This window comes from Lithobates pipiens, unplaced genomic scaffold, assembly GCF_037356315.1.
Source record: "Lithobates pipiens isolate NorthernLeopardFrog02 unplaced genomic scaffold, aLitPip1_a1.2 Scaffold_23, whole genome shotgun sequence".
NCBI classification, from domain to species: domain Eukaryota; kingdom Metazoa; phylum Chordata; class Amphibia; order Anura; family Ranidae; genus Lithobates; species Lithobates pipiens.
Genome location: NW_027507785.1, coordinates 132671170 through 132959527, shown reverse-complemented (window position 1 = coordinate 132959527; position 288358 = coordinate 132671170). Strand labels below are relative to the sequence as shown.

Below are 288358 nucleotides of genomic sequence, written 5' to 3'. Positions count from 1 at the left end.
ATCTAGCTATCAATTTTGTGGCTGATATCAATTTAAAGGAGCCATTTTCTGTTTGTCTAGGAAATGTAATTATTCCCTGCTGTTTGATGGTACTGTCTTGATTTACATTTTAAATCTAGCAGCCAACTGATTAAGCTTATCCTGAATGGAAGCCTTATGGGCAGCTCAATTCATGGCTGGAGATGTAGCCGGTGATAAATTGTCCAGAAAGAATGCACGTAATTCGGTTTCTATATCCGAGTGCAAGATGGGGGTCATTTAGCATTGACGTGTTGAGGCGCCACGTAGGACAGGGCTTCATCCATAGATTAGAGAGCGATATTTTAACAGGGGAATGATCCAACCATGGAACAGTCAGGATCTTTGTTGATGTCATATATGGTGATAGCGCTGTGTGAGCGAATGTGACCTATGCATGAATACGTTTTATGCAAATGGGAGAAATGAGTATAGTCTTCCCGCCAAGCTTCAAAGCTTCAAGATGTAACAATCGAGCTAACTTGTTGCTATTTTTGGGTAATACTTTGAGGACTGCCCTAACAGGATCAGATCTGTCTGTCTAAAGTACAGTTAAGTGGGATATTACGAACTCCCCCCAAAATCACCTCTCCTTGGACCTTAGGCATTAAGACCTTGAGCATGGTGGTAAAGAATTCTACCTTTCCCAATTAGGGGCATAGTAGGAATTCAGGGATACTAGCTGATTGTGGATATGGCCCACCACTATGATATATCTACCAATTTTATCCCTTACTACGGTGATGGGGGGGTAAAGGGAATCCTTTTTCTTTTCGTTGCCCGATGAAAGGTAGTATTGTGGGTAACGTTTTTGAGAAATGTCTCCTGTAATAACAGGAAGTAAGATTTCGGTTTATGATAATATTGGAAGGCCATAGTCCTCTTGGTTGGGGCGTTAAATCCATGTGTCTTATAGGGGAAAATGGAATATGTGGAGTCCTGTAACTTGGCCATCGTGGTGTGGCAGAGTACTCTCACCTGTATATTTGTAGTATGTGGTCAGAAGCCAAACGTCGGCTATTGCAGCAATCTTCTCTTGTTAGGGTGGGCCGTCAGAACCAGAGCCTGGGCTTGGAGTCCACTGTGAGAGTAGGAAGGGAAACACAGAAAAAGGGTAAAAAGGTGAAAGCGAAAGAACATGTTATATGACCATTTGACAGTTATGCTAAGTATTATAGGCATCAAATCATACAAGTAGCAATGGGCTGGAGCCCTCCCTGGGGTCAAAGCCCAGGGCTCAAAACATGTTGCCTCCATCTGGTGAAGGTAAAATCACAAGATGGGCATACGTATTCACCCGGCTCAATATCAAAAACTCAAGAATAAAAATCAGAAGTAAGGTAGGTATAGGTGAGAGAATAAAGTGCAAAGAAGTGCAGCGCTAATAGTGAAAAATCTCAAACAAAATTCATTTAACTTATATAAAGTATCCCACCAAAGTGACGTGAAATGGATAACGATGTCAAATTAAATAACGAATTGAACAAAAATGAACTTATTAGAATAATTATCCCACCAAATTGATGTGAAATCAATAACAAATATTTAAAAATAAATAACTGAAATCAATTCTAAAGTAATAGTGACAAAATCACTTATAAAAGTAAAACTAAAGCAGACACCATCCAAAATTCATAACCCTCCTAGCAAGTGTTTAAAAAATTCTTTAGTGGCAAACACTACATAACCCATACAATTGATATATGCAAATAAATGGTGATAAAGAGAAAATGGGTAAAAAAAAAAAGTCCAATAAGGCGTGAATTAATGTATAAAGTGCACAAAGAAGTCCACATAAAGTGCTTAAAAACACAATCTGCGTGAGGTAATAATCCTCACAGAAGCTAAGGAGTCCAGTGGCTGGGGTATTGGCCACCTGCGCTCTGTGGTTCAGTGCTAGCTGCTTTTTATCATATATCCACTTAAGCCCCGGACCAATTTGCAGCCAAAGGACCAAGCCCCTTTTTGCAATTCGGCACTGCGTCGCTTTAAATTGCGCGGTCGTGCGATGTGGCTCCCAAGCAAAATTTTTCCCACAAATGGTGCTTTCTTTTTTCACCTCTACGGTTATTTTTTGCGCTATAAACAAAAATAAAGCGACAATTTTGAAAAAAAACTATTTTTTACTTTTTGCTAAAATATCCCCAAAAAATATATAAACATTTTTTTTCTGCAGTTTAGGCCGATACGTATTCTACATATTTTTGGTAAAAAAATCGCGATTGGTTTGCACAAAAGTTATAGCTTTTACAAAATAGGGGATCGTTTTTTATAGCTTATTTATTTTTACTAGTAATGGCGGCGATCAGTGTTTTTTATTTTTATTTTTTTTGTGACTGCAACATTATGACGGATACATCAGACATTTTTGACACGTTTTTGGGACAATTGTCATTTATACAGCAATGAGTGCTATTTAAATGCACTGATTCCTGTGTAAATGGCAGTGAAGGAGCTAACCACTAGGGGGCAGTGTAGGTGTTATGTATGACGTTATGTGTGTGTTTTTTTTTTTTTTTTTCTTTTATGTAGGGGCGTGGCCTGGCATATGACGTCATCGATAGTCTCTTCCCTTTCATAGGGAAAGATGATCAGTGACAGGCTCAGTAGGAAGCACGGGGAGAGGTTTGTTTACACAGACCTCTCCTCGTTCTTCAGCTCTGTGACCCGATCGCTGGACACCAGCGGTGATCGGGTCCGCTGGTCCCGCGGCCACGGTCACGGAGTTCAGGACCAGGTCGGAAGCGCACAGCTGGCAGCGCGCTCCCGACCTACGGCTAGGAATTAAAAAAGCAACGTACAGGTACGTGCTTGTGCCCAGCCGTACCATTCTGCCGACTTATATGTGCAGGAGGCGGTCCTTAACCAGATATAATCTATTAACATCATTCTTAGCGCAGCGTTAATTCTTTTTTATTTTTTAGTTTTTTTACCATTTCATAGGTGAGAGAATAGGCTAAAAAACAGACTCTGAATTGCTGAATGCGGCAAAAGCCTGTATCCCTTTGTGCTGGAGATCGGAGAACCCATCGGCTTTGGCTCTATGGTTCTCTAAAGTGAACGAATTAAGAGATATGGCAGACCTCACAGCGACGCTTCACAATAAGGAGGAGGAGGCCTTTCGTGAGACTTGGAGACCTTGGCAACATTTCACCTACACTGAGGCCAACCTCCGGGTGGTAGCTTTAGCTGCCCGTTGAGAGAGGGTCGCTGTTCGCTGGCTTCTGGACACCCCCCCCCCCCCCCCACGCGCGTCTTGGTGGCGCCCACGGTCACTATTCTGCTCTTCTGTGTTAGGCTCTTGTGCTTCATCCTGCCTGGAGTCTCTTCTTTGCCTCTTCCATTTGGTCTGTCTCTCTGTCCTGATCTCGTTTCCTTTCTCTCTGGCCCCCCTCTCCCCCTGTAGTCCCTTTCTTCCGTAACCCCTTCCCCTTCATCGTTTCACCTCCTCAGTCCCTTTTTTTTCTTTCACGGTTAGATTTTGTCAGCTAGTCCATGTAGGCTGTGGTGGGTTGTGGGCTCCCCCGGAAATGACCAGTTTTCAACAATGTATGCTCTGCCCGCTTGGGGCCCGACCCATCGCCCATCTCCCTCCTCTTCCCTTTCTTTATAAAATAACAAAATTTGTGCATCTCACTGTAATGCATGCCCATGTGATGATTACCGCTCACCTGGGTGGGGTCAGATTGCCTAATTGGTCTCGGAGGTCTTAGAGGGGAATTTAGCCCTGTTCGGGAATGCTTCCATGTTTAGTTTAAACCTAAGTTGGGGGTTGTCTCTATATCTCCCACCCGGGTGCTACCGAAAGGTTTATGTTTTGAAATTCTGTATGTTTTATTAATGTTGTCCATGTGCCTGTTATTTCTTCTGGCATTCAATAAAGGAATTACAAAAAAAACACTCTAAACAGGGTCATCTCCAAAGGTAATATCTGGGTCCAAATCCAATAAAGTGCAACCTGTGGACCTTGGATCAACCAATAAATCCATAGAGAAGTGACCAAGGTTAAGCTATAGTTATATAGTCCGTTATCAGAACAGTAAAATCGTCAACAATTAACTGATGGACGTGGCGAAATCCAGAGTGGTAGCGGTCATACCACTACGATCAACAAGAGGGATCAATCCCCTGCACAGTGTAGATTTGAGTAATCCCCCAGGAAGGTGATGGGTGAAGGAGTTACTTCAGATGTTGGGTGGGGACTTTCTGACTGGTTGCGACCTCTGTGCCGACCACAATAGGGACAGGGGGTGGGTCATCTGACGCTGAGGGGAAGATGTTTGCGGTTCCCTGGAAATGCCCAACTCCAGCAGCAGATCTTCTCTATCTTGGAAAGTGGTAAAGGAGTAGGGTTTTGCCTTTTTATAAGTGAAAGATGGTTTAAAGCCTGTGACTTTACCAGCAGTGTTTTGTGTGCACTGTCAGTGTATGAGATTCCAGTTATTCAGAGGAGATCCCGTTATGCTCTATGCAACTGATCATTTTATATGCAATCTATTCTGCGGGGAAGCGTGAGTGAGGTTCACCCTAACTAAATGGGGATCACTTTGTTATCCTATCTGTGCAATGGTCTTGTTTGTTCCTTGTGGTTCATCCATGAGAATCAGCAGTGCAATCTCTGAATGAACCATCTGTTACTCGGACTTATTAAAGCGGAGCTCCACCCGAATTTAAACCGCTATGCCCCTAAGATTGTGATGGGGTGTAATTTAATTATATCCCCATTACCTTGCTGCTATTGTCTTCTCTTTTTTTTTTTTTTTTTTTTCAATTTCCTGGTCTCCTGTAGTCTCAGGATATGGGTGGTGCGGCTGTGGATAGGGGCGGGGTTTCAGCGGCAGGTCTGCATTTGCTTTTGGCCGCACTGTCTCCTGGGATCCTTTTTTAAAGTTCCCAGTAGTCTGTGCGGCGCCCAGTTATTGTCAGCGCTCGGATTTGTGTGATCTGCGTGAGATCGGCGCATGCTGGGATATCAGCAGCACAGTGTCCCGAAAGAGAATGCCTATGGGCTTCACATGCCCACAGGCAAAATGGAAACCGTCAGACGATTTTATAAACTTGGAAAAAGTCGGAAAAACGGCACCATGGGAGTTTTAGCATGGCACAAGTAAGTGGAACTATTCAAAATCGTACTCCTTGTCATTTCCCCCCAGAAAAAAAAAAAACGGCGGTGGAACCCCGCTTTAAGGCTTGATTATCTAGTCCCACTTATGTGAATTTATTGGCAGAGACTTTGGTTTGTACACAGTGGAATGTGATATTCTTTTACTTGTGGCAAATGCTTGCTCTATTGTTACCAGTACACAGAAGGAATTTCATATATATTTCTTATATTTTGTATGGTTCACTATATGTTCATAATTCACTTAATTTGGTGGTAAAATATTAGTAGGTTAATATTAGCGCAATTATTAATTTAAAACTGTGTAAACGGGAACAACCATCTATATTTGATTTGGCAATTGAGTAGTTGCTGCAGTAGTGGTTTCAGGTTTCTCGGTCTCTGGTCGATGGAGCAATATCATTGAATAATTGTATGGGAGGGTCAGAGGAGCAAATCCTGCTTATTTCTGGCTGCCAGCATAATTTTTATTTTTTATTTTGTAGTAGTGTGGTTTGGTGATCAAATCTCACGGCAGGCTATATGCCCTAGGGGCCGTCCGAGCACAATCAATGGATACTATCAATTTCCATCTGATGGGGGCAAATGTCTGTAATCCAGGTTTTTCATGAGCACATGTATGGCTAAGTTTGTCCTGTTTATATTGCAGTTTTTTCGTCTGCAGATTCCCAGGATGGTGAACGTTTGAGGAAGAGCACTCTCTAGCTCTTCTGCCCGCTGTTATCACTGTGTTAAACCAGTGGTGCGCGGAGCTCGCTCACTGCATGTCCAATCCCGAGCATGCACACACTATCCTGCCCTTTTTATTACATCTTGCTTTCTCTCTCATGTTTGCCATCCTGAGGGAAGACTTGGAAAAATGACTGTTCATCACCTGGTTACTCCAAATTGGCATATTTTGTTAGCTGGAATTATTTGTTTTGCCTGTGTCTGGTTTATTCCACAGATTGAATCAATAGTGATGTCTTTGTGCTCTTTAAGACGGGCAGCTCAGCTGGTGGGGCACGTAAAAAAACAAGATGGCTTCACGGCTGTGGCAATTTTAACGTTGGGTGCAGAATTTGACAGATGGTACCATCTGTCAGACTTGCCCATTGAGTTAATGGGGCCACACTGCAACCATGTGCAATGCATTATAAGGTGGTGAGGGGGTGTTATAACTTCTGTCACATACCCTCATATTGGGACACAGCGGCAGTGTCTGTGCAGCCACTGTGTCCCAGTAGACATCAATGAGACTGCCTACACAAGCATGCATGGAATCTCCCGATGTGGTGCACCGCAGCAAAAATGGTGCAGGTCTAGTTTTTCATGTATTAAGGTGTACTACCAGCCTGTTCAAAATGAATAGGCTGCTTTTAGTGCATTATTTCATGAAACCATGTGTTTTACAAAATACGCTTGCAAAGTGTCTGTTGGGCTCGGGTCACTGGAGCTTATTCCTATGCAGATTACACACTTGTTGCTGCTCTCTGTAGGGCGGAAGTACTGTCATCTGGTTTGTGGTTATTCACCTAGCAGCTCTGAACATTTTCACTTCTCTCTGACTTTTTTTTTTTTTTTTTTTTGTGTGCAAACCTTTAGCCTAGGGGAGGTATACTTTCACTTGCAACCTTGTAGTAAGTACAAGACCATATTAGTTGGCAGTGCATTTTCAGTTTTACAGAAACGCGCGCGCACACACACTACGGTTCGTTTAACGTGATTTCTTATGGGTCATGTTCACATCAGATGTGCGTATTTAAACCTGTGCATTTTTTGAAAAGTGTCAAACTTTTTTTTTTTTTTTTTCTTCCCAGCAGCTTGCATTTTTGATTCCATAGACTTCAATGGGATCACAGTAGAAACACTTGAAAAATGCAGTGCTTGTGTTTTTTTGATCTGCTTCCACTGTTAAAAAAAAAAAAAAAAATGCAAAACATATCAAAAGTGCACTGGGAAAACACAACAAGCACAACCTGCATAGGTGTGACCCTAGCCTCAGAAATTCTAGGACTAGAGATAAGGAAATATAGAAATCTGGAAAATGTATTCTTATTTTGGGGAAACCTATTTCTTTACTTTCTCTTATTTAAATTTGTCATTGTGGGATGGTAAAAACTCATAGCCCCAACTACTCCACCTTAACCACTTCACTTCAATACCTTAGGGCAGGGATATGCAATTAGCGGACCTCCAGCTGTTGCAGAACTACAATTCCCATGTGGCATAGCAAGACTGTGACACGCAGAGGCATGATGGGACTTGTAGTTTTGCAACAGCTGGAGGTCCACTAATTGCATTTCCCTGCCTTAGGGCGTCATATGACGTCCTTGAATTTGTGAGGGGATATCTGAATGCTGACCTCAGGCATCATTCGGATATTATTCTTTCCAGCTGGCGATTCTGTGCACGATAAGAACGATCATAGCGGTTCCTCCGCTTGATCGTTAGAGGCGACGGGAGGGGACATCTTGGGGGGGCGCCCCCCCATCCAGTGCTTCTCTGGGCTCTCTCGTGCCATCGGGGGCCCAGAGAAAGAATCGTCCGACACCAGATGATAGAGATTTCCGGTGACCAGATGGTCACTAGTCATCTCTGACCATCGGAGGCATAACGTCACGCCTGAGGTTCCCAGTGCTTCCCAGCCTGGAGGAGAGATGTGGTGTCTTATTGACCCCACATTAAGTGCCCCTGTCCCCGGTAGCTCGCATTCGGAAGCGAACGCACATGTAAATCCTGCCCACATATGTAAACGCCATTCAAACCACACATGTGAGGTAACACTGTGTGCGTTAGAGCGTGTGCACCAATTCTAAACGCTTGTTGGAGCGCTTATCATGGCTGTGCGTGATAGCCGGAAAATTCATGAGCCATCAGATCCCTCTGCTGATGTACTGGCCCCTTTTGGGTCCTGCAAGCCAGCAAGTTCACCTAAGGTGTTCCCGTATCTGACTTATTTTGACAAGTTCATTTACAAGGAATGGGTTCGCCTGCAACTGACCTTTTCGGTAGTCAAATACATGGCGGTTCGTTACCCTTTTGAGGAGAGCCTTCTCAAAAAATGGTCGGCTCCTCTGGTCTTGGACCTCCTGGTATCCAGGTTAAATAAGGTAACCACGATCCTGGCTGAGGGGACGCCTGCATTCCCGGATCCCATGGACAGGAAGGCCAAGGCAGTGGCTTGTTCCTTGTTTACGTTTGTGGGGTCAGCCGTGCGACCAATACTGGCATCCGCACTTGTGTCGCAGACACTGACTGAGTGGGCAAAACTTTTGCACTGTGACTTGGGAGAGCAACAGGCTTCTCCTGTCTGTGTGGAACTAGCAGACCAACTAGTGGTCTGTGACGTGACCCTGGACACTCTCCCTCTGTTATCCAGGGCTTCAGTGTCAGCTGTGGTGCTGAGGCGCCTGATCTGGAATCCAAAAAAGCCCTGACGGATCTTCCCTTCCTTGGCGACCGGCTCTTTGGAGCCTCCTTGGCTGACATAAAAAAATGCCACCGGTGGTAAGAGTACCCTACTCCCACAGGCCAGTAAGGCTAAGGAGCCACGCCGTAGACAAGGGCCCTCTTTTTCCACTCGCAAACGGCTTTTCCGTCCGCCCGGAGCTTCGACAACACGTCCCCAGCCCGACAGGATGACCACGGACAGACAAAAATGTCCCTGGAACCGCAAGCCTGCGAATAAAAGTGCTACCACATGAAGGTTTTCCCCCACGCCTTTGGGAGTTTGCAGCCTGGTGGTCCTCTGTTTTCCGAACAATGGGTCTGCGATCTGATTTCCACAGGCTACAAGATTGTTTGGCGGCCAAGAGAGAAACTGATTCTTCCCCTCCAGCATACCCGTATCCCTGGCTTGCCGGGTGGCCCTCTTGGGGGCAGTAAGGGACCTGCTGAATCGCGGGGTGATTGTACTGGTTCCGGAAGCGGAACGCTTCCAGGTATTCTACTCAAATCTGTTTGTAGTTCCCAAGAAGGAAGGGGTACGTCTAATCTTGGACCTAAAAGCCCTCAATCACTTTGTAAAAGTGCAGAGGTTCAGAATGGAATCAGTTCGCTCAGTAGTTGCCACGCTCCAGCAAGGGGACTCCCTAGCATCCTTAGACATCCAGGATGCGTACCTGCACATACCCTTATGCCTTTGGCATCAAAATTTCTGCCGTTTGCAGTCGGGGAAGCCCACTACCAGTTTGTGGCTCTCCCTTTTGGTCTGGTATCAACCCCCCGAGTCTTTACCAAAGTATTGGCTCCAGTTTTGGCGTTGCTGTGGCAACGTGGGATCGCGATCATGGGATACCTAGACAATCTCCTCCTGAAGGCATCTTCCGCCTCAGTTAGAGGAGGATGTGGCGATCACCATGCAGACCCTGCAAGAATTTAGGTGGCTGTTGAACCTAAAGAAGTTGGTTATTGCACCGACCCAGCATCTGGAGTACCTAGGCTTGCTGCTGGAATCCATGGAAGCGAGAGTGTTTCTCCCTTCAGACAAACTGCAGACTCTCAGATCTACGGTAAAAATGCTTATGAACCGCAAGTGGTCGTCGCTCCTCTTTTGCATGCGAGTCCTGGGTCTCATGGTAGCCTCTTTCGAGGTAATACCTTATGCCCAGTTCCACCCCAGAGTCCTGCAGAAGGAGATTTTGACAACATGGGACACATCTCAGTTGTCCCTGGATCGTCAGATCCAGGTGAGCCAGTCAGTCAGAGACTCACTGATCTGGTGGCTGAGGTCCCCAGTGATTCAGTCCGGGAAAATCATTCCTACCTCTGAGGTGGACAGTGATCACAACGGACGCCAGCCTATCTGGCTGGGGTGGAGTGATGGGGGTTCAGTTGGCTCAGGGCCTCTGGTCGACGGAAGATTCAAAATTGGCGATCAATCTGCTCGAGTTGAGAGCGATCAGGCTAGGTCTCTCCACATGGTTGATGAGAATTCAGGGGCGTCTGATCAGGTTGAAGTCAGACAATGCCACGGCTGTGGCATACGTCAATCGCCAAGGGGGAACAAGAAGCTCAGCCGCTGCACATACTTCGGTAGGCAGAGCGGCCCATTTACATCCCGGGAGTGGAGAACTGGCAGGCGGACTATCTGTCGCCAGATGTTGGACCCAGGAAAATGGGCGTTGCATCCGGAGATATTCAGGGTACTGTGCCTGAAGTGGGGCACACCAGACATGGATCTTCTGGCCTCCCGTCTCATTCGGAAGGTGCCAAGATTCGTGTCCAGGACAAGAGATCTGTGGGCAGACGCGCCAGACATGCTGGTGGCTCCGTGGGATCAGTACCAGCTGATCTATGCCTTTCCTCCACTGAAACTGTTACCACGCCTGCTTTGCAGAGTGTAAGCTGAGGGGATCCCAGTAATACTGGTTGCTCCAGATTGGCCTTGGTGTCCTTGGTACACAGACCTGGTGCGTCTGGTGGCAGATATTCCCTGGCAACTGCCGTTGCGCCAGAACCTTCTTTCTCAAGGTCCGATTCTCCATCCTGCTTTACCATGGCTGGCTTTAACGGCATGGCTATTGAGAGCCAGGTGTTGAGGATCCGGGGTCTGTCGGACTCAGTAATCCCAACTATGTTAAGGGCACGAAAATATTCCTGGAAGATATACCATCGTACTTGGAAGGCCTACATCTCCATGTGTGAGGAGAAGGGATGGCATCCGCGCTCCTTTTCTATATCCAGGATCCTGCTGTTTCCTCAGCAAGCAGTAGACCAGAAGTTGGTGCACTATTAAGGGGTAAATTTCATCCTTGGCAGTCTCTCTTTCTTTCTTTCTTTCTTTCTTTCTTTCTTTCTTTCTTTCTTTCTTTTTCCAGCGACCCCTGGTGTCTCACTCATTAGTGAGTACCTTCGTTCAGGGGGTACGACATGTTGTCCCTCCGGTGCTCCCTTTCGGAAGTCATACTCGCTGTTTGTTTTTAGTGGCTGTTCCCAAGAAAGGCATGGCGGTCTCGTCGGCCACCATTTCCAGGTGGATCAGACAGATTGTAGTACAAGCCTATGCCTTGAAGGGGAAGGTGCCCCCCTTTCCGGTCACGGCCCACTCCACAAGGGCAATCGGAAGGTCTTGGGCCTTCCGACATCAAGAGTCTGTCGCTCAGGTGTGTAAAGATGCAACCTGGTCATCTGTCCACACATTTACCAAGTTCTATAAGGTAGACGTCAGTGCATCGGCTGATGCCTGTTTTGGCCGCAAAGTTTTGCAGGCGGCCGTATAGTTGCAATTGAATATGCAATATATTTTCTTTTTTCCTGGTTTTTCGATAAAAATGCAGTACTGTTAATGTGTTGTTGCATTATATTCCGCAGTTTTTAGTGCGGTTGTAGGTAGTCACTCCTGTTGAGGGTACCCTGTGGTGAATTTCTCCATGTACTGTTTTTTTTTTTGTGGGTAAAGTTTCACTAGTTCCTTGTTTGGCACTGCTTGGGGACGTCACAATTGCTAAGAGAGGAGCTGTGTCAGTCCCTGAATATAAGAGAAAAGAGGATTTTTTTGTACTTGCCGTAAAATCCTTTTCTCTGTAATTCACTGACCAACACAGCACCCACCCCTCCTTTTTATCTTTTTATGTTATACTGCTTGTTGACATACTGATGGCTGCATGGCAGGCTGGAGGTTTGTTGTCCAAGGGACCGCCCCCTGGGCGTAACTAAGAGTTCTGGTTGTTGGTTTACAACTAATGCCTAGTATCTCCTAGTAATAGGGCAAAGAACCCAATGGCTAAGAGAGGAGCTGTGTCGGTCGTTGAATTACAGAGAAAAGGATTTTACGGTGAGTACAAAAAAATCCTATTTTTCCCACTCAGCCAATCACAGTAAGCAAGCAATGTAGACTAGTCTGTGTTTCTGGAAGTCTCCATCCATATCTGGAACACAGTGTGGTATAGTACTGGAGTATGTAGACAGCCACAGATACAGAAGATTAGGAAGAGACAATCAATGACGGACATAGTTTGTCCCAACAACAAACTATGTCTAAAGAATAACAACATAATATGGCAGAAGGCTGTTATTCTGTTTCACAGTATCTGTAAAATATCTAAGTATGCTAAATGCAATAAATATTTTTTAATTATTTTATTTTCAACTTGAGAGAACTGTAGTAATTTTATTTTTTCCCGCCCAAGTTCTCTCCCTAAGGTGTCAGCGGCTGCATGTGCGATAAGTGTATGAGCGGAGAGTACATCTCAGAACACAGTCTGGTCTACAGCAGCGGTGCTCAGGCAATCACAGCAAGCAATGTAGACTAGTCTGTTTCTGGAAGTCTCCCCCCATATCTGGAACACAGTGTGGTATAGTGTATAAAACTGGAATATGTAGACAGCCACAGATACAGAACATAGTTTTTCACATGCAGCAGGCTGAAAGCTTAGGGAGAGACAGTTTGGCCCAACAGCAACAAACTATGTATGTGTGTACAGTACTAAAACTAGCGTTCTCTTAAATTTAAGAAGTGCAAAAAACTGTAGAAGAACTACAATGAACAACCAACTAATGGCAGTATGACACAACTAGACAATTGGAAGATACTGGTAGTCAGTCATACTATGTTGTATGTTCCAATTGTCCAATAGCACAGTCCAATGCCAATTCATTTACTATGTTCAACAACATGGTAAATTAATTGGTCTATGCTACGGATTTATAAATCTATTTAAGTAAAAGTGGCAGATTTTGCTTTAAGAACAAAAGTTGCTCAGCTTTCTCACAAGAGACGGTTTCTCTTCTCGTCAAGAATATGAGATGCTAGACTGAATAGTCTCTCACTCTCTACTGGTGCTTGGGGCGGATAAATATCTGCGTGCAATCTGTGCAAGCAAAGGAAAACGTTGATGCGCCAGTACACAAGGGGATTGTCACTTCTAGTGATAGGCTGTTCAGCTAAATAGATGTCCAGCTGTTTGGTAGCTGCACTTGTTGTGGCACTGCTATGGACCGGAGTGCATTCATTTAAAATTTCTTCAAACATATCAGATATGGAGGGAGCGTGTTCCTTTTGACTTGTATGCAACCGTTTCTTCTCACTTTCCTCTGTACTACACCTCAAAACTCCTTCCCCAGATGCTTCCACCACCTCCATTTGTGCATGTATCATTTCCCGTGCATGCTGCTTTTTCTCAACATTAAAATAATGCTCTTTAAATCGAGGATCTAGAACTGTTGCAATGCAGTACAGAGGGTTGGACTCTGTGTCTTGAAATCGGTTGGTAACGGCCTCCAGTAGAGTGGTTTTAGCCGTTTTTACGCCATGGTCTGTTTCTATTTCTTTTCCTAGCAGACCTTTTAGTGCGGCAATCAAGGGAATAACTTCAGAAATGGAAGCATTAGTTGAGCTTATTTTTTTTTTTTTGTTCAAATGGAGATAGAAGAGACAAACTATTTTCAACTAACATCCACTGATGTGCGCTCAGTGTTGCCGGCAGCTCGTAATCTGCAATATATGCAGCTAAAACACGCTTTTGTTTAAAAAGACTTTGCAGCATATAGTAGGTGTTGTTCCAACTAGTGGCTACATCTTGCTGCAGTCGTTTCGGGTGGCATTCCAAACTATATCTGCAAAGCTTGTAATCTGGAATAAGCAAGCGGAGAATGCTTAAAGTGACCGACAATTTTTCTTCCTTTTGATACAATATCAGATATGGTGCGCTGACTCAGCTATCCTTCATTCACAGCCAATTGCAGCGTGTGTGCCATACACGGTATGCTTTTAAGTTCACTGTCCTCCATTGCCTTTGCCATGTTCCGCGCATTATCTCGGACAATCAGATGCACTTTAGACTTCTCAATGTGCCAAGTGTCAGCTATTTCTGCTGCAGTATGTGATCCAAAAAACTCACATGCGTTTAAGTAGGATGTTTTGCAATTGAAATTTGTCATCTATCCACTGTGCTGTCAGGTTAAGCATGCTCATTGGACTGACGTCTGAACTCCAAATGTCGGTAGTAAAACTGATTGCTATGATGTCGGTAGTCATGAGCTCTTGAACGTGTTTTCTAACACTGCAAAACAATTCAGGTAGATGGGTATCTGCAAAGTAGCATCTGCTTGGTAGTGAGAAACGGGGCTCAATATGTTGCATGAGCCTATGGAATCCAATGTCCTCCACAACAGAGAATGGCTGGTCGTCTAATGCAATAAATTCCATAATTTTATCTGTTATGGCACGAGCTTTGGGACTGTCACTTGCAAATTTTTTTACCTTTTCAGACCACAGATGGTGTTGAGCCTGAGTCACTTTTTGGAAGTGGCACTGTTTTCTTGTAATCTGAATACTGAACTGGATGATGTGTTTTCAGGTGGTGTTTCAAATCTGTTGTTGAAAAATGCCTTGGCACTGTACCCCCTCTTGAAATTTCTGCTGAGCAAAGACTACAGATTGCAAATTTGGGGTGTTTATCAGAAACTTTAAAATATTTCCACACTGCAGACACGGTCCACCTTTGCTGGTAGTGCAGAATAATGGCATAGAATGATCTATAGTGGGAGTGAAATCTGAGGGGGGGGGGGGGGGGGAGGCGGGGAAATGGACGAAATCAATTTAAAAGCTAAACCTCAGGAGGCAGCTTTAAAAAAAAAATAAACTATCGCTTTTTTTTTTTTTTAAACAGTGCAGCTCTTGCCATGCAAGGTAGTTATGTCTACACTGCAGTACATCTGACTTGTACCAAAAAGATAATATAATTGCACTGATTACATTTCATTTGAAATGGAATGGATTGCTTGCATGCAAATTGCAATTGCATGCTATATTTTATTTTTTTTATTTTTTTTAGCTATTCTGTAGTATAGTATACTATAACTTCATGAGCTTGTTGTCATTGAATTTGTCAGCGTAGTATTAGAACTAAGTTATACATGACAGTATGCAATAAAATATATAATATATATTAAATATATAGCGTACTGTCATGTTTTAAAAAATTATGTGCTTGCTGTCATGTCAGTGTGTACTGTATGACTAATAACTAACTACACTATACTGTGACAAAATGACAAATTCAATGACAACAAGGGCATACTTTTAATTTTATTGTATACTAGTACTACAGAATAAATAGCATGCCATTCCATTTCAAATCAGTGTTGTATATAATCTTACTTTTGCTACAAGTCAGATGTACTGCAGTACAGACAGACAGACATATTTAATACCATACTGCATGGCATAAAGGCCAAGTAGTAAGTAATACATGTTTGCCTGCTATGACCGTTTCAGTAGTATAGTAAAATAAAATTAGTTGGATTGTTTGTCAGTTTTAAGGCAAAAAGGCAATGCATTGCTCACCTGGCGAATAGTAGTAATGGTAGCAATCCAGGAGGGACAGTGCCCACTCTTGTACTTGAGTATGCTATGTGCAGCCCTCTATGAAGCCCTCTCGGGTCTCAGCAGCGCCTCTCGGGTCTCAGCAGCGCCTCTCGGGTCCCAGCAGCGTTTCACAAGCACAAGGAGCATCCGCGGGGAAGGTGCCAGCGTCTCAGCAGGGAATGTGCTTACGAGTGCGGCGTCTTATTCACGAGGAACGTGCAAGCTGCCCACAGAACGAGTGACGTCATCCGAAGTTTCTCCCACCGCTACTACGCATCCGCGATTTTCGGCACCATTATCTGCAAGAATTCTCTTTCTGCAAAATGCCGAAAAGGCAATTTTCGGCCGATATGTTTCAGCGGCCAAAATTTCGGTGCATCCCTACTTTTGGGTCCCACAAGCCAGCACGTTCACCTAAGGTATTCCTGTATCTGACTTATTTTGACAAGTTAATTTACAAGGAATGGGGTCGCCCGCAAAGGACCTTTGCGGTCCCCAAATACATTACCCCTTTGAGGAAAGCCTTCTCAAGAAATGGTCGGCTCCTCCGGTCGTGGACCCCCCAGTATCCAGGTTAAATAAAGTAACCACGATCCTGGTTGAGGGGACTTCTGCATTCAAGGATCCCACAGACAGGAAAGCCGAGGCGGTGGCTCGTTCCTTATTTACAGTTGTGGGGTCAGCCGTGCGACCTGTACTGGCATCCGCACTGGTGTCTCAGTCACTGACTGAGTGGGCAAAACTTTTGCACCGTGAATTGGGAGAGCAACAGGCCTCCCCTGTCTGCGTGGAACTAGCAGACCAACTAGTGCAAGGCCTTAAGTACATCTGTGACGCAGCCCTGGATACTCTCCCTCTGTTATCCAGGACTTCAGTGTCAGCTGTGGTGCTGAGGCATCTGATTTGGCTAAAATGCTGGTCTGCTGACCAGGCATCCAAAAGCCCTGACGGATCTTCCTTTGCTTGGCGACCGGCTCTTTGGAGCCTTGTTGGATGACATTATTAAAAATGCCACTGGTGGTAAGAGTACACTGCTCCCACAGGCCAGGAAAGCTAAGGAGTCACGCCGCAGGCAAGGGCCCTCTTTTTCTGCTCACAAACGGCTTTTTCGTCCGACCGGTGCTTCGACAAAACGTCCCCAGCCTGACAGGACACTCACAGACGGTCAAAAACGTCCCTGGAACCGCAAGCCTGCGAATAAAAGTGCTACCGCATGAAGGTTTGCCCCACTCATGTCTCGGGTGGGGAGTCGACTTCGGGAGTTTGCAGCCCGGAAGTCCTCCCGGTTTTCCGACCAATGGGTCTGCGATCTGATTTCCACAAGCTACAAGATGGTTTCTCTCTTGGTCGCCAAACAGATTCTTCCCCCCTCCAGCATACCCGTATCCCCGGTTCGCCAGGAGGCCCTGTTGGGGGGGTAAGAGACTTGCTGAATCGTGGGGTGATTGTACCAGTTCCGGAATCGGAACGCTTCCAGGGATTCTACTTAAATCTGCTTGTGGTTCCCAAGAAGGAAGGGGTACGTCCGATCTTGGACTTGAAAGCCCTCAATCACTTTGTAAAAGTGCAGAGGTTTAGAATGGAATCAGTTCGCTCAGTAGTTGCTGCACTCCATCAAGGGGACTCCCTGGCATCCTTAGACATCCAGGATGCGTACCTGCACATACCCATATGCCTTCGGGATCAAAAGTTTCTGCGTTTTGCAGTCGGGGAAGCTCATTACCAATTTGTGGCTCTTCCTTTTGGTCTGGCATCAGCCCCCCGAGTCTTTACCAAGGTACTGGCTCCAGTATTGGCGTTGCTGAGACAATGTGGGATCACGATCGTGGGCTACCTAGACGATCTCCTGAGAGCATCTTCTGCCTCAGAATTAGAGGAGGCTATGGCGATCACCATGCAAACCCTGCAAGAATTTAGGTGGCTGTTGAACCTAAAGAAGTCGGTGATTGTGCTGACCCAGCGTCTGGAGTACCTAGGTTTACTGTTGGACTCCAAGGAAGCAAGAGTTTTTCTCCCTTCAGACAAATTGCAGACTCTCAGGTCCCCGGTGAAACTGCTGATAAACCGCAAGTGGTCGTCGTTCTGGTTTTGCATGCGAGTACTGGGACTCATGGTAGCCTCCTTCGAAGCAGTACCCTACGCCCAGTTCCACACCAGAGTACTGCAGAAGGAGATCTTGTTAAAATGGGACAAGTCTCAGTTGTCCCTAGATCGACAGATCCAGGTGAGCCAACCAGTCAGGGACTCTCTGATCTGGTGGTTGAGGTCCCCAGTGATTCAGTCCGGAAAATCGTTCCTTCGTCTGAAATGGACGGTGATCACTACGGATGCCAGTCTATCCGGCTGGGGTGGAGTGATGGGGGTTCAGTCGACTCAGGGCCTCTGGTCGACTAAAGAATCCAGGTTGCCGATCATCTGCTCGAATTCAGAGCGATCAGGCTGTGTCTCCACACGTGGTCGGTGAGTCTTCAAGGGCGACTGATCAGGATTCAGTCAGACAACGCCACGGTGGTGGCATACATAAATAACCAAGGGGGAACAAGAAGCTCAGCCACTGCTCGGGAGGTCGCTCATATACTTCGGTGGGCAGAGCGACACGTACCCGCCCTGTCGGCCATTTACATCCCGGGACTGAAGAACTGGCAGGCGGACTATGAGTCAACAGATGCTGGACCCAGGAGAATGGGCATTGCATCCAGAGACATTCAGGCTGCTGTGCCTGAAGAGGGGCACACCAGATGTGGATCTACTGGCCTCCTGTCACAATCGGAAGGTGACAAGATTCGTGTTCAGGACAAGAGATCCGTGGGCAGACGCGTCAGGCGTGCTGGTGGCTCCGTGGGATCAGTACCAGCTGATCTACGCCTTTCCTCCACTGAAATTGGTGCCACGTCTGCTTCGCAGAGTGGAAGCCGAGGGGATCCCAGTAATACTGGTTGCCCCAGATTGGCCTCAGCGTCCCTGGTACGCACATCTGGTGCGTCTAGTGGCTGATGCTCCCTGGTGAGAGGACATCCTATCTCAAGGTCCAATTTTTCACCCTGCTTTACCATCGCTGGCTTTAATGGCATGGCTATTGAGAGCCAGGTGTTAAGGAACCGGGATCTGTCGGACTCGGTGATTCCAACTATGTTGAGGGCACGGAAATCTTCTTCTCTGAAGATATACCATCGTACCTGGAAGGCCTACATCTCCATGTGTGAGGAGAAAGGATGGCATCCACGTTCCTTTTCCATAGCAAGAATCCTGCTGTTTCTCCAGCAAGGAGTAGACCAGAAATTGGCATTGAGCACCATCAAGGGACAAATCTCAGCCTTGGCTGTCTTTTTTTTTTTTTAACGACCCCTGGCATCTCACTCGTTAGTGGGTACCTTTGTTCAGGGGGTACGACATGTAGTCCCTCCGATGCGTCCACCGTTGCCCCCATGGGATTTGAACCTGGTGTTGTCGGGGTTGCAAAAAACGCAGTTTGAAAATATCAGGGAGATTCCCCTGTTGACTCTTTCCCAGAAAGTGGTCTTTCTAGTTGCCATCACATCGGCCAGGAGGGTTTCGGAATTGGTGGCCTTGTCTTGCAAGTCGCCCTATCTGATCATCCTCAGGGATAAGGTGGTGTTGTGTCCGCAACCATCTTTTCTGCCAAAGGTGGTCTTGGTTTTTCATATCAATGAGGACATTGTATTACCATCGCTGTGTCCTAAGCCGAAGCACCCCAAGGAGGTGGCCCTTCACGCTCTGGACGTGGTTAGGGCCCTGAAGGTGTATTTGGCTGCCTCGGCTCCCTTTCGGAAGTCAGACTCACTGTTTCAGTGGCTGGTCCAAAGAAGGGCATGGCGGTCTAGTCGGCCAACATTTCCAGGTGGATCAGACCGATTGTAGTACAAGCCTATGCCTTGAAGGGGCAGGTGCCCCCCTTTCTGGTCACGACCCACTCAGAGGGCAATCGGAAAGTCTTGGGCCTTTCGACACCAAGCGTCGGTCGCTCAGGTGTGTAAGGCGGCAACCTGGTCGTCTGTCCATACGTGTACCAAGTTCTACAAGGTAGACGTCAGTGCATCGCCAGATGCATATTTTGGCTGCAAAGTTTTGCAGGCGGCCGTGTAGCTGCAATTAAATATGCAATGTTTATTTTTTCTGGTTTTTAGATAACGCAGTACTGTTATGTTAATGCACTGTTGCATTACTTCCGCAATTGGTTGCGGTCTTGGGGATCACTCCTGTTGAGGATACCTTGTTATATGGTGTTTTTCTACACGCTGCTGTGTTTTTTTTTTTTTATTTTTTATTTTTTTTGTGGGTTTAGTTTCACTAGTTCCCACTTGCCATGGTGGATGAAGTTTTATGCTGTTTTCCCACCCCTCGTTTGGCACTGCTTGGGGACATCCCATTTTGTTAGAGAGGAGCTGTGTCGGTCGGTGAATATAAGAAAAAATAGGATTTTCTCTAGTCGTCTGTCCAGGACAGCACTAGAGAGATAGGCTCCACCTCCAGAGGCAGGAAACACAATCCAGATCTTTAAAAGGGTGGTCTCCGTCCCTTCCCCTTCAGTCTTTGTGTTTCCTCCACCGGAGGAGACTGGATCAGGAGCGCTCCTTCCCCTGACGGTGGGATTGCCCATAAGAGATGGGGAAGGAGTTCTGTGTACCTGTTTTTGGTAGTAGACATCTGAGGTCCTCCGGTCGGGTTGACAGCAGCTACGAACCGGCGTTCTCCTTCTAAAGCCCGGGGAGGGCTGGCGTTCCCTCACCTGACGATGGGTTCGGATTTGGGCGCGAAGTCAGGCGGGGGGCGGGCACAGGCATCGAGTTCCGGCCTGTGGAACGCAGGAGGAGGATAGAGGACTTCCGGCAATCCACTTCGGTTCCGGGTCGCGCGGCGAGCGTGGACGATCGGAACCTTGGCGGCTATTTAAAAAAAGCCCCGACCACATAACGTTCGTGCTGCATCACAAACGAAGGGAAAAGCCTCCAGGCGGTTAGGCAAGATTCCGATCGGATATGGATGCAGTAGAGTGGCAGTGGAGCCGAACCAGCTCAGGTAGGCAAACACAGAGGTGTCTTGTACCTACAGGGTTGGGAGTGAGGGGGGGAGTGATGGACTAATCAATGCAAAGGCATTCTGAAATGGTCCAGGTGTGTTTTTCCTCCCTCCCTCTCTCAAACAGGATCCGGACTAAAGAGTCTTGCGAATCCTGTTAGCGGTTGGTGGGGTGCACATAGGTGTTTGGTGAAGGCATCCTATTTTTTGCTAAGGTTTCGCTGACGTTAGCTTGTCTGTTTTTTCCCTTCCTTCTTCTTTCCTTCTCTTGTCTTGGGCTCTGCCCAAAGAACCAGAGAGGTCAAGGGGGAAGAAGAGATGTCCTTCATGTATGAATAAATTGGTCTATAAGGAAGCTACGGGAGCCTGTAAGGATTTGATTTCTGGAGTACAGAAAGAATATATGCGCAAATGGGGTCTTCCGGAGGTGGACTTGTTCGCCAAGAAAGCGAACACCCAGGTCCCAGTATACGACTCCCTAGAGACGGATGCAGGGGCAAAAGGGATAGACGCTTTGGCACAAAACTGGGCGTTTCGCACTTGCTACGCCTCCCCCCCCCCCCCCCCCCATTCAAGCTAATTCCTCTAGTCCTGAGGAAATTTTTGCAGGAACGGACCACATTAATACTGGTGGTTCCGTATTGGCCGAAGAGACCGTGGTTCTCAATGCTGCTGGGTCTGACAGACGAGTCTCCCCTCATACTGCCCGAGAGAGAGGATCTGCTGTCCCAGGGTCCAGCTCTGTTGCCAGAAATACAGACCCTAAAGTTATCGGCCTGGCGTCTGAAGAGAGCCTCCTGAAGTCTAAGGGGCTCTCGGATAGGGTGATTAGAACACTCCTTTCTAGTAGAAAGAGGGTATCCCAAGCAATTTATGTTAAGTATTGGGAGGTTTTTTGTTCATGGTTGGACACTAAAAAGGTGTCTAAGTATCCCAACAGTCTTGGCGTTTTTACAAGACGGTGCGGATAAGGGACTGGCCATTAGTACCTTAAAGGTACAAATTGCGGCCCTATCTGTTTTTTTTGGATCAACCTCTGGTGGCAGACCCGCTGGTCAGCAGGTTCTTTAAGGGATTGACCAGGATTAAACCTGTTCCTTTCAAAAATTTTACCCAAATGGGACCTGTCAATTGTGTTACAGGGATGGGTAATAAAGTCTCGGGAAGAAGAACTTTCCTTGAAATGGATCACGCTCAAAACAGTGTTCCTAGTGGCTATTTCCACAGCCAGACGCATTAACGAGCTTCAGGCACTTTCGGTGAAAGAGCCGTTTTTACAAATTTTTGAAGATAGGCTGGTGTTGCGCACGGACCCTGGGTTTTTACCCAAAGTAGTGACAAATTTCCATAGAACACAGGAAATTGTTTTACCTTCGTTCTGTGGGTCCCCCACTAATCTTAAGGAGGTAGAGTTTAACCAACTGGATGTGAGAGCCTGTGTCTTACAGTATCTGGAGATGTCGAAAAGCATTAGAAAATCAACTGCATTATTTGTTTTACATGCGGGTAAAAAATTGGGGTCACAAGCTTCAAAGAATACAATTGCAAGGTGGATCAAACAAGCTATTGTAGAAGCCTACAAAGGGATGAAAATGGAATGTCCTTTGTCCTTTTTTTTCCCCCCCATGGCTCACTCTACACGGACACTATCGACCTCTTGGGCAGAGCGAGCTGGAGCGACACCAGAACAAATTTGTCGAGCAGCAACTTGGTCAAGCTACTCGACGTTTATGAAGCATTACAGATTGGACCTTATCTCAGCGCAAGATCAGGCGTTTTGGGAGAAAGGTCCTTCAAGCGGTAGTCCCCCCCCTAATCTGGTAAGTTCTCGTTGATCCTCTCTAGTGCTGTCCTGGACAGACGACTAGAGAAAACGAGAGTTAGACTTACCGGTAACTCTGTTTCTAGGAGTCGTCCAGGACAGCATGGATTCCCTCCCTATATGCTGTTATAATGCTGGACAAGTGTTTTTGTCATTACAGAAGCCGTTTCCGGGGAAGTTCTCGGTTACAAGACTGAAGGGGAAGGGACGGAGACCGCCCTTTTAAAGATCTGGATTGTGTTTCCTGCCTCTGGAGGTGGAGCCTATCTCTCTAGTGCTGTCCTGGACGACTCCTAGAAACAGAGTTACCGGTAAGTCTAACTCTCGTTTTTTTTGTACTCACCGTAAAATCCTTTTCTCTGTAATTCACTGACCGACACAGCACCCGCCCCTCCTTTTTCTCTGTTATACTGCTTGTTGACGTACTGAGTGCTAGGGCAGGCTGTGGGGGTTGTAGCCTGGGGACCGCCCCCTGCGCGGAACTAAAAGTTCTGAAGTGTTGTATTACAACTTGCCTAGTAAGCTCCAGTGATAGGGCTGACATCCCATTTTGTTAGAGGAGCTGTCGGTCGGTGAATTACAGAGAAAGGGATTTTACGGTGAGTACCAAAAATCCTATTTTCATTTTCTTTCCACATTTTCCAAAAACTTGTCGAAAAAAATGACATGTTCAACCGACACATTATGCCTCACAGATCATGCATTGGGGTGTTTTCTTTCCAAAGTGGGGTAATTTTTGGGGCATTTCCATTGTCCTGGTGCTCCAGGGCCTTCAAAAGTGTAAGAGGTAACTATGTGCAATTTATGTTCCTAGAACGCAAGGTGCTCCCTCAATGTTGGACCTCTGTATGTGGCCATGCAGTGTAAAAGTCTCACATATGTGGTATTGCCGTACTCAGAAGAATGTGTTTTGCAGTGTAATTTGTGGTATGCATTTGCTGTGTGTGAGAAATAAGCTGCCACATGACAACTTTGTGGGGGGGGGGGAGAGAATCTTGATTTTTTTTTTTTTTTTTTTTTTGCAGAGAATTGTGGGAAAAAATTACAAATTCAAAAAACTCACCATGCCTCTTACTAAATACATTGGAATGTCTACTTTCCAAAAAGGGGTCATTTGGGGCTTATTTGTACTTTCCTGACTTGTTCGGATCTCAAGAAATAGGCTGTCAGTACTTCAGGTGTGATCAATTTTCAGAGATTGGCACCATAGCTTGTGGACTCTAACTTTCACAAAGACAAAATAATATACACCAATTTGGGTTATTTTTACCAAAGATATGTAGCAGTATAAATTTTGGCCAAAATGTATGAAGAAAAAATACTAATTTGCAAAATTTTATAACAGTAACTAAGAAAAATTTATTTTTTTAAAGAATTAAGTCCTTTTTTTTTTTTTTTTTTTTTTATAACACAAAAAAAAAAAACCCCTGCGGTGATTAACTAGATGCTGACCGGCGGCTGTCAAATGACGGCCAGGCGGCGCACCTATTGTGGCGGGAGGCCGATCGCGCGCGCGCATCCCTGTTTCCTCGGTGGCGGCGTGTCACGGAGACACCGCTCACCACTGAAGGGGGTGAACAGCCATTGGTTATGGCTGTTTACCACGTGATCGGCCGTGATGAAGTCACAGCCGATCACAGATGTTCACACCCCGACTGTGCATGCGCGCGATCGTGAGCGCGCTGCGCGTGCACGTCGGTGGCGGCGTGTTCCTGGGAACACTGCTCGTCACCGACGCTGGTGAACAGCCATTGGCCGGCTGTTTACCCACGTGATCGGCTGTGATCCTTTCACAGCCGATCACTAAAATGTAAACAAACCGATCGTGTGTGAGGAGGAGATTGCGGTAACATCTCGTTATCGCCTACAGTGTACACCAATCATACTGATTGCCCCCCCCCAATAAAGAGGACCTGTCACCACCCCTCATAGTACCTGTCAACCACAGCCCATCAGAGTGCCTGTCACAGTCCATCAGGGTACCTGTCACGGTCCATCAGGGTACCTGTCACGGTCCATCAGGGTACCTGTCACGGTCCATCAGGGTACCTGTCACGGTCCATCAGGGTACCTGTCACGGTCCATCAGGGTACCTGTCACGGTCCATCAGGGTACCTGTCACGGTCCATCAGGGTACCCGAGTACCTGTCACGGTCCATCAGGGTACCCGAGTACCTGTCACGGTCCATCAGGGTACCCGAGTACCTGTCACGGCCCATCAGGGTACCCGAGTACCTGTCACGGCCCATCAGGGTACCCGAGTACCTGTCCCGGCCCATCAGGGTACCCGAGTACCTGTCCCGGCCCATCAGGGTACCCGAGTACCTGTCCCGGCCCATCAGGGTACCCGAGTACCTGTCCCGGCCCATCAGGGTACCCGAGTACCTGTCCCGGCCCATCAGGGTACCCGAGTACCTGTCCCGGCCCATCAGGGTACCCGAGTACCTGTCCCGGCCCATCAGGGTACCCGAGTACCTGTCCCGGCCCATCAGGGTACCCGAGTACCTGTCCCGGCCCATCAGGGTACCCGAGTACCTGTCCCGGCCCATCAGGGTACCCGAGTACCTGTCCCGGCCCATCAGGGTACCCGAGTACCTGTCCCGGCCCATCAGGGTACCCGAGTACCTGTCCCGGCCCATCAGGGTACCCGAGTACCTGTCCCGGCCCATCAGGGTACCCGAGTACCTGTCACAGTCCATATGAGTACCTGTCACCGCCCTTCAGAGTACCCAAATACCAGTCACCAAGCCATCAGAGTACCTGTCACCAGGCCATCAGAGTACCCGAGTACCTATTTGCAGTCCATGTCTCATAGAATATACGTTGGGGTGTTTACCCACAAAATGACCCCATTTTGGAAAGCAATTTCACTGTCCTGGTGGTCCAGGACCTTCAAAAGTGTGATAGGTAGGAATGAAATGAGATGTGTCATTTATGCTCCTAGAACGCCTGAACATACTACTTCAATGTTCGGCCTCTCTATGTGGCCAGGCTGTGTAAAAGTCCTACACATGTGGTATCGCCATACTCGGGAGGAGTAGCAGAATGTATTTTGGGGTGTCATTTTTGCTATATACATGCTATGTGTTAGAAATATCTTATAAATTGACAATTTTGTGTAAAAAAAAAAAATGCGTTTTAATTTTTTTCCACATATTCCAAAAACTTCTGGAAAAATTAACCATTCAAAAGACTCATTATGCCTCACAAATTATACGTTGGGGTGTTTGCTTTGCAAAATGGGGTCATTTTATGGGAAATTCCATTGTCCTGGTACTCCAGGGCCTTCAAAAGTGTAATAGGTGGATGAGAAATGAGATGCGTCATTTTTGCTCGTAGAACGTCTGAAGGTACTACATCAATGTTGGTGCTCTGTATGTGGCCAGGCTATGTAAAAGTCTCACACATGTGGTATCGCCGTACTCGGGAAGAGTAGCAGAATGTATTTTGGGGTGTAATTTGTTGTATGCATATGCTGTGTGTGAGAAATAATCTGATAATATGACAATTTTGTAAAAAATAATTTAAAAAAAAATCTTAATTTTGCAAAGAATTGTGGGAAAAAATGACAACTTAAAAAAACTCACCATGCTACTTAATACCTTGGAATGTGTACTTTTGTAAAAAGGGGTCATTTGGGGGGTATTTGTACTTTCCTGACTTGTTAGTGTCTCAAATGAGGTACACCTGATGTACTGAAGGCCTGATCAGAAGTGATCAATTTTCAGTGATTGGCACCATAGTTTGTAGACTCTAACTTTCACAAAGACCAAATAATATATACTAATGTGGGTTATTTTTACCAAAAATATGTAGCAGTATACATTTTGGCCAAAATTTATGAAGAAAAATTACTAATTAGCAAAAATTTATGACAGAAACGGAGAAAAAGGCATTTTTTTTTCCACAAAATTTACGTTTTATTTATAGCACAAAAAATAAAAAACCCACTAGTGATTAAATACCACTAAAAGAAAGCTCTATTTGTATCCATATGAAACTTGCGTCCTTTTTTCCACACATGTAGAGCTTTCTTTTGATGGTATTTAACCACCTCAATACAGTGCACTTACACCCCCTTCCTGACCAGACCAATTTTCAGCTTTCAGCGCTCTGTTTGAATGACAATTACTCAGTCATCCAACACTGTATCCATATGAAACTTGCGTCCTTTTTTCCACACAGTGTTGGATGACTGAGTAATTGTCATTCAAACTGTGAGAGTGTTGAAAGCTGAAAATTGGTCTGGTCAGGAAGGGGGTGTAAGTGCACTGTATTGAGGTGGTTATATACCATCAAAAGAAAGCTCTATATGTGTGGGGAAAAAAAGGACAAGAATTTCATATGGGTACAATGTTGCATGATTAATTTGTCATTCAGATTGTGAGAGCACTGAAAGCTGAAAATTGGTCTGGTTAGGAAGGGGGTTTAAGTGCCCAGTGGGTAAGTGGTTAAAGTTAACCAGTGGTTTAAAAAAAAATATTAACCTCCTTATTTTTTTATTTTTAAATATGTCGCTTGCCTGTCTGTCTGCTAATGTAATGGCTTTATTACATCTTGAGCTACTGACCCAGAAAAGGCATTAAAACTTTGCACTGGCTTCACCCGCTTTATACTTGTTCTGGGTCTATGATGTAGAAATCACCAAAGCCATTAGAGAAGTGTGAAAGACTAGCATTTCCAAGAGCTCATTAATGGCAGTCTCCTTCTTTTTTATATTTTTTATTTTCCTCAGAACACGTTTACATTAAAAAACAAATTTTATTAATTTCCAATTGGGCTTCATATTATATATTTTAAAGGTGATAAAGAGATTGCACAATCAACTTTGTGATGTGCACGGTCAGCTTTACAAGTAAGCGGAGTTCCGACTAAAAAATAAAATAAGAAATTAAGTCAGCAGCTACAAAAGCTGCAGCTGCTGACTTTTAATAATCAGACACTTAACCTGTCCGAGGTCCAGCGATGTAGGGGAACAAAGCTCCTCTTGTCTCTCCCCTCTGCAGTGCTGACATTGTCACTGTGGGTGCCCGGCTATGGCTTCACAGCAGGACACGAGCCGCGATGTGACTGGCCGGGCAATCCTCTGGGACCTGTGACATGTCCCAGATGATTGCCGAGAGGGAATGGGGAGATGTGAACTTACTGCGGTGCCCCGGGAGGAAGTGGAAGCTGGAAGAGGGTTTCCGCGCCCCCCCCCCCCCCCAATAAAAAAAATAAATAAGTCCGGGGTAACCTTCCTTTAAAGCGGAAGTTCCGTTTTTGGGTAGAACTCCGCTTTAACACACATTTCATATATATAAGGAAATTACATTACTGTTCACTTTGTATATATTGCAAGATGTAAAGTATCAGGAGTATAAGTAGATATATATTGACATTTATTGCAGATGGGCATTATAGAATTTTAATGCATCGTTTTTTGCTGCATACCAAGCACAAATGGCTCTCTGTTTGCAGAATTAGGTAGGCGTTTGGAATCCTAGAAATGCCAAAAACGCCCCACTCTGCTTATCTGTGACTTTGATCAATCCACATGTTAGTGCAGTTTATATCTGTGGCCAGCAGATAATGACTCATTATAAAACGATTGCATACTCATAATTCTATATGGTTTGTGATTTAAGCATATTTATATTCTGTTACTTTACATTGGAAGGATTTTTGGCGTACAACAAAAAAAATAAAAATATTTTTCGTGAAAAACAGATCTTGAAGCCCACAAGCAGTTATTCCCAATTACATCAGCTTGCTCAAAATGTGCTGCAGTTATTTTTCTTAAGGCAGTTGTTAAATCAGACATTCTTCCCTCCATCTAGGGCAGGGGTGTCAAACTCAATTTTATTGTGGCCCGCATAAGCATTATGTTTTCCCTCAAAGAGCTGGTTGTATCTGTAAGACTATATAAATGTATCTACTCTTTATTATATTAAATAATTGCCTCTGCATTCAATTACTGGTTTTAGTAATAAATTAACCACTTTCAGACTGGACCATTTTGCTGGCTTAAGACCAGACCACTTTTTGCGATTCGGCACTGCTTCGCTTTAACTGACAATTGCGCAGTCGTGCGACGTGGCTCCCAAACAAAATTTACGTCCTTTTTTTCCCCCCCACAAATGGAGCTTTCTTTTGGTGGTATTTGATCACCCCTCGGTTTTTATTTTTTGCACTATAAATAAAAAATAGCGACAATTTTGAAGAAAACGCATTATTTTTTACTGTTTGCTATAATATCCCCCAAAAATATAAAAAAAAAAACATTTTTTTCCCCTCAGTTTAGGCCGATACATATTCTTCTACATATTTTTGGTTAAATCGCAATAAGCGATTATTGATTGGTTTGCACAAAATTTATAGTGTTTACAAAATAGGGGATAGTTTTATGGCATTTTTATTAATTTTTTTTTTTTACTAGTAATGGCGGCGATCAGCGATTTTTATTGTGATTGCGACATTATGGTGGACACATCGAACATTTTTGAAATTTTTTTGGAACCATTGTTATTTATACAGCAATCGGTGTTATACAAATGCACTGATTCCTGTGTAAATGACACTGGCAGTGTAGGAGTTAAGACTGTCATAGGGGCATGTTACTAACTGTGGGGGGTGTGGCTGTGTTAGTGAACACTGATTTCTTCTCCAATCACAGGGAGCAGAGATCAGTGTCACTTGTTGGTAGGCAGAACGGGGAGATTCTGTTTACTAACGCATCTCCCCGTGAGAAGATCGCAGGTATCCCTGCAGCGATCGAGTCTGCGGGACCTGCGACCGGAGTCACGGGGGTCCCGACCGGCATGCGCGCTGGCACGGCAGCAATTTTAAATGGACGTACCTGTACGCAAATTTGCCTGCCCGTGCCATTCTGCCGGCGTACATCGTTGCGTGGTCAGGAGGTGGTTAATATAAGAAGTATTGTTTTTTTTTTTTAGATTCATACTTAGGTGGATGCAGCATCAGCACGATGCTGCATCTGACCCCGCCAGCTCTAACACTGGGAACCGAGCGATCAAACACTGCCGATCGCTCAGATCTCAAAGCTTCGTGAGCAGAGAGCTGATGACTGCCAATCCACCACTCTCTGCTCCAGGGCAGCCATCAAATTTTGGGGCCCCTTACACAGCTTTGGGCCTGACCACCAACCTTCCTCAGGGCGCACCCACTGGCCATCCCCTGAGTCCTTTGGTGCACCCACTTTTATTTTAACACTATTTTAATGCTGGATGGAGATGCATCGTGGATGGGGATGGATGATGCTGCACATGGATGGTGATGCATTGTGGAGAGGGATGGATGGATGGTACTGGGTGGGGATGAGGATGCATGGTGGAGATGGATGGATGGTGATGCATGGTGGAGAGGGATGGATGGTGCTGGATGAGGATGCATGGTGGAGAGGGATGGATGGTGTTGGATGGGGATACATGGTGGAGAGGGATGGATGGTTCTGGGTGGGGGTGGGGATGCTTGGTGGAGAGGGATGGATGATGGATTGTGCTAGACGTGGATGAGCATGCATAGTGGCGAGGGATGGATGGTGCTGGATGGGGATACATGATGGAGATGGATGAATGGTGCTAGACGTGGATGAGGATGCATGGTGGAGAGGGTTGGTGCTGGATGGGGATGCTTGGTGGGGAGGGATGGATGGATTGTGCTAGATGTGGATGAGGATGCATGGTTAAGGATGGATGGGGATGCATAGTGGAGAGGGATGGATGGTGCTGGGGATGCATGGTGGGGAGGGATGGATGGTGATGGGTGGGGATGCATGGTGGAGAGGGATGGATGGTGATGGGTGGGGATGCATGGTGGAGAGGGATGGATGGATGGTGCTAGACATGGATGAGGATGCATAGTGGAGAAGGAAGGAAGGATGGATGGTGAGGGATGGATGGTGCTGGAAGTGCATGGGGGTGCATGGTGGAGAGGGATGGATGGATGGATGGTGCTGGGTGGACATGAAGATGATTGCGTTTGAATTGTGGAAAATGGATGAGGATGACTCTGGGTGGGGATGAGTTGCATAATGAAGAGGCTCTAAACAATGTAACTCATTTCCACCCAGAGTCCTCCTTATCCATTTTCCACAATTCAACTCAATCATGCCAGCTTGTTAGCACATGAGGCACAGCAGCACACACACGACTTTTGTAACTTGCTCTAAATGCATGCACCAGATAGGGCTAGAGCCACTGAGCAGATGAGCTGACCACACCCCCTGACCTTCTCCCAGCCAATCACTGTGTAAACTAGCCCAGCAGCAGCCAGTCAGCTCTGTCTCAGCAGGGAAGAAAGGGGAACCGAGCTAGTGCCTGGCCGTGATCGCCTGCCGTGGTGCTATTTAGAAAGGCGGCGACGGGGGGGGGGGGGGAGGGAGGGGTGTTGTATGCGAGTAGTGAAAGGAGGCTTCTTTCTCTTTATAGCGGCTGGGTGCCACAGTTAATTGTAGGTAGAGCAGGCCCTGGCCAGCCGGCCCCTTACTGCAGTACTGCCCGTACCCACCTGATAGTGGCCCTGCAGTGTTATATGTAAGGAATAGCACTCAGTTTACATATATCAGTGTAACATATAGGGAATATCACTCACTAAGTGCTATTCCCTATGTAAGACACTGATCTCTGTAAACTGAGTGCTATTTTATATATATATATATATATATATATATATATATATATATATATATATATATATATATATATATATAGAACACTAATATCTGTACACTGAGTGCCACTTTGTGTACTAGGGAACAGCACCTGGTAGATAGGCACTGGGCAGGAAAGAACACTTAACACTTGGATGGCAACTGCAGACACACTAAACTGCTGGGCTGTGGATTACACAGTGACCTGCTGCACAGTGCACACAAGCCAGGTGGCTAGCTCCGAGATAACGCTCTGCGGTGGACTCCAGCTCTCCAAACTCCGCACCGGCTGTCCCCCGCAGCATAGATGTATACTGTGGCCCCGCTCCTCTGCTGAATTCCCCATGGGGAGAGGTGGCTGGAGCGCCTGCCGCTGCCATCATCCCCATGGTTCCATGATTACTCTGATCCCGGCCAGCACTTGAGTCCTCTTCTATAGCTGCAACGACCATCGGCAGGGACGCCTCAGTTCACTGTCTCCTCTGGGCATAAAATTCATTTTTTCTGCATGATAAGCTGTGGGCACCTCCTAGGGGTGGACTGAGCCTTTCATGGGGCCTCTCATGGCCTTGACCCTTTTTGGAAAGTTTCTCTAAATTTCACAATATCTTACCTCCAGCACAGGTAATGGGGGCCTTTCACCTGACCTTTTGGATTCTATTTTAAAGGCTCAGTCTTGTGTTCTGCCCAATCTACCCCGTTTGTTCCCCTCCACCTGAGGTATAAAGTACTTTCAGCGGTGGCCCGTCCATAAGGGCGCAGGGGCGCTGCCCCCAAAGTTCATATTCATAGAACATTTTATTTTTAAATAAATGATATGACTAACATTTTTAAACATCTTAAACTTAAAATGTTAGTCATATTATAATTTATTAAAAACTAAATTGTCCCGCTTTGTGGGATGCCGGACTAATAGCTGTCTGTAAGCTCTGTCATTTGTAAACCAGCACATGATTGGAGCCTGAGGCTCTAATTGGCTTGTTTAATGCTGTTCTCGCATATAACCCTCCCTAAAAGATTCTACCAGCCACCACTGTTCAGAAGCACATGACACTATCACAGCCTGACACCCAGGAATTAGTAAAACTATGTAAAAGCTTGCAAAACCTGTGCTCGCTCTAAATTTTCAAAAGTCAAGCCCTCTGGATTACCCCTACCTTTGTCTCTAAACGCCCTTGGACACGTATCCAGGCTAACTTGTCCTCAAGTTCTGCTGCCTTTACACTTGATGATGCTGTCCAGTCTGTCTGCACCAGTTATTCCAGTTCATCCCATGCCAATTAAGCCTCCTGCTTTTTCATATTTGGGACTTTTTTTTTTAATCTTTAATCTTTTTTATTTTTTTCCTTCAAAGTACAAAAAGAGAGAAAAAATAAGACACATTATTCACGTTTACAAACATTTCTTAACCACTTCAGCCCCGGACCAATAAACACCTTAAGGACCAGAGGTCTTTTTCCAATTTCGCACTGCGCTGCTTTAACTGGTAATTGCGCGGTCATGCAATATTGCACCCAAACGAAATTTGCGTCCGTTTCTTCCCACAAATAGAGCTTTCTTTTGATGGTATTTGATTGCCTCTGAGATTTTTATTTTTTTTCGATATAAATGGAAAAAGAGCGAAAATTTTTAAAAAAATATATATTTTCGAAAAATCGAATAAACTAAATTTTAGTCATACATTGAGGGCAAAATGTATTCAGCCACATGTTTTTAGTAAAAAAAATGTCAATAAGCGTATATTTTTTGGTTTGCGCAAAAGTTATAGCGTCTACAAACTAGAGTACATTTTCTGGAATTTACACAGCTTTTAATTTATGATTCTTGAGGTGCTAAAATGGCAGGGCAGTACAAACCCCCCCCCCCCCAAATGACCCCATTTTGGAAAGTAGACACCCCAAAGAAATTGCTGATGGGTATGTTGAGCCCATTGAATATTTATTTTTTTTGTCCTAAGGGATTGAATAATGACAAAAAATAAATAAAAATGTTACAAAAAGTTGTCACTAAATGATATATTGCTCACACATGCCATGGTTATATGTGGAATTGCACCCCAAAATATATTCCGCTACTTCTCCTGAGTATGGAGATACCACATGTGTGGGACTTTTTGGGAGTCTAGTCGTGCACGGCACCCCGAAAACCAATCACCACCTTCAGGATTTCTAAGGGTGCAAATTTTTGATTTCACTCCTCGCTACCTATCACAGTTTCGAAGGCCATAAAATGCAAAATAGCACAAAATCCCCCAAAATGACCCCATTTTGGAAAGTAGACACCCCAAGCTATTTACTGAGAGGCATGTTGAGTCCATGGAATATTTTATATTTTGCCACAAGTTGCGGGAATATTACAAACTTTTTTTTTTTTTTGCACAAAGTTGTCACTAAATGATATATTGCTCACACATGCTATGGGCATAAGTCAAATTGCACCCCAAAATAAATTCTGCTGCTTCTCCCGAGTACGGGGATACCACATGTGGGGGACTTTTTGGGAGCCTAGCCACGTACGGGACCCCGAAAACCCAAGCACTGCCTTCCAGGTTTAAATATAAAATGCTACCAAAAAAAACTTAGCGATCGCAGGGATCAGGCCTGACTCTGCGATCGCTGCAGTTATGTGTTTAGTGTTTTGTAAGTGACAGTGATCGATCGATACTGCACTTGGGTGGGCTGGGCAGAGGGGCAAAACGCAGGTGCTAGCAGGTATCTGGGCTGATCCCGCTCAATGCGTTCTTTTGGAACCCTAAACTGCTGGGGACGCTAGTATAGATCTGATCAGATATTGATCTGTTCAGATTCTATACCACTACGGGAGGTTTATGCTTTGCGTGTGGGTGTTAGCGGTACTGGCACTAACCTAGCACTGCCTGGGGCGACGCAGACCCTGACCCTAAAACCTAATTGATATCACCCGCCGGGTGATCAGGGGGTTAAACCTTTATTGGGTAATAAATGGTGGGTGCCCTGATGCTATAAAAAGCAAACTAACCAGAGTCACCCGTAACACTTATACGGTGGTCACTGGTGAAAGGGTTAACTAGGGGCAATCAGGGGGTTCAAATTTTTATTAGGTAGTATATGCGGGTCCCTGGCGCTATATAAAAAACCTGACGGGGAACCTAAATAACTAACTGGCTACACTAGCGACACTAATGCAGCGATCAGAAAAATGATCGCTTAGTGACACTGGCAAAAGGGGGTGAAAGGGTTAACTAGGGGCAATCGGGGGGTTAAACCTTTATTGGGGGGTGATAGGGGGCTACCCTGGACCTAACACTAACTGCCCTGACAGTTTTTACTTTTACAACTGACACTGAATGCAGTGATCAGTAAATAAATGATCAATGCAATCAGGAACCGCCATGCATCAATCCTCATAAATTCAGTATCCGCCCTCAGTGCTTGAAAAGTGACTAATTTACCCTTCACTAATATATCTTTTAGTTGTGCATTATTTTTTCTTATCCAGTTACCCCCCACTTCCTGTTTTCCAGGTAAAAAATAATCATTTTCTTTCAAAAAAATCAAAGGTGAGTTATAACCCCATTTATTTTGTGTATGGATTTGATCCCAAATTTTGAGTGCATATCGTGTTATTATTCTCCCTAAATGTGCTTGGCATATTGCATTCTCTAAACTAACCCATCTCTTATCATTTGCTTCTTTCGCCCACTCCACCACCCGTGAAAGTACCACTGCAGTGTGATATTTTTTTAAATCCGGGACTGCTAACCCCCCTTGTTTTTTTTCCCCCTCCTTAGCACCGCAAAAGCGATTCTCGGCTTTTTATATTGCCATATGTACTTGGAGATTAAATTTCTTAATATTTTAAAAAAGGCCGAGGGGAGTGTTGCCCACATTTGGAACTTATATATGATCTTCGGGACCAGAATCATTTTAACCACATTTATCCGACCTAGCCACGAGAGAGGGCTTGTTGAAATTTTTTTTATTTCTCTTTTAATTTCATCTAGTAATGGAATATAGTTATTCATATATATTTTCCTGATAGTATCTGAGAGAATAACTCCTAGGTATTTGATCTCCTTACGCCAGGGAAAGTGAAATTCTGCGCGGAGTTTCACCTCTTCCAGATTACTAATATTAATGTTTAGGACTTCGGACTTGCCCAGCTTTATCTTCAAATTTGATATTTTACCAAATTTTTCCAACGTCCTCAGCAGGTTCGGAATCGTTATCCTAGGGTTGGTGATGAAAAAAAGCACATCATCCGCATATGCTGCGAGTTTGTGCTCATCCTCTCCCACCCTAATCCCCTTTATATCTGGGTTGTTCCGAATAGAGGCCAATAAGGGTTCGAGAGACAGTGCAAACAGAAGGGGTGATAATGGACACCCCTGTCTGGTGCCATTTCCCATTTGAAACTGTGCGGATAATTCTCCATTAACCTTTACCGCAGCTTGCGGGTGGTTATAAAGTACTTTGATCCACTGGATGATCCTCGGGCCTATACCCATAACTTCTAGAGTTTCTATCATGAGTCCCCAGTCTACCCTGTCGAATGCTTTCTCGGCATCCATTGACAGGAATAGACCTGGGGACCCATTGTTTTTTAGGGCCTGGAGGAGGAGCAATGCCCTCACCCCATTATCCCTACCTTCTCTCTCGGGTATGAATCCTACCTGATCCGGATGTACCAATTCTATCATTTTTTCCTTTAGTCTAGACGCCAGAACTTTAGCATATAGCTTTGTATCTGCGTTTAATAGGGCTATCGGCCTATAGTTGGAGCAGAGCAAGTGATCCTTGCCCTCCTTCGGGATCAGCGTGATTGAAGCTCGCAGGGCCTCTCCCCCCAATTTAATATTTTGTCCCTAATCCATTCAAATATTTACAAAGTTTAGGGACTAAGATCTCCTTATCTTTTAAAGTAGGTGATCGTAAACCCGTCTGGACCAGGGCTTTTACCCGATGCCGTGTCTTTTAGTGCATTATGGATTTCCTCTTCTGTAATGGGTCTGTCCATATTATGTCTATCACTGCCTGGTAGACGTGGTAATTTTGCTTTATACAGACGTTATACAGAGTTTCATAATATTGCTTGAATACATCCGCGATTTCCCTAGTTGTATGAACCATCTTCCCATTCTTATCCTGTATTTTTTCAATAAAATTAATCTCTCTCTTCCTTTTCACCTGTCGCGCCAAATATTTGCCTGTTTTGTTTTCCCCATAGTATCTCTCTCTGGCTCTCCCCTCTAATACCCTCCTTGCTTCCTGGTCATACATATCTTTTAGTTCCTCTCGCTTGTTGATCAATAAATGAAAACGTTCCTGTTGTTGATCATTTTGTTTTTTATGTTCCTGCTCCAATCTATGGACCTCCTTTATTAATTTCTCCCTTTTCTCTAATCTTTCCTTTTTTTTTCTTGCCCCTATGGAGATGAGGATACCCCTAACATATGCTTTATGTCCCTCCCAAAGGGAGGCATCTGTTGTCTCACCAGTGTCATTCATTGAGAAATAGAATTCTTTTTCTTTCCATATTGTTTCTGCCATTTTCTTATCCTGTATAAGGTTCTCATTTAATCGCAAAGTAAATGGATGTCTATGTATTCCAGGTATCCTCATCTTCATTATCACCGGGGAATCATCTGACAGGGATATTATTCCTATCTTTGTTTCCAGCACGGTCTCAAGCAGTCTGTGGTCAACCATTATATAGTCCAGCCTGGAGTGCGTCCCGTGCACCGGGGAGAAAAAAAGTGTAGTCTTTTTTGTTTTTTTCATGTTGTATCCTCCAGACATCCATCAATTGATTTTGTCTCAATCGGAGTTTAATTGTTTTCATGTTTTTCCCACTTATCCCCTTTGCACGAGACGTACTATCCAGAGATGGGTCCATACCAAAGTTGAGATCACCCGCCAATATTACATCTCCTGTTTTAAATTCTGCAAGTCTCCTCAAGATTTTTTTCAGATATCTGACAGGGTTTTCATTTGGACTGTATACATTAGCCAGAGTAAAAATCCTATCCCCGAGTTTTCCTTTCAGGAACAAATATCGTCCCTCCGGATCGGTCAGCCTATCGATCACAGTGAACTTTGTATTGTATTGAATTCGGGAAATTATCAGAGTACAGCTTAACATTTGTGTCTTGAGTTAGATGGGTCTCTTGCAGAAAGACCACTTCTGCTTTATATTGCTGTAATTCCTTTAAAAGTTTATATCTCTTATCGGGAGAGTTTAGGCCCTTTACGTTATATGACACAAACTTTACCTCTGTCATCTGGATCTCCCCGAAGAGGTGCTTAGTCTACCCCTTTTAATCCTGTAAGTCATTAGAACCCCCTTTTTCTTTTTTTCCCCTTCTCCTCCTCTGCAAGGAATATCTTTTTCCCCCCCTTCCCTCCTGCCTTCCCCTTCCCCTCCCCCCATCCCTCCCCACTCCTCCGGCCCATTCCCGGCCTTTGCTTTGCATTGTGGACTCGACTCCCTTATGCAAGCAATATCTACCAGGTTATGGCTCAGACTGTGGCACCCCCTCTCTGTAATCCCAATCCCCTTCACCCTTTGGGAGAAGGGGTCACCCTCTACAGACTAAGAGTGGTGGAGCCAGAGCCCCGCCTAGTCCCTCCATCAATCTATCCCCCCTCCACCTCCCTCCACGTAACACCCCCCCCCCCCCCGCCAGCAGACAAAAAGTCTCAATTAGTCCAGAGCAAAAGAAAAAAAAAAAAAAAAGAAAGAGGGCCGAAAAAGAGAAAAAAAGACAAAAACGCAGAGGCTATCATCATACTCCCCCCACCCCAATCACCCATCGTTCCTTATTGCTACATTTCACTTGGGTCTAGAGGTATTTTGGGGGTTGGTATTCCCACTTTATTACAGAAGTCCTCCAATTCATCTAAGAACTTTAGCCTAATAGTTCTTCCCTCTTTCTGCACCAAGAGGGCTGCCGGGAACCCCCAGCTATATCTTATATTTGCTTGTCTCATTTGTTCCAATAAAGGTTTTAATCGTCTTCTCAGTGCCAAAGTTCCCGAAGACAGATTTGTAAAAACCTGTAACATTATCCCTTCATATTGAACTGGTGACAACCCTCTGAGTTTACTCCAAATCTTAGCTTTATCTTCATAGAGATGGAATTTTATGATCACATCTCTCGGTACCTCATCCTTTAATCCTGGGGGTTTCCTCACTCTGTGCACCCGATCTACCTTTAACTCTGCACCTTCCTCTCTTCCTAGTATAGGATTAAATATCTTTCCCATTTTTGCTCTTAAATCTTCCCCCTGTTGTTCTGGTAGGGCTCCGATCCTCAGGTTTTGGCGTCGATTTTGATTCTCTTGTTCCTCCATCTTATAAAGGATGTCCCTATGTGCTTCTTGCATTTTTTTTGCCTGCATTTTTAGGTCTAGTATTTCCTGGGCTTGTCTACCTGTTTGTTCTTCAACTTCTTCTATTCTTAACAAATGTCCCATGTTCGTCCTCACTGTTAAAATTTCAGCTTTAATTGTATTTTCTAATTTCATAAACATTTCCAGCATTTCGCCTTTTGTTGGTATTTGAGATGTATCACTCAGCTCCCTTCTTCTGCCCTCCAGGTCTGAGTCCCTCTCCTCCCCGGAGGTGTCTCCCCGTGTCTCTTCTGGTTTTCCAGTGTCTCTCTTCCTCTCTCTTACCCCCTGTTGTTTTCTTTCTAAGCCGGGACTTTTGTGGCTTGTTTCCTTCAGGTATTTCTGGATCGTGCTTGTATTTAAGCTCTCTCTCGGGGCTTTAGGGTCATTCGTTTTTTGATTTCTTCCCCTCATGCTGTCACTCTTTATTTTTCTCTTCCCCAGGGTTCCCCTTTATTTAATTACTTCCAAGAAGTAGGAGAGGGAAGCAAGACGGAAGAAAGCACTCCTTTCTTGGTATCTTACCAGGAACATATGTAAATATCTAAGAGTCAGAATTTGAAATCCTTTTCTCCGGGATGTATTCGTTAATATTCGACTGGTAGCTCTAGCCTCAGCACACCAAACCACCTACTCTTCTCTGCCACCCCATGCTCATCCCTTTATGTTCAGTCCTTTGCACTATAAATCAAAATCTGTAGCGCGTTGATGTGTCCTACTGCTGATATACAGTTTAAAGAGAAACTCGCTCGGTACTATGTATTGTACAGTCAGTCGTAGTTTCTACGAATAAATGCCAGCCAGGTATTCAACGATTTATTTTCAGCATTAACATCTCATCTTATAATGAGTGTTTAATCTGGGGTACAGGCACCTTTAAGTGCAGCAAGGACACTTTTAACTAGGCTTGATTTATTTCAAGGCAATGCAAGAGGAACAGCAGGGGAAAAAAAAAAAAACAGTTCATGATATAGTATAGTTCATTTCAGGGCTTCTCAACATATGAGCTTATTAAGAGCTCTAATTTAGTCCTTCCATCCAGCAACTGCCTTTAAAACACAGACTGACTTCTCATACATTTCAGAAACGCTCTTTCCAGATTCCCGAGTCCAGAGCTCCAATGATATATTTATTACAGTTATTACACTTTTGAGCCACTTCTGTTATATTAATTTGTGTCTCTCCAATCTTTACAGCCCATAATATACAGATCAAGATCAAGAGGAAAGGGATACTTTTAATCTGACCTGTCCATGGCTCTTTCTTTCCTTTCTTCCTTTTGGGTTCCACAGTTCATTGGAAGATCACAGAGGCAGGGGGCAGCATGGGGGGAGATCCGGGGGGGCTCCGCACGCTCCAGCAGGATCCTCTGCGCCGTCCAGCGGCGGTGCACGCTTCCGGGTCTCGCTGGCAATATTTCTCCGTCTTTCCCGAGCTTGTATGGTTCGTGCGGGCGGGCAGCGAATCGCGGTCAGCGGGGTTGGAATAATGTCATTATGGAGCGTTGCGCTATCTCACTGCGCTCGGCTCCAGCTGGTTCGGCGGGACCTCCTCCATCCACTCGTACGAGTGCCGCCGACAAGCCCTTCCCCTCTCACGTACGCTCCATTCCCCTCCATATTTGGGACTTTTAATAACCTGGTCTCATGCTTCTGCAACTACATCTGCTCAAACCTATCTAAGTTGCATAGACTGCCTCATAAGGCCAGGTGGGGCCTTCAACCTTTTCTTCAAGCCACTCTGCATCCAGCTTGTGTTCCAGCTATCCAGCTTGACTCCAGTGACATGTCTGCTAGCCAACTTGACTTCACTGATTCCCTGACCTTTGCCAAACCTGATGGTCTTGTTCCTGATGTCCAGCTTGTCGGTTAGGCCCCTCCTCGGGGGGAGGGGGGTAGGTAGGTAATGTCAGGAGCATCTAGCGCCCCGCCTTCTCATTCTAGCATCCTGGGTTTGGCTGTGGCATTCTCCTTGTATATCTGTTCACCTGCAAGGCGAATAATGTGTGAAGACCAAACCTGATTTAAGCAAGCTAAGCCTGCAGTATCATGCTTGGGATATTGCATACATTACATGTGTTCAATCTGCCTGTTTGTCCGGCTCTGTTGTTTGTATTTCCTTGCTGATGACCTTGGATCGAATATCGACTATTCCCTGAACTCTGCCTGCCTTGTACCCAGACTGTCATTGAACCAATCTGTCCTTCTGCCAGGTACTAGAGCATTGTGAGTAAGTCCCGGGTGCAACCGAGGAGCGGTAGACTTGCTTGCCTTATGGGAAAGGGGGATACTATGGGTTAAAACACAGAAGCCAGCTATAGTATCTGACCACCCACTTAGGGGACATCATGACACTGTGTTTAGTGTTTCTAAAAAAAAAAATTCAATAAAAAAAAAGAATATTGCATGTAACTTTTCATGGGATTTACATATATGGACACAGTGTTTTTTAATAGCACAAATTTGTTTTATTTGATGTTAGAATATTGCAACATTGTTTTCTGAAAGCTGTGTAGAACTATTTTTTTGTATGAGAGTCTGTGGTTACTCACTGTTCTCATATAATTATATATGCTTTGTGAGATATTGTACAGCTGCTAGGGGGGATCTAGCACTTCTTGGTTTACATTGGGTTTATATATATATATATATATATATATATATATATATAAATTTTTCCATAGCGTAGTAGGGGATAGCTTTGATATTCGTGACCTTCGTGATTGACGAGCTGAATTGGATTGGATTTTGATTTTGTGTGCAGTGATCCTTGCCTGTTTTCTGACCACGTCTCTGCCTGCATCTGAACTGACCCACTGCATCTGTATCAATCACTTTTCTCTTGCGTTCACCGACTGACACAGCTCCTTTCTTAGACCATCGGGTTGTTACGCCACCTTCAGGAGAGGACTAGGCAGAACGTGTACAACAAAACCAGAACGTTCTAGTTCCGCCCTAGGGGCGGCCCCTTGGGTAACAACCCCCCAGCCTGCCTCCTGCAGCCTCAGTTTTTTTTCTGCCTAGTGAAGAAGGACCTAGGAACCCTGCGAGCCCATCGATCAGTGGATTTTTTCTGCAGAAGTTTGCCTTTTGCACAAGATTAAGATCCTGTGATCTGCTATCAACAGCTGGCTGGGTGACAGCCTGGATACCCTTATCCTTGTAGTCTCCCCAGCCTGGCCAGTGAGCGTGTGCAGACCAGAGCTCCACACTGGGTCAGCCACAACATGCCCCCCAGCTCCAGGGGCGGCTGGTGGGCATAATGCTCCGGGGCACACATATGACCAGGCTACTGATGTCTGTGTCAGTGTGCCGGGCCAGCAGCCACCTCATACTGATCGGAGAGTGGGTTTGTGTTGGAATGTTCCCCAGCTCGTCAGGACTGGTAAGTACAGCTCTCCCTGCCTCGTGGGGCTGAGCAGCTGGGCATTCCCTGGGTGGTCGATTCGGGGGTCCCTCACCTCCCTCCCTTCTCTCCCTGTCCTCATCTTCCCTCCCCCCTCCCTGTGGAGGATGCTGCATGGTCTGCTGAGCTGTATGTGTGCGTGCCATAGGCAGGTGCACCCTGGGGGGGCTCTCACCTGGGGTGGGGGGCTGCACTGGGTAGCTGTGCCCTGGATGTCTGTAGGTCTCTCTCCTGGGTGTCTGGAGGCTGTGTCTGCTGATTGCTGTAGCACTGTTTCCCGACATTTCTCTGCCTGTTTTCACTGTCTCTCATTGCATACAGTGCTCGGCGGCCATTTTTGGTGTGACCAGGGAGTAGCATGGTCAGACTCCATTTTACTGTAGTCCGGCGGCCATTTTCCCTGTGATTATGTCCTTTATACTGGACGCTCAGCAGCCATTTTGTTAAAGCCTGATTGATGAACAAAACACCAGTCATGTTTCTGTTAATTTGGATCCAAAATTTGTTAATTAAATTTTGTATGAAATCTGTAAGCATAGAAATGCTCATGGGATTCCCACCATCCCTGTGCTGACTTCCTGGGGTTTTAACTTTTAGGTTCTTTAAAGAGGTGTTCCCTTTTAATTTTTTTTTTTTTTTAAGTCAGCAGCTACAAATAGTGCAGCTGCTGACTTTTAATAATCGGACACTTACTTGTCCCAGGGTCCAGCAATGCTCAGCGGCGCCGACATTCTAACTGTGGGCACCCAGCTGTGGCTTCACAGCCGGGGACACACAGCATGCGCAGTCATCTGGGACATGTCACGTGTCCCAGATGACTGACAAGAGGGAGGGGGCAGAGCTGAGCCCTTCCTGCGTCGAGGGGAAGTGATTTCACCAGTCCAGGCCCTGAAGGAGGCAGACTACAAGGGACCCCCTAGTAACAGGCATTGAGAGGTGAGTTAAAAAAAATCCAAATTTTTTTTAATTTATTTTTTTAGGAATTTGAATGAAATATTTGTTTTTTATGTGGATCGCCACTTTAACTTTTTGTAACAATTATGAATTTTCGTTATGATGAATTTATCATTGAGGGGTTCCCACCATCCCTGTGCTGTGCTGACTTCCTGGGTTTTTAACTTTTAGGTTCGTAAAATTTTCGTTAAGAATTTGGATCCGAAATTCATAAACTAAATTTTGTAATTCGTTCAGAATTCGTATGCATAAAAATTCTTATTTCAGATTCATACAAATGTAGGAATTTTCGTATGAAACAAATCGCACATGTCTACTCTGCCTGCGATGGGGCACTCCAGACGTGGATCTTCTGGCCTCCCGTCTCAATCCGAAGGTGCCGAAATTCGTGTCCAGGACAAGAGATCCTTGGGCAGACACGCTGGTGGCTCCATGGGGTCAGTACCAGCTGATCTATGCCTTTCCTCCGCTAAAACTGTTACTATGTCTGCTCCGCAGAGTGGAGGCCGAGGGGATTCTAGTAATACTGATTGTCCCCAGCGTCCCTGGTACGCAGACTTAGTGTGCCTGGTGGCAGACGCCCCCTGGCGACTGCCGTTACGAGAGGACCTGCTGTCTCGGTCTGATTCTCCATCCTGCTTTACCATCGCTGGTTTTAACAGCATGGCTATTGAGAGCCAGGTGTTGAGGAACCGGGGGCCTTTCGGACTCTGTGATTCCAACTATGTTGAGAGCACGAAATCGTCTTCTCGGAAGATATATTATCGTACCTGGAAGGCCTACATCTCCATGTGTGAGGAGAAAGGATGGCGTCCGCGCTCCTATTCTATATCCAGGATCCTGCTGTTTTTACAGCAAGGAGTAGACCAGAAATTAGCTTTAAGCACCATTAAAGGACAAATATCAGCCTTGGCTGTCTTTTTTTTTTTTTCAACGACCCCTGGCATCTCATTCTCTAGTGAGCACTTTTTTTTAAGGGGTCCGACATGTAGTTCCTCCAGTGTGTCCACTGTTACCTCCGTGGGATCTGAACCTGGTGTTATAGTCGCTTTGCTTGCAAGTCGCTCCTATCTGGTTGTCCACAAGGATAAGGTGGTGTTGCGTCTGCAACCTTCTTTTCTACAGAAGGTGGTTTTGGCGTTCCACATCGATGAAGTCATTGTGTTACCATCTCTGTGTCCTAAACCGACACATCCTAAAGAGGTGGTTTGGTCTCTGAGGGTGTATTTGTCTACTATGGCTCCCTTTCGGAAGTCAGACTCCTTGTTTGTTTCGGTGGCTGGTCTGAAAAAAGGCATGGCGGTCTCATCGGCCACCATTTTCAGGTGGATCAGACAGATTGTAGTACAGGCCTACGCCTTGAAGGGGCAGGTTCCCCCCTTTGCACTCATGGCCCACTTCACCAGGGCAATTGGAACGTCTTGGGCCTTCCGACATCAAGCGTCTGTCGCTCAAGTGTAAAGCGGCGACCTGGTCGTCTGTTGACACCTTTACAAAATTCTACAAGGTAGATGTCAGTGCATCGGCTGATGCCTGTTTTGGCTGTAAAGTTTTGCAGGCGGCCGTGTAATTGGCAATTGCACTAAAAAAAAAATAGTTTTTTTGACAAACGTTTACTTTTAAGTAAATATACTGTTGCATTTTGTTACCGCAAGTTTTTGAGGCGGTTTGTAGGTAGTGACTCCCAGATTGAGGAGCACTTTGTTTTTTTTGTGGGTAAAAGTTCTATGCTGTTCCCACGCTTCCTTCTTCTTTTTATTTTTTTTTGTGGGTGAAGTTTTATACGGTTTCCCACATGCCATTGTGGGTTAAGATTTTATGCTGTTTCCCACCCCTCATTTTGGCACTACTTGGGGACGTCTCGATTGTCTGTCTAAGAAAGGAGCTGTGTCAGTCGGTGAAAATAGGATTTTTTGTACTCACCGTAAAGTCCTTTTCTCTGTAGTTCCCCCGACTGATACAGCACCCTCCCCTCCTATTTTTTATGTTCTACTGCTTGTTGATGTACTGAGGCTGCAGGAGGCAGGCTGGGGGGTTGTTACCTAAGGGACCTGCCCCTTTAGTGTAAATAGAAAGTTCTGTTTTTGTTGTACATGTTAACATGTTTGGCCTAGTCCTCTCCTGAAGGTGGCGTAACAACCCGATGGTCTAAGAAAGGAGCTTTGTCAGTCGGTGAACTACAGAGAAAAGGATTTTAGGGTGAGTGCAAAAACTCCTATTTTTTGATTTGCTTTCTGATCGCGTCTCTGCCTGCTGTCTGTACTTCATTTGCACATCAGTACCATGTTCCTGCCTAAGCACCTGAACCAGCCATGCTGTGCAGACATCTGTACTCTTGGAATGGCAGGTACTCTTCATTCAGAAGCTCCCCATGTGATAGCATGGCAGATGACAAGGTCCTCTTGGAGGCATTGGGGTCGATTAGATTGGAAAAAAGAAGGAAAAGTGGGACTTTAGATGAGATAGATGACTTTGTGGAGGCAGATTGAAAAAATAAATTTTTTATTAATAAAGAACATTAAGAAATATAGCAATAAAAACCATATATATATATATATATATATATATATATATTGATTCGTATTCGCTCCACCCACACATAACATACAAGTGTGGCATGGGTAAGAAATTACATAGATATAGTAATTCTAAACAATGATTATTATATTACATTGGGTAAATTTATATGATACACACACATATATATATATATATATATATATATATATATATATATATATATATATATATATATACTCTTGCTGCTAGTGCTGTTTATATATATATATATATATATATATATATATATATATATATATATATATACACACCGTAATTAGTGAGTCCCTAAATGTCAAAATTGGTAATCTGCTGCAGACAAGGATCTATATGTCCATTAAGACACAGGTCAGCATCGTGTGTTTCGTGTAGGCACACTCTTCAGGGGCGGATGCTCAAATATGTCTATAGAGTGTAAAAAGATCATAACATTAGTCTAGTTATATTTGGTAATGAGCAGGAGGGGCGAATTAGCCTCTCCTTAATACTCTCAAAGGGTCCAGTGCGGTAAAATGCTGCAACCATGGAATCAAGATCCCAAAGTAGACCACACCCTCCCGTCTAATTACAGACCGATAGCACTCCTCAATACTGATCTAAAGATATTTACGAAAACGCTAGCGGGCAGATTAAATACTCTTCTGCCGTTCCTCATACACAGGGATCAAGTGGGCTTTGTTCCCCTTCGCCAAGCTGGGGATAACACAAGGAGGGTCATCGATCTAGTGGATGTTGCGAACAAGGCCAAGATGCAGGCTTTACTGCTCAGTTTAGATGTGGAAAAGGCCTTCGATAGGCTGAGCTGGCCTTTCTTGTTCGCAACACTCCGACGGGTGGGCATAGAGGGCCCCTTCCTCAGAGCCATTATGCACCTGTACTCATCCCCCTCGGCCAGTGTGCGCACCCAATTTGCCACATCATCGGCCTTCCGGATCTCTAACGGGACCCGGCAGGGCTCCTCTATGCTCTGTGTATTGAACCCCTAGCGGCCCACATCAGACAAAACCCGAACATCCATGGGATTCCGGTACGTATTCACGATTTCAAGATCTCTCTATTCGCTGATGACGTTCTCCTGACTCTTACGCAGCCCCATATCCCTCTCCCGAACATACATCTCGAACTGGATAGATATAGTGCTCTTTCGGGGTACAAAATCAATAGCTCTAAAACGTAAGCCCTCCCCCTTAATATCCCCCCCCATACTATATCGGTATTATCACAATCATTTAATTATACGTGGAGGACGTCCTCTCTAAAATACCTGGGGGTCCACCCAACGCCTTCCTACGACTCTCTCTATGCAGCCAACTTTCCCCAACTGCTTGTATCTATCAAAACATCCTTAGCCAAGTGGAGATCTCTGAGGCTGTCGCTGCTTGGTCGTCTCGCAACACTAAAAATGACCATTTTACCCAAACTTTTGTACCTTTTTGAGACTTTGCCCATCCCTGTCCCTGCCTCACTTTTTAAAAAACTCCAGGGTGACCTTCTAAATTTTTTCTGGAACTATAAGAGACACCTGATCAGCAAATCGGTTCTGTACGCCCCCCGTACCCAGGGCGGCCTAGCATTTCCCAATATAGCCAAATATTACTTGGCTGCCCAGTTGCGTCCTGTGGCCTCCTGGTGTACTCTCCACGCTTTTAATCGCTGGACGCAGATTGAGAAACTGTGGTTAGCCCCCATTCACCCGAACTCCATGCTTTGGAGTTCGGATATAACACATGGGGGGCACACCTCCTGGGCCCCATGGCGCTGCTGCGCACGCTTTGGCGGCGTGCGAAACTGTCGTATCCGCTTACTACTGCCTCCTCGCCGGTGACCTCATTCCTGTTCACGCCAAATATCCTGGACAGCCTGACCTCGCAGATGTCCCACTTTTGGATGGACAGAGACCTATTCCACTATGGCCACCTGATAGACCCCAGAACTAGATTTTTGAAATCCTTCCAGGACTTACAGAACACCTTTAATCTACCCAAACAGGCCTTCTTCAGTTATCTGCAACTACGGCACTATGCCCAATCGTTTGTGGCCAACCTTTGTTTTTCCCCTTTTTTTTCAAATATAATCTTTATTTATTTAACTCCAGAAGGGGCGGTGCCCCATGATACATACAGGAAAACATACAGAGCTATGACTACAAATATCAGTATGACCTCAAATATAACAGAGCAGTGTACAAGTCATAAGAGAACAATCAAATAAACGATCGGCCACTGCTCAGATCAAAAGCAACAGCAACCTACGTCATAGCTCAGGTAGACTATTTTGAAATGGGGGGTCGACCCCTGTGCCCCCCACGCACAGTGTGAGGGGGGGCATCCAGGGCTGTCAAAAAGGAGTGAAGGGAAGAGGGATGACAAGAGGAAAGAGGGAGGGGGAGAAGGAGAATCAAGAAAGAAAGAGAAGAAAAAAAAAAAAAAAAGAGGAAAAAGGGGGGGGGGTGAGAAAGTAGAGAAGGCGGGGTAGGGAGAGTCAAGCGGATGTGCGTGGACATGGCGGTGGCCTGAGATACCAACCCTGCAGGGATGATGTGGTAGGGTCAGGTCGTCAACAGACGTTGACCTTCGTCCGAAAATATAAACATACACCATATATCCCAGGTCTTCTTAAAGACCTCCTGTTTATGTTGGGCCGTGAGGATTAAATCTTCTAGTTTGCGTACTTCTTCCACTTTCCGCAGCCAATGTGCCACAGTCGGGGGAGAACGCTGTTTCCAGTGAAGAGGAATACATGCTTTAGCTGCATTGAGGAGGTGGCAGATCAGTGATCTCCTGTATCTTTTAACGGGGGTTGTAGAATGATGAAGCAGAAAAAAGGCCGCCTCTTCCGGGACAGCATGCTCCGTAAATTTCTGGGTGATGCGGCGAACCTCGCCCCAGAACCCACGCAGCTGCGGGCAGGACCAGAAAACATGGAGCAGGGTACCTCTTTCCTCCTCACACCGCCAACACTGGTCCCACGAGGAAGGGAAGCACCTGTTCAATCGTGAGGGGGTCAGATACCAGCGGTTAAGTACCTTAAAGTTTGTTTCCTGAATCTTAGTACAGGGAGAGGACCTAAGGGCTAGAGTAATAATGCGTTGAGATTGCGTTTCCGAGAACGTACAGTTAAGGTCACCCTCCCATTTAGACAGACAGGGTAAGCGCGGGGGATTCCGCGGTGTGGATAACAACGCGTACGTCTGTGAGAGGACGTGTATCAACGGGTCTGTGCCTGAGCATAAAGCCTCAAATGGGGTTAAAGTTTGCGTGAAGTCCCGGGGACGCGACAGAGAGTGAAGGAAATGATGCAGTGGTAAGGCCTTCCAGAAGGGGAGTCGATACATACCTGACGGTTCAGAGAGTTTGGAAATCGAAGGCCAGCGTCCCTCAGTCATAAATTTAGCCGCATAATCGTGGCCAGCTTCTCTAAGGGGTGCGTACTCAACGCAGCGTAGACCCGGTTCGAACTTTGGGTGACCCAGGATTGGAAGTAAGAGGGACATATTTGACCGAAGGAACTTTTGAGCAGTGGCGTGGTGGCTATGTTTCAATGTCGTCCCTATCAGTGGGTGTGTCTTCATATCTGTCGGGAGGTCTTTGTAGCACCACAGTGCTCCGCGTAAGGGTATGCGGACCTGGGACTGTTCTATATGGATCCAGAGTTTAGAGGCACTATTTCGCCTCCAGTCAAGTATCCGCCCAAGATGAGAAGCCAGGTAGTAGGAGCGTATGTCAGGAAGTGCGAGACCACCCCACTGTTTGGGAAGTATCAGTTGTGAGTGGTGCAGCCTAGGTTTTTTATGCGCATAGACAAATCTGGTGAAAAGAGATTGTACTTGCTTAAAAAAAAATGGGGGTATATGTATGGGTAATGCTTGGATGAGGTAAATAAATTTGGGCAGGATGCTCATTTTAAGGAGGTTACACCTTCCGAACCAGGAATGGAGACCTCCATGCCATTTCTCTAGGAGCAGTCGGGTTTTGGTCAGTAGTGGCGGGAAGTTAAGTTCAAACGTCCGGGAAATGTCAGCTGGGATTTTTGTGCCTAGATATGTTAGGGCGGTGCCGGTCCATCTGAAGCTAAACCCGGCCTGCAAGTCGGACAAGGTTCGGGAAGGGATCGCTATTCCCATAGCTTCCGATTTAGTGAAATTGATTTTCAGGTGAGAGAGAGCCCCATAATGCTTAAACTCGTCAAGAAGATTCGGCAAGGAGATTGTGGGATTCGTCAGGGAGAACATGAGGTCGTCTGCGTATGCAGAGATTTTACAGTGCGAGTTGCCAAACTGGAGCCCTGAGATATCTGGGTTAAGTCTAACGGTGCAAAGGAACGGTTCAAGGGACAGGGCGAAGAGTAAATTCCCAATAGGGAAAGGACTCGAGAGGACTCCATTTGCCTTGACTTGAGCCGAGGGGGACGAATAGATGCTGGTGATCCCATCTCATCATCTTTTCGCCCAGGCCAATGTGGCGGAGAAGAGAAAACATATAATTCCAATTGACCCTGTCAAATGCCTTTTCGGCATCAGTGTTAACTAGAAGACATGGGATTTTGCGGGAATGCGCGACATGGAGTAGATTCAAGACCTTTATAGTATTATCTCTTGCTTCTCTATGGGGTATGAACCCCACCTGATTCAAATGTACAAGGGTCTGGAGATGGTGTGCTAGTCTGGAGGCAAGTATTTTGGAAAACAGTTTTAAATCTAAATTCAACAGGGAGATCGGTCTATAGCTGCCACACTGGTTTGGGTCCTTCCCTTCCTTAGGGATCAGAGAAATATGGGCTCTCAAAGTGTCCCGCGTAAAGTCGGCTCCAGCTCCTAGTGCATTAAAGAAAGACACCAGACGTGGACCCAGTATCGGGAATAGAGCCTTATAGTATTGGGCGGTGAAGCCGTCTGGGCCCGGGGCCTTATCTGCCTTCATAGCAGTCACTGCCATTTGTAGCTCTTCTAAAGTTATCGGTTTTTCCAATAGAACCCATGATTCTGATGGGAGCGAGGGGAGCTGGGAGTCGGCAATATACTGGTCTATCTGCGATTGATTGTGGGAGGGGCTCGGCAGGTTATATAGGCCGGAGTAGAAATCGCCAAAAGTCGCGCGATTTGTTGCGGGGTGGAGATCCGCTGACCCTGCGTGTTGATCACGTGGGGGATAAAGGACGCTGATTTGATAGCTTTGACCGATTTGGCCAGCGTCTTCCCGCATTTATCTCCCGTTTCGTATGATAATCGACGGGAAAACTGTATCGCCGCTTTGGCCTTGTATTGAAGCGCTTCGGTTATTTGCGTGCGAAGAGTGAGAAGTTCCGCTTCCAAGGGCTGTGTAGGGGCATGTTTATGTTTGGATTCTACAGAGGCTAGCTTGGTAAGTAAGAGGGCAATGTGTGCACTTCTTTTCTTTTTAATGGCGGCTCCGTGTTTAATAAGAGTCCCTCGGATCACCGTCTTGTGGGCTTCCCAGAGTATCCCGGGGTCACAGCCCTGCGTATCATTGTCCCGAAAGTACAGGTTAAGTTCCCTAGTCACATCCGCGAGAACTTCAGGAGTTTGCAAGAGGCTTTCATTTAACCGCCAAAAGAGGGATCGGGGCGAGGGGTGGTCGCTAAGGGTATAGGTTAAATAGATGGGGGCATGATCTGACCAAGTAATCCGACCCAAGGAGGTAGAGGAGACCAAGTGGAGTTGGTCGTGCGGGATTAGGAAGAGGTCAATCCTGGAATAAACCTTATGGGGGGCGGAATAGAAGGTGTAATCCCTCTCACCAGGGTGTTGAAGCCGCCATATGTCCATCAATTGGGTGTCATGTAAAATTTGTGTTATGCGCTTCCTGCAGGTAGATGAGATAGAGGAGTGACTGGAAGAGGTGTCTGATGTGGGGGACAATGGGACATTAAGGTCGCCACCTAGGATTAATTGGCCCATCTTAACATCCATCAATTTGTCTAAGGTGCGGCTGATGAAACTATCTTGGTGGTCGTTGGGGGAATAAAGTGAGGCTAAGGTAAATTGCACGTCCCCAATCAGTCCCACTAAAAATAGAAACCGCCCGGCAGGGTCAGCCGTAACCACCTGACACTGCCAAGGTAATCTGCTGGAGATCAGAATTGACACACCTTTGGATTTAGAGAGAGGGTTAGTGGAATGATAGACCTTGGAGTAATGCCTATTCTGGAGCAGTGGGAGCTTGTCATTCCTAAAATGTGTCTCTTGGATGAAGGCTATGTCCGCACGGGAGTTCTCAAGGTCGTGGAGAAGCATGCGTCTCTTCTCGGGGGTGTTCAATCCCTTAGCATTCAGAGAAGCTACCGTGATAGAGGCCACCGCCATGTCTCAGAAGGGGGGGTGTGTAAAAGCAGTATAGGCGCCCAAAGGGGGCAGGCAAGAAGAGAGCTGTAGAGGAGAAAAAAGAGGAGAAGAGAGGGAGGAGGGGGAAAGGGGACGGTGACAGGGGAGCGGAAGCTTCCTACTCCCCAGACACCACGGGGAAAAGGTAGGGGTCAGCTAAGGGGAAGACTTAGTCTTCGGAGTGCACGAACCCGGAGCACCGGGGGTACACAATGGCCTATGTGGGGCGTGGGTAGGCAGGGGACCAGCGACGAGGTCCCGGGCCCATCGCCCACCTCGGCAAATGTAAAAGAAAAACAGACATAACAAATAATAAACAGTAACAGAAAATATAACCGTAAAGAAGCAGGCATATCAACCTATATAACAGGAGGTATGGTTAATACCACTACTAGGAAACCTGGGCCTAGACATATGTACAGAAACCCAGCCGTAGCACCGCTACAGCACATCGAACAGAAACCTGGCAGACATCACATTAAGCACATCATATAAACCCCCCCCCCCCCCAAAAAAAATAAAAAATGAGCCATGGGGTCCCTCTGCCGCGTTTAAAGAACAGCTCTATCATCATCCAGGAACAACCCCTGAGGGGGGGTGCACAGCATAATGAAGTGGTAAAATAGCCTAAGCGGGCGAGAGGGGATCCCACCCGACAGTCTCCTGCTGCGTCGAACGTGGAGGCCACAGAGTACAAATACATCAGCCAGGAGCTGGTCTCTCATCCCTGGTAACACAGAGCGGTTCGCCCAAAAGTAGAGAAGGGAATTAACAACCGAATCCTTACAGACCATGCCTCTCATGGGGACACCCCGCTAGGCAACAGTGCACCGCTGGGGAACTGAGGGCAACCCCCCACAGGCAAGGAGGAAGAAAAAAAAGATTAAATAAAGGGAATAAATAAAGTACCTGTCCGTGCAGAAAGGCAGCAGCATCGGCGGGAGGATGGGTAGTCATGCCAGCGGGCAAGCCCGTAGGCTACCCAGACAACACTGTTGGTATCCAGCTGGCGGGGGGCTCCGAATAGAAGCAGGGGGCTTCCGGTGTGACCCCGTACTAGGGTTGAAGCTGGGGGGCCGAGAAGGAGGGGACCTGGCAAGTAGCGAGCACCGCTGGCTGCAGTGTAGAAAATGTCTAGATCGCTCAAGCGCCACAGTAAAGGGGGGGGGGTGTTCTTCCATTATGTCAGAAAGTCTCCTTTGCAGAGAGCAGCAGGCGATGATCTCGGGGCCTGGGCGCCACGGGGTGGAGGAAAAGACCAGAACAGCAGCAGTTAAAAAACAAAAAATAAAAAATAAAAAATAAAAAGGGGGGGGAGGGGGGGGGACGTGCAAGGCGATGCCAAAGGGATGTCAGGCAAATCAGTTACTATCACCTATCCTTCCCGATCGTTTTCGCGGGAGAGGGTTCGCGGACGACGGCCCTCTCTCTGCCGTCTCTGCGGCCGCGGCATGGGCATTCCCGAGGTAGTTGGGCGGCCCTGCGACCGCGGTAGGTAGGCCAGCCAATTGGGCACAGCAATCGGATCCGTATCCAGGAAGGTGAACAACTCTGGAAGAGCCTCCGGCGATTTCAGCAGAAAAGATCTCTGATTTCTAGTGAAGGTGGCAGAGAGAGGATAGCCCCAGCGATAGGTAGCATTACAGCGCCTGGCCAGATCCAGGAGGGGCTTGAGAAGGGCTCGGCGGTGTAGAGTCGGTCTGGAAACATCAGGGAGGATCTTCACACTGGCCCCGTCGAAGTCCACTTCACCCGTTTCCCACGACCTTCGGGCAACAATCTCCTTGTGGGTGTAGTGGTGCAGGCGACAGAGGACATCTCTTGGCCGAGCTGGATCAGACGGTCTTGGGCCCAGGGTTCTGTGCACTCTGTCGATCTCGAACCGTTCCGGTAGCTGCTCACCCGCCACTTGCCGAAAAATTGCGGTGACCGTGGCTAGGAGATCCGCGGGGCCGGTAGCCTCCGGGAGGCCGCGGAGCCGCAAATTATTCCGGCGGCTCCGGTCCTCGATCTCTTCCATACGGAGCTGCAGTTCCACCGCTGCTAGGGAGTGAGCTCCATGTTGGGACTCAAGCGCGGAGACTCTCCGCTCTAAGGAAGTCACCGACAGTTCCTCCGTTGTGAGGCGTGTGCCTAGGGAATGAACCTCCTGGCGAATCGCGGCGATCTCCTTTCTATGGGCGGCCTCCACTCTCCCAACAATGGTCTCAATGTCCGTTTTCGTCGGAAGGGCTTGCAGGATGGCCTTTAACTCCGGGTCCGTGCGGTAAAGCAGCGGCAGGTGAGGAGATCCACCCGGGTCCGTCGATGGGGCCGCCGGGGAGCTCGGATATAAAGTCGGGCTTTGTGAACCCTCAGAGGCTGCCCGAACGTCCGCCTGTGTCGGGACTGGGGAGCTCGTGCCACGAGGCTCCGCCATCTTGGATCCCGAGGCGCTCTGGCCCGAGCGGCTAAAAAGTATCTGTAGGTCTCCGATAGCCTGGTTGTCGGTGGCCAGGGTAGTCCCGTGTCTCGTCCGCTGGCTTGCCCGCTTCTTAGAAGATGGCATGTCCGGTGAATTAGTGTGGTATTGCCAAGGTGGGTGCAGGGTGGCCAGGAGCTCAGGTAAAACACCTCCTCACTCGGCCATGTCCAGGCCACGCCCCCTTGTTTTTCCCCTTTAACTGAATTTGAAAAAATATGTTTGGAGGGCTCTTCCCCACAGGGTATGATATCCTGCACCTACCAGCTTCTGATCGCATCCCCCTCACTGGACGGGCCAAGACATGCCTATATGGGCAAGTGGGAGCAGGCCCTGGGTGAAACTATACCCCTAAACACGTGGCAGCGTATCTGGTCGCAGGCTTCCAGAAGCTCCATTTGCACGCTCTACAAGGAGAACCAATACAAGATCTTATTCCATTGGTATCAGACCCCGGACCTGCTCCACTCCATATACCCACTGACTGACTCCCGTTGCTGGCGCTGCCATAAAGATAGGGGAACTTTATTCCATATCTACTGGACGTGCCCCCTACTTCACCCATACTGGCTGATGGTGCAGTCCTTGCTCCGATCTATCTTCGGCGCTGAGGTGCCCTTAGATCCCAAAATGTATCTGTTGGGTCTGCCACCCGTCTCCTTTACTAAAATGTCACAGAAACTATTGTCGCATGTATTAACCGCAGCCCGCTGCCTGGTGGCCCTAAAATGGAAACAGACGGACCCCCCCTCCTTATCTGAACTGCACACCAGGATCAGAGATGTTAAGAGAATGGAATACCTGATGGCCTCCCTGAATGACACCCTCGATAAGCATGACGGAATCTGGGGGCCTTGGGTCCTATTCGAGACTCCCCCAGCCTACTGATGCATGGTTCTCTTCTCATGGGGCTAATGCTGCCTGAGGTGGCTGTTTTTTGGGACAGCCCTGGGCTCTGGGGGCGGGAGGCTCCCTTAACCTTCTTACACCCTATTTCTATTCTTTCTCTCCTCTTCCTGACTTAGCTTTTCCCTTCTCTAATGCTCCTATTGCTATATGTTGAAGTGACCTGTCACAGGAGATCCGCTATTGCGGCCCTTTTCTTCTATAGTAGCTCATTAGGATCTCAGGGGTCATAAACTTCACGAGCCGCCACCTACTCTTACCCCTTACCCGGGATGCTAGTTTAACTGACAATCTGATGTTGTGATTATTACTGTACTATGCATCATCCTGTGCTCTTTATTGGAAATGCTTTGTTCTCCTTTTTATTCTTTTTTCCCCTTTTTTTTTGTTGATCCCCCTCCTGTTTCTGTTCCCCTCTTGTTTTTCTTTTTGCAATTAATAAAACTGTCAGTTTTCAAAACAAAAAAAAGATCCCAGAGTAGCCTTCCCCAGGAGCTGAGGTAATTACAGCCGTGTGCAGCAGGGCGCATACCACAAGACCTCCCGATGACCCAGGGCACAAAGTGCTGGAGCGTGAGCGCAAAAATAATGGTGACCCATAGGGATCTAAAAAAAAAAAGTGTACATGAGACTATGTGTGAATGGATGGGTGTGATCGTGACTAGAGTGACGTGGGAAAGGTACAAGGATAATAAATAGTGAGGCAAAAAATTAAATTAATTATAACCACGAGTGAAAAAAAGCAATACTGAACAGGAAAAAAACAGGGATGACATAAATACATGTGTGTGGACTTGAGAGTGAGGTAGCATGCTGAACTGCAAAGTGGTATCTGAAGTGTGTAAAAGCAAAATTGGGGAGGCTGTTTATAAGTGCCCCGCGCACGTGCATGCCGGCTTATACCAGCGTCACGCTAGCATGACATGGGCTGGGGAGGAGCTCCGGCGGAGGCGGCAAGCAGCCTGTATTCCCCGCCAAAGCAGCCAAGATGGAGATCACGTGCGCTGCGTGTTGGCGACAATCGTGACATCACACGCACGGCAGGATGCGTGGCGCCGATGCTCTGTAGGCATCTACCCACTCCCCCATACAGCTCCCCACCTCTAATGGGCGGGGAGGAGGGGATACATAGCTTCACAGCTCGCAGGTACGGACCAGAGAAGGAACCCCAAATCGATGTGGCCACAGAGTACCCCCTATAAAATTGGCGCAATGGTGCTGTAAAATTACAAGGGTACAATGTTAGTATACCCTGAGTATGCAGAAACCCGGGTATGGTGACATTGCCACCCAGGATCTGCGCGCCTATTGGATTAGATTAGCCTTTAGCGCTGCTTCATCACTTTTGTCGGAAAGCTCTTCACCGGTTTGTAAATCAGGTATCAAGCTCACAGCTGCAGCAGGAGTTGTGAGCTTGATTTAACCATTTGTCCACCATGACATTTACAAAGGTGTGGGGAAGGATGAACCACCACTCCAAGGTAATCCTCGAGGACTAATATATATGGGAAAAAACTAGTGCGCTCCACCTAAAATATCATACAGGAAAGAAATAATGTATCTAGGAAGCAGCCAGCATAAAAAAGTGATCTCTACACCAAAAGTAAATATAAATTAATAAAAATGCGGCGCTACCAAAAAAGTGCTATAACCGATCAGTGAATAGTAATCTCCAAAAAATTAAATCAAATAATTTCCACTGAGTGTAACATAAATACAATAAAAAAATAAATCAATATCGATAATTCAAAAAATTCTCGTGTATACAATACATGTGCAACAATTAATGAACAAAAGTCCGTGAAGAAATAATCAAACACCTAAAATGATCCGCATAAATCATCCAAATGCAAACATGTAAAATTACATATATGAAATTATGTGTAAAAATAGTAAAGTGAAAATACGTGAAAAATAAACAAAAATAATTAATCAAACAACCAATATAAACACGTGATAGTCCATAATTATCGTGCACTGATAACTGATGCCATTGCAAAATATATAAATAAAGTTCATGCAAAAAGATGTGCAAAGATGATTCCCACGAGTGACAAATCACTGCAAACTTCAGTGCATTTAATGGGTGCACCACCTATTTCCCCCAGCCTCTCACCTCCAATAACTGGAAAACAGGCACTGTGTATAGGGATAACTGCTGGCTTCTATTTCGTTCACACTGCTCCACCGCTGATTGTTTTTCACTGTGATATTGAATATTAAATGCCCTCCCAATAGCTCCAGGATATCCAGATCATACAGGGTGGAAAAACACAGAGGGCTCTCATGTGTAGTAACTTCAATATTTATTGTAATCAACAGTAACAATTCACTTACATTTAAAACTACAGTAGAGTGTGCAGCAGACGCGGACTTCCGGTTTCGGCCGAAAACCGGAAGTAATGGGTCCGACACCGAATTCCTTCGGTGTCGGACCCATTACTTCCGGTTTTCGGCCGAAACCGGAAGTCCGCGTCTGCTGCACACTCTGCTGTAGTTTTAAATGTAAGTGAATTGTTACTGTTGATTACAATAAATATTGAAGTTACTACACATGAGAGCCCTCTGTGTTTTTCCACCCTGTATGATCTGGATATCCTGGAGCTATTGGGAGGGCATTTAATATTCAATATCACAGTGAAAAACAATCAGCGGTGGAGCAGTGTGAATGAAATAGAAGCCAGCAGTTATCCCTATACACAGTGCCTGTTTTCCAGTTATTGGAGGTGAGAGGCTGGGGGAAATAGGTGGTGCACCCATTAAATGCACTGAAGTTTGCAGTGATTTGTCACTCGTGGGAATCATCTTTGCACATCTTTTTGCATGAACTTTATTTATATATTTTGCAATGGCATCAGTTATCAGTGCACGATAATTATGGACTATCACGTGTTTATATTGGTTGTTTGATTAATTATTTTTGTTTATTTTTCACGTATTTTCACTTTACTATTTTTACACATAATTTCATATATGTAATTTTACATGTTTGCATTTGGATGATTTATGCGGATCATTTTAGGTGTTTGATTATTTCTTCACGGACTTTTGTTCATTAATTGTTGCACATGTATTGTATACACGAGAATTTTTTGAATTATCGATATTGATTTATTTTTTTATTGTATTTATGTTACACTCAGTGGAAATTATTTGATTTAATTTTTTGGAGATTACTATTCACTGATCGGTTATAGCACTTTTTTGGTAGCGCCGCATTTTTATTAATTTATAATCCTCGAGGACTGAAGCTCGCTCTCCTATTGATGAGCCCCAGGTGCAGACCATTACACACACACTTTGAGCAAACAAGCAGGACAAAACTCTGGATAGCCGCACACTGGAAAGACTTGAAATCCCATCTTTAATTGAAACAACGTGGGTCACAGCAAAAGGAATAACAGGGTACAGGAAAATTCTGATGCGTTTTGCACCGCAATCAGTGCTTACTCATAGCTATAGGCTATGAGTAAGCACTGATTGCGGTGCAAAATGCATCAGGATTTCCTGTACCCTGTTATTCCTTTTGCTGTGGATTTTTTAGAATTTGGTTTTGATGTTACCCACGTTGTTTCAATTAAAGATGGGATTTCAAGTCTTTTCCCAGTGTCCGGCTATCCAGCGTTTTGTCCTGCTTTCTTGCTCAATTTACAAATGTGTGTCAGAAACTATGAATCAGACTGAGACAGAAGTACAGTTAAATCACACCTGTTTAATAATGAAAGTAAATAGAATAACCGTAGTCAAAACAAGCCAAACTTTAGTAACCAGAACGGATAGTCAAACAAGCCAGAAAGTCCGGAAGCCACAGATCAGCGTAGTGGAACAGCAAGCAGAATCTGGATCCAGAAGGAATATCAGCCAAGCAAGTCTTTAACAGGGAGCAGGAGTCTCTGATGTTGACCAAAGCGAAGGCTGAGATAATCTGGGCTGGACGGCTTAAGTAGGCAGGACTGACGAGCAGGATATCAACAGGTGAGTCACTGTGGAGAGATGGGAGCTGGCAATTAGTCGACAGCTGAGTGACCAGCTCAGAGGAAGGAAGGGCTGAGCCCAGCCCTGACAGTACCCCCTCCTCATTGACCCCTCCCCCTCGGAGGACCACCAGGCTTGAGGGGAAAACGTCTATGCAAATCACGGAGGAGGACAGGGGCATGAACGTCCGAGGATTAGACCCAAGAGCGTCCCTTCAGACTAACCTGTACAGGGTGGGAATGTGGCACCAAGGTGGTAAAGCATTTGCAGACCAAAGGTTTTAATAAGGAGTCATGAAATACATTAGGGTTACGCATATTAGAAGGAAGGTCTAAAGCGTAAGTCACTGTGTTAATCCTGCAAAAAATATGTAAAGGCCCAATAAACTGAGGTGTGAACTTCAGAGGGGGAACACAAAGTCGGAGGTTGCGCAATAACAGCCAGACCCTGTCCACAACCTGGTAGGAAGGCACAGGCAGACGTCTGAGGTCAGTATGGAGTCTGTACCTCTCATTAGCATGTCGCAAAGCCTCCTAGACTTGTGCCCAAGTGGAACGAAAACCATGGAGATGCTCCTCCAATGCAGGAATACTCTGATGAACAAGTAGGAATTGCTCCAAGGACTGATTGGCTCATTCTGCGGTTTCATTAGACTGCGGGTGATCTGCAGAGGAGAAAGCAAACTGAATTCACAACTAGAGGTCGACCGATATGGGTTTTTCTCTGGCCGCTGCCGATATTTAGAAATCATGGCGGCCGATAGCCGATATATGATGCCGATTTTTTTGGGCCGATATGTTAGGCCGATTTTATTTTATTTATTTATTTATTTTTAATCCCCCTTGATCTAACACACCTTTCCCACTGTGGCGTTTTAAGGCGCTTTTGGGCTAAAAATAGCGCCTGTAAAGTGCCCGTAAAATGGCTCCCCTGCAGTCTGTGTGAAAGACAGTGCTTTCACACTGAGGCGATGCGCTGGCAGGATCTTAAAAAAAAGTCCTGCAAGCAGCACGTTTGGAGTGGTGTATACCGCTCCTCCACCACTCCTGCCCATTGATATGAATGGGCACCACTGTCGAAGCGCATGCAATGCGATTTGGCAGCAGTGCTTCATGGGCGCATTTAACCTCTTCCTTGGCCGCTAGCTGGGTTATATGTGCCCCACTAGCAGACAAATAGCACCGCTAAAATGATGGTAAAGAGCCGCTAAAACTTGCGTTTTACCATCAACGCCTGCCCGCTCCAGTGTGAAAGCAGCCTTCATACGTGATACAGAAAATTTCTTACTTAAACATTTATTAAACAAAACAAACCTCCAATCAGTTTACTTGTATGTATGATTTAGATTAAAAAAAAATATATATATATATATATATATATATATATATATATATATATATATATATTAAATAAAAACAGGTAGTCAAAACTTTTGGACAAAAAAAAAAAAAATGGGCTAACTTTACTGTTTTTATTTTATTTTTATTTTTTAAATGCTGTATTTTTTTCCCAAAAAAATGCATTTGAAAGACCTCTGTGCAAATGCCGTGTGACATAAAATATTGCAACAACCGCTATTTTATTCCCTAGGATCTCTGCTAAAAAAATATATATCATTTTTGGGGGGGTCTAAGTGATTTTCTGGCAGAAAATACAGGATTTTTACTTGTAAGCAACAAGTGTCAGAAAAGATTTAGTCTTTAAATGGTTAAACTGAGAACTTCTACACACTGAGATGACTTCATTCATTCAAGTGTAAACATTGTATCTTTCTGTTCTTTTCTTGGCAGTCTGCCCAGAGAGGAGGAAAGGGTTGCTATGACGACTCAGTCAACTTAGACTGACTTCTATACAGAAGTCATTTCAAAGTCCCGCTGTAGTTCTAAATCGGCTTTTTATCAGCACAAATCGGCCGATGCCGATTATTTAAAAAAGGGCAAATATCGGCCGATATATCGGTCGACCTCTATTCACAACTGTGCACAAAAGGCTCGCTAGAACCGGGACACTAAACACCCCTGTCCAAGACGATCACCTTGGGTAGCCCATGTAAACAAAAGATCTCCTGAGTAAAAATGGAAGCCAGTTCCTTAGAAGTGGACATACATAAGGATAACTGTGTTGCCCTGGGAGTTGGGTAACTCCACAATGAAATCCTTAGACCGGTGTACCCAGGGCCTCTCTCCATTGGGTATGGCTTGTAGGAGGCCCACTGGAAGGTGTTAAGTCTTACTGTGCACACACGGAACAGGCATCTACCAAGGCGGTTACATCAGCACATAGGCTAGGCCACCAGAACTGTTGATTCTTCCCAGGGTGGCCAGCAGCCTTGGGAGAATGATAAGTCTGGAACGTGGCAGTACGGAGAATCTGGTACAAAGCAGCGGTCATAAGGTTTTTCAGGAGGGGCATGAACCTGAACAGCAAGAATTTTGTCACCCAAAAGAGAAGTGAGACTGGGGCGAACCGTAGCCAGAATCGGGAGGAATGACAGGAACCGGAACTGACTCCATCTTGGAAGTGGAGAAAAATTGTCGTGACAAAGCGTCAGCCCTTACATTCTTAGTAGTGGGTAAGAATGAGCCAACGTAATTGAAACTTGACAAGAAAAGAGCCCATCGTGCCCTTCTGGAAGAGAGGCCTTTAGTCTCAGACAAGAATGTGAGATTCTTATGATCAGTAAAAATGAGAACCGGCACAGTGGTACCTTTGAGGAGATGTCTCTATTCTTTCGGGGCTAAAATGATCACTAACAGTGCTCTGTCACCAATCTCGTAATTGCACTCTGCAGGTGACAATTTCTTGGAAAAGTAGCCACAAGGATGCATAGCCCTCTCAGAAGTAGGATGCTGAGACAGAAGGGCATTAACTCCAGTCTCAAACATCAACCTCAAGGATAAAAGGTAACGTAGGATCAGGATGTGCCAACACAGGAGCAGAAACAAAGGCAGCCTTGAGACTCTCAAAGGCCTTAATGGACTCTGGAGACCGACTCTGTGGGTTATTGTCCTTTCTGGTCATATCAGTCAGGGGCTTGACCAGAGACGAGAAGTTACAAATAAACTCCCGATAATAATTGGCAAAGCCAAGAAAACTGCTGAAAGTTTCTCTGAGTCCATCGAAAAGCTGGAAGTGGAAATGCATAACCCAGGAATTTAACCTGTTCATGATGAAACTCGCACGTCTCCAATTTACAATAGAGATTGCTCTCTTTGTTTCTGAAGCACACAACAGACATCTGTGTGGTGGCACTCCAGGGACTAGGAAAATGAGGATATCGTCAGGATAAACCACCACACATAACCGCAACAAATCTCGGAGGACAGCATTAATAAATTTCTAAAAAACTGCCAGGGCGTTACAAAGGCCAAATGGTATTACGACGTACTCATAATGGCCTGTTCTGGTATTATACCCAGTTTTCCACTCGTCGCCCTCCTTAATCCTCACGAGATTGTAGGCCTCTCTAAAATCAAGGTATGTGAAAACCGTTGCTCCCTTGAGGCGGTCAAATAACTCTGTCATCAATGGAATCTGGCATTCTTAACCGTGAAACGATTGAGACCCCTATAATCAATACAAAGTCTCAGTTCACCAGTCTTCTTCACAAAGAAGAAACCAGCAGGAGACGACAATTTGTGAATGAAACCTCAATGAAGTTTGTCTGCAACATACTCCTCCATGGCCTTATCCTCCAAGACCAACAAAGGGTAAACCTGGCCACGAGGGGGTATGGAACCAGGTTGAAGTCTATTGTGCAATCATACGACCAATGTGGAGGCAAACTACCAGCTTGAACTTTGTCAAAGACATCGCTAAAATCACGGTACTCCTCTGGCCGGGAGGAGAGTGAAGAGCTGCACAGGACCTAGGCTACCTTCTGAAAGCATGTCTCGTTGCATTGTGGCGACCAGGAGAGAACCTCAGTACGGAGCCAATCAAAAGAGAGGTTGTGCCTCTGTAACCAAGGATAACCAGTGGAAACTTGGGTAAGGAAATAACTTTGGATTGGATTATCTCATGGTTAAGAGCCCCTACGGCCATGGACAACGGAACAGTCTCATGAGTCACATGGGCAGGCTGTAGAGGTCTCCCATTAAGAGCCTCAATGGCAAATGGAGTGTCCCGCAGCAGAATTGAGTGCTTCGATACAAAGGCAGCATCAATGAACAGGCCTGCAGCCCCAGAATCTATTAGAGCCTGTATCTCAACAGACGACTCAAGAAAGGGTAACCAAAACCAGGGGCTTATCCTTCTGGATAACTGGCGACGAAATGCCACCTAAGATCTGTCCATGACAGGACCTCAAGGTTCAGTCGTTTCCAGGACGGGTAGGACAAGACTTCAAAAAGTGACCTGTCTGGCCACAATAAAGGAACACTCTCTCCCTCCTCCTAAAGGCTCTCTCATCCGCAGAGAGACGCGTGAAACCCAGGTGCATGGGTTCATCTTCACTGACTGACTCGGTACCGGGAGGCAAGGGTGGGACTGCAAAGCATGGAGAAAAATGTACAGGAGGCTATCTTGGGCTGCTATCTCATCTTTGATGGTGTCCGCGAGACCATGAGAAAAAGCAACCAGGAGGGCCTCATTATTCCAAGCAAACTCTGCTGCCAGAGTACAGGATTCAATGGCGTAATTGGCAACATTTCCCATACTCTGATGGCCATGAGGCATTTGGCAGCAGAAGTGGAGCGTGCTGTAACGTCAAATACCCTTTTAAAAGAAGCCACAAACTCAGGCTAACTCAAGACAACAGGTTTTTGCTTCTCCCATATAGGGTTTGCCTAGGCCAAGGCTCTCTCAGAAAACGGATATCACGAAACCTACTTTTCTTCTGTCCGTGGGAAACACCTGGGGCAGCATCTCAAAGTATATCTCAGCCTGGTTGAGAAACCCTCTACATTGGACTGAATCACCCACAAATTGCTGGGGAAGCAGAGCAGAACCAGACTTGCCTCTTATAGAGGTAATACTCGAGGCGGGTGCCTACACAGAGACTGGAGCAGCAGCAGGGACGGCCTGCAACACAGGTTGTACTGGAGCAGCCACAGTGGGAGATTCCAGGTGAGCTGTGCGACTCGGGATCTTTTGTAATGCCATGGCAAACTGATCCATGTGGTGATCCTGCTCATCCAAACTGGAAAAAATATTACCAACAAGTGGATGACTGCATCTTCTGAGTTCATGGCCTTCGCTTACTGTCAGAAACCATGATCAGACAGAGACAGAAGAACAGTTAAATCACACTTGTTTAATAATAAAAGTAAATGGAACAAACTTAGTCAAAACATAGACAAAATTCGGTAACCGGAACGGATAGTCAGACAAATCAGAAAAGTCAGGAAGCCAGAGATCAGCGTAGTGGAACAGCAAGCAGGATCTGGATCCAGAAGGAATGTCAGCCAAGCAAGTCTTTAACAGGAACGCAGGAGATAGTCTCTGTGATGTAGACCAAGATGAAGGCAGAGATCATCTGGACCGGGCGGCTTGAGTAGGCAGGACTAACGAGCAGGATATCACCAACAGGTGAGTCACCGACAATGTGCCTTGGTAAACAAGTGGTTAAAGTGGAAATAATCCCTTCTGTCCTTTACAGCCAAGGAAGCTGTCATTTTAGCCTCTGTTTGATCTTCAGTTGCCACGGTGCTGCACCTGTGATCAACTATGACATCGGCCATTTGATGGCTTGACAGTTCAGTTGAGAAATTAAATATCAACCTGTTTGGACAGTGGCGGCCCGTCCATACGGGGCACAGGGGCGCTGCCCCCCTAATTCATGGGTCTGACCCCTAATCTACATGCAGGGTTTTTTTTTAACCGCTTCAGCCCTGGAAGATTTTACCCCCTTCTTGACCAGCGCAATTTTTGCAATTTGGCACTGCGTCGCTTTAAAGTGGTTGTAAACCCTTTCAAACCAATTTGACCGACAGGTAAGGCTTACCTATAGGTCCAAGAAATATCTCCTAAACCTATACGGTTTAGGAGATATTTACAAAAAGACTGGCTGTCTATGGCGCAGGTGCATTAAGCAAGCCACAGATCACGGTGATATGCCGCTCGTGTCGGCTCCCGCGTCACAGCGCCGGAGCAGCGAGACCCGGAAGTCACTCCGGGATACATGGCAGCGGCGAAGATGGAGGACCACTTCGGGGGCTTTGTTCTCAGGTAAGTGATTCATAATGAGCTAGTATGCATAGTATAATATAGTATGCATAGTATAAGATAGTATGCCTTGCAGGTTGCATTTTTTTTTTTAAATAGCCTTTACTTCTTCTTTAACTGCGCATTGTGCGACGTTGCACCCAAACAAAATTGAAGTTTTTTTTTTTTTTATTCCCCACAAATAGAGCTTTCTTTTGGTGGTATTTGATCACCTCTGTGGTTTTTATTTTTTGCGCTATAAACAAAAAACTATTTTGAAAAAAAAAACACATTTTTTACTTTTTGCTATAATAAATATCCCCAGTTTTTTCCTCAGTTTAGGCTGATATGTATTCTTATACATATTTTTGGTAAACAAAATTGCGATCATCACGTATTAATTGGTTTGCACAAAAGTTATAGCGTCTACAAAATAGGTTAGTTTTATGCCTTTTTTTTTTTTTTTTTTTTTTTTTTTACTAGTCATGGCAGTGATCTGCGATTTTTTTTTTTTTTTTTTTTTTTTCCCTTATTTTTTTTTTATGTGTTCCCTAGTGTGTGTCCTAACTGAAGGGGGGAGTGGACTGTGTAGGGGAAGAGAGATCGCTGTTCATACTCTGTATGAACAGACGATCTGTCACTTTTCCCTTAAGAGAACCGGAAACTGTGTGTTTACACACACAGATCCCGGTTCTCCGTGTGCCCATCAATGCAGCCTTATCAGTGTCCATCTGCAGCCTTGTCCATCCTTGCAGCATTGCCAGTCTCTTTGCAGGATTCCTCTGATTTAAATTTAGCGACGATCTCCGCTGACTGTGAGAGAACCCGAGATACACAAAGCCGAGTTTACTTCGGTTAGACTCTGCTCTGCTCACAGTCCCGCCCATCTCCACTGATTGCGAGAGGAGCGAGCGCCGCTCACATACAGAAAGCCGAGTGTACTTGGGCTAGACTTCGCTCTGCTCACAGTCAGGGGCGGGACTGCGAGAGGAGACGAGTCTAGTCGAAGTACACTCTGCTTTCTGTATGTCGCAATCATTGGAGGTGGGCGTGACTGAGAGAGGAGCCGAAATTCCAGGCACTGATCATCCTAAAGATGTTTCTACAACTTGATTGGAGTCCACCTGTGGTAAATTCAGTTGATTGGACATGATTTGGAAAGGCACACACCTGTCTATGTAATATCCCACAGTTAACAGTGCATATCAGAGCACAAACCAAGCCATGAAGTCCAAGGAATTGTCTGTAGACCTCCGAGACAAATGTCTGCAACATTGAAGATGAGCACAAAGCACAGTGACCTCCATCTTCTGTAAATGGAAGAAGTTTTGAACCACCAGAACTCTTCCTAGAGCGGGCCACCCGGCCAAATTGAGTGTTCAGGGGAGAAGGACCTTAGTCAGGGAGGTGACCAAGAACCCAATGGTTCCTCTGACTGAGCCCCAGCGTTTCTCTGTGGAGAGAGGAGAACTTTCCAGAAGAACAACCTCCTCTGCAGCTGTATGTTAGAGTCGCCGGATGGAAGCCACTCCTCAGTAAAAGGCACATAACAGCCCGCCTGGAGTTTGCCAAAAGGCACTGGAGGAACTCTGACCATGAGAAACAAAATTCTCTGATCTGAAGAAACAGACTGAACTCTTTGGTCTAAATAGCAAGTGTCATGTCTGGAGGAAACAAGGCACCGCACATCCCCTGGCCAATACCATCCCTACAGTGAAGCATGCCTCATGCTGTGGGGATGTTTTTCAACAAGAACTGGGAGACTAGTCCAGATTGAGGGAAAGATTAATGCAGCAATGTTCAGAGACATCTTTAATGAAAATCTGCTCCAGAGCGTTCACATTTGGTGTAAGGTCACCTGAGGCCAGGTGAGAGATGCACACCATTGGGGTCAGGAGTGCACCGCTAAGGTAGTGGACCCTACGCCTGACTTCTGCAGATGGGGCTCTGGGTGGTTCAGGAAAGCAGGTCCTCTGGAGCACCGACACAGTTCACACTGGGAGCAAGAGCATGTGATTCCCCAGGGCGTGGAGTTTAAGAGCCTGCGGGTGTTCACCAGAGCCCCTAGTGGTGGGGATGGACTTTGCTGCAACTGGCTCCAGGTCACGGCCCCCAGGGTCTTCCAGCTTACACTCACGGCAGGCTACTGAAGGATAGAAAGAAAGCAGCTGACCGGGACAACAAGGGATAGTCGTAAGATAAGCCTAAAGGTCAGGGCAACAAGCATACAGGGGTAGTCAAAGAACACCCCAAAGGTCAGGGTATGAAGCAGACAAGGTTAGTCAAGAACAAGCCAAGGACGGTAAACAGAATCGGACATAGAGCACATGACAAGACACACACAGCAAGCCAAACGCACAATATTGATCGCCGAGCCTGGCTTGCAGTGCACAGGTTAATATAGTGTTAGAGGCTGGGGTGGAGCCATGCTTGAGGGAAGATTAGGGCAGATAGGTGTGAGTGCAGGCCCTAAGGCTGATACACAACCAGAGAAAAGCAGACAGGGCATGAAAGTATTGCTACAGATTCATGACACTGGGGCGAAGGTTAATCTTGCAACAGGACAATGACTCTATGCACACAGCCAAGATAAAAAAGGAGTGGCTACGGGACAACTCTGTGAATGTCCTTGAGTGGCCCAGTCAGAGCCCAAACTTAAACCTGACTGAACATCCTTGAGATCTGAAAATGGCTGTGCACCGATGCTCCCCATCCAACCTGATGGAGCTTGAGAGGTCCTGCACAGAAGAATGGGAGAAACTGTCCAAAAATAGGTGTGCCAAGCTTGTAGCACCATACTGAAAAAGACTTGATGCTTTAATAAAAGCTTTGTTGAAGCGCCAAAGGTGCTTCAACAAAGTATTGAGCAAAGGCTGTGAATACTTATGTGCATGTGATTTTTTTTTAAAATAAATTTGCAAAGATTTCAAACAAACTTCTTTCACATCATTGTGGGGTATTGTTTGTACAATTTTGAGTAAAATAATTAATTTAATCCATTTTGGAATAAGGCTGTAACAAAAAAATGTGGAAAAATGCTCAGTATTTAACATCCACAGTATTTTCAGTCTCTTACCAACCAGGTTGTTGGCAGGTGTAGGGTGTAGTGCCTGTTTTCCAGCTTGAAAAACCTTAGTACAGCTTTTTTTTTTTTACTGAGCTAAAATATATCTTATTAATCGTAATGTGCCTATGCACACAGGAGTGTAAACAAGCAATGCGCATGCTTCAGTGAAAAAAAAAAAAAAAAAAGAAAAATCTGCTTTTTGCTCCATAATTTACGCCTCTTGCGCGCAAATGCGCACAAATGCATGCAATTGCTCATTTGCATATTGTGCAGAAAGAGAATGCGAGAATACATTTTCACGTGTAGTAAGGTCTCCGGGATCCTTCAGTCTAATGAGAACCTCCAGGGCCAGAGATAGCTGACATCCTCCTGTATGTGGTGGGTTGTGAGGCATAGTGTGTGCAAGGTGGAAGTTATTGGGTACCAGACACTTCTTGAATGCAAAAGAGATGTTTATTTCTCTTACAAACTTTTATGGGGGGAAAGAGGGTTAGGGCCAGGACACCCTTGAATAGTTGTAAGTTCAATTAGCAGACTCTAGGACTTCAATAGAACAGCCGTGCAGGGAAAGGCTTCCAGCAAGAAGCCACATCTGCATGTACATGAATGCTGTCTCCTATGGCAACAATCTTTAACCACTAGCTTACTGGGCACTTAAACACCCTTCCTGCCCAGACCAATTTTCAGCTTTCGGTGCTCTCACACTTTGAATGACAATTACTCAGTCATGCAACACTGTACCCAAATGAATTTTTTGTCCTTTTTTTTTTTTTTCCACAAATAGAGCTTTCTTTTGGTGGTATTTGATCACCTCTGGGGTTTTTATTTTTTGCGCTATAAATGAAAAAAGACAGAGAATTTAAAAAAAAAAAACCTGCACATTTCTTTGTTTCTGTGACAGAATTATGCAAATTATAAATTTTTCTTCATAAATTTTGGCCACAATTTATACTGCTACATATTTTTGGTAAAAATAACCCAAATTAGTGGATATTATTTGGTCTTTGTGAAAGTTAGAGAGTCTACAAGCTGTGGTGCGAATCGCACAAAATTGATCACATCTGATGTACTGGTGGACTATCTCGCTTCTTGTGACCCGAACAAGTCAGGAAAGTACAAATACCCTCCAAATGACCCCTTTTTGGAAAGTAGACATTCCAAGGTATTTAGTAAGAGGCATGGTGAGCTTTTTGATGTTGTCATTTTTTTCCCCACAATTCTTTGCAAAGTTAAGATTTTTCATTTTTTTTATTTTTTTCCACAAAATTGACATTGTAATAGGTTATTTCTCTCACATGGCATGTGTATACCACAAATGACACCCCCCTCAAAAAAATTCTGCTACTCCTCCTGAGTATTACAATACCACATGTGTGGGACTTTTTCACAGCCTGGCCACATAGAGAGGCCCAACATGCAGGGAGCTCCATCACATGTTCTAGGAGCATAAATTACACATCTAACTTGTTGACTACCTATTACACTTTTGAAGGCCCTGGAGCACCAGGACAATGACACGTGACACTGATGACAGATGGCACTGATACGTGGCACCGATGACACGTGGCACTAATACGTGGCACTGATGACAGATGGCACTAATACGTGGCACCGATGACGCGTGACACTGATGACAGATGGCATTGATGACACGTGACACTGACAACAGATGGCACGTGACACTGATGACAAATGGCACTGATACGTGGCACTGATGACAGATGGCACTAATATGTGGCACTGATGACAGATGGCACTAATATGTGTCACTGATGACAGATGGCACTTATACGTGGCACTGATGACAGGTGGCACTGGGGACAAATGGCACTGACAACAGGTGGTACTGGGGACAAATGGCACTGGGGCAGGATGGCACTGGGGGAGGATGGCACTGGGGCGGATGGCACTTTTTTTTTTTTTTTTTTAAACTACGGCCGCTGCAGCCGTTCATCTCTCCCCTCTCCTACGCTGTTTGTGTGAGGAGGGAGAGCAGCGCTGAGAGATGATCTCATATGTTTACATATGAGATCATCTCACATTGGACGCGCCGATCGCGCTGTAAACGGCCGCTGTGATTGGCCGTTTACAGCGATCTGTGTTTGCCTGTCTCGGGGGGACACGGCAAACACAGAACTTCCCCGATGCGCGCCCGTGGCGGCGCGCATTGCAGAAGTAAACAGGACATCCAGGGACGGCCTCCCGGACGAAAGCGCCTGATCTATAGCCATCATTCGGCTATAGGGCGGACGGGAAGAGGTTAACAGATCCTAACACCAAACGTAACGGTTATTCACTTATTGTAGTTCTTCAGTCCACTGAGCTCCCGATCTCTCAGTAGACCCTTGGATTCACTGTTACTGAATCCATCGAGCTCCTCCAATCTCCACAGTGGTATTTTCCTCAAGCCTCACCCTGTCTCTCTGCTGGGACCCTAGCTTGGCACTCCCGATACTTCTCAAGCTTCACCCCTGCTGGCCTGCTCTGTCCCTGCCTTGACACACAAGGCTGCTCTGTAAGCGTTACCTCTGCTGTCTGGGTCCCTGACTTGATCACCGTCTGAAGTTTCCCAATACTCCACCGTGCCGTTTGGTGAGAATGTGACTCCGGTACTTGCTTCAGTTACTCACTGTGGTTCCTGGTAATAAGGCAGAATGGTCCCTTTGTGTCGAAAGCTTCCCCTCTACCTCCGACCACTGGCAGGTTCTCCGGCCGGCAGAATGTAATTTCTGTTTGGACTGCAAGCTGCAATCCCAACCCTGCACTCCTCTCTTGCTTCTGGATAGGCCCTCAGACAGCCTAGCAGTCAGATGCCCCTGGGATAGGCCCAATCTCCAGCCTAGCATCCCAGGGCACACGACACACATCCACCCAAACAGCCATCCAAGTGGCACAGAACATAATCACCCGACTCCACCCAAATATATTTCTCCCAGCAGGCCAAGGAATCCAAGTAAACCCCTGCCCATTGGCTGAGATACTCCATATACCCATAACCTGACCTTGAGTTGCCCTTCTCATATCTAGTACCACCAAGTACCTTTTACCATTATTATTATTAATAATAAACAAGTGTGATTTAACTACACTTCTGTCTAGGTCTGATTCATGGTTTCTGACAGGCGAGGGCCATGAATTGAGAAGATAGTCAATCCACTTGTTGGTAATGTTTTTTCCAGTTTGGATGAGCAGGATCACTGTATGGATCAGTTTGCCTTAGTGTTACAGATGCTTCTGAATCGCACGGCTCACCTGGAATCTCCCACTGTGGCTGCTCCAGTACAACCTGTGTTGCAGGCCATCCCTGCTGCTGCTTCAGTCTCTTTGCAGGATTCTGCCTCGAGTATTACCTCTATAAGAGGTATGTCTGGTTCCACTCTGCTTCCCCAGCGATTTGGGGCAATCCAGTTAATTGCAGAGGGTTTATCAATCAGGTTGAATGCACTTCGAGATGCTGCCCCAGGTGTTTCCCACAGACAGAAGCAAAGTAGGTTTCGTGATATCTTTGCTTTCTTATAGAGCCTTGGCCTGAGCAAACCCTCTATGGGAGATACAAAAACCTGTTGTCCTGAGTTACCCAGAGTTTGTGGCTTCCTTTAAATGGGTATTTGATGTTCCTGTACGCTCCACTTCTGTTGCCAAGTGCCTCATGTCCATCAGAGTATGAGAACTGTTGCCTACTACGCCACTGAATTACGTCCTGTGGCAGCAGAGCTTGCTTGGAACAATAAGGCCCTCGTGGCTGCTTTTTCTCATGGTCTCTTGGATGCTATCAAAGATGAGATAGCAACCCGAGATATACCCACTGAGCTGGAGAAGTTGATAACGTTTGCCATCCTAATGGACTCCAGACTCAGAGAAAGAGACTTTTTTAAGGAGCGCTTGCGGAAGCCTCCTGTACGTTTGTCTCAGAACCTTGCAGTCCCACCCTGGCCTCCCTCAACTCCCATTTCTCATGGTACCGAGTCGGTCTGTGAAAATTAACCCCTGCACTTGGGCTTCACACGTCTCTCTGCGGATGAGAGAAACTTTAGGGGGTGGGAGAGATTATGCCTTTATTGTAGCCAGGCAGGTGACTTTTTGAAGTCTTGTCCTGCCCGTCCAGGGAACGCCCGAACCTTGAGGTCCTGTAGCAGATAGAGCTTAGGTGGCGTTGTTTTGCCGTTATCTATGAATGTAGGGGCTCTTTACCATGAGTTAATCCTTAGTTATTTCCGCGTCTAAGTTTCCACTGGTTATTGGTTATCCTTGGTTACAGAGGCACAGCCCCTCTTTTGATTGGCTTCGTGCTGAGGCTCTCTCCTGGTCACCACAATGCAGCAAGACATGTTTTCAGAATGTGGCTAAGGTCCTATGCACCTCTTCACTCTCCTCATTACTGGAGGAGTACTGCGATTTTAGTGATGTTTTTGACAAAGGTCAAGCCAGTAGTTTGCCTCCACACCAGTCATATGATTGCACAATTGACCTTCAACCTGGTGTCATACCCCCCTTGTGGCCAGGAACATACAATCTTGTGAGGATCAAGGAGGGCAACAAATGGAAAACTGCATTTAATACCAGAACAGAACATTAGGAGTACCTTGTAATGCCATTTGGCCTTTGCAATGCTCTGGCAGTTTGCCAGGAATTTATCAACGATGCCCTCCGAGATTTGTTGCAGCTATGTGTGATGGTTTATCTCAATGGTATCCTCCATTTTTTTTTCCAAGTCCCTTGAGAGTCACCACACAGATGTCTGTCATGCACTTCAGAAGCTGAGAGAGAACAATCTCTAGTGTAAATTGGAGAAGTGCGAGTTCCATCGTGAACAGTTTACATTACTGGGTTATGTAATTTTCACTGCCAGTTTTTCGATTGACTAATAGAACCTTTCAGCAGTCTCTGGTCAAGCCCCTGACTGATATGACCAGAAAGGACAGTGACCCACAGAGTCGGTCTCCGGAGTCCATTAAGGCCTTTGAGAGTCTCAAGGCTGCCTTTGTTCTGCTCCTGTGTTGGCAAGTCCTGATCCTATGTTACTCTTTATCCTTGAGGTTGATGCTTCTGAAACTGGAGTTGGCGCCCTTCTGTCTCAACGTCCTACCTCTGAGAGCACTATGCATCCTTGTGGCTACTTTTCCAAGAAATTGTCACCTGCTGAATGCAATTACGAGATTGGGGATAGAGAGTTGTTAGCGATCATTTTAGCCCTTAACCACTTGCTTACTGGGCACTTAAACCCCCCTCCTAGCCAGACCAATTTTTCAGCTTTCAGCGCTGATGCATTTTGAATGACAATTGCGCGGTCATACAACAGTGTACCCAAATGAAATTTTTATCATTTTTTTTCTCCACAAATAGAGATTTCTTTTGGTGGTATTTGATCATCTCTGCGGTTCTTATTTTTTGTTAAAATAAAAATGTAAAAAGACCGAATTTTTAAAACTTTTTTTGTTTATAAATTTTTTAAAACAGGCAATTTTTCTCCTTCATTGATGTATGCTGATGAGGCGGCACTGATGGGTGGCAGTGATGGGCACTGATGGGCAGCACTGCTGGGTGGCACTGATTGGCACCACTGGTGGGCATTGATAGGTGGCACTGATGAGCACTGTCAGGTGGCAATGGCAGATAGTACAGATAAGGCATAATTACCTCTTCCTCTTCGGGACCGATGTCCCTTGCAGATGAGCCGGTGAGCGGCTTTTGTTTCTCCTCACGCTGTCAGCGTGAGGAGAAAAAAAAAAGATTTCTGAGCTTTTGTTTACATCATGTGAACAGCGGTCATTGGCTGACAGCTGATCACGTGGTAAAGAACCGGGACCGGCCTCTCACTCGGATCGGCAATCACCTGTGTCTCAGTGACGCGTGATCACAGCTTGCTCCGCGCGCGCGCACAGGGATGACCGTGATGGCCTCCCGGGAATTCGGGTCCGCGCTGTGGCCGTCATTCGGCTATAGCGCAGATGCCAAGAGGTTAAAGAGGCATCTCCTCAAAGGTACCACTGTGCTGGTTCTCTTACTGACCATAAAAATCTCACATTCTTGTCTGAGACTAAACGCCTCTCTCCCAGAAGGGAGCAATGGGCTCTTTTCTTGTCAAGTTTCAATTACATTTGTCTCATGCTTTATCGAGACAATTTTCCTCCACTTCCAAAATGGAATTGGTTCCTGTGATTCCTCCTGATCGGATTCTGGCTACGGTGTGCACCAGTCTCATTTCTCCTTTGGGTGACAAAATTCTTGCCGCTCAGGTCCATGCTCCTCCTGAGAAACCTTGTGACCGCTGCTTTGTCCCTGAGAGTCTCTGTGCTGCTGTGCTCCAGACTTACAATTCTCCAAAGGCTGCTGGTCACCCTGAGCAGAATCAATTCTTTTGGCCCATTTCCCAACAATCCTGGTGGCCTAGTCTACGTGCTAATGTAGCTGCCTTCATAGCTGCTTGTTCCATGTGTGCTCAGAGTAAGACACCACGATACCTTCCAGTGGGCCTCCTACAACCCATACCCAATGGAGAGAGGCCTTGGACCCACCTGTCCAAGGAGATCATTGTGGAGTTACCCAACTCTCAGGGCAATATAGTTATCCTTATGTTGGTTGATCGGTTCTCGAAGACGTCTTATTGTATTCTACTTAAGAAGTTGCTCACATCTAAGTAACTGACTTACATTTTTGCTCGGGAGAGTTTTCGCTTACGTGGGCTACCCAAGGTGCTCGTCTTGGACAGAGGTAATCAGTTTGTGTCCTGGTTCTGGCGAGCCTTTTGTGTTCAGTTGGCAGTTCAGCTTTCTTTCTCTCCTGCAAATCACCTGCAGTCTAATAGTGCTGCAGAATTAGCTAACCAGTTCTTGGAGCAGTTTCTACGTTGCTATATTTGTGACCATCATAACAACTGGTCAGATCTTTTACCTTGGGCAGAGTTTGCTCACAATAGTGCCCTATTTGTGGCAAACTATGGTTTCCAACCTCCCATGTTGTCTGACTCATTTGTTCTGCAGAGCATCCCTGCATTAGAGGAGCATCTCTGTGGTCTTCGTTCCAATTGGGCACAAGTCCAGGAGGATTTGAAACATACCAATGATAATTACAGACTCCATGCTGACCGCAGATATCTGCCTGCACCTTCCTACCAGGTTGGGGACAGGGTCTGGCTGTCATCTCGCTACCTCTGACTCAGTGTTACCTCAATGAAGTTGGCACCTCGGTTTATTGGGCCTTTCCGTATTTTCCGCAGGATTAATACACTGGCTTACGCTTTAGACCTTCATTCTAATAGGCTTATCTCAAATATATTCCATGTCTCCTTATTAAAACCTCACCCAGTACAGGTTCGGAACCATGAGGAGTATGAAGTACAGTCCATTGTTGACTCCCGTAGGTTCTGTGGGTGCATACAGTACCTGGTGCATTGGAAAGGGTGCGGTCCGGAGGAACGCTCTTGGGTCGTGTACTCAAACGTACATGCCCCTGTCCTCCTCCATGCTTTCCAAAGATGTTTTCCCCTCAAACCGGGTGGTCCTCTAAGGAAGAGGGGTCATTGAGGAGGGGGTACTATCAGGGCTGGGCTCAGCCCTTCCTTCTTAGAGCAGGCTGCTCAGCTGTCGGTTAATTTGCAGCTCCACAGTGAGTCACCTGATAAAGATACCCTGTTCGTCAGTCCTTCTGGTTACTTAAGCTGTTCAGTTCAGTTCCTCTCTGCTTTTCGCCTTGGTCAACATATCCAGAGACTCTCTCCTGTGTCTACGTTGAAGACTTGCTTGTCTGACATCCCTTCTGGTTTCTGATCCTGCTTGCTGTCCCACTATGCTGATTCTCCGGTTTACGGATTTCCTGGTTTGCCCTAAAGTAGGATGATCACTGGCTTCCTTATGTCCTGGCTTGTCTGACTATCCGTTCCGGTTACCGAACTCTGGATATGATTTGACCACGTTAATCTGTTTACCTTTTACTATTATTATTATTTTTAAACGAGTGTGATTTAACTGCCCCTCTGTCTTGTTCTGATTCATGGTTTCTGACAGTCAGAGAGAGGGAAGGGGGCCTTGGGGCTAACCTGGCAAGATACTTTATTAATAGGGTACTACACAGGGTGGCCTGATCTTTGTTTAGCAGGCCTGTAGCTGGGAGTGGGGCAGCCCTTCAGGGCTTGGGTTTAACCACTTGAGCCCCCAGAAAATTTGGATGCTGAATGACTGGGCCATATTTTGCAAAACGGCACTGCAAATCGCTTTAACTGACAATTGTGCGGTCGTGCAATGTTGTACCTAAACAAAATTGAAGTTCTTTTTTTCCCACAAATAGAGCTTTCTTTTGGAGGTATTTGATCACTCCTGCCTTTATTTTTTGCGCTATAAACAAAAAAAAAATCAACAATTTAGAAAAAAAAAAGCAATATTTTTTACTTTTTGCTGTAATAAATACCCCCAAATTTTTATTTATTTTTTTATCATTACTGCGACATTATGGCAGACACATCAGACACTTTTGACACTATTTTGGGACCATTACCATTTATACAGTGATCAGTGCTATAGAAATGCACTGATTATTGTGTAAATGACACTGGCAGGGAAGGGGTTAACCACTAGGGGGCGAAGAGGGGTTAAGTGTCTCCTAGGGAGTCATTCTAACTGTGGGGGGAGGGGTTAACTAGGATATGACAGTGATCAGGAGCAGTGGATCTCTGTCATTACGCAAGGCAGAAAGGGGAAAGGCCTTGTTTATTCAGGCATCTCCTCCCCGTTAGTCCTCTCCACACCACAATCACGGGCCGCGGGAGAACATTGAATTCCCGGGACCCGTGGGCACACTCCCACGGTGGGTGCATGTGCCCGAGAGGCAGCAAATTAAGGCTGGGTTCACATTGCAGCGATGCGGGAATGCCGCAAATCCGCGGCGGGTTCCCGCGTCGCATACCTCCCGGCGGCAGTTCACACTGCCCTATGCGGGAGTGTCAGTGAAACATTAATGACACCCCCAGATCAGTTCGCATATCGCAGTGCGATCTGCAAACTCAGACAGGAATCGGATCGCATGGTGTGAACACCCATGGGATCCGATTCTGCTGCGGACCAAAAAAAGGATCCTGTGCGAGTTTGGGCCGTGTGCGATGCGAATTCAGCCATACTATCTGTTTAGCTGAACTCGCATCGCACAGAGATCGGATGTGATTTGCACTGCAGTGCGGTGCGAATCACATCCGTTCTCATAAACTGCTGCAGTGTGAACCCAGCCTTAAAGGGATGTACCTGTATGCCCATTTGCTTGCCTTGCCATCCTGCTGACGTACATCTGTGTGTGGCAGTTTGCAAGCGGTTAAACAGACTCCATGTGTGAGAACCCACTGCTCGGGGATTCCTGGAAGAGTAAGGGAAGCAATGGCTGCTCTCCATAGGCGGGTGAGAGCTGTGGTATAGTGCATCATACTATAGAGACTAACGTTCAGGAGTCGTGTAATGGAGAAATTGTATTCTACACTGTAATGACAATATTCAGGAAGTCAGAATATGGACTAAACCAGAGATCTCTCTTTCAGTTTTCCCCTCTATTAAGTCTTCTGCCCTTGTTGTTTTAACGTTAGATAATAAAACATTTTATTTCTGCTTATAAATACCTTATACAGCCCACTTCCTGTTTCTTGTCTGGTCAGTAGCTTAGGCTTATGACATCATACAAATCTTGCTCACTCTCCTGGGAGTTTGCCAGGAAGGTAGAGGGGATAAGTCATAAGAGGGCCAGTAAGAGCTGCAGGGCTGGAGGTGTGTCCAGGAAGTGAACAGACAGCAGCTTCAGCTGCCCACAGTTAAAATGGCTGCAGCCAGACTTAGTGGTGGGAGATTTCTGCAGCATATTCTGCAAGTACAGAGTCACTGTATATATAAAATAATAAGCAAAGTGGTTGGAGGGAAACTTCAGAATGGCAAAGATGTCTTTCTTACAAATGATGTGAGCAGACTGCAGTTCCTCCTGAAGTCAGAAGGAAGGAAGGGATGGATGTGAGGTGAAGCCCGCACTGAACTATCTCCGCAACTCTCGGCGCGCCCTCTAGCGCCCTCTACACAAGAGGAGCTGTGACGGGGGGCGGGGCCAACAGAGGACAGACACCGCCCGGGAACGACGTTGAAAGACCCGGAGAGAAATCTAAAGATTGCCGGGACGGGGACACAGAGGACTGAGCGAGCCTCTGCCGCCGGTAGAGGACGAGTGGTCGCCGCCAGGCCCTCCGACCATGATGTCCGCCTCCAGGGCTCTGCAGCAGTGGTGTGCTCAGCAGTGTGAGGGCTACCCGGGAGTCCGAATCAGCGACCTCAGTTCCTCCTTCCGGGATGGTCTAGCGTTCTGCGCCCTCATACATCGCCAGAGACCCGACCTCATGTAAGTACCGCCCCTTCCTTGGCCCAGGAGCTGACCCTCTAAGGTCAGGCTGTGTGGGAGCTCAGCCCCAATCTGATCACTGCACTGGGTGAGGGGGATCTACTCCTACAATGGCAGACAATCCTCCTGTGATGAATGAAGGAAATATAACACCCCAGTGTTTACATCACCAATCACCATAACATTGCTGACCATCCATGTGCTATGGGAGGAATACTAAGACTGGTGTGGGAAGTTCTGTTCCATATGTTCATGAGATCTGTGGCCATGTTCTCTGATCAGATGATGATATGTACATACACACGGGATGTGTACATACACATGTTATTTGTACATACACATGGGATGTCACAGTCCAGGTCTGACTGATTCCCTCAGATCATGCGGAGATCCAGTGTCTGTGGGCCATCTGTTTCTTACAGCCCTCATACACAGGCAGGATAAGAACAATGTGTCCAATCACCTATAATGTCCTCAACGCCAGGATGGGCTGTGTACCCTGCACCCTCCACTGACCTGTACAGGAGAGTCGTGGTCTGAGGAGGAGACGTGTCCTGGTATCTACTCCCCATGTGTGCCTGTCCAAGCCCTATAAAATCTGGGTGTGCAATTTCCCTAAAATGGGATTCAGGCCTTAAAGCGGATCTTCTTCACCCTCAGAGCAATCACCCCTCCTTTACACAAACAGCGTTGTCTTTTATTTTTTTTAAATATCGTTTATCCAACCTATGTATTTCTCACCTATGCAAATTACATGTACTATGCTTTGTTTTGCCCCCTGGGATGTGCATGTCACATATCCCAGGATAAATAGCCTTTCATTCAGTAAAGGAGGAGGGGTTGAATTAGCAGCATGTCATCAGTAGGCGCACCAACTGCACCTGGAAGAGTTGGCAGCCTCCTGATGACATCACACGAAAAACAGGGTGGTACGGGAGAGAAGAGGATCTCAGCAGGACAATGCTGGATCCACTGGGTGGGCAAGTATCTGAAATGTGCAGAAAGCACCTGTTGTTAAGCAAGGTTTTCTGGACACATCTTGATTAAGGATGAGCTCAGGCGTGTTTGCATACTCCACAAGCAGAGCCCACCAGGAAGTTGGCGTAATGCTGCGCTAATCACAGGCAGTGAGACATTGCCCCGATGCACGGCTGCAGAGATCGGCAATGTCTTGCTGCCTGTGATTAGTGCAGCACTGTGCCTACTTCCTGACGGGCTCTGCACGTGGCATATGTGAACACGCCGGAGCTCATCCCAAATCTTGATCCATCCATGGTCATTCCTGCTAGAGAGAAGTTGATCTAATTAGCTTCTCTCGAATGAGAATTTAGAAAATTGTACATGAAGCCAATCATTGTATTCCGAAGTTCCTGCTGTCAGACAACAATAGCACAACAGGGAGGATTCCACCATCCACATAAAATGTGTGGATGGGGGAATCTGTTGTGTTTTTTTTTATTTTTTTTATTATTGAAATATCTATCCATCTCTGGTCAACCTAACAAGTGATATTAAGACTGACCATAGACTGTTCAAATCTCGGAAGGTTCAGCAGGAACCAGCTGAGATTTGAACCATGTGTGGGCAGGCTGAATGTACCAAGTTGATCGATTTCAGCATGGGGGGCAACCAATGGGATGGCTTCCCCCGCCAGGAGCAGACAATTGCTCAGCAGGAGGGATTCCCCTGTCGCCACTGTCTGTGTTGATGGGGAAATTGTGGTTGCAGGAAAGAAATTCGCACCGTTTATGGCCTGCCTAAGGTTTACATTTTTTTTATTTTTTAAATAAACATTTATATAGATATATCTATATCTGCTCTGTACACTGGTTTTGCACAGAGCAGCCCTGATCCTTCTCTTAACGGGACCCTGCGGCACTTGTGTGTGCTTACTCTTGATCCACCTCTGTGTCCATAAGACACACAGGGCATGGCTTGGCCCTGCTCACTCACTGGCTGTGATTGACAACAGCGGGAGTCAATGAGGATGGTGAGACCGGGGAGAGCCAAGCCACTATTGTGCACATCGCTGGATTAAGATGGGACATAGGTAAGGAAGAGTATGGAGCTGTAAACAGGTTTTTTTTTTCCCTTCATGTATAAAATGCATGAAGGTAATAAACCTTCAGCTATAACAACCACTGTAAGCTAGACAAAGATGGATTGAAATTTGGACTGGCTGCATTCTGATCCATCTATGGCCATACCCGTTCCAAAATAGTTGATCTAAAGACCTACTGCTCTTACATGGGCTTGTTGACATTTTTTTTGTATTTTGACGGTAGAGGAGTCCCGCTGTCAGAATACAATAGTGCAGCGGGGATGATGGGGAAAAAACTTGACATTCAGTAAGCTCTTCCAGAATGTTTGCACGGGCGGCACAGTGGTGTAGTGGTTAGAACTCTCGCCTTGCAGTAAAAAGGGTCTCTGGTTCAAATCCCAACCAATCCTATCAAATACCTGGAGTTTGCATGTTCTCCCTGTGCCTGCGTGGGTTTCCTCCGGGTACTCCGGTTTTCTTCCACACTCCAAAGACATGCTGGTAGGTCAATTGGCTTCTCTCCAAAATTGGCCCTATTATATGAATGGGGACGTTGGATTGTGGGCTTCTTGAGGTTAGGGACCAATATGAGTGTGTAATGTACAGGGATAGGGACAATTGTAGACACTCAGGTTGAACTGGATGGAATCGTGTCTTTATTCAACCTTACTAACTATGTACTATGTAATGACAACGTTTTTTTTTAGTTCTACTTTGAGTTAGTTGACTAAGAAAAATAATGTATTTCCCCAATATTTTGTGCCATCACCAAATGTGTATATGACAAGTGTGTGATGTTCTCTGCAGAGTTGGCTGTCAGTATTTTTGGAGGGACTGTACTAAATTGTATGATACCATTGGTCACTGACTCAGCAATCATTGCCTTTGGGTGATCTTATTGTTTAGTTTTTGTCTCTTCAGTAAATGTGCTATTTGGCCCATTCATCTGGATTTCAACACTTGTCAAATCTTTGAGTCCATGTATAAGAAATAATCAAAGGAGCAGCCAATCCATGTTACTGATCAGCTTGTGTGAGCTCTACTGATGAATGACTATGCCTTTATGGATTATATACATTATTTATTTTCTATGAATCATGATATTAAATGCTGTTCTGTCTTGTGTTTATGTGACTCATACTGATACTGTATGGTGTCATATCCACGTGTTTCTTCTCTGTGACCTTTTTGTTACAATATGTAATGCTTGGGCTTCATTCCCACGGGTATATGTGTATATTTTGCATGAAATACAGATTCTTGCTAGCAGATCCTGCATAAAATACACACCTAAAAAAATACTCATATTTAGATGTTTACAATTTTTCCTACTGACTTTGTGTGTGCATACGCAGTTACACAGGTTTATACAAACACGTGTAAAATCTGATGGTCTGTGTGTCCGGAAACGCATTTGTGTCCTAATTTTTTTTAGAATACCACTAAATACAGTACACATTTTTGTATATTGACATAGCTGTGTGTATGGCTTCATTGATTATTATAGTGCTGTGTTTAGATGCATGCAAAACTATACGCTTTATGCATCTTAGATGCAGTGGTAATGAATCCTTAAAGCCTAACTCCCAATCAGCTATCATTTAAATAGCTTTTTTTGGGGGGGACAGCTGGCCCAAACTAACCATTTTCTTAACCAATACATGTACCTTCTCTCAGTGCTGAATAAACTGTATGTAACATCATCTACATGCAGTACACAGTACTGTGTTCTGGTGGGGACTTCCTGCCTTCATGCCAGAACATGATGGGGACAGGTGAGTGTCGGAAGCAATTGTTGACTACACACTTATCTAGGGGAGAGCAGTATTAATCTCGACAGGTTGACTTTCTTGTGAATTAGAAATTCCCCAAGAATTGCTGACTTTGGTGTCTGCCTGCTACCACAGATTTGGAATATTTTCCTGATCTGGCCAATGTTGGCTCATGCCAGAGGGGTGCTTTAAATTGGACCTTGCATCAAAATACAATGTGTTCTTTACTAATAGCCCCCTTCCTGTGTGTAAGAAACACATAGGAGTATATCTATGCAGGAGTAAATCTGACATACTCCAAACATTTTACGTCAGATAGATCTTCCTAATGCATGTGTTTTAAATGACAGTGATTGATTCACCATCAGTGAATGTTTGGTTAAAATTTCATTCACTTTTTTATGAACAGACCCCTAGTATATTCTGGGAAGAAAAAAAAAACGTCCCTAAGGCCCAGTTTGCGCCCCCTTCTTGAAGGTGCTTTGAGGTCATAGCGCCTCACCGCTGTCAACCAGGAAATCTGGTTATGTAAAATGTCAGAAACCATGAAACAGACTGAGACAGAAGTACAGTTAAATCACACTTGTTTGTTTAATAATAATTAAAAAAAAAGTAGGGCTGCAACTAACGATTATTTTCATAATCGATTAGTTGGCCAATTATTGTTTTGATTAATCGGTTAATAGCCTTAAAAAAAATTGTGGTGTATAATTTAGTTAATATGTAAAGTTTAAAAAAAAGCTATTTAATCTGAAATCTCTCTATGCAGTGGTAATTATAAATAACCAACTTTATGGTTAGGGAGCAACATATCTAATCCACTCTGAGAATAACAGACAGAAGAGATATATGGTATATACTATTAGACGAGATATACTGTATATAATATTAAAGGGTGAATCTGGTAAATATCAGACTCGGAGATCACTTTTTTTTTATCTAAAAAAACAATGTCTTCCTTCAAAAAAAAATTTAAGAACGTTTGTTTGATAATTCTAATCATGAATGGGGTCAAATTGACGTTCATTTTCAACCACAGTGACAGGAAAATTTGGAAAGAATAGAAAACTTCTTGGTGAAAGGAATTTTCAGACCGTGTATGTGGTTTTCATTCAGAAATGACATTCATTTTAAAAACGGAATGTTAAAAACAAAAACAAGTGAAAATTTCACACAGTCGGAATATTCTCACCTGAAAATCAATCCGTGCAGCCAGCATAAGGCTCAGTACACACCTATGCAGTTTGCTTTTGATCTGTTTCTGCAGTGCTTTTTGCTGTGCATTTTGATTTTTGCGCACGTGGTTTTGCTGCGATTTGCATTTCTTTGGGCCAATTTTTGTTGGACAGATTAAAAAAACACAAATTGCTGCAAAAACGCATTATATGCATTTCTGCAGCTTCTCTATTGAAGTATATTGAACCAAAAAGCACAGTACTGTATGGTGTTAAAAAAAAGTCCCTGACCCTTTCCAAATACGCAGCGGCTGAAAAAAGCACAGATATGAACGAGTCCCATAGGAAACCATGTAAATGAACTGTAGTGGGTTTCGACAAAAAGCACCAAAAAACACATAGATGTGACCCAGGCCTAACAAAATTAGTAACATAATGGAGTTTAAAAAATAAATAAAATTAGCCCTTTATAGTACAAAAAAAGCAAATCACTACTGTAAGGGGTTCATTTTTTTTTATTTAATTTTTTTATTTTTATTTTTTATTTTTTTAAATGTAGAACTATAAAAGTAATAGTTACAGTAGTGATTATTTGCTCTTTTTGTACTATAAAGGGCTCATTTTAGTTTTTTTTTTAACCCCATTATGTTACTGGGCAATTAATCGATTATGAAAATAGTAATCGATTAATTTCATAATCGATTAGTTGCCGATTAATTGATTAGTTTCAGCCCTAAAAAAAAAAAGTAAACGTAGTGAAAACATAGCCATAGTTCAGGAACCGGAATGGATAGCCAGACAAGCCAAAACGTAAGGGAGCCAGAGATGAGCGTAGTAGAACAGCATGCAGCATCTGGAGCCGGAAGGAATGTCAACCAAGCAAGTCTTTAACAGGAACAGGAGATCATCTGGACTGGACGGCTTAAGTAGGCAGGACTGACGAGCAGGATATCGTCAACAGGGGAGTCACTGTGGAGTGTTAGGAGCTGGCAATTAGCTGACAGCTGAGCGGCCAGCTTTGAGAAGGAAGGGCTGAGCTCAGCCCTGACAGTAAAAGCTCTTGAGAATGTGCTCCTGCAGCTTGTCCAAGAGGTAGTGGCAGGTTACAGTGACATCACCAGCACCTCCAGGAAGTGGCCTTTATTTTCTCTAGCATTCATAAGGTGTCTTTTTATTTTTGCAAATATGTTTATTAACGCCTGACATGGGCCAAGGCAGTGCAATACAGGCATAAAATGCAGACATAAGTAACGGTATCATAGAAAGAAGAAGAGGACTTGTGCATACATTTGGCATTAAAGCTGTATTAAAAATAGGAAACGTTCTCTGAGTTAGTACCTAGTAACAAAAGCCATATCTATACACAATTGTCAGCCTGAAAGATTAGGTAGAGAAAAAAAGCCTGGAACGCCTTGTACCTTTTTCCGTTTTCCATAAAACCTTAACAATGCCGTACGTTGAATGCCGCAAATTCATGTATCCCACTTCACTGGAAGAAGCAATCCCCACCGACTTTAGCAAGTTGGCTCCGGAACAGTAGAAAAAAAAGGAGAGGAAAAGGGTGAGACGAGAAGGGTACAAGAACAAAATGGCCAGGGTATGAACCTGGTTGATTCAGGGTAGCCTTAGAGTGTAAACTTGCAAATGCATCAGCCTTATAAAGTGGCCAGAAAGGCAGCTCCCTCTGGGGAGAGAATGAACTGATTCCATAGTGCCCATGTCTTGGAATATTTTTCCTGTTGGTGTCGCGCAGTAAGAACTAGGTCTTCCATTTTATTAATATCCTCTACCTTCCGGAGCCAACTTGCTAAAGTCGGTGGGGATTGCTTCTTCCAGTGAAGTGGGATACATGAATTTGCGGCATTCAATAGGTGACGCACGACAGATTTTTTTCGTATAGTTTAGCCGAGATGGTGGAGACATGTAATAAGAATAAAGCCAGATCATTCAGAACAATGTATTCCGTAAACTTCTGAATGGTTGTTCTGACTGTGGACCAAAAGTAAGATTGCTTTGGACAGCACCAAAATACATGCAGTAGCGTGCCCCTGTTCTGGCATCTCAACCGAAGTGCGGACGTGTCTGGGTTACAGTTATGTAAAACGTGGGGGATAAGGTACCATTTCGTTAAGAGCTTATAGTTGGTCTCCTATACTTTTGTACAAATGGAAGATTTGAAGGCAAACGTGATGATATGCTGAATTTGGGCAGAGGTGTAAGTACAGTTCAGGTCTCTTTCCCATTTGCTTATGAAAGGTAGGGTCACTTGTTCCTCCGGGGAGGTCAGGAGGTTATACGTTTGTAGATAAAACCTGTGGAAGAGTACCGTCTGTCGAGCAGTGTTCCTCGAATGTCGTTAAGGGTTTGCTAAAATGTTGTGGGTTTGGTATGTATGTGAGGTAGCGTCTTAATTGGAGGGTGGTCCAGAAGGGCAGCTCTAATGGACACTTCTTAGTATCTCCAGAGTGGACGACAAACCGTTTTATCAGGAAGTGTTGTGCTCGGGTGCGGTTTGCTGTGTTTAGAGTTTTGCAAACTTGGGGGTCTAGCCCAGGAGGAAACTGCGGATTTCCTTAAATGGTAAGCAATGGTGAATCATGCGTGGATAGATTGTTTAAATCAAGTTTGTGAGCCTATGCGTAGCGTCGTACCTAGTAAGGGGTGTTTTTTTAAGAAATGCTGGTAAGTGGTCATAGCACCAGATAGCTCCTTTTTAATGGCACGTATGTTTGGGCCTGTTCTAACCGCGTCCAGAGCTTAGAATCATGACGACGGCACCTGTCGAAGCTACCTAGATAGATTGTTTGGTTGTCTTTCTGCACATCAGGAATCGCCAAGCCACCGCTGAGCTTGGGAAGGTACAGAAGGGGGCGGAGTAAGCAAGGTTTCTTATTTGCCCAGGTAAATCCATTGAACAGAGTGTGCACCTGTCTAAAAACTGAAGTGGGATTCGAATTGGAAGTGCCTGGACTAGGTAGAGGAACTTGGGCAGAATACACATCTTAATAAGGTTACACCTACCGAACCAGGAGTGAAGGCCCTTGTGCCAGGATTCCAACAGGGTCCGGGTTTTAGTCAGCAGGGGTGGAAAGTTTAGTACAAAGGTACAGGACAGGTTGGTTGGGACAAAAGTGCCCAGATATTTCAGGGACGGTAGATGTCCATATGAAATTGAAATTAGAGCGAAGCGTGGACATAAGGGCAGCCGACATTCCAACACCCATAGCCTCTGATTTGTCATAGGATTCCCAGAGGAGGTTCGGGAGTGAGATGGAGGGATTCGTTAGGGAGAAAAGTAAGTTGTCTGCATATGCAGGGACTTTATTTTGGGTGTCTCCAACTGTGAGCCCTTGGATGCCTGGGTTCATTCTAACTTTGCAAAGGAACGGCTTCAGGGATAGGGCAAATTCAGTAAAAGAGGTGACAATGGGCAACCCTGTCTAGTCCCGCTCGTGATCGGGAAAGGGTCTGAAAGGACTCCGTTGGGTTTGACCTGCGCTGCAGGGGTTGAATACATTTGGCTAATCCACTTATTTATAGTTTCCCCCAGGCCGATGTGTCAAAGGACCACAAACATACATTTCCAGTTAACGCGATTGAACGTCTTTTCCACGTCGGAGTTAAACACAGAGGACATGTGAGTCTGGCAACATGTAGCAGATTCAAGACTTTAGTTGTACTGTCCCTAGATTCCCTAGTGGGGATAAATGCCACTTGATCTAGGTGAGTCAGATTCTGCAAATGTCGGGCTAGGTGGGTCGCTAAGATTTTGGTGAACAGCTTAAGGTCAGTGTTCAGGAGGGAGATGGGTCTATAACTGCTACTTAACCACTTCCCGTCTAAGGTACGTTCAGCGATGTCCTTGACTTTGCGGGGGTATATCTGAATAATGCCTGCAGCTGCAGACATCATTCAGATATCTTCTTTTAGTGCCGGCGATTCCCTACACCATAAGATAGTTCCGCCATTTGATCGTTCTTATGGGTGGCGGGAGGGTATGCCCCCCCTCCCGCTGCCCTCGGGTGCTTCTACTGACTCACCACTTCCATCGGTGAGTCAGAGACAGGATCCGCAGGCCCCGGATGGGGATCATAGAGATTTCCGGCAGACCAGATGGTCCCCGGATTCTCTATGATCGATCAGAGGCAGGGAGCGATGTTAAGACTACATGCCCGGCCTCTGCATTCAAACGAATGGTGGCGCCTCGGCTGAGAAGCTGAGATAGTTAGACAGGGGTACATGGCTTGCCAGGACAGTGCCAAGTTCCAGCAGTGCCGGTGGATAAGTGGGTCTGGGATCAACAGAATAGCATAACAAGCTCTCTTCCCCCTCGGGGGAAGTGGGGGGGGCAAACCAGGTATCAAAACGGTAGTCACCCAGTGGAGGGGGTTAAACAACACAGAGCCGGGCCTTTTAATTCCAGGTGGTATAGTACAATGGACCACTGAAAAATCCCCAAGGGGTTTGAAGAAATAGGAACAGTCGGTGCCCTGTTGCGGAAGAACCTCAGTCGGGGTTAGTCAATAGCTAGTACAGTCCCGAGTGGACGGGGAGTCAAATTAGCAGCCGGTTCTGTACCTGGATGGAAGCTATTTCCAGGAATGTAAAAAGGGCCAGCAGATCCCCTGGAGAGCAGAGGGTTAATTCCCCCCTTTTTTCTTTTTTTTCTTTTTTGTTAAGAAGTAGACTGAGAGCGATATCCCCAACGATAGGTGTCTGCATGTTGACAAACGAATTCCAGGACTAGGCGAAGCATGGCACGTCTTTGTAAGGTGGCCCTGGAGACATCCGGCAGAATTTTAACATGCGCCCCATCAAATTCCACCTCACCGGCCTCCCATGCTCTGCAGAGTTTTCCTTATGGGAGTAGTGGTGGAGTCGGTAAATAATGTGGAATAGAAGTCAGACTCCACAGATGCAGCAGGGGATCCAGGCCTGTTATCAGGGCCCTGGGCCTCGTGTGTCTCACCACGCGGTTCGGCCATCTTGGAAGCAGGGCAGGCTAGCTGGGAGTAAGTGAGGTATTGTTCTAGATCTCGCCTGGCCTTACCGGGTCTTGCAGCTTTTGATTTTCCCTTTGTCTTCCATTTCTTTGTGGAGTACATGCCGTGTACAATGGGGCAAGATAGAGCAAAATAGGCTTAGCCAGCCGGGAGAAGATCGGGAGTTCAGGAGAAGTGTGTCCTTACTCAGCCATGTCCAGGCCAAGCCCCGTGTTTTTTAATTTTATTTTTTTTAATAGAGGGAGGAAACTGTCAATAAAATGGACCTTGTTTTTTCACACAAAATCCACTTTTAAGTGCATCTCTAGGTAAAACGTTTTGTTTTGTGGGAAGGGATCAATGCCTGTCATCTGTAAACGTAGACACCTGTTATATGTCCACTATCATCATGGTAGTCTTCCTCAGCTCTGTTGGGTCCCAGGTCCACAGAGTCCAATATGTTTACTCAGGATTTTTGGTCATATGTGCTAATTTATTGCACCACAGTGCCCATAGTACCACTTAGTGCATGCTGGTGCCTTCCCCTGCAGAGTCTGTTTCTGACACTCCAGGGACCTTAGAGAAGGCTGAGCATGTGGCCCCTGTTACAAACTCTAATTTCATTTTTGAGGTATTGCAATCTCTTGTCTCTTGCCATCACTTCAGGTTTACAAGGGGTTGTGTCAGATCTTATAATTCAGTGCATTCTATCTGAATCTGAAGGTTTAGGCCTCATGCACACAAGACGCAGTTAAACGCGCGTTCAGATGCAGTTGGACAGTTTTTTCAACTGCCCCTGAACTCATTCAATGTTATCCTATGTGTCCATGCACACAGTCTCGTTTTTTTCAGTTTTTATGCAGTTGCATTTAATCTCGTTTTTCCAGAAGCAAAAAAATGCGTTCAGAAGCAAAAATTTCCACGTTTCAGACGCTAAACGCGGCACCCGCGTTTAGCCGCGTTTGCGTTTATATGCGGTTTTAAAGGTGACCTTTTCTTTTACATTAAAAATCTCAAAAATGATTGCAAATGATGAAAAACCATTAGAAAAATATTTTAAACAATTGCAATTGCAAGTGGACAATCCACAACTTGTGGCAAGTGACATGGCAGGTGGCAAGTGACGTGGCAAGTGGACAATCCACAACTTGTGGCAAGTGACATGGCAGGTGGCAAGTGATGTGGCAAGTGGACAATCCACAACTTGTGACAGGTGACGTGGCAAGTGATGTGGCAAGTCACGTGGCAAGTGGAAATCCACAACTTGTGGCAGGTGATGTGGCTGGTGACGTGGCAAGTGGACAATCCACAACTTGTGGCAGGTGGCAGGTGGCATGGCAAGTGATGTGGCAGGTGATGTGACAAGTGGACAATCCACATCTTGTGGCAGCTGACGTGGCAAGTGACGTGGCAAGTGGACAATCCAAAACTTGTGGCAGGTGACGTGGCAAGTGACGTGGCAAGTGACGTGGCAAGTGGACAATCCACAGCTTGTGGCAAGTGACATGGCAGGTGGCAATTGATGTGGCAAGTGGACAATCCACAACTTGTGACAGGTGACGTGGCAAGTGATGTGGCAGGTGATGTGGCAAGTCACGTGGCAAGTGGAAATCCACAACTTGTGGCAGGTGATGTGGCTGGTGACGTGGCAAGTGGACAATCCACAACTTGTGGCAGGTGACATGGAAAGTGGACAATCCACATCTTGTGGCAGGTGATGTGGCAAGTGACGTGGCAAGTGGACAATCCACAACTTGTGGCAGGTGATGTGGACAATCCCCAACTTGGGGCAGGTGATGTGGCAAGTGACATGGCAGGTGGACAATCCCCAACTTGTGGCAGGTGACGTGGCAAGTGGACAATCCACAACTTGTGGCAGGTGACGTGGCAGGTGATGTGGCAAGTGACGTGGCAAGTGGACAATCCACAACTTGTGGCAGGTGACGTGGCAAGTGGACAATCCACAACTTGTGGCAGGTGACGTGACAAGTGATGTGGCAAGTAGACAATCCACAACTTGTGGCAGGTGATGTGGCAAGTGACGTGGCAGGTGATGTGGCAAGTCACGTGGCAAGTGGACAATCCACAACTTGTGGCAGGTGATGTGGCTGGTGACGTGGCAAGTGGACAATCCACAGCTTGTGGCAGGTGGCATGGCAGATGACGTGGAAAGTGGACAATCCACATCTCGTGGCAAGTGACGTGACAGGTGATGTGGCAAGTGACGTGGCAAGTGGACAATCCACAACTTGTGGCAGGTGATGTGGCAAGTGGACAATCCCCAACTTGTGGCAAGTGGACAATCCAAAACTTGTGGCAGGTGACGTGGCAGGTGACGTGGCAGGTGATGTGGCAGGTGATGTGGCAAGTGACGTGGCAAGTGGACAATCCACAGCTTGTGGCAAGTGACATGGCAGGTGGCAAGTGATGTGGCAAGTGGACAATCCACAACTTGTGACAGGTGACGTGGCAAGTGATGTGGCAGGTGATGTGGCAAGTCACGTGGCAAGTGGAAATCCACAACTTGTGGCAGGTGATGTGGCTGGTGACGTGGCAAGTGGACAATCCACAACTTGTGGCAGGTGGCATGGCAAGTGATGTGGCAGGTGATGTGACAAGTGGACAATCCACATCTTGTGGCAGCTGACGTGGCAAGTGACGTGGCAAGTGGACAATCCAAAACTTGTGGCAAGTGACGTGGCAAGTGACGTGGCAAGTGGACAATCCACAGCTTGTGGCAGGTGACATGGCAGGTGGCAAGTGATGTGGCAAGTGGACAATCCACAACTTGTGACAGGTGACGTGGCAAGTGATGTGGCAGGTGATGTGGCAAGTCACGTGGCAAGTGGAAATCCACAACTTGTGGCAGGTGATGTGGCTGGTGACGTGGCAAGTGTACAATCCACAACTTGTGGCAGGTGGCATGGCAGGTGACATGGAAAGTGGACAATCCACATCTTGTGGCAGGTGATGTGGCAAGTGACGTGGCAAGTGGACAATCCACAACTTGTGGCAGGTGATGTGGACAATCCACAACTTGTGGCAGGTGATGTGGCAAGTGACATGGCAGGTGGACAATCCCCAACTTGTGGCAGGTGACGTGGCAAGTGGACAATCCACAACTTGTGGCAGGTGACGTGGCAAGTGACGTGGCAGGTGATGTGGCAAGTGACGTGGCAAGTGGACAATCCACAACTTGTGGCAGGTGACGTGGCAAGTGGACAATCCACAACTTGTGGCAGGTGACGTGGCAAGTGACGTGGCAAGTAGACAATCCACAACTTGTGGCAGGTGATGTGGCAAGTCACGTGGCAAGTGGACAATCCACAACTTGTGGCAGGTGATGTGGCTGGTGACGTGGCAAGTGGACAATCCACAGCTTGTGGCAGGTGGCATGGCAGATGACGTGGAAAGTGGACAATCCACATCTCGTGGCAGGTGACGTGGCAAGTGACGTGGCAGGTGACGTGGCAGGTGATGTGGCAAGTGACGTGGCAAGTGGACAATCCAAAACTTGTGGCAGGTGACATGGCAGGTGACGTGGCAGGTGATGTGGCAGGTGATGTGGCAAGTGACGTGGCAAGTGGACAATCCACAGCTTGTGGCAAGTGACATGGCAGGTGGCAAGTGATGTGGCAAGTGGACAATCCACAACTTGTGACAGGTGACGTGGCAAGTGATGTGGCAGGTGATGTGGCAAGTCACGTGGCAAGTGGAAATCCACAACTTGTGGCAGGTGATGTGGCTGGTGACGTGGCAAGTGGACAATCCACAACTTGTGGCAGGTGGCATGGCAAGTAATGTGGCAGGTGATGTGACAAGTGGACAATCCACATCTTGTGGCAGCTGACGTGGCAAGTGACGTGGCAAGTGGACAATCCAAAACTTGTGGCAGGTGACGTGGCAAGTGACGTGGCAAGTGACGTGGCAAGTGGACAATCCACAGCTTGTGGCAAGTGACATGGCAGGTGGCAAGTGATGTGGCAAGTGGACAATCCACAACTTGTGACAGGTGACGTGGCAAGTGATGTGGCAGGTGATGTGGCAAGTCACGTGGCAAGTGGAAATCCACAACTTGTGGCAGGTGATGTGGCAAGTCACGTGGCAAGTGGAAATCCACAACTTGTGGCAGGTGATGTGGCTGGTGACGTGGCAAGTGGACAATCCACAACTTGTGGCAGGTGGCATGGCAGGTGACATGGAAAGTGGACAATCCACATCTTGTGGCAGGTGATGTGGCAAGTGACGTGGCAAGTGGACAATCCACAACTTGTGGCAGGTGATGTGGACAATCCCCAACTTGTGGCAGGTGATGTGGCAAGTGACATGGCAGGTGGACAATCCCCAACTTGTGGCAGGTGACGTGGCAAGTGGACAATCCACAACTTGTGGCAGGTGACGTGGCAAGTGACGTGGCAGGTGATGTGGCAAGTGACGTGGCAAGTGGACAATCCACAACTTGTGGCAGGTGACGTGGCAAGTAGACAATCCACAACTTGTGGCAGGTGATGTGGCAAGTGACGTGGCAGGTGATGTGGCAAGTCACGTGGCAAGTGGACAATCCACAACTTGTGGCAGGTGATGTGGCTGGTGACGTGGCAAGTGGACAATCCACAGCTTGTGGCAGGTGGCATGGCAGATGACGTGGAAAGTGGACAATCCACATCTCGTGGCAGGTGATGTGGCAAGTGACGTGGCAGGTGACGTGGCAAGTGGACAATCCCCAACTTGTGGCAAGTGACGTGGCAAGTGGACAATCCAAAACTTGTGGCAGGTGATGTGGCAGGTGACGTGGCAAGTGGACAATCCACAGCTTGTGGCAAGTGACATGGCAGGTGGCAAGTGATTTGGCAAGTGGACAATCCACAACTTGTGACAGGTGACGTGGCAAGTGATGTGGCAGGTGATGTGGCAAGTGGAAATCCACAACTTGTGGCAGGTGATGTGGCTGGTGACGTGGCAAGTGGACAATCCACAACTTGTGGCAGGTGGCATGGCAGGTGACATGGAAAGTGGACAATCCTCATCTTGTGGCAAGTGACGTGGCAGGTGATGTGGCAAGTGACGTGGCAAGTGGACAATCCACAACTTGTGGCAGGTGATGTGTCAAGTGATGTGGCAGGTGATGTGGACAATCCCCAACTTGTGGCAGGTGACGTGGCAGGTGACGTGGCAAGTGGACAATCCACAACTTGTGGCAAGTGGACAATCCACAACTTGTGGCAGGTGACGTGGCAAGTGGACAATCCACAACTTGTGGCAGGTGACGTGGCAGGTGATGTGGCAAGTAGACAATCCACAACTTGTGGCAGGTGATGTGGCAAGTGACGTGGCAGGTGATGTGGCAAGTCACGTGGCAAGTGGACAATCCACAACTTGTGGCAGGTGATGTGGCTGGTGACGTGGCAAGTGGACAATCCACAGCTTGTGGCAGGTGGCATGGCAGATGACGTGGAAAGTGGACAATCCACATCTCGTGGCAAGTGACGTGGCAGGTGATGTGGCAAGTGACGTGGCAAGTGGACAATCCCCAACTTGTGGCAAGTGGACAATCCAAAACTTGTGGCAGGTGACGTGGCAAGTGACGTGGCAGGTGATGTGGCAAGTCACGTGGCAAGTGGACAATCCACAACTTGTGGCAAGTGACGTGGCAAGTGGACAATACAAAACTTGTGGCAAGTGACGTGGCAGGTGATGTGGCAAGTGGACAATCCACAACTTGTGGCAGGTGCCGTGGCAAGTGACATGCTAAATACAAGTACACTGCAGCTCTCACAGCTGCTGCTACTCACTCTGGTCTCACAAAATTGCTGAAATAGTTAATAATACAGTTTTTTTGAGCTGGGGAGGGTCTATGATGTTAGCTTAACTAAACGCTTCTAGACGCAAACGCGGTAAATCGCTGTAAAAATCGCGGCAAAACACGCGTTTCTAAACGCCGGTTTCAACATGTGTCCAGCAGCGTTTGCATCTGCGTCTCCTGTGCATGAAGCCTTAGCCTGCCGTGCCTTTTTTTTTATTTTTTTAGAGCGCCTATGCCTGCAAACCTTTCTGCTACACCCTCTGTTTTTTCCTTCTTTTATACAGAAAGTAAGTACCCTAAAGAGTCCTGAGTGCTACTTTTTTTTTTTTTTTCTTCCCTTTGGGAATTTGTAAAACGGTTGTCTGCTCCCACTGTTGACATACGAGCGATCCACCTTAACGTAAAGACTACCAAGCTATTTCAGGAACTGTTCACATTTAAAAATTCCACAAACAGGCATCTGGCATCCCTCCTTAAATCCGTGCTTAAAAGGATGGTTTTACCCTCTGCTTTGGCAGTGGATTTAATATATCATATAGTGTCTGAATTGGTAGGTTTCTAAAAGATTTCTGCACTGCTAGGACCCCACCCACATCTGTTTTGCTGTAGGTACTTGCATGCCCTCAGTCTCCATCTGCCCATAGAATTCAAAGCCACAGGTTTGTTAAGCCCTCTGAAATGCATTCCTCATGAAGGTACACCCCCACTTCTACAAATGGAGAAACTACTATGCATCAGGTCAGGTCCTTTTGGTAATTTCCCTCTCAGGCCCTTGAGCACAAAGGATATCTTCTTTAGCCCATAGGCCAATCCTTTGCTTTTGGCACTTTATTCAGTTGTCCCCTCACCAGCCCTCTGTTTGCTATTGCACGAAACAATGCATCTCTGCCTATTTCCCTGGATTTCCCATATTCTGGGCCCCCTTTCTGTTCTCCAAATGCGGACACAGGTGTAGGAGTTGTTCCCTATCCAGACACTCACCTGAAAAAATCCCCTGCACTTGGGTTCTCTACAAACCCTTGTGGTACATGTTACCTCTCAGCATCACTTTTCCCTGGCATACAAGATCGACTAGGTCCAGGTTTGCTTGCCAATTGCCAAAACTATGACCCAGCCTCTTAACATCTTTTGAAAATCCCCACTACCGCCAATAGATTTGGGTCTTCTACTCACATGTGGTTACCTTTTCTGGTACCCCCTTTGTGGGATGATTAGATAACCTCCTCTGAAGAGATTCATGGACATTTGTGCTGTGCATGCTTCTGAAGCACCTAACGCATGCAAGATTTAGCCGGGTGAGACCTCACAGGTGTCTGGTATTAGTGGCTACTTCTCACCTGCAAGACTAGTCATATTAAACCCTTGCTAAAAAGGTCTATTTGCTGGGTGCCTTTGGATCCTGTGGGTGTGTTGGGGGAACTTTTGTCTCTCAGTCCCCCCCCCCCCCCCGCCCCTTTTTTCTGTGCCTTGGAGTCTGGGCTCTACACAAGGCATACATATTGTCTCTCTGGACTGGGTAGTGCCTGGCAGACCTATCAGTCTTTTCAGGTAGGTGGAGTGAATTTGTTCCCCCACCTCAAGTGCACCCCACTTTCTGGGGGAGCATCATACCCAGGGCTCCAGCCTGGCTTCCTAGAGCATTATTATTAATAATAATAATAATAATAATATAATAGTATTATTCAGGATTTATATAGCACCAACAGTTTGCGCAGCACTTTACAATTTAGGGAGATACTACACCAACAGTACGATTTAAAATAAAGGTTAGAGAAGCCCTGCTCCTGCAAGTTTACAATCTAAGAGGGAGGGGCTAGTGAAAAAAAAGGTGTAGGGACTGTGAGGAATGAATTGATGAGTGGAAAAGAAGATTCGGTTGTTGGAGGCAGGATAAGCCTCCCTGAAGAGATGAGTTTTCAGGGATTGCCTAAAAGTGGACAGAGTAGCAGATAACCAGACAGATTGGGGTAGTGAGTTCCAGACGATGGGAGAGGCTCTGGAGAAGTCCTGCAGATGAGCATGGGAGGAGGAGACAAGGTAGCTAGAGAGCAGAAGGTCTTAGGAGCGGAGAGGACGGTTTGGGTGATATTTGGAGTTAAGATTGGTGATGTAGCTCGGGGCAGAATTGTGAATGGCTTTCTTCTATGTTATTGTTAGTGTTTTTTTATTTTATTTGTCGGGCAAAGGGAAGCCAGTGGAGGGATTGGCATAGAGAAGTGGCAGACACTTAACGGTTGGTAAGGTGGCTGAGTCTGGCAGCGACATTCATGATAGACTGAAGAGGGGATAGCTTGCGGAGAGGTAGGCCAATGAGGAGGGAGTTATAATAGTCAAAGGACTATTGGAGTGAATAAGTAGCTTAGTGCTGTCAACAGTTAGAAAGGGGTGTATTTTGGAGATGTTTCGGAGGTGAAGTCTGGATGATTTTGATAGTGATTCGGATTTGGGGCTGAAAGGATAGGTCAGAGTCTAGGATTGCACCTAGTACCTTGTCATGAGGGGAGGGACTGATGGTTTTATTATTGATCTTGATAGAAAAGTCAGGGGGAGGGGCAGGGGCTGGAGGAAAAATGAGCTTGGTTTTAGAAAGATTGAGTTTGAGGAAGTAGTGTTACATCCATGATGATATGTCAGTTAGTAAGTCAATAATACGAGAGGAGACTGAAGGAGTGAGGTGAAGAGTAGAGATGTGTGTCGTCCGCATAGAGGTGGTACTGGAAGCCATGGGAGTTTATTAAAAGACCAAGGGAGGAGGTATACATGGAGAAGAGAAGGGGTCAGAGGACAGAAATTTGAGGTACCCCTACAGAAAGAGGAAGTGGAGAGGAGGAGATGACAGAGTTGTAGGTAACAGTGAACAAGCGCTGTGATAGGTAGGAGGAGAGCCTTGAAGGCCAAGAGTGGAGTTTTTTTGGAGGAGGAGGGAATGATCAACAGTATCAAAGGCTGCAGAAAGGTTGAGTAGTATGAGTATGGAGTAGTGCCCATTGGTTTTAGCAGCTAGTAGGTCATTAGTGAGTCTTAGTAGGGCAGTTCCATTGGAGTCTATCAAGCCAAAGTCAGACTGTAGGGGGTCAAGAAGATTGTTGTCAGTGAGGTAGGAGCCAACACGGTTGTAAACTAAGCATTCTTAAAGTTTTGATGCAAACAGGAGAAAGGAGATCGGTCTTGGATTGCTCAGGCTGGTGGGATCCAGTGAGGGCTTTTTAAGTATGGGGGTGATCAGGGCATGTTTTAGAGAGGAGGGGAAGGTGCCAGTAGAGAGGGAGAGATTGAAGATGTGAGTGAGGGAGCATAAGATAGAGGAAGAGGGTGACCATAGTAAATGTAAGGAAACAGGATCCAGGGGACAGGTGGTAAGGTTGGCTTCTGAGAAAATTTTAGAGACCTCTTCGGTAATAGCAAAGTCAAGAGGAGAGTTTTGAGAGTGGATTTGTACAGGGTATGTTAAGTGGGTTAGATATCTGTGCAGTGGAGATGTTTCCATGAATTGCATCAATCTTGTTTTTGAATTGATTGGCAATCTTGTGAGCAGTGAGTGAGTTACTGGGTGGAGGTGGTGGGGAAGAAAATAGAGAGTTAATGTAGGGAAGAGACGACAAGGACTGGAGGACAGAGTATTAATGAGGGTGACAAAGTAGGTTTGTTTGGCAGCATGCAGAGAGGAATTGTATTTTAAGATTTATATTGAGTGCATGCTGGGAGTTGTTTTTTTTTCGCCACACTTGCTCCAGTGCTCGGTTATGTCTCTTAAGGTTTCTGGTGTTGTTGGTCTGCCAAGGTTGTAATAGTCAGGGCCTGACATTTTGTGTAGTGAGAGGAGCAAGAGAGTCCAGTAAGGATGAACGTTAACTGTTGTAGATAGAGGTGGCCAGGTCGGGGCAAGACAGGGGTGAGATTATGTCATGGAGGTGGTCAGTTGCAGAGTAGAAAAGAGAAGTAATAAAGTGGCGAGGGTTACTGCGGTAATTGTTTTCTGCTTGGAGGGACAGGTGGTTGGAGATGAGCACATTGTGAAAGTCATGAGGTTGTGGTCAGAGAGAGGAAAGGGGGTGTTAGTGAGGTTGCATGGGTGCAAAGATGGGAGTAAAGAAGATTGAGGGTATTGCCATCAAAAAGAGTGCTGTGGGGCTGTGTCCATTGTGTAAGGTTAAAGGATGAGGTTAAATTGAAAAGTTGGGATGCTTTTGGAAGTAGGGTAGTCAGCAGAGAAGTCAGGGAAGCGTGACACTGGTCCAGGAAGCCAATAGATCACTGCAATCCTTGGAGAAATGGGAGAAAACAAACGAATACAGTGTGTCTCAAAAGAAGAGAAGGAGGGGTAGACTGGACTTGAAAGGTGCTCAGTCGGGATAGAAGCAAACTAACGCCACCTCCTTTCTGTCCACTGGGTCTGGGTGAGTGAGTCCAGTGGAGTTCTCCATGGGAGAGGGCTGTGTGCGAGACAGAATCTGACTCTTGAAGCCTTGTTTCCGTGATTGCAAGAAATTTAAGGAAGTGGGAGACAAAAAGGTCATAGACAGGAGTGAGTTTATTGCAGACGGAGCGGGCATTTCAGAGGGCACATGAGAAAGGGAGGGTGGTTTTTGGGAGCAGGGGGATCAAGATAAGGTTGAGTAGGTTGTGGCTGATGCTGGAGGAGGGAGGGTGCCGGGTGTGGGGGTGAGATACTGGAGGACCGGGATTAGGGGATATATCCCCAGAGGTTAGCAGAAGGAGTGTGAGGAAAGTAAGATGGGAGTGGGATGTGTATGTGTTCCCTGTCCTTGTGTGTATGTGAGTAGGTAGGTTAAGTAAGAGAGAGTGGTAGAGGCTCACAGCAAAAGGCTAGCCCTGGGTTTGAGCACCCTAACAGATTTGCCAAGTTGAATGAACATGTGGCGGTATCAATCTCAGAGGTGGCAGCCCTAGAGGTCACTGCTTCCCCTAACAGCCAGGAGAGCAGCCCATTAAATAGGGGTGGTGAGGGGAGTGCAGGTAGGCCTAGACAGTTGGTTGTAATATGGGATTCTATAATCGGAAGGACTGATAGAATAATTTGTTGCCAGGATTGCCTCAACCGAATGGTTTGCTGTCTTCCTGGTGCCAGTTTGGCATGTGGTGGATCGTGTTGATATATTTCTGGGAGGGGCTAGGCATGAACCAGGTGTTATTTTGGAAGAAGCTAGCTGCCATAACCTCAGTGTCCTCTTTTTCAGCCTGGTCTGGTTTCCGATAATAGTGGTCTGCGGTTGATTGGCCATGAGATCACTTTTATCGATGGTGGGAGAGGGGTGCCCCCCCCCCCCCCACCGTGCTCTGGTGATCTCTACCGCTTACCGGAGCTGTCAGCGGAGGCAATTGGATGTTCATCCATGCTGGGTATGGAGGTGAGTGAGGGGAAGATGGCCCCACCCGTCTCCATACCATTGCTGGGCGGAAGCGATGTCAAAATGTGCAGTCAGCGGCGCATTGCAAGGGGAATATCTCCTAAACAGTATAGGTTTAGGAGATTATTTATTTATTTTTTATACCTACAGGTAAGCCTTATTATAGGCTTTCCTGTAGGTAAAAGTTGTAAAAAGGATTATACAACCGCTTTATTTTTTTTTATTTTTTTATTCATTAAAGTACTTTTTTCCCCAAAAACTTTTTTTTTTTTTTTTAACCTGAAACCAGCACATGTCAGAAAAAGGTTTAGTGTTTGTGGTTAAATTTATTTCACTTACATACAAAGTCTATTCCATTGACAAATTGTTACAATGTTTATACTTCTGTTCAACTGATAAAGAATGTTTTGATTCTTGCTCCGTTTTTTCCTTCCTTTCTTTTGACTGCTGTGGCTTCAGAAGAGTAGAGAATTTTTTCAATAGAAAGAATTGTTGAACACTTTAGTCAAGATTGCAATAACGATTCTTGACGATTAATTGTGCAGCTCTAGTGAGAAGTGATCTCAAAGCGATTGTGAAAGAGGACCTAGTTGATGGAGAGTATGCCGAGTCTGAAGCATTAAGGGTGGAACTGTACATGGGTGTGTGTACTACAAAGGTTGTCATAGGAGTTTGTTATAAGCCACTCAGTGTTAGTGAAGAGGTGGAGACTCCGCTTCTTGCACTGATGGAAAGGGCTGTGACAGTGATAATAATGGGGGATTTTACCTACCTGGAAATTGACTGGAGTAATGTCACTGCTGGGACTGTAATTTATAGACCTATTACAAGACAATTTTATGTCCCATTTTATAGAAGCCCTGACTATGAATGACGCACTGCTGGACCTGGTAATCTCAAACCATGCAGAGTGTATTGCCAATATTCTTCTAAGAGAACATCTGGGTAGCAGTGACCATAAAATGATTTCATTTCATGTTAGCTGTAAGCAACAAACACACGCGGGTAAGATAAAAACACTCAACTTTAAGGCTGGGTTCACACCTATGCAAATTGCATGCGGGTTTCTCCAGGACTTAGACTGGGAGGGAATATTGACATCAATAGACACAGAACAGAACTGGGAATTCTTCAGAGTGACTGTATGTAAACTCACTGCAAAGTATATTCATATGGGCAATACGTTTAAAAGGCTAAAAATAAATGTGGCTCACGGCCAAAGTTAAAATGGCTATAAATAATAAATTAAGGTTTTAAAAAATATAAAAATGAAGGAATGCTATCATTTAAATGTTACAAAGAATATAACAGAATAAGTAAAAAGGAAACCAAGGACGCAAAAATTTAAAATGAACCAATGATTGCAAAAGATAGTAGGACAAACCCCCAACAATTCTTCTAATATATTAATAGTAAAAAGGTCAGGTCTGAGCATGTAGGACCTTTACAAAATAATCTGTAGTGGGTGACTGGGGACAAAGAGAAGACAAATTTATTAAATCTTTCTTTAGCTCTGTTTATACAAAGGAGCGTGGGAGAGCTCATGTCCATAATGGGGGTGGTAGTGACATAGCCCCAAATGATCCACAATGGTTCAAAAGTGATATGGTCCAGAAATATTTAGACAGAATAAAGGTGGATAAAGCACCTGGACTCTATGGCATCCACCCACAGATCCTAAAAGAATTGAGCTCTGTCATTTTAAGGCCATTGTTTCTAATATTTAGGGACTCGTTAATGACTGGAATGGTACCACTGGATTGGCGTAAGGCCAATGTGGTGCCCATATTTAAACAAGGATCAAAGTCTTTACCAAGTAACTACAGACCTGTTAGTTGAATTTCTATGGTCAAGAAGATACTAGAGAGTTTAAAAGACCACATAGATGAGTTCTTGCTGGGGAAAAAATATTTTAAGCAACAGACAACATGGAATCATGAAAGACAGAAGTTGTCAAACCTAATTTCTTTTTATGAGGAGGTAAGTAAAACCTTGGACAGAGGGATGACTTTTTTGACCCGAAAGTATGGCGGACTTAGAATGCCGTGTTGCACTCCAATCTTCCAGCCGGACTCACATTTCGGCGGACAATCCGGCCGTGTGTATGCCAGTCCGCCGTACTTTTGAAATGAGTGGACTTTTCACGCCCTGAGAAAAGTCCGCTCATTTTGAGCTGGTCTCCAGGTAGGTGGGGCCCGCGAAGGAGACGTCGCTGGCCCCGCCGCCTGGTATGGACTTAAAGGGGAACCCCAACGCCGAAAAAAATCGGCGTGGGGGTCCCCCCCAAATCCACAACAGACCCTTGTCCGAGCACGCTACCCGGCCGGCCAGGAAAGGGGGGGCGAGCGAGCGCCTCCCCCTCCTGAGCCGTACCAGGCCGCGTGCCCTCAACATGGGGGTGCCTTGGGGAAGGGGGGGCCGCGCGGCCCCCCCACCCCAAAGCACCTTGTCCCCATGTTGATGAGGACAAGGGCCTCTTCCCGACAACCCTGGCCGTTGGTTGTCGGGGTCTGCGGGCGGGGGGCTTATCGGAATCCGGGAGCCCCCTTTAATAAGGGGGCCCCCGGATACCGGCCCCCCCACCCTATGTGAATGAGTATGGGGTACAATGTACCCCTACCCATTCACCTGTAAAATAAAAGTACAAAAAAAACACAACACACGAGATAAAATACTATTGCACAGCTCCGGGGGTCTTCTCGCCGGACTCCTCCGCTATCTTCTTGTAGCTCTTTTGCTAGTGGAGGAGTCCGGCTATCTTCCTCGCCGCCGGCCTCTTCTTCCGCCTTCGGGGGGTCTTGTCCCCCTCTTCGGTTCTTCTGCCGGGCCACCGCGCCTTTTTATAGCTGTTTTACAGGCGGTGGCCTGGTCTTCTATCGCCGCCGCCGCCTTCCGTTCTTCTCCTTCTCCTTCTCCTTCTCCTTCTCCTTCTCCTTCTCCTTCTCCTCCAGGAGATGTTGACTCGACGATATCTCCGGCCGCAATGCCAGGGACGCGCTGCGCTGCCACTTATATAGGGACAAGGGGCGGTGTCACATGGGTTTATGTCACATGGGTTGATGTCACATGGCGACAGTCCCAGCATCCTCCGGGACTAACCCATGTGACATAAACCCATGTGACACCGCCCCTTGTCCCTATATAAGTAGCAGCGCAGCGCGTCTCTGGCATTGCGGCCGGAGAGATCGTCGAGTCAACATCTCCTGGAGAAGAAGAAGAAGAAGAAGAAGAAGAAGAACGGAAGGCGGCGGCGGCGGCAACAGAAGACCGGGCCACCGCCTGTAAAAGAGCTATAAGAAGGCGCGGTGGCCCGGCAGAAGAACCGAAGAGGGGGACAAGACCCCCGAAGTCCGAAGAAGAGGCCGGCGGCGAGGAAGAAAGCCGGACTCCTCCGCTAGCAAAAGAGCTACAAGAAGATAGCGAAGGAGTCCGGCGAGAAGACCCCCGAAGACGGAAGACCCCCGGAGCTGTGCAATAAAGTATTTTATCTCGTGTGTTGTGTTTTTTTGTACTTTTTTTTTTTTTTTTACAGGTGAATGGGTAGGGGTACATTGTACCCCATACTCATTCACATAGGGTGGGGGGCCGGTATCCGGGTGCCCCCTTATTAAAGGGGGCTCCCGGATTCCGATAAGCCCCCTGCCCGCAGACCCCGACAACCAACGGCCAGGGTTGTCGGGAAGAGGCTTTTGTCCTCAACAACATAGGGACAAGGTGCTTTGGGGTGGGGGGGGGCATGTTTGTCACACTTAAGTGTTTCGGATCATCAAACCAATTTAAACAATAGTCAAGGACAACACAAGTAAACACCAAAATGCAATTTGTAAATGAAGGTGTTTATTAAAGGTGAAAAAAAATCCAAACCATCATGGCCCTGTGTGAAAAAGTGATTGCCCCCCTTGTTAAAACATACTACAACTGTGGTTCTCCACACCCGAGTTCAATTTCTCTAGCCACACCCAGGCCTGATTATTGCCACACCTGTTCACAATCAAGGCATCACTTAAATAGGAGCTGCTTGACACAGTAAGGTCCACCAGAAGATCCTTAAAAGCTACACATCATGCCGAGACCCAAAGAAATTCAGGAACAATTGAGAAAGAAAGTAATTGAGATCTATCAGTCTGGAAAGGGTTATAAAGCCATTTCCAAAGCTTTGGGAATCCAGCGAACCACAGTGAGAGCCATTATCCACAAATGGCGAAGACATGGAACAGTGGTGAACCTTCCCAGGAGTGGCCGGCCGCCCAAAATTACCCCAAGAGCGCAGCGACGACTCATCCAAGAGGTCACAAAAGACCCCACAACAACGTCCAAGGAACTGCAGGCCTCACTTGCCTCAGTTAAGGTCAGCGTTCATGCCTCCACCATCAGGAAAAGACTGGGCAAAAATGGCCTGCATGGCAGAGTTCCAAGGAGAAAACCACTGCTGAGCAAAAAGAACATCAAAGCTCGTCTCAATTTCTCCACAACACATCTTGATGATCCCCAAGACTTTTGGGATAACATTCTGTGGACCGATGAGACAAAAGTGGAACTCTTTGGAAGGTGTGTGTCCAAGTATATCTGGCGTAGAAGGAACACTGCATTTCATAAAAAGAACATTATACCAACAGTAAAATATGGTGGTGGTAGTGTGATGGTCTGGGGCTGTTTTGCTGCTTCAGGACCTGGAAGACTTGCCGTGATAAAAGGAACTATGAATTCTGCGGTCTACCAAGAGATCCTGAAGGAGAATGTCCGACCATCTGTTCGTGCACTCAAGCTGAAACGAACTTGGGTTCTGCAGCAGGACAATGATCCTAAACACACCAGCAAGTCCACCACCGAATGGCTGAAGAAAAACAAAATGAAGACTTTGGAGTGGCCTAGCCAAAGTCCTGACCTGAATCCTATTGAGATGTTGTGGTATGACCTTAAAAAGGCAGTTCATGCTCGAAAACCCTCTAATGTAACTGAATTAGGACAATTCTGCAAAGATGAGTGGGCCAAAATTCCTCCAGGACGCTGTAAAAGCCTCATTGCACGTTATCGCAAACGCTTGGTTGCAGTTGTTGCTGCTAAGGGTGGCCCAACCAGTTATTAGGTTTAGGGGGCAATCACTTTTTCACACAGGGCCATGATGGTTTGGATTTTTTTTCACCTTTAATAATAAACACCTTCATTTACAAATTGCATTTTGTGTTTACTTGTGTTGTCCTTGACTATTGTTTAAATTGGTTTGATGTTCCGAAACACTTAAGTGTGACAAACGTGCAAAGGAACAGGAAATGAGGAAGGGGGCAAACACTTTTTCACACCACTGTAGCATGTCTCCTAACCAGCTCCCGGAAAGGGACCAGATTCCCATTAGAAATGACATCCCCCAGGGTCCTAATGCCATACCTGATCCACAGCTGCGGGTCCGGGATGGTTTTGAAGTGGGGAAGTAGTGGGTTACCCCACAAGGGACAGCGGGGGGACCACCTATTAGCACTAGTGAAACGCTTCACCGCGGCCCTCCAGATCCGTACCACGGACCTGGTGGGACCCGCAAGCGCAGGGCGATGTGCGGCACCCGAGTTTATCACCCCACTCAGCTCCAGTATGGGTCCTACCATAGCTGCCTCCAGGCGAACTGCAGCATTCCCCCTGTTCCCATCAAGCCACCATCGCACCGTGACTAGCACGGCCGCCCAGTAATACAGCAACAGGTTAGGCATTGCCAGCCCCCCTCCGCTGACCGGCAGCTGTAACGTAGCCTTGGCCAATCTAGGGGGGGAGCCCTGCCATAGAAAACCTCCCAAGTATCCCTCAAGTTCTCTAAAAAGAGATCGGGGCAACCCCACTGGGCAATTACGAAAGAAATAAAGAATTTTAGGCAGATAAATCATTTTAATAATGCTAATACGTCCCAATAAATTCAAGGGGAGAGAGGTCCATTTGACACAATGATCCCTCAGTTGCTGCATCAGGGGCGGACATTCAGATGGTGGTACGACCGGAGGTCCCTCGTCACTTTAATGCCCAGGTAAGTAAACTCCTCAACCCACCGTAGCGACAGCCGAGGCTCCAGACCCGTCGCCTGTGCGTCTAGTGGGAATAACACCGACTTCGACCAATTAATTCGTATTCCCGAAAACCTCCCAAACTCGTCAAATGGCTCAAGGGCAGCCTGTAAAGATGCTTCAGCATCCTGCAAATACAATAGGGCATCATCTGCGTATAGGGAAATGTTATCCTCCAGAGGGCCCACCTTAAATCCGACTATCCGGTCGGACTGCCTGACCAGAGCCGCCAGCGGCTCCAGAGCCAAGGCAAAGAGACTAGGAGACAGCGGGCATCCCTGCCGAGTGCCCCTCTGGAGGAGAAAAGAACCTGTGAGACCGTCATTCACCCTAATTCTCGCCCTTAGGGCTCTGTACAGCAGCTGTAGCCACTGAAGGAACTTAGGACCCAGCCCAAACTTGCGCAATACCTGCCAGAGGAACCTCCACTCTACTGAGTCAAAAGCCTTCTCGGCATCCAGAGAGGCTATGACTCTTTTACCCCGGTTCGTGTGCCGGGCAGACAGATTCAAAAAAAGCCGGCGGATGTTAACATCGGTGCCCTTACCCGGCATAAACCCGGTTTGGTCGGTATGTATCAGATCTTCAATGACCCCTCTCAAGCGAAGGGCCAGTACTTTGGCCAGCAGCTTAGCGTCTGCGTTTATCAAGGAGATAGGCCGATACGACGCACACTCCTCCGGGTCCTTACCAGGTTTAGGCACCAACACCACCACCGCTTCAGCTAATGAATCTGGGAGCGCATCTGCCTCTAAGCTCTTGTGAACTAGAGATGTAAATCTAGGGGCTAGGAATTCCTGATACACAGAATACAGTTCAACGGGTATGCCATCGGGCCCGGGGGCCTTCCCTGAATGCATAGTACCCAAAGCTGCCTGTACCTCTTCCAGGGTGATATCCCTGTCGCGATTAGCACGCTGGTCCGGATCCAAAACAGGGAGTTGAATCTGCTCCAAATATTGAGCGAGTTGCGAGTCATCGTAGGACACCCTAGAGGAGTACAGTGTCTGGTAGAACTCAAGAAATCTCTCCGCAATTTCAGGAGTCAGGAGTCCACCCGACCGATCCTTTACCCGGGCAGTATGGGTGACACCGCGCTGGCCCTTGGCCAACCACGCAAGCAGTCGCCCATTTTTGTCCCCGAACTCAAACGCCCTCTGAGCACTCTCAACCATAGATTTATGGGTGAGATCAACTCTAAGCAATGAGAGGTGTCGTAAGGCGTCCTGCCAGGCCACATATTGAGCCTCGTCAGGGCGGCGCACAAATTCCGCCTCCTTTAGTCTGACCCGCTCCTCTAGCGCTTCCAGAGACCTCCCAGCCAGCCTCCTCCTTGCAGATATGGGGGACATATATTCCCCTCGCAGCCAAGCTTTAAAAGCGTCCCAGACCACCAAATGATTACCTGATTCGCCATTAGCCAGCCAAAAAGGACACAGCCTCAGGAATGGCCATGTGGATCTCCGAGTCCATGACCCAGAACCTGGATAAACGCCAAGTCCGCTCACCCCCACCCCCAGAGAGCCGTATCACCACCGACACCGGAGCATGGTCCGAAATGCCCCGCGAGAGGACCTCAGCCGAGGTCACCCTGCGGAGCAAGCTAGGAGAGGCAAAGGCCAGATCTATTCGGGACATAGTCCGGTGCGTGGCAGACAGGCACGTAAATTCTCTATCAGGGGGATGAAAATGTCTCCAAATGTCCGAGAGGCCAAAGACCGCAGCCCAGCGGGCGAGGTCATCCCGCCGTGAGGCCGAGGCCTGCAGCCTGTCCATATCCTCATTCATCACCATATTAAAATCCCCAGCAATTAGCACATTGTCAACATTATACAAAATGATTGTCTGCATTAGGTTATGTAACAACTGCACATCAGCCGGAGGAGGCAAATGGATACCCACCATCACCACGGGAATCTCCGAGAGGAGGACGTGGAGAAGAACATATCTGCCACCCGGGTCAGTTTTAACATCTAACAATTGAAACGGTAATGACCGATGAATTAGTACACTGACCCCTCTTGCATAATTGTTATATGTGGCATGATAGTGCTTCCCAATCCACGCCCTCCTAACCCCCAACACCCGAGAGCCCACCAAGTGGGTCTCCTGCAGAAGGCATACCTGCGGGCGCAACCTACGGAGGTAGTTAAGTACCAGCGATCTTTTAATCGCCGAGTTGAGCCCCCGCACATTCCACGACACCACTACACACTGTGCCATATTACCAGTTTCATAACAATGTGTGAGGGGTCTCCCCGGCTACCGTCCCGCGGGTGTCGGCCCACTGCGCCGCCACCCGTGGGAACCGCCGGATGGTCCTCCCTGTCCACCCTCCCAGGACCTAATACCCAATAGTACCATATACCATCTGTCCATATAGACCAACCCTTGTAAAACCAAAAACAAACAAACCCCCCTAAAGAATTCCCACAACCAACCACATATAGCCGCAACGGGCCCCCCCACCCCCCTCCCCGTGCACCCTCCAATAAACCAAGGAGCACATAATTCCCAAAAAACCCCAACATTAACAAGTAGTAACCTAGGTTAGGGGTGCGGACCATGGACGAGTCAACATGACCTAGTAGCTCGCCCACCGTAGTTAGGCAAGTCAAGGATCAATAGAAAAATAACAAAAAAGGAAAAAGCAAAACAGAGCAAAGAAAAAAATAGAACACCAATTCAGTCCGGAGTCCATGGAGTATATTAACCGCCATGCGGCGAAAACAACGTCTGACACAAGGATATTTATCGCATAGGGCATATTACAAAGGCCCCGGTCCCAGTCTCAGCAACCCATCTAAGTGTACATCGTCCCGGCGATCAGCTACAGTTACAGGGGGCGGATGTCCCCTTCTCAGGCAGTCCCGACAGTGCCCGGGAGGACGATCAGACAAAGCCACCAGGACCATAGCTCAAACAGGGTCATCGAGGCGGGTACAGTTAGAAAAGGCACAGGGGTCCAGAAGCACTGCGGTCACAACATCCCAAAAGGGTACACAGCATCATACCTAGCACGATCTATATAGGGCTGCCTGTCCGGTACATCACCGTGGGTCAATGACCGACCGTTATGGAAAGGTCTCCAGCCATGTTGAGGCATCCCTGGGGTTGGCGGACCGTCTCCCCATCCACCACGCAAAGCTTAGCCGGGAACAGGACGCTGTACTTAAGACACTTCCTACGCAAGGCCGCCTTGACACCATCGAATGAGCGGCGCTGCCGTTGCGTCTCCACCGTATAATCCGGGAACATCATAAGGCGACTATTTTCATAGGGAAGGTCTTTCGCCGCCCGAGCAGCCCTAAGCAGTTCATCCCTGTCCCGAAAGTTGAGTAAACGGAGTATGAAGGTTCTGGGGGGGGGCCCCCTCCGGTCCAGGTCTGAGCGGCACACGGTGGGTCCTCTCCACTGCAAAGTACGGGGAGAGGGAGGCCTACGGTAGCAGGGATCGCAGCATATCCTCAGCGAAACGGGCCGGAGAGCGGCCCTCAACCCCCTCGGGCAGACCCACGATGCGGAGGTTGTTTCTCCTACTGCGGTTCTCAGCATCTTCGGCCCTGTACTCTAGGGCTTTCACCTTCAATTGCAGTGTGTGGATGGAGGCCGAATGTTCAGCAACTACGTCCTCTGTTTCGCCAACCCGCCTCTCAGCCGCAGACACCCGCAAACGAATCTTATCCAGATCTTGCTGGATCAGGCCAATGTCCAGTTGCACCCCCTCAATTTTCGAGGCCAGGGTGGATTGGCAGTCCGAGACCGCTGTTCGGCAGGAGGTAATCGCCGACAGTATCTCCGACCGTCCTGGGGGGTCCGACGGCTGTTCTTCCTCGTGATCCGTCTGCGACGCCATGTTACAGAAGAGTGGTGACAGGCCCTGAGCAGAGGAGGCCGCGCTAGCCACAGGCCAGACGGACGGGGAGAATTTGTTCTTCTTACCCCGCTTCTGGGGTCCTGGAAGGCATCCAGAGACCTCCGAGCCTGCCAACGGGATGTAAGTGTCAGATACGGGTTAAATAGCGGATCTTACTCCAGGAGAGCTCCGATAGCACGTCCGTTCACTCCGCCATCTTGGCCACGCCCCCGCCCTTAAATCTTTATTTAGGGCAGATGAAGTATAAGTACCTGAAGTTAGTTGTCTCAGACCACTAGCAGGTCCTGCCCTGTTTGTGTACCATTCAGAAATAAGTTGGGTATGTATGATTTGAATAGACATTTATATAGTCGTCTTAGTGTAAATTTTCCTTTCTCTGGCTTTAATACTAGATTAATTTTCTCTTTTGTCCCCAGCAATATTTGTCACTCCGGGTCATATGTGGGATCCCATTGGGGCCGATTAGGAATGCCCTTTATGAGTGACTATTTTGGGCCTTGGGTTTGCTCTTCTGTGTGCATCTATTTCTCTCTGGACCCAAACTGGTTGGCTTAAGGCTGCAGCATTTCCCAATATTTTAATCTGGATGCACAATCTTTGATTTTCTATGCAAGTTGTATGGCCAGTTGTTCTACATAAACTGTTTAATTCAATTTCTTGATGTTATGCTTGTTCAACAATGCATATATTCTCATACTTGGCCTTTATCAATTGTAGACATATTCATGTCCTGTGTTTAACCACCTACCCCTTAAAAAGAGAACCAATATCGCTGACTCGAAATTTGTTGTGTTATCTCTGTTGCCCTATCTTTCCCAACAGAGTAGTGGTTGTTTTCAATTGTACTGTTATCATTGCATAGCTCTGTATCTGCATCTTGCATATCCTGTGTATTGTATATCCTTTTTTTTACTTTTTTCTAATAAAATAGTTAGAGAAAGTAACATTTCTGTCTTTGCTGATGACACGAAGCTATGCAGAGGAATAACGTCCTTTCAGGATGTCTCCAACTTACAAGCCAACCTCAATGCACTGTCTAATTGGGCAACTAAGTGGCAGATGTTTAATGTTGATAAATGTAAAGTTATGCACTTGGGGGCTAAGAATATGCATGCATTATACATACTAGGGGAATTACAAATGGGGGGGAATCCATAATGGAGAAGGATCTGGGGGTTTTGGTAGATCACAAACTCAATAATGGCATGCAATCCCAAACTGCAGTTTCCAAAGCGAGTAAAGTCCTTTCTTGTATTAGGAGAGTTATGGACACGAGAGAGAGATTGAGAGAGATCATCATTTTGTCCCTGTGCAAATCTTTAGTAAGACCTTATCTGGAATATGCAGTTCAGTTTTGGGCACCAGTTCTCAAAAAGGATATCAGGGAACTGGAGAATGTGCAGAGAAGGGCAACCAAACTAAGAGGCATGGAAGAGCTCGGTTATTAGGAAAGATTAGAGGAACTGAATCTATTCCCACTTGAGAAGAGGAGATTAACGGGGATATGATCATGTACAAATACATAAGGGATCCATATAGGGAACTTGGGGTTGAGTTATTCACTTTAAGGTCATCACGGAGGGCTACAAGGCACTCTTTACGTCTAGAAGAAAAAAGATTTATTCTAATACGGGAAGGTTTCTTCACATTAATAGCTGTGAAAATGTGGGATAGACTCCTCGAGAGGTGGTTCTGGCCAGCTCAGTAGATTGCTTTAACCACTTTCAGACCGGACCATTCTGCTGGTAAATGACCAGAGGTCTTTTTACAATTTGGCACTGCGCTGCTTTAACTGGTAATTGCGCGGTCATGCAATGTTGTACCCAAACAAAATTTGCGTCCTTTTCTTCCCACAAATAGAGCTTTCTTTTGATGGTATTTGATTGCCTCTGCGATTTTTATTTTTTGCGATATGAATGTAAAAAGACCACAAATTTTGAAAAAAAATGATATTTTCTACTTTTTGTTATTAGAAAAATCCAATAAACTCAATTTTAGTCATACATTTAGGCCAAAATGTATTCAGCCACATGTCTTTGGTAAAAAAAAAGTCAATAATTGTATATTTATTGGTTTGCGCAAAAGTTGTCACATCTACAAACTAAGGTACGTTTTCTGGAATTTACGCAGCTTTTAGTTTACGACTGCCTATCTCATTTCTTGAGGTGCTAAAATGGCAGGGCAGTACAAAACCCCCCCAAATGACCCCATTTTGGAAAGTAGACCCCCTAAGGAAATTGATAAGAGGCATGTTGAGCCCATTGAATATTTTATTTTTTTGCCTCAAGAGATTGAATAATGACAAAAAAATTGTTTTTTTTTTTTTTTACACAAAGTTGTCACTAAATGATATATTGCTCACACATGCTATGGGCATATGTGAAATGACACCCCAAAATAAATTCTGCTGCTTCTCCTGAGTTCGGGGATACCACATACCCAAGCACCGCCTTCAGGCTTTCTAAGGGCGTAAATTTTTGATTTCACTTCTCACTACCTATTACAGTTTTGAAGGCCATAAAATGCCAAGATGGCACAAAACCCCCACAAATGACCCCATTTTAGAAAGTAGACACCCCAAGCTATTTGCTGAGAGGCATTTTGAGTCCATGGAATATTTTATATTTTGCCACAAGTTGCGGGAAAATTACAAACTTTAATTTTTTTTTATTTTTTTTTCACAAAGTTGTCACTAAATGATATATTGCTCACACATGCTATGAGCATATGTGAAATGACACCCCAAAATAAATTCTGCTGCTTCTCCTGAGTACGGGGATACCACATATGTGGGACTTTTTGGGAGCCTAGCCACGTAGGGGGCCCCGAAAACCAAGAACCGCCTTCAGGTTTTCTAAGGGCGTAAATATTTGACTTCACTCCTCACTACCTATTACAGTTTTGAAGGCCATAAAATGCCAAGATGGCACAAAACCCCCACAAATGACCCCATTTTAGAAAGTAGACACCCCAAGCTATTTGCTGAGAGGCATTTTGAGTCCATGGAATATTTTATATTTTGCCACAAGTTGCGGGAAAATTACAAACTTTAATTTTTTTTTTTTTTTTTTCACAAAGTTGTCACTAAATGATATATTGCTCACGCATGCCATGGGCATATGTGAAATGACACCCCAAAATAAATCCTGCTGCTTCTCCTGAGTACGGGGATACCACACATGTGGGACTTTTTGGGAGCCTAGCCGCGTACGGGGCCCTGAAAACCAAGCACCGTCTTCAGGCTTTCTAAGGGTGTTACAGTTTTGAAGGCCATAAAATGCCAAGATGGCACAAACCCCCCCCAAATGACCCCATTTTGGAAAGTAGACACCCCTAAATTTAGGGGTACACTAGTGAGACTAGGTAATAAATGGCGGGGGCCCTGAAACTATAAAAAAATAACTAACCAACCAGCGTCACCTGTAACAGTTATATGGTGATCACTGGTGAAAGGGTTAACTAGGGGGCAATCAGGGGGCTTTATGCGGTAGTATATGGGGGTCCCTGGCGCTATAAAAAGCTGCGGCGAACCTAAATACCTACCTGCCTAACTAGCGTCACCTGTGACACTAATACAGCGATCAGAAAAACGATCGCTTATTAGGCTGGGTTCACACTGGAGCGGTGCGGGAACGCCACAAATCCGTGGCAGGTTCCCGCATCACATGCCTCCCGGCGGCAGTTCACACTGCCCTATGCGAACTGCTGGGAGTGTCAGTGAAATGTTAATGACACCCCCAGATCAGTTCGCATATCGCAGTGCGATCTGCAAACTCGGATCGCATGGTGTGAACACCCATGCGATCCGATTCTGCTGCGGACCAAAAAAAGGGTCCCGTGCGAGTTTGCGGCGGGTGCGACACGAATTCAGCCATACTATCTGTATGGCTGAACTCGAATCGCACAGAGATCGGATGTGATTTGCACTGCAGTGCGGTGCGAATCACATCCGTTCTCATAAACCGCTGCAATGTGAACCCAGCCTTAGTGACACTGGCGACGGGGGGTGATCACGGGGTTAAATCTTTATTGGGGGGTTAGGGGGGTACCTTAGAACTAAAGGGGGCTAACCCTAACTGCCCTAACAGTTATTACAGTCACAAATTGTTTTTTTGTGCGTTGCGCTGCTGGATTATATATGTCCTGGATGGGGGGAGTGAGGAAGGAAAAAAGAGGGGGTTTTTTATGGGGGAGGGGAAAAAGGTTTGGGGGAAAAAAACCGCTGAAGTTGATAAATTGGTGTGGCGGATTTAGGGATGTCAAGTCTGCTTATCACAGAGTTTTGCAATCCTTGCTGTGTATGTCAGTAAATGCAGCAGAAGTAATGGATAGCTGGCAGGATCACAAATTATAGTCCACAGTTACTGGTTGTGGAAAATAGTCATAGAAAGGGGATGATTTCTTTAGCACAGGCAGGTAGGCAGCATGTTCAAGGATAGAAGGTACCTTGTAAAAGACATATAAACAGAAGAAAAAACAGCGCCAATCTAAGTGCAGTATTGTTGAATCAAAGACATTTAATTTGTGAAGTTATGCACTCACACTCTACCAGAAGGTTTCAGGCACATCATGTATCTAGAGGGCATCGCAGGGCTCTCGAGGAGAAGCGGTAACTCGTTCGGCTGTATCTCTCGTCCGGTGGCGCCGGTGGTTCCCAGCGTCGCACGGCTTGGTGTAACAGCGTCAGGGAGGTCCGTTCGTCCGTTCGTTGTTATGTTGAGGGGCGCACTGCGATGACGTTTCGTTGTGGTTTACGTTGCACGCGTTCGGAGCATGCGTGCTCCTTCATCAGGCATCTGGGTACTATGTTTGGAGTGGTTTAAATAGGGAAAGGGGGCAGTTCTAATTAGTCGTTTAGGTTCCACCTTATGGGGCGGAGCTGTTCCGACCAAAGCATGGTGTTGATTGCTCATGTGTTGCAGGCTGGTTGTATGTGATTATTGTGTGTGTGTCCATCAATGTATGTGGATACAAGTTGGATAGTGTGGACAAGATGTGGGAAAAAGTGATAAGAGTTGGAACTTTTTTATTTATTTAATTGTTTTAAAAATTGTTTTAAAAAATTATGAAAATACTTGTTAAAGGTAAAAAATAGAAGTGGATTTTGCAAGAATTAAAAGAAGGTTGTTAAAAATTGAAAAAATACATAGAAAATACATATAAAGAATATATATATATATATAAAAAAGAAAGGTTTTATATATAAAAAATATATATAAAAAATATATAAAGAATCAATAAAAATAGAGGTAAAAATAAGGATAAAATTACAATAGGAATAAAAATAACAATAAAAAAACAATAAAAATAAAAATAAAAATAAAAATAAAAATAAAAATAAAAATAGAACTAGGAATAAAAATAAAACTAAAATGAAAAAGGGGCAAAAAATTGTTAATTAAATTGCTGAAGGTATATTTCTATGGTGGGTATTATGACATAACATGGTGAGAGACATGTATATTGATAGGATTTGATATTGTGAGAATTTGGTACTGTAAAATACAATAAAATGGTGTTAAAATGAGACGTGGATGTTAGAGCAGAACATACACATACATATATATATATATATATATATACACATACACACACACACACACACACATATATATATATATATATATATATACACATATACATATACACATACATACACATACACATACACACATACATACACATACATACACATACATACACATACATACATACATACATACGCATGCACACGCACTCGTACGTGTGTGAACCCACTTATAGTGGGATCAGAAAAAGGCGCGTGGATACTGATTTGTGGAGGTGAGGGCGGGGGGGGGGGGGGGAAGGGGAGGGGGGAGAAGGGGGGCGGGGGCGGCTAAGCAATTTTAAGTCTCATTAAAAAAATCTCATGGAAAAAGTGTGATGGGTAAAAATTAGACAACTGAGTTGATTTCTATGTCCTCGTTGAGGCCTCCAGGCGTGAGGGTGTCTAACGTATATATCCAAAAAGTTTCCCTCTCGCAGAGACGTTTGAAACGTTCTGCGAGGGGGAAGGATCCAGGTATCTGTTCAAGGGCCCATACTTGCATGCCCTCTGTGGACCCTTGATGGTGTTCTTTAAAGTGTCGTGGGATAGTGAGATTGGAGTCCCCTTCTACTGATCGGCGATGTTCGCCAAACCTTTTTCTTAGGGTACGAATGGTACGCCCTATATAAAGTAGATTGCAAGGGCAGCGGATTGCATATATTACAAACTCAGAGGAGCAGTTGTAGAACTCTTTTAGTTGGTATGTGTTGCCCTTTGTCGTAAAAGATTTTTGGCGGTGTTGGACAAATTTACAGGTGAGACATTTTTGTTTCTTGCATTGGTACATGCCCTTCAGGGTGAGGAATGTCCTGAGTGGCTTTGGTTTGTTATCGGTTTTTAATTTGCTCGGGGCGATAAAACTTTTTATGTTGCGTGCTCTACGATATGTTATCTTGGGGGTATCTGTTATGGAGGTTTTTAACAGAGGGTCTTCTAGAAGGATACTCCAATGGTTTTTGAAGATTTTTTCCATTTTTTTGTGTTGGGAGTGATATTGAGTAATGAATCTGGTGCTGTGAGTTTGGGAATGGACAGTCGGTTTGTTCGGTGTGGTTTCATGTGGTTGGGGTGTGACCGGGTGTGTTACTGGCTGGGTGTCCAGGAATTTGGTGAAGGCTTCATCTACTAGGGTGGGGGGATAGCCTTTGTCTTCAAATTTTCTTTTAAACAGAGTGCCCTGCTCGATATAATCTGAGTTGTGAGTACAATTTCGTTTTAAACGATTAAATTGACTCTTTGGGATATTGGTGATCCACCTTGGGTGGTGGCAACTTTGGAAGTGTAAATATGAATTTCCTGCAGTGGGTTTTATGTGGTTTCTTGCGAAGATGGTTTTATTGATATGACAGAGTTCAAGATCTAAAAAGGGTAAGGTATCTGGACTGGATTCAAAAGTGAAAGATAGGCCTAGATCATTAGCGTTACAGTGTGAGACGAAGTGGTCTATGGGTGGTCCGGTGTTGTCCCATATGATGATAATATCATCTATATAGCGACCTATGTATATAATATGCTCTGTATATGGATTGTTGTTCCAAATGTAAAGAGTTTCCCAGAAGCCCATTGTCAGGTTTGCATAGCTAGGTGCAAAATTGGCACCCATAGCTGTCCCTTGGGTTTGTAAGTAGAATTTTTTATTGAAGGAGAAGTAGTTGTGGGTGAGGCAGAACTTTGTGGAATCTAAGATAAACTCTGCTTGTGCAGTTTTTAGGGATGGGTCTAGGGCTAAGAAGTGTTTTACTGCCTGAAGGCCAACAGCATGGGGAATTGAAGTATAGAGGGAATTGACATCTAAGGACACCCATTGGTAGGTGGGCTCCCAGGAGTAGGTTTTTAGGATCTCTAGTAGGTGTGTACCATCTCGTATGTAAGTTTGGAGATTCTGTGCCAGTGGTTGCAGGAAATGGTCAATGTAGATAGAAAAGGGGCTGGTTATACTTTCCATTGCGGCAACAATTGGTCTCCCCGGGGGATTCTCTGAATTTTTATGTATTTTGGGAAGGTGATAGAAATAGGGAGTGTTATAATATGTTTTGGATAGAAAGGAAGCTTCTGCTTTTGTAATAATATTATCTCCAAGGGCTCGTTTTATGAGTGCTTCAGCTTCTATAGAGAAGAGGGGGAGCGGGTCACTTTTTAAGGGCTTGTATGTGTTGTTATCGGAGAGTAGTCTGTTGGCCTCATTTAGATAGTCTTCCGAATTCTGGATTACTATGCCACCTCCTTTGTCTGCTGTTTTGATGACAATAGAGTTATTTTTTGCTAGACTTTGGAGAGCCCGGGCTTCTTGTGGGGTGAGGTTGTTCCTGTGGTGATGCAGGGGGGAGGGGGGTGGCCTTAATTTACAAAGTCGTTTGATATCTGCATACACAACCTGGTAGAAACTTTGTATGTAAGGGCCTTTTGCCTGGCTGGGGTTGAAGATGGATTTTGGCCTAAGAGAAGTGTGTTTTATTGGGGGGGAATCTGGTTGATAATAAATGCAAGAAGTGTCTGAGAGACTAATGGTGGTGACGGCGGGGTCTTCATTCTTTATATATTTTTTATATATATTTTTTATATATAAAACCTTTCTTTTTTATATATATATATATATTCTTTATATGTATTTTCTATGTATTTTTTCAATTTTTAACAACCTTCTTTTAATTCTTGCAAAATCCACTTCTATTTTTTACCTTTAACAAGTATTTTCATAATTTTTTAAAACAATTTTTAAAACAATTAAATAAATAAAAAAGTTCCAACTCTTATCACTTTTTCCCACATCTTGTCCACACTATCCAACTTGTATCCACATACATTGATGGACACACACACAATAATCACATACAACCAGCCTGCAACACATGAGCAATCAACACCATGCTTTGGTCGGAACAGCTCCGCCCCATAAGGTGGAACCTAAACGACTAATTAGAACTGCCCCCTTTCCCTATTTAAACCACTCCAAACATAGTACCCAGATGCCTGATGAAGGAGCACGCATGCTCCGAACGCGTGCAACGTAAACCACAACGAAACGTCATCGCAGTGCGCCCCTCAACATAACAACGAACGGACGAACGGACCTCCCTGACGCTGTTACACCAAGCCGTGCGACGCTGGGAACCACCGGCGCCACCGGACGAGAGATACAGCCGAACGAGTTACCGCTTCTCCTCGAGAGCCCTGCGATGCCCTCTAGATACATGATGTGCCTGAAACCTTCTGGTAGAGTGTGAGTGCATAACTTCACAAATTAAATGTCTTTGATTCAACAATACTGCACTTAGATTGGCGCTGTTTTTTCTTCTGTTTATATTACAGTCACAAATGACACCCGCCGGGTGATCAGGGGGTTAAACCTTTATTAGGTAATAAATGGCGGGTGCCCTGAAACTATAAAAAAATAACTAACCAACCAGCGTCACCTGTAACAGTTATATGGTGATCACTGGTGAAAGGGTTAACTAGGGGGCAATCAGGGGGCTTTATGCGGTAGTATATGGGGGTCCCTGGCGCTATAAAAAGCTGCGGCGAACCTAAATACCTACCTGCCTAACTAGCGTCACCTGTGACACTAATACAGCGATCAGAAAAACGATCGCTTATTAGGCTGGGTTCACACTGGAGCGATGCGGGAACGCCACAAATGCGCGGCGGGTTCCCGCATCGCATGCCTCCCGGCGGCAGTTCACACTGCCCTATGCGAACTGCTGGGAGTGTCAGTGAAATGTTAATGACACCCCCAGATCAGTTCGCATATCGCAGTGCGATCTGCAAACTCGGATCGCATGGTGTGAACACCCATGCGATCCGATTCTGCTGCGGGCCAAAAAAAGGGTCCCGTGCGAATTTGCGGCGGGTGCGATGCGAATTCAGCCATAGTATCTGTATGGCTGAACTCGAATCGCACAGAGATCGGATGTGATTTGCACTGCAGTGCGGTGCGAATCACATTCGTTCTCATAAACCGCTGCAATGTGAACCCAGCCTTAGTGACACTGGCGACGGGGGGTGATCACGGGGTTAAACCTTTATTGGGGGGGTTAGGGGGGTACATTAGAACTAAAGGGGGCTAACCCTAACTGCCCTAACAGTTATTACATTCACAAATGACACCAATGCAAAAAAAAAAAAAAAAAATGACATTGGTGTCACTGTGACTGGGGGGCAGGGGTAATTGGGGGGGTGATCGGGGGGTGTGAGTGTGCCTGGCATGTTCTACTGTGTAGTGTCGTGTTGGTGCAACTCACCGATCCTCTCTCCTCGGTGTCGGAACGAAAAATACCGACACGGAGGAGAGAATACATCACTTCCTCTCCTGTGTTTACATTACAGGAGAGGAAGTGATGTCACGGAGCATTTTCATTCGTCGGGAGCGATCGCGAGGGGGTGGCCATGAATGAATGGCCGTCCCCTCGTCCGGGATCGCTCCCGAACGAATACCGACCGCCGCAGGCACCGGGCGGGGGCCCGATCGGGCCCCCGACCCGCGGGCAGGCAAGGACGTACATGTAAGCCCTTATGTCTGCCCGTGACATTCTGTCGACGTACATCGTCGTGCGGCGGTCGGGAAGTGGTTAAAAAAGGCCTGAATTTTTTCCTAAATGTACATAATATGATGAATACAAAATCTGACTGCCTCTCAGAGGGGATCAGGGAGGATTTCTTTTCCCCCTGCTGTGAGAAAATTGGATCATACTTTTCTGTTTTTTTTTTTTTTGCCTTCCTCTGAATCAACTGTGGGTGAAGGATTGTGTATAGGAATTTTTTTTTATTTTGTGGTTGAACTTGATGGAGTTGTCTTTTTTCAGGCCGACTAACTATGTAAGTATTAGGAGGTGATGAGAGCAGTAGCAGGGAGAGGGTAGAAGTGATGGTTCCCTTCTCTTCAGGAGACTCTGTCTTAATCGGTCTCCCGAATCATTAGACATTACCTAGTTGTTGCTTCTCTTCGAGAAGGAGTGGAAACAGGACAAGTGACCTGATCTCTACACTGGACATTGCTAAGAGTACTACTCTCAGCAGCACCGTCTCTCCTAAAGATGATGCTGTGCAGTCTAGGTCTCCTTCACCAGTAGTCTCCATACCGAAGGAAGAGGTTTTCATACCTGGGTGCTCTTCCTTATCTGCATGGCAGGCAGAAACCATCTTCAGAGGGCTCTATATGCATCTGTACAGTCAGCAGGCAACACAAGCAGGGTCCATCCCACAGTCAACTCTTATTCAGCATAGGGTACTTCTGGAAGTCTTCATGGCACTGATTGTCTGGGTATAGATTCTTCTTTTGGGATTGTTAGACTCCTGAAGAAGGTTCCTGAGTCCATCCTCTGTGCCCAAGGTTAGGCAGACCACAGATATACGTCCGGGAGCTACAGTATGTGGAGGTTTTTGTTTTTTTGTTCACCCCCCCCTTTTTTTTCTTCTTCTGGCGTCCTTGTCACCAATCTAGGGTGGTGGTATACTTCCTCCCTGCCTGCTTTTGGAGGGATGTATTTTTCAGTCTGCTGACTTTTTTTGGATTATGCCCTTGAGCTCTCTGTCGGTCTCAGGGGTCACTAGCAACCCTCTAACACCTTTTGAGTTGTTCCGCCATGATAATCTTGCTTATGCTTGAATTTCTCATTTAGAGTTTCTTCTGTAGAGCTGTTCTCCTAGCTGCTTGCCACAGTGCTTTTTTTTTTTTTTTATGTTGAGCTCTGTTGCCTTTTCTCCCTTGATCAATTGTTCTGTTGTTTCTCAGTCTCTTGCTGGTTCAGGCTCAGTCTTCCTGCATGCATTTTCCTTTGGCGGTAATCCTGCTTTTGAGCATCAAATTGACCCTCTGTGACCTCCCTATAGTTATTGGAAGTTCCCCCGTCTTGCAGGGGACTTCACCACATCTGGTTTGGATTCTGCTGTTGGCTCTTCAGGTAGCCCTGGCTTGCAGGCAGTTTCTACCCCCCTTGCTTGATTGCCTGCCAGTGACTATTGCCCACCCCTCAGCTGGACTGCTTCTGGATGTCCCAACTCCCAATCTGTATTCAGGTGTCCCTCAATGGGCAATAAAGAGCAGAAGACTTTTGTACTTACCTTAAAATCTTTTTCTTGGGGTTCATTGAGGGCCTCATGTAGGGCTGCAACTAATAATTATTTTCATGATCAATTAGTTGGCCGATTATTGTTTCGATTAATAGATTAATCCAGGGGTTGACAAATTTGCTTAGAATCTAGGAGCCAGCTGAAAAAGTTAGGAGCCAGTTATTTAAATCATCTGCCCATCGCCCAGAACTGCATGTCTGGTTCATCGGACAATAAGAATTGCTCATGCCTGATGCCAAGAGAGAGACAATATTTAAAAAAAAAAAAAAAAAAAAACTTTAGTTTTTGTTATAAGATTTTGCAAAAAAGTTTTTTTTTCTCCTTCACTGATGTGCTTTGATAGGCTGCAATAATGGACACTGATGTGGTATTGAGGTTGGAACTGATGGGCACTGACAGGTAGCACTGATGGACACCAATAGGCAGCACTGAGGTGGCACTAATGGGAACTGGCAGGTGGCACTGATGGGCAGCATTGGCAGGTGGCACTGACTGGTATTGGCACTGGACTGCACTAACTGGCAGGTGGCACTGGATTGCACTGGCAGGTGGCACTGGACTGCACTGGCAGGTGGCACTGGACTGCACTGGCAGGTGGCACTAGACAGCGCTGGCAGGTGGCACTAACTGGCACTGGCAGGTGGAAATGGGTGGCACAGATTGGCAAGTGGCACTGGATTGGCATTGGTAGATGGCACTAACTGGCACTGGCAGGTGGCACTGGATGGCACTAACTGGCAAGTTGCATTAACTGCCATTGGCTGGTGGCACTGGATTTGCACTGCTTGGCACTGGCAGGTGGCACTAACTGGTAGGTGGCAATAACTGGCATTGGCAGGTTGCAATAACTGGCATTGGCAGGTGGCACTGGAAGGTGGCACTGGATGGCACATGGCACTGACAGATGGCATTGGCAGGTGGCTCTGACTGGCATTGGCAGGTGGCACTGGTTTGCACTGGCAGGTAGCACTGCTTGGCACTGGCAGGTAGCACTAACTGGCAGGTGGCACTAACTGGCATTGGCAGATGCCACTGGATTGCACTGGCAGGTGGCAATGGGTGGCACAGATTGGCAAGTGGCACTAACTGGCACTGGTAAGTGGCACTAACTGGCACTGGCAGATGGCACTAACTGGCACTGGCAGGTGGCACTGATTGGCAAGTGGCACTGGATTGCACAGGTTGGCACTGGCAGATGGCATTGGCAGGTGGCACTAACTGGCATTGGCAGGTGGCACTGGATTGCACTGGCAGGTGGCACTGGATGGCAGGGGGCACTGACATGGCATTGGCAGGTGGCACTGGATTGCACTGGCAGGTGGCACTGGCAGGTAGCACTAACTAGCAGGGGGCACTGGCAGGTGGCATTGGCAGGTGGCACTAACTGGCATTGGCAGGTGACAATGGGTGGCACTGGCACAGGTTGGCACTGATTGGCAAGTGGCACTGGATTGCACTGGTTGGCACTGGCAGGTGGCACTGGTTGGCAATGGCAGGCGGCACTAACTGGCACTGGCAAGTGACACTGGATTGCACTGGTTGGCACTGGCAGGTGGCACTAACTGGCATTGGCAGGTGGCACTGGATGGCACTGGCAGGTTTCACAGCCGATAGTGTAACTGTGAAACTGAATGCTCCCTGCAGTGCTGCACTGTGTGAAACTGTATGGAGAGAGATGAGCTGACACATTCAGCGTGATGTCAGAGGTGGGTGGGACCCGGGGTGGGCGGGACCGGCAGCTATCCAGCCAATGATTGGGCTGCTTAAGAAAGGGGAGGGCCACATACACGTATCGGCCTGCCCAGATCTCATCCCATTGGCTGATGTTGAAAAGCCCACCCCGACATTCAGCCTCAATTTTGACAGCTCCTCTCTACATACAGTTTCACACACTGCGGCGCTGCTCTGCCAACAGTGTGTGGAGAAGGGAGGAGGATGTCAACGACTGCTGAGCCGTTCTCTTCCTGCTCCATCCCAACTACCAGACAGTGCTCTGTGTCTGGAGGCACCAGACACAGAGCAACAGAGGCACCTGTCAGTGACAAAAACCCAGGCGCCAGGGCACAATTTCTAGTCTCAACGGCGACCTGGCGCCTGGGATTTGTCGAGCCCTGGATTAATCGGTTAATAACCTTAAAAAAAAAGTATGGTGTATAATTTAGTTACTATGTCAAGTTAAAAAAAAAGGCAATTTATCCTTAAATATCTCTATGCAGTGGTAAATATAAATAACCAACTATATGGTTAGGGAGCAAAATATCTAATCCTCTCTGAGAATAACAGAAGAGATATACTGCATATACTATTAGAGGCTGAATCTGGTAAATATCAGACTCAGAGATCATTTTCTTTTAAAATTAAAAACAAAGTCTTCCTTCAAAAAACATGTCATTTTAAGAACGTTCCTTCTATTTTCTAATCGTTAGTGGGGTCAAATCGACGTTCATTTTCAACCACAGTGATGGGAAAATTTGGAAATGGAAAACTTCTTGGTCAGGATTTTTCAGACAGTGTATGTGGTTTTCATTCAGAAATTACATTCATTTTAAAAACAGAATGTTAAAAACAAGTGAAAATGTCAAACATTCTTTCATTCAGCGACTGTACAAAGATTTTTCGTCTGAATATTCTCATCTGAAAATTGATCCGTGTGGCCAGCATAAGGCTCGGTACGCATCTATGCAGTTTGCTTTTGATCTGTTTCTGTTGTGATTTTTGCTGTACGTTTTAGATTTTTGCATGCGTGATTTTGCTGCGATTTGCGTTTTTGCATTTTTTTGGCCAACTTGTTAGGCAGAATAAAAAACACAAATTGCTGCAAAAACGCCTTACATGCTTCTCTGCAGCTTCTCTATTGAAGTATATTGAACCACAAAAGCACCGTTTTGCGTGAACGTGTCCCATAGGAAATCATGAAAATGAATTGTAGTGCGTTTCTGCAAAACACATATAGATGTGAACCAGGTCTAAGACGTTTAGTAACATAATGGGGTTAAAAAATTGAAAATTAGCCCTTTATTGTACAAAAAAAGCAGATCATCACTACTGTAAGGGGTTCATTTTTTGTACTTTTTTTTTTTTTTTTTTTGTGCTATAAAGGGCTCATTTTAGTTTTTATTTTAACACCATTATGTTACTGCCTGATTAATCGATTATGAAAATAGTAATCGATTTAATTTCATAATCGATTCGTTTCAGCCGTAGCATCATGTGTTTTTTGCTCTGCCCTTGGTACTGCCTGTTTGCCAGTGTCCAAAACTTTTGTAAGAGTCAGTATAGCCAAACTGTATCTGAATTCCTGTGTCGGTCAATGGACTCCCAAGAAAAAAGCTTTTATATGCACAGTATTTGTCATCTGATTTCCAGTTATAGAAAATATAGAGCCTGTTTACACATTGTGTGCATTTGGTATAGTGCATTCTTTTGTTTTTAAATAGTGAGAAAGGGTTAAAACTAGTGATGCACCAAAATTTCGGCCGCCGAAACATATCGGCCGAAAATGCCCTTTTCGGCAATTTGCCGAAAGAGAAAAACGGCCGAAAATGGGGCGTGGCTCCGCCCCCCGCCCCTGGTGCCTGTTTGATCACAGCGCCGGGAACATCACAGCTTTCATTTCAATAGCTGTGTGTTCCCGGCCGCGCGCCGTCACACACAGCCCCTCCCCCTTGTCCGGGCACTTAGATAGACAGATCATCCGCAGGATTGGACGGATGATCTGTCTATCAAAGTGCCCGGACAAGGGGGAGGGGCTGCGTGTGACGGCGCGTGGCCGGAAACACACAGCTATTGAAATGAAAGCTGTGATGTTCCCTGCGCTGTGATCAAACAGGCGGCGGAGGCGGCTCTCTTCCCTGCACACAGTGCACAGGCTGGCTGCAAAATGGCACACAGGCTGCAATGGGACACACTGGCTGCAATTGGCTGCAATGGGGCACACTGGCTGCAATGGGGCACACTGGCTGCAATTGGCTGCAATGGGGCACACTGGCTGCAATGGGGCACACTGGCTGCAATGGGGCACACTGGCTGCAATGGGGGATGCCTCCTGTACCGTGTCCCCAGTCTCTGACCACCTCCTGTACCGTGTCCCCAGTCTCTGACCACCTCCTGTACCGTGTCCCCAGTCTCTGACCACCTCCTGTACCGTGTCCCCAGTCTCTGACCACCTCCTGTACCGTGTCCCCAGTCTCTGACCACCTCCTGTATAAAAATATTTTTTAAAAACAGTCATTTTCGGTATCGGTGCTGTTTCGGTATCGGTTTCGGTTTTCGGCCTAGTGTATTTGTCATTTTCGGTATCGGTTTCGGCACCAAAAAACCCATTCGGTGCATCCCTAGTTAAAACCTCTGCTTTTGTTTTGTTTTTTGGTTTCTACCAGTGTTTTTCGTAGATGAAACAATTTTCCTCATCGTTTTTGGCAGCTGCATTTTTTCATCAATGAACAAAAATGGAACAATAATGTGAGGGGGGTGGGGCGTTTACCAACCTGAACTTCCGCTTTCCTCTGAGTTCCACCTGTCTGTTAAAGCCCCAGCCCGCTAACCCTATTGACTGATGGACACAGGCATCAATTTTTTCCCTTTCCTGTATAGTTTCACACATTACACTCATTAACAGTATCTGTTTGGTGCCCTTTACGGTAACGGTACATACATAAAAATAAGTAGGGGGCATCTACTAAGCTGCTGAAAGGAAAAAAAAAATACGAAGAAAAAGGCTTTTCTTATTAATTTTAACGTTTGTAATAAATATGAGTAATATGTGCAATGGCATTACAGCCAATAGAGTTTACAGGTTTTTTTTTTTATTTTTTATTTTTTAATACTGAGTATGAGTACCAATACTATTTTTTTTTTTAAAAAGTGCTTTTCGATACTAATTAACAATACCTATTGCCCTAGGAAGAGTAGGTTGGGGGGAGTTGGATGAGGCTGTGGTGATGGCAGGGTGGTGGGAGGGAGATGAGTAAGGGGGTAAGTGAGGGCAGGGTAGTTGAAAGTGGGTGGAATAGGGGTTGTGGGGTGGGAGGGCTGAGATGGTTGGGACGTAAAAGGCTGCGATTTGCTAGGAAGGAGAGGGGGGCGGGATGGGAGGGTCATTGGGAGATTGCTGGATGGCCACAAGGGACCTCTGGAGTGTTACATTTGGGTAGTAGAAGATAGGGCATGGTGGCTGGGCTATATATTGGTGGCTGTGGACATATTAAAGGTATGTAATTGGGGGTGTGTGATATGGGGCAGTGGTGACAGCTGGCAGAGGGAAGGAGGAGACAACAAGCAGGAGTGACAGCTGGCGGGAAGGGGCAGAAGGAGACTGGGAAGGCACCCAGCAAAAGTGACAACCTTAACTGGCTACCTGACCAAGTCAGTGCAGGAGTATACATTTCAGCTATCGGCAGGGAATCCCGCTGACAGCACCGAGCCTGAAGGTATCGGTTACTAGTATTGGAGCATTTCCACAAATACTGATACTCATGCAAATGCTTAGTATCGGTAACGATCCCACTATCAGTGGAACCCTCTGCAGGAGTATATACGTTTTAAAAATCCTGGAGAAATGCTTAAATAATTCATTACAATTTAAATCAATCTATCAGATTTTAGTCAACTAAAATGTACGGCAGATTTTAGTCTACTAAAATACGACTAAAACTAAAACAATTTTAGATGACTAAAATACGACTAAAACCAAAATGCAATTTTAGTTAGAAGTCTTTGACTAAAACTATATTTGAATTTAAAGAGAAATAGAACCGTTTTTTTACCGCAATTCAAGAAATGCAGTAAGGTAAAATAAAATGCCTTTAGCTTTATTATAAAAAAAATTAAATTAGGAGAACCATGCTATATTATGCTATTTGTAATATGGTATATAATTTGTTCTTTAAAATCCAGTATTCTAGGCAGCACATAGTTGCTGTCATTTCCACCTGTCTGTTTCTTCATGTATGTTTGAAAGAAAACTGAAATTGTTCATTGTAATGGATCCGTGTTCTGCTTCAGCTGATGGGGAAACAATCCTCGCTTTCACCCTCCTCCTTCTGACACTCACATACCTCTTCCTATTTCTCTCTAGAGACTTTGGTGCCCTCTCAAAAGAAAATGTGTTCGAGAACAACCGGCTGGTAAGTTATAAGCTCAATGTGGAATGTTTTTTCGAATGAACGGACATAGTTGCTGTTTTCTGCCAGATCATTTATGAACTGTATATTTGTGAAGGTTTTTCTATCCACTTGCAGCGTCATATTTTTGTGTATTTTATTTCAAAGTTAAAATTCTGGTCTTTTTTAAATGTAGTTTTATTGTGCATGATTTGTGAAACTGCTGTCTTGTGCTACATAGAAACCATAGTTATTAACGTTATTTCCTTTTGATTGTTAAAGACTTTGGAACTTTTACCTTTTTTCAGATGATTTTCAGATCCACTGTTTAGGTCAATTTATCAGCTTTTTTGAGATTTATATTTTCATTTTTTGCAAGCATTTTAAAAGATATTTTATTTTTTTATTACCTGGAATTTGTTGTTTGATAGCTGTTCATTTTTATGTATAGTGTACAGGACGTCAAGGTTAGGTCCTGGACGGGTGCTGTGTAGCACCTATATTCGGGTTATGGTCCCTTTAAGGGAATCCTGGTAGGCCCCAGGGGGTCACCCAAAAATGGGTGACAAATTCCAGGGATAGTTTTTAGGAGAGGACTGACTCGCGGTCCTCTCTATATTAAGAGAGATAGTTGGGACCCGGAATTTGGGGGGCTCTGAAGTGACATTTGGGTGGGAAAGAGACTCCCTCCCTGACTACAGGGATTCGGCACACGGGGTTAAAGGCCTCCAAGAAGACGGCCCATAAGACAGTAAGTAGTAGAGAGATGGTGGTGAGGAGGAGAAGGAGATTAACACCTGTCTGAGGAGCTGTCTGGCTGTGTCGCTGTCTTGCGGTTTTGCTGTTTTTGGAGGCTGCAAAAGATCTTTGTAAGGACTCTGAAAACTTTGGGGTGAAGACCCGACTACAGAACTGTGGGTGCTTTCTTTTCTTATTATTTGTCCTGAAGATAAGCGGACTTTAATTTACGTTTTGTATGCTGAAGAAAAGCCTTATTTTTGATCTAATTGTAAATAAAAGTATTTTTGGTTTCACCGTTTACCGGTTTATGCACTTGGTCCCGCAGAGCCAGTATCCCCAAACTTTATAATAGGTACAGTATTACTGTACCTATTATACCACTGGTATACCACCTGTCGGTTATACCACTGGTTTTAAAGCAGAACTCAAGGATCTTCCCAATATGTAATATTCATATCAGATCCTCCGGCTGACCCGTATTGTTACTTGACAGCTTGGGAGCCGCTGTCACCTCTTGCACTGCCTGTGTGAGAGGTTCTCTGAATTCCTGCATGTACAGTTGGGCACCTTTTGTGCAGCCATTCCGTGTATCTGTTTTTCATCCATTGATGGAAGAAAAATGGACATAGATGTATCTCTATGGGATAGCGGACGTTAGCGGATGATCATCATCTCCGCTAGAAACCCTGTTTTTACATCTGTAAAAAACAAACAAACAAACAAAAAAAAACGGATGGTCCACTTACATCTTATCCGCTGACATCCGTTTTTAAACCCCTTTTTTCCCCTCACTAAACACACTGTATGTAGCTGGTAGCGAAGGAGGGGGCCGGGAAACTGGCCGACGCATCCTTAACAACCGATGAGAGCCCCCCGCTGACAGCTGAATGTAAAAAAAATTGCCGGCAAAAACCCCCCAGAAAAAAATGGAGTGCCCCCCCAGGTCCACACCAAGCGCTTTGGGTCTAGTATGAATTCGGAGAGTACCCATCCCCCCCCCCCCCCCACACTAACTTTTTTTTTAAAATGGCGTTGGGTCCCCCCAAAATCCATCTGAGCATGCAGCCCGTCAGGTCAGGAAAGGGAGGGGATGAGCGAGCGCCCCCCTCCTGAACTATATCAGGCCACTTTCCCTCAACATGGGGGGGGGGGCACACTGGCTGCAATTGGCTGCAATGGGGCACACTGGCTGCAATGGGGCACACTGGCTGCAATGGGGGATGCCTCCTGTACCGTGTCCCCAGTCTCTGACCACCTCCTGTACCGTGTCCCCAGTCTCTGACCACCTCCTGTACCGTGTCCCCAGTCTCTGACCACCTCCTGTACCGTGTCCCCAGTCTCTGACCACCTCCTGTACCGTGTCCCCAGTCTCTGACCACCTCCTGTACCGTGTCCCCAGTCTCTGACCACCTCCTGTATAAAAATATTTTTTAAAAACAGTCATTTTCGGTATCGGTGCTGTTTCGGTATCGGTTTCGGTTTTCGGCCTAGTGTATTTGTCATTTTCGGTATCGGTTTCGGCACCAAAAAACCCATTCGGTGCATCCCTAGTTAAAACCTCTGCTTTTGTTTTGTTTTTTGGTTTCTACCAGTGTTTTTCGTAGATGAAACAATTTTCCTCATCGTTTTTGGCAGCTGCATTTTTTCATCAATGAACAAAAATGGAACAATAATGTGAGGGGGGTGGGGTGTTTACCAACCTGAACTTCCGCTTTCCTCTGAGTTCCACCTGTCTGTTAAAGCCCCAGCCCGCTAACCCTATTGACTGATGGACACAGGCATCAATTTTTTGAGCGAGCGCCCCCCTCCTGAACTATATCAGGCCACTTTCCCTCAACATGGGGGGGGGTGGGTGCTTTAAGCCCCCCACTCCAAAGCACCTTGCCCCATATTGTTGGGGACAAGGGCCTCTTCCCGACAACCCTGGCCGGGGGTCTGTGGGCAGGGGGCTTATCGGAATCTGGGTGCACCACTGTCTGTCAGAGCTGGTGACTGATAGTCACCAACTCACTGCTCAGGGAGCTCTGAGAACTGAACAATCGGTGGTGTTTAATCGTTCGGTTCTCAGGCTTAGAGCTGGCGGGAGACAGATGTAGCATCTAGGTAAATATGATTCTAAAATAAAAAATAAAAATCCCATACTTCTCTTTTAAGTGCACTTTACAAAGAACTTTGGTCATACTTCTCCTTATTTTCAATTTAAACTGATACCATATCCTTCACTCTGTGTATAGTTAGAACAATATAAAGCTGGTTAAACTGGGAACTTCTGGCAAGTTAACCAGGCCGAATAATCGGGTCACAAGATAGCTTATTAGATACGTCGGGCAAAGATTTCTGACACAGGCAGATTGTGGTTATTTGCTAGATTTTGAAAGACAGACTTGTGTGAAAGCAAAACAATTCTGCTTAATGACAGCTCTAATTCTGTTGGAAACTTCCAATATAATTATTGTTTTTAAAGCTCCATTTACAGCAAAGGTAGTCTTTATGGCCATACAGAGTTGTCTAGCCCTTGCATTATGTTTGTCATAATATTATATTAGGGCATGAGTTCAAGCTTTCAGACAGTTACACAGGATATGAATGGTAATATTAGTGCACAAAACCGGTATGTTTTCATATGGGTTTTTAATCCCACTAGTGATGAATAGTATTTAGAAAGAAAATGTCTTGCTAAATGTATGAAGATTCGTGATTGTAGTACCTCCTCTTAGTATTCTGCAACTGTTGGAGAGGACAGTTCTTTGGCTGAACTGGCATTGGATTCGCAGAAAAAAGGCGCATGGTATTTTGTTTTTTCCCACACTGGAATCGTATCACATGGGTGTTCTCATCCATGTGTTCTGATTCCTGTGTGAATCCACAGTTCGCACTGCAATCGGGGGTGTCCTTAACATTTTATTGATACCCGCAGCGGTTTGCAGAATGCAGTGTGAGCTGCCTGCGGAACAGATGCATTGCGGGAACCAGCGCTGGAATCGTGCTGGTTCCCGCATTGCTACAGTGTGAACGAAGGCTTAATGTGACCTATAAACTATACAACTCAGTTGAACAAGCTGAAATCTTTTAGGTGGAGGGAAGTAAAAATAAATAAATAAATAATATGGTTGCAGAAGTGTGCACACCCTTAAACTAATACTTTTGTTGAAACTCCTTTTTGATTTTATTACAGCATTCAGTCTTTTTGGGTATGTGTCTTATCAGCATGGCTCATTTTGACTTGCAATATTTGCCAACACTTCTTTGCAAAAAACACTCCAAATCTATCAGATTGTGAGGGCATCTCCTGTGCACAGCCATTTTCAGATCACCCCACAATCTGATTCAGGTCTGGGCTCTGGCTCGGCCATTCCAAAACTTTAATCTTCTGGTGAAGCCTTTCCTTTTTTGATTTGGATGTGTACTTTGGATCGTGTCATACTAAAAAGATGAAGTTCCTCTTCATGTTCAGCTTTCTAGCAGAAGCCTGAAGATTTTGTGCCAATATTGACTGGTATTTAGACCTGTATTCATAATTCTTGGTATTCATAATTCCCTCTATCTTGACTAAGGCCACTGTTCCAGCTGAAAAAAAAAAAACAGCCCCAAAGCATGATGTGGCCCCCACCATGTTTCCCTGTGTGTATGGTGTTCTTTTGGTGATGTATTGTTTTTGAGCCAAACATATCTTTTTGGAATTATGGCCAAAAAGTTCAACCTTAGTTTCATTAGACCATAACATGTTTTCCCACATGCTTTTGGGAGACTTCAGATGTGTTTTTGCAAAATTTAGCCAGGCTTGGACGTTATTCTTCATAAGAAGACAAACTTCTTTCCACTGTACCCCATAGCCCAGACATATGAAGAATATGGGAGATTTTTGTCACATGTACCACACAGCCAGTACTTGCCAGATATTCATGCAGCTCCTTTAATGTTGCTGTAGGCCTCTTGGCAGCCTCCCTGACCAGTTTTCTTCTCATCTTTTCATCAATTTTGGAGGAACATCCAGTTCTTGGTAATGTCACTGTTGTGCCATATTTTCTCCACTTGATTACTGTCTTCATTGTGTTCCATTGTATATCTAATGCCTTGGAAATTCTTTTGTACCCTTCTGGCTGATACCTTTTAACAATGAGATCCCTCTGATGCTTTGGAAGCTCTCTGTGGATCATGGCTTTTGCTGTAGCATGCGACTAAGAAAATGTCAGGAAAGACCTACTAGAACAACTGAACTTTATTTGGGGTTAATCAGAGGCACTTTAAGTAATAGCCGGTGTGTACGGACTCCTATTTAACATGAGTCTGAATGTGATTGCTTAATTCTGAACACCACTACATGCCCAGTTATAAGAGGGTGTGCACACTTGTGCAACCACATTTATTTAATTTTTTTATTTTAAGTGGAAAAAGTTCTGAAATGATTTATCTTTGTGGTTTCCGGACTCCTGACAGGCATGGGTAAAGCAAAAGAATTGTCAAAGGATCTGTGGGAAAAGGTAGTTGAACTGTATAAAACAAGAAAGGGACATAAAAAGATATCCAAGAAATTTAGAATGCCAATTGGCAGTGTTCAAACGCAAATTAAGAAGTGGAAAATGAGGGGTTCTGTTGAAACCAAACCATGGTCAAGTAGACCAACAAAAATTTCAGCCACAACTGCCAGGAAAATTTGTTCGGGATGCAAAGAAAAACACCCAAATAACTTCAGGTAAAATACAGGACTCTCTGAAAATGTGGTGTGGCTGTTTCAAGATGCACAATAAAGAGGCACTTGAAGAAACATGGGCCGCATGGTCGAGTCGCCAGAAGAAAGCCATTACTACGCAATTACCACAAAGTATCCCGCTTATAATACGCCAAACAGCACAAAGACAAGCCTCAGACCTTCTGGCACAAAGTAATTTGGAGTGATAAGATCAAAATTTAGCTTTTTGTCCACAACCATAAGCATTACAATTGGAGAGGAGTCAGCAAGGCCTGTGATGAAAGGTACACCATTCCTATTGGGAAACATGGAGGTGGATCGCTGATGTTTTGGGGATTTGTGAGCTACAAAGTAGAGCTGCACAATTAATCGTTAAAAAAAAATAAAAAAAACATGATCTCGATTCAACTCTTCTGACGATCTATATTGCAGAGTTTGCTTATTCTTTCATATAACAAATGGAGAGATTTCTCTGCTCACTCAGCTGTCAAAAGAAAACATCCAGGCAGTCTGCCAAGTTGAAACATTGTAACTAAGTCTTCCTTCTTAGATCAAAGGGATAAACTTCTGTGTAAAAAAAAAAAAAAATATCTGGGCAGTCTGCCAAGTTTTTAAACGAGGTGTAAATACAGGAAGTTTAATCACTTAAAGAGGAGCTGCACAAAAAAAAAAAATATTAAAAGCCAGCAGCTACTAATATTGCAGCTGCTGACTTTTAATAATATCACACTTACCTGTCCCAGGTTCCAGCGATGTCGGCGGCAGATGACGAGCGATCGCTCGTCTCGCTGCAGCCACCGCCGCCATCCTCTGTCAGGGAATCGGGAAGTGAAGCAAGAGGGCTTCACTGCCCGGTTCCCTACTGCGCATGCGCGAGTCGCGCTGCGCTGGTTCCCCGCTGTGTCTCTGGGAACTGTGTGTTTCCCAGAACACAACGGGGGGGGGGGGGGGCGGAGCCATGCGGCGGTCTGGCCGGAAGTGGGTGCAGTTACCTGTATTATCCAGGTAACTGCACCCCCCTCCCCCCCGAAAGGTGCCGATTGTGGCACCGGAGGGGGGGAGGGATAATACTAGCGGAACTTCCCCTTTAGGGTGAAGAACCGCTTTAAAGTCTAAATCTTTTTCCTGACACTTGTTTAAGTTAAAAAATCAATATTTTTTTGCTAGAAAATTACTTGGAACCCCCATACATTATATCAATTTTAACAGAGACCCTAGGGAATAAAATGCCAATTGCTGCAATATTTTATGTCATACTGTATTTGCCCAGCGGTCTTTCAAACACAAATTTTTGGGGCAAAATACACTTCAATAAATAAAAATAAAAACAAAACAGTAACGTTAGCCCAATTTTTTTTTGTTTTCATGTGAAAGATGATGTTACGCCACGAGGATCGTGAGAGAATCTTGATCAATCTTCTAAGCAAAAAGATTGTGATTCTCATTTTAGCCAGAATCGTGCAGCTCTACTACAAAGGCACAGGAAATTTGGTAAAAATAATGGCAAGATGAATGCAGTATGTTATCAAAAAATACTGGAGGAACATTTTGCTTTCATCAGCCAGGAAGCTGCGCATGGGATGTACTTAGACATTTGACCATGATAATGATCTAGAACACAAGGCCAAATTGACCTGTCATTGGCTACAGCAGAATAAAGTGAAGGTTCTGGAGTGGCCATCTCAGTCTCCTGACCTCAATTTCATTGAGCCACTCTGGGGAGAGCTCAAATGTGCAGTTCATGCAAGACAACCCAAGAATTTACAGGAACTGGAGGCTTTTTGCCAGGAGGAATGGGCATCTTTACCATCTGAGAAGATAAAAATCCTCATACACAAATACCACAAAAGACTTCAAGCTGTCATTGATGTTAAAGGGGGCAGTACTCAGTATTAAGAACTGGGGTATGTAAACTTTTGATCAGTGTAATTTGGGTCATTTCTGTTGTGATTAAAAAAAGTAAACCCAGTTGATTTAGGCATCATGCACACAAGACGCTGTTAAACGCGTGTTCAGATGCAGTTGGACACTTTTTTCAACTGCCCCTGAACTCATTCAATGTTATCCTATGTGTCCATGCACAAAGTCTTGTTTTTTGCCGCTCTTATGCAGTTGCGTTTAACCTTGTTTTTCCAAAAGCAAAAAAATGGGCTCAGACGCAAAAAATTTCCATGTTTCAGATGCAAAACGCGGCACCCGCGTTTAGCCACGTTTCGCCACATTTACGTTTATAAGCGTTTTTAAAGGAACCCAATTTTTTGGACCTGAAAACTCAGAAATATGATCTGAGAATGACATTTTGCGACCCGACTTTGGGGGCCCATATCTTATTGCCAGGAACCCCAAATTCGGTATGCAGACACTGTGGAACTAGCACTACAACATATCCAAATTTGAGGTTCCTATCACCAAATGACCCCGAGATAGGGGGCCCCGAAGTTGGGTCGCAAAATGTCATGCACTTTTCTGCATCAGAGATACATGGCCTCAAAGTCGACTGTGACCATCTGCGGCAATGTAATTTGGTCATTAGGGTTGGGCGTTATGGTAAGTGGTTATCCGTTAGGGTTATTGTTTAGGATTAAGGGTTGGATTGGGGTTAGGGTTAGGGTTGTTTAGGGTTAGTGTAAGGGATAGGGTTAGCTGTTAAGGTTAGGGTTAGTGGTTAGGGTTATTGTTTAGGGTTAGGGGTAGGGTTAGTGGTTAGGGTTAGGATTCTGGATATTTTAATAAGGCATTAAAAAATATTATACTACCATATACAGCAGCAAAGAATTAAAATATATTAATCAATACATATTTCACGATAAAAATATATTAAAAAATTGGCCAAATAAATTTAAAACAATTATAAAAAATCGAATTAACATATATTTGCTTTTAAATAAAACAATTTGAAACTAGAAAAAATTAATTAAAAAAAATTAAGATTAAAAAATAAATAACTATTTTAATATTGTTTTATATTAGAAATAATGAAAACATTTGAAAAATTGCCACAAGAAAATTTTAGATATTTTAAAAAATTGGATAATTTGCTATAAATAGACATTATTTTTTTTTTTAAATATAGGACAGAGAAAAAAATTCATCTGTACATCTATAGATAAATATATTTTATAAATATATACACATACCTGATCGTTACCAACAGACGTTCCTCTGGTGACACACTGTTTCTCATATTGGTGTCCACGAATGTCAGACCAGGTCGTACTTTTTCTAAGAGCAGATCAAATGTGACAATGGACATCCGGCTAAAATTAAAAAACTTGTCGGGGTAGGTACGCAGCTGCACATACATGTCTGTGAAATATCCAACGGACATTCGCTGTCCCATCAATGGATGGGTCCAATATCAACGAGCTCTGACTCTGGACCTCTCACAAAATTTGCGAAGACGTTGCTGTCTCATCAAGAGCAAAATCAGGAGCATTTCCTGACATATATTCAATATGGGATCCATTTCAAAATATATACCACAGAACGAGAGGCAAATGCAAGTGTACAACTGCTCTTTATGCTGCTGCTGCTGCTCACTCTGATCAAAATAGCAGAAATAGTTAAAAAAAACATGCTTTGAGAGCTTGGGGAGGGTCTACATGATGTTATCTTTATAAACGCTTATAAACGCAAACGCGGCATGCAAACGTGGCAAAACGCGAGTTTCAGCTTTTTTTGAGCAGAGTTTTCACCTGCGTCTCATGTGCCTTATAATAAATGGCTTCAGCCAAACTCTAACCATGAGTAAAAGAAAAGTTTTTGTGTTTATCATTCATAGTCTCAGAAAAATGGGCAAAAAATCATATATTCTGCAGGGTATGTAATCTTCTGAGCACAACTGTAATCTTTGTGGCTCAGATGCTGTTTATAACCATGTGCACAACCTGGGATTCATGTGCACTTGCAGGTGTGTGCAGGGCAATGTAGTTTCTTTTATTTATGTATTACATTTTATGTATTTTTTTTTTTAAACCTTTTTTAAATGTATTTTTTTTTCATTCAACTTAATTGGTATTATAAGAGGGCTAACAAGCCTATATGTGACGGCATCAGAGCATGTTACTAGTCTTTTTTTTTTTTTTTTAGCCTGGGTTCACATTGTTGCCAGTTAGAAATCGTGCAAATTCAGCTGAACTCGCACAATTTCAACCCGGGAATGCAGTCTGAATTTAGGGGCGATTTGACAGACACCTGAGCAGGTTCCTGCACAGATGTCTATACAAATCGCCTACCAAAGTCGCCAAAAGTAGAACAGGAACTACTTTTGGGAATCGGTGCGGAAGGTGCCATTGCCGGCAATAGCCTCCCATTTGGCACACGATTTGACATGTCAAATCATACCAATGTGAGCCTAGGCTTCTGGATACATTGGATCCCTAATGCCTCCCCTGCTCTATGCTCCAGCTGACTGATCACACATGAGTGTGCTCAATCGGCTGTACACCCGGTTTTCTAGATGGAATTTTTGACACCTCTGAACTGGAGGTGCTTAAAGCTGTGCAGTTCCAGTTCACATAGATCTGTGAATGGATGATCCATAATCTCCTACTTTCCATCCTTATGGTAGCTGTTGTGATCTCAGGTTCATGGGAGAGCCCAAGAAACACTGGGGGACATCCTCCTAGATGACTTTTACATTAAAGCCAGGAGCCCGCAGATAATGATTAAAACAAGCGTAGAGCTCCTTCTGCAGCTGTGAGTTTTGCTTTAACTTGTTCACTGTTGGACCCACCAGTGGTTGTAAAATCTTAAAAAAAAAAAAAAGAAAAAAGACAAGACAAAGGCATAATGAACTAGCATGCATTGCATACTCGCTCATTATGAAATACTTACCTTGGATCAAAGCTGTTGCAGCGGTCCCTGTACACTGCTGTGACTGGCAATATGTCTCCTGGAGTCATTTCTGGTTTCCCGGGCTACAATTGGCCAGAGCTGCAATCATGTCACTCCCGTGTGTGCGAGCCACCGGTCACGGCACAGCTCCTGCAGAAACGGCACAAGCGAGCCGTTTCTTCAGTGCGCATGTGCCAATTACGTTGGCACATGTGGATACAGAGAATATCTCCTAAACGGTCCAAGTTTTTGAGATATTCAGGGTACCTACAGGTAAGACTTATTATAGGCTTACCTGTAGGTAAAAGTGGTGTAACAGGGTTTACAACCACTTAAAAATGCACTTTTTTAGAAAAAAATAATAAATGCACATTTATTTTATTATTATTTTTTGAAGCATGAAAAGTGTTGCACCAGTGATCAACAGATCTGTCAGTGCATCTGTGTGCTTGTACATCCCATAGGAAGAATTGGTGAACTACCACGGCGCCCCACAGCGCCCTGGTAGTTCATTGAGAACTACAAGTCGACAGCCGCAAAGGATGTCGGGACTTGTAGTTTTGTTTATTTTTTTTTGCCCTTAACGGACTTTCATATACTAGAGTTTAAGGATCCATACCTCCATGTCTGTTCTATTGGCGATCTGTTGACCTTGTCAAGTAATAGGGTGTTGTCTGTTTATATGTTATTTTAACTATTTTTGTAATATAGACAATATTTATTTTTTATTTTTTTTTTAACCTTTTTTTGATATTAGCCACTGGTGGGTTGAATCACCTGCTGTTAAAAACTACACTTGTAGTCTCCATTGAAAGCTCATGTGACAAGGTGACAAACCCCCCCCCCCAAAAAAAAATAAAGGCCGCAGAGATGTTCAAATACCACCAAAAGAAAGCTCTATTTGTGGGGAAAAAAAAGGACATCAATTTTATTTGGGTACAACGTTGCACGACCTCGCAATTGTCAGTTAAATCGAAGCAGTGGCGTATAGCAAAAAAATGGCCTGGTTAAACAAGCCCTCCTTTTTATGTGCAAATGTGCAGGGCAACCACTGGCAGCTACACTATTGCACCCAAGACCGGTGCATCTTTGTGGTGCTAAAACCTGGCTCTGCACGGGGCACTGATGTCTCATGTGAAAGAGGCCTTACTGTGCTTGTGCTGTTATGCGGCTTTATCTACAATGCTTATAGGGGCAGAGATGTATAAGGAATGTTTTTAAGTGATTTTACTGTTCAGAATATATAAATATTTTAGAGTGCATGATCTGGGCACAGATTCACTTTTCATTTTTCATTATTCTGGGTACGATGTTTCTTCCAGTACTGCTGAATTTTAATCTTCATTGTCTTATTTTGTTTTCTATCAAGAAACTGATGGTAGTTTAATGGTGAATTATCTGGTCCGAAAGTGTCTAGCAGTGAAAAAGGGGTCCTTTAGATCAGCTGAAAAATGGTACTTCACTGTGAAAGCCCTTCGACCTGACTTATCATTGAATTATCCCATCTACACTGGTGAACTGTCTGCCTGTATAGCGTCATGCCCAAACTCCAGATCTGGGGATTTACCGCAGCAGTTCTTTAAAATAGTCAGACAGATAAGAAACCACAGGCTGGCTCTAACAATATCACCCTTGTCAAGTTAAGCTGACCATACATGGAGTGATATTCATCAGATTCAAACTGGCTGAAAGTCATGGTTGGCCCTGTGGGCATCCCCCTAACCAACATCGCACTGAAAATCGAAGGAGCAGGCCAGAAAATTTTGCCCAAACAGCAGCTGCATGCAAACCAATTTGGACAGCTGCAGTTGCTTGCTGTCAAAATACAATATCCAGTAGGAATTTTGTTCATGCATATTGTTTTAGCGTGGATAGACAAGTGTTTTCCTTTGTTTAGCTTATAGAGCTGAATGAGAGAAATTTGATAGCGTATTGCTAGCTTAAGAGCCGGTTCACACAGGAGCGACATGACTTCCAGGATGACTTTGTGAGGCAACTTGGAGACGACTTGAACACGACTTAGACACGACCTGGGGCGACTTACAACACGACTTTAAGTTGCCCCAGGCCAGGCGACTTTTGCCGTGGCCAATCGGAGAATGAGCTCTGAAGGGGGAACTCTACGCCAAATTTATGAAAAAAATTTGGCGTGGATTCCCCCTCCGAGAGCATACCAGGCCCTTAGGTCTGGTATGGATTCTAAGGGGAACCCCCTACGCCAAAAAAACGGCGTGGGGCCCCCCCCCCAGATCCATACCAGACCCTTATCCGAGCACGCTACCCGGCCGGCCAGGAAAGGGGGTGGGGATGAGCGAGCGCCCCACCCCCTCCTGAGCCGTGCCGTGTGCCCTCAACATGGGGGGGTGCCTTGGGAAAGGGGGGGCATGCGGCCCCCACCCCAAAGCACCTTGTCCCCATGTTGATGAGGACAAGGGCCTCTTCCCGACAACCCTGGCCGTTGATTGTCGGGGTCTGCGGGCGGGGGGGTTATCGGAATCCGGGAGCCCCCTTTAATAAGGGGGCCCCCGGATACCGGCCCCCCACCCTATGTGAATGAGTATGAGGTACAATGTACCCCTACCCATTCACCTGTGAAAAAAGTAAAAAAAAACACAACACAGGGTTAAAATAGTTTATTGCACAGCTCCGGGGGTCTTCCGTCTTCGGGGGTCTTCTCGCCGGACTCCGGCTAATTACTGATTCCATCTCATCCCTAAGAAGTCATTTCTATGAAAATGTCTCACTGCTAAGACCTTTTACTTCCTCCACTGTTTTCAGAGCCTTTGGGCTGCTCTGTATTGTTTTCTGATTGTTACCATGCAGTCTTTGATGTTTTTTCTCTCAGCAAAAAATGTCCTCTTTGCACACACAGTGCAGGGCTGATTCATTTTTTGACCTTTTACTGCTCCTTTTTTCAAGCTGCAAGCTTATGCATTCACGCCTCTAGACGTGCCTGTGGCTGGCCTTGGAGCCTTATTGTCGCTGCCACAGATCACAAAGAAGTTTTTGTCTCAGACATTTTAAGGTCTTCAACCGTTTAGGTTTTAGGGCCACAGAGTGCACCCTCCTGCTTCTTCTGTGTACTTATTTGTATATCAACTCCAAACAGGCAAATTCACCCTGCCATCTGAGTCCTCTCACTCACATTTGATGACAACTCCTCTTATACTAGGCAGAAGGCGTCAATGGTGAGCCACGTCTAAGCTATCTTTGAGACACATAAGCCAAATGATCCTTTTGCTCCTTATGTGATCAAGTCTGTTCCACTGGAATCCAGCAAACCTAAATGCCAGTCTTATGCATGAACAAAGTGTGTGTCCTAGTATATGTGGTTAGGTAGGTGCCATGGTACCCTGTTAATACAGGGTAACTGGTGGGGACAAGACTACCAATAAATCTGTTGCAGTTGAGTGTCACAGTTCATTCTACCATAGCCACAGTGATGATTTAAATAAATCCTCAGGGGGGCACAAGAAGGGACAAAATGATGTGCAAAGTAGTTCAAATTCTTCGCCAAACACTGGATTTCCACTCTGTTGGTGGTACCGGTATGGAGAATTGTCTGGTGGGCTACTAAGGTTGTCAACATCTAGATCCTGGAGAATAGTCTGTTAACCACTTGCCGCCCGCCCTATTACAAATAGACGGCGGCAAAGTGGTTTCATAATCCTAACTGGACGTCATATGACGTGATCAGGATTATGAGCCGCTGCGCGCCCCCGGGGGCGCGCATCGCGGCGATCGTTGTTGCGGGGTGTCAGTCTGACACCCGGCAACTACGATCTCGGTAAAGAGTCTCCGACGGATCAGCCATGTCCAATCACGGCTGATCACAGTGTAAATGGGAAGAGCCGGTGATCGGCTTTTCCTCACTCGCGTCTGTCAGACGCGAGTAGAGGAGAGCCGATCGGCTGCTCCTCTGACAGGGGGGGTCTGTGCTGATCGATTATCAGCACAGCCCCCCCCAGGATGCCCACACTGGACCACCAGGGACGCCACCAGACCACCAGGGATGCCAAGCAGAGGTAATCCTCCCTAGACCACCAGGGATGCCAGTCAGGCACAATGGATGCCAATCAGTGCCCATAATGGATGGCAATCAGTGCCCACAATGGGCATCACTGATTGGCATGCATTATTGTTTGGCACTGATTGGCATCCATTAGTACAGTATAACACCTGTGCCGCTAATGAGTGCCCACCTGTGCCGCTAATGATTGCCCACCTGTGCCGCTAATGAGTGCCCACCTGTGCCGCCTATCAGTGCCCACCTGTGCCGCCTATCAGTGCCCACCCATGCCCATCTGTGCCGCCTACCAATGCTCATCTGTGCCGCCTACTCATGCCCATCTGTGCCGCCTACTCATGCCCATCTGTGCCGCCCATCCATGCCAATACGTGCCAGCTATCAGTGCCAATTTGTGCCACCTATCAGTGTCCATCCGTGTCGCCCATCCGTGTCGCCCATCCGTGTCGCCCATCCGTGTCGCCTATCAGTGTCGCCTATCAGTGCCGCCTATCAGTGCCCATCAATGCCACCTCATCAGTGCCACTTCATTGGTGCCCATCAGTGCCGCCTTATCAGTGCCCATCAGTGTAGCCCCATCAGTGCCCATCCGTGAAGGAGAAAACGTACTTATTTACAAAGTTTTGAAACTGAAACAAAAAAAAAAACATTTTTTTTTCACAATTTTCGGTATTTTTTTATTTGTAGCACAAAAAATAAAAACCGCAGAGGTGATCAAATACCACCAAAAGAAAGCTCTATTTGTGGGAAAAAAATGATAAAAATTTAATTTGGGTACAGTGTAGCATGACCGCGCAATTGTCATTCAAAGTGCGACAGCGCTGAAAGCTCAAAATTGGTCTGGGCAGGAAGGTGTTTAAGTGCCCTGTATTGAAGTGGTTAATCTAAATCTGCCCCCTACAGATTTGTATTTGGGGAATGTTGGATGCTTTTAGATGTGTGTTTTGTGTTCATTAAAAAAAAAAAAAAAATTATATATGTGTGTGTGTGTGTGTGTGTGTATATATATGTGTGTACAGGGATATCGACAATGATAGTGGCACACACGTTGAACTAGATGGATCATTGTTTCAGTCACAAGGTATATACCGTATTTATCGTCTTATAACACGCACAGGCGTATAACGCGCACATTCATTTTAAAAGGGAAGTTTCAGGAAAAAAAATGTATATTTTAAATAACTTTGAAGCAAAATAAGGGTCAGTGCCCATCTGCAGCCTCACCATTGCCACCAATGCAGCCTGATCAATGCCCCTTCTGCAGCCTCACAAGTGCCATCAATGCAGCCTCACCATTGCCATCAATGCAGCAGCCTCACCATTGCCTCAGCGCAGCCTGATCTACAGCCTAGAGGGGACAGAAAGGGGGTGGAACAAGCGCTGACAGATTACATTCAGTGAGAATCTTCTATGATGGACAGAACAGTGGTCCAATGGTGGCCCAGGCGACTGGACTTCCTATTACAGAGGCTGCCAAGTAAACAGGAGATTCTCATTGTATGTAATCTAACGGTGCTCGTCCCTTCCCATGCCCTGACCCCTCCGAGGCAGCAAAAATTTAAGTATTGGTGTATAACACGCACACGCTATTTGCACCCAATTTTCATAGTGAAAAGTGAGTGTTATACGCCAATAAATACAGTAAATTCATCACAAGTTCCAGAGATCTGATGGAGGCAATGAACGATCTTATTGCTTTTTTTGATTGCAGTGCTCTAGAAGACCCCCTTTGAGCCTCTTTGGGAGTTTTTTCTGTAGACTTTGTTGCAGAAGGTAGCTTTTCTCCTAGCCATCCCTTTGCAGGCACAAGGTAGTACTCCAGTCTGGGCCCTCTTTGTTATCCAAGGTCATGGTACACATTTAATTTTAAATGATTCTATATTCTATCCTTTTTCACAGCTCATGTTTTTTGTTTCATTCTCTAAATGGTATGTGGGCTCTCAGGGTCTTAAGTCTACAGCTTCCATCAGAAGAATGGATTCCTACTTTTTTTTTTGGGGCACCTCGGGGGCCTTTAGACTTAAGCCCCATACACACTAGCAGATTTTCTGCTGATTGTTGTCTTCAGATTTACTGAAACCATGTAGTAGAAGGGCCTGCCTGATTGCATACACATTGAAACTCCTAAGGTTTCACCTCATATTATATGGTTTTGGTAAATCTGATGGAAAAACTCAGCAGAAAATCTGATAGTGTGTATGGGACTTTAGTGTTATTAAAGTCTATTATTAGATCGGTCTGTATATGCAGTAAAGCATGTTTGTTATACTCACTGTGGAAGCTAAAGGGTTAATCATGCTCATTGTGTAAAAAATGCTGTTTGATCCTGTCTTCTCTGATCCTCCCCTTTTTCCACTGTCACCAAACCATTTCCTGATAGGGGCATACTCTGCACATGATCAGTTTGGTGTGTATTGCTAGAGTTTATTTTTTTTTTTTTTTTTTTTTCTTGGGAGGCTGCATGTGATCAGAACAGAGCCAATCAGCACTGTCCAAACAGAGGGTCAGGGGTCCTGCAGCCTCACAGGACAGTCAGAGGAGAATAAAAACTCCTCCTACATGCTTTAACCAGGACTTGGCCGGGCACTGATAGAAGTCACAAGATTGCTACAGTATCTCATAAAAGTGAGTACATACCTCACATTTTTGTAAACATTTTATTTTATCTTTTCATTATAGCCTAGGCCATCTTCATGTGGAGCAAAAATTCTTTTTTTTTTTTTTTCACATCTTCAGAGTTCTTTGCCATGAGGTGCCATGTTGAACTTCCAGTGACCAGTATGAGAGAGTGAGAGCGATAACACCAAAGTTAATACACCTCCTCCCCATTCACACCTGGGACCTTGTAACACTAATGACTCACATGACACAGAGAGGCTAATTGGGCCCAATTTGGACATTTTCACTTAGGGGTGTACTCATTCTTGTTGCCAGTGGTTTAGACATTAATGGCTGTGTGTTGTGTTATTTTGAGGGGACAGCAAATTTACACTGTTATACAAGCTTTACACTCACTACTTTACATTGTAGCAAAGTGTCATTTATTCAGTGTTGTCACATGAAAATATATTATAGAATATAAAAAAGAAAGTGAGGGATGTACTCACTTTTGTGAGATACTGTATATACTGCTGATGAGAAAAGGCATTTAGCAGTTTATATTTACTAAAATAATTGCATTTGCATGTAATGTTGGAGGCCAGATATAGTGAATGCAGGGTCCTGGTTTTAGTAACACTTTAAGTCCTTGGTTTCGCAAGTTTGCAAAACTTCTACTGTATCTTTTTGATCCAACCTTTCTCTAAATTTTATAAGGTGGATATAGCAGTTTCAGTGAAAGATACTTTTTAGATGGCAGTCCTGCAGGTGGCTGTGTGATTATCCGCTTATAATTCTTGGATTATAAGGGTTTGCCCCAATAAATGTATTATCCTTCTTGTGGTGTTCTCGCACGCCCCTTATTTGGTACTGCTTTTGGGCATCTGACAGGTAGGATATTCAGCACTGTGACCTTCAATGAACACTGGAGTAAACAGGATTTGTTTACTCTCCATAAAACCTGGTGTCAAACATTGAGCTTGTTTGCTTGTTATGACAAAGCTTCACTTCTTTTGTTCACTGTTTGTTTGCTACTTGTCTATTTAAAGGCAAAACTGTTTTCCCCATCTTTTGAAAAGTGTAGGGAGGGATTAAAACTGCTGTACATTTTTTATTGAAGTCTGTTTCCACTGTGATAATTTAACCCTCTTTTTGTCCTGGTACCCATTGTCGCAAAGACAGAAAGTTTTGGGAAATCCCAAATTTTAGCACTGTCACCAGAGAAAAAGGTAAGAGTAACGTGGGCCATACGCTGTTCATTTTATTTTTTAATTCAGCCATCATTCCTTGTGGCTTCACAGCCGGTTCACTACTACACATGCGCGAAGTACGCTGCACTTTGTGAATGGCCTGGCGGCAGGGACAGTTTCCTGCTCCCCCTTGAAAGGTGGCAAGTGTGGCACCGGGGGGGGGGGGGGGGGGGTTTGGGTTTCCAGATGAGCAGAGCTTCCACTACTATTGGGTTGGAATTAAGGGCATGTTTTGAGGGGCTTTTGTTCACTTTAGACAGGTTTTGTGATCCCACACAATCCTTTGTAAATGCACAATACACTTGCAGCAGGTCTACTGGGCAAATGCACGGACTGAGGAATTCCAAATGATCTCTGTTTAATTTACATTATCCCTTCTATTTCTGTATATGGCTGATGGCACTGTAATTGTTTAATAATAAAAAATAAAAAAACTACGTACTAAGTACCTAAACTAAGTACCCTTTTCCTAATCGATATACAGCTGTCACATGACCCAGATCCCAGCCTATCTGCAGAGAAACATAAGCAGGGGGAGCTTCTAGTCCTCTGATGCTGGTCACATGTTTAAAACAGTATTTGGGATGCAGAGTAAAAATAAATGATTTAACCACTTGCCGCCCGCCCTATAGGCAATTGACGGTGGCAAAGTGGTTGCCTAATCCTGATCGGACGTCATATGACGTGATCAGGATTATGAGCCGCTGTGCGCCCCCGGGGGCGCGCATCGCGGCGATTGTTGTTGCGGGGTGTCAGTCTGACACCTGGCAACTACGATCTCTGTAAAGAGTCTCCATCGGATGTGTCCAATCACGGCTGATCACAGTGTAAATAGTAAGAGCCGGTGATCGGCTTTTTCTCACTCGCGTCTGTCAGACGCGAGTAGAGGAGAGCCGATCGGCTGCTCCTCTGACAGGGGGGGTCTTTGCTGATCATCAGCACAGCCCCCCCCCCCCCCCCGAGGATGCCCACACTGGACCACCAGGGACACCACCAGACCACCAGGGATGCCCAGCAAAAGGTAATCCTCCCTAGACCACCAGGAATGCCAGTCAGTGCCACAATGGATGCCAATCAGTGCCCATAATGGATGTCAATCAGTGCCCACAATGGGCATCACTGATTGGCATGCATTATTGTTTGGCACTGATTGGCATCCATTAGTACAGTATAACATAATACAATGCCGCCTATCAGTGCCCACCTGTGCCGCCTATCAGTGCCCACCTGTGCCGCCCATCCATGCCAATCCGTGCCAGCTATCAGTGCCAATTTGTGCCACCTATCAGTGCCCATCCGTGTCGCCCATCAGTGCCACCTATCAGTGCCACCTATCAGTGCCACCTATCAGTGCCCATCAATGCCACCTCATCAGTGCCACTTCATCGGTGCCACATCATTGGTGCCCATCAGTGCCGCCTCATCAGTGCCCATCAGTTTAGCCCCATCAGTGCCCACCAGTGAAGGAGAAAACTTACTTATTTACAAAGTTTTGAAACTGAAACAAAAAACATATTTTTTTTTCGAAATTTTCGGTATTTTTTTATTTGTAGTGCAAAAAATAAAAACCGTAGAGGTGATCAAATACCACCAAAAGAAAGCTCTATTTGTGGGAAAAAATGCAAAAAATGTCATTTGGGTACAGTGTAGCATGACCGCGCAATTGTCATTCAAAGTGCGACAGCGCTGAAAGCTCAAAATTGGTCTGGACAGGAAGGTGTTTAAGTGCCCGGTATTGAAGTGGTTAAAATCAATAAACTGTTTTAAATTTTCATTTAAATCAAATCCTTATAATTTTTTGACAATAACATGGTGTGGGTGGATCCCTGCCAGTCACAGGCTGTGTCACGCCCCTCAGCCTGTGTCTTAGTATAAGAGGGAGATGAAGCCACTGTTAATCTACATGTAATATTCCACCTCCATTGTGATTAGCTGGTTGGTGGCCATGGAGAAGAAGGGACGGAGTGGGCTGTCATTTACCACTGCGTATATGCTCACATGTGTGACTTTTATAGCCACGTGGGCTGCTCAGATGTGATGGGGAGGAAATGCTCAGCATAGAAACTCATTGAAAACTAAGCATGTGCAGAGTTGCCACCACAGCTCTGCAAAATCCCTAGCTGAATTGGGGACTTGGACAGAAGGTGGAGATGGAGAACGGCATGATCAAACCGTTTTTTTTGCAGAACAACATGCAATACAGCATTTATGATAGTTTTTTATGATGTGGGTTTAGTAACACTTTAAGGTAATTTACCTTTTGTTCTTGATCTTGGCTTCCTGATGAAAACACTGCCTTCCCGAACCTTATGCACCCAAATCTCCCCTTTCCCTTCTTCCTCATGACTGACTATACATCAGTGTTTCTCAACTCCAGCCCTCAAGGCGCCACAACTGGTCATGTTTTCAGGATTTCAGATGAAATGGCTGTGGTAACTACTAAGGCAGTGAAACTGATCAAATCACCTGTGCAAAATAATGGGAAGCCTGAAAACATGACCCGTTGGGGTGCCTTGAGGACTGGAGTTGAGAAACACTGCTATACATATTAAAGAGAACATTCAGCCTCAGCCCACCTCCCCCTTTTTTTTTATTTTTTTTATTTAATATACCCTCGCTTAAAGCGGTAGTAAACCCGCATTTTTATTTTATTTTTTTTAAAACCTGCAAAGCAAAAGGCATAATGAGCTAGTATGCACCGCATACTAGCTCATTATGAAATACTTACCTTAGAACGAGGCCCCGACATCTCGCCCGATCCACGCCGAGGAAGCCGACATGCTCCCTCGGCGTCTCTTCCGGGTATCGCGGCTCCGGCGCTGTGAGTGGCCGGAGCCGCGATATCGTCACTCCCGCGCATGCGCGCGGGAGATTTAAATCCGGCCGGACGAGCGCTGCCGGATTTTCGCGGAGAGAACCCCCTTGTGCGCATGCGCCGCTGCAGTCAGCGGCGCATACCGAGGGGAATATCTCCTAAACCGTACAGGTTTAGGAGATATTTTTTTTACCTACAGGTAAGCCTTATTATAGGCTTTCCTGTAGGTAAAAGTTAAAAAAGTGGGTTTACTTCCACTTTAACTTGCGGCAATGTCTGCACAATGTGAAAACTTGCCCAGCCACCGGATCCAGCATTGTCCTGCTGACATACTTCTGTCAACAGACACTGCTCCACCTTGCACCGCCATCTTATTTCTGATGTCATCAAGAGGTGACGTGCATATCTCCAGTGGCCCAGCGAGCATTATGCACATCATTCACCTTAGCCAATGATGTGCAGGGAGGGGCAGGCCGGCACGGTTTGCTTGAAAATAAGGTAAAAAAAAACCCACAACCCTATTGCTATAGAGGAGGGGTCGAGAAGAGGGAAGATACCACAGAGGTTGAAGATCCGTTTAATGTTTATGCAGTCTCTCCTGATATGTTTTATTCCCAAGACCTTTTCACTATTTTTGTTGGTCACCTCTGAACTGATTCTATTTTATTATTATTAATGTTGATGGCAAGTGGGGCAGGGCAGCAGGTCAAATATTTGTGAACACAACAAAGAACTGTGCAGACTATAGGATTTATATGATTTTGTAATTTCTGTACATGCGTCTTAGTGCAGGAAATTATGCTTACCGTCAATGGGTAAGTAATGTTGGGGGCCAGTTCACACCACATGCAGTCCATTGTGTTTTTAATCTGCATCAAAAACGCATTGGCAGGAGTTGACTTGAATTCCAATGGCATAGTTCACACCAGTGAAGTGCGTTCCAGTGCAGTCAACAAAAATAAAACATGCTGCATTTTTTTTCTACATGAAACACATCTGGAACATGGCCACACGCCCTGGAAAGCAAAAACAAAGAGGAAAACCGCACTGAAAACGCACTAAGAACTCACTGGAACACATAAAAAACGCACATGCAGAAATGCGTCTGGATCACAAATGTATGGTGTGAATCGGCCTGAACAAAGACTGGAGAGAAGTTAGGGCAGTATTGAGAGAGGTAATTAATACCAGTAAATATAACGTACACATTTTCAACCATACACGAAATTAACATGAAAAATATTTCTATTGCTTGGTCTATTTTTTAAGACTAGATTAATTTTTCTGCATTGTCCGTGTAAAAAAAAAAAAAAAAAAAAAAAGAAATGTGAGAGGCTTAAAAATGTAAACACTTCTGCTAGAGAGAACAGGTTTTTGGATGTGGCTGCCATTCGGGTGTGTCTGCTTTGTAGATGTTTCAGAGCTGGAGACGGCGAGATTTGACAAAAGATGACCTCATGTATACAATGACACACTCTGTAATTGGGCTTTTAGTTTAAAACAGACAACATCAATTCTAATGCAACATGTGCAAACCTATCTGGGATCAGTGTAATGTTAAATCAATAGAAGTATGTCATTGTATAACAATTTTAACAAAATGAGCTTAAAGTTTACTAAAGTCAAATTGTTTATTTTTTAATTAAAATAACAAACCTGTTATACTTGCCTTTTCTGTGCAGTGGTATTGCTCAGAGTGGCCCCGATCCTCCTCTTCTGGGGTGCCAGGGGGGCGATCTTGGCTCCTCCTCTTTTTAGGACTACCATAGCCAGCAGCTGGCTATAGGGAAAGCATGGTCTGCAAACTCCTGACCTGTGTGTCTTTGGAGCCGCACTCCATAGACTTGCACAGCGGGACTTCACTTCACTCCACTTCATCTTTACTACATCTGATTGACAGTAGCAAGAGCCAATGGCTCCTGCTGCTGCCCGAATGCTGTGTAAAGAGAAAGAGGGCAGAATAAGATGCAGCCTTGCACAGCACTGATCTCTTCTCCCCTCTCTTCCCCTTCACACAGGAAAGGGGTGGCACAGAGAAACTGAAAACTGTTTTTTGTTTTTTCCCTTAATGCAAACAATATATTAAGGTAAAAAACGTTTTTAGGTTTAGTAAAGCTTTAATTTTTATGTTATGGAGTTTTCATGAAAGGCTAAGGAAACACTCTTTGTCTACAAAGCTGTATGGTAAAGCAAGAAAGGTGGGAAGGACGCTGCAATCTCTTTTGTTCATGCGGTTTTATTGGTACCACATCAAAATTTTGAAAGGAACGCTGAAATATCATAAATCCCTAACAAAAAAACAAGCTAATAGGACTTTAAAGGTACCACACCATCCATTTAATATTTACAACTTTATTATACAAAAAAGCTTAAAGTTAAAACAGAAATATTTCAAACACATAGGCATAACATTTTAAAGGACTTGCAATTGCACGTAATGCCAGTAGTCAATCATCAAATGTAACCCCAGATGATCATTCAGGGTGCTTCATATAAAAGTTACCAACGCGCTTCGCTGGGACAGAGCCTGCTTCCCCAAGGAGAAGTGACATTAACCACTTAACAACTGCCCATAGCCGATTAACGGCTTCAGGGCGGTTGTTTAACTCTGAGAGGCCGTTAATTAATGGCCTCCCAGAATTCTGCTCTCGTGCGCCCCCTGGGTGATCTGTGACCGCCGGGTCCAATGGCCGTTTACCAGGTGATCGCTGCGTCAAATGACGGAGTGATCACTTGTAAACAAACCGGCATCATGTTATGACGCTGGTTCCTCCCTCCCCCTCTCTGTACTGATCGGTACAGCGGAGGGGAAAGAGATCGGTGTCAGCAGCGCTGTGGGCTGCATCTGCAGTGCCCACATCGCTGCTCACCGAATTTAACCCCTCCATACCCTGGCAGTACTCTGTAATACCAGCTAATACTCTGCAATACCCCCCAATACTCTGCAATACCCGCCAATACTCTGCAATACCCGCCAATACTCTGCAATACCCCGCCAATACTCTGCAATACCCCGCCAATACTCTGCAATACCCCGCCAATACTCTGCAATACCCTGCCATACTTGGAGATACCCTGCAATACCCAGCCATACACGGAGATACCCAGCCATACTCTGTGATACACTGCAATACCCAGCCATAGACATCCCCCCCCCCCCCCCCCCCCACTGCCCTCCAGTGCTTCTACCAACTCGCCAATACGATCAAAGCCAGAATCTTTTTTTTTTTTTTTTTTTTTTTTCAGGCTTCCCAGCCTAGAGGTGAGATGTGGGGTCTTATTGACCCCCAGATCTCACTGTAAAGAGGACCTGTCATCCCATATTCCTATTACAAGGGATGTTTACATTCCTTGTAATAGGAATAAAAGTGATCAAAAATTTATTTTTGGGGAAAAAAATGTCAAACTAAAATAAAGTAAAATGAACCATAAAAAAAATAAAATAATTTAAAGCGCCCCTGTCCCCATGTGCTCGCATACAGAAGCGAACGCATACGTAAGCCCCGCCCACATATGAAAACGGTGTTCAAACCACACATGTGAGGTATCGCTGCGAACGTTGGAGTGAGAGCAATAATTATAGCCCTAGACCTCCTCTGTAACTCAAAACATGTAACCAGTCAAAAAAATTTAAAGCGTCGCCTATGGGGATTTTTAAGTAGCGACGTTTGGCGCCATTCCACGGGCATGTGCAATTTTGAAGAGTGACATGTTCAATATCTATTTACTCAGCATAACTTCATCTTTCACTTTATGCAAACATTGGGCTAACTTTACTGGTTTTTTTTTGTTTTTTTTTTAAGCACAAAACAGTTTTTTCCCCCAAAAAACACATTCGAAAAATTTCTGCGCAAATACCGTGTGAGATAAAAATTTGCAACGACCACCATTGTATTCTCTAGGGTCTTTGCTAAAATAAAATATATAATGTTTTGGGGTTCTATGTAATTTTCTAGCAAATAAATGATGATTTTTACATGTAGGAGAGAAATGTCAGAATTGTCCTGGGTGCTCCAGAACGTCTGATGGCGCTCCCTGCATTTTGGGCCTCTGTATGTGGCCACGCTGTGTAAAAATCTCACACATGTGGTATCGCCGTACTCGGGAGTAATAGCAGAATGTGTTTTGGGGTGTAATTTGTGGTATGCATATGCTGTGTGTGAGAAATAAACATAATATGACAATTTTGTGGAAAAAAAATCTTGATTTTGCAAAGAATTGTGGGAAAAAATGACAACTTCAAAAAACTCATCATGCCTCTTACTAAATACCTTGGAATGCCTTCTTTCCAAAAAGGGGTCATTTGGGGGGTATTTGTACTTTTCTGGCATGTTAGGGTCTCAAGAATTTAAATAGGCCGTCAGTACTTCAGGTCTGATCAATTTTCAGATATTGGCACCATAGCTTGTGGACTCTATAACTTTCACAAAGACCAAATAATATCCACCAATTTGTACTTATTTTTACCAAAGATATGTAGTGGTATAAATTTTGGCCAAAATTTATGAAGAAAAATTACTAATCTGCTAAATTTTATAACAGAAACAAAGAAAACATTTTTTTTTTTTTTACAGAATTTTCGGTCTTTTTTCTTAGCACAAAAAATAAAAAACCGAGAGGTGATTAAATACCACCAAAAGAAAGCTCTATTTGTGTGGAAAAAAAGGACAAAAATTTCATATGGGTACAGTGTTGCATGACTGAGTAATTGTCATTCAAAATGTGAGAGCACCAAAAGCTGAAAATTGGTCTGGTTATTAAAGAGGGATTCCACCTACAAAAAAAATATTAAAAGCCAGCAGCTACAAATACTACAGCTGCTGACTTTTAATAAATGGACACTCGCCTGTCCCGGGGTCCAGCGATGCCGGAATCCGAGGCCGATCGATCGATCGCTCGGCTCTCGGCTGGTGCCGCCATCATTCTAGGTGAGGGAATCAGGAAGTGAAGCGAATCGGCTTCACTTCCCGGTTCCCTACTGCGCATGCGCGAGTCGCACAGCGCAATAGCAATTGTCCGCGCTGTCTCTGAGACCCGTGTGTGTCCCAGCAGACAGCGCGGCAGGACAGGAAGAGGCATAGACTCCCACGGGAGTCTATGCCCGGAAGTGGGTGTAAATACCAATTGTGACACCGGAGGGGGGGAGGGTTCCGATCAGCGGAAGTTCCACTTTAGGGTGAAACCCCGCTTTAAGGGTGTTTAAGTGCCCAGTGGTCAAGTGGATAAACTCTGTCGCGAATATTAAAAATGCATGCAGCTTATACCAAGAAAAGAAGAAAAGGGGACTGATAAAACTGTGACCACCTTATGGGGATATATACATTGTAGTAGGGGGAAATGGAGATGTTCCCTTAAATAGATTGTAAATTAAAAGCCAACAGGGGTCCAGAAAAGGTTTTTGCCTCCTCAGGTTCTATTCCTTAAGGTTACGTGGGTCCTTAAGGTGTCCCCTTAGATAATTCATTCTACTGCCTGTTAGAGCTGCTGCTCTCTATGAGCTCGCTAGGAGTAGTGCAGTAGTGGAGTTCACCAGTCAACCACAGCTTTCTATCCTGAGTCGAATCTTACTGCTATGGTCCTGGACTCACACAGAACTCAGGTGTGCCGAAGGGGAGATCAGACCCCTTTGCCCAGTGACTACCAAGAATAGAGTGCCTGGCAAAAGTTCCTAGGTAGAACACAGATTCTCCAGAATTTGTACATACTAAGAATTATTAAAGAGGAAGTAAAGCCTCCAAAAAAAATACACCCTGCAAGACAAAGGCATAATGAGCTAGTATGCATAGCATACTAGCTCATTATGAATTACCTGAGATTTAAGCCCCTGCATTGGCCCTCGTTCGCCTCCTACACCATCTATCCCGGAGTGACTTATGGGTATCACAGCTCCGGTGCTGTGACTGGCCGGAGACATGGTGACGTTACTCCCATGCATGCTGGTACAGCCACTAACCGCATGATCGGCGTTAGAAGCGGCATGCTTAGTGCGCCTGCTCCCGATGTATATGGCGCATGCACGGTAGACGTCGGTACCGCTATTTCTGCAAATATCTCCTAAACCTTTGAGGTTTTGGAGATATTTCTTTGATTCAAATTCAAATAATCTACATGAAGATATTTAATTTTGCTATCAAGGATCAGAATCGCCCATCTGTAGTTGTTGGGAATTACCATTGCTTGCCTCAAAGTGGTTGTAAAAGCTCTTTTTTTTTTTTTTAATGCCTTTTCTGCATTCATGTAAAAAAACAACAACTTTTATTTGCAGCTAGTTGGTGCGACTCAAGTCACAGCGACTACAAAAAGGTTTTTTGCACTGACTTCAGTGCGACTTGTTCTCACGTGGTTGTCATCTGTCGCGTGACATTACATCAAAAATCACATTGCAAAGTCGTACTGTGGGGTTACAATACAAACCGAACCTTACAATTACTTCAATAAACAAATGTGTCGGTCTGCAAAGCTTGCTATTATCTTGTTTCTCTTCCACTGGGCTGTCTGTGTAACATAAAATGTAAGCTGCCAAATTGGCAGAGCCCAGCTCCTGCCACATTAAATTAAACACCATGCTTAGCACCAAACTTTTATTTCTTTCCTGAATAGAAAACTGGATTTCCTGAATTGGAAATGTTTCTGTTGCTGAGAAACTATTTTAATGATCTCCAAAATCTGACACGTTTGTGTTTACTGATAATTTACTGATTTGTTTGGTCATTTGGAGCAGAGGTGCTTAATCTTTTGTGCTGAAAAATGGCCAGTCCTTTTTTATTTTTGTCTTTTCCCAGCATCCTGATTCAAGGACCCTAAATTCAGAGGTACTTAGTAAAATTAATATTTAATCGTAATCTGTTCTCTAGTTTAATTACCTTTTTACTTTTCTTGTTGCAAATATATATATATATATATATATATATATATATGTGTGTGTGTGTGTGTGTATGTATGTATGTATATATATATATATATATATGTGTGTGTGTGTGTGTGTGTGTGTGTGTATGTGTGTGTGTGTGTGTGTGTGTGTGTGTGTGTGTGTGTGTGTATATATATATATATATATTTTTTTTTTTAGATGTTACTAAGCCCACAACAGTAAAATCCATCTCTATATGCAGTAAAGCATGCTTGCTTTACTTGCGTTGGAACCTAAGGGGTTAATCATCTGCATTGTGTAAAATGGCTGTTTGATCCTGTCTTCCCTGATCCTCCCAATTTTCCAGAGTCCCCAAACCATCTCCAGATAGTACAGAGGCTAGGGGATAAGCTGCAAATGCTTAGTTTTGTGTGTATTGCTAGAGTTTTTTTTTTCTTGGAAGAGTGCATGTGATCAGCACAGGGCCAATCAGCACTGTTCAGACAGAGGGTCAGGGGTCCTACATCCTCGTAGGACAGACAGAGGATAATGAAAACTCCTACAAGCTTTAATCAGACACTGATAGAAGTCACAAGACTGCTCTAACTGCTGATGAGAATGGGTATTTAACAGTTTATATTTACTAAAACTATTGCATTTCCATGTTCTGTGTACTGTGGGAGACCAGATATAGTGAATGAAGGGTATTGGTTTTAGTAACACTTTATCCACTTCAGCCCCAGAAGATTTGGCTGCTCAATGACCAGGCATTTTTTTTACGACACGGCACTGCCTCTCTTTAACTGGCAATTGCATGGTCGTGCGACGCTGTACCCAAACAAAAATTACGCCCTTTTTTCCCCACAAAAAGAGCTTTCTTTTGGTGGTATTTGATCATCTCTGCAAAAATTTTTTTTCTTCTGCGCTATAAACAAAGAAAAGCGTCAATCTTGGGGAAAAAAATATATTTTGTACTTTTTGCTTTAATAAAATATCCCCAATTTTTTAAATTTTTTTTAAAAAACATTTTTTTTCCTCCGTTTAGGCCGATATGCATTCTACATATTTTTGGTAATAAAAATCGCAATAAGCATATAATGATTGGTTTTCACAAAAATTATAGGGTCTACAAAATAGTGGAAAGATTTATGGCATTTTTATTATATTTTATTTTTTTACTAGTAATGGCGCTGATCAGCAATTTTTATCAGGACTGCGACGTTATGGCAGACAGATCGAACACTTTTGACACCTTTTTGGGACCATTGACAATTATACAGTGATCGGTGCTATCAAAATGGACTGATTACTGTGTAAATATCACTGGCAGGGAAGGGGTTAACTGTGTGTTCTAAATGTAGGGGGATGGGATTGACTGGAGGAAATGATAGATCGTGGTTCCTAGCTAGTAGGAACTCACAATCTGCCTCTCCTCTCAGAACAGGGATTTGTGTGTTTACACACACACACACACACACACACACACACACACTTCCCTGTTCTGCCTCTCGTGCCCACGATCGTGCGTGGCCAGTGGTCATGGTGTCTGCGGCCACTGGTGTGCCTGCTATCCCGCTTAAAGGGATCGACGTACAGCTATGACGGTTCGCGGGATTGTGCCGACTTGCCACAGTATGATGATGGCAGCTGGTCGTCAAGTGGTTAAGTATAACTGGAAACGAAACTGTTTTAGTTTTAGATAATTTTAGATAAGTGTTAGAACACGTGTCAGGTTTTTTTTTTTCTTTTTTTGTCTGTGTACCCCCGTTAGGGATATTCGACCTCTTTGTCCTGATGAATGTTCTCAAATTTGAGTGGTCAACAGATCTGGAATGAAGGGGAAATGTTCCATAGCCACAACTTACTGTTTTAAGGTAAGGGGAAATCTCTGTAATGGGGCACATATCAAATGTTTATTAAACTGAGAAAATGTACCTTATTAAGGAAAGAAATAAGGTAAAAAAATAAAAATACATTTGGTATATTTTGAAATTGGCAGCAACACATTAAAAAAAAGTTTGGGACAGGGCCATGGTCACCACGGTGTAGCATCTGCAAAAAAGGAGGGGAATTTTGGGACTTTAAATGAAGCACAAGTATGTGCCTCCATCCCGGTAATCGGTACGTAATAGAGGAAGTTTGGGACTTTAAAATGAAGCACTTGGATAATGGAGGTAGGTTTTAACCATATTAAAAAAAATAATAATTTTTTATTGATTGTTCAGTAACAGATCATAAAAAATAATAAAGATCAAATTCATAAAGTATGTAGGCGTAAGTACAGTAGAAGCATGATATATAGTATTCACATATAGCAGCACATAGTAGTAATAAATAAAATAATTGGGTAGTATGGCATGGTAGTGCCTATGACAGCAAAACCGACATCAGCAAGTACATCCACATAATAGATATGCATCCACTAGATGTAAGACAAAAATAAATTTAGTATATAGTTAAAAAAGTAAATTCATAATAAAATAAATATAGTTCCGTATAAAGTATAGCTGGGACATCATTTCAAAAGCTCGACGCGTTTCGTGGGTGTCTCCCCACTCATCAGGAGCTGATGCGACCCAAAAATTCCTATGGAATAGAATAAAAAATAATATAATATACTAACCATATAAATAAAAATAAATTAATGGGGATTTAATGCGTGTAAATGGTTAGCCAGGGCAGACTCACCAATCCGGATGGAAAGTGCAGTGTGCGGCAGTGGGCGTAGGGTGGGCCATGGGCAAGATCCCTCCCCGGGAACTGAGGCGGCATAGACATGGATGCGATATCAGGCAAAACCAAAAAGATACAGCAGTGTAGAAGAGTATCAGATATGGAGTGTGTGGCAATTGTTGAAAACAACATATCTAAAAACAAAATGTTAATAGTATGTATGATTAATGAAAATAATGTGATGCGAAAGTAATTTAAAATTGATAGTGACCCTCAAAGGGTACAGAGAGAGTGCTGGCCATAAGGCAAGTATATACTATGTAGTAAGTATATGCAGATGAATGTAAACAGTGAATGGTGTGCAAAATTAAAAATAATGTAATAGTGTGAAAGAAAGTATGAGTGTGCAGGTTAACAAAAAGTGAAGAAAATTGATGAAGGGGTGTACATAGACCATGATAGACAAGGAGAGTGACAGCATTACCAGTCAGCAAAAAAACAAAAAAACAAAAAACAAAAAAAAGTGTGAGTAGTAGGAGAAAAAAGATTTTTCACCTAAACATCGCTCCTAAAACACCAGCAGACAAGATATTAGGATGAGAGATCCGTCCAGCCGGCGTCCTGCCAATAAGGTCTGCAGACACCGGTCAGGGCGGCTCTGATAATAAAGGCCCCTTTAACTATCAACAGCTGATGCTGATTGCACAACCAGCATGGAGAAAAAAAAAAATATATATAAGGTAAACTTTAATGATAGTAATGGTAATATTTATAAAAGCTAGTATAGTAGCTTAAGACAAAAAGTAGTAACCATGAGCATAGGCAGGGTCAAGTACAATCAGAACAGAGATGAAGTGTGAGTAGAAGGAGAAAAGAGATTTTTCACCTAAACATCGCTCCTAAAAAACAACACCAGCAGACAAGACGGCCAGTGTGTGCAGACTCCATGCAGAGACCCGCCGCACACATAGCTATCTCCGAGTGGGGTTTAAATATGCCGTCAACGCCACATGCGTGAAACATAGGGGGAGGAGCCACACCTAACCTGGATAAAAAAAAACAGCGACAGGCGCGCCAGATCCCCCCAATAGAGACACGGAGACGGAAATCACTAAACGTCGGCGTGATGACGTCAAAGGTGACGTCACCTGCACGACGTAGGACGTGTGGCGCCTGCTCTTTTAACAACATATTCTGTACATGCCTGGATACGCAGGGGGACTCTGCCCCAAAGCACCCCCCTCTTCCCCATGTTGATGGGGACAAGGGCCTCATCCCCCACAATCCTGGCCAGTGGTTGTAGGGGTCTGCTGGCAGGGGCTTATCGAAATCTGGAAGCCCCCTTTCACAAGAAGACCCCCAGATCCCAGCCTGAGCACTAATGACAAGCCAGAAGGTCCTACTCCTTTTCTCCTGCAGTTTCATCTGAGGGCACAAAGATCACGGGCATCCAATATTGTTTTTCCACCTTGTCCCTTGTGCACAGAGTTCACCAGATTCTCAGAATCTTTTGATGATATTATGTATTTAGATGATAAATTTAAAGTCTTTGCAATTTTACTTTGAGGAACATTATTCTGAAATTGTTTTAGATGCAGCTTTTCAGATTGGTGAACCTTTTGCCCATCTTTATTTTTGAGACACTTACTCTCTAAGCCCTTGTACACACGGTCGGAGAATCCGTCCGAATGTGTCCTATCGGACCGTTTTGTCGGATAATCCGACTGTGTGTGGTATGCATCGGACTGTTTCCGTCGGAATATCCGTCAGGCCAAATTTTCCAACTTGCTGGAAATATTTCCCGACCAACTGGTTCGACCGGACATACTCCGATCATGTGTAGAGAATTCCGATCGGACCAAGTGCCACGCATGCTCAGATCAAATTCCTACATCAAAGCTATTGGCTACTAGCCTGAACGTAGTCCCATCGTAACGAAATTACGTCATCACGTTCTGAACGATCGGATTTTCCAACAACTTTGTCCAACAAGATCCGTTGGACAAAATCCGACGGATTTGGTTGTCGGAATCTCCGACCGTGTGTACAGGGGCTAAGATGTTTGTTTTATACCTAATCGTGTTACTGTTGCCAGCTAACCTAATTAGTTGCAAAATATTCTTCCAGCTCTTCCTTGTCAATACCATTTACTTTGCCAGCTTTTTGTTGCCCTGACATGTGTTGCTGATATCAATTTTAAGATGACCTTCTTTTTTTCTTAACCACTTCCAGCCCAAGGCCGTCATATGACATCCTTGACTTTCAGTGGGAATATCTGAATGATGCCTGCAGCATTAAAAAAAATTATTGCACAAATACCATGTCAGATAAAAAGTTGCAATGACCGCCATTTTTTTCCCCTAGAGTGTCTGCTAAAAATAATTAAAATATATAATGTTAGGGGGTTCTGAGTAATTGTTTGGCAAAAAAATATTATTTTTACATGTAGGAGGAGAGTGCCAGAACAGGCCCTGTTTGGAAGTGGTTTAATGGGTTGTAAACCCTTGTGTTTTTTCACCTTAAAGCATCCTATGCATTAAGGTGAAAAAGCTTGACACTGTGCACCCCCCCCCCCCGGTCACCTAAGCTGGTGCGTTCCCTCTGGGACGTGATCTTCCTCTCTGCCCATTGCCTCGGCTCTTGGTTTGAATAGATTGATAGCAGCACAGGCATTGGCTCCCGCTGCTGTCAATCAAATCCAATGATGTGGGGGCGGGGCCGATTTCGTCATTTTGTGTAAATACACGCATAAGCAGGACTCGGGAGCGTGCCTGCACAGGTGTCCATCAAGGAGAACGCCTCTCCCATGTGGACACCTTTTGCGGGGAAGAGCTACCAGCACCACCTGGAGGCCCACTGTGCAAAACGAACTGCAGAGTGACACACTTGTTTTTTTTTTTTTGTTTTTTTTTTTTAAACAAGGGTACATTTTTTTTCAGGTTAAACATTTGATATGTTTTCTATTTTCTAAAGTAAATAAAGTATAGGTTTGTGTGATTTGTAAATCATTGCATTCTGTATTTATGTTGATTTTACAGAGCTTCATCCAACTTTTTTGGAATTGGTTGCATTTAATACCCTCAAGACATTATGGGGTTGATTTAAAAAGGCAAATATACTGTGTACTTGCTCCAGAGCTTAGTAAATGAGGTAAAGCTTCACTTCTACTCAATCACATGGAAGGAAATAAAAAAAAAAAACAGCATTTTTGCTTGCACTTGATTGGATGATAGAAATCGGCAGGGCTTCCCCTCAGATTTAGAGCAACTGCACTTGTAGTACACAGTATATTTGCCTTTAATAAATCGACCTCTGTATATTTTCTGAAAGCACAGGGCCTGTAGAATAAAAAAAAAATGGTAGTTGCATTTTTTTTAAGTTGCACAATCATTGTGAAAACCTTATTAAACCTATATTTACAGAGGAAAAATGCTCTAAATAAATTTTAGTGCACACAAACGCAATCAAATTCCCATTTTTTCTTTTTTTTTTAATATAAGAAATGGGATTGTGTTGAGTAGATGGGTAATGGACATGTCAAGCCTAACAATCTAAAACATCTGCAAAGCAGTGGCAAGCATTGATCCCTTCAGCCACCCAGCCTGCTGATAAGACTTAAAGCGGGATTCCGCTCTTTTTTTATTTTTTTCTTACCTGTCTCACTGGTGGGCGAGTGCTACCTTCGATTGGCATCCACGTCCGGCGTTTATTTGACCCCCGGCGCGACGAATCTTTTCCTCAGGATGACTTATAAAAACCTGCTCTGGCGTTTTCCATTTTAACTGTGGGCGTCTGAAGCCCACAGGCATTTACTTCCTGGTATATGATGACGTCTGGCTCCCAGCATGCTCCGCTCCATCTTGCACATGCTCAGTGAGAGCAGTGACAAGGAAAGAAAAACTTTCATTGTCCCCCATGGATTCTTGGGAAATTTCCCAGGGACCATTGCGAGGACGATAGCCACGCCTACTCCCACGGGAGGACAACCCGGAAGTCAGCTGAAACATCAGAAATAAAAGGTAAGTAAATAATATTTTTTTTTTTTTTCAGGGTTCGTTTAGGTAAGTATGCTATCTGTTGATTTTAATAACATGAACTTTCATTTTTAGGTACCAAACCACTTTAAGAAAAAGCTCATGGCTGCTATCGCATCTGTAATCTCTTTTCAGCCTTCTCCGTGTTATGGCCCATGGTATACATCCTCAGCAGGGAAAGGGTTAAAGGCCCTGACACCAGTGTTGGGGATTTTTATTGCACCTACTGACATCAATGCTGGGAGTGATTAGAGTAACTACCGACATCAATGCAGGGGGTTATTTTTATGTCCACTGACATTGATGCTGGAGGTAATATTGCACTCATTGACATCAATGCTGGGCATTATTATTTTGTCCACTGACATAAATACTGGGGATTATTATTGCGTCCACTGACACCAGTGCTGTGGGGTATTTTGTTCAGTGACACCATTGCTGGGAGTTTTGATTCCAGCCTTTGACACCAGTGATGGATTAATTTTCACTCCCACTACCTGCAAGCAGGACAAACATTTTTGAGTAATTCAACTCCTTCATTTTGAATGGGCTGCCAAATTTGATGCAATGCGCAGCTCAGAAGATGCATCATTATTGTGCAGCCCACTTAACCACTTGCCGCCCGCTCTATTACAAATTGACGGCGGCAAAGTGGTTTCATAATCCTGACTGGACGTCATATGACGTCCTCAGGATTATGAGCCGGGGGCGCGCATCGCGGCGATCGTTGTTGCGGGGTGTCAGTCTGACACCCGGCAGCTACGATCTCGGTAAAGAGTCTCCGACGGAGACTCTTTACCACGTGATGAGCCGTGTCCAATCACGGCTGATCACAGTGTAAATGGGAAGAGCCTGTGATCGGCTTTTCCTCACTCGCGTCTGTCAGACGCGAGTAGAGGAGAGCTGATCGGCTGCTCCTCTGACAGGGGGGGTCTGTGCTGATCGATTATCAGCACAGCCCCCCGGAGGATGCCCACACTGGACCACCAGGGACGCCACCAGACCACCAGGGAAAAGGTAATCCTCCCTAGACCACCAGGGATGCCAGTCAGCACAATGGATGCCAATCAGTGCCCATAATGGATGCCAATCAGTGCCCACAATGGGCATCACTGATTGGCATGCATTATTGTTTGGCACTGATTGGCATCCATTAGTACAGTATAACACCAATGCCGCCTATGAGTGCCCACCTGTGTCGCCTATGAGTGCCCACCTGTGTCGCCTATGAGTGCCCACCTGTGTCGCCTATGAGTGCCCACCTGTGCCGCCTATGAGTGCCCACCTGTGCCGCCTATGAGTGCCCACCTGTGCCGCCTATCAGTGCCCACCTGTGCCGCCTATCAGTGCCCACCTGTGCCGCCTATCAGTGCCCACCCATGCCCATCTGTGCCGCCTATCCATGCCCATCTGTGCCGCCTATCCATGCCCATCTGTGCCGCCTATCCTGCCCATCTGTGCCGCCTATCCATGCCCATCTGTGCCGCCTATCCATGCCCATCTCTGCCGCCCATCCATGCCAATCCGTGCCAGCTATCAGTGACAATTTGTGCCACCTATCAGTGTCCATCCGTGTCGCCTATCAGTGCCGCCTATCAGTGTCCATCAATGCCACCTCATCAGTGCCACTTCATTGGTGCCCATCAGTGCCCATCAGTGTAGCCCCCATCAGTGCCCATCAGTGAAGGAGAAAACGTATTTATTTACAAAGTTTTGAAACTGAAACAAAAAAAAAACATTTTTTCTCAAAATTTTCAGTATTTTTTTATTTGTAGCGCAAAAAATAAAAACCGTAGAGGTGATCAAATACCACCAAAAGAAAGCTCTATTTGTGGGAAAAAAATGATAAAAATTTCATTTGGGTACAGTGTAGCATGACCGCGCAATTGTCATTCAAAGTGCGACAGCGCTGAAAGCTCAAAATTGGTCTGGGCAGGAAGGTGTTTAAGTGCCCGGTATTGAAGTGGTTAAAGTTTTGGAGGCTGCAGTTGAGGCCCTGCGTATTTCTCAGGTTGACCACCACTGGCCTAATTAATATACCAATGTTATCTTCCCAAGTATTGCAAATGTCTGTATGCTCCAAGCCCTGATAAGTGGAAAATGTTTTACCTTTTGAAGAATACCAAATATTTTTTTTTTACAACAGATTGTTGTTTTCTTTTTCACTGGAGTAAAAGTACAACTAATTGTCTTTTTGCATACCTCCAATAGCCTTATCACTCAAGCAGTGGAAATTTTCCACCATGATGGCAGTTAAGATGACACACCAGTTTTAGCTTCACTCACTGCCTAGATATAACTGTCTTTTGCTTCAGACATTTTACTCAAACTTTGTGGTGTACATACTGTAGGTTTGATGAAGTATTTGCACTTCATTCTCACACAAACTGCAGTTTCTTAAAATATACAGAAGTGTACGTTGATGAACCAGAACATGAATCCCTAGCTCTGTTGGCTGATAGAACACCTACAGTACTGACACCTTCAAAAAAATGCTCTAATAGCTGCTTCTTTCCAGCTTTGGTACTTTGAATGCTTTGTCTCATTGTACTGATGGCATAACAGCTAGTTTTTAGCTTTTATTTGGGTGAAACCCACAGTAGAATTTGTCTCGACTATTGCACTCATTTATTATTACAGACTTATATTCCGTTTTCCTGTTGTTTTCACTTATTTTTCTCTCCTTCATTGTCTACATTTTTTTTCTTATCTTTCCGGTCATCAGCTAAAGCCAGCCACATATTCAGCAGGGACTCGTCTAATTTCCATTATGTATGGGCAGGCTGATTGTACCAAAGTAGATTTTTATATATGCAATTACTAGCAGCGGCTATAGCTGCTAGCAGTAACCATTGTATTCTGCCATCTGGGAGGGCTCTTCACACCCCCCTTGCCAGCAGAATACAATAGCACTTCCGGAGGCATCCGCCCCCCCCCCCCCCCCCAATCAACACATGAATAAAGTGTTTTTTCTTTCCTTCCACATAGAGCTGCACGATTCGTCTTTAACCACTTTCAGACCGGACCATTTTGCTGGTCAATGACCAGAGGTCTTTTTACAATTTGGCACTGCGCTGCTTTAACTGGTAATTGCGCGGTCATGCAATGTTGTACCCAAACAAAATTTGCGTCCTTTTCTTCCCACAAATAGAGCTTTCTTTTGATGGTATTTGATTGCCTCTGCGATTTTTATTTTTTGCGATATAAATGTAAAAAGACCGCAAATTTTGAAAAAAAAATGATATTTTCTACTTTTTGTTATTAGAAAAATCCAATAAACTCAATTTTAGTCATACATTTAGGCCAAAATGTATTGAGCCACATGTCTTTGGTAAAAAAAAAGTCAATAACTGTATATTTATTGGTTTGCGCAAAAGTTGTCACATCTACAAACTAAGGTACGTTTTCTGGAATTTACGCAGCTTTTAGTTTACGACTGCCTATCTCATTTCTTGAGGTGCTAAAATGGCAGGGCAGTACAAAACCCCCCCAAATGACCCCATTTTGGAAAGTAGACCCCCTAAGGAAATTGATAAGAGGCATGTTGAGCCCATTGAATATTTTATTTTTTTGCCTCAAGCGATTGAATAATGACAAAAAAAATCGTTTTTTTTTTTTTTTTACACAAAGTTGTCACTAAATGATATATTGCTCACACATGCTATGGGCATATGTGAAATGACACCCCAAAATAAATTCTGCTGCTTCTCCTGAGTACGGGGATACCACATATGTGGGACTTTTTGGGAGCCTAGCCGCGTACGGGGCCCCGAAAACCAAGCACCGCCTTCAGGCTTTCTAAGGGCGTACATTTTTGATTTCACTTCTCACTACCTATTACAGTTTTGAAGGCCATAAAATGCCAAGATGGCACAAAACCCCCACAAATGACCCCATTTTAGAAAGTAGACACCCCAAGCTATTTGCTGAGAGGCATGTTGAGTCCATGGAATATTTTATATTTTGCCACAAGTTGGGGGAAAATTACAAACTTTAATTTTTATTTTTATTTTTTTCACAAAGTTGTCACTAAATGATATATTGCTCACACATGCTATGGGCATATGTGAAATGACACCCCAAAATAAGTTCTGCTGCTTCTCCTGAGTACGGGGATACCACATATGTGGGACTTTTTGGGAGCCTAGCCGCGTACGGGGCCCCGAAAACCAAGCACCGCCTTCAGGCTTTCTAAGGGCGTAAATTTTTGACTTCACTCCTCACTACCTATTACAGTTTTGAAGGCCATAAAATGCCAAGATGGCACAAACCCCCCCCCCCCCCCAAATGACCCAATTTTGGAAAGTAGACACCCCTAAATTTAGGGGTACACTAGTGAGACTCACAGGTAAAAAAGCACCTAGGCTGTCAGCGACTGTATCAAAACGCTACAAGAAAAACTGTTAGCGATCGCAGGGATCAGGCCTGACTCTGCGAACGCTGCAGTTATGCGTGTTGTAATTTGTAAGTGACAGTGATCGATCGATACTGCACTTGGGTGGGCTGGTCTGGGCTTGGCGGAGGGGCTAAACGCAGGTGCTAGCAGGTATCTGGGCTGATCCCGCTAACAATGCGTTTTGGGAAACCTAAACTGCTGGCGACGCTAATATAGATCTGATCAGATACTATATTACTAAGGGAGGTGTATGCCTTGTGCGTGGGTGTTAGCGGTACTGGCACTAACCTGACGCTGCCTGGGGCGACGCAGACCTTATCTGACCCTCAAACTTATATCACCCGCCGGGTGATCAGGGGGTTAAACCTTTATTAGGTAATAAATGGCGGGTGCCCTGAAACTATAAAAAAATAACTAACCAACCAGTGTCACCTGTAACAGTTATATGGTGATCACTGGTGAAAGGGTTAACTAGGGGGCAATCAGGGGGCTTTATGCAGTAGTATATGGGGGTCCCTGGCGCTATAAAAAGCTGCGGCGAACCTAAATACCTACCTGCCTAACTAGCATCACCTGTGACACTAATACAGCGATCAGAAAAACGATCGCTTATTGGGCTGGGTTCACACTGGAGCGATGCGGGAACGCCACGAATCCGCGGCGGGTTCCCGCATCGCATGCCTCCCGGCGGCAGTTCACACTGCCCTATGCGAACTGCTGGGAGTGTCAGTGAAATGTTAATGACACCCCCAGATCAGTTCGCATATCGCAGTGCGATCTGCAAACTCGGATCACATGGTGTGAACACCCATGCGATCCGATTCTGCTGCGGACCAAAAAAAGGGTCCCGTGCGAGTTTGCGGTGGGTGCGACGCGAATTCAGCCATACTATCTGTATGGCTGAACTCGAATCGCACAGAGATCGGATGTGATTTGCACTGCAGTGCGGTGCGAATCACATCCGTTCTCATAAACCGCTGCAATGTGAACCCAGCCTTAGTGACACTGGCGACGGGGGGTGATCACGGGGTTAAATCTTTATTGGGGGGGTTAGGGGGGTACCTTAGAACTAAAGGGGGCTAACCCTAACTGCCCTAACAGTTATTACAGTCACAAATTACACCCGCCGGGTGATCAGGGGGTTAAACCTTTATTAGGTAATAAATGGCGGGTGCCCTGAAACTATAAAAAAATAACTAACCAACCAGCGTCACCTGTAACAGTTATATGGTGATCACTGGTGAAAGGGTTAACTAGGGGGCAATCAGGGGGCTTTATGCGGTAGTATATGGGAGTCCCTGGCGCTATAAAAAGCTGCGGCGAACCTAAATACCTACCTGCCTAACTAGCGTCACCTGTGACACTAATACAGCGATCAGAAAAACGATCGCTTATTAGGCTGGGTTCACACTGGAGCGATGCAGGAACGCCACGAATCCGCGGCGGGTTCCCGCATCGCATGCCTTCCGGCGGCAGTTCACACTGCCCTATGCGAACTGCTGGGAGTGTCAGTGAAATGTTAATGACACCCCCAGATCAGTTCGCATATCGCAGTGCGATCTGCAAACTCGGATCGCATGGTGTGAACACCCATGCGATCCGATTCTGCTGCGGACCAAAAAAAGGGTCCCGTGCGAATTTGCGGCGGGTGCGATGCAAATTCAGCCATACTATCTGTATGGCTGAACTCGAATCGCACAGAGATCGGATGTGATTTGCACTGCAGTGCGGTGCGAATCACATCCGTTCTCATAAACCGCTGCAATGTGAACCCAGCCTTAGTGACACTGGCGACGGGGGTGATCACGGGGTTAAACCTTTATTGGGGGGGTTAGGGGGGTACCTTAGAACTAAAGGGGGCTAACCCTAACTGCCCTAACAGTTATTACAGTCACAAATGACACCAATGCAAAAAAAAAAAATGCAATTGGTGTCACTGTGACTGGGGGGGGGCAGGGGTAATTGGGGGGGTGATCGGGGGGTGAAGGGGGGGTGTGAGTGTGCCTGGCATGTTCTACTGTGTAGTGTCGTGTTGGTGCAACTCACCGATCCTCTCTCCTCGGTGCCGGAACGAAAAATACCGACACGGAGGAGAGATTACATCACTTCCTCTGCCTGTGTTTACATTACAGGAGAGGAAGTGATGTCACGGAGCATTTCCATTCGTCGGGAGCGATCGCGAGCGGGTGGCCATGAATGAATGGCCGCCCCCTCATCCCGGATCGCTCCCGAACGAATACCGACCCACCCGCGGGAAGGCAGGGACGTATATATACCTATATTCCTATTATTCAGTTATAATATTATACCATATGGTTATGTTTCTTTATAGATCACCATTGCATTTGGCCCTGAAGATTTGGTATACCCCAATGAGACGCGTTGGCATTGCCTAGATGCATGATGTCCATACAGATTATTTTATGTCTCATATTTGTTTTACTTATAGATTTCCCAGCCCTTCCAGTGGCCCATGTTGTGCAGGACTTTTCTTTATCCTATGATATGACAAGTACCATGGCGTCAATATTTATATATGCTTTTTAGCATGTGATTCTGTGTATGCCTTTTTTGTGTCATTCAGTATGCTGTACATGATTTCACAAGGTATAATAAAATGTTCTTTGCCAAGACTGCTCTTTGGTATACATCTCTCATTAAAAGTGAAAAGGGATAGAGATGGCGCTCTTCTGAATTCGGGGTGCTCAGCAACCCCCTAATGACATGATGGATTTCTAGTATAGATCCTGTGCAAATAAATGCTCTAACAAAGTGCAAAAATGCATGTCAGGTGCAAATATGCAAAAAGTGCTGTCAGTGCAAATGTCTGAATAATTGTGGCAGACTAATGTGCTGATAGCTGACAACTAAACAAGAGTACAAAAACACAGAATTACAAAGAACACAAAAAACAACGATTTGATATGCCCACACTCTCATATGTTAATCCTAGGCAGAAAATTAGTGTCCATGCACTGGTGTGAGCCTCCTATACAGAGGACCACAATCTAAAATAATTAGTCCAATGGTGCGAAAAACATAATTCAAAAAACCTTAATGGTGCATTGAAAAATATGTAAATATATTCCTGTGCAATAATCGTTTCCTTTCTCTGTTGGGGTCCCCCAAGGTTCTGTTCTTGGACCACTCCTATTTTCAATCTATACCTCCTCCCTGGGTCAACTGATAGCCTCCCACGGCTTCCAATACCACCTCTATGCTGACGACACCCAAATCTATTTCTCTACCCCTCAGCTCACTCCCTCTGTCTCCTCACGTATCACTAATTTACTATCAGATATATCAGTCTGGATGTCACACCACTTCCTCAAAATCAATCTATCCAAAACCGAACTTATAATTTTTCCTCCCCCATATGCCCCTTCCCCTGATCTCACTGTCAAAATTGATGGCACAACCATAAGCCCATCCCCTCACGCCAAGGTTCTAGGTATAGTCCTGGACTCTGAACTCTCCTTCAAGCAACACATCCAATCACTGTCCAAATCCTGCCGCCTCAACCTCCGCAACATCTTCTACAATACGCCCCTTTCTAACCAATGAGACAACAAAGCTTTTAATTCACTCGCTGGTCATCTCCCGCCTCGACTACTGCAACTCCCTTCTCATTGGCTTACCTCTACATAGTCTATCACCTCTTCAATCCATTATGAATGCCGCTGCCAGACTCATCCACCTTACCAATCGCTCTGTGTCTGCTACTCCTCTCTGTCAATCCCTCCACTGGCTTCCGCTCAGCCAAAGAATTAAATTCAAAATACTAACAATTACATACAAAGCCATCCACAACTCTGCCCCCAGCTACATCACTAGCTTAGTCTCTAAATACCAACCTACTCGTCCTCTTCGTTCCTCTCAAGACCTCCTGCTCTCTAGCTCCCTCATCACCTCCTCCCATACTCGCCTCCAGGACTTTTCCAAAGCCTCCCCAATCCTATGGAATGCCCTACCCCAATCTGTCCGCTTATCTCCTACTTTATTAGCTTTTAGATGATTTCTGAAAACACTTCTCTTCAGAGAAGCCTATCCTACCCACACCTAACTGTATTTTCATGTTCTCCATCAGCTCATCCCCCCACAGTTATTACCTTTTGTTTCAACTTGACCCTCCCTTCTAGATTGTAAGCTCTAACGAGCAGGGCCCTCTGATCCCTCCTGTATTGATTTGTATTGTAAGTGTACTGTCTGCCCTCATATTGTAAAGCGCTGCGCAAACTGTTGGCGCTATATAAATCCTGAATAATAATAATAATAATCGTGAATGAAACCAATATTCTAATGATATATTGTGCTGAACTCAGCATCTATATAAAAAGTCCCTAAGTAACCTGTGCTGCTGCACTACAAAGTCCAAAATATCATGCAAATAATAAAGTGACAAAGTGCTCTTCAAAAACTGTTATTCAGTGCTTCTTTAAAAAGTGCCCCTTAGGAAACACACTCACCGCTATTCACACCACAGGGAGGTATTTCACTGTATGAGCCATTGTGTAAAATAAGAAAAAGAAGCCTGTTGTCCTGTATCAGCTGTTTTGCTTCCGTGTTTGCGGTATAAGTAGTCTCCTTGCGGCTAGCCTCTTATAATGCCCACATGTGGACCATCAGGTTTGTATATGGCATGAGGTGTATCCCAATTATTGGCTATGTGACCGCGGCCATTTTTGGTAAGTCCGGACTTCGGCATGGCGGCAATAGTAATAGTACAGATCAAATGGCCAATGTGTAAACAATACTACTTCGCAACATGATGGAAAGTTAAGATTTAAAGTGGAGGGCCACCCTAAAAAAAAATTAAAAATAAATATTTGAAACAAAAAAACATTTTTTACCTTGCCAGAAATCCCTGTTGCTAGGCAGTCTTCCTAATCTGCCTTCTTCCTGCTCCTCGGTCATCTTCGGTCTTCTCTCCTCCTCCGCGCTGTCTTCTGGGTAATGGGGCACTCTGTGTTCTGGGAACTGTGTGTTCCCTAACACAGCGTGTCCCATTCACAAAGCGCAGCGCGACTCGCGCATGCGCAGTAGGAAACAGGCAGTGAAGCCGCAAGGCTCCACTGCCTGTTTCCCTTAGTGAGGATGGCAGCGCTGGGACCTGAGAGCCGAGGGACATGTCAGCCTCGGCGGCCAACATCGCGGGCGCCCTGGAAAGTTAAGTCTCCTTATTAAAAGTCAGCAGCTACTTTTGTTTTAGCTGCTGACTTTAAAAAAATAATTTTTACGGCTTTAAAAGGACTATATTAACCCGAATCATATGTGGGAACACCACATGTTAGTACAACAATAGTGGTATAACACTCTAGTCATAAAGAAAATCATAATACGATAAAATGAATGTGATAAAAACAAGATAAAAAAATATAAAAATATATTAATATATATGTAGAAGACATCATTACAAAAATTAGTGATGGAAATTCATGTAGGAAATTCTAATGCTAGAAACAAGGGATAAGAAATCTATATCCAAAATATATCCACTATGCTACCCATATAGATATAAGGGTATATACATAAGTTGGTGACATCTGTACAAAAAATGCTAATGAAAATTCATATAAAAATGGGTTATAAAAGATATATATTATCTATATACTGACTGTGTTCCAATGATACATTTCTATGGTGTCTCTGAAGCAGCTAGAACATTATATGTAAAGGAGAGGAACTGCAAAAATGGAAAAAAAAGCTGAAAAAATAAACACGAGTGAGGAAAAGCCGATCAACGGCTCTTGCTGTTTACATCCTGACCAGCCGTGATTGGACACGGCTGATCACATGGTAAAGAGCCTCCATTGGAGGCTCTTTATGGAGATCGGTGTAGCGGTGTGTCAGACCAGGGCGCGCGGCGGCTGTTATCCTGCTGGACGTCATATGACGCCCAGTCAGGATAACTGAACCACTGCCTGGCCGTCATTTTGCTATAGGCTGGGCGGGAAGTGGTTAAATATCTTAATTTGTTTGGGAGGATCTAGTTTATAAACCAATCTGTTTCGTAAAGTGGGAGCCCTTCTGTAGATAAAAGAAGGTTTATTTAGAAATATGTTTTTTAGGATGTTATCAGACTGTAATATGGATCAGTGTTTCTTTAGAACTCTTTTTACTAGTTTGTGTTGTCTATTAAATCCTTTGAGAGGTCAGATCATTATAGCGGTTATTCTTCTCATCTTTTTTTATGTTCTATCATGTTTCTGTCCATTATTTAGATTTTTTTTAGAGATACCAGATTTTTCCTCTTATATCCTTTTTCAACAAACCTTTCAATAAGTACATTGGCCTGAAAGTCATAATCCTGGAGTGTACTGAAATTGCTCCGGATACTCATAAATTGGCCTTTTGGTACATGTCCTACCCATTTAGGGTGATGACAGCTGTTTGTGGGCATGTATCTGTTGCAATCAGTTTTCTTGAAAAAAAAGTTCTGGTGTGTAATTCACCCCCTGCTTTAAAGATTTGGAGGGCTAGATAGATAGTCAATACTTTGTTTGTCCCATCCTTCTGTGAAGGTGATGCCATAAATATTCTGATTTATTTCATCAAAGAAGTCCTTTGGAATTATTTCTTGGGAGTGTTTAAACTCTGTATTAACAGGCTTTCTTTGAAAATCTTGTTGATGCAAAAAAAATGTATATTTAATTTCCTCATGAATTTCTGTAAATCTTTATACACTTCGAACTTTGTCTGTGGCAAATTTCAAACCCAAATCTTTTTCTTCTTTTTCTCCCCCCCCCCCCATTTGCCTCTGGTCCGTTTTCTCTTTCCCATCTTTGGGGTCTCTGGAAGTGGTCTTGTCCTCTCTCCCACTTTCCCAGTTGATCTCTCTCTGTTCTGGGTAGTCAGTTCTCTGGTATCTCTGTGTGTTGTATTCTCTTTGATTTTTCTCATTCAATGTCCCCAAAAAAAATACCCCCCCCCCTTTTTGTTGGCACCCATAAAAGCAATAATGTGTTTTTATATCTCCCATGCTTACTTTATATAGTGATTGGCCTAATTCAGTGTCCCGCGAACCAAACTCTTTCACTCTTTTTTGTTCCTATTAGATGACTAGTACTCCCAATACAAGTTGTTATTTTGAACAAAGTCCAGGATGCCGTAATTTCAGTAACTCTGGATAGTGATATTAAATATGCTTTATCTAACAAATCTACTGGCAGACTCAGCTGGCAGTAAAAATAATGTTACAGAAAAAAAAACTTCTGTTAATGCTAGTGACAGACTTCATTATTGATGTCAGTTTTCATTTGCCTACAGTTAAAAGCGAAGTCCACCTTCTTCATACTGCAGAAAAAAATGTGCAATTTAAAATGTGACTACCTGTACAATGTGCTCTCTAGGCACTTGTCCTAAACTCGGGTACCAGTCGGTACAGCGTTTGGCCCTCTCAAGTCATAACCTGCCAATAGACATTGATAGGCTGCAGGTAGTGAGGCTGAACACTGCACTCGTGCCTACTGAGTGAACTAAAATACTGGGATGCATGCGCAGCAGATAGACACCCTCCTGTGCAGTGGGCCTTGCATGTTTTGAAATTGCTAGTCCATTTCTACCGTTTTTTGGGTTTTTTTTTTAAACAGTTTGGTTGTGGTGAATGGCTACAATAGACGTCACTACAGGAAATGTGTATATGGCCCAATTAAAAAATCCCAACATTCTGTTGGCATCTGACCAGATTTATTCACGTGTGCGATTGTGCGCACACTATATGAATAGTTTGTCTGTAAAGCGATTCCAAGGGAATTACTGTTTTAAATACATTGTAGTTTAGTGCACTTCTGTGAAGCACTCTCTTACATGATAAGATTTATTTACTTTGGTTACACAAACAAGATTTCCATTCCTAATTGCAATGAACTAATGTGCAACGTTTGGTCATCAGCATTTAAAAGTCATTCTTATAATAAGTTGGGCTTGGTAGTACCTAGTAATACTTGCTCATACCTTATGCTCATTAAGATGTGGATGACCTCTATGCATTTATCTGACATCATTACTTTTCATAAAAATCCAACTGCACTTTCCTGTTTTCCAAGTTGGCAAAACAAAGGCTTTACTTGTATTAGCTTGTTGCTCCTATTACATCAGTTCACTTTCATATTACTGTTCGGTCTAAAATATATATCTGTCTTGATGTATGAAAAGATTTTATTTTTTTTTGTCTTTGTTGGAAAGTAAAAAGCATTAAAGGTTACATCTTGCAAAACCCAATCACAAATGGGCAAATATCTTGTTAAGATTGATGGGCAGGGACATATTACCCACGGATAGCCAGTTTCCAGTTTGATCCCTGGCTGCAGACCCACAAAACAATATTTTGATTCCTGGTTATCGGTGTTATTTTAGCATCAAATTTTGATTTAGTTTTAGTCATAGTCTTTTGACTAAAATGCCATTTTTAGTTCTATTTTAGTCATCTGAATTGTTTGTTTTAGTTTTCCTTTTCTTTTTCTTTTTTTAACGTTTTTATTAAACAATTTACAGTTTGAAAATATTTCTGCAGGTTATAAGGCAATATTGGAGAAATGCATATTGGAAAGATATGAGGCTTATGTACACAACATGACAGGAATTTATACAGTTTGAACAATGGACTCCGCAACAATCAATTGGATGAGAAACCTTCTGTCTATACTATTCAGGAGATTCTACGCTGGGAGGGGTCCTGTCTTTATGAACCCCCAGTGCATGTGTCCGCAGATGCAAGCCACCTATCCAAGATTTTGTTGTACTTGTCTGGACAACCTCTGTTACTTCTTGTAGGGAAGTGTGTTATTTATATCTATTTTCCAGTCATTGAAGCTGGGGGGAATGGGTCTCATCCACTGTCTGGCTATGATTTTTTTGGGCAGAACAGTCTTTCATGGAGGAATGTTTTAGTAAATTTGTCTATCTCGGAGTCGGGGGAATAATCCCCAGTAGGCATTGTTTGGGGTTGAGAGTCAAAGGGATCCCATGTCATCGTAGAGAAAATCTACAATCTGCTTCCACAGACTCTGGAGGACCAGACACGCCCAAATTAAATGGAAGAATGTGCTCATTGCCTGGTTACACATTGTACACGAGGTAGAACACTGTTGCCTATAGCGGGTGACACTTATAGGGGAGTGAGAGATGCTCAGTGAACAATATACAACTGGGTCAACCTGTCAGAAGTTTGGGGGATACAGTCTTGCATGAATCCAGTGCTTCACTCCACTCCTCGTCCTCTAACGGAGCTACCTCTCTTTCCCATCTTGGTTTAAGGCTGTAAGCTAGCGTGATTGATGATGGGGTTAGGAGCATAACATAAAAATCTGAAATCCACCTTTGTGTATCCTCACCCTAAACTACTGCCATATTGACATTAGGGATAGACACTGGTAAAGGTCGAGGGAACTGAGTTTGAGCTGCGTGGTGCACTTGAAGAAATCTAAAGAGTAGGGAATTGGGCAGCAGGAACTCGTTTTGGAGGCCTTCAAAGTGTGCCATCGGAAATTATGTGGTGTAAGTAATATATCACATCTTCACTCCATATCTCTGTGTCCGGGATCTAGAGGAACTCTGGGAGTAATTTATTGTGCCACAGGGGGGTATAATCGTTGTATTTGGGGGTTGTCAATATTTTAGTGGCAATGTCCCATATGTGCCTATATTGGTACAGGAGGGACCCACGATCTCTTTTAGAGTTATTCCCGCTATGACCCACTGTGATTGCAGTAAGTGGATCTGTGGTGAAATTGCGCCCACTGTGGGCAAAGGAGCGTGAGGAATCTGAGTCTGTTTTGTCTATGTGGTATAGCTGAGACAGTTGAGATAAGAGGTAATAGAGATTCAAGTCAGGTAGGGTCGTTTCGCCCAGATCAGTAGGGTTCTTAAGGACTCTCCAGGCCAGCTTAAGTCTATTGGAACCCCAAATGAATGTCTGAGTGTGGCCTCCATTGATTTAAAGAGTTTTAAGGGTAAGTATACAGGTGTGTGCCAGAGCATGTACAATATTTTGGGTAGTCATATAATTTTTATGATATTCATTCGGCCCCACACACCGAGCGACAGTCTTGGCCAAACTTGGGTTTTAGACTTGATGAGATTAAAAAGGGGCTTTATGTTCAGGAGTATATAGTCAGCTGGTGTCCTATCACCGGTACTCCAAGATATTTGATAGTGTTTACTCGCTGGAGTGGTAATTGCTCCTGTAGCTTGGGAGAGGGCAAGCTGTCCATTGGTAGTATTTGGGATTTCTCACAATTTAATTTTGAGGCCGGGGAACTGGCCAAAGTGCTCGATTGTATGTAATGCCTTCTGGAGAGTCGGTCAGATATAGTAGTGTGTTGTCTGCATAATAAGCTAACTTTTTCAGTCAGGGATCCAAGGCAGAGACCCTGGATCTCGGTGTGTTCCCTATTGGAATTTGCAAGGGGCTCTGCCGCCATGGCATAGAGGAGCGGAGACAGTGGGCAGCTCTGCCTGGTGCCCTTGGATAAGTCAGACATCTGGGAGGTCATCCCGTTGACTACTACTTTACCCTTGGGTGCCAAATATAATAATTGAACCTACTTTATAAAATTAGGCTGGAAATCAAAGCTACGCAAGCATCCCCAAAGGTATCTCCACTCCACAGAATCAAATGCTTTGGCAGTGTCTAAAGCCACCACCACCAGGGACCCAACATTAATATGTGTCGCTTGTAAGTTAATATATAATTTTCTGAGGTTGAAGGAGGTGTTATGTCCCAGCATAAATCCAGCTTGATCTGCATGGATCAGGGTTAGTATCACTTGGTTAAGACGGAGGGCAAGTACTTTGGCCAGAATCTTTATATCTACCTGAAGGAGTGATTTGGCTCTGTAAGATTCCAGGAGGCCCGGGTCCTTGCTCGGTTTAGGTATGAGTATAATAACAGCCTCACTCATCGATGGGGGTAGGGTGAAGCTATTGAATAGGTGGTTATAGAGGGACAATAACTTGGGAGTAAGTATCTCACTGTATTGGGCGTAAAATTCTATGGGTAACCCATCTGACCCCGGGGCCCAGCGAAGCTCGCGATTGCCATGGTTATTTCATCTAGTGTAAGGGGTGCGTTTAGCATAGCCATTTGGGTGTCGTCTAGCTGTGGGAAAGTGATTCCCGCTAGTAGATCTTCTAATTGGGTGGAGACCTGGGGCATATAAAGCTGAGTAAAGAAGTCCCAGAATTTGATAGTGACAGCTTGGGGTTCTGTGATATTTTTCCCCATTAGGGCCAGTAAGTGAATTGACAGTGGGGGTGGGGGGGGGTCTATCTTCGCTATGTGCTAGGTAGGCCAACAGTTTACCTGCTCTCTCTCCATTTTTATTTTTTTATTTTTTATTTATAACTGGAAAAAAGGACCGACCAAGCCACAACAAGTACACAATCAAAACAACAATGCAGGTACAGATAATGACAGTACAGTAAGGTAACAGAATGAGACATCTGCATGGGTTTTTCCTGGTACCCACGTTCAACAACCAATTGCCATGGCTCGGTGGGGCCTCCCTCCGTTTTTTAACCACTTCCCGACCAGCACACGACGATGTACGTCGACAGAATGGCACGGGCAGGCATATTGGCGTACATGTACGTCCAATATTCGTTGCCGCCGTGCCATCGGGGAGCGCGCCGGCGGCGGCACGCTCCCGCGCTGGTCGGAACCCCCGTGAGTCCGGTCGCGGGACCCGCGGACTCGATCGCCGCGGGCATCCCCGCGATCGTCTCACGGAGCGGCCGAATGGAGGAAATGCTGTATAAACAACATTTTTCCATTCTGCCTAGCAACTAGTGACGCTGATCTCTGCTCCATGTGATTGGAGCAGAGATCAGTGTACACTAAATGAAAGCCCAACCCCCTCACAGTTAGTAACACACCCCTAGGAACACTTAACCCCTACACTGCCATCCACTGGTTAACCCTTTCACTGCCAGTGTCATTTACACAGGAATCACTGCATTTATATAGCAGTGATTACTGTATAAATGACAATGGTCCCAAAAATGTCCGATGGGTCCCCCACAATGTCGCAGTCACAATAAAAATCGCAGATCGCCGCCATTACTAGTAAAAAAAAAATAATAAAAAATTATTAATAAAAATGCTATAAAACTATCCCTATTTTGTAAACGCTATAACTTTTGCGCAAACCAATCAATAATCGCTTATTGCGATTTTTTTTACCAAAAATATGTAGAAGAATACGTATCGGCCTAAACTGAGGGAAAAAATGTTTTTTTATATATTTTTGGGGGATATTTATTATTACAAAAAGTAAAAAATAATGCGTTTTTTTTTCAAAATTATCGCTCTATTTTTGTTTATAGCGCAAAAAATAAAAACCGCAGGGGTGATCAAATACCACCAAAAGAAAGCTCTATTTGTGGGAAAAAAAGGACGTTCATTTTGTTTGGGAGCCACGTCGCACGACCGCGCAATTGTCAGTTAAAGCGACGCAGTGCCGAATCGCAAAAAGTGGTCTGGTCTTTGACCAGCAAATTGGTCCGGTCTGAAAGTGGTTAAGATATGCAAAGAGTTAGAGTTTGGGCAAAGCCCCGAAATGCTAAGAGAAGCAAGACTAGAAAAAGAGGGTAGAAAGCGGGGAAAGGAGGGGAGTAGATGTGGGGGAAGTTCTGGGGGAGGGCAGGGGGAGAGGGGATGGAGAGGGGGAACTCACGAACATGGGTGTCCAGTTTCCGTATGGGTAAAGCAGTTCATCTCTATAGCTTTTCTTGGTGTTATTTGCTTCATGGCGGGGGTCCTAGGGGCTCTCTAAGAGCCTGCCCCTCTTGTGAATATCTGAGCATATTCCAAAGCTGCCATGTTTTGGAGCATAACTCCTGTCTATGTTGACTCGTCAGGATGAGGTCTTCCATCTTATTAATATCCTCCACTTTCCTAATCCAAGTATCTATAGTCGGTGGGAGCGGAGACTTCCAAGCAAGGGGATACATGCTTTAGCTGCGTCCACTAAATGACGTATTACAGATTTTTTGTAGGAACGTGTAGGTATGTCGGTTGCATGCAGGAGGAAGAATGCCGGATCATTGGGGATTATATGATCCGTAAACTTCTGTAGTATACGGCGAACCTTACCCTCAAAAATGTTGAAGTCGGGGACAGGACCAAAAAATATGTAACAGGGTTCCTCTTTCCTCCCGACATCGCCAGCACACATCTGCCACTGCCGGGAAGAACTTGCTCAGCATCGCCGGGGTCCTGTACCAGCGCGTGAGAAGTTTGTAATTCATCTCCTGTATTTTGGTACAGATAGACGATTTATGTGTGAACATCACAATCTTCTGTTTCTGATGGTCGGTAAAATTGCAGTTCAATTCCCTCTCCCATTTGGTAAGGCTTGGAAGCTGGTAGCCTTCCGGCGGCGCAATCAGTATCGTGCACGTCAGGGACACGGTATGAGCGACAGTCCCCATCCCCGTGCACAATTCTTCCATGGTCGTGTGTAGAGGTCGACCGATATATCGGCCGATTGAGCTGATAAAAAGGCCGATTTAGAACAGCGGGACTTGGAAATGACTTCTGTAATAGAAGTCAGTGTAAGTTGCCTGAGTCGTCATAGAAACGTCTTTCCTCCTCTCTGGGCAGCCTGCCAAGAAAAGAACAGAAAGATACAATGATTACACTTGAATGAATTAAATCATCTCAGTGTGTAGAAGTTCTCAGTTTAACCATTTAAAGGCTAAATCTTTTCTGACACTTGTTGCTTACAAGTAAAAGTCCTGTATTTTCTGCCAGAAAATCACTTAGACCCCCCAAAAAGTATATATATATTTTTTAGCAGAGATCCTAGGGAATAAAATAGCGGTTGTTGCAACATTTTATGTCACACGGCATTTGCGCAGAGGTTTTTCAAATGCATTTTTTGGGGGGGGGGGGGGGGATACACTTGATTTAAAAAAAAAAAAAAAACTAAAACAGTAAAGTTAGTCCATTTTTTATTTTTTTTTCGTCCAAAAGTTTTGAGTACTTGTTTTTATTTTATAGGCTGCTTGCACACTAGAGCGGGCAGACGTTGATGGTAAAATGTTGCTAGTTTTAGCAGTGCTTTACCATCATTTTAGCAGTGCTATTCGGCTGCTAGTGGGGCGCATATAATCCTAGCTAGCGGCCGAAGAAGAGGTTAAATGCGCCCGTGAAGCACCGCTGCCAAATCGCATTAAATGCGCTTGGGCAGTGGTGCCCATTAATATCAATGGGCAGGAGTGGTGGAGAAGCGGTATACACCACTCCAAACGTGCTGCTTGCATCGGCTCAGTGTGAAAGCACTCTGTCTTTCACACAGACTGCAGGGGAGCCGTTTTGCAGGCACTTTACATGCGCTATTTTTAGCCCAAAAGCGCCTAAAAAAACGCCCCAGTGGGAAAGGTGTCTGTTAGGTTTTATGAGATGAAGGGGGATAAAAAAATAAAATAAAAATAAAATAAAAAAATCGGCCTAACATATCGGCCCAAAAAAATCGGCATCATATATCGGCCATCGGCCGCCATGATTTCTAAATATCGGCATCGGCCAGAGAAAAACCCATATCGGTCGACCTCTAGTCGTGTGGGGTAGGTTCATGGCGCTAGGTCGTGTCGGGGTGTCCAGGAAGTGATGTAATTGTGCCGCTCTCAAGAAGTCTAGTCTGTAGTAGCCAGTCGGGTCTGTCAGTTCCACAGTCGTTCTCCACCGTCCAGCTACGCTGAAATGGGAGGCAAGGGATATCCCTGATTCCTTCAAAGCATGGAATGTTATGTCACGAGTGCCCGGAGTAAAGCGGGGGCTGTCCAAAATTGGACAGAGTGGCGAATTGCAGGAGAATAAGGGGCTCTCTCTATTTTTAAACAATTTTTGTCTGGCAAAGAAAAGTTTTCTCCTGGCCGTCTCGTGCTGTAGCTGATTGACCACCCTGGTTTGTAGCCTGAGTTGGGCAGCCCCAACAGGAGAGGGGTCTGACATGTAACCCTGTTTAGAGAAGTACAGATCCCGCATTGCCCCGTCTAGTGCGGCTGCTTAATTTAGCCTTCAGCCTGTTAATACAGGAGGTCAGAATTAGGCATGCGTGGAATTTAAAAGTTTTCGATACTATGTCTGGGATGCAAATCCATCATTCTCTAAGAAATAGGTTCTCCAACTGTTACCAAGCTCCGTCATCCTCCGATAACAGGGTGAGCTAGAAGGGATTCAGGCACCACATACGGGGTGGTTTGTCCAATGGGACGGAAAGGCTAATCCAATATGGACTATGGTCAGAGAGTAGTCTAGGGGAGAACTCGGCTCTCAGTAGTCTTGGGGCAAGGGTATTGGAGATGAGTATGAAATCTATGCAGTGTTTTACGTGGCTGAGAAACATGAGTATGCTCCATCGAGCAGGAACTTAAGATGCCAGGTGTCAGTGAGATTAAGACCCCTTTCACACTGGGGCGTTTTTCAGGCGCTTTAGCGTTAAAAAAAGCAAATGGAAAACGCCTGAAAGAAGCCTCATCTGCAATGCCAATGTGAAAGCCCGAGTGCTTTCACACTGAGACCCCTTTCACACTATGGTGTTTATCAGGCGCTTTAGCGTTAAAATAAGTGCCTGTAAAGTGCCTGAAAGAAGCCTCAACTGCAATCCCAATGTGAAAGCCCGAGTGCTTTCACACTGAGGCGCTGCACTGGCAGGGCATCAAAAAAAGTCCTGCAAGCAGCTTCTTTTCAGCGCTTTTGGAGCAATGGATAAACCGCTCCTAAAGCGCCCCTTCCCCTCCCCACCCTGCATCTTCCCAAACTGATGCAGGTATGTACCAAAAACCAAAAGTAAATGACAACCGGGAGCATGTAAATGCAAAATATCCTGTTGCTGTGTGAAAAATCTGCAGTGATCGGTCTGCCTGCATGGTGTGGGTGACAGGAGGCCCACAAATAAAGAGCAACAGGCTCTTCTTGTACTGTGAACGAGAAGTACAGTGTGGGGTCAATGGGAGCCAAAGCACTGCAGTCACACCATAGAAAGATGTATGCTCCTGTTTCTGGGGGGCAAAAAATTCACTGTGTTATGCACGTGGGGTGTAGGACTAGTGCTACGCAATTATAGTCTCCAATGTATGTTTAGGGCTGACCAGTCAATAGAAGGCCTTGAGTTTAGGAGACCCTCTTTGCAAGTTGCAGTTAGGATTAAAGCATGGGAAGGCAAAGGGGGGTCTCAGAAAATCCAAGGGGTGAGGAGCAACACAGTGTGTGCTGTGGGCAGCCAAGGGGGAACAATAAGAAGGTAACATACCAGGATTCAATGCCTTTGCGGACTCCCATGGTGGTGCATAATGTGTGGGTGGTGGCGACCAGCGATTGGTAGAGCCGATGGACTTGTTTAGCCAGGTCATTCCGCTGCTCTTCTGGAGGGTTCTGGGCACTCCAGCCAGGATAGGACTTCCTCAGGATTCTCAAAGAAGAACACTCAGCCATCTCTCTTGACCCGAAGATGAGCTGGAAATAGCATAGAGTATTTAAGATGTTGTATCCGGAGCCTCCTCTTCGCCTCCATGAAGCCCTGGCGGCGGCGATGCACCTCAGCAGAGAAGTCAGGGAAGAGTTTCCAAGGTGGATGTTACCTTTTTCCCTAACCATGAGCAGCACTGCATCTCTGTCTTTATAGTTCAAATAGTTTGCTATGAACGTGTAGAGGGGAGGAGGTTTGACAGGCATACAGTGGGCCCTCTCCACTGCTAGGGTGAGGGAGAAGGCCTCGCGGCCATAGGTGTCAACAAGAAGTTGCTCCAGGAAGGTGGTGGGATCTTTTCCCTCAGCTCCCTCGGGGAGCCCCATGAATCCAGAGCCTATTCTCCATATCGTTTTGCTTGCTCAGGATCTGGTTGATATAGAGCTGCATACTACCCGAGCTGATCTGGAGTGGTGTAAGGGGTCTTCCGCTAATCCTATGCAGGTTTCGGCTGTTGTGACCTATTCTCTGAGTTTTTGGAAGTCTTGTCGTATAAGCGAGATGTCTACCTTCACCTCCTCTGTTTGGGCTGTTAAAGACATCTGGCAAAATGTGATTGCCTCGAGTATTTTTTCTGTGTCGCTGCCCAGAGCAATCCCGCTCGCTGCACGTGGTGCTGCCATCCTCCCCAGAACTTTTTCCTAGCAGTGATATTGATCTAACTTAGCCAGGGTGGCCTTTGGTGTTTTCAGCTGAGTCATACTTGTATCCGTGGCGGTCCTCACCCCCGCTGTGCTTGGCTAGTTAGACTGTCCCGGAAGGTATAGGGCTGTATGGTAAAGGGGCCTGGAGGTAATACTGCATAGCAGGCCGGGTGGAGCAAAATGGTTGTGAACCTCTGTAGCTAGGCCGAAGCCGCCGTCCCACCTGAGTGCGTTAGCCGGGTGTGGAGACTCCTCTCTGCCAGGGCTTCTGTATGGTCGGATCCATTGCTGGAGGTGTGTGGGGTCTTCCGGGGTTCCTGCTAGGCTGGTGCAGAGTTAAACCAGTATGCAATTCTTGACTGCAGGCTGGGTGTAGCAAGATGGCCACGGACCTCCAGGAATAAGCTGAAGCCTCGGTCTTTCCTGAGTGCGGCGTCCGCGTATGGGATCGCGGGGCCTCTGTGCTGTCGGAGTGTAGTGGAGCCACTTTTGCAGGTGTGCGAGGTCCTCCAGAAGTCCCGCTGGGCTAATGCAGGGTGCACTCCAGGTGCAATTGCCGTTGGTAGGCCGGACAGAGCAAGGCGGCCGTTGGCCTCCAGTACTAGGCCGAAACTGCCGTCTTTCCTGATCGCAGAGGCCGCGTTTGGGACCACCGCTCTTCTGGAGCCTCCGTGTGGATGGATAACAGTGGGGCCGTAGGTGCGGGTGTTCAGGGTCCTCAGGAGGTCCCGTTGGGCCAGTGCAGGCTGGTGTTGGAGGTCAGGATGCTTTAAAAAAGGAGTAATGGATGGAGCACAGTGCAAACACGTCCTACTCCATGCTATGCCAGACCACCCCCCCCCCCCCCTTTGTTTTAGTTGTATTTTAGTTGACTGGGTTTAGTTCTATTGTAATGCATTACTTAAGTATTTATCTAGAATTTCCAAACTCTTATAATCCTGGAGTAAAAATCTAACAATAGGGTTTATTTACTAAAGGCAAAGCCACTGCAAGTGCACTCATCGTAGATCTGAGGGGGAAATGAAAGGAGAATAAAAAACAGTATTTTTGCTTGTATGGAATTGGATAAAAGCAGAGCTTCCCTTCATTTGAGATCTTCCCCTCAGATCTACAGCGACCGCACTTCCAAGTGCACTTGCAGTACACTTGTAGCGTAGAGTGGATTTGCCTTTAGTAAATCAACTCCAATATGTTATTATTTGTGTTAAGGCTTGAATATGCATTACAGTCACAGATTTAGTCATTGTAAGATATAACCAGTGTTAATTTTGATGTCAAATTTCCATTAATTTTAGTCATAGACTAAAACTAAAATGCCATTTTAGTCAAGAGATTATCTTAATATTTTAGCCTTCTGAACTGTTTTAGTTGTATTTCAGTCGACTAAAATATTTTTACTTTCGTCAATGAAAGAATTTTCGCCAACAAAATGAATACTGTTTATATCCTCTAGTCTGTAGTGTATTGGATTTACCAGACATTTATTTATTTTTAAACTGTATGTGTGAACAGATCTTTTTTTTTATTTAGATTTTTTTTACACTTGAAAGCAGTGTTAAGTCCATTTCAAAGCTGACTTAGGCAGGCCATACACAGAGCAATTCTAAGAAATTTGCTTGATTCCCCATCAACATAGACAGTATGGATGTGGAAATCCCTCCTATCAGGCCATTGTCTTTTCCCGGCGGGGGTGGGGGGGAAGCTGTCCCCACCGGGAGAACACCGTGATAATTACTAGCGGCTGTAGTAGCTGCTAACGATAATCGCAGGTAAAAACCTTCATGCTGATTGTACCCATGTTAATCGATCAACTTGGTACACTCAGCCTGCCCATACGTGGTTTTGACCTGGAGATTTTTATAGATCGGCAACTCCTATCCTCATATTGATTAGTGGTTCCAAATTAATAATAACTACTGCAGCAGGGAACAAACACAAAAGATACTCTCAGCATCTTCCCAAATAACTGTTCCGGTTTATTATGACGCAATTGAAGGTTTTTATACACATGATTACGTAGGTATCACATTAATATTACAATTGTAGGTTTTATGGTAACAAGGGACGGTATCATAGGCAGGCTAATTCTAATCATGACTCGAAAGAATGCAAACATGTACTGAAAACATTATTCGTGCCGTGTGCACAGTGAGGACAGTGTGCAATACATACAAAATAGAATACAATTATATACAGAATTTACAAATTACAGTCTGCTCTCTTTTGTTCACTAACCATACCTCCTATCACCTTTTAACCTGGAACTCCACTGGTGGAGGTAGTCCTGGCCAAAGAGGCAAAAACTCCATTGTGTAGAATATAATAGCTGAGCAGCTTTTTCATTGCAAAATGACTTTTCATTGTGAAAAACAAATGATTGATACAACATATTTAAAGAGTACTGGCTGTACACTCCTGTAGCCAGAATGGCCTTCTAGCTTAATCTTTGGCATGCTGACATATCAGCATATGTAAACACAGACAATTCTACATAAAATGGAAGACGTGCACAAGACAAATATGGCTTCAACATGGCTAAACTACTTTTCAAATCACTATATCTATGTGTGTGTGTGTGTGTGTATATATATATATATATATATATATATATATATATATATATATATATATATATATATATATATATATATATATATATATATATTTCCCTTACAATTAAAGTAATTGAATCAAAAAAGTACCTACCCTAGACTGTGATCAGAAGAGGGAAAATAAATCAAACAGAGATTTCTTTAACCACTTTCAGACCGGACCAATTTGCTGGTCAAAGACCAGACAACTTTTTGCGATTCGGCACTGCGTCGCTTTAACTGACAATTGCGCGGTCGTGCGACGTGGCTCCCAAACAAAATTGATGTCCTTTTTTCCCCACAAATAGAGCTTTCTTTTGGTGGTATTTGATCACCCCTGCGGTTTTTATTTTTTGCGCTATAAACAAAAATAGAGCGACAATTTTGAAAAAAACACATTATTTTTTACTTTTTGTTATAATAAATATCCCCCAAAAATATATAAAAAAACATTTTTTCCCCTCAATTTAGGCCGATACGTATTCTTCTACATATTTTTGGTAAAAAAAATCGCAATAAGCGATTATTGATTGGTTTGCGCAAAAGTTATAGCGTTTACAAAATAGGGATAGTTTTATAGCATTTTTATTAATAATTTTTTATTATTTTTTTTTTTTACTAGTAATGGCGGCGATCTGCGATTTTTATTGTGACTGCGACATTGTCGGGGACCCATCGGACATTTTTGACACATTTTTGGGACCATTGTCATTTATACAGTAATCATTGCTATATAAATGCAGTGATTCCTGTGTAAATGACACTGGCAGTGAAAGGGTTAACCAGTGGGTGGCAGTGTAGGGGTTAAGTGTTCCTAGGGGTGTGTTACTAACTGTGGGGGGGTTGGGCTTTCATTTAGTGTACACTGATCTCTGCTCCAATCACATGGAGCAGAGATCAGCGTCACTAGTTGCTAGGCAGAATGGGAAAATGTTGTTTATACAGCATTTCCTCCATTCGGCCGCTCCGTGAGACGATCGCGGGGATGCCCGCGGCGATCGAGTCCGCGGGTCCTGCGACCGGACTCACGGGGGTCCCGACCAGCGCGGGAGCGCGCCGCCGGCGGCGCGCTCCCGATGGCACGGCGGCAACAAATATTGGACGTACATGTACGCCAATATGCCTGCCCGTGCCATTCTGTCGATGTACATCGTCGTGCGCTGGTCGGGAAGTGGTTAATTTAGAAATGTTTGCAGTGTCTGGCTTCAGTTTTAGATCCTTCCAAACTTTTAGGATCTGGAATTGGGGAGAAAACACATAAATGATTTTGTCAAAAAACCTTAAAAGGTCAGCAACATTCTCTGTGAGATCCGAAATGAGGACTTCAGCTGCTGGGAAAAATATAAGCAAGTGAGTAACACTCCCAAACAAAATTCTATAGTGAGAGAGTCCAACATGCCCTTAGGGGCTTGATAAAATATAAGAAAACATTCAGGCAAAAGTTTTCTAGTTTTTCACTCTCCCTTTTCTGCTACATTGTAGACAGTAGGGGGTGTAAAAATAAAAACCTCAAAACTTCTGGTAAGGGCTCTCCTATAAAAATTATTTCCTCTGTTACTCTCTATAGATTCTGACACTTTGTACTTACAAACTACTTCTGATAACACTTTTTTTTACAGTGGCCATTGCTCATAAAATCCTGACTTGGGCATCTGGATATATCTTTTTGTAATCTCTGGAAGGAATGTTCAGCTTTTGGTAACAGGTAAAACAAAAAGTGGTATGTTATAAAAAAAACTGGTGAACCCTAGATCTATCCCATGCTCATTTACTAAGGCAGCAATAACTGCTTGTGACTGATGACACTGGAGGGAAAAGAGTGACTGGCAGACATAAATGATCACCTTTTCCAAAGTCCTGTTTCATAAGAAGTTGCCCCCTGTGGACCACTTGTTCTTCTCATTCTGGGCTCCTTTAAAGTTGAATTATTAATCCCAGCTATACTGGGTCAGAATTAAGGTGGAATCTGTGAGTTGCACAGACCCAGCAAGTGTCCGGGACTCTAAATGCAGCATCCTTAGATTCGCCTGGTCTGCTTCTATGTGTGAATTTTAAAGTTAATATGGCTACCTCAACAAGAACCTGGAAGGCTGAAAACAGCCAATCAAATTAACTTAGCATGCTTGATTGGTTTACCTGCCAAAGTAAAAACAAACTTCTGGCCCTTCAAATGGAACCAAGAGCTCTCTATATGTCAACTTTCTTTATATAAAGGTATTCTCTTTAAAATAGCTCACAGGCGTTGCTAAAACATGGAGCTCTGCTTCTTGAGCTAGGGAAAAAGGATCCAATGACTCTAAATACAGAGTATCCTTCTGGGTGATAAACTGCATACTCAGTATAAAACCGGGAATAACTCTCCAAAAAATTAAATATCTGGGTCTTCAGGGATTGTGTCCTACACTGGGCTCAAAGCAGCTGATTCCTACCTCATCAATTTAACAAATTTGGTTTTCCTTTGTCTCCAGCCTCCTCCAATAGAGGCAAATAAGGTGGCTGGATTCAAATGTACACATTTTTCATTGTTGGATTTGTACATAAACAAAACAAATTCATATTTTGAACCTTTCATTAGACAAACATTTAGTTAGCTGTATATTTGCTGCACAGAATGTGGGACCATTAAAAATGAAATATTTGACCAAAATAATATCTGTAACTTTGTCTAATAGCACCTTTGCATAAAGCGACTGCTGTGATATATCGGGGTGAACCCTTCATCACTGGGTCCAGCTTGCATAAATATATAACAATGGCTTGTTTTCTATAACCTGTTTGTGTAAGAACTCCAGTTTCATGTTTCGAAAAGAAAACTTTTTCCTGGCAATATTCTAATAAATGATAACAATACCCTGCGGTCATGCAGAGATGTCCATAAATCCAAAATATTCTTCTGCTTATACCCACTGCACTTACAAGGAAAAGGTGCACATCATTTCACAATCCACACATTTATTTATTATTACTCTCACATCATGGACTGCATATCAAGTTATTATCAGACCTTTAGATTTCATTTTTGTAGAAAAACTTAACTTATGTAGCCCATCCATCTTGGCTTTGTTAAATATTATAGCAGCTGTATTCCAATTAACAACCTTATCTTAATCTTTTTTTTTTCTCTTAATAGGGGCTTATTGTATAAATGTAAAATTACAAAATTGTTATCTTAAACTAAACAAATCCCATCTTACAAATTTCCCCAATAACCTGGATTTTATTTCCAACAAAAGTTGTCTAAACCAGTTACAATATATCTATATTATGAATAAAATTGTTAAACTCATATCAGAAATGAATACTCAAATGAGAAACTCAATATCACACCCTAATACTAATATATATCCAGAGATAAATTTCCTTAAAGGAGGTAATTTTCCAGTATCAAAGAATATTCAATTTGTATATTACATGTTTAAATGTAACCTCATTTTACCATGTTTGGAAAACAGATTCAAAATAATTGTGATCACATTTTTTATCATTAGATGAATTAAACCGGCAGGTTTTGTTATGTTTTGTCTAAAAAACTGAAATTGGCATGGTGTCCTTCCAGCTTATCGCTGATCTCTCATTCCAGCTAAATTCTTTCATGAGAGCGCAAAGGAGGGGGTCACATCTGCATACATACCATACATAAGAGATTGAACTTAAGGCTTCCAGCATTCACAAACATACACGAATATCTCTTTAATATCACTTAATTGTTTCCCATTTGTACACAACACATGTATATCATTCTCACTTTCTTTTAACTCTCTAATATTTCTCTGGTTTGCTTATTTTGTTCTGATATCCTTTGCATGAATGAATGAATGAATGAAATACTTGTATAGCGCACATGCCAAGTATCCCATGTATTGTAATCCCATACTTCACATACCGTAGCATCTATGATTCTATGATCAGACGGGCAGCCATAGTGCTCATCCAATCTTCCCTCTCTGACATATAAAGTATTCTGTTTTAACTTAACTAATTGTAGTGCCTGACCCCAAATTCACTCCACAACTTAACATGAAAATGTTCATTTCTGTCTTGTGTTAATTGTCTCCCTTAATCCATCCTGCTCACATAGATAGCTGTTTCTCTAGCTGTTTACTCTGCATGAATCTTAGTCCCTGTGGACTTTGGTGGTAACCCAATTACCCATTGAGGATCCCTGTCCACTTTAACCATTAATCTAGGGGCTCAGTATAGGCGGAGTCGCACCTTCGGTTCATATATAGTGCTCCTCTCGCACTGTACATTTTTGAGGGTCTCCTACCCTTCATTCCCTTACTTAATGCCCAAAATGACTGGCCAGTCTTCTCTACGTGTGCCTATACCCTCTTGCCTCTAAACTACTTTATCTAGCAGATGTACTACATATACCTGTGAACAGCACTATTCTTCCCTTTCTTATCTATAACACTCTGATGGACAGTAGACAGTGACAACCTAACATATAACCACCAATCAATACAGTTCGATTAAGGAGAGTAAAATAGCTACCCTTTGTCCCAAAAATGCCTTACCTTAACCAATTTAAGACCGGGCCTCTTTTTTAGATGTGGTGTTTACAAGTTTTTTTTTTTGCTAGAAAATTACTTAGAACCCCCAAACATTATACACTTTTTTTTCTAACATCCTAGAGAATAAAATGGTGGTCGTTGCAATACTTTGTCACACCATATTTGCGCAGCGGTCTTGCAAGCACACTTTTTTTTTTAAATACACTTTTTTTGTATTAAAAAATAAGACCACAGTAAAGTTAGCCCAATTTTTTTTTGATATTGTGAAAGATAATGCTACGCCGAGTAAATTGATACCCAACATGTCACGCTTCAAAATTGCGCCCGCTCATGGAATGGCGACAAACTTTTACCCTTAAAAATCTCCATAGGCGATATTTAAAAAATTCTACCGGTTGCATGTTTTGTGCTACAGAAGAGGTCTAGGGCTAGAATTATTGCTCTCGCTCTACCGATTTTTGGCAATACCTCACATGTGTGGTTTAACCCTTTCATGACTAAGCCTATTTTTGGAATTTGGTGTTTACAAGTTAAAATCCATATTTTTTGCTAGAAAATTACTTGGAACCCCCAAACATTATATATATTTTTTTTAGCAGAGACTCTAGAGAATAAAACGGCGATTGTTGCAATATTTTATGTCACACGGTATTTGCGCAGCGGTGTTTTAAACGCAACTTTTTGGGAAAAGGGACACTTTCATGAATAAAAAAAAATAAACAGTAAAATTAGCCCAATTTTTTTGCGTAATGTGAAAGATAATGTTACGCCGAGTAAATAGATACCAAACATGTCACACTTTATAATTGCGCGCACTTGTGGATTGACGACAAAGTACGGTACCTAAAAATCTCAATAGGCGAAGCTTTAAAAAATTTTTACGGTTACCAGGTTAGCGTTACAGAGGAGGTCTAGTGCTAGAATTATTGCTCTCGCTCTGACGATTGCGGCGATACCTCACATGTGTGATTTGAACACCGCTTACATACGCGGGCGCGACTTCCGTATGCGTTTTCTTTGCTTCGCGAGCTCGCGGGGACGGCGGGCGCTTAAAATTTTTTTTTTTATATTTATTTTATTTATTTTAAAATGACTAAATTGTTTAAAAAAATAAAATAAAATTGATCACTTTTATTGCTGTCACAAGGAATGTAAACATCCCTTGTGACAGTAATAGATGGTGACAGGTACTCTTTATGGAGGGATCGGGGGTCTAAAAGACCCCCCACCCCTCCTTTACACTTCAATGTATTCAGATCGCCGAAAACGGCGATTCTGAATACCGGATATTTTTTTAAAACCGGCGCCATTGGCAGCCGAGTAAACGGGAAGTGACGTCATGACGTCGCTTCCGTATTTACGATGAGGAGACTGGAACGAAGCCGATTACGGCTTCATTCCAGTCCCTGCCCAGCAGCCGAAGGCAGCAGAATTTGAATCGGTGCTCCCGATCGAGCGGGAGCACCGGTAACAGCGGCGGGAGGGAGGGACGTCCCCTCCCGCTCCTCCGGCATAACAGCCGAGCGGCTTTTAACTGCATCGGTTGTTATGCCTGGATAGCCAATAGCCAGCTGAACAAAACGGTACCGGGATGATGCCTGCAGATGCGGGCATCATCCCAGTATACCCCCCGGAAGCCGAGTACGCACATCTGCGTACGCTCGGCGGGAAGGGGTTAAACACCATTTTTATATGCGGGATGGGGTGAGCTCAGTGGGACAGGGCACGTTTAAAAAATATGTATTTTACCTTTTATTTTTACACTGTTTTTAAAAAAAAATTGTCACTTTTATTCCTATTACAAGGAATGTAAACTTCCCTTGTAGTAGAAAAAAGCACGACAGGACCTCTTAAATATGAGATCTGGGTCAAAAAGACCTCAAATCTCATATTTGGACTTAAATGCAAAAAAAATAAAAAATTGTAATTTAAAAAAAATAACAAAAAAATTTGCCTTTAAGACGTATGGGCGGACGCGAAGTTTTTTGATGTCGCTTCCACCCTGGTATGGTATGGAGACGGGTGGGGGCTTTGTCTCTGCTGCTGCCGACGGCTCCGGTAAGTGGTGGAGGGCACTGGATCGCGGCGGTAGGAGGGGGGCCCTCTCCCGCCACCGATAAGTGATCTCGTGGCAAATCTGACACAGAGATTCCACTTTTATCTTGTAGACGACCACTGGCCGAACATGGGGATACTGGGGTTATGGCAGCTAGCTGCTGCCATAACGACGATATCCATCCCCAAAGTAGGGGCGTACATCTGCGTGCGGCTGTTGGCAAGTAGTTAAAGAAGTCTAATGAAAACGAAAGGTACTAATGTGCTCCACCTAACTACTACTAAATATCTAAAAGATATGGAAGCAGCCAGCAAAAAATAATAGTGATCTCTACACCAAAAATGTTTTAAGTAAAATGAATATATGCGGCGCTACCTAAACAATAAAACAAAATAAATAATTTACTAAAGTGCAACAACTGCAAATGAATTGCAGACTAAAAGTGCAAAGGTGAATCCACCTCACTATAGTGATGTGATGTGCAATGATAGAACAATAAATATATTACATCTAATGTAGAATAAAAAATTTATAATCATATACGTGCATAAATAATCAAAAATCATAAGTGAAACTCATTCCAAAGTACAGAATATAAAAAATGAAGATGCTAAATAAGCAATAATGTGCAAAATGCAATAATAAATGGTGATCATCAAATAAAGTCCATGCAAATAATTGGTGACCATACAGCAAAGTCCATGCAAAAAATATAAAGTGGCTTCCAATGCGTGACAATCCACTGCAAACTTCAGTGCCCAACTTGTGCACCACCAGTTTCCCCCAGCCTCTCACCTCAAATATATAGCATAAAAGCGCTGTATGTACACAGATGCTACTCCGTCCTTATCCGTCCAGCCTCAGATATATACCGCTGTACGTATACGGTTATCACTTCCCCAATTTCTCCAAATACATCCAGTTAAAATTGGTAGTACATAGGGAATGGAAGAAAGACAAGGGGGGCTCCCATGTGTAGTATCAAAACATAACTTTAATAAATCAATATCCTCACTTACATGTAAGCAGATACCAGCGAATTCGTAGCAACACGGACTTCCGGTCTCGGCCGCGACCGGAAGTGATATGTGTAACACCTAGCTCCTTCCCTGACGCGTTAAGGAGCTAGGTGTTACACATATCACTTCCGGTCGCGGCCGAGACCGGAAGTCCGTGTTGCTACGAATTCGCTGGTATCTGCTTACATGTACAGTGGTGTGAAAAAGTGTTTGCCCCCTTCCTCATTTCCTGTTCCTTTGCATGTTTGCCACACTTAAGTGTTTCGGAACATCAAACCAATTTAAACAATAGTCAAGGACAACACAAGTAAACACAAAATGCAATTTGTAAATGAAGGTGTTTATTATTAAAGGTGAAAAAAAATCCAAACCATCATGGCCCTGTGTGAAAAAGTGATTGCCCCCTAAACCTAATAACTGGTTGGGCCACCCTTAGCAGCAACAACTGCAACCAAGCGTTTGCGATAACGTGCAATGAGGCTTTTACAGCATCCTGGAGGAAGTTTGGCCCACTCATCTTTGCAGAATTGTCCTAATTCAGTTACATTAGAGGGTTTTCGAGCATGAACGGCCTTTTTAAGGTCATACCACAACATCTCAATAGGATTCAGGTCAGGACTTTGGCTAGGCCACTCCAAAGTCTTCATTTTGTTTTTCTTCAGCCATTCGGTGGTGGACTTGCTGGTGTGTTTAGGATCATTGTCCTGCTGCAGAACCCAAGTTCGTTTCAGCTTGAGTACATGAACAGATGGTCGGACATTCTCCTTCAGGATCTCTTGGTAGACAGCAGAATTCATAGTTCCTTTTATCACGGCAAGTCTTCCAGGTCCTGAAGCAGCAAAACAGCCCCAGACCATCACACTACCACCACCATATTTTACTGTTGGTATAATGTTCTTTTTATGAAATGCAGTGTTCCTTCTACGCCAGATATACTTGGACACACACCTTCCAAAGAGTTCCACTTTTGTCTCATCGGTCCACAGAATGTTGTCCCAAAAGTCTTGGGGATCATCAAGATGTGTTGTGGAGAAATTGAGACGAGCTTTGATGTTCTTTTTGCTCAGCGGTGGTTTTCTCCTTGGAACTCTGCCATGCAGGCCATTTTTGCCCAGTCTTTTCCTGATGGTGGAGGCATGAACGCTGACCTTAACTGAGGCAAGTGAGGCCTGCAGTTCCTTGGATGTTGTTGTGGGGTCTTTTGTGACCTCTTGGATGAGTCGTCGCTGCGCTCTTGGGGTAATTTTGGGCGGCCGGCCACTCCTGGGAAGGTTCACCACTGTTCCATGTCTTCGCCATTTGTGGATAATGGCTCTCACTGTGGTTCGCTGGATTCCCAAAGCTTTGGAAATGGCTTTATAACCCTTTCCAGACTGATAGATCTCAATTACTTTCTTTCTCAATTGTTCCTGAATTTCTTTGGGTCTCGGCATGATGTGTAGCTTTTAAGAATCTTCTGGTGGACCTTACTGTGTCAAGCAGCTCCTATTTAAGTGATGCCTTGATTGTGAACAGGTGTGGCAATAATCAGGCCTGGGTGTGGCTATAGAAATTGAACTCAGGTGTGGACAACCACAGTTATAGTATGTTTTAACAAGGGGGGGCAATCACTTTTTCACACAGGGCCATGATGGTTTGGATTTTTTTTCACCTTTAATAATAAACACCTTCATTTACAAATTGCATTTTGTGTTTACTTGTGTTGTCCTTGACTATTGTTTAAATTGGTTTGATGTTCCGAAACACTTAAGTGTGACAAACATGCAAAGGAACAGGAAATGAGGAAGGGGGCAAACACTTTTTCACACCACTGTAAGTGAGGATATTGATTTATTAAAGTTATGTTTTGATACTACACATGGGAGCCCCCCTTGTCTTTCTTCCATTCCCTATGTACTACCAATTTTAACTGGATGTATTTGGAGAAATTGGGGAAGTGATAACCGTATACGTACAGCGGTATATATCTGAGGCTGGACGGATAAGGACGGAGTAGCATCTGTGTACATACAGCGCTTTTATGCTATATATTTGAGGTGAGAGGCTGGGGGAAACTGGTGGTGCACAAGTTGGGCACTGAAGTTTGCAGTGGATTGTCACGCATTGGAAGCCACTTTATATTTTTTGCATGGACTTTGCTGTATGGTCACCAATTATTTGCATGGACTTTATTTGATGATCACCATTTATTATTGCATTTTGCACATTATTGCTTATTTAGCATCTTCATTTTTTATATTCTGTACTTTGGAATGAGTTTCACTTATGATTTTTGATTATTTATGCACGTATATGATTATAAATTTTTTATTCTACATTAGATGTAATATATTTATTGTTCTATCATTGCACATCACATCACTATAGTGAGGTGGATTCACCTTTGCACTTTTAGTCTGCAATTCATTTGCAGTTGTTGCACTTTAGTAAATTATTTATTTTGTTTTATTGTTTAGGTAGCGCCGCATATATTCATTTTACTTAAAACATTTTTGGTGTAGAGATCACTATTATTTTTTGCTGGCTGCTTCCATATCTTTTAGATATTTAGTAGTAGTTAGGTGGAGCACATTAGTACCTTTCGTTTTCATTAGACTTCTTTAACTACTTGCCAACAGCCGCACGCAGATGTACGCCCCTACTTTGGGGATGGATATCGTCGTTATGGCAGCAGCTAGCTGCCATAACCCCAGTATCCCCATGTTCGGCCAGTGGTCGTCTACAAGATAAAAGTGGAATCTCTGTGTCAGATTTGCCACGAGATCACTTATCGGTGGCGGGAGAGGGCCCCCCTCCTACCGCCGCGATCCAGTGCCCTCCACCACTTACCGGAGCCGTCGGCAGCAGCAGAGACAAAGCCCCCACCCGTCTCTTAGGTAGCGCCGCATATATTCATTTTACTTTTAGTTAAAGAAGTCTGATAACTCAAATGTAAGCAAAAGGCTTACCTCAGCCGGTTGATTGTCAGAAATTCCGGGGTTGTCTCAAGCTCTTCGATTCAGATACTCGGGTCACCTGTAAATCCTCCTCCTGGCTGGCTCACCACCTGACCTGGACATTTTTATAGATGGGCAACTCCTAGCCCCAAATTAATAATAACTACTGCATTAGGAAACAAACACAAAAGATACGCTCAGCATCTTTCCAAATAACTGTTCTGCTTTATTGTGATGCAATTGAAGGTTTTTATACACATGATTACGTAGGTATCACATTAATATTACAATTGTACGTTTATGGTAACAAGGGGTGTATTATAGGCAGGCTAATTCTAATCATGACGCCAAAGAATGCAAACGTACTGAAAACATTTTTATTTTTTTTAAATCAGAATTTTTTTTTATTTGTGTTGTATGTTCATTGGTACAGATACATAATATGCAGAGAATTACAGATTACAGCCAAAGAAAATGTGTTCAGTACAGACATTATATGGACAATCTTTATACTGGACCCGCTAGGCATGCCAAGAGGCCTATATGAGACACACAATGGTACAAATGAAGAAAAATAATCACAACGAACAACAGAATAACTGACAGAATCAAATACCTATAACCTCCAAATAATAGAACCATTAACTTTGTGCTTGTATACTATTTTTTTCCCAGTTGACTGGGTAGAAATCACTCTTCAAAAAGCTGTCACACCCACCAGGTTTAAAAGTGTTTACAAAACATATGTATAGATGTATTTTTTTCCCCAACCAATAAAGCATTTATTCACCTTTCACTCCACCCCCAACCACACGGCTTAATGGCCCTGTAAGAGTCTGTCATTGACTAGTTGAAGTGGTGCAAGCCCAGGTGTTTCCAGCCACACTCTCCACAGTGTATAAAATTTACGCGGTGCCTTCCTATGTTGAAATGTCAGCTTTTCCCTTATTAGCATCTGGTTGACCTGTTCCACCCATTGATGTCTAGTGGGAACCCTGGGAGTTATCCAAAGTTGTGCAATTAGTTTGCGGGCTATATATAGTAGACAAAGAATTGCTGTGTGAGCAGGAGGAGACAGCAGCTCTTCATCCAGGGCGCCCAATAGACATATCTTAGGGTCTCGCTGAATAGTGAAATCAAATACCTGAGAAATTTTGTCCAGTATTGCTTTCCAATACCGGAAAAGTTTGGGGCATTTCCAGAACATGTGCAGCAGGTCACCGTTGTCCCTGTGGCACTTCAGGCATATAGGTGTATCCTGTAAACCCCAACTATGCAAACATGCTGGTGTTTTATATGCTCCATGCAACAAGTAGAGATGTGATAGTTTTTGGGAGGCAGACACTGAGACCAGGGGGGCGGAGGCAAGGCAAAGATTCTACGTCTCCCCCTCCATAATCCCCATGTCCTCCTCCCAATTGTGTCTACACGGCAAACGAGCTGGGTCCTGAATTTTACTGAGTAGCATATTATAACACCTAGACATCATGCCTTTTTTTGTTATTCTCCATTAGGATATCTTGTATCAATGGGTGGTTTACCAATCTGAGCTCTTTATGTCTGTCCTGTGTGTGTAATGCATGGCGCAGTTGTAAGTACATGTAAATCAGTGTGTGGTACATTCAATTCTGACTGTATTTCCATAAAGGACTTAAGGGTCGGCAATACAATTGTGCAATGTATCTTATACCCAGATTCTCCCAATTCCTAAAGCCTCTAAGCTTGTATAGTTCCTTATAATTAATGTTGCGCCACAAGGGGGTATGGGATAGATATCGCTGTATCCCCAACAACCGCTTGGTGTAGGACCATAACATTTTCAAAAGGTGTATAGTTGGACCCCCGGGGTCCAGCTGTCATGTCAGAGTCCGCCGAGTCCCGAAGGACTCCACAAATTGGATCCAAGGTGTCCCCTGCCCCCCACCTGTGAGCCCTGCGAGGCAAGGTAGTAAGTTCTTGCATGTGGTATGGCCAACCCACCCTCAGCTTTGTTATACTGAAAACATTATTAGTGCCGTGTGCAGAGTGAAGACTGTGCAATACATACAAAATAGAATATGATTATATACAGAACTTACAATTTTCCTTAATAGTTTGAATCTTGGCCGGTTCCCACTGAACCAGCCAAGGTTCGAACAGTGTATGGCCTGATTTAGACTGGCTATACATTATACAATTTTCTTATTCAATTTCCTTTAGATTTACCTTCAAATATGTAGTGCAAGAGCCTACCTGATGACGTACAAATTTAAAGTGTTTAGGATTTATCTCATATTTTATTGTTTTGGGAAATCTAAAGGAAAATTGTACATGAAAATTGTATACTGCATGGCCAGCCTAACCATAGATAATGATAATTCATAAGAACATGTGCAGCTGAAATTACCATCCTACAGGCCAGGGATAGAAGAACTAATCTGTGAAAGGCAAACCATTTATTTGACACAGTGGACATTAACATGACACACAGAGTGCATTAACACAAGGCACAATAAATGGCAAAGTGTGAATGATCTTGCCACATCCTTATTGTAAGATCAAAGAAATATTAAAGTGTAATTGGAATGATAAATAAAAATAAACTGGAATAATGGGACTTCATAGGCCCCCCAAGGATGACAATGTTTGTAAAAAGATATACAACTTTTTTTTTATATTACAGGTAAAATTAGTTAAAATTGTTATGTAGTGATAGTAGGATCAATAGGAGCTTAGTCTCCCTCATGTGGTTACCATTATTGTTTGCTGGAAGATTATTTTGATGCTATTTAGATTCCTTCATGCTTGCCTTTTCATTACAACTTTTGTTTCTGTTTTGACAAATTTTTGATGATGCTTAGCTGAATGTTGAGTATTATAATATCACGGTGTCCATGATATTAGTGACTTTTTAGTATTTTTATACTAGTTGATCTACGCATAGGAGGCCTCAATTGGACCACTTTTATACTCAAAGTGAACCGTTTATCTTTAAAGTGATTGTAAAGCTTCAATTTTTTTATTAAATAAACGGTATGTCATTCTTACCTTACCTGCTCTGTGCAATGGTTTTGCACAGAGCAGACCCTATCTGCCTCTTCTGGGGTTCCACACGGGTGCTCCTGGCTCCTCCCATTTTGCAAGTGCACCCATAGAAACTTAGCCACTTTCTATGGGGACACTCATGCGGGCTCCCTCCTGAGCCCCGCTGCCTGCGCCCATAGACAGACAGTGGGGCTCAGCCCTGCCTCGCTCCCTCATCATAAGATTTGACTGACAGCAGCAGGAGGCAATGGCTGCTGCTATCAATATGTCCAGAGAGGAAGGAGAAAGCTGGGAGAGGCGCTGCTCTCATGCACAGAGCTAAATTGATATTGGGCTCAGGTACGTATAAGGGGGGCTGGGGGGGGGGGGTTGGTTTAAACTTAAAGCGGATGTTCTGCTCTTCTTCCTTCTCCCCCCTCCTCTTCTGCCATATTTGGTTGGAGCATATATTTTGGGGGGTGGGGATGGGTGCCTCATTTTGACAAGTAGCCTTAGAGCAAAAGGCCAGTACAAATGCACAACAACCCCCCCCCCCCCCCCCCCCTCAGCTCAGGACAAACCTGCAAAATGTTATTTACATAAAATTTCAATAAACAAGGATGCTTACCAATAAGTGGTTCAGTAATGCACATGTCATTCTTCATCACACTTCCTTCCTAGTGTTTCCTGCCTTCACAAACAAAGTAGAGGTGCTTTAAAAGCTCAGCAATGTCATTTATCTGGCAGTTTAAAAGGAAAAGCATGCATGACAAGCCTGCGATAACCCTAGTGGTTTAAAATGAAAAGCTATATTTATCTTAAATTCTCTTGTACAAAGTCAGCCCTTTTCTATGAGTTGTAATCTGCTGTGAAAGCATTAAAAAAAGATACGAATCCTGAATTCCAACTTAAAGCACTTGCAGTTCTGTCCAGCCAGTCCTGAGATTTACACAGCCCTGCCAGACAGGAGAGTCAGGCTGGTGACCTGAATTTTCTGTGTAGTTAAAGGCACTCTCATGGGGGACAGGTTATGGAGGGTGAATCCTTATTGGATATCACTTTTTCCTCCAGAGGATATTAAATTAGAGCTCATCACATTTCAGCAAATAAATAAATCCACTGTTTCGCCCTTAATTTACTGGGATGCACAGAAAGCTTGTATTAGAAGTCTTCTTATTTCACAAATCTCAAAAAAATAGAAGCAATTTAGAAAATGGGAAAAACCCTTGCTGATAGTATGATGCAAGCTGAAGCATTATATATAACTAATCCCAATAAAGCCACTTAAATAAAATGGATAAATAGCCAAGAAAAATATGCACAAGTAGCCATAACGAAAGCAGAGAATAAAAGTTTTTTCTTGCAGCAACCTTATTTTGAGGAGGGAGAAGGAACAGCACACATATTGGCATCTGTGGGTAAAGGCACAGTGTTCACCATCCTTTATAACTGAAATTCAAATTTCTGAACATAGGAAGACTAATAATACTCCAGAGATTTTGGAAGTGTTTCGGGCCTTCTATCAGGAGTTATAAAAGTAGGACAAGAGATCAGGAGGGGGACATGAAAAAAATGTTTGTGTCTATTAATTTGCCAAAGTTACCAGATGATGAGAGGAAGATATTGGACATTGGAAGAGCTGAGAGATGCAGCAGCCAATTTATCCAATAATAAATCTCCTGGGTTGGATGGCCTACCAGGGGAAATATATAAAACATATTGAGATGTGCTACGGCCCAATTTCCTAACAGTCTTTAATCATGCTTTCAAGGTGGGGTCTTTGCCCACTTCATTGAATGAAGCTGTGATTATCTCCAAGAAACCAAGTAAACACCACACCAGGCCTTTGATAGTATTGACCAATCATTTGATGGTATTGAGTGGGATTTCCTATTGACCTGTCCTAAAACATTTTGGAATAGGACCGAGATTCAGAAAAATGGATACAACTGCTATATAGCTCTCCAAGTGCAAGAGTACAGATTAATGGATCTACTTCACTACCCTTTTTGTTGAAGAGAGGAACAAGGCAGGGCTTTCCCTTGCCTCCCCTCCTTTTTGCACTGGCTGCAGAACCCCTGGCGGAGTGAATGCCCAGATATTGTGGGGTTTCAGAGGAGTACGGGCAAGGAAAAAAAAAAAACACACTTTGCAGACAATGCCCTAGTGTTTCTAGGGGATACATAGAACTCTTTGTCTAAAGTTATTTCACTTGATAATTTCGGTACATTCTCTGGATATAATATTAACTGGGATAAATCTGTAATAATGCCTATTAACCCTATAGATCCTATACAATTGGAGCTCCCACATCAGAACCACCAGGTGAAATATGTTCTATCATTCAAGTATCTAGGGGTGATAATTGTTAAGGATTATTTAGGCAACAAAGTAAAACCTGGAGCAAATTTCCATTGACTATGATAGGGAGAGCAAACCTGGTGAAGATGGTGTGGCTGCCCCAATTGCTATTTGTACTACACAATTATCCAGTTTGGTTGACCTCAAAATTATTAGGACAATAGATGCAACCTTTAGAGACCTCATATGGAAACATGGCAAACCAAGAATTAAACTTGGTCCCTAACTCAAGACTATGATTCATGGCAGCACAACTTCACAATTGGTGTGAATGGGAGGAGCTAGATAACCAAGACCCCATAGAGAATATAGTAATGACTCAATTTAAGCTATTACCATTACTACACCGAATAGTGTCACAAAAATTCTATGAGAAGAGAAAATTTCCAACCTTTTATTTAATTCATAAGTTATGGGAAACAATATGCTCAATTACGCATCATAAGGGTTATACAAGACATATGCCAATATGGGAGAATTATTGTTTATCTGAGTTGAATAAATTACCAGAATTCTTAGAATGGAAAAGGGCTGGGCTAACCCTTCTTTACCAGTTATTTGAAGGGGATATTTTATTGCCCTTCAGTACACTGAAAGATTGTTTCCAATTATCAAATGGTAATTTTTATCAGTATCTTCAGACTTGCCAAGCTCTAACATTCCAACTACAATATAATCCATCAGAGATCCTATTGAAAGCGACTTCTGCACGGCTCATTAAATAAGGATTAATAGAGGATCTCTACCATATATTCTATTAAATTTAGCGAAGGCAGATGGTTAGGCTAAGAGTCTCATTCATTGGCAAAAATGCCTGATGGATCTTAATGAAGATGAATGCATTCAAGCTATGGAGATCTTACCTGAAATATCTATTTCACCATCTCAGCAATTAACCCAGCTTTTTTTTCTACACAGTACTCCTTATACCCCACAAAAATTATTTTCTTGGGGAAAATACACATCGCCTTTATGTCCATGATGTTCTGTATCCGGCTCCCTTATTCATATGCTTTGGCGTTGTCCTAAGCTCCGTAGATACTGGGAGAAAGTGTTTCGGACTTTAAATACAATATCTCGGACAGAAATAATAAATACACCCAAACTATCACTATGGGTAATAATTCCAGATGAAATTCTACCTGTAAAGATGCAGACAGTGTGGACTAGATCTCTCTTTCTAGCTCGTAAACTCGTTCTACAAAAGTGGATTGCCAATACTCCACCAACCCATAAACAATGGAGTAATAAAATAAATTATATATTAAGAAAAGAAAGACTAGCATACAAACATAGAGGAGTCCCTCAAAAATGTATTAAAATATGGTACTATTGACTTGACTCGAGTAACCTACTGTATGATGGTTCATGGGGAGGAGGAGTTGGGGGGGGGGGGGGGTGATGGGGAGGAGGAGATCAATCTATAACAAATTAGGATGATGAGAATTGTACAATACAAATGGAATTGGAAATCGGTCTAGAGGTGTGTGTATGTTGTTGGTTTGTCTTGTTAGTTTACTTTGGTCTTTGGTTTTTCGTGTTTTTGTTGTCTTTGTTTGTTTGTGTTTTCATTTCTTAATATACAAAAAAAAAATATGATCATTTTTTTATGTTTATTGTATCTTCATTAAAAAATAAAATTGTATGGAATAAGCATGATAAAAATAAAAAAAAGGCTATTTGATAAAAAAAAAAAAAAGACGCTCATATTGCATAAAGAAGAAGTGTGGGGGAAGCACCCCAGGATTCATGAAAGGTGTGGACTGTGGAATGTTGGCATGTTTCATGTTCAAACCTACATATGAGCATAACAGGAAACGGTTTCAAGAGACAACAATTCTCTATGGTAAGCACAGGAGTGAACAGTCATGAATGCTTTGTTGACTGTTGGATACTATACTAGTGTTGTGAATTAATCCCTCAAGGTTTTTCCAGTCATCAGCAAAATGCAGTATCAGTAATTATTGATACATTCATCAATCTAGACTTGTTCTATCTGTTAAAATGTACTTATGCCCTGTGCTGCACTTGCTTATCTTGTCAATTCTATCAAATGTTTTCATACATACTATTACAAGGTATAAGGGTGCATTCACACTTGCGAATGCACCCTGCCTGCAATTTTATATGCGAGAACCCCAGCAGGATTTCCTGCAATTACATACAGTATCTCCCTTTTTTTTGTAAATATTTTATCTTTTCATGTGACAACACTGAAGAAATTATACTTTGCTACAATATAAAGTAGTGAGTGTACAGATTGTATAACGGTGTAAATTTGCTGTCCCCTCAAAATAACTCAACACACAGCCATTATATCTAAGCCGCTGGCAACAAAAGTGAGTACACCCCTAAGGGAAAATGTCCAAATTGAGCCCAAGTGTCAATATTTTGTGTGGCCACCATTATTTTCCAGCACTGCCTTAACCCTCTTGGGCATGGAGTTCACTAGAGCTTCACAGATTGCCACTGGAGTCCTCTTTTACTCCTCCATGATGACCTCCCGGAGCTGGTGGATGTTAGAGACCTTGCACTCCTCCACCTTCCATTTGAGGGTGCCCCAATAGAGTTTAGGTCTGGAGACATGCTTGGCCAGTCCATCACCTTTACCCTCAGCTTCTTTAGCAAGGCAGTGGTTGTCTTGGAGGTGTGTTTGGGGTCGTTATCCTGTTGGAATACTGCCCTGCGGCCCAGTCTGCGAAGGGAGGGGATCATGCTCTGCTTCAGTATGTCGCAGTACATGTTGGCATTCATGGTTCCCTCAATGAGCTGTAGCTAATGAATTGCATGACACTGGGGAGTGAAAATGGCTAATTGGGCCCAATTTGGACATTTTCAATTAGGGGTGTACTCACTTTTTTGTTGCTAGCGGTTTTGAAATTAATGGCTGTGTGTTGAGTTATTTTGAGGGGACAGCAAATTTACATGGTTATACAAGTTGTACACTCACTACTTTACATTGTAGCAAAGTGTAATTTCTTCAGTGTTGTCACATGAAAAGATATAAAATATGTGAAAGCGGCCTAAGAGGTTTTTTGTCTTCTACCACAACTACAAGCACCTCTTCTGTGAGTTTTTAGCTTATATCTGTTGCAGAAGTGCAAGGGTTCCACTTTATAAACAAGTGCAGATATTCTAATTCTGTTCACAACTTACATACAAATAAATCTGCTCCTGGCTTGTGATATAAAGTCTAACATGCAAAGGATTTACACCACAATCCTTAGGACCGTATTGATAAAAGTTCCCCACTGTGTTTTGGTTTTCATTCCCCAACATTCCCTTTTCTACATTGCTGTTTTTGTGGTCTTTTCTTCGCAACTTTGTGTTGTGTTGTTCCTTGGCTGAAACTCGATTTTAGCAGTACAACATTTGTGAAAGCTGACTTGTTTCTTATGGAATACTGCATATGATTGCCCATTACTTTCTAAAGTGTTCTCCTTTTCACCTGCTTTTTGCCTTTTTTTTTTTCCATTCAGGCTTTTGATGTGGCAGAGCGTGAGCTGGAAATACCGGCATTGCTCGACCCATACGACATGGTATCCATGAAAGTGCCAGACCGTCTAAGCATTATGACCTATGTATCTCAGTATTACAACCTTTTCCGTAATTCCAACCCAGGTCAGTGAGTAAAGTATAAATAAAACACAAAACATTTTTCTTTTTAGATTTTGTGGTGAGGGTTTAGAACAGGGGTTGACAACATCAGCACTCCAGCTGTGGTGAAACTACAAATCCTATCATGCCTCTGCCTCTAGGAGTCATTCCTGTGATTGTCAGGGTCTTGCAATGTCTCATGGGACTTGTAGTTTCACCACAGCTGGAAGGCTGAGGTTGCCTACCCCTGGTTTAGAAACGCTGTCACATTTTTATTGTTGTCCTTGTCTCCTTCAGGAAGATTCACTCGTCTAAGTGCTAGTTTCAATGGGGATATTTGTTTCTATGACAGCTGTCGCAGGCTCTGTGTCCATATGTTTCGGCCTCAGTTTCCCTGCATTTTTTTAAAGGAATCTGGTTCAGTTTTGTTCATCGGTTCAGGTGTGATTCAGGTTCAAATTTTTACTTGAAATTGCATATGAACCGGATTAGAAAACGCACAGAAATCTTTTTTAAAATGGACTGTGGCCGGCCGGGAGATATGTGAACTGGCTCCATAGACAAGGCTTGCCAGTTCATGTGTCTCGTTCAAAATGCATCCAATTCGCGTATATGGGAACCAAGCCCAAGAAGAAATTTCCTCACATTGAAAAGATATCCTCTAACTTACTGTTGAGTCTACATGGCATAAAGCTTGGCACCATGTATGCGTTCTCTACGGTGCTGACATTTAGGACAATGAAAATAGCTCATACCTGGACATTTTGACTTTGGACACCCATCTGTGTGTGTGTACACTATTTTTGTGTACTTTGAGCAACTTTATTTTGAGCACTTAGATCAAAAGTAGGCTACCTTTTGAGAGGTGGAGATCTACCTGAACATCATGAAGAGATCAAAGATCACCAGGGTGAAGCACGTTTTTATTTATTTATTATGCAGGGTTTCATCAATGGTACTGTAGACTGAATCGCTTGACTAGTTTCAGGCCCGGTTGGCCTCAATTCTGTGCTTGCTGTCTGGTCTGAGTTCTGCCCCACTGGCTGGTTTGAGCTTTAGAGTGGTTGGCATGGCTAACCGGTTTGGGTTCTAGCGAATAGTGAAGTACCACTTAACCACTTGCCGACCGCCGCACGACGATATACGTCGGCAGAATGGCACGGGCAGGCATATGGGCGTATATAGAAGTCCCTGCCTGCCCGCGGGTGGGGGGCCCGATCGGGCCCCCCCCCCCCCCGGTGCCTGCGGCGGTCGGCATTTCTTCGAGAGCGATCCGGGATGAGGGGGCGGCCATTCATTCATGGCCACCCCCTCGCGATCGCTCTCGACGAATGGAAATCCCCCGTGACATCACTTCCTCTCCTGTAATGTAAACACAGGAGAGGAAGTGATGTATTCTCTCCTCCGTGTCGGTATTTTCCGTTCCGACACGGAGGAGAGCGGATCGGTGAGTTGCACCAACACTCTACACACACAGTAGAACATGCCAGGCACACTCACACCCCCCCTTTACCCCCCGATCACCCCCCCAATTACCCCTGCCCCCCAGTCACAGTGACACCAATGTCATTTTTTTTTTTTTTTTTTTGCATTGGTGTCATTTGTGACTGTAATAACTGTTAGGGCAGTTAGAGTTAGCCCCCTTTAGTTCTAATGTACCCCCCTAACCCCCCCAATAAAGGTTTAACCCCGTGATCACCCCCCGTCGCCAGTGTCACTAAGGCTGGGTTCACATTGCAGCGGTTTATGAGAACGAATGTGATTCGCACCGCACTGCAGTGCAAATCACATCCGATCTCTGTGCGATTCGAGTTCAGCCATTCGCCGCACCCGCCGCAAATTCGCACGGGACCCTTTTTTTGGCCCGCAGCAGAATCGGATCGCATGGGTGTTCACACCATGCGATCCGAGTTTGCAGATCGCACTGCGATATGCGAACTGATCTGGGGGTGTCAGTAACATTTCACTGACACTCCCAGCAGTTCGCATAGGGCAGTGTGAACTGCCGCCGGGAGGCATGCGATGCGGGAACCCGCCGCGGATTCGCGGCGTTTCCGCATCGCTCCAGTGTGAACCCAGCCTAATAAGCGATCATTTTTCTGATCGCCGTATTAGTGTCACAGGTGACGCTAGTTAGGCAGGTAGGTATTTAGGTTCGCCGCAGCTTTTTATAGCGCCAGGGACCCCCATATACTACCGCATAAAGCCCCCTGATTGCCCCCTAGTTAACCCTTTCACCAGTGATCACCATATAACTGTTACAGGTGACGCTGGTTGGTTAGTTATTTTTTTATAGTTTCAGGGCACCCGCCATTTATTACCTAATAAAGGTTTAACCCCCTGATCACCCGGCGGGTGTCATTTGTGACTAATAACTGTTAGGGCAGTTAGGGTTAGCCCCCTTTAGTTCTAAGGTACCCCCCTAACCCCCCCAATAAAGGTTTAACCCCGTGATCACCCCCCGTCGCCAGTGTCACTAAGGCTGGGTTCAGATTGCAGCGGTTTGAGAACGGATGTGATTCGCACCGCACTGCAGTGCAAATCACATCCGATCTCTGTGCAATTCGAGTTCAGCCATTCGCCGCACCCGCCACACCCGCCGCAAATTCGCACGGGACCCTTTTTTTGGCCCGCAGCAGAATCGGATCGCATGGGTGTTCACACCATGCGATCCGAGTTTGCAGATCGCACTGCGATATGCGAACTGATCTGGGGGTGTCAGTAACATTTCACTGACACTCCCAGCAGTTCGCATAGGGCAGTGTGAACTGCCGCCGGGAGGCATGCGATGCGGGAACCCGCCGCGCATTCGTGGCGTTCCCGCATCGCTCCAGTGTGAACCCAGCCTAATAAGCGATCGTTTTTCTGATCGCTGTATTAGTGTCACAGGTGACGCTAGTTAGGCAGGTAGGTATTTAGGTTCGCCGCAGCTTTTTATAGCGCCAGGGACCCCCATATACTACCGCATAAAGCCCCCTGATTGCCCCCTAGTTAACCCTTTCACCAGTGATCACCATATAACTGTTACAGGTGACGCTGGTTGGTTAGTTATTTTTTTATAGTTTCAGGGCACCCGCCATTTATTACCTAGTCTCACTAGTGTACCCCTAAATTTAGGGGTGTCTACTTTCCAAAATGGGGTCATTTGGGGGGGGTTTGTGCCATCTTGGCATTTTATGGCCTTCAAAACTGTAACGCCCTTAGAAAGCCTGAAGGCGGTGCTTTGGTTTTCGGGGCCCCGTACGCGGCTAGGCTCCCAAAAAGTCCCACATATGTGGTATCCCCGTACTCAGGAGAAGCAGCAGAATTTATTTTGGGGTGTCATTTCACATATGCCCATGGCATGCGTGAGCAATATATCATTTAGTGACAACTTTGTGAAAAAAAAAAAAAAAAAAAAAAGTTTGTAATTTTCCCGCAACTTGTGGCAAAATATAAAATATTCCATGGACTCAACATGCCTCTCAGCAAATAGCTTGGGGTGTCTACTTTCTAAAATGGGGTCATTTGTGGGGGTTTTGTGCCATCTTGGCATTTTATGGCCTTCAAAACTGTAATAGATAGTGAGGAGTGAAGTCAAATATTTACGCCCTTAGAAAGCCTGAAGGCGGTGCTTGGTTTTCGGGGCCCCGTACGCGGCTAGGCTCCCAAAAAGTCCCACATATGTGGTATCCCCGTACTCAGGAGAAGCAGCAGAATTTATTTTGGGGTGTCATTTCACATATGCCCATGGCATGTGTGAGCAATATATCATTTAGTGACAACTTTGTGAAAAAAAAAAAAAAAAAAAAAAGTTTGTAATTTTCCCGCAACTTGTGGCAAAATATAAAATATTCCATGAACTCAACATGCCTCTCAGCAAATAGCTTGGGGTGTCTACTTTCTAAAATGGGGTCATTTGTGGGGGTTTTGTGCCATCTTGGCATTTTATGGCCTTCAAAACTGTAATAGGTAGTGAGAAGTGAACTCAAAAATTTACGCCCTTAGAAAGCCTGAAGGCGGTGCTTGGTTTTCGGGGCCCCGTACGCGGCTAGGCTCCCAAAAAGTCCCACATATGTGGTATCCCCGTACTCAGGAGAAGCAGCAGAATTTATTTTGGGGTGTCATTTCACATAAGCCCATAGCATGTGTGAGCAATATATCATTTAGTGACAACTTTGTGTAAAAAAAAAAAAAAAAAATTTTTTTTTTGTCATTCAATCGCTTGAGGCAAAAAAATAAAATATTCAATGGGCTCAACATGCCTCTTATCAATTTCCTTAGGGGGTCTACTTTCCAAAATGGGGTCATTTGGGGGGGTTTTGTACTGCCCTGCCATTTTAGCACCTCAAGAAATGAGATAGGCAGTCGTAAACTAAAAGCTGCGTAAATTCCAGAAAACGTACCTTAGTTTGTAGATGTGACAACTTTTGCGCAAACCAATAAATATACAATTATTGACTTTTTTTTTACCAAAGACATGTGGCTGAATACATTTTGGCCTAAATGTATGACTAAAATTGAGTTTATTGGATTTTTCTAATAACAAAAAGTAGAAAATATCATTTTTTTTCAAAATTTGCGGTCTTTTTACGTTTATATCGCAAAAAATAAAAATCGCAGAGGCAATCAAATACCATCAAAAGAAAGCTCTATTTGTGGGAAGAAAAGGACGCAAATTTTGTTTGGGTACAACATTGCATGACCGCGCAATTACCAGTTAAAGCAGCGCAGTGCCAAAGTGTAAAAAGACCTCTGGTCATTTACCAGCAAAATGGTCCGGTCTGAAAGTGGTTAAAAACAAAAAGGTTACACTCACATAGGCAGACATAATGTCAGTATGTCCTAAATCCCATACTATGGACTTACAATCTGGTGTCACAAACCAGGCACTATCATACCTCAAAAGTGTTCAGTTTGACTTCCTCATTCAGACGAAACTTGTATGTTTATGGCGGGTGTCCATTGGTGTTGTCACACTTAGATGCTTTTGAGCTATGTGAGTGACTGGTTTCTGGTGCTGGAGTGTGAGTCTGTAACATTTTGATGATTACATTCTGACACTATTTCTGTCTTTCTAACCTTTTAGTTTTATAAGAAATCTTTGTGGTAATTCACAATTGTTGACTTATTTTTCCATGCATATGGGATTTTCATCTTGATGTATTCATCTGTAATTCAGATTCATATATGAGGATGCCGATCCAGAGTGGACTATACAAAAACGCTTTGATTAATCCCTGGGTGCTTTTGGTTTCCACCTTATCAGCACAACGGTGGCGGTAAATATTTAATGTGCATTTTGGGTGTATCTGCGGATACCACGGTCTCAATAAAATATCCCAGAATGGGGATTCCTATGCCATCCTCATAAGGAAATGGGGACAGCCACACACTGATTGAAAGTCGGCCAGTCCCTGCTGAAATGGCCAAATTTTGATCAGTGTATGGCCAGCATTTTTTTTTTTTTCTGGTAGTTTGCAGTCTGCTACCATTTTATTCTTATTAATGTATACTTTTATTTATCTTCACAGCTGGAGTTCCTCAGTTCAAACAGACCTCCCCACTGCAGCAAGGAGAGAGTCAAGTTGCACAGCCTCAGGTAAAAAATAGCTCCACTAATAGAGTTAAAGTGGTTGTAATAAACACACTCTCATTATCCATTCTCTTCTGTGGCAATAATGGGAGTGTGTTTTTTTTTTTTTTCTCTAAGTACCTTTAAATAGGCGCTCACTCCCGAGCAGACGGGTTGTTAAGCCTTGTATACACTACAAAAAAACAGACAGCTCAGGTCGAAATCGCTGTACTAATTATGTGATGTTAGTACATCTCCCTTGATGTGCTATTGTGTTCTGACGGGGATGGCCACCAGAACCCTCTGGTCAGCGCTCTCAGCCATGCCCCCCCCCCCCCCATCCTGTGCAGCGCCTAATTGAATACTATTTTTTCAGCAGGAGTGTTTGGGAAAGTCAGCAGCACCCCATACACCTTTTAATTATTGGCAGAGAAATGCTAACATAAGCATTCTCAGAAAACCTACATTTATATTTGCACCCTTCATTTTATTTATTTTTTGGTCTCGATAGAGTGGAGAGGGATCAGAATACCTGTTAGGGTTTTATTCACCCTTTTAATTTGTCCTGTTTACTGTTATCATTGAAAGTGAAAGTAAAAAAAAAAAAAACACAGGAATCTTTCAATGGAGAAACTATATCTGGTTACCCTGGTGACTACCAGGGGTTCAATTACGTTTCCACCCACTTTCTGTTTTGAATATTGGATGGGAAGTAAAGGGGAATCTTTCCAATGGCACGCAGAAAAATTAACAGAGTTTATAACCCTACCTTACACTATCCAAAATGAAAAAAAAAAAAAAAAAACTTTTGACTACTGCTGCCAAAATATCCTTTTTTTACAATCCGATTAATTTCCCATTTGCTTTGGTTATTGGTCACCATTTAGGTAATTAACAATAAACAGTATATAATGAGAGTTTCAGTATATGTAAAGTGTGTATTTGTTATCTTATTTAGGGTAGTTTGGATACCACAAATACAGCCACTCGTATGGCACTGAGCAGCACCTGTGCCTTATGCCAGCAACATGTTCACCTTGTACAGAGATGCTTAGTAGATGGAAAGCTGTATCATCGGCAGTGTTTCAGGTACACCTTTAAGCCATTTTCTTTTATTCCCTTTGAGGTTATTTTCCTCCCTTTGCCCATCATTTCTCGGTTTCTGTGTCTTATTATATCATATTTAAATAAAGAAGGGGGAAGATGAATGAAGGGGACTGGAGGGTAACCAACCCCCGGGACTTTTTTGACGGTACCAGATATGTATAAACAAGGAATAAAATCAATAGAATTTTATTTAATGTACAAAAGACATTTCTCACATAAGACCAACAATTTTGTCCATATGTATAAAAAATGACAAATACAAAAGCTGGTACAGAAGCTTATATAACTCCACAGATTACCACATTTTTGTAAATGATTAAGCCTGCATTGTTTCTTTCCTACATGTTTCGCTCTTTTGAGCTTCCTCAGGACAATTGCAGCATACAGCAGTAGGTGGAAAACTGAAAATATACAAAACATAAAACATGAAAAATTCTGTGCATACATAGGAACCCAGGGGGACACCTAAAATGTCCTCCCACTGGCCTAACACAGCCAATTAAATGGATATGGTAATAGATCCATTCCGATCTCTTTTCTACCCAGAAAGGAATGAATCGATTACCTTTGCAGTAATGAGAAAACAGGACATAATTGAAATAAGTTTGGAGTAAATCATTACTTGATTGATTAAGAACAGACGCTCGCTTATTATCAGTGGCATCCTACATTCATTGAATAGACTGACAATGGTATAGTTCTCCAATTCGGAGATTACAATTTCAGTTGCAGACAGAAATAAATATGAAAGTAAGAAAAATAAAGAATAAATGTGGGAATTAATAAATAAAATAAAAAAATGAAGAACAAAGAAACAAAAAAATCTTACCCCATCTAGTTTGTGAATTAGTATGATTCAGTGTCGTTGTTTATGGATAATAAAAAATTGCTTAAACGAGAAGATCTCTCCTCTTTTACCACCAAAACAGTTGGAGTATGATGAAAACAGCGCTAGGGATCCCCAATATTCTCCATGAGTCTGCAGAGGCGCGAGAAAAGATTATATACTATAGTTAGGCCATTACGGTGTAACACCCATATGGCAATCAAAAGTCAATGGTAAAAAGAACATACCTGGACCAAGCCCAGAAATGGCTAGATTAGAACCAGTTTTGTATTGCCAATGCCAGTGGATTGCTTGTATTGTCAGATGAAAAATAGCAAAAACGCGAGGTATTAATCTGTAGATCTAAGAAATCAAAACATAGAGAGCAGAAGCCACCTTCTTATTATTACTGAATATATGCCTGCAAGGCATAAATTAAATAAATCTGGTTGGGGCCCAACGGATCACCAGATCACCAGTCCCATCCAGAGCTATACCGTTCCTACCTGTTAAAGAGTGAGATGATTCCACTTAAGAGGGTTTAAATATTTAGCCATGGGGGAACAAACCCGCACGTCCTCTCCCGTCGCTTGCCTCATCGGCACTGACGGGACCGGCTTCTTAACTCGCGCCTCCAGCCCGGCGGCGTCTGACGTCACCGCCGGGCTGCGGGCACATCTATAACGAAGACCTCATGACTGCGCGTACATTTCGTATTGCGCATGCGCGGAAGACGTGAAACACGTTCGTGCCACGCATCGGCCATTTTGGTGTCTCCTGACTTCGGCCAGACACCAAAATGGCCGATGCGCGGCACGAACGTGCTTCACGTCTTCCGCGCATGCGCAATACGAAATGTACGCGCAGTCATGAGGTCTTCGTTATAGATGTGCCCGCAGCCCGGCGGTGACGTCAGACGCCGCCGGGCTGAAGGCGCGAGTTAAGAAGCCGGTCCCGTCAGTGCCGATGAGGCAAGCGACGGGAGAGGACATGCGGGTTTGTTCCCCCATGGCTAAATATTTAAACCCTCTTAAGTGGAATCATCTCACTCTTTAACAGGTAGGAACGGTATAGCTCTGAATGGGACTGGTGATCTGGTGATCTGTTGGGCCCCAACCAGATTTATTTAATTTATGCCTTGCAGGCATATATTCAGTAATAATAAGAAGGTGGCTTCTGCTCTCTATGTTTTGATTTCTTAGATCTACAGATTAATACCTCGCGTTTTTGCTATTTTTCATCTGACGATACAAGCAATCCACTGGCATTGGCAATACAAAACTGGTTCTAATCTAGCCATTTCTGGGCTTGGTCCAGGTATGTTCTTTTTACCATTGACTTTTGATTGCCATATGGGTGTTACACCGTAATGGCCTAACTATAGTATATAATCTTTTCTCGCGCCTCTGCAGACTCATGGAGAATATTGGGGATCCCTAGCGCTGTTTTCATCATACTCCAACTGTTTTGGTGGTAAAAGAGGAGAGATCTTCTCGTTTAAGCAATTTTTTATTATCCATAAACAACGACACTGAATCATACTAATTCACAAACTAGATGGGGTAAGATTTTTTTGTTTCTTTGTTCTTCATTTTTTTATTTTATTTATTAATTTCCACATTTATTCTTTATTTTTCTTACTTTCATATTTATTTCTGTCTGCAACTGAAATTGTAATCTCCGAATTGGAGAACTATACCATTGTCAGTCTATTCAATGAATGTAGGATGCCACTGATAATAAGCGAGCGTCTGTTCTTAATCAATCAAGTAATGATTTACTCCAAACTTATTTCAATTATGTCCTGTTTTCTCATTACTGCAAAGGTAATCGATTCATTCCTTTCTGGGTAGAAAAGAGATCGGAATGGATCTATTACCATATCCATTTAATTGGCTGTGTTAGGCCAGTGGGAGGACATTTTAGGTGTCCCCCTGGGTTCCTATGTATGCACAGAATTTTTCATGTTTTATGTTTTGTATATTTTCAGTTTTCCACCTACTGCTGTATGCTGCAATTGTCCTGAGGAAGCTCAAAAGAGCGAAACATGTAGGAAAGAAACAATGCAGGCTTAATCATTTACAAAAATGTGGTAATCTGTGGAGTTATATAAGCTTCTGTACCAGCTTTTGTATTTGTCATTTTTTATACATATGGACAAAATTGTTGGTCTTATGTGAGAAATGTCTTTTGTACATTAAATAAAATTCTATTGATTTTATTCCTTGTTTATACATATCTGGTACCGTCAAAAAAGTCCTGGGGGTTGGTTACCCTCCAGTCCCCTTCATTCATCTTCCCCCTTCTTTATTTAAATGTCTAAACTGGGATGTGGTACCTTTTTTAAGTTTCAGATACACATGACCATTAGCCTTTTCTATATACATCTTTTGTTTATTATATCATAGTTTTCTATATCTATAATAATATCCTGGATTTTAACTTCATAAGACAGCAAGCTGCTCACTAATTTTTTAATGTCCAGTCCAAATGCTTTTTTTTGTCCCTCTCAATCATCCATTACGGTGCATTCCCACCTAAAAGTGCACCATATTCATATGTGAGAACCCAGCAGAGGTTCTGCAATCAGCTGCAGGAGGCAGCCCCATTGAACAGGAGACTGCCGGCCCCCTCACAGCTAATCACTGCCACTCGCATATAATGCAGCAATTACATGCAAGTGATTGGCCCTGGACGTAGACTGCCCAGGGCTGAACACTTGCTTGTGATTGCTGCATGGTTATATATTTTTTAAGTATGACATATATTTAACCAAAGGGCACTTAAACCCCCTTCCTAATCAGACCAATTTTCAGCTTTCGGTGCTCTCACATTTTGAATGACAATTACTCAGTCATGCAACACTGTACCCAAATTTTTTCTTCTTTTTTTTCACACAAATAGAACTTTCTTTTGGTGGTATTTGATCACCACTAGGTTTTTTTTATATAAATGAAAAAAGACTGAAAATTTTGGTTACAAAAAAATGTCTTCATAAATTTTGGGCAAAATTTATACTGCTACATATCTTTGGTAAAAATAACCCAAATCAGTGTAAATTATTTGGTCTTGAACATTATAGAGTCTCCAAGCTATGGTGCCAATCATTGAAAATTGATCACACCTGATGTACTAATGGCCTATCTCATTTCTTGAGGACACTAACAAGCCAGGAAAGTACAAATACTACCCCAAATGACCACTTGTTGGAAAGTAGACAATCCAATGTATGTGTGTTTTTTCACAAAATTGTCATATTAACAGGTTATTTCTCTCACACGGAATATGCACACCACAAATTACACCCCAAAACACGTTCTGCTACTCATCCACATTTGTGAGATTTTTACACAGCCTGGCAACATACAGAGGCCCAACATGCAGGGAGCACCATCAAGGTGTTCTAGGGATATACATTTCAAATCTAATTTGACTGTTGTGATATGGATGAGAACTGATGTGGCATTATTATTATTATTATTCTACAGGATTTATATAGCCCTAACAGTTTACGCAGCGCTTTACAATACAACAATAAGACAATACAGTTATAATACAATAAAATACAAGAAGATTAAAAGAGCCCTGCTCAGAAGAGCTTGCAATCTAATAGGGTGGGGCAGGTGGTACAAAAGGTTGTAAATGTCGGGAATGAGCTGATGGAAGTGGTAAAAGTTTAGTTGGAGGCGGGATAGGCTTCCTTGAAGAGATGAGTTTTCAGGGATTGCCTGAAGGTAGCAAGAGTAGGGGAGGGCCGGACAGGTTGAGGTAGCGAGTTCCAGAGGATGGTAGAGGCTCTGGAGAAATCCTGGAGATGAGCATGGGAGGAGGAGACTAGGGAGCTTGAGAGTAGGAGGTCTCGGGAGGAGCGGAGAGGACAGTTTGGGTGATATTTGGAGACAAGATTGGTGATGTAGCTCAAGCAGAGTTTTGAATGGCTTTGTATGTTGTGGTTAGTATTTTGAATTTAATTCGCTGGGCGATTGGGAGCCAGTGTAGGGATTGGAGGAGAGGGTTGGCAGATGCTGAATGGTGGGTAAGGTGAATAAGCCTGGCAGCAGCATTCACAATAGAATGAAGAGGGGATAGTCTATGGAGAGGCAGGCCAATGAGAAGGGAGTTGCAATAGTCAAGGTGAGAGATAACAAGCGAGTGAATAAGGAGCTTGGTAGTTTCATTTGTTAAAAAGGGGGCGAATTTTAGAGATGTTACGGATGTGAATTCTACAAACTTTTGATACCGATTTGATTTGAGTCTGAAAGGACAAGTCAGAGTCTAAGATTACACCTAGTACCCTGGCGTGAGGGGAGCGGCTGATGGTTGCATTGTTGGTTTTGATAGAAAAGTCATGAAGAGGGGCATGGGCAGGGGGAATAATAATAGCTCAGTTTTAGAGAGATTTTGTTTAAGGAAGTGGTGTGACATCCATGTTGATATCTCAGTTCGTAAGTTAGTAATGCGAGAGGAGACTGAAGGAGTGAAGTGAGAAGTAGAAAGATAGATTTGGGTGTAATCGGCGTATAAGTGGTATTAGAAGCCGTGGGCAGTTATCAAGTGACCAAGGGAGGAGGTGTAGATAGAGGAGAGAAGGGGTCCAAGAACAGAGCCTTGGGGGACTCCCACAGAAAGGGGCAATGGTGAGGAGGAGACCGAGAATTGTAGTTAACACCGAAGGATAGGTAGGCAGAGAACCAGGATAGAGCAGAATCTTGGAGGCCAAGGGAAATTCGTTTATTGAGAAAAGGCGGGTGGTCACAGGCCACAGAGAGGTCAAGTAGTAGGAGTAGTGGCTGTTGGTTTTAGCAGTTAGTAAATCGTTAGTGAGTTTTAGTAAGGCAGTTTCCATGGAGTGCTGTGAGCTAAAGCCAGATTACAAGGGGTCAAGGAGGTTATTTTCACAGAGGTAGGAGCTAAGATGTTGTAGACCAAGTTTTCTAGAGGTTTAGAGGTGAATGGGAGCACTGAGATGGGTCTTAAGTTGTTCAGGTTGGTGGGGTCCAGTGAGGGCTTTTTAAGTATGGGCGTGATCTGCGCATGTTTTAGAGGGGAGGGGAAGGTGCCACTAGAGAGGAAGAGAATGAAGATGTGAGCGAGGGAGCATAGGATAGAAGAAGAGGGTGATCGTAGTAGTTGTGAGGGAACAGGATCCAGGGGACAATTGGTTAGGTGGGCATCTGAAAAAAGATTTGTAACCTCTTCAGTAGTAGTCAGTTCAAAAGAGGAGAGTGTTGAATGTGCTGTTAGGCAAGGTATGTTGGGTGGGGAAGACATATGCACTGTGGAGGTGTCCTCACGAGTTGTATCAATCTGGTCTTTGAAGTGATTGACAATCTCTTTGGCGGTGTGTGAGTTAGTAGGTAGAGGGCGTGGGGGATGAAGCAGAGAGTCAAAGGTTGAAAAGAGCAGAAGGGGACTGGATGACAAGGTATTAATAATACAGACAAAGTAGGCTTGTTTGGCAGCATGGAGACAGGAATTGTATTTTAGAAGGGCAGATTTATATAAGGTGAAGTCTTGCAAGCATTTGGTTTTACTCCACAGTCGTTCAAGAGCACGGAAATGTCTCTTGAGATTTTTAGTGTTGCCACTTTGCCAGGGTTGTAGCGGTCGGGGCCTGATTCTGTGTGTGGTTAGAGGAGCATCCAGTGGTGATGAGAGTAAACTGTTGTAGACAGAGGTGGCCAGGTCAGGACAAGGGAGAGATTGTCATATAGGTGGTCAGTAGCAAAATAGAAAAGAGAAGGGTTAAAGTGGCGAAGGCTCCTACAAGTAATCGTTGGCTACTTGGAGAGATGGGTAGTTGGAGGCAAGGATATAGTGAAACTGATGAGGTTGTGATCCGAGAGAGTAAAGGGGGTGTTGGTGAGGTTGCCAGAATTGCAGAGATGGGAGAATTCAAGGAGGGTATTACCATTGGAGTGAGTAAAAGTATGTGTCCATTGAGTTAGGTCAAAAGAGGTGAAGTTGAGCTGTAGCTGGGCTGTTAACATGGAATGTTGAATTCACCAAGAATGATAGTGAGTATTTCAGAGGAGATAAAGTAGGGTAGCCAGGCAGCGAAGTCATCAAAAAAGCAGGATACTGGTCCAGGAGGCTGATCAATTGCTGCCATTCTCAGAGAAATGGGTCAAAACAGATGAATGCAGTGCATCTCGAAAGAAGAGAGGGATACAGGGGGAGGGATAGGAAGGACTTGGAAGGTGCTTTGTGGAGATAGAAGCAATCCAACTCCACCTCCCTTCTGTCCGTTGGGTCTGGGGGTATGAGTCCAATGGGGGCCACCATAGGAGAGGGCAGCAGGAGAAGCTGATTCAAAAATTTTAAGCCAGGTTTCAGTTATGGCCATGTTAAAGCCATGAGAGATGAAAAGGTCACGCGCAGATGAAATTTGGAGGCTGGTTTGAAGAAGGATGGGGATAGAAACTAGACTGAGAAAATTGCAGTGGTTGCCAGAGGATGAGGGGTATTGAATATGTGGTTTGCAGTTGGAAAATGGTGGACCAGGATTAGGAGAAATGTCAACTGAGACTAGGAAAAGGAGGGCGAGGAAGGCAAGATGGGAGTGGAATGTGCATGAGCGCACATGTCTAACGGCCCTGGTGTTTATGTCAGCATGTGGGTATAGCAAATGCAGGAAATGATGGGTGCAGTAGTAGGGAGAGGGTAGGAGTGAGAGTGATATGTGCATGCTGCAGGGTAGAGAGGAGGGGTAGAGTAAGGATAATTTGAGGATAGAAGACATGTGAGAAGGAAGAGAAGTAGGAGCATGTTAGTGGATAGAGAGTGGGAATCTGACTTCATATAAAATGAAAAATGCTGGTTTACTTGTCGTCTTTTGCACGGATGATCCCGGATGTGGCACGGATGAGCTCTAATGGCTTGCCTTCATAACAGGCTGTGTATGAAGGGGGTTCCTCCTTGAATTATGCTGTGATCTGTGAGGCAGGACTTGGGAGGTTTGGACTCTTCCTGTAGGAGTGACTGGGTGAGATTGGATCCTAATTAGAATGTAATCACTTCCACCTACCATCAGAGCTGTGATGAAAGTTACATGCAGGCAGCACAGTGGTGTAGTGGTTAGCACTCTCGCCTAGAAGTAAAAAGGGTCGCTGGTTCAAATCCCAACCACCACACTACCTGCCTGGAGTTTACATGTTCTCTCTGTGCCAGCATGGGTTTCCTCCAGGTACTCCGGTTTCCTCCCACACTCCAAAGACATGCAGCTAGGTTAATTGGCTTCTGTCCAAAATTGGCCCTGGTATATGAATGGGGACCTTGGATTGTGGGCTCCTTGAGGGTAGGGACCGATGTGAGTGTGCAATGTACAGGGATAGGGACAATTGTAGACACTCAGGTTGAACTCGATGGACTGGTGTCTTTATTCAACCTTACTAACTATTTGCAGTGTCTGAAAGACTACAAAGTAGAAAGACTACAGAGTGTTACAGATTCTAGCTGCTGCAGGAAGTGGCTGTGGAAGGGACAGCAGGATATACAGTGTGTCACATGGTGCACAAGCCACAACTAAACCCAGAAATCGGGATCTGCAGCAGCATAGTACAGAGGTATGATATATGCTGGGATTGATTATGCCATTCAGTTCTAGTGAAAAGAAAGTTGGAGATCAGCCTTAAAGTTGTTAAAAGGTGAATGCAAATGTTTAACCTGTTTTATAGGCTAATTTACTCCATGCATTTTGCATTAAACAGGTAAGAAAGTGACCTATTTATATAACTATTTCTCCCCCCTCCATATTACAGGTGTAAAGAATGCTCCAGCACTCTGCTGCCAGGTTCTTATCGACCTGGATCTGAGACTGGCACGTTTGTGTGTACCCACCATCATCGGCCTCGGACAGGCACCAGCAGTCCTGAGTCTGTTGAAGAAAATTCTGTACAAAATGCAGTACAAAGTCCACCTAAACCACGCCCTCCAAAACCACCTCTTCCAAACAAACCTCAAAAAGAGCTTGATACAGATGGTGCACCATACACACGACCCGTTCCAGCACCAAGGAGGACTAGTGATGTAGCACCCCAGCCTCTGCCTCGAGCTCGATCTGGGGCAGGGCAGAGCCCTCCACGACCAACAAGTTTTGTGAATGGTAAGATAAGTAAACGATGCTAAGAAGGCCCATGTTGCAAGAAATCTGTTTAATGTTGATACATTTTAAAATGAAGGACACGCATGCAAGTTAGCACCATCACAATAATTATTTCACATCAAATTTGTTTGCATTATAGGTGAACAGAAAATATCAACTCCACCAGTTCCTAAGCCGAGAGGTAGACAGAGGTCTGCGGAAAGGTGAATAACAATGATTTCTAAGTAAGAGGTTGATCCATGAAGGCATGTTATTTAAACACTTTAGGGACTTGTTTACATATGCATTTGAGGGGAGTAAAACCCTGCAGTTAAGCTGCACTTTTACAACCCTTCAAACACTCCTCTCTGTGCTGCAGAGGCATTGACCAAGAGTGTACACAAGGCAATGCTTTGTGACGCAGCTACAGTTGTACCCCCTGTTGTGCTTGGCGGTTGATTTACTGTCCACTGAGCATGACACATTTAAGTGAATGGTGCTGCCCTGCAGCTGCCCCAACATGTGTGGTTGTCCGGTATTTAGGAGGTTAAAACAGGTGGGGAGGCTATACAATGCCTTCTCACCACCTTTCTAATGCTCTTTGAAGTGACACTAAACCCTTGTGTTTATATATATATATATATATATATATATATATATATATATATATATATATATATATATATTGTATGTATTCCTAGTATGCATATTAGTAGTGCTCCTGCCAAACAAACCTGAGGAAGTTCAGAAGGAAATGAGGAAGAAAGTAGTAGTTGTGTATAGATGATTTTTGCAAAATAAGGCTATTCTTTAGCATCAATTTAAAGCGGGATTCCACTGCCGTTTTTTTTTTTTTTTACCTGTGTCACTGTTGGGCGATTCCTACGGTGTCTTTGCAGCCACGATCGGCGTCTTTTTAACCTCCGGCGTGACGATTTCATTGCTAAGGAAAACTTTTAAAAAAGCAGTCCGGCGGTTTCCATTTTCACTGTGGGCGTTTGAAGCCCACAGGCATTTACTTCCTGGATGCGATGACACTGAGCTCCCAGCATCCACTGCTCCATCTCGCACATGCTCATTGAGTGTCCTCTTTGTTTCCCTACCTTTTGCCTCATGTGCTATAGTGGTAATGGCTGATAGAGCTGCCTGCCCACTTTCAAAATGGCAATTTCGGCTTGACTGTGTCCCCCACGGATTCCTGGGAAATAGCTAAAAAAGTTCCCAGGGACCATTGCGAAGCCGATAAACACGCCTACTCCCACGGGAGGAGAGCCCGGAAGTCGGCATAAACATTAAAAATAAAAGGTAAATACTGCATATTATTTTATTTCAATGGTCATAACTGCATCTATGTTCCAAAGCCATTTGAATAAGATGAACTTGCGATTTTCTGTACAAAACCACTTTAAGGGATCATTCAAACAGGTGGCTGGTAAAAAAAAAAAGGTGGTTAATCAATGGTTTTACTGCCCATCAACTTCCCCCTAAAGCTGCAGCAGCGGTTGGACAGGTTTATACATATACCCTGGCAGAAATTATATCACATATCAGTGTGTAGGACTGCTGCCATACGCAGTTCATTCACGTTAATGGGGCTGTGCAACAACCATATTTAATGCATGCCGTTGCGGCACAGTAAAGCCGGCTTTTCAGGGTTAAAACACATTGTGAGGAGACAACCTATTGCCTTCCAACCATCCTCTGAAAAGCGATTCATGTAGTCGCACTACTACTAGCCGCAAAATCTGCTGGACCTTTGTTATTTACTATTTTGTGAATGGAAGAGTTTTTTTTTTTTTTTTGTAAGTGCCTTATTTATTTTAAGCATGAGAGACGGTGAAACTTTTAATCATTTTAAGTGAAGAAACATATTGACTGTTTTTATTTACATTTGCAAAATTTACGAACTAAAGCTTTATTGGTTTCTGCAAGTTGCTTTGTAGGTCTATAAACCAAACTCCATGTTCCTGTGGAGTCTCAGACAGAGAACAGCACCTCCCCATTTCTCTATCTCTATCTAGATAAAGCCATGCCTGCTGTAAATACTATGCCATGCCTTCTGCTATTTAGCAGAGAACTTCCCCTCAGTCCTTCGGGTCTGGTATGGATTTGAAGGGGAACCACAATTATTTTTTTTTTTTTAAATGGTGTGGGGTCCCCCTCCCCCAAAATCCTAACCAGACCCTTATCTGGGCATGCAGCCCGGCAGATCAGGAAAGATCAGGAAAGGGGGGTTTACGTTCTGGCAGAGTTCCGTTCTGTGTCTCTGCTAGACGATCGGCGAGTGTCGGCGGACATCCAGTGCTTGGCACCCACAGATTGGCTTCTTAGCAGTAGAACGAACTACCAAGCTATTGATGCTTGTAGATGTGCTTAAATACGTTGCACACATTACAAGCAGCCATAGTTTTTTCTGCCAACATGCTGCTGCCGGGAGGAAAGGAGTCTAGGAGAGATCGCAAAACGTCCAGTGTGCATGAGACCTTAAAAAAACACTTTAATAATAATGGAACCAACATCTTTAAGGAATGTCATTATCATACAGCATACTGGCATATTGGAAACAAAGAATATCAAAACCTAGAAGATTCAATGAGCAAATTGGCAAAACATGAAAAGTGTTATTTAAATGGGGGGAAAACAATATTTGTATTTTTGTCTGCTGTCAATGAATTTCCAAAACCTGCATTGTTATCTATAGGGGGTGAGTGGGTTTAGTTTTGTATCTTATATATGTGATGTTGCTGTCCTTATAGGGAAGAGAATGGAAAACCTAAAGATCCTCCTTGGATTTCTTTGGTGGCAGCAAGTGAGCCTAAAAAAAGGGCTGCCCCACTACCTCCATCTGTAACGCAGATTAAGGATGATGTGGAAAAGAGCTCCAAAGAATCAGAAGACGTTGCAAGTCAGAGCATCTCAAAGCTTGAACCCTACAATCCATTTGAGGAAGATGAGGAACAGGAATCGGATGAGAATACTCTAAAGCCAGGTCATCCATGGTATGGAATTACCCCAACCAGCAGCCCTAAAGCACGAAAAAGACCAGCACCCAAAGCTCCAAATGCTTCTCCTCTGGGTAAGAATGTACCAGTAGGTACTAGGCCTAGTTTTGTTTATACAATATATGTATATGTATCATTTAATGGCGTGATGCATGAAAGCGTTATAACTTATACCAGATGCATTTGGAGTCTTTAAACCGGCGTTCCACCTGCAAATTTAAATTTATTTTTTTAAAGTCAGCAGCTACAAACACTGTAGCTGCTGACTTTTAATAGGACACTTACCTGTCCAGAGAGCCTGTGATGTCGCCCCCCCCAAGGCCGATCTGTCCATCGAATTGGGTGCAGGAGCCGCCATTCTAATTAATCACATTTCCCAGAAGACATTGGGAGGGCTCGCCAAAGAAGGGGATATCCTGCGTCGCGGACCAGATGGATCGGAAGTACAGGCTGTACTTTATAAAAAGGTAAGTTAGAAGAAAAAAATAATTTTTAACTAGCCAAAAATGAGCAGTGGAGAGGCCGTCTTTCATTTAAGACCACCTCTCAAAAGTGGGTATAACTCGGCTTTAACTAGTTCTGCTTTTTGAATGTACTATGTACGTCCAAAGAGTGAAGAGTAAAGTGCAGCTTGTGCCCATTTTCCACAGCTGGCTCCCGACTGCAAAGTTAAAATCATCCAGGATTCTGTATATGCCGCCCCTTCCCCTGTGTGAAGAGTAAGAGAGGGGAGAAGAGATCAGCCCTGTGCACGGCTGCATCTATTCTCCCCTTACTTCACCTTCACACAGCATTTGAGAAGTAGCACTAGCCACTGCTAAGTCCTGCTGTGTAAGTCTATGGATCGCGACTCCATAGACACACGGATCGGGAGTGCGCAGACTACGCTTCTCCCCATAGCAAGCGGCTGGCTATGGGGGACAGAAGATGAAGAGGAGGAGCCAAGATTGCCGCCGGGGACCCCAGAAGAGGCAGATCGGGGCCACTCTGTGCGATATTAATGCACAGAGCAGGTAAGCATAACATGTTTGTTAATTTAAAAAAAAAAATGATTTTAGTAACACTTTAACTAAACTAATGAGCTGTAAAGGCGTTTAAAACTTTGCCTTTGGATATTTCTGGGTATCATAGTTTTTCTGTGTCTCATGGGCGCTGTCAATTTTGTAACTTGACATGTTTGGTATCTCTTTACTTGATGTAATCCCCATCTTTTATGTTACTAAAAATTGGGTATTATGTTTGCAAAAAAATTTTTTTTCTGAAAACATGCATTTGATAAAGTTAGGCAAATGTTATGTGGCATATAAAATTGCAACTGCCACCATTTTATTCTCCAGGTTCCCTGCTTTCAGAAATTGTCTATAACGTTCTGAGGGTTTTAGGTAACTCTTGTAGCCAAAAATGCTGATTTTTACATGCGTGCAAAAAATGTAAAAGTTGCTGTAGAGACGTAAAAGAATAATTATGATTTGTTACATTGTGTGATAATTCTTAAAGTGCTTGTAAAGCATTCCTGGCATTAAGGTAAAAAAAAATGTCTCCATAGCAGTGTGAGACTTGAACTTTGAGTGTATAAGCTCCCAGTCCTAGGTCCAGAACTGATTGCAACATGTACAGAATGTGATGGACTTGTGGATCCAAAGCATTCAAGGAATGTGTCTCTGAGAATTGAACAAATTTCTCTCATATTCTGTAATATGTAGCATTGTTACTTTTCTTCCTGGAGGCTGAACAGCTTTGGAACTTAAGCTTGCTCAGCTCAACTTCCATGCCCTCAATACTTATGCTTCTAGAATCAGATGGTGCACTTGACCTTGAAAAAAGGACGAAAAGGACTACTGGTATTCTCAGAGGCTTGTCAACTGCCAGAGAGGATAGCAGCGTAAATCATGGTCTGAGAGGTTGGAAAGAAATTACCGCCAAGACAGTCACCCTTTCCACTGTCATCCTCTGCAGGAATCTCAAAATTTGTGGGCTTCGTGGATACACATACCCCAGCTTGAAGTCCCAGAGCTATTGCCAGTGCATCTGTTTCCAGAGTTTCCTTGCAAGCATACTGGGAGAAAAAAATGGGGCAGCTTCGTATTCCTTGGAGATGCCATAGGTCCACTTATGATGTGTCCCAACTTCTACATATCATCCTGAATAGTTGATGTTTCAGCTGCCATTTGTTGTTGGCATTCTGGAATGTATGTTGCTTTTGGGGAAAGCAGATTCTCTTCCATCCAGGAGAGAATTGGATTGGCCTCCCTCAAAAGTAAAGCCAGCCATAAACTGTTTGAATCTTAATGGGTTTAGCCAGAACCAGCTGAGATTTGAACCATATATGTGCAGGGTGCATGTACCCAAGTTGATTGATCGATCAACTTGGGTACAACCGGCCTTTTGGATTTTACATGCAATTATAGCCGCTAGTAATAATCATTGTGTTACATAGTTACTTAGTAGGTGAGGTGCGGTGTATGTACCTGGCCGGGGGTCCCCTGGGCCTTAGTGGGGGATGTGCGCTGGCTTTCAGGGTCTGCTTTCATTCCCTGCTTTTTTACTGTCACAGTGGGGTATTCAGGCTGTTTGCCATGAGGAGAGGCCACTGTGTGAGCCACGGCCATTTTGCAGAGGCCGTGGCCATTTTCCTGTAGCCTTATGCAGTGTATATGCTGTCGGCCATTTTCAGGAAGGTTCGGCGGCTATTTTTTTTGGTGAATGGCCAGCAGCCATTTTCCTGTAGCCTTAGCATGGTTTACCTCTAGTGCTGGTGTCTGTATACTTCAGAACAGCGCAGCTTTTACTCTGAGCACTTCGTGACTGACACAGGGCAGAGCAAGCAGCGGTAGCACAGCGCAGTACTCGGTCAGGGTGGTGAGTCCTGCGGGGGGGCCCCTCAGTCTGCGAGCAGCTAGGAGGGTGGGATTTTGTATACCTTGCCTTAAGTGCCTGAGTTGGGGCAGGCGAGTGAGGGTTAGCATGGCGTCAGAAGCCAGCGCTTCTTCCCCAGACATCCCTACTATTGCAACCGGCTCACCTGCACAAAATGTGGTGCCTATGGATGCTTTGTCGGTGGTCCTGGAGACCTTTGTTGCCAGGGTGGAAGTGGTGTGTGGGCGCAGGGGGGGGGTAACAAATGCCCCCAGCCCCACCCCCATCTTCTGGGGAAAGCTCTGATTCAGACTCGGGCCCCGCGGTGACTGGCGGCCCCTGTTCTGGCGTATCAGAGGATGCAGACCAGGACCGTTTGGACAGTGAGGATGACTCTCTGTCCGGGTTAGCGCAGGAAAAAGCGCTAGTAGGAGCACTTATCGCAGCAGTGAGGGATACCCTGAAGATACAGGAAGCAGCAGGAGACATCTGCAGAGGTGGCAGTCCCTTTTGGGTCCAGCGAACCGGCCCGCACGCCTAAGGTGTTTCCGTACTTGATTTATTTAGATAAGTTAATCTACAAGGAATGAGGAAGCCCGCAACGGGCCTTTTCAGTCCCGAGAAGAATGGCGGTCCGTTACCCCTTTGAGGAGAGCCTCCTGGAAAAAATGGGCATCTCCTCCGGTTGTTGACCCCCCTGGTATCCAGGTTGAATAAAGTAACCACGATTCCGGTAGAAGGGACTCCTGCCTTCAAGGACCCTGCCGACAGGAGGGCAGAGGCAGTGGCCGGGTCCATGTTTACGGTGGCGGGGTCAGCGTTACGACCTGTGCTGGCCATGGCATCGCAGACACTTACTGAACTGGAGAAACGACAGACTTCCCCGGTCTGCGTAGAACTGGCAGATCAGTTGGTGCACATGGCCTTAAGTATGTCTGTGATTTGGCCCTGGATACGGTCCCCCTGCTCTCTAGAGCATCAGTATCGGCACTGGCGCTATGGCGCCTGATTTGGCTGAAATGCTGGTCTGCAGATCAGGCATCTAAAAAAGCACTGGCGGATTTGCCCTTCCTAGGTGAGAGGCTATTTGGAGCCTCGCTGGATGACATTATTAAAAATGTTACCGATGGGAAGAGCACATTGCCCCCATGGTCCAGAAAGGGTAAGGAGCCACACCGTAGGCAAGGGGCCCTCTTTTTCCGATCAGAAACAGCTCTTTCGCCTGCCGGGGTTGGCAGGTAAGCGTTCCCAGTCCGACAAGGTGCCAACTGAAGGACAAAAGCGTCCCTGGTTTCACAAACCAAACAAGTCTGGGAGCAAAAATGTTACTGCATGAAGGTTTGCCCCCGTCCGACTCAGGTGGGGGATCGCCTTCGGGAGTTTTCAGCTCGGTGGACCTCCTTACTGTCTGACCAATGGGTGTGTGAACTTGTTTCATCAGGATACAAGATTCTTTCCCTCCAACCTTCATCTGCTTCTGGCTCGTCGGGAAGCCCTGTTCGGGGCAGTACAGGACCTGCTGTTGTGCCGGGTAATAGTACCTGTACCGACACCAGAAAGGTTTCAGGGATTCTGCTCCAATCTGTTTGTAGTCCCAAAGAAGGAAGGGGTACATCCAATCCTGGACCTCAAGGCCCTCAACTGTTTTGTGAAAGTTCAAAGGTTCAAGATGGAATCCGTTCTCTCCGTGGTCACTGCACTCCATCAGAGGGACTTCCTGACGTCCTTGGATATCAAGTACGCATACTTACATGTACCCATATGCCTCAGGCATCAGAGGTTTCTGCGATTTGCAGTCGGGGAAGAGCACTGCCAATTTGTGGCTGTCCCTTTTGGTCTGGCGTCAGCACCCGACTCTTCACCAAGGTGTTAGCTCCAATTCTGCCGTTGTTAAGGCAATGTGGGATCGCAATCGTGGGTTACCTAGATGACCTCCTTTTGAGGGCAGTTTCCACCTCAGAATTAAGGGAGGATGTAGCGATCACCATACAGACTCTCCGGGAATTTGGTTGGGTACTGAACTTAAAAAAAGTCAGTGTTAGTGCCGACTGAACACCTGGAGTACCTGGACTTACTGCTGGACTCCTCAGAAGCAAGAGTTTTTCTCCCTTCAGACAAGCTGCAGACTCTTCAAGCTGTAGTGAAGTTGTTGGTGAACCGCAGGTGGTCATCGCTGCGCTTCTGCATGCGTGTCCTTGGCCTCATGGTAGCCACTTTCAAAGCACTTCCATATGCTCAATTTCACACTTGAGTCTTGCAAAAGGAGATTTTGTCAAAATGGGACAAATCTCCGTTATCCCTGGATTATCAAATTTGGGTGAGCCAGCTAGTCAGGGATTCCCTTCTCTGGTGGCTGAGGTCTCTGGCCCTTTGGACCAGGAGATCGTTCCTTCCTCTCCATTGGACAGTGATCACGGACGCCAGCCTGATTGGTTGGGGGGGGGGTTTGGGCGTAGAGTCGGCCCAGGGCCTTTGGACGCGGGAAGAGTTCCAACTGCCGATCAATGTGCTCGAGCATCGGGCGATCAAGCGGTGCCTCTCCACATGGTCACGGAGGCTGCAGGGGCGTCCAGTCAGGATCCAGTCGGACAAAGCTATGGCAGTGGCGTATGTCAACCATCAAGGAGGCATTAGGAGCTCGGCTGCAGCACGGGAGGTCGCTCACATCCTACAGTGGGCAGAGCGGCACGTGCCAGCCCTGTCAGCCATATACATTCCGGGCATAGAAAACTGGCAGGAGGACTACCTAAGTCATCAGATGCTGAACCAAGAGGAATGGTCGTTGCATCCAGATGTATTCTGGCTCATTTGCCTAAAGTGGGGCACACCAGATGTGGATGTCTTGGCTCAATCGGAAAGGTGCGGAGGTTTGTGTCCAGGATAAGAGACCCCTGGGCGGATGCGTTGGTGGCTCCATGGGGGCATTATCAGCTGATTTATGCCTTCCCTCCACTAAAGATTCTGCCACGTCTGCTACGCAGAGTGGAAGCCAAGGGGATTCCAGTAATTCTGATTGCCCCAGATTGGCCTCTGTGTCTTTGGTACACCAACCTAGTACGACTGTTCCTTGGTGGCTGCCGATGCGAGAGGACCTTCTATCGCAAGGTCCGATACTTCATCCTGCTTTACCGTCGCTGGTTTTAACGGCATGGCTGTTGAAATCCAGGTACTAAGGGACCGAGGTCTGTCAGACTTGGTAATTTCCACTTTGCTGAGGGCACGGAAGTCATCTTCTCCGAAGATTTACCATCGTACATGGAAGGCTTACATCTCCATGTGTGAGGAGATGGGGTGGCGACCATGCACATACTCAGTTTCCAGGTTCCTTCTGTTTTTACAACGAGGAGTGGATCAGAAACTTGCCTTAAGCACCATCAAGGGGCAGATATCAGCCTTGGCTGTCTTTTTCTAGCGTCCCTTGCCGACTCACTCATTGGGGAGTACATTTGTGCAAGGATTCGGCACGTAGCCCCTCCGGTTCGACCACCACTACCTCCGGTTTCTTCATAAATTTAGGCCAAAATGTATTCTTCTACAGGGCTCAAAATTTCAAGTTTTGAGCTACTAGCCAGGCCTTAAGGGTTACTCGCCCTAATTCCTCCCCTAAACACGCCCTCCTAAATTATCTAAGGAAATTGCACTTAAATGTTTTATGCAGAATTAAGTAAAAGAAAAGAAATATCAACAACAAATTTATCAGTGCAGCCTCACCAGTGCCCATCAATGTAGCGCGACCAGTCCCCATCAGTGCAGCCTGACCAGTGCGCACCAATGCAGCCTCGCCTGTGCCCACCATTGCAGCATGACCAGTGCCCACCATTGCAGCGTGACCAGTGCCCACCATTGCAGCATGACCTGTCCAGAGGAAGAGAGAGGGGAGGAAGAGGAGAGCCTGCCAGATCATCAGAGCGGGGATTGCCCACTGTAACCGCTTTCATTTGAATTGCAGTCCGCTCGCACACGGTCTCACCTCCTCGCCTGCCTCCTTTGATAGACAGAACATCGATCAAATGCTGAGAAGTGTGACGTCTATCAAAGTACCCGAGCCAGGAGGTGGGACTACGTGCAACGGGCGAGCAGACTGCAACTCAAATTAAAGCTGTTACAGGGGGCAATCCCCACTCTGATGATCTGGTCGGCTCTTCTCTTCCTCCCCTCTCTCTTCTGCAGGGAGAACGGCTCCCATTCAACCTGCCAGCGGTGCTCACCCCCCCCCCCCCCAGAGGCGGCAGTGCTCACCCTCGGAGGCAGCTCACGTTCGCCCTCAATCATTTTTCTCTCATAAAATGCCAGTAGGCAAGTGGAAATTTTGAGGGCTATTCTATTACTTGTCTTTAGTGAAAAAAAAAAATCATTCAAAAACTGTTGATCTGCCTGAAATGCACTAATTTATCAAGTTTCTATTGTGGACGTACAGTGTTTTTGTTGCCTTAAGTGGTGTCACTCCCCTCAGTGTCTTTTCCCAAGCTACAAATTAGGAGGGCTCTTTAAGATAACAGAAATTTTGCACAGGACATGGGACAGCTCAGATTTACTGACGAGTTTGACAGTTTTTTCCCCACTTATCAAACCGATATATTAAAATGCTTTCAATTGTACAATTAACAGACCAGAATGGAGCAAATAAGAGAAGTCCATTGTTGGGGTCTGCCTACAGTGCCTTGAAAAAGTATTTCATACCCCTTGAAATTTTCCACATTTTGTCATGTTACAAACAAAAACGTAAATGTAAAAATAGCGTAATTTTACCGCTGACGGCGCTCCCGCCCCAGTGTGAAAGGGCCTTAATGTGAATGGGCTGCCGTATGCGTGACACATGCTTCAGCATTTGAATCGTGCTTTTTAAGACCCCTTTCACACTGGGGTGAGAGGTGTGTCGGCGGTAAAGCTCCGCTATTTTTAGCGGCCCTTTACTGTCAGATTTGTGGCACTATTCGCCCCCTAGCGGCCAGTTTTTCCCACCTATAGTGGCCGAGAAAGGGTTAAAAACCACTGCAACGCACCTCTGCAGAGGCACTTTTCCGGCGGTATAGCCACGCTGCCCCATTGATTTCAATGGGCAGAAGTGGTGAAGGAGTGGTGTATACACTGCTCCTTCACCGCTCTAAAGATGCTGCTAGCAGGACTTTTTTTACCGTCCTGACAGCGCACCACTCCAGTGTGGAGGCCCTCGGGGCTTTCACACTGGAGACACAGCAGCGGCTGTTTCAGGTCGGTTTGCAGGCACTATTTTTAGCGCAATAACGCTTGCAAAACTACTCAGTGTGAAAGGGGTCTAAGAGATATGTGAACAAGGCCCAAGATGTAGTGTTTTTCGGGTCATATAATTCTTGCATGTTACAAGAGTGGGGTTTCAGAGTGGGGAGCTCAGCACAGCAGTTTTCAGCATGGGGATTTTGCCACTTAAAGCAAACTATTATCAGCAACTGCACTGGAGTGTTAATTAACCCCTTCCTGCTCACAATCGATATATTAACCACTTCAATACAGGGCACTTAAACACCTTCCTGCCCAGACCAATTTTGAGCTTTCAGCGCTGTCGCACTTTGAATGACAATTGCGCGGTCATGCAACACTGTACCCAAATGAAATTTTTATCATTTTTTTTCCCACAAATAGAGCTTTCTTTTGGTGGTATTTGATCACCTCTACGGTTTTTATTTTTTGCGCTACAAATAAAAAAATACCGAAAATTTTGAAAAAAAAAATGTTTTTTTTTGTTTCAGTTTCAAAACTTTGTAAATAAGTACGTTTTCTCCTTCACTGATGGGCACTGATGGGGCTACACTGATGGGCACTGATAAGGTGGCACTGATGGGCACCAATGTGGCACCAATGAAGTGGCACTGATGGGCGGCACTGATGGGCGACACGGATGGGCGACACGGATGGGCGACACGGACGGACACTGATAGGTGGCACAAATTGGCACTGATAGCTGGCACAGATGGGCGGCACGGATGGGCATGGATAGGCGGCACAGGTGGGCATGGATAGGCGGCACGGATGGGCATGGATAGGCGGCACAGGTGGGCATGGATAGGCGGCACAGGTGGGCATGGATAGGCGGCACAGGTGGGCATGGATAGGCGGCACAGGTGGGCATGGATAGGCGGCACAGGTGGGCACTCAGGCGGCACAGGTGGGCACTCAGGCGGCACAGGTGGGCACTCAGGCGGCACAGGTGGGCACTCAGGCGGCACAGGTGGGCACTCATAGGCGGGACAGGTGGGCACTCATAGGCGGCATCGGTGTTATAGTAATGGATGCCAATCAGTGCCAAACAATAATGCATGCCAATCAGTGATGCCCATTGTGGCCACTGATTGGCATCCATTATGGGCACTGATTGGCACCCATTGTGCTGACTGGCACCCTGGTGGTCTAGGGAGGATTATGGGTTTTTATTACCTTTTCCCTGGTGGTCTAGTGGTGTCCCTGGTGGTCCAGTGTGGGCATCCTCGGGGGGGCTGTGCTGATAATCGATCAGCACAGACCCCCCCTGTCAGAGGAGCAGCCGATCGGCTCTCCTCTACTCGCGTCTGACAGACGCGAGTGAGGGAAAGCCGATCACCGGCTCTTCCCATTTACACTGTGATCAGCCGTGATTGGACACGGCTGATCACATGGTAAAGAGTCTTCGTCGGAGACTCTTTACCGAGATCGTAGTTGCCGGGTGTCAGACTGACACCCCGCAACAACGATCGCCGCGATGCGCGCCCCCGGGGGCGCGCAGCGGCTCATAATCCTAATCACGTCATATGACGTCCGGTTAGGATTATGAAACCACTTTGCCGCCGTCAATTTGTAATAGGGCGGGCGGCAAGTGGTTAATTTCACCCCATATGATGTCAAATGTAAAGAATACATTAGTATATGTTCTCCCTATCATGAACAAGCAGTTGACACTTTATGCGGTTGCGATTCTCAGTCCTGGCTGTGACAGCTGGGTCCCCCTGACAATCAGCAGAGTGATTTTTTTGATCATGTGGTTACAATGTCATTTGTGATCACATGCAGACTGATGGCTTAATGGCTAAAAATTAAACACTGCCTTCTTCTGTGTGCAACATTCATCTGTATTGCATTCCATCTTAATGTACTTGTCCGAATCCGTTTACCTAAATAAGGATAGAGAAAAAAAAAGTTAACAATTTTGTGTGTGTTCGTAAAACGGTGTCCCAAATAATTTTTTTTTTTAAAGGCTGGGTTCACACTTATGCAATTGCAGACATTGCATGTGACTCGTACCGCAAATCACATGTGATGTCTGTACAGGGCGAATCCAGCCATACAGTTTGTATGGCTAAAATCGCATCGCATCGCATTTGCACCAAAGTGGTGTAGGACCCTTTTTTTTTTTTTGTCCACACTGGAATCGGATTGCATGGGTGTTCAGATCCATGAGTTGCTATTCCACATCTCGCACTGCATTCTGTGAACCAATTTGGGGGTGTCATTAACTTTTTATTTTGACACCCGCAGCGGTTCGCCGAGCGCAGTCTGAACTGTCTGCGATTTTAATGCCGTGAGGGAACCCGCGCAGGAATCGCTGTAGTTCCTGCATCGCACCAGTGTGAGCCCAGCCTAATAAATGTTTGTATGCAGTGTACTTCTGAAATACATGCACAGTTTCCTATTTTTTTGTCCTAATAAAAATGATGTAAGTACATAAAAATACTTGTTGATCCTGGCAAAAGCCCAGTGAGCTCTTAACCTCTTATGTATCCTGCCTCTGTTGCACAAAAATCTGAAAAATACTTATTCAAGAGCACTGGGATTTTAACAATTATTGGTTTGAAAAGAATGAAAAGAAGCATCATCTGGTTCTGGTAAGGCCGCTCATATAAAGCAAGGTTCCCGTTTGGTGGGTACTCAGATGGTGACTCAAAGCATTTGTAGATGGACTTCTGTACCACCACAGTGTCCCTACAAAATTTTCTGGTCTCTGCTGAGCTGCCCAAATTTTGATTCATGTATGGCTGGTTTTATTGTGTGTGTTTTTGTATTGCAAGACCATTTCTTGATTTATCGGTTAAATATCAGTTTAAGTGCTACTGTAACTGTACATTTTGTGTGGATCCTCTTTTTTTGTTTTACTTTTTTTTTCATTTTGTCTTTAGCCCGTCACTCAAGTGATCTGGCTTCCCGTCTGTCTCATTCAGAGCCTCCATCTGGCAGCCCATCACCAGCACTAAGCACAGAGAGCCTTCCCACAGAACCCTCCACGATGGGTCATGAATCGGAAAATGTTCCTAAAAGCTCCTCTGAACCAACCATTCACTCCCCCACCACATCTGGACCTTCAGATATAGGGAACACAAGCATTGTCAACCATTCCACAGCCAGTAGTCACGATGTTAGTAATCTGTCCGCCAATACCAGCCTCTCCTCATCCAGTGACTTGGCCAATACAAGCGAAGTACAGGGAAGCCTTTCCTCAGAAAAGAAAGATTCCTCTTCTGACAGTCTACAAATAAATCCCAGCCAACAAGCTTTATGTCATCCTGATCCAACTCTAACAACCCCTTCTCCAGATGCTAAGCAACCAGTAAAGGTAAGTGTAAAAGTTTGGAAGACAGTGGTAATAAATACTGGTTAAAAAAAAATATTACTGCAAGTAAAGAACAAATGTTTTCTTAGCTACCTGTATAAACATTTACACTGAGTTTGGTGCTAAAATCCACTTTACCGGGCTAGTAAAAAAAGTCAGAAGGCTAATTAAATCTGGCACTCTAATGCTGGCCATACACTATACGAAAAATAGTTCAAACCCATTTTCGAAAAAAAAAAACATTCTGCCAAGAGAGCAAATGATAGTGCCATCATGTAATGACCGATAAATCATTCAATGTACATAAATGAATCAGTTTTGTGTTTGTTTTTTTCACATATACCTAGTGCAAACAGTTTGGACAGGAAGCACATTAACAAACATCAAACATCTATTTAACGCTCGTTCGGCAGAAAATTTCCATATTTGTCCTTCGTTTTTTCGGCTCAAAAACATCCCAGCCAATTACCGATTTGTGCCCATTAACTGGCCGAAAAATGAACAATCTGTCTATATGACCAAATGTTGGCCATTTTTCTTTTAGTGTATGGCCAGCATTACAATGTACACTAAAGTGGTTGTAAACCCATTACAACAACCTTATGCTTCAGGTAAGGCTAAGGCTGCACGGTTTAGGAGATATCCCCTATCCCCTGCATGACGTTGGCACATGCGCACTGGGGCAAACCGTATGTGCCGTTGCTTCAGTCTGTGTGCCGCTACCGGCATGCGCGGGAGTGACCTCATTGCAGCTCCGGCCAATCACAGCGCGTGAGCCGCAATACCAGGAAGTAACCCCCAGGAGAGATGTCGCCAGCCAGAGGGAGAGACGAGGGTGGCTGCGGGGGCTTCGTTCTCAGGTAAGTAAGTCATAATGAGCTAGTATGCTATGCATACTAGCTCATTATTTAAAAAGTAAGCTGCGATGTAAAAAATGATTATAATGTCATATGATCACATATATGATCCAACTCTGTTAATGGACACTGTACAATACTTACTGTACCATATTACTATAACAGGTTGAAATTGTAACTATACATCCAAACTATAAGCACATGATTTACAGTTATTAGGATGATGAAAAACCCTATTGAAAAATTCCATATTAAAGTGCTTAGAATGAACAAAAGTAAGCGACACAGCATAAATTCATAAAAAACTAATCCTCACTGGTTCACTGATGATAGGTGACTTAAAACGATAATTCACCTATCATCCTAATAACTGTGATTCATTCTCTTATGGTTTGGATGTATAGTTACAGTTTCACCCTGTTATAGTAATATGGTACAGTAAGTATTATATAGTGTATTGGGGGCCCTATAGTGTCCATTAACAGAGTTGGATCATATATGTGATCATATGTCATTATAATCATTTTTTTACAGCGCAGCTTACTTTTTAACTAATTGATTTATTGTGTGTGTCGTACATTGAAGTTGCAGCAGTATTCACCCTTATTCATCACATCACAGTCGGTTGAGTGATTTATTAAGTAATTTCACCTTTTTGACATACTAGCTCATTATGCCTTTGTCTTGCAGGGTTTCCTTTTTTTTTCTCTTTTTTTTTTAACAGGGTTTACAACCACTTTAAAGTGCTATTAAACCAGCTTACCAACTAGTTTAGATATATTGGATGCATCAGTTTTCTTGTTTTTGGCTTTTTACCCCTGTTTTCCCCCGGTGATCTGGCCAGTAACACACCTCCGGTATTAGTGAGACACAACTCTGGAGGAGTCAGTCTGGGGGGGGGGGGGGGGGGGGGGGAGATAGTGTTAAATTTATTAGGCATATTTAGATACACTAACAAATTGAAGCCAGACTCTAGATCACACTTTATAATCAGTTACAGCAAACTGTCTTTTCTTTTTGGGATAAAGGTTTTAAATGAATAAATAAAAGCTGATCATTTTAATCACACCTGCTAGTGTTAAGTGGTTTGTCTCATCCACGTAAACTGATACATTCTGCTGGAGAGCTGGAGCTTGTGAAATACAAGAGTTGCTATTTGGATCACCAGATGAAAATAGAAAAAAGCCTAAAAAAGGTAACTAATGCAGCCATCACATCTAAGAATTGGGAAGCTGTAGTATAATATGTGTTTGCTCTGGGGTTTAATACTGCTTTAACAAATACTTGGTTTATTTGTTGTTTGACTTTATATTATCCTTTTTAGAAATGTAATTATACTCCTGTGTCCTGTTTCACCACTTAAAGGGGTCATAAACCCTCAGGGTTTTTAACCTTAATGCATTCCATGCATTAAGGTGAAAAACCCTTTGTAGTGCTGCAGCCCCCCTGCTCCCCCCCCCCCCCCGGTTTTACTTAAATTGACGCTGTCATCCTCTGTCTGGGAATGAGCACGCCATCTGTAGCTGGTGTCTAGTGTCCCGAATGGATAGATTGATAGCAGCGCAGCCGTTGGCTCCTGCTGCTGTCAATGAAATTCAATGACGGGGCGGGGCCGAGTCCTGCATTCTGTGTGAATGGACACAGATGCGGGACTTGGGAGCACGCCCGCACTGGGAACATTTTTGATTAGTTCCAGTGCATTTTTGATGCGTTTTACTGCGTTCCAGTGTAGGAAAAATGCAGCATGTTCTACTTTTTTCTGGAACCCAAAAGCCCTTGAACTGACTGCACTGGTGTGAACTATGGCATTGGAAACCATATAACCTGCTTTCCATGCGTTTTTGATGCAAAACAAAAGAACACTGGACTGCATGTGGTGTGAACTGGCCGTAAAACTATTGCAGTTATAAACAAAATTAAACATGGAAATATTTGTATTGGTAATTACACAATCAAATAATATATTTTAGGACATATTTAGTGTTATTTTGTATGCAAACATTAAGTATGCATGTGGGACAGCTAAATTCTCACAGCCTATTCAGGTTGTGCCTCCTTGGTTAAAATGCAGATTGGTTTTTGTTCCGTCCAACCCTTTTAATGTTCGTCTTCCAGTTGGCTTAGAATGCTTAAAAAGTACCATATTTATTGGCATATAACACGCACTGTTCCCCCTTAAAAACAGGGGGAAATTGTGGGTGCGTGTTATATGCCGATCTCCACCATCTGTGAGGGGCGCCGACTTTGACCGAGCCAAGCCGAGTGTACTGTGTACTTGGCTCCACTCGCAGTCACGCCCAGTCCCACCTCCTAGCCTTTACGTCCCGCCATTGTACCAGTGTTGTGTCCATTAAAGGAGCCGGGCCAAGGAAGCGGGACGGGGCGTTACTGCGAGCAGAGCCGAGTACACCGTATGCTCGACTTGGTCTATGTCAGCGGTGAGATGAGCCGAATATCTCGGCAGCGCTAAATGTAAAAATTTAAAACGCAAACATGCTGCAGTTTTGGGGAAGGCTGCAGATGGACACTGGGGAAGGCTGCATTGATGGGGATTTAAAATTTAATTTTTTTTTTCCCTTAAACTTCCCTCCTAAAGGTTTTTTTCCTTAAATTTCCCTCCTAAACTTGGGGTGCGTGTTATACGCTGGTGCATGTTATACGCCGATGAATACAGTATATGATTTCCTATTCAGTAGTCCCTTATCACAGCGGCCCTTTGGCATGGACAAAAATTATGTAAAAAAACACTGTCTCCTTGAGATTCCAGTTTTTGCTAGTGTCCTTAAGTGATGGACCTGTTCTCTAGGGAAGTATTTTTATTTTATTTTTTTAAACCTTTCATTTTTTTTTTATCTGAAACTTCTGCCAAGATCTGACTGCTTACTGCCTTGTGCAGGTTATCCTCAGTGTGTATCCTGGGGTACTGTACATGGGCCCTGAGGCTGGCCTATAGTAATTACTTCGGGCACTGGATGCTGTGTTAGGTTCCACCCAGATGATGAATTCCCACTCGGCTTTCCCACCAAAAATGCATGGCATACTGCTGAATTCCTGCTGCCATACAGAGACACAGCCACAAGACCACATTTATGGGTTATAGCAACTCCTTTTTCTGGAAACAGAAAACGCCATCTATTCTGCACTCCATAACCATGAGTACACGACTGGGGGTCCCCTTGCTTAGCAGTGGTGGATCGCAGACTTCCCACTGGGAAAAAATGGTCAATAACAGCGTTTGGCAGATGGCCTACACAAAGCCCAAATGACCGCTCAGGATCATACCTGAACCGGAGCAATGTCACCGCTATCCCTTATCTGACTCTAACTTCCACACAGGCATGCATCATGTGGTCTGTCTGATTAAAGCTGATTTCTGTGCGACTATAGAACAACATTCTTAGAGGTGTTGGGAACTTTTAGACTGGCAAGTATAGTCAGATGAAGGAAAACTTCAAGCAAGCTCAATAGCTCACACACAGCAAGGCTTTCTACTATGGGCACCCAACAGTAGTTCAAACCGTAACATACAGAAAGGAGTGCCAGACAAGCTGTCTTTTTGCCAATTGCTAACTGGTCAACACAAATGAACAGTGACCAAGAACCTGTGTTTAAGAACCCTGCTCTCTCAGAATAATTGCAGCTGATGCTCTCAGACTAAGGCCCCTTTCATACATGCGGACCATTCGTTTCATCAGTTCCGTCACATCCGTATGTGTGAAAGGGGCCTTTTTTGTGTTAAAGCTCGGGATAATGTAGTTTTCTAGATCTCAAGAATGTCTGTTCTCTCTGTGAATATGTTCAAAAATGTTGTGGTTAAAAGCTTAGTCTGCTGAACCTGCTTGTAGAAAGCAGCTTCTATGCATGTCTTTTGGTAGTGATGGCCTATTTGAGGAATCCATTGATAAATTTATCAAAGAAGTGACTGGGGGGAAAAGGTGCCCCTACCCAACAAGAAAAAGCTTGTCTCCAATGTCCACTCAACCTTCCTAGAATCCCTCCTCACAATTAAGGGACACCACCATTCTATGGAGTGGAGAGATGTCTGTTGTTAGTCTGGGGTGATTGTACCAGCTCCTTCAGAAGAGCATTTTTAGGGTTTCTGTTCACACCTATCCACAGTCCCAAAACCTAATGGGGGCATCTAAACAGATTTTTTTTTTTTATGCATAAAAATTCTTGATGGAATCAATGAAATCTGTCATTGCATTTCTTAGACAAGGGTAATTTCTGGCATCAGTAGACATAAAAGATGCCTATTCCCAACTTCCCCTCACATGTGTGCCTGTATGTAGGTTAGGGTTGTCGGGGTCCTTTTTTGTCCTGCCGGTGGGCCCTCATTGCCAGGTGGATCTGGAAACTTATCTCTAAGGCCTATGTCCCTAGGAACATGGTGCCTCCTTCAGTATCAGGACCTGCCCATTCCAGCAAAGCTGTTGGTATCTCTTTTGCCTTTCAGCATCAAGCATCTGCTTTCCAGATATGCAAGGCCACCACCTTGTCCTGTGTTTACACGTTTTCCAAGTTGTAAAAGGTAAATGTTCAGGCCCCAGCTGATGTGAGTTTTGGCCACAAGGTGCTTCGAGCTGTAATCCAAGTTTTTTTTATTTTTATTCAGGTTATTTAACTCTTGATTTGTTGCTTGCATACGTCCTGTGATGTATGAATACAAGTGTTCTGTATGATCAAAATAATATAATAATATACATTTTGACCTATCTGTACATTTCTTTTCTTGGAGTACAATACAGGATACAGACCCCTCTCCTCTGTATCTTGATCACTCTTTTTTGCTTGCTAAAAAATAACTGGAGTCTCATTGAGTGAGCGGGGTTGTATGGGTGCACTTTAGGGGTGGACCTAGCAAATCTTTTTGCTAGTATCCAATAATCTGAAGGTAACCTGCATATAACCCAAGGTCTATTAAAGTGTTCCTAAACCCTCAACAGTAAAATCAGTCTGTTTATGCAGCAAAGCATGCTTGTTATACTCACTGTGGAACCTAAGGGGCCAATCTACATTGTGTTAAAAAGGCTGTTTGACCCTGTGTTCTCTGTTCTTTCCCTTTTTCCACAGTCCCCTAACCATGTCCTGATAGATTAGAGCATTGGGGACAAGCTGCACATGCTCAGTCTGGTGTGTATTGCTAGAGAGTTTATTTTGTTTCTTGGGATGTGATCAGCACAGGGCCAATCAGCACAGTCCAGACAGAGGGTCAGGGGAATGAAAACTCCTCCTACAAACTTTAACCAGACACTTATAGAAGTCACAAGACTGCTCTAACTGCTGATGAAAAAAAGGTATTTAGCAGTTTTTATTTACTAAAACTATTGCATTTACATGTTCTGTGGGAGAACAGATATTGTGAATGCAGGTTCATGGGTTTAGTAACACTTTAAAGTGGTTGTAAACCCTTACAAACCACTTTGACCTACAGGTAAGCCTAGATTAAGGCTTACCTGTAGGTCCAAGAAATATCTCCTAAACCTATACGGTTTAGGAGATATTTACCTGAAGACAGCCACCGCTGTCTACGGCGCATGCGCCGTAGACAGTGGCGCGCAGGTGCACTGCGCCGCACTGAGCGCTCTGGGTGCACTGCGATGCATAGTAGTCCATTATGCTTTATCTTTGCAGGGAATGAAAGAGGAAGTAAACTCATCAGGGTTTACTTCCTCTTTAAAAAAAAGTTCTCCAAATACTACATGTACTCCAAAATAGTTTGGAGGTAGTCAAAGGTCCTATTTTTTCCACTTAAAATGTTGTTTAAAAAAAAAAAGACAAAATAACTTTAGTTTTAGGGCAGCGCATACTGTCCAGAGTAACTTTTTTTTTTTTTTAACTACATGTCAAAAAAGACAAAGATCAACCATCATATATAAACAATGTTGGATTTTTCCTTTTGTTTTTAAACTGGAGCAATGAAATTCGTATTTTGTACTATATTGCAGCGGTTTACATACATTCACTGGTCACTTTATTAGGTACAACTTGCTGGTACAGAGTTGGACCCCCTTTTGCCTTAATTCTTTGTGGCATCGATTCAACAAGGTGTTGGAAACATTTCTCAGAGATTTTGGTTCATATTGACATGATAACATCATGCAGTTGCTGCAGATTTGTCAGCTGCACATCCATGATGCGAATTTCCCGTTCTACCACATCCCACAGGTGCTCTATTGGATGGAGATCTGGTGACTGTGGAGGCCATTGGAGTACAGTGAACTAATTGTCATGTTAAAAAAAAATCTGTTTGAGATGATTTGAGCTTTGTGACCTGGTACATTATCCTGCTGGAAGGAGCCATCAGAAGATGGGTACACCGTAGTCCTAAAGGGATGGACATTGCCAGGAACAATACCCAGGTAGGCAGTGGCGTTTAAATGATGCTCAATTGGTACTAAGGGGCCCAAAGTGTGCCAAGAAAATATCCCCCACACCTTTACACCACCACCAACCTGAACCGATGATACAAGGCAGGATGGATTCATGCTTTCATGTTGTTTACATCAAATTCTGACCCGACCATCTGAATGTTGCAGCTGAAATTGAGACTCATCAGACCAACCTTCTATTGTGAAATTTTGGTGAGCTTGCGCGAATTGTACCCTCAGTTTCCTGTTTTTAGCAGTGTGGTCTTCTGCTGCTATAGCTCATCTGCTTCAAGGTGCGATGTGTTGTGCGTTCAGACATGGTATTCTTCTTAACTTGGTTGTAACAATTGGTTATTTAAGTTACTGTTGACTTTCTATCATCTCGGACCAGTCTGTCCATTCACCTCTGACATCAACAAGGCATTTTTGTCCACCCAACTGTCATTCATTGGATATTTTCTCTTTTTCAGACTATTCTTTGTAAACCCTAGAGATAGTTGTGCGTGAAAATCCCTGTAGACCAGCAGTTTTTGAAATATTCAGACCACCCTATCTGGCACCAGCAACCATACCACGTTCAAAGCCAATTGAATCCTCTTTCTTCCCCATTCTGATGCTAGGTTTGAAATTTAGCAAGTTGTCTTCACCACATCTAGATGCCTAAATGCATTGAAATGCTGCCATGTGATTGGCTGATTAGCAACTTGTGTTACTAAGCAATTAAACAGGTGTACCTAATAAAGTGCCCGGTGAGTGTATGTGTAATGCATCCGACCTCCCCTCTTTCTTTTTTTTTTAACTACTTTGAAAAGGTTTCTGATTTATGTATAAAATGTTTAAATCTGGGAAACATAGTAATACTTAAAAAGCATAATGGTTAGAACTGTGAACAATACCAGATGTCTATTGACTTTCCTGTTATTGGCAAGCCTTTAACAGTGTGAGAAGTCTGTGGGTGTAGTATGCTTTATAAAGGTAAACACATCTGTTGGAGGATTAACAAACATCAGTTATACAGAAAAAAGCCAATACTCGTTTGTTAAAAACAAGTTTTCAGTTCTACCTGTCATTTGTGGTTTACTCTTTTCTCAGCCTACATGTAAAGAAAATCCCTTCAATAGAAAGCCCTCCCCTATCACTTCCCCTACAAATAAAAAAAGCAAGAAAGGACCAAAAACTGCACATCGACCTGCGCCAGGGCATGGATTTCCTCTTATCAAGCGGAAGGTGAGAGAAAAAAATGTGATATTGTTTATCTAACATTAACTCTTGGTAAGGTGGAACATATTGCAGAATGTCTGGGCCTATGGAGTATAGTCACAACCCTCATTTACTTGACAGATCTGCATTTAGACAGGCAGAACTTTTAAAGAAATTGAGTAATTATACCCCCAAAGCTTTGACTTGCTCACTTTCTGGTCACCAGGTCTCTGACTTTAAAGGGTAAGTTCACCGTTGCAGAAAATAAGTAAGGTGAACTTACACTGGACCCCCTCCCCATCCCCCCGGTCCCACTGTACCTGAAGCCGGCGATCACCCGATAGGAGACATTGGGTCGCCTCTTCACCGGTCTGGGGGAGAAGAGAGCAAGCTGCTAGGATTTCACATTTTCGGACCAGTGGAGCGGTGACCTGATGTCTCCTATTCGGGTAATCGCCGGTCTCAGGTACAGCAGGACCAGGGGGTGGGGGTCTTGGGGAGAGGGTCCAGTGTGGATAGCCGGATTAAGGATGCATGCTCCGAACGTGCGCTCCTCCCCGCTCTCTCCAACCGAGAGTGACATTGATGTCTGTGGGCCGTCCTGAGTGTCTGGAAGCGCTGGGAACCACCGGTGTCCCTGGACCCATCAGCTGCCTCTTCACCAGTGAGAAGATCATCTTTCCCACAAGTGGATGGAACCACATTATTAATCCCACATGCGCTGTCATCTCATACATCTTGTGAGTTACCAATTGTCTTTTATGGAATAAAATGTCTTAATAATGCTGCACTTAGATGGTGCTGCTCTCCTTCTGTCCAGTGTAAGTTCACCCTACAGATTTTCTGCAAAGGTGAACTTACACTTTAAGCTGTAACTTGTTCTGTTTGTTGTGTTCTATTGTGTGTAAAATTGTGTGTATCGTGTTACTGGGAACCTTTCAGCCTGTTCTATGATTTTTGCAGTTTGTTGTGTAGTGACAGAACGGTCCCCTATGTGGGTACGTTGCACCAACAATATGCTGTTGCTGTACTTTACGTTGCTGTGTTTTCTCTGTATATAATTGTTACATATTTGGTAACTTTCCAGTGTATAGAACTATATGAGTAATCTAGTTTATGTGGGTGTTGTCATTACTTGTTTTCATTTTATTCATTTTGTAGTCTGGAGAAAATTGAGTACTGTCCGTGATACTTTTTTTATTTGCACTAACATACAATTTTTCAGGACAAGCTTTCGAGGTATGTCCCCTTCTTCAAGGTCCAAGCAGTACTGATTTACAAATTTTTAAGCAAAATGTAAAAAACAAAAACAAAAAAACATTTTGTAGTCTAGACAAATACACCACCTGTAGATTTAAAGCTCTCATTTTATTATCTTCCTTATGCTATGTGGTATAATAGAAATTCGCCACCAATTTACGCAGGACTTTACATAGTGTATATTTACATTAGCCCCTTCCCTCAAGGAGCTTACAGATTAAAGTGGAACTTTAGCTAAAAAGTAAAAATGGGCGATCAGGCAGGCCCTTTAATGCAGAAGACACATGCTTTGTCTCTTCTGCATTAAAGTTATTTACCTACCTTTCTGCTCCTGTACAGTAAGCTGTGCATGGTCTGCCTCCACTGTTGAGTACGAAAGTAGTCCTATGGACTCCCATCTCCACTGTGGATCTTTGCAGCTCCTTTTGGTGTTCTCTTTGTTTTCTTTGTTGAACCTACGATTTAATTTCCTTCTTGTTTGTTCTGTGAGTTTTGGTGGACAGCCCTCGGTTGCCAGATTTGTAGTGGTGCCATATTTTTTCCATTTGGTTATAATAGATTTAATGGTGCTCCATGGGATTTTCAAAGTTTGGGATAATTTTTTATAACCCATATCCGATCTATATTTCTTCACAACTTGTAGCTGGCAGTACTCTCATCACTTGTTCTGTGAAGAAAGAATGTTAGAGGATTTTGCCTTTCCATGTGGATAAAAGCTGTGAGTGTAGGGTGAACATGGGGTAAAGCTGGGAGAGAGACTTGAATATGGTATTGACAGCTGAACTTTTTCTTTCCAACAACACCTCCATGTCCAGCAAAATCCTGGAATCCTCATTCATACTGCTGACATGTTGGCACAGGGTCCCTCCAACTCTGTTTTCCCCACTGCTCCACTGGTTACCCCTTTGCTGGACATGTAATCAACATAATGGCACTTTACTACACATTTTCTGGTGATTTCTAGTCTTATGCCGCGTACACATGATTGGAATTTTGGTTGGAAAAAGCTCTGATGGTTTTCCCGACGGGTTTTCGCTCAAGCTGTCTTGCATAAACATGGTCTCACCAAATTCCGACCGTCAAGAATGCGGTGACGTACAACGGGACTAGAAAAAGGAAGTTCAATACCCAGTAGCCAATAGCTTCCATCTCGTAGTTGAATCTGAGCATGCATGAGTTTTTGCGTGTCGGAATTGCGTACACCCCATAGGAATTTCCGATAGAAAGTTTATCCATCGGAAAAATTGAGAAAATGTGTACGCAGCATTACAGAGGTTCTGGACCAAGGCAAAATAAGTTATTTTTAAGGGGATGGTTCACTTTTCAACTACAATTACTCATGCAAATTTTTTTTTTCGATTATGCAAAAGAAGCAGTGACATATCAGCAGCTTATATATAACTAATCCTGTTTGAAAAACTCCTTGCTGATGAAAACATTCAGTGTGGAGTAGTTCTACAAATTGAAAGTCATTTTGTTGCTCTGAGACCGTTAAATGCAGTGTATATAAAAGTATTATGCTTGAAATAAAAGTACAGCTTATTCAGTAAATAAACTAAACATGCTTTTTAAATTGTTATTCGCAACACTTCCTTTCTTGATGCTGCTGTTGAAGAAACATTTTGTGATGATCCAGAAGCAGCAGAGTGTTTCTAAAAAATGAGAGCTATGGAGGGAAAAGCTACTTGTACGTTCATTATGGTCCTCATTTAATTCCATAAAGTATTTACTAATTTCTTTAGGGCACCTCTGGCATGCAAGGATGTGTTTTGTCATCGTTGTAGCTTTTGTAAGGAATATTTTTTTCTCACAATATCTGCAAATTGCACTGTGAAAATGTTTCATTCTCTAGCTATTGGTCTCACCATTTTACTGAGAGGAGAAAAAGAAAAAGCATTTTACTGACCAGACTATAGGTAAACATAGAACTTGCAGTAATTTGGAACTTTACACAAGAAATCTTACATTAACCATTTATATGTGATTCTGCATTTCTGGGAAGAGGGAGCGCTGTGATTTGTCACCGCACATGCCAAACACCAGGTCCCGGACAGCGATTGACTGCTGACAACCGGCGATCGTGCTTCACGGAACACAGCTCTTTCAGTGTAAACAGCACAGAGAATGTAGTTGTTTTTTTGTTATCCCCTGCTAAGTACGGAAATGAAAACTAGATCCACAGAAAAATTTTGTACAGTACACACACACTTCTTAGGCACATATTTAGCCCCTTGATCGTGCCCTATATGTTAACTCCTTCCTGCCCTGTGTCATTAGTACAGTGACAATGCATATTATAAGCACTGATCACTCTAATAATGTCTACTACTGATGTCAGTGGCAGTTAATTCCCACAAGGTGTCAGTCAATGACAGATTGCCTACCGTCCCGCTATAACAAGCTGATCACCGCCATTACTAGTATAAAATAGATATTCCATTATTTATCCCATAGTTTGTAGACGCTATAACTGTCATGCAAACCTATTAATATACATTTATTGGGATTTTTTATTTATTTTTAAAAATTGTCAATCTTTTTTTCATTTATATAATAAAAAAACTCAGAGATGGTCAAATACCACCAAAAAAAGCTTTATTTGTGTGCAAAAAACGATACTAATTTAATTTGGGTACAGCGTTGCATGGTCACACAATTATCAGGTAAAATAGCACAGTGACACAGCAGAAAATGGCTTGGTTGTGAAGGCTGTAAAACCTTCTGGAGCTGTATCGGTTAAGGCCGTTATGTAAGTAAATATAAATGCAGCTCTAAAAAATATGCATGTGTTTGTGACTAATCCAAAATTATGTGATCATACAATAATAATGGGAATGTGGAAAAGTCCAATGTCTATAACGGTCCTAAAAAGGACCAATAAAAGGTCCGCCACCCAACAGTAGGCATACGCCCCAGTTGAAGTACTTTGGGACGAAACGTGCCAAGCCTGGTTTTCTGCTTCTCACATTCCCCCCCCCAAATTTTTAACTCTTGTGATCACAGTTTTTATTGGAACTGTGTTTGGAGGTCCTTGGTCCCCTGGAGTCTCGTTGACCTGCCAATGTCTGGCATCCTTGCCTTTTATGGCTCGTTGTTGCTGACATTCGAGTCCACCTGTTCTGGTAAGAGTAGATTTACTTCACCTGTATATTGGTTGAAGATGCCCCACTTTTGATGCCCTCACTGTCGGAGAATTCCAGTGCATTACATCCTTTATTAGCCACTATTGGGTGGTGGACTTTTTATTGGTCCTTTTTAGGACCGTTGTAGGCATCGGACTTTTCCAAATTTTTTAACTCTACATTTTATATTTTTCTAGCATTTTTGTCATATGCTAATGTAGCAGCATTTTCACCTAATTCAGAGTTAGTGCAGTAATATCCACATTCACACTTCATGTTATGTAGTATGAATACCATGTCATAGATCTATTATTTATCATTGTAAAAGAACATATTCCTCACGCCTCCTTTTTTTTGTTTCCAAATTATTTTTTATCAGTTTTTTTTCCCGGCCTTCCCATCTCTAATCCTTGCTAACTGATATGAATTTTGGTGATGGCTCTGCAGCCTTTCTTCTCCTCTTTCCTTGCTTATTTGTTTAATGAATGTGGCAAGAACATGTATTCCCTTGTCTTGAAAATCCACCAACACACCCACTCTCCCAATCCCCTTCTATGCCCTTCCCACCCAGCTACTATATTTTTACAGTTGCTTGGAAAGAAAGGAACTGATGATTAGACTTGACTTTTCAGTACAGATCCAAATGTACGTTCAAAGACCCTTTTTTTCTTATTTTACCTTGCCTATTTCCATAACCAGGTTCAGGCTGATGACTACATCCCAGAACATGAGATTCAAATGGAAATGGAAGATATTGAGCTGCGTCTGGATGAGCTAGAAAGACGTGGGGTGGAACTTGAACAAAAGCTACGAAGGATGGAGGATGGTAAGAAGAGAGATGAGTGCTGAAAACTCCTATTAAAAAAGATACCAATATCTAATTGTCTCTTATTCACACAGAAGCAGATGAGGATAGTTTGTTGGTAGACTGGTTCAAGCTGATTCAGGAGAAGCATGCCCTGGTGAGAAGAGAGTCTGAGCTTGTATACACGTGAGTTGATCTGGTTACATGTTGTGTATAATACTACTGGGGCTGTTAAATCATTTTTTTTTTATATTTTCTATCTAATTCTTGTAGGACCAAACAACAAGACCTTGAGCAGCGTCAGGCAGATGTAGAGTATGAGCTTCGCTGTCTTCTCAATAAGCCAGGTATGAAATGTGTATATGTATAAAGCACCATTTTTAATTTGAGTATTGTAGAACTTAATGTTACTAAACCCAGTAATATGAAAATAGTTCATCTGCGCCCAAACCAGCGCTTAGAAGCGGTTGGCGCTTGAAATGCCTCTAAACTCAGCTTCTGAACCCATGTTTTTGCGTTCCAAAAAAAGCCTCTAACCTCGACTGCACAGAAACTACTGTAAACGGCCCTGTGTTCATGTACCAATAAGATTAACAGAGGCGAGTTCAGGAGCAGTTGAAAAAAATGCCCAACTGCTCCTAAATGTCTGTTTACCAGCAGCAGTGTACATAAAGCCTAAATGTTCTCTCCAGCATAAAAGACACAACTGAGCATGTGCAGGTCGGCTACCCTGTCTGTGTTAGCTGGCCTTCCCCAGATCAGCCTTTTTACACAATGCAGAGAATTAACCCCTTAAGTTCAGCAGTGAGTATAACACGCATGCTATGCTGCTTATACAGACTGATATTACTGTTGTGGGTTTAGTAACAATTTAAAGTGGTTGTAACCGTAAAAAAAAAATGTATCCTGTTCCTTTAACCACTTAAGCCTCCGGAAGGATTTACCCACTTCCTGACCCGGCTATTTTTTGCGATATGTCACTGCATCACTTTAACTGACAATTGCAATTGAAGTAAAGATTTTATTTTATGTTTTAAAGATCATACAGAATTCAAAACCAAAAATAGACCTCTGCAGTTTTTAATTTTTTACGCTATAAACAAAAAAAGACCATTGATTTTGAAAATAAAACAATATTTTTTACATTCTGCTATAAAACATACCCAATAAAAAAAGTAAAAAAAATCGAATTACTTCATCAATTTAGGCCAGTTTGCATTCTGCTCCATATTTTTGGTTAAAAAAAACAAAACAAAAAACTATAAGTGAATATTGATTAGTTTTTGCAACAGTTATAGTGTCTACAAAATAGGGGATAGATTTTTAACTAATAATGGCGGGGATCTGCGATTTTTAGTGGGACTGCCATATTGCGGCAGACAGATCAGACACCTAACTGACATTATTGACACTTTTTTGGGAACCAGTGACATTACAGTGATCAGTGCTAAAAATATGCACGGACATTGTACTAATGGCACTGGCAGGGAGGGGGTTAACATCAGGGGTTAAATGGGGTCCCTCTTACAGAACAGAGATTTGCCTTGTTTACTTTGGCAGATACCCATTCTGTCACTGCATGCGGTATAGAGTCCGCCAGACCCACTGATTGGCTTCCCCGCTGGCCAATGGACGATTTGCACAGCCGAGCCAACCTGCCGTAGTAGAAGTGTGGCGGCTGGTCGGCAACTGGTTAAAGCATGAATAACAGCACAGTGCTTGTGCTGTGCAATTTTTCCCTTTCTATCATCTAAAATACCTGGCTGATGCCTGGTGCTGCCCTCCCCTCTGTAAACTGACCACGTTTATCATGGCTGCTGAGCCCTGATACCATGCTCAGTTTACGTGCATCCATCATCATGCTGTCTCTCCCCTATCCCCCTTCCTGCCTGTCAGCTACTCTCAGTGCCCGCCCCTCCTGCTGCTGTAATAATGGTGTTTTGTTAATAGAATTGTTTTTTTTTTTTTTTTTATAAAGCACGCACACTGGGGCAGATAACTTAATGGAACAAAGGGGATTTCATTAAGTAAACAAAGTGGCTTTACAACCACTTGAAAGTGACACTAAATTATATCCTTATTCTGCCACATTTTAACATCTTCTGTGAGCTTCTGAACCTCTCCTTTTCTCCTTATTTTCCTCTATTGGAATGTATAATGCACATTAGTTGCCGTCAGGTGTGCTGTTCAATACACACTACACACCCCAGAGTCCATAGTCCCTAATTTATCTTGCGAACATACAATAGAGGGTAGCTATGTTGGGATCATAACAGGAAGAAGAATTTTGGAGGAGGCTGAGGGCAATAGAAGATACCTTTTTGGAGTTGGGAATGCATACCTGAATAAAATATTTGTTTGTTTTAACCAGTTTAGTAATATACTAACAAAAACTATTGCTGCAGTTTTAAGTTTTCAAGATACATTATGTATGGAAAAATAGTCACCGGTGATCTGCTATCGCTGCTGTAGCTGTCAGAATCGTGTTGGTTTTGCTAATGTTAATTTAAGGCTATATTCACATGGGCAACTAGCACCAGTTCAAATGCCAGGGCAGGAATCTGCTGATTCTTGCAGCCATTTCTGCCTGTGAGTGGCTAGCTGCGGCCACTGAGCCCTGTACAATTCAATGACAGGTCTGCAGCTGTCGCAGCCAACTGTGGCTTTCAGCCGGGCCAGCGAATACCAGCGGTGATCACTGCTGGATGCACACAAAGAACATCCAGCAGTGATCACTGCAGGTAATTGCTGGCCTGGGGGACAGCCATGGATAGTGTAAGGGTTAATTCTGCTTAGACCTGGGACAATCAGTAGAATTCTTTCGGAGCTCCAGAAGCATTCAATGCACAAAACAAGAGAGAGTCATTCACTGAAAGCTTGGCTTTAATGGTAAGATGGTAATGGTCAGACAGTCTTAAACTAGTATTTTAACTGATGGTTGATATTACCTGAAAACATGCTTTAACTAAGTAATTCTGATGTTCTGTCTTTGTCTGAAGACATCATTTCAAAACCAGTTCTTGCCAGACCTGATCTATGCTGTGGTCATCGTGAAAAACAAGACCCTAAAATAAGAGATTATTCCTCTGTCAGCTATGTTCAAGTTTCAGTCATGTTAACGCGTTCTCCTCCTTCAGATAGCTGCGCCAGCTGCTGATCGGTTATTGAATTGTACAGGGCTCAGCGGCCACAGCTAGCTGCTCACAGGTGACAGAAATGGCTGTAAGAATCGGTAGATTCCTGCCCTGTCATTTGCACTGGTGCTAAGCAGCGCTAATCGTCTATGTAAATGTTGCCTTAAACAACAGTTGAAGTGAGCTGATCACTGGAGAAGCTGCAGATCTTTGCAATGGGATTCTATAGGTAAGTAGGCTTAACATCAAAGTATTATTTTTTTTAGACATAAGGGTGTAAATCTGGGAGACCATAATAAAGGTATCCATGTGAGTTTTTCTATTTCACTAATACATATCTAATTCTCTACAGAGAAAGACTGGTTGGATGAGGATAAGGAGAGAGAGCGGGTATTAATGCAAGAGCTGGTGACACTCATTGAGCAGAGAAATGCTATCGTAAAGTGCCTGGATGAAGACAAGCAAAGGTACACCACACTGTGTATGAAATGGTTAAAGGAAAGCTATAGTTGGAGAAATATGGAAGCTGTCATTGCTTGCCTGAAAATACTACTTGCTTGGCTGTCTCAGGCTTCAGTACATGAAAGCACCAATCGCGAACAAGTATAAAGATCATCATGTTCAGAGTGAAGTGAAATTTTTGGACTAAGAAAGTACAGAAGCCATTGAATTAGCAAGGCAGTCAGTGATCTAGTATATTCGTAAGGGGAGGTCAGCAAAGGCGGCCTCCTTACTCTATACAGGTTTTAGCTACCCAAGCATTCCCCTTTAAAGTATTAATGAAATACTGAAATCTCCCATGGCTATTGACTAATTAGATACCTTCCTTAACCATTGATTTCAACTATATAAGAGTAATTATTGAAATAAGTGGCAGCATCCTTGGCTCTATAGCAGGGGTCATCAACCCCCGGGCCGCGGCCCACTACCGGGCCGTAGCGTCTTTGCAGCTGGGCCGCGGCAGACTCTAAGACACCGATGGATTGAGAAGAAAGCGGGCGGGTGAATAAGAGCAGCGGGCTGGCGAGCAGAGATGACATCTCTCTCCGCCCGCCTAGCATCCCTGCTCTCCCGCCCTCACAACGTGCAGAATGACGGCGGTGCGGCGGGGAGCAGAGAGACGACATCATCTCTCCCTGCGCGCCTAGCATCACCGGTCTTCCGCCCTCACAGCATACAGAATATCGGAGGTGCGGCGGGGAGCAGAGAGATGACATCTCTCACTGCTCGCCCCGCATCTCTGCTCTCCTGCCCTCATATAACAAAGACCACTGAACCAGTGTCACCAATGCAGTGACAATCCTCATCTGGTGGCACTGGCGGGTGATGTGGCAAGTGGCATTCCTCAACTGGTGGCAGGCAGCGTGGCAAGTGGCGTTCCTCAACTGGTGGCAGGCAGCGTGGCAAGTGGCGTTCCTCAACAGGTGGCAGGCAAGCGTGGCAAGTGGCGTTCCTCATCTGATGGCACAGGCAAGTGACGTGGCAAGTGGCATTCCTCATCTGGTCGCACAGGCAGGTGATGTGGCAAATGGCATTCCTCAACTGGTGGCAGGCAGCGTGGCAAGTGGCATTCCTCAACTGGTGGCAGGCAGCATGGCAAGTGGCATTCCTCAACTGGTGGCAGGCGACTTGCAAAGTGACACACTCAGGGCTCCCACTGATTCTGCATTATAGTGAGTTGAACTATTTCATTTATATTACAATGTAATACAAGAAATAATGCGCTTCAATCATTCTGACACCATACCAACCATGGTGCCGGGATGACTGAAGTACCAACAGCCGAACACCAGCTATTGCCCGATAAATTGCCGGCAAAATTCGCTAAACCCCCCCCCCCCCCCCCCCCCCCCACGTGTGTGCGTACATCACCCCCAGTCCCTCGCCGGGCCTTGGCACAATTTTCTTCCACGCAGCCGGTCCCTGGGGCCAAAAAGGTTGGGGACCACTGCTCTATAGGATAGGAGAGTTTAGTTCTACTTTCATGAGGTGTGTGAATGTTGCTTCATTTTGCAGTTCTTGTGGTGTTAGTAGTTTTATTCACCATGACGTCATGGCAGATGCATAAATTATCCCTTATAAACTGCAACAAAAAGGAGGAGTTGGGAGGGGGGGAAATATTTAGCAGAGTTGAATGGAGTAATGCAAAGCAGAGGGTTGAAGGGAAGAGTCTGTTTAGAATGCCTCAGCTCCCACTACTACATCTACTTTTTGCTGGGAGCACTAATGTATTGAGGTCAGAACTGTAAGCTGCATTGCAGGCCCCTGGAGGCTGCGGGTCCATTTACAAAGGCCAGCGCGACTCGCGCAGGTGCATTGGGAAGCCGTCTGTGAAGCTGCAAGGTATCACAGCTGACTTTCTTTAGTAAACATACTGGCACCCAGGACACGAAGACTTGTGAATCCCAAACCCTGGATGTTCCAGGAGCATAGAATTAACTTTCTCTTTCGTTCACTGACTGACACAGCTCCATTAATCTTGACCATAGGGTTGTTACGCCACCTTCAGGAGAAGACTAGGCAGAACATGTTATACATGTGAAAAAAGAGAACTTTACAGTTCCACCCAGGTGGTCCCTCCAGTAACATCCCCTCAGCCTGCCTCCTGCAGCTCAGTTGTTTTCTGTCTAGTGAAGGAGATGGACCTAGAAACCCTGCGGGCCCATCGGTCCTGGGATTTTTTGCAGAAGTTTGTCTTTTGCTCAAGATTTTGGATCCTGTGATCTACTATCAACAGCCGGCTGGGTGACAGGCTGGATACCCTTATCCTTGTAGTCTCCCCAGCCTGGTCATCGACCTGGACCTGGCCAGACCATAGCTACGCGCTGGTTCGGCCACAACATGCCCCTCAGGCTCCAGGGGCGGCCGGTGAGCGCAATGCTCCGGGGGACACAATTGACCGGGCTACTGATGTCTGAGTCACAGTGTGCCATGGCCAGCAGCCACCCCATACTCTTCGGGTGTGATAGAATGTCCCCAGCTCATCCGGATGGACAGCTCTCCCTGCCCTGCCTCCGCGGGATTGTGCAGCTGGGCATTCCCTGGGAGGTCGATTCAGGGGTCCCTCTCTTCTCAACCCTGTCTCTATCTCTCGTGGGGGATGCTGCATGATGGGCTGCTGAGCGGTGTGTGTGTGCCTATTGCCAGGGGTCCCCTGGGGGGCTCTCACCTTGAATGAAGGGCTGCTCTGGGTGGCTGTGTATGTGGTCTGCCCGCTGGGTGTCTGAAGTTCTGCACATGCTGATCGCCATAGAGCTGTTCTGCCGCCATTTTCTCTGTCTTTTCACTGTCCTCCTCTGTGTACAGTTGTTTATAGCCCATGTTTGGTGTGACTCAGTGGGAAGCATGGTCAGGAACCATTTTACTGTAGTTTGGTGGCCATTTCCCCTGTGATTATGTCCTTTATACTGGACGCCCGGCAGCCATTTTGTTGTAGCCCAGCGAGCCGGGAGTAAGGGTATGCTGGAGGGGAAGATTCTGATAGGGCCTCCCAGGGAGCTGGGAGTAAGGGTATGCTGGAGGGGAAGAATCTGTTTGGTGGCCAAGCGAGGAACTCTATCTTGAGCCAGCCTCATGGTGGCCTCCCTCGAGGCAGTACCGTACGCCCAGTTTCACACCAGAGTCTTGCAGAAGGAGATATTGCCAAAATGGGACATATCTCTGTTATCTCTGGATCGACAGATTCAGGTGAGCCAGTCTGCTTTGGTGGCTGAGGTCCCCGGCACTTCAGTCCGGGAAGTCGTTCCTACCTCTGCTTTGGACTGTGATCACAACAGACGCCTGCCTGACCGGCTGGAATGGAATACTGGAAGTGCAGTCGACCCAGGGTCTCTGGTCGGATGAGGAACCCAAGTTGCTGATCAATGTGCTCGAACTCCGAGCGATCAGGCTTTGCCTCTCCACATAGTCATGAGACTACGAAGGGCGTCCGATCAGGTCAGACAATGCCACGGCGGTGGCATATGTCGACTATCAAGGAAGAACAAGTAGCTTGGCTGCAGCACGGGAGGTCGCTCACATTCTTCAGTGGCGGGAGCGACAAGTACCAGCCATTTACATCCCAGGAGAGTAAAACTGTCAGGCGGACTACCTAAGTCGCCAGATGCTGGGCCCAGGAGAATGGGCGTTGCATTCAGAAATGTTCAGGCTACTGTGCCTGCGGTGGGGCACACCAGACGTGGATCTTCTGGCCTCCTGTGTCAATTGGAAGGGGCCGAGATTCGTATCCAGGATAAGAGATCCTCGGGCAGACGCGTCAATCGCGCTGGTGGCTCCATGGGATCAGTTCCGACTGATCTACGATTTTCCTCCGCTAAAGCTACTACCACGTCTGCTTCGCAGAGTGGAGGCCGAGGGGGCTCCAGTAATACTGATTGCCCCAGATCGGCCTTGGTGTCCCTGATGCGCCGACCTAGTACGCCTGGTTACGAAGGCTCCCTGGCGACTGCCGTTGCGAGAGGACCTTATGTGTCGAGGTCCGATTCTCCATCTTGTTTTACCATCGCTGGGTTTAACGGCATGGCTGTTGAGAGCCAGATGCTAAGGTACCAAGGCCTATCGGAAGATATACCATCGTACCTGGAAGGCATACATATCTATGTGTGAGGAGAATGGATGGCATAGGCACACCTATTCAGTTTCCAGGATCCTGCTGTTTCTACAGCAAGGAGTAGATCAGAAGTTGGCTTTAAGCACCATTATCAGCCTTGGCTGTCTTCTTTTCAGCGACCTCTGGCGTCTCACTTTCTAGTGAGCACTTTGGTTCAGGGGGTCCGACATGTAGTTCCTCCGGTGCGTCCACCATTACCCCCGTGGGATCTGAACCTGGTGTTATCAGCGCTTCAGAAATCACAAGAAATCAGAGAAATACCCTTGTTGACTCTTTCCCAGAAAGTGGTCTTTCTAGTGGCCATTACATTGGCCAGGAGGGGTTCAGAACTGGTTGCTTTGTCTTGCAAGTCGCCTTATCTGGTTATCCATAAGGATAAGGTGGTGTTGCGTCCTCAACCTTTTTTTCCTGCTGAAGCTGGTTTCGGCGTTCCACATCAATGAAGGTACTGTGTTACCATCTCTGTGTCCTGAACCGACACATCCTAAGAGGTGGCCCTTTATTCCCTAGAAGTGGTCAGGGCTGTAAGGATATATTTGTCTGCCACGGCTCCTTTTCGGAAGTCAGATCTCTGTTCGTTTCGGTAGTTTGTCCGAAAAAGAGGTATGGCGGTCTCGTCGACCATCATTTCCAGGCAGATCAGACAGATGTGGTACAGGCCTACTCCTTGAAGGGGCAGGTGCCCTCCTTTCCTGTCACGGCCCATTCCAGGGCAATTGGGGCCTCTTGGGTTTCCGACATTGAGCATCAGTCGCACTGGTGTGTAAGGCGGCAACGTAGTCCATTCATATTTTTACCAAATTCTACAAAGTGGATGTAAGCGCATCGTCTGATGTCTGCTTTGGCCGCAAAGTTTTGCAGGCGGCTGTGTAATGTTGCAATTCTGCACTCTTTTTTCTGTTTAAAGAAAATACAGTTACTTTGAGTATACTGCACGGTTGCATTGTTGACCGCAAGTTCTGATGCGGCTAGATAAGGGGTTACTCCCTTGTTAGGGAGTACTTCTGGTTGTGGGTGAAGTTTTTTTTATGCTGTTCCCACCCCTTGTTATGACACTGCTTGGGGACGTCCCTGTGGTCAAGATTAATGGAGCGGTGTCAGTCAGTGAACGAAAGAGAAAATAGGATTTTTGTACTCGCCGTAAAATCCCTTTCTCTGAATTTCACTGACTGACACAACACCCTCCCCTCCTATTGATTTACGTTATAATGCTTGTTGATGTACTGAGCTGCAGGAGGCAGGCTGAGGGGATGTTGCTGAAGGGACCGCACCCTGGGCGGAACTGTAAAGTTCTGTTTTTTAACATGTATAACATGTTCTGCCTAGTCCTCTCCTGAAGGTGGCGTAACAACCTTATGGTCAAGATCAATGGAGCTGTGTCAGTCAGTGAACTTCAAAGAAAAGAATTTTACGGCGAGTACAAAAATCCTATTTTTTTTATCTGTGTGCCATTAACCATTGATATTCAAATTTCTATAAACGTTGTGCAATTTTTCTTTCATGAGCAATACCTATTCTTCTTAGTGTACTTTTTCTGTGACTTTTTGTGACCAAATCTTGCCTGTGAAAAAAATTTTTGTTTTATTCTTCCTGCACCCCCCTCAAGAACCTTTTATACCATTCATACCATCTAATACTCTCTCGTGTCTCTCTCCACTCCTCGCTAGGTTTATATTGGGGCTTTCCCATATGTTCACTGTGTTTGATAGTATTATCTTCAAATTCAAACCCTCCCCCAAAAAAGAACCATGTAAACCAGCCAAAAAAAAAAAAAACATACCCCTGATGTGCACATTGTTCCCTCTATCCTAAATATGACAACTCCCCAATATTCAAAATAAGTGATGTGCTGAGTCTTGAAATCAATCATGCTGCCAGTGAAACTCCCGGTTCCTATCCTTAGGGTAAAGTGTTTCAGTTCTTCTGTTGTCTCCCCTTATGGGTTGCCAACCACCCCACCACTTCCTTCAGCAGTAGTTTTAAAAAACAGTCTCCTCTAATCTTGCTGGATATAGTAACCCATAAATTACTTTCAGTTGTTGTAGTTTGCCTTTAATTTCCCCAAACTCGACCCTCCGTTTTTTTTTTTTGCAGGTCAGGTGAAAAATCTGGGTGTATAGATACTCTGGCCCCATTATAGAGGATATTGCCCATTTCTCTGGCTTTATGTCATATAGTCACTCTGTCGTTATATTAAAACATTTTTACCAGGAGGGATCTTGGAGGGCCTCCTGGTGGGGGAGGTCTAGAGGGTACCCTGTGGGCTCTCTCCATTCCAAAAACAAAAAAAAGGTAAAAAAGTGTCCCCTGGAACCAATTTTTTAAACCGCCTCTTCAGAAATGCGACACGGTCTGGACCCTCACTTCATTCAGGGAGCCCTGCAACCCTCACATTTTTTCTTTGCATCCTGCTTTACATTTTTATCTCATGGTTAATCATTTGTTCTTTTACAGTTCTTATGTCCCGTTTAAGGGGATTCAGATCATCCTCCACTAGGCTAACTCTCCCCTCCAGGGCAGTGGTCCTTTTGCAGGTCATGCCTAACAAAGGACAGCTCTTCACTGATTGTTTTAAACTGGTCAGACAATTTGTTCAAAGATTGTGATTTTTAGATCTTCAGGGACACTGAATGTGAATGGCTGAATTGGCATGGTAGTGTGTAAGGGCTTGTTACCACTTGGGGAAGGCAGTAAAACCCCCTGGTTAAGCCACATTTTTGCTGCCCCACAACTGATCCTCCTTTAGCTGGGAAGGTAGGGGTTGGGAATGTACTCATGCCAGGGCAGAAATTATACCCCCTGTACTGCTTGGTGCACTACTTGGGGCAAATTTGTGAATGAGGGAATCCATTCAGTTTTCTTTCAGTCAGCCCACTGACCAAAATAAACTGATGAATGCATGGCTAGCTTAAGAAGGCATGGGTGCACTGGAGCCGCTGAGCTTCAGCTCTCAGGAGAGTAGGGTGTCTAACACAGAGAACTTGGTGGAGGGAGAATTCGGTGACACAGGTTATGGCCAAATGCTGTAAAATAGTCGCCTGATCCTCCAAATTTACATACTTTCATTTTTTTTTTTTTTAGGGAAGAAGAAGAAGATAAATTAATAGCAGCTATGATCCAAAAGAAAGGTAAGAAATTAAAAATGAATGGAAAATATTGAATGAATTATTTGTAGATATTCTGTATTAGCAGACATTATTTCTAGTTCCATTTTTAATGTATAACATAAATATGTGGAACCTAAGAATTGTATTTATGTGAATTGCAAAAAGAGAAAATATTTTACTTATTGTAAAACCTATTTCTTGGAGTCTATTAAAACAATCAGAATATTCGAAACAGTTGGGTTATAATGTCCCGAGATTGTGGCCCTGGCAAATAGAAAAATTGTAAGCCAGCTCCTGAATAACCCTTCCAACATACAGTGCCAACGGCAAAGCATAAACACACAGGTGGGACCTGTGTTCCTATATGAAATTCAAGAAATAGATTTTAAGATCAGTATAGAAATCTTATTTTCTTTCTCATCCATTGAGGGACAAAGGGTTTTAGAAACCATCTAAAAGCGTCTCAAAGGACGGACTGGAAACTCAAAAAAACAGGTACAAAAGAGAGGACCAACTAGTGAAGGCCAAAACCTTGCACTCCCAATCTTTAGGATCCTGACCTGGCAATAAATCATCACTAATCAATCCCAATAAGATATTCACTAATTGTGAGAAATCCTCACAGCATACAGTGGTTATAGAAAAGATTCACCCCCTTGTAATGAAAACTGACACAGTTTTTGTTTTATCCAGCTGTATTTACTCAGTATTTAGCACAGCATGAAAAGAGTTTCCTGGATCATTTCAGTCCCTGATAGTGCAACTGAAGCAAACAATCAACTATGGGTGGCAAGGCACTGTCAAAATATCTCCAGGATTAAATTGTGAACAGGCACAAGTCAGGAGATGGATACAAAAAAATGTCAAAGGCTTTATCAATGCCACAAAGTCTATTATTAAGAAGTGGAAGGTAATTGGTACAACACAGGATCGGGCATCGCTACAAACTGGATGAAAGAGCCAGGAGGAAACTGGTCAGAGGGGCTACCAAGAGACCTATAGCAACTCTGAAGTAATTGCAGGAATTTATGACAGAGTGGTTATTGTGTGCATGTGACAAGAATATCTCAGAGGGTTGCAAGAAAAAAGCCACTACTCAAGAAAGGCCACATGCAGTCACAACTGAGCTTTGCCAAAACTGACATTTGGGATTCAGCAGCCACAAGGAAACAGGTGTTATGGTCAAATGAGACTAAAATTTTAATTATTTGGCCTCAACACCAAATGATATGCTTGTCAGAAATCTCCGCTCACCATCCAAATAACACCATTCCTACAGTAAAGCACGGGGTGGTAATATCCTGTTATGGAGGTGTTTCTCTGCAACAGGAACTGGAGCACTTGTCAGGATAGCAGGAAAAGTGGATGGGGCAACATACCATCAAATTCCTGAGGAACATCTGCTGCCCTCTACCAGGAAGTTGACAATGGGAATAATGTTTACCTTCCAACATGACAATAACCCAGAGCACACAGCAAAAATAATCACACAGTGGTTGAAGGAGAAAAATGTGGGTGTTCTTGCATGGCTTAGTCGGAGCCCTATTTACGTATTTGAAGTTGAATTGTGTACTGCAACTAACAATTATTTTCATAATCGATTAATCGGCTGATTATTTTTTCGATTAATCGGATTAAAAAAACTGAAAAAGGGGAGAAATATACACACACACACACACACACACACACACACACACACACACACGTGTCCCCCCCCCCAGTATAGATTACACATTCCTCCCCTCTCACATGGTGTCACAGCCCCACCTCCTCTCAGTGCTCCCCTCCCCCCCCCCCCCCCCCCCCCCTCCGGTGTCTCGGGTTTTCTCATCCCTTCATGGTGACAGCGGCTGCTCCTCGGTGTTCCGGGGTGGTGTGGGGCGGAGTCTCAGTCCGGACCCGCCACACATGACTTGGCCGACTCCTCCAAATGGAGTGAAGGGCACCCCGAAGCCAGGAGATGGATGCACGCATGTGCAGAGCACAACCTCCAATCACGGCAGCGCTGGAAAGCGGCCCGGCGAGGGCTTGCCGCGCCTGCGCTCTGCGGCGGGTCTATCGGAAAGGCTGCTGGGTAGAGGGAGGAGCCGAACGCAGCGCAGGCGCGTTGCTGGCGGGACGTCAGCTGAGTGGAGAATGCAAGCAGGCGTAGCTGCGTGGTCATGGATGCGGTGCATGCGTAGGACATGGGAGGATACACAGGATTCTAATGGACCGGCAGGGGGGAAGGTGCGGACTAGGGGTGCAACGGATCAAAAAACTCACGGATCGGATCGTTCCTTGCATCAGAGTCACGGATCGGATCAATTTTCGGATCAGCAAAAAAAATAACACTATCCCCGCCCCCCACAGCCATATTATTTATTTAAATAAAAGGTATAACACTATCCCCCCCCCCCCCCCCAATAATATGCAGCTTATTACAAGCATAAAAACATAGTCAGCATATCACTGATGATTTGCGCCAAGCTCACCACCGATCAAAGTTCCTCCAAACAGACGGCCGTGATGAGTCCCGGGATGATGCCTATTGGCGCAAATCGTCAGTGATATGCTATGTTTTTATGCTTGTAATAACCTGCATTTTATTGGGGGGAGAGATAGTGTTGTACCTTTTATTTAAATCAACAATGTGGCTGTGCCAAGCAAGTGGAAAGGCTTAGATAGGATTAGATAATAACTAACTACTATCTAATAGATAGTAGTTATTAGGTTAGATTAGGTAATAAATGTAGTGGTACCTGCATAAAATAAGTTTTGAATGAGGGCAGGCAAGGCATCCAGCGTGACTCCTCCAGAATTCCTTCACTTGGGCTGACACAGGCTGAACACCGCGCTGGGGGTGACGTCAGCGCGCAGCTCGCCGCCGCCGGGTGTACCAAGATGGCCGCCAGCTCCGGAGCTACGCGGATCGCATGGTGCGGACCAACTAATCGGTAATGAAAATCGTTGACAACGATTTTCATTATCGATTATTATCGATAATATTGATTAATCGTTTCAGCCCTAGAATTGTGTATCAGTATTTAGTGTTCAAAATAATAGCAGTCCAACATCACTAACCAATTCAATCACTGTTTTTGGTATTAATTAAATTTCTATATGGCAAATAATTTACTAGTCAGTGTAGTAGAGTAATATTAAACCAATAGGCCCAACAGTCATGACATGCATGCTGCTGATTCTGTGTAATCAAATCATTAATTGAAAGGTGCGCGTTCAAAATAATAGCAGTGTGGAGTTAGTTTGGTAATTTACTCTGTGAAAAAACAGGTGCCAAACAGGTGTCACGAAGGCAGCAAATGTTGTACATGCTGGGTAATAGTGCATTTCTCACAAGAAAATCTAAGAAAAATGGGTAGTTTCAGACATCGTGCAGGAGAACAGCGTACTTTTTTGATTAAAAAGTTGATTGGAGAGGGGAAAACATATAAAGAAGTGCAGAAACTGATAGGCTTCTCAGCTAAAATTACCTCAAATACTTTAAAATGGCAACCAAAACCATAAAGACGTGGAGAAAAATTAAAAACTATCATTCAAATGGATGGTAGAATAGCCAAAATGGCAAAGACTTAGCCAGTGATCAGCTCCAGGGTGATCAAAGAAGGTTTAACAGGAGTGCTCTAACAACTAAAAGACGCCTATGTGAGGTCAAGCTATTGGCAAGAGGCCTCCGGAAAGTCCCATTGTTGAAAAACGAAATGTGCTGAAGAGTTTACAATTTACCAAAGAACACATTGACTGGCCTAAAGTGAAATGGGGCAACTTTTTGTGGACTGATGAAAGCAAGATTATCATTTCTGGGTCTAGGGGCCACAGACAGTTTGTCAGACGACCTCCCAAACACTGAATTCAAGCCACAGTACACAGTAAAGACCTTGAAGCCTGGTGGTGCAAGCATCATGATATGGAGATGTTTCTTATACTATGGTATTGGGCCTATTTATCGCATACCAGGGATCATGGATCAGTTTGAATGCATCAAAATACTTGAAGAGGTCATGTGGCCTTATGCTGAAGAAAAAATGCCTTTGAAATGGGTGTATCAACAAGACAACTACCCTGAACACACCAGTAAGCGAGCAGCATCTTGGTTCTAAACCAACAATATTAACATTGGGCCAGCCCAATCCCCTAACCTTAATACATTAGAAAACTTGTGGGGTGACATAATAAATGCTGTTTCTGAGGGAAAACCAAGAAATGCAGAGGAATTGTGGAATGTAGTGCAATCGTCCTGGGCTGGAATACCTGTTCACAGGTCCCAGAAGTTGGTGGACTCCATGCAACACAGATGTAAAGCAGTTCTCAGAAACAGTCATTATACAACTAAATAATAGTTAAGTGTTTCAAAGAAAAGCTAAATCTTTCAAGCATTTTTTAGTTTATAATGTAAATGTTTGAGTTTATAAAGAAACATGAAGACACTGCTATTTTTTTTTTTTTTTTTTGAAAAGCCTGATATTCCCTTTTCTTCACTTTCTGCAAAGTAATAACAAATTTGAAATTGAAATTTGACTTGGATCAGACAGTGCAATGTTCCCAATGCATTTGCGTGTATGGAAATAAAAGCTATTATAAGGATTTTGAGCTTTACTTCGATTTAAACACACTGCTATTTTAAACACAACTGTATATATGCAGATGAAAGTACCTGTGTACACATGTATATGTTTTTAGATTGTACTTGACTTTATGTTCTATTTCAGACTTTCCACTATCTGCATCTCATTGCTTGTATGGTTCTTTCAGATTTTCATGCAGATCCTCAAAAGAAGAAGAAAGGAAAACTCAAACCTATGAAAGTTCTTAAATTGCTTTCCCCTAAAGATGCAAAGCAAAAAAGCCCCAAGGACAAAAAAGAGAAAGGAGAAGGGGCTAAGAGGTAGATCAGAAATGATAAGGAAGGGAATAAATGAACCACATCTTTGCTGTGCCTTCCCTTCCACATCAGACTAAGCTGTCAATCTCCCTATCAAATCACAGGAGACTCCATATATGATATGAACTACAGTCTATAACAGTGGGAGATTAATAAGGTTCTAATTTTGCTGAACAAATATGCACCCAGGTAACCTCATTAATATGTCTTATGTGAAATGCAGGTGACTCCCAGTCATTTAGTTAGTAAATAAGTAACTGCTCCATTCAGTTTACTAGACCAACAAATAAGCATCACCTGAAATGTTTTGTCATTGGGTCAGCAGAGCTGTTCTGTTCTGGACAGCCTCTTAATTTCTCTTATAGCGTAGCTGTCGCTCATGATGCTAGAAATTTAATGTAAAGCACTACTATAGCACTCGCTGCAATCAGTTATTCTTCCTTTACAATACATTTCTGGTTTATTGTAGGTTTTTACAGAATTCTATTTCTGAACCCAAATAAGTACTGCTTGTTAAGATATTTGTTGCATTATTAAAATTGCATTTCAGATTCACAAACACTTTTTTCAGCATGTGATATCTGTCCACATTTTTCAATATTGCAGGTTGTGGTGTCTGTTTATAAATGTTTTCACACAGCTTTCACACAAGATTCACACATTTTCCAATTCAAAAAAATGTGTAAATCTTGGGGGAAAACATTTGTAAGTAAACTCCATGTGTCCCAGCATCTAGGCATTTGCCTAAATTTACTAGTTGAGGTCCAAAGTTGACTAAATGATATTGCAGCAAGTTGATAGCGAATATTCTAATCACAATCTGCTTTTCAACTAGGAAACAGTATCAGATAAGCTACACATTTATAGCACAGTCATCCTTCTGGCTGGTGGTGTTTTTCATATACATGTATTGTCATCCAAATCTTTCTGAAAGTCCGATATTAACCACTTCAGCCCTGAAAGAATTTGCCCCCTTCCTGACCAGAGCACTTTTTGCGGCACTGCGTCGCTTTAACTGACAATTGCGCGGTCGTTGCGACATGGCTCCCAAACAAAATTGACCTCTTTTTTTTCCCACAAATAGAGCTTTCTTTTGGTGGTACTTGATCACCTCTGCGGTTTTTATTTTTTTGCACTATAAACAAAAAAAGAGCGAGAGTTTTGAAAAAAAATCATTATTTTTTACATTTTGCTATAATAAATATCCCCCAAAAATATCTAAAAAAAAAAAAAAAAAAAATTTAGACCGATACGTATTCTTCTACATATTTTTGGTAAAAAAAATCTCAATAACTGATTATTGATTGGTTTGCGCAATAGTTATAGCGTTTACAAAATAGGGGATAGTTTTATAACATTTTTATTAATATATATTTTTTTTAAATGGCGGCGATCAGCGATTTTTGTTGTGAGTGCGATATTATGGGGACCATTGCCATTTATACAGCAATCAGTACTCTGCACTGATTGCTGTGTAAATGGCAGTGAAGGGGTTAACCACTAGGTTGCAGTGTAGGGGTTTAGTGTGTCCTGGGGCGTGTTTGTAACTGGGGGGGGGGCGTGGCTGTGTGTGACACGTCACTGATCTCTGCTCCGATCGCGGAGCACAGATCAGTGACACTGTCACTAGGCAGAACAGGGAGATGCTTGTTTACATTAGCACCTCCCCATCCTTCCTGCCCGCGAGGCAATCACGGGTATCCCCCCACGGCGATCCAGTCCGCGGGACCCGCGACCTGATTCATGGAGCTTGCTGCGGGCACCCGCTGGTCGCCTCTTAAAGAGCAACATACAGGTATGTGATTCTGCCTGTACGAGCCCTTCTGCCGACGTATATTGTCGTGAAGCGGTCGGCAAGCGGTTAAACAGTATGTTTGTTGACTTCTTTGTAGTAATGTAAAGAGCCCACAAACCCAGATCACAAACTGACCTATGCAAACACAGACATGATCGCATTGAACGTTCCATGTGAAAGAAATTTCAAGGCTTTTCAGAGTAGATGTTTGAGATGAAGTTTTAATTTGGAGAACCCTGTTTTTCCAATATGCAGCTGACATTTTGTTCAGAAATCACATTAAAGTACACCGAAGGCCAGTGCCAGACTATGTGTGGTTGGTCACCAGACAGTTTTTTTTATTTTTTTTTTGTTCATGGATTTCCATGCTGAATAATTCCCCTGTATGACTGTGGTTAATATCTGACAATATCACATCAATCCCTAGAAAGATTTTGATTAATTGTACATAATGTCATGTGCAGTAAATTATTTAACTGGTTCTCTCTATCTGGAGAGAAACTACAAGCCACATATAGAAACAAGCTGCTAATTAATTCCCTTTAATAATTTAGTTGTAGCTTAGCATTCCTCCGTTTCTTGTCAGTGTCTATCAGATATAGATTATATTGCACATACTTTAGCCTTTTGCAGGCATGGTAAAGCTAATTAGATATGGATTAATTCAGTTCTGTATTTTGTCTTTTGGAACTTGAAGCTGCCTTCACAAGTTATATATATATATATATATATATATATATATATATATATATATCTATATCTATATCTATATCTATATCTAAGTATTAGTCCAGCCAAAAATTTTTTACTTTTTGGAAACCGTATGGATTAGAGCCTCAGTCTGGTCCCTTCTTCCTATCTGGTGAATCAGTGGCAGCAAGTGCGGGGAAAGCCCTCTCTTATTGTATCCCCGGTGAGCAGTAAAAACCAGATAGATGTTCTTATCCTTCTTCCCTTTACACAAAACTAACAAGTTGCCTGTAAAAGCGAGACTAGTTGGGAGCTTCTTGCTACTAGTGGCTTGGCTGCAAACAAACAACATCTGCTTATTTTAAAAGCGCTGCTGGATGGTGTTTAAAACACAGAAGCCCTAATTGGCAGGCATGGGGAGAGTTAAGTAAACAGTGGATCATTTTCCTGGCTTCTGTGATTTTATATATATATTATTTCGGTGCGTACCTAGGAAAAGGTTAAGTTATTTTTATCTCCATTGAGGGAAAGAGGAATACTTAGACTGCTGGGACATCCGAAAGCAGTCCAACAGAGAGCTGGGTAACATAGCAACAAACTACAACAGACGAGACTAGAAAGGGGACATTTTTGGGACTTTAATTGAAGCCCCTGAAAAAAGGTGACCATCCCTATTACTTGCAATAAAAAAGGGAGGGGGGGGTCCTTAAATGAGGCACAAAAAGAAAACTAGAAAATCACAAAATTGTATTTATTTGAACATGTACATAGATCATAACAGATCCTATTTATACATATATCAGTGTAAATAATTTGTCCATATACACACCCATGCCACATTGCAATGCATCTGTATACACGGATATCATCATATCACTATAGAACAAGGATATACAATTAGCGGCCCTCCAGCTGTTGCAGAACTACAAGTCCCATAAGGCATAGCAAGACTCTGAAAGCCACAAACATGATACCCAAAGGCATAGGCTTGTTGTTTTGCAACAGCTAGAGGACCGCTAATTGCATATTCCTGCTATAGAGTATGTAATGGTGTGAGCGAATATTGCTCCATATAGAAGATCATTAAAAGAGCAGAAATTTCATGAAATAAAATACATTGTATATTAAGAACATATATGAATCTTGAAGAGCTTGGCACATTTCATGTTCCCCCCACTTCCTCTATCTGTAGAAGACATATAAAGGCTGGTATGATCAAATGTTGAACCCAAATGCTGGGGAAGATGAATAAAGAAAGAGAAAAGCCAGGAGAACGGAGAATAACCATCCCCGTTACTTACATATTGGCTCAGAGTACAGACGTGTGGTACTGCAAAGATGGGGACCATCACGAGGGTCTATCCCAGGAGCTGTGGTGGTGAGGATCCATGAGTATGCTGGAAGCGCACCTATAATTCCCCAAAGGGATGAGGGTGTCCATGTTACAGCCGCTGGCAGTGCACAGCAGTGGCTCCATAAGTGTCTACAAAATATAATTAGGTGTATAACTGTAATGTGATAAATGATGCTAATGCAATAGATAACCCATACATATTGGTGTTTAGACACACAGAATGATGATTAAATAGAGTGTTGCATGGAGCCCATCATGCAGTATCCCAAATGAAGGCAAAGGATGAATAACATAAACCAAAGAAAAAGTGTTGCTGAACGATCAGTGTGAGAAGAAAAAACTCCTATAGTGGTTACCTTGTATTCCCAAAGGGAATCCTGGTCAGAATGTGGTGTGCAGAAAGCCCAAAAGCAGCAACTAACAGGACAAATAAATCAGAATGGGGTCTTTATAGGCACCTGGTACACCCCACGGTCCTCCCCCAGAGTTACGCTGGCGTGTTTTGTAGGGAGAGACACACTCGTCGGAGTGACACCCGCCACCCACAAATGGCACCAAAGGCTCCCCCATGAATCGGCCAAGGATTGGAAAAGGCGTGCTGGTACTACAGTGCCAGTGGACGTCACATGTCCGGCGTGAAGCTTGGCGCCAATGCACAACAGACCAGGCCCACCCGAACCCCCGCATGTCTATGACAACAAAGGGGAGGGCATCTGGAGCGCATCACAGCTCCCGGGCATCGAAACAAACAGCCTCACAAACTTAGACCACATGGAGGTAAACAAAAGAATGATATTAGGGGTAGTACGTTTTTTTTTTTTTGTTTGTTTTTGTTTTTTATTGAATCTACAACAGACCTCCCAAAAATTCCACAAAACTAGGGACTATCTGCAGCTCAAAGAGCCACCCTAAGGAACCGATGCCAGGAGCTGGCATCGGAAGAGGCTGAATAAGCGCCTGGGTAAACTCGGAAAGCAAAAAACAGAAGACGTGGTAGCCTTGCAAACTGAGAAAAGCTGCCCAAAAGTCCAAAAAGCACCCACAGATCCAGTTGCATGTGCCTTAATAAGAAATTTTGGAGAGCCAGAGTATCCTCCTGGATCCATCTGAGTGAACAAATTTTTTTTTTCTGAAAAAGCCACAGCTGAGATAGTCCACAGCCCATACTACATCCAGACAATAGTGGGAACATTTAATTTGGATAAACAGGGACTGGACACGGGCAGAAAAAAAACTATGTATTGGATTAGGTGAAAGACAGAATCTAATTTGGCCAAGAAGGAAGCCCTTGTCCTTAACACTACCTTGTCCCTTGTCTTTATACAAATGCAGAATGGGTTCCCTGCAGTTCAGACACTTGCCTCAGAAAAGTGATGGCTACAAGGAATATCACCTCATAGTAAATAGTGGAATGTGTCTAATGGGTTCAAATGGCATTTTTTGAAACACAAGGAGAACTAACTTTTAGCATCATATGAAGCGATCCCCCTGTCGCTTTAACCATGCCAGCATTCCTTAAAATGCAAGAACCTGACAAACCGGCACAGTTCATGGAGCATCTGCCAGGAGTTTTACAAAATCAGTGTACTACATTCGCCTGGACCAAAGAAGATCATTGGAATGCCCTCCATTTCAATCCTGTGAAGCAGACCAGGAAACAAAGTTTTAGAGGAAAAAAAGCCAGATCAGAGTGTGCTGATCTCAAATAGTCACCACAGCATCCACTGCTTCTGCTAGAGTATTCGTGCATCTGGAGAAAAACCTGTCCAGTTAGCTGTTAAATATAGAGGCCATGATTTCTGCATCATGCATCCCCCACTGTTGGGACAGATTCTAGAACCTCTTTCGATGTAGGGACCATTATCCAGGGTCCAAGTAGAGGAAAACTTCTTGGCACTTTGCGAAGCCTGGAATGTACCAGGTTGACATGGCTGCAACATGAAGTTCTGCCCAGGGCAGGATCTGATCTACCACCCTTACAGTGACAAGTCTTCTGGTTCTTCCCTGGTGGTTGATGTATGACACCATTGTGGCATTGTCAGATAAGAATCCAGAACAGATGGTCTTTCAGCAGAACATCTGGTGCTGTAGAGACAGCTAATTCACCAGAAGCTTCAGGATGTTGATCAGGAAACAAAACACCTCTGATGACCAAGTCATTGGTACCAACAGGACTTCTAGGACTGGCATCCATCCTAAGGATCATTCAAAAGATCAGAAAGAAGGACTTCTCTGGTTCTAGATTCCTGAGCCATGGGGCAGTCTGATCCTCTGTGACAAATCAATCTATTTGTCCAGGACTTGTCCTAGGATGACAGAATGCTTTGTTATAGAGGTCTGGTGTGAAACTGAGCAAATGGAACTGTTTTGAAGGAGGATATGTGCAGACCTAGGTCTCTTACACAAAAGCAGAGGGTTGGGCTACCCCTGAATTTAAGAGCTTGTATCTGAGATGGGAGTTTCTCCTGAGGAAGAAATACTCTGGCTTATTCTGTGCCCAGGACTGGGCCTAGATACTCCAAAAATTACGTCAGTTCCAGCAATAATTACTGAAGGTTTAGGATCCATCTGAACCATTGTAACATTTGGACAGCCAGAGCCATGTGGCCTGACAGAGCCCACACTGACTTTTCCCTCCAACATGAAGTCCTCTTAGTATTCCACAATGAAAATATCACTAGAGCACAACCAGACTAATGCCAGGGTGAGCACCTTGGGTTCAGACAAAAGTCTCATGGGCAGGGACATGAACTGATTGTAAAGGCACTCACAGAAAAGCACAGGAATTGCTGATGCACTGAAAAGATGGGGATGGTAAACAAGTGGGATTAATAAAAATCCTTCTAAAAAAAAATCTGACACAGAAACTGGGGCAATGACCCTTTCATTCAGAAGACCTGATGGCTTGAGATCTGCTAATCTTTGCTGTGACAGAAAGTTTGGAGGTGAGAAATTGAGGAGGGGCCAGAGAGAAAAATTCCAGTGTGTAGCCTTGTGTTACTACCTCCTGCACCCAAGCTTTGGAAATGTAAGTTGACAACGCGTCTACAAACAGCCTCCCCCCTTATAAATGGGGGGCACGTCTTCAAGCTGAGGAAGGCTTGGCAAATTTTGAGTGCCGGACATTGTGGGTGGACTGGAAATCAGGCTTGGAGGGTCTTGACAACGAAGCAGAGAAAGGAAATTAAGTTACGGAAGAAAGGGAACACTTGTTCTAAGGGGTAGAACAATTGAAGCTAGAACATGGTAGAAAAATGAATTCTTTGATGCAGGGTAATAGCTTCATGTTGAAATATATCAGAAAAATTCTGCTTTCAAAGTGGACAAAGAAACCACATCTAATAACTGATCCACAAAGGGAACCTGACCAAACCATAGAAGCCAAGGATGTGTCAGATTTGGCTGAAGAGGGGAAAATGGACATTAGCAAACCATGGGCCAGAGGTGGTCCCCAGCAGACAGCTAAATAAGATCATAAGGAGCCCCCTTTCACAAGAGCCGTGTGACTACATCCTGCGGTTCACTTGCATGTGCAAAGTGACCCTGAGTTCTGTTTGTCAAAAATAGAAGAGAAAGCCAAACAAAAGGCTAAGGGGTAAACTAATTCTCTAACTGTCCAAATATACTACAGTGTCAAAGGCAACAATTAGGCCTGTAATAGGACTCCAGCCAGTACTGGGCCATCTAAAAATACTGGGCAGATATGGATAAATGGTGGGAAAGAATTCACAGGGAAAAGCACTCAGAACATTTGTCAACATCTGCATCATGGTCCATCAGGAGTAGGCAACCTTTCAGAGGTTGAGATCTACCTGGACAACATAGAGGAAATAAAAAATTGCCCCTCTTTTAAAAGGAGAGCGGCGGAGACTGAGGGAAGCATCGGCACAGCCCTGATCGTGATCGCCCTGACTGTTTCCCATGATCGACAGGTTTCTGACCCCAGGGGTAGATGGTGCTGCTTGGGAACAACTTCACCTAAAAAGCCACTGCAGCTTTTACAGTAAATCAGAGGAAGCTTTAAAACTAGACTGCCCAAGTACAAACTGATTGTGTGGTTATGCAGTACTAATCTGTCTAAAAAAAAACACTAGGCTTTGGGTCACAGGATACTCCAAATCCCTTTATTTCAGCACAGAATAACATCCATTACCTACAGATCTTACTGTAGAAAGCAATAATGTACTAAGCCTCAGTTCTTAAAACAGAGCATAAACCTGCTAGGCACTCTCAACAATGAGTTGCAGAGGCTGGGAGACTGAAGCTGCCTCCATAGGAAATGGCTAGACAAATTGGTCTGACCTGAATAGCAGAGTCCTGTGTGAACTGGGGAAAGACTGGGTAGTCACTGCCAATTGCAGGACTCCTGCAGGTAGGAGAACACCAGCATAGATAGAATTTATGCTGTTTGACTAACTGGAGAACCTTCCAGGATTTCCTTATCCGGCCTGAATCTGAGCAGCTGTAGAAATGTCATGACTGTCGCAGAGAGAAGTACATGATAAAATGGGGGAATCTGTGCTCTATAGCTGAGTGGAGAGACATTTCCAGGATTTAACGTACCTGGAATGAGTCTACAAGTGCTCGTTGGCTGACTGGAGAGGCTTCCACAATTTAACCTATGCGACATGAATCTGCTAGATGGAAGAGCAAAGCTGAAGAAGACGTAACCTCTCTCCTGACTGCACAAGAAAAAAGCTATGGCATGATGATTATGGGTGGGGTTATCATGTGTTGGCCAGTGTATGTTGTCCTCTATCTCCATTTCTTCTGTGGATGACAGTATGTGTGTGTCCCTAAATGGTCATGAGTCCATTGAGGGACATTGAGCCCTCTGTGCTTGTGATCATGCTCTTGGTTCTGTTGGCTACAAACTGACAGTATAATGTATTGAGGTTCTGTGTCGCTCTATAAACGTCAAGAAAAGGATTTTATGACAAGTACAATTCTATTATTTCTTATGAAACACTACGTTACAAGCTAAGAGTAATTTCTTTGAGGCCTTATTGCTCTAAATGTGTTTTTCTTTTCTATTTCTCATTGTTCCTTGTGATTTTTGTTTTAACCATTTGTTTTACTATAATATCAAAATAGATAATGTGTGAGGGAAACAAAGATAATATTTAAATGGGGTTTTGTTACAGAAAAACGGTTCGCACCAGAACATGCAAACAGGCAAAAAATTTGTTTGAATGCGCGAACAGCGTTAAAGTCTATGGGACACAAACATGAAAAATCAAAAGTGCTAATTTTAAAAATTAATATGCAAGTTATTGTCATAAAAAGTGTTTGGGGACCTGGGTCCTGCCCCAGGGGACATGTATCAATGCTAAAAAAAAGTTTTAAAAACTGAAGTTTTTTTTCGGGAGCAGTGATTTTAATAATGCTTAAAGTGAAACAATAAAAGGGAAATATTCCTTTAAATTTTGTACCTGGGGGTGTCTATAGTATGCCTGTAAAGTGGTGCATGTTTCCCGTGTTTAGAACAGTCTGACAGCAAAATTATATTTCTAAAAGAAAGAAAGTAACTTAACACTACTCGCGGCTATAATGAATTGTCGGTCCCGGCAATACACATAAAAGTTCATTGATAAAAACGGCATGGGATTCCCCCACAGGGGAACCCCGAACCAAAATGAAAAAAAAAGTGTGTGGGTCCCCCCAAATTCCATACCAGGCCCTTCAGGTCTGGTATGGATATTGAGGGGAACCCCACGGCAAAATAAAAAAATGGCGTGGGGGTTCCCCTCAAAATCCATAACAGACCCAAACCCTGCGCCAAAATTTTGAAAAAAGGGTGTGGGGGTCCCCCCAAAAATCCAAAGACCCTTATCCGAGCACGCAACCTGGCAGGCCACACAAAAAGAGGGCGGGGCGAGAGGGCGGCCCCCAAACTGTACCAGGCCATATGCCCTCCAGATTGGGAGGGTGTTTTGGGGTAGCCCCCCAAAGTGCCTTGTCTCCATGTTGATGGGGAGAAGGGCCTCATCCCCACAACCCTTGCCCAGTGGTTGTGGGGGTCTGCGGGCGGGGGGCTTATGGGAATGTGGAAGCCCCCTTTAACAAGGGGACACCCAGATCCCGCCTCCCCCCATGTGAATTGGTAATGGGATACAAATGTACCCCTACCATTTCACAAAAAAAGTGTCAAAAATGTTAGACAATAGACGGTTTTTGACAATTCTTTTATTAATGTCTTCTCCTTCTTTCTTCCTTCTTCTTCTTTCTTCCTTCTTCTTTCTTCCTTCTTCTTTCTTCCTTCTTCTGGTCTTCCTTCGGTGTTGTTCTTCCTCCATCTTGTTCTTCCTCTGCTTCTTCCTCTGGTCTTCTCATCCGGCATCTTCCTCCGGCGGCTTCTTCTCCGCTTCATCCTCCGGACGATCCGCCTCAATGGGAGTCTCCCGCTGTGTGACGCTTCTGTTCAGGTGACAGCTCTTATATAACAGAGGCCATCCGGTGACACCGCCCCCCTCTGATGCACGGGGACTTCCCTGTGGCTTTCCCTGTGTTGTCAGAGAGGGGCGACCCTGCCCCGAGATCTGGGGGGTCACCTTGTAAAGGGGGCTTCCAGATTCTGATAAGCCCCCCCCCCACCCACAGACCCCCACAACCACCGGGCAAAGGTTGTGGGGAAGAGGCCCTTCTCCCCATCAACATGGGGACAAGGTGCTTTGGGGGCTACCCCAAAGCACCCTCTCAATGTTGAGGGTATGTGGCCTGGTACGGTTCAGGAAGGGGGGCACTCTCTTGTCCCCCCCTCTTTTCCTGCTGCCTGCCAGGTTGCTTGCTTGGATAAGGGTCTGGTATGTATTTTTGGGGGGACCCCACGCCAATTTTTATTTTATTTTGGCGCGGGGTTCCCCTTAAAATCCATACCAGACCTGAAGGGTTTAGTATGGGTTTTGAGGGGGGCCCCACGCAATTTTTTTTTAAAATATTGCTGCAGGGTTCCCCTTAATATCCATACCCGACCTGAAGGGCCTGGTATGGAATTTGGGGGGACCCCCATGCATTTTTTTCAAATTTTGTTTCAGGGTTCCCCTGTGGGGAAATCACATGCCGTTTTTTTTATCATTTAACTTTTATGTGTATTGCTGGGACCGACAATTCACTATAGCTGTAAGTAGTTTTAAATTACTTTTTTTACATTGATACATGTCCTCTGGGGCAGGACCCAGGTCCCCAAACACTTTTTATGACAATACCATGCATATAAGCCTTTAAAATTAGCACTTTTGATTTTTCCCATAGACTTTTAAAGGGTGTTCCGTGGCTTTCGAATTTGCCGCAAACACCCCAAGTTGTTCGCTATTCGGCGAACAGCCAATGTTCGAGTCAAACTCGTGTTCCACCCGAAAATAAAGCCCATCCCTAATCATATGTGTGCTCTTCCCTGTGTGTCCCTGATCCAACCGTTTACCAGCTGTAAGTTTTGGTAAAATAGTCCACTTCCTGGACCCTTAGCCATTTCTGCATCTCTCTTGGTGACAGGAAATTCAGTTTACCATTATATATGGCTATCACCTAATAAAAAATATTTAGACACTATCCACAGGCCTGTAAGTGGTTTATCAGATCTCCATTACAAAGATTAGGTTAGAGATACACAGGTGATTTTTATTTTTTTAAATATGCTCCGGAAATCACCAGAGATTAATTGCAAAGAGCTATTGTCAGTCACTCAAAATATGGAAACAACTTCCTTTGGTATATGTTACAAAAGTAATATCATTTAGTTAACAGTCCCACAGAGTTTGAGAACTATGTAATCATGCACGATTAAAGTGGTTCTAAGGTTTTTTTTTTTTTTAACTAAATAAAAAACCTGTGTTCAGCAGACCCCCTCCAGCCCCTTAATTGCTTACCTGGGCACCATCTCGATCCAGTGATTTGAACAAGGACCTCGGCTATCTGGGAACTCTCCCTCCTCATTGGCTTAGATAGCAGCAGGCGCCATTGGCTCTCGCTGTTGTCAATCAGTCAGTGAATGGGGCACAGAGCAACAACTCGGGAGCGAGCCTGCTTGGGTGCTCCCATAGCAAGTGGCTTGCTCTGGGGGCAGGAGGGAGTGGCCAGGAGTGCCGCCGAGGGGCCCAAAAAGAGGAGGATCGGGACTGCTCTGTGTAAAATCGCTGCATAGAGCAGGTAAGTATAACATGTTTGTTATTTAAACAAAAAAAATAAAAACATAGCCTTTAGTGCCACTTTAATTGCTGCTCAATGCTACTCGTGTAGGTTACACAATAGGAAGCATTTTCCACATGTTAAGTGATCAGTCTTCAGTGCTTATAATAGGAAGACAGGGCCACAGGAAATCACCTTTCTTCCCCTGATCTGTTGATTCTCAACATTTCAAGGATCTAGGCGTCTTTTGGATGTTAGTTTATTACTACAAAAATGATGCAGGCCCATTTGTGATTTTGTTGGCGCTTTGATGGGAACCCGTTTTTATCCTGCATTACCCGTTTCTTTTCTTATAAACGTTTTAGACCTTTAGCAAAGGGAAAAAAATAAAAATATTTTTTTTTTTTGTTTTTTGTTTTTTAGCATTCAACAGAAAGCCTTTGTACATATTTTAAGGTGGATTTAAGAGGTCACTCCAGTCAAAACTGAAGGTCACTGCTCTCCTGCCTGCTTTTATATATTAGCCTCTGTATTTTATTTAGCAACTCTGTCACCGGACTATTCATGTCAACATAAATCTTTCCATAAAATATGTGCGTTTTAAAGGCTCAGTTCATCTTTGGGACCATGTCTCATGTTACACACACATTTAGGGTGCAACCTAAAACACTGGTCACATGGATCTCAACAAGCCTCCACCCTCAAACCACTCCAACCTACCTGAATCACAGGGTGCTTGTCCCTGAAATATATCGTGTTGACTTTTGTATTTAGCATGGTACTTGGCTCTATCCATGCAGCCATGTCTTGTATTCACAGATCCATTTACAGGGCACAAGTGTAGTGAAATCACTGAACTTTATAGTTCATTTTTTTAATTCCTTCAGTTCCATATCTGGAGTATGTACCTCTGTATGGACATGAGGCTGGAATGTAAACTATGCAGGAGCAGGGCATTGCACCCACGATGCACTGATTGCATTGCCATGTCCTGCAGGCTTCAGTGCAAAAATTTAATAAATGCAGACTTTTAGTTTTATTAAAGTTGGTGCATTTGTTAAATCTTTGCAAAAGGTGGACTGTGCCTTTAATGTATTTTATGCATGTTTAACCGTAAAAAGCTCCCTTATGTAGACCTCCAAAAGTCCTGAGACTGCTGCTGGTCGCTGCCATCTTGGATGTGATGTCAGCAGCCCCCAGCAGACTCAGAAGTGTCACTTAGGTGATATTCCTTTGTATTCCCCTTGCTTTTTTCCGTCAGCTACATAAAGGTTATGTAGGGAACTGAAGGGAGGAGCAAAGATACTGAACCAGCACAGAGAGTAATTAGATGCTCCCTGAAGACTATTATGTGCAAGAAAGGAGGAAACGTTGCTAGGGAATTTACTTTTCCTGGAGTAGTTACATGAACTACTTTTAATCTCAAAGGCGTATAGCAGCTGAATAAAGAATAATTATTGGAAAGGAAAAACACTGCAAATAAGCATTCAAAATAGTTAGATTTTCTGTGGTTTGACTTTCAAAAAGTCGGTAACAAGGTCACACACAACGTTTTAAGTTATTCCTGCTACTTTTCTGCTTTAGTAGCAGACACCGCCTCCTGCATTCATCTTAATAGAGGGCGAATTAGAAATTTCCATAGCAGTTAAATGTACCAGGGAATACAGAGGGGCATAACTTGTTGCTGAAGTCTTGGAGAAATATAAAAAGCTGTCCCTTAAAAAACTGCACCTTTTATAAAAAGCAAAGATTGTGAATTAGAAATTTCCATAGCAGTTAAATGTACCAGGGAATACAGAGGGGCATAACTTGTTGCTGAAGTCTTGGAGAAATATAAAAAGCTGTCCCTTAAAAAACTGCACCTTTTATAAAAAGCAAAGATTGTGAATTTTAAGATACTTGGATATATAGTGCCAAATGCATAAGTTGTCATACATCTGTTACATTTGTATATCATTGAGCTAGCTGCCATGGCCAATAAAGGTTTAGTGTCCTTGGTATACCAAGTTCAAGTCACACTGTAAATTTGGCTTTGTAAGTCACATTGTAAGAGTTAAAGATGCTTGATTTGGAGAAGCTAATGTCATTTGTATTGTCTACCCTTGTCAATATCTTGTGATACCACAGTACCAGCCTGGCACTTACCAAGGTTACGCTGTTCTTGCTCTGTAGCTGCCTATTTGTGTGTATTTTTATAATAATTAAATTATTGCACTGTTTGGAAAGAAACTTCTGTATTAAAGTAAATCAACATTATATTGATTTGTGCTTGTGTATATTGTTAATGCTGAGGCAATGCTAATGTTTCACATAGGCTTTTTATAGCGCAAAATAAAGGTGATGTTTTTAAAAATCAGGATTAGGGAAAAATTATTTTTGCTTTCATTTTCCTTAATTACAGAAAAGGAGCTGGAAACTGATGTGGTGTCAAGGCAACACATGAAAAATGCTGTAACCCATAGCATCCATATTCCTGGTAGCAGCATTTAAATCAGAGAGCCATTAATCTGGTTGCTATGGGCTACTGCTCTTTGCTTTAATAATGAAGACTAATGTTCATTGTATTAATAAGTATTGCATTGCAGGGAACAAGAATTGTGTACAGCAGATGGTGTCATGTATGACACAGCTTTGAGGCTGGGTTCACACTAAACCCGGATGTGGCTGACAGCAGGGGTCAGGTGCTTCCTGTTCTCCATTTCAGGGATAAATCAGGACTGAATTTTTTTCCTGAATTCGGACCTGAAAATGAGCCAAAGATGCACAGGACCCCTGTGCAATCTGCTATGCAGCTGCTCCAGAGATGTGTGAACCGGCTCCATTGAGAGCCAGTCACAATCTCCTGTCATGCGAATTGGGAAACCCAAATCCAATTCACACTAGTGTAAACCGAGCTTGAGTAATTCTTTTAAAACACAACTTCATAAAAAAAGAAAAAACAATCAGTTCCCAGCCCTCAGTCTATGTTGAATGAAAGGCCACAAGTTATATCCTAAATGTCAACAAAGAGGAGAAAGGAGATCTGCTATAGACAAGGCAAACAAAAAAAACAACAAGCGTCTTATTGCTCAAAGTACTTGGCTCTGTTGGACAAAGTTCAAGAAAAATCCACTGGTGGAGTTGATAAAAGTGACTGTGGAGTGGACTGAGTGGCTCTAGGCTACATGAAGTGGAAGTAGTCCAAAATCCATAGTTCCTGGGAACATCAGAGAAGGATCCATAATAGCATGTAGAAGAAAAGAGAAAAACCAGAGGGCAGGACTAATAAAACATTGTAACATTTATTGGTAAGCACTGGCATAAAAAAAAATTATGTGCAACTTGAACACATAGTGAGATGTACAGAATTAGATGGAAAACAGGCAGATGCTGGTATACACAAACAGCCGAATACAATGGGGATAGACTTGCTAGAGACAACTGACAAAGGGGGCAAAGCCTCTGATCCTGGAGCCTGCCATTAACATGGAGGACGGCCATAGATGCCGCTGTTTTGAGTCGACTGGCGGGTCCAGCTCTGTTGTGTTCTGCTGCCATTTCTGTATACCAACAGTTGCCTGTTTTCAGCCTTGCCTGATACAACCAAAAACGTAAATATATATTATTGGAATTTTATGTTATCAACCAACACAAATGATGAATGGTTTTCAACATTTTTTACAAATAAATATCTGAAAAGTGTGGCATGCATTTGTATTCAGACCCTTATCTCTGATAACCCTAACAAAAATTTAGTGGCACCAATTGCCTTCAGAAGTTGCCTAATTAGTAACTAGAGTTCACCTGTAGGTAATGTAATCTCAGTATAAATACAGCTGTTCTGTAAAGCCCTTAGAGGTGTGTTGGAGAACCTTAGTGAATAGCATCTTGAAGGCCAAGGAACACACCAGACAGGTCAGGGATAAAGTTGTGGAGAAGTTTAAAGCAGGGTTAGGTTATAAAAAAATATCCCAAGCTTTGAACATCTCACTGAGCACTGTTCAATCCATCATCTGAAAAATGGAAAGGGTATTGAACAACTGCAAACCTACCAATACATTGCCGTCCACCTAAACTGACAGACCGGGCAAGAAGAAAATTAATCAGTGAAGCAGCCAAGAGGCCCATGGTAATTCTGGAGGAGCTGCAGAGATCCACAGCTCAGGTGGGAGAATCTGTCCACAGGACAACTATTAGTTGTGCACTCCACAAACCTGGTCTTTATGGAAGAATGGCAAGAAGAAAGCTATCGTTGAAAGAAAGCAATAAGAAGTCCCGTTTGCAGTTTTCAAGAAGCCATGTGGGGGGGGACAACAAACATGTGGAAGAAGCTGCTTTGGTCATATTTGGCCTAAATGCAAAATGCTATGTGTGGTGAAAAACTAACACTGCACATAACCCTGAACACACCATCTCCACCGTGAAACGGGGTGGCAGCATCATGTTGTGGGAATGCTCTTCTTCAGCAGGGAAGCTGATCAGAGTTGATGGGAAGATGGATGGAGCCAAATTCAGGGCAATCTTATAAGAAAACCTGTTAGCCCTTGTACACACAGTCGGACATTCTGACAACCAAATCCATTGGATTTTGTCCGAAACTGTTGTATACGCGGTCGGACAAAGTTGTCGGAAAATCCGATTGTACATAACGTGATGACGTTATTTCATTACGACGGGACTAGTAGCCAATAGCTTTGGTCTAGGAATTTGATCTGAGCATGCGTGGCTCTTTGTCCGTCGGAGTAGGCTACACATGATCGGAGTATGTCCGATCGGAGCATGTTGTCGGAAAATTTTATAGACAAGTTGGATAACTTGGTCCATTGGATATTCCGAGGGAAACAGTCCGATGGAGACCACACACAGTCGGATTATCCGACAATACGGTCCGATCGGACACATCTCCGACCGTGTGTACAAGGGCTTAGAGTTTGCAAAAGACTTGAGACTGGGGTGGAGGTTCACCTTCCAGCAGGACAATGACCCTAAGCATACAGCCAGAGCTACAATGGTTTAAATAAGGGGTGTCCAAACTGTTTTCAAAGAGGGCCAGATTTGATGAAGTGAACATGTGTGGGGGGCCTACCATTTTGCCTGACATTCTTTAAAGCATTAAAATTTGGTCTAATGCCGTGTACACACGACCGGTTTTCCCATCAGAATAAACTCTGAAGGTTTTTCCGATGGAATTCCGCTGAAACTGTCTTGCATACACACGATCACACCAGAGTCCGACTGTCAAGAACGCGGTAAAGTACAATGGGTCTATAAAAAGAAGTTCAATAGCCAGTAGCCAATAGCTTCCGTCTCGTACTTGCTTCAGAGCATGCATTGTTTTTGGTACTTCGGAAAAGCATACAGACGAGTGTTTTTCTCGATAGGAATTGGTTCCTTCGGAAAAATTTAGAACATGTTCTCTTTCTAGGTCCGTCAGAATTTTCAACGTAAATAGTCTGATGGGGCATACACACGATTGGAATATACGATGAAAAGCTCCCGTCTGACTTTTTCTGTTGGACATTCCGCTTGAGTGTACAAGGCATTAGTGTGTTTGTCTGAGCAATTATAGACTGGCAACAAGAATTATCTTGCCTTCATGGCTGTGTTTGGTGAAGAGATGAACTTGGATATATATATATATATATATATATATATATATATATATATATATATATATATATCTTTTGAACTAAGGATGAGCTTGGGCGTGTTATTTTGATAAACCATATTTTGATAAACCATATTTATACGCATAGAACACGCACCTTCACTTTAACCGATTCCGTCCTGGAAAATTTTACCGCTTTCCTGACCAGAACACTTTTTACGATTCGGCACTGCGTTGATTTTAATTTTTTTTCCAATATCTTTTATTATTACATTTAAGTACAAAAAAGTTCCAATATAGTTTAATAACATTTCATCACCCGAAAACTTTCTTCTCTACAGCTAGATACAAATTACCTCTAAGCTTTCATACCCCTCCCCACATCCCTGTACTATCCTCTCCTCTCCCCTCCCCTCTCCTGCCCTGGAGCCGACATTTAATGCCGCTTACATCTATCTCGGTACCAGCTCCTATACCCCTAAACCAATCAGGCTCTTACCATCTCTGCAAACTTCAAAGTAAGCTTAAATGAGTGCCAGTCCTTCCATTTTTTTTCTCAAATCCCGCCCAACCCTCCTCTTCATTAATTCTCAGGTACTCCAAATCATAGATATCATCTACTCTATTACTCCAGTTCCTCAGCGTGGGGCTATCTGGATCTTGACAATGTCTGGAAATGAAACTTTTGGCTGCGTTCAGGAGTGAGGGGACCAGGTTTTTCAGATATTGGTTAACTGGTGTTTTTGTCCGGTGGAAAAAACATTCCCACGGATCTTCTTGGACTTCCTAATTTTAGGACACGTCCACCAAATATGAGACATAGTTCCCCGTTCTCCGCACCCCCTCCAACAGCACTGCGTGGTCTTCGTTTGAAACTTGTGGGCTTTATCTGGAGTTATATACCACCGTGCTAAACATTTTACTTTCAAAATATTTTATTTTCGAATACAGCATAGGAAACAAGATACAGGCCCACATGGCCAACAGATGACTTAACACAGCACTAGAACAATGCATAAAAATACAATTAAACAAAACAACCATATGCCTAGTTGAGTCGGATCCACCCATCAAAGGGTAAGTGAGGTCCAGTAACCCTACCCAAACCAGTACTCCTTAAAGGGAGAGCACTGATCAAGGAAGGGCAAAATTCAGTGACGTCCACTGAAGATCCCTGACCACGTGGTCGGGGAAGAGCCCCAGTGGTCCCTGGGTCACTCGACACCCCTCGCGGGATCATGCTGTGCCGAGTGAGGGACCTAACCAGAGAGCCTCCGCTCATGGGAGACCATCCCTTCCGCCCCTACAATCGCCATAACGGATCACATCTGTCACTACTATGTATACATGTGAAAAATTTGAGGTCAACTGTCGGCCATCCGAGCCAAGCATGAAAGTAAAGAGGGGAAAAGAAGGAAGAAGAAGGGGTAGAGAGGGATAAAGAGGAAAGAAAGGGGGATCCAGTAGAGTGAGCCAGATTTAAAACAAAGTTCCGTGCCAACTACCTAAGTGCCAATGATCTAGAGACAATTGCGAGTGTTCATCGCCCCATTGGGGAATGAGTCAAGGAGATGCCCATATGAAGAGCCCATGGTTCCCAAACAATGTCAAATTTAGAGCGGGAGTCAGAGATTATGCTAGCCATTTTCTCTTGTGCCATTATCCAGGAGATTTTTCTCTGAGCAGCCTTGACAGAAACAGAGGGCTCTTTCCAAGCTTTTGCAATGGTGAGTTTGGCTCCTATCAGAATAAATCGTATCAGTTTCATAGTATGTCTTGAGGTCTTGACAATTGGTGCATTAAGGAGAGCGATGGTAGGGGACCTGGGGGCTCGGAACCCAGCGATCCCATCAATAATTTTAAAGATTTTTCGCCAAAAGGGGCGTAACCTGGGGCACTCCCACCATATGTGGGCCAGAGTGCCCGTGAGGCGACAACCCCTGAAGCACAGCGGGTCAGTAGAGGGGTACATGCTGGCCAGCCTAGCTGGGGTGTAGTACCAACGTAGCATAACTTTTAGACTGGCCTCTGCTAGAGACGTGTTTAGGATTCCTTTGTAGGACAATGAGATCACCGTGTGCCAGGGCCCCAGGTCCCAATTAAACTGCAAGTCCTCCTCCCATTTGAGCATAATTGAAGTCTTAGATTTGGGCTGCGTCAGTGAAGAGTAAATGCAAGAGATACCTCCCCTCTGCTCCAGACCCTGACCACACCATGTCTCATACTCTGTGAAGCTAGGAGGGAGAGGTTTTTCGGTCCAAATGGAGTGTAGAAAGTGAGAAATTTGATGGAATCTGAATCTCTCCGTCAGTGGTAGATCTAGATTCTTAATAAAGTGTTTAAGAGGGAAGGGTCCTGCCCTAGAGAAGAAATTCCCAATCCGGTACAGCCCTTTGTCCAACCACCATTTGAAAGCTGAAATATTTTTACCTGGGGGGAAAGCTGGGTTATTAAACAGGTGTGTTAACGGTGTGACCGGAGACGAGATGGAGTTCAAATTGCGAGTCTTATCCCAGAGGGCTAGAGAGTGTGATAGAGTAGGTGCTAGTATCGGGGGTCTCTCTTTTGGATAAGACCACATTAGAAAGTCTAGAGTGTGGCGTGGGGCGGCATGTCTCTCAATCCCAACCCAGTCCGGTTTTTCAAACTTGGAGTAAATGATCGAGATCTGCGATAGCCTGGCTGCTACGAAGTAGTGTTGGAGGTTGGGAAGACCGAGTCCTCCCTTCTTCCTGTGATGATATAAGATGCTTTGGGGGATCCTGTACCCCTTCTTGCCCCAAACGAACTGAAGCAGCTTACTCTGGAATGACTTCATATGCTTTCTGATGATAGGAATGGGTAGGGAACGAAATAAGTACAGGAGTCTGGGCAGGAGGGTCATTTTAATAGAATTAATCTTCCCTAACAATGAGAGATTGTGACCGGCCCAAGTGTTAAGATCTGAGGCTAACTTGGAGAGCATAGGGGGGTAATTGGTGTTGTACAAGGATTCGATTTTAGGTGTTAAGTACACCCCTAGATATTTGATGGCTGTGTCATTCCATTCAAAGGGAAAGGACTGACGCAGTTGGTCAACCATTTGCGGCGGTAGAGAGATGTTCATAGCCAGGGATTTGTTATAATTCACTTGTAGTCCAGAGATCTTAGAGAAATCTCTAAGGGTTTGGAGAAGATTCGGAAGGGAGGTGATAGGGGAGGTGATGAATAAAAGGATATCATCCGCGTATAGCCCACATTTATGTATTTGCGGCCCACAGTTTACCCCTTTTATATTATGATTTTCCCTCAGAGTGATAGCAAGAGTTTCAATTGCCAGGGCGAAAATCAGCGGGGAGAGAGGACACCCCTGTCTGGTCCCTCTCGCAATCTGTATAGGCTCAGAGTAATGACCCTGAAGCCTTATTCTGGCTTGGGGGGTGGAATATAGGGATTTGATCAGCCCCATGAACCTATCTCCAAAACCCCATCTTTCCATGAGCAAAAGGAGGTAGTTCCAAGAAACTGAATCAAAGGCTTTTTTTAAATCTAACGAAAGGAGCATACCTTCTTGTTTAGGACCACCTTCCCAATTTGATTGTAAGATCGAAATAATATCGATGGCCCTTCGGATTTGGTCTGGCCCTTGCCTTCCAGGGATTAATCCCACCTGATTTTTATTGACATATAGGGAAATGAAGGAAGCCAGTCTGTTTGCTAGCATTTTAGTTAGGATCTTAAGATCACAATTAATAAGGGAGATCGGGTGATAATTGTCTACAATTTCTGGGTTCTTGTCTGGTTTGGGGATCACAGAGATAAAAGCTGAGTTAAGGAGTGGGTCAAGCGGGTCCCCTTTGGTCTTGTGATTACAAAATTTGGCCAAGTGCGGGGCTAAAGTGTTTGCAAACTTTTTGTAGTAGGTGTTAGATAACCCATCTGGCCCAGGAGCTGAGTTCCCTTTTAACCCCTTAATAGTATCAAGTACTTCCTCTTCCGTAAAGGGGGCCTCAAGGACGTCCCTGTGTGCATTAGAAATGCGAGGGATAGGTAGCGTGTCTAAGGAGTTGATGTCGTCCTGATGATCAGACTTGGAAGCAGAATAGAGATTAGCATTAAAGTTTTGGAAGGCTTCCAGGATTTTCGCTGGATTTGACGATAGGCCTGTCCCTGGAAGTCTTATATGGGGCATAAAGTGAGATCTCGATTTGGGGGACAGTTTGGAGGCGAGCATAGTACCTATTGTATCCTTTTGAGTGTAGAATTTATTCCCACTCCATCTAATACTTTTTTCTGCCCGGGTCGTGAGGACCAGGTTGAGTTCCAGCTTTATTTTATCTAATTGAGGGATGTTTTCTCTTAGAGGGTTTTTTTTATGTTTCGCTCTGAGAGCTGCGTATTCCTTTTCCAGTCTTGCTATGTCGGAGGTTCTTTCCTTTTTCAATTGTGTGGCCAACTTTATGAATTCACCCCTAATAACGGTCTTATGCGCCGCCCAGACTGTCTCCATAGACGTGTCTTTAGTAGTGTTGAGTTTGAAGTATTCCTGTAGGGCTGATTCTATACTGGGGATTCTGCTAGGATCCGTAAGGAGGGATTCGTTAAGTCTCCAGGTTTTGAAGCCCGGGGACTGGTTTGTGAGGTGTAAGTACAGTATCACTATCGCGTGATCTGAGAGGACAGTATCTTTAATCAGTGAGGGCTCAGCGGAGGGAAGTGAGTGACTTTGAATGAGAAGGTGGTCTATCCTGGCATATGTGTTATGAGGAGCCGAGTAATGCGTGTAGTCCCTGGCGGTCGGGTTCAGTTCCCTCCATGCATCCGTCAAGCCCTGAGAGTGCAACAGTTTTGCTATTCTATGGCTGACTTTGCATGGGCGAATGAGCTGTTGTCCTGGAGGTTTAGTTCTGTCTAGTTCCTGTTCAAAAGCAACGTTAGAATCCCCTCCAAAAATCTCTTTACCTTCCAGCATGGGGTTAAGGGTGTGGAAGAGTTTCGCAAAAAAATTATCTTGCCCCTTGTTCGGGGCATAGTATGACACTAAAGAGTACAATTGCCCTTCCACTAGGCCTTTCACCAAGATAAACCTGCCATCTATGTCCCTGAAAACAGAAGTCAGAGAGAAGTCGCAGTCCCTAGCAAGGAGAACCGCTACCCCTCTTGTCTTGTTCTCGGCATTCGCGAGGAAAAAGTTAGTATAGTGAGCATGCAGGAAAGATGGGCTGTACCGGATCGGGAAGTGCGTCTCCTGAAGGAATACAATATCTAATCTAAGGGATTTATACAGGCTGAACAGTTTCTTGCGTTTAAGGGGAGAATTTAGCCCTTGCGCATTATGAGAAGCCAACTTCAATAACTTAGGAATGGTATTAGCCATGGGAGCAGAGGATCAGATCGCAGACACATACACCTTCACTTACCATTGGTAGAAAATTTCTGGGACCGGTGAAACACCTCCCTGACTCGGAGGGAATCGGGCTGTAAGCATCTCTAGTGGAGGAGCATCTGTAAAGAACATAACAATTAATGATGGCAGTATAGCAAGCGTATAGCACTCTACCTGAGGGGGGGGGGGGGGGAGTAGAGAAAAGTCTCCCAAGAAAAGCACCAACCACCGGAGGGGAGAGAGAAGCTCCGGGGTCGGATATCTCCGAAAAGGATAGAGAAATCACCGAGAGAGGACTCTCGGAAGTCCTAGCCCCTGAAAGCCCGAAGGATTACAGGGGATAGGCAAAGGCACATGTGTACCGCCCCGGACCAAGGGGCTCCTGAAAACTTAATTAGCATGGTACTAATACGGCATGAAGAAACTAAACTTAAAAAGTCCACCAGGAACAAACATAGAACAATTGGAAAAACATTGAAATGCGGCTTAAGCAAATAGCCCCACTATGAGAGTTGCTATATAAAAAAAAAAAAAAAAAAAAAAGTCCAAGCCATATAAAACAAAAAAAAAAAAAAAGTAAGAGAAAGTACACTCTCTGCTTGTGCGAGGACCATATTGAATTTCTAGCGTGCACAGACTTCTTTAGCTAACAGTCATGAGCAGCGTAGACATATACCTTGAACCTTGTAGAAGAAAAAAAACAAAAAATAAAAAACAAAAAGAAAAAAAAGG

General features: G+C 44.3%; 1 protein-coding gene across 4 annotated transcripts; it reads left to right on the top strand.

Moving 5' to 3' along the window:
• The first annotated feature begins 78111 nt into the window (after nt 1-78111).
• Nucleotides 78112-277018, top strand: MICALL1 (MICAL like 1). 4 transcript variants are annotated; one of them, XM_077452390.1, is made up of 16 exons: nt 78116-78477; nt 127255-127303; nt 205265-205406; nt 210896-210963; nt 211895-212025; nt 220630-220973; nt 221113-221176; nt 223709-224028; nt 234934-235367; nt 243685-243819; nt 248874-249000; nt 249078-249165; nt 249253-249326; nt 252466-252580; nt 259804-259850; nt 264582-277018. In XM_077452390.1, the coding sequence occupies exons 1-16, from the start codon at nt 78332-78334 to the stop codon at nt 264716-264718; spliced, it is 2421 nt and encodes an 806-aa protein (XP_077308516.1). In that variant the 5' UTR covers nt 78116-78331; the 3' UTR covers nt 264719-277018. The 4 variants fall into 4 exon arrangements, 2 of the variants coding, with proteins under 2 accessions (XP_077308516.1, XP_077308515.1); XM_077452389.1 differs by having other exon boundaries at nt 78118-78477; nt 249075-249165; XR_013262343.1 differs by lacking the exons at nt 259804-259850; nt 264582-277018 and having other exon boundaries at nt 78112-78477; nt 249078-249136.
• The last annotated feature ends 11340 nt before the right edge of the window (nt 277019-288358 follow it).

Bases quoted from the DNA above. Each gene is read 5' to 3' on its own strand.
- MICALL1 (XM_077452389.1), top strand. From the start codon at position 78,332: ATGATGTCCGCCTCCAGGGCTCTGCAGCAGTGGTGTGCTCAGCAGTGT. The intron at 221,177-223,708 runs GTGAATAACAAT...CTGTCCTTATAG, and splicing joins AGACAGAGGTCTGCGGAAAG to GGAAGAGAATGGAAAACCTA. The intron at 252,581-259,803 runs GTACACCACACT...TTTTTTTTTTAG, and splicing joins CTGGATGAAGACAAGCAAAG to GGAAGAAGAAGAAGATAAAT.